The sequence below is a fragment of the Malus domestica genome, chromosome 15, assembly GCF_042453785.1.
Source record: "Malus domestica chromosome 15, GDT2T_hap1".
NCBI lineage: Eukaryota > Viridiplantae > Streptophyta > Magnoliopsida > Rosales > Rosaceae > Malus > Malus domestica.
Window position 1 is genome coordinate 52903942 of NC_091675.1, and position 255259 is coordinate 53159200.

The 255259-nt window shown below is 37.7% G+C and overlaps 26 protein-coding genes and 7 long non-coding RNA genes across 40 annotated transcripts; 16 read left to right on the forward strand and 17 right to left on the reverse strand.

Annotated features, from left to right (window-relative positions):
- Window positions 1–7979: 7979 nt before the first annotated feature.
- Window positions 7980–9256, reverse strand: LOC103428935 (uncharacterized). The gene has a single exon (XM_008367071.4). It carries the CDS (start codon window positions 8999–9001, stop codon window positions 8189–8191), a length of 813 nt encoding a protein of 270 aa, XP_008365293.2. The 5' UTR covers window positions 9002–9256; the 3' UTR covers window positions 7980–8188.
- Window positions 9257–23209: 13953 nt separating this feature from the next.
- Window positions 23210–24367, forward strand: LOC139192501 (uncharacterized). Its single transcript, XR_011576699.1, has 4 exons — window positions 23210–23425; window positions 23509–23606; window positions 23690–23787; window positions 23963–24367. It is a non-coding gene; the product is annotated as an uncharacterized lncRNA (long non-coding RNA).
- An 11435-nt stretch (window positions 24368–35802) lies between these two features.
- On the reverse strand, window positions 35803–37015 carry LOC103402375 (fatty acid elongase 3-like). Its single transcript, XM_029095173.2, has one exon. The coding sequence runs from the start codon at window positions 36844–36846 to the stop codon at window positions 36025–36027; it is 822 nt and encodes a 273-aa protein (XP_028951006.1). The 5' UTR covers window positions 36847–37015; the 3' UTR covers window positions 35803–36024.
- Window positions 37016–38760: 1745 nt separating this feature from the next.
- Window positions 38761–46344, reverse strand: LOC103425358 (protein RETICULATA-RELATED 1, chloroplastic-like). Its single transcript, XM_008363435.4, has 8 exons — window positions 45798–46344; window positions 43784–43948; window positions 43574–43666; window positions 43334–43449; window positions 41812–41910; window positions 41418–41723; window positions 40604–40768; window positions 38761–39409 (listed from the first exon to the last, which is right to left on the reverse strand). Exons 1-8 carry the CDS (start codon window positions 46122–46124, stop codon window positions 39121–39123), a joined length of 1560 nt encoding a protein of 519 aa, XP_008361657.2. The 5' UTR covers window positions 46125–46344; the 3' UTR covers window positions 38761–39120.
- A 1182-nt stretch (window positions 46345–47526) lies between these two features.
- LOC103402389 (chaperonin 60 subunit alpha 2, chloroplastic-like) lies at window positions 47527–57960 on the forward strand. 2 transcript variants are annotated; one of them, XM_070813812.1, is made up of 9 exons: window positions 47527–47720; window positions 47798–47978; window positions 54464–54585; window positions 54686–54893; window positions 55003–55148; window positions 55422–55728; window positions 55978–56228; window positions 56539–56739; window positions 57210–57960. In XM_070813812.1, exons 1-9 carry the CDS (start codon window positions 47661–47663, stop codon window positions 57378–57380), a joined length of 1647 nt encoding a protein of 548 aa, XP_070669913.1. In that variant the 5' UTR covers window positions 47527–47660; the 3' UTR covers window positions 57381–57960. The 2 variants fall into 2 exon arrangements, with proteins under 2 accessions (XP_070669913.1, XP_028950531.2); XM_029094698.2 differs by having other exon boundaries at window positions 57272–57960.
- Window positions 57961–59186: 1226 nt separating this feature from the next.
- Window positions 59187–59900, forward strand: LOC103402390 (probable E3 ubiquitin-protein ligase RHC1A). The gene has a single exon (XM_029094880.2). The coding sequence runs from the start codon at window positions 59187–59189 to the stop codon at window positions 59898–59900; it is 714 nt and encodes a 237-aa protein (XP_028950713.1).
- LOC103402376 (RHOMBOID-like protein 10, chloroplastic) lies at window positions 59449–64400 on the forward strand. The gene is made up of 10 exons (XM_008341121.3): window positions 59449–59933; window positions 60531–61573; window positions 61745–61968; window positions 62268–62322; window positions 62419–62499; window positions 62588–62684; window positions 62770–62837; window positions 63301–63399; window positions 63549–63590; window positions 64028–64400. The coding sequence occupies exons 2-10, from the start codon at window positions 61403–61405 to the stop codon at window positions 64169–64171; spliced, it is 981 nt and encodes a 326-aa protein (XP_008339343.2). The 5' UTR covers window positions 59449–59933; window positions 60531–61402; the 3' UTR covers window positions 64172–64400.
- A 1291-nt stretch (window positions 64401–65691) lies between these two features.
- Window positions 65692–73512, reverse strand: LOC103416377 (uncharacterized). Its single transcript, XM_008354630.4, has 5 exons — window positions 72969–73512; window positions 68784–68893; window positions 68321–68692; window positions 66664–67453; window positions 65692–66086 (listed from the first exon to the last, which is right to left on the reverse strand). The coding sequence occupies exons 1-5, from the start codon at window positions 73234–73236 to the stop codon at window positions 65998–66000; spliced, it is 1629 nt and encodes a 542-aa protein (XP_008352852.2). The 5' UTR covers window positions 73237–73512; the 3' UTR covers window positions 65692–65997.
- Window positions 73513–74290: 778 nt separating this feature from the next.
- LOC103402377 (uncharacterized) lies at window positions 74291–79633 on the reverse strand. The gene is made up of 5 exons (XM_008341122.4): window positions 79134–79633; window positions 77189–77298; window positions 76728–77099; window positions 75693–76293; window positions 74291–74839 (listed from the first exon to the last, which is right to left on the reverse strand). Exons 1-5 carry the CDS (start codon window positions 79372–79374, stop codon window positions 74751–74753), a joined length of 1413 nt encoding a protein of 470 aa, XP_008339344.2. The 5' UTR covers window positions 79375–79633; the 3' UTR covers window positions 74291–74750.
- A 2945-nt stretch (window positions 79634–82578) lies between these two features.
- Window positions 82579–85524, reverse strand: LOC103402379 (large ribosomal subunit protein uL18). The gene is made up of 9 exons (XM_008341123.4): window positions 85277–85524; window positions 84898–84967; window positions 84712–84803; window positions 84397–84523; window positions 84214–84293; window positions 84012–84128; window positions 83490–83624; window positions 83123–83292; window positions 82579–83002 (listed from the first exon to the last, which is right to left on the reverse strand). The coding sequence occupies exons 1-9, from the start codon at window positions 85277–85279 to the stop codon at window positions 82888–82890; spliced, it is 909 nt and encodes a 302-aa protein (XP_008339345.1). The 5' UTR covers window positions 85280–85524; the 3' UTR covers window positions 82579–82887.
- Window positions 85525–96720: 11196 nt separating this feature from the next.
- Window positions 96721–99267, forward strand: LOC103431784 (F-box protein At1g10780-like). The gene is made up of 4 exons (XM_008369954.4): window positions 96721–96915; window positions 97647–98389; window positions 98526–98806; window positions 98896–99267. Exons 1-4 carry the CDS (start codon window positions 96818–96820, stop codon window positions 99130–99132), a joined length of 1359 nt encoding a protein of 452 aa, XP_008368176.4. The 5' UTR covers window positions 96721–96817; the 3' UTR covers window positions 99133–99267.
- Window positions 99268–100638: 1371 nt separating this feature from the next.
- Window positions 100639–103046, reverse strand: LOC103402392 (transmembrane emp24 domain-containing protein p24delta4-like). The gene is made up of 4 exons (XM_008341141.3): window positions 102837–103046; window positions 101613–101825; window positions 100935–101011; window positions 100639–100857 (listed from the first exon to the last, which is right to left on the reverse strand). The coding sequence occupies exons 1-4, from the start codon at window positions 103044–103046 to the stop codon at window positions 100713–100715; spliced, it is 645 nt and encodes a 214-aa protein (XP_008339363.2). The 3' UTR covers window positions 100639–100712.
- A 1236-nt stretch (window positions 103047–104282) lies between these two features.
- LOC103402380 (transmembrane emp24 domain-containing protein p24delta3-like) lies at window positions 104283–108799 on the reverse strand. Its single transcript, XM_008341124.4, has 4 exons — window positions 108351–108799; window positions 106422–106634; window positions 104727–104803; window positions 104283–104630 (listed from the first exon to the last, which is right to left on the reverse strand). Exons 1-4 carry the CDS (start codon window positions 108561–108563, stop codon window positions 104486–104488), a joined length of 648 nt encoding a protein of 215 aa, XP_008339346.1. The 5' UTR covers window positions 108564–108799; the 3' UTR covers window positions 104283–104485.
- Window positions 108800–110054: 1255 nt separating this feature from the next.
- On the forward strand, window positions 110055–110791 carry LOC103431782 (uncharacterized). The gene has a single exon (XM_008369951.4). It carries the CDS (start codon window positions 110247–110249, stop codon window positions 110688–110690), a length of 444 nt encoding a protein of 147 aa, XP_008368173.1. The 5' UTR covers window positions 110055–110246; the 3' UTR covers window positions 110691–110791.
- A 1053-nt stretch (window positions 110792–111844) lies between these two features.
- Window positions 111845–114883, reverse strand: LOC103402381 (uncharacterized). The gene is made up of 5 exons (XM_008341125.4): window positions 114637–114883; window positions 114479–114537; window positions 114254–114303; window positions 112372–112514; window positions 111845–112262 (listed from the first exon to the last, which is right to left on the reverse strand). Exons 1-5 carry the CDS (start codon window positions 114654–114656, stop codon window positions 112058–112060), a joined length of 477 nt encoding a protein of 158 aa, XP_008339347.1. The 5' UTR covers window positions 114657–114883; the 3' UTR covers window positions 111845–112057.
- Window positions 114884–114969: 86 nt separating this feature from the next.
- Window positions 114970–120164, forward strand: LOC103402382 (uncharacterized protein At1g10890). Of its 4 annotated transcripts, XM_070814838.1 has the most exons (6): window positions 115014–115140; window positions 115472–115519; window positions 115597–115821; window positions 116788–117099; window positions 119029–119248; window positions 119767–120164. In XM_070814838.1, the coding sequence occupies exons 3-6, from the start codon at window positions 115679–115681 to the stop codon at window positions 120031–120033; spliced, it is 942 nt and encodes a 313-aa protein (XP_070670939.1). In that variant the 5' UTR covers window positions 115014–115140; window positions 115472–115519; window positions 115597–115678; the 3' UTR covers window positions 120034–120164. The 4 variants fall into 4 exon arrangements, with proteins under 4 accessions (XP_008339351.3, XP_070670938.1, XP_070670939.1 ...); XM_008341129.4 differs by lacking the exon at window positions 115472–115519 and having other exon boundaries at window positions 114970–115140; window positions 115658–115821; XM_070814837.1 differs by lacking the exon at window positions 115472–115519 and having other exon boundaries at window positions 114983–115140.
- A 937-nt stretch (window positions 120165–121101) lies between these two features.
- On the reverse strand, window positions 121102–129004 carry LOC103402383 (phosphatidylinositol 4-phosphate 5-kinase 7). Its single transcript, XM_008341131.4, has 10 exons — window positions 128549–129004; window positions 127283–127429; window positions 126121–127188; window positions 125468–125635; window positions 124248–124413; window positions 123678–123788; window positions 123399–123586; window positions 122391–122545; window positions 121964–122132; window positions 121102–121531 (listed from the first exon to the last, which is right to left on the reverse strand). Exons 2-10 carry the CDS (start codon window positions 127297–127299, stop codon window positions 121252–121254), a joined length of 2322 nt encoding a protein of 773 aa, XP_008339353.2. The 5' UTR covers window positions 127300–127429; window positions 128549–129004; the 3' UTR covers window positions 121102–121251.
- Window positions 129005–130122: 1118 nt separating this feature from the next.
- On the reverse strand, window positions 130123–133993 carry LOC103416381 (RNA demethylase ALKBH9B-like). Its single transcript, XM_029095000.2, has 6 exons — window positions 133605–133993; window positions 132301–132792; window positions 132067–132152; window positions 131684–131994; window positions 130697–130768; window positions 130123–130615 (listed from the first exon to the last, which is right to left on the reverse strand). Exons 1-6 carry the CDS (start codon window positions 133753–133755, stop codon window positions 130330–130332), a joined length of 1398 nt encoding a protein of 465 aa, XP_028950833.1. The 5' UTR covers window positions 133756–133993; the 3' UTR covers window positions 130123–130329.
- A 4853-nt stretch (window positions 133994–138846) lies between these two features.
- On the forward strand, window positions 138847–147841 carry LOC103402385 (pentatricopeptide repeat-containing protein At1g10910, chloroplastic). 4 transcript variants are annotated; one of them, XR_011576143.1, is made up of 12 exons: window positions 138847–139258; window positions 140175–140259; window positions 140728–140991; window positions 142249–142551; window positions 143182–143286; window positions 143936–144035; window positions 144451–144770; window positions 145821–145997; window positions 146079–146207; window positions 146634–146885; window positions 147364–147579; window positions 147714–147841. XR_011576143.1 is itself a non-coding variant. In XM_070813783.1 (11 exons), exons 1-10 carry the CDS (start codon window positions 138981–138983, stop codon window positions 146865–146867), a joined length of 1995 nt encoding a protein of 664 aa, XP_070669884.1. In that variant the 5' UTR covers window positions 138847–138980; the 3' UTR covers window positions 146868–146885; window positions 147714–147841. The 4 variants fall into 4 exon arrangements, 3 of the variants coding, with proteins under 3 accessions (XP_070669884.1, XP_070669883.1, XP_017178825.3); XM_070813783.1 differs by lacking the exon at window positions 147364–147579; XM_070813782.1 differs by lacking the exon at window positions 147714–147841 and having other exon boundaries at window positions 147364–147658.
- Window positions 147842–149084: 1243 nt separating this feature from the next.
- Window positions 149085–149436, forward strand: LOC139192608 (uncharacterized). Its single transcript, XR_011576825.1, has 2 exons — window positions 149085–149237; window positions 149405–149436. It is a non-coding gene; the product is annotated as an uncharacterized lncRNA (long non-coding RNA).
- Window positions 149437–152992: 3556 nt separating this feature from the next.
- LOC103402386 (uncharacterized) lies at window positions 152993–158076 on the reverse strand. Its single transcript, XM_008341134.4, has 14 exons — window positions 157875–158076; window positions 157209–157286; window positions 156772–157126; window positions 156471–156657; window positions 155991–156225; window positions 155845–155913; window positions 155240–155341; window positions 154943–154983; window positions 154614–154747; window positions 154090–154153; window positions 153824–153920; window positions 153605–153723; window positions 153453–153475; window positions 152993–153358 (listed from the first exon to the last, which is right to left on the reverse strand). Exons 2-14 carry the CDS (start codon window positions 157246–157248, stop codon window positions 153280–153282), a joined length of 1545 nt encoding a protein of 514 aa, XP_008339356.2. The 5' UTR covers window positions 157249–157286; window positions 157875–158076; the 3' UTR covers window positions 152993–153279.
- Window positions 158077–158508: 432 nt separating this feature from the next.
- LOC103402396 (uncharacterized) lies at window positions 158509–162160 on the forward strand. The gene is made up of 4 exons (XM_008341142.2): window positions 158509–158697; window positions 159150–159473; window positions 160325–160576; window positions 161752–162160. Exons 1-4 carry the CDS (start codon window positions 158509–158511, stop codon window positions 162022–162024), a joined length of 1038 nt encoding a protein of 345 aa, XP_008339364.2. The 3' UTR covers window positions 162025–162160.
- Window positions 162161–162843: 683 nt separating this feature from the next.
- LOC103402387 (signal recognition particle 14 kDa protein) lies at window positions 162844–165053 on the reverse strand. Its single transcript, XM_008341135.4, has 4 exons — window positions 164875–165053; window positions 164381–164474; window positions 164171–164280; window positions 162844–163207 (listed from the first exon to the last, which is right to left on the reverse strand). The coding sequence occupies exons 1-4, from the start codon at window positions 164875–164877 to the stop codon at window positions 163055–163057; spliced, it is 360 nt and encodes a 119-aa protein (XP_008339357.1). The 5' UTR covers window positions 164878–165053; the 3' UTR covers window positions 162844–163054.
- An 8061-nt stretch (window positions 165054–173114) lies between these two features.
- LOC103416385 (PTI1-like tyrosine-protein kinase At3g15890) lies at window positions 173115–176395 on the reverse strand. The gene is made up of 8 exons (XM_029093561.1): window positions 176152–176395; window positions 175831–175938; window positions 174934–175446; window positions 174460–174623; window positions 174134–174201; window positions 173889–174009; window positions 173286–173438; window positions 173115–173174 (listed from the first exon to the last, which is right to left on the reverse strand). The coding sequence occupies exons 1-8, from the start codon at window positions 176393–176395 to the stop codon at window positions 173115–173117; spliced, it is 1431 nt and encodes a 476-aa protein (XP_028949394.1).
- Window positions 176396–179516: 3121 nt separating this feature from the next.
- LOC114821446 (receptor-like cytosolic serine/threonine-protein kinase RBK2) lies at window positions 179517–180412 on the reverse strand. The gene is made up of 4 exons (XM_029093562.1): window positions 180333–180412; window positions 180090–180207; window positions 179675–179827; window positions 179517–179564 (listed from the first exon to the last, which is right to left on the reverse strand). The coding sequence occupies exons 1-4, from the start codon at window positions 180410–180412 to the stop codon at window positions 179517–179519; spliced, it is 399 nt and encodes a 132-aa protein (XP_028949395.1).
- Window positions 180413–181339: 927 nt separating this feature from the next.
- On the forward strand, window positions 181340–182303 carry LOC139192009 (uncharacterized). Its single transcript, XM_070813057.1, has 2 exons — window positions 181340–181630; window positions 181773–182303. The coding sequence occupies exons 1-2, from the start codon at window positions 181340–181342 to the stop codon at window positions 182301–182303; spliced, it is 822 nt and encodes a 273-aa protein (XP_070669158.1).
- Window positions 182304–182621: 318 nt separating this feature from the next.
- Window positions 182622–183973, reverse strand: LOC103429697 (protein ANTAGONIST OF LIKE HETEROCHROMATIN PROTEIN 1-like). The gene is made up of 2 exons (XM_070813058.1): window positions 183679–183973; window positions 182622–183565 (listed from the first exon to the last, which is right to left on the reverse strand). The coding sequence occupies exons 1-2, from the start codon at window positions 183971–183973 to the stop codon at window positions 182622–182624; spliced, it is 1239 nt and encodes a 412-aa protein (XP_070669159.1).
- A 19408-nt stretch (window positions 183974–203381) lies between these two features.
- LOC139192392 (uncharacterized) lies at window positions 203382–205134 on the reverse strand. The gene is made up of 4 exons (XR_011576536.1): window positions 205082–205134; window positions 204893–204992; window positions 204299–204365; window positions 203382–203589 (listed from the first exon to the last, which is right to left on the reverse strand). It is a non-coding gene; the product is annotated as an uncharacterized lncRNA (long non-coding RNA).
- Window positions 205135–223505: 18371 nt separating this feature from the next.
- Window positions 223506–225613, forward strand: LOC103427108 (uncharacterized). Its single transcript, XR_003770936.2, has 4 exons — window positions 223506–223645; window positions 223970–224043; window positions 224849–224909; window positions 225382–225613. It is a non-coding gene; the product is annotated as an uncharacterized lncRNA (long non-coding RNA).
- A 1356-nt stretch (window positions 225614–226969) lies between these two features.
- LOC108170433 (uncharacterized) lies at window positions 226970–230020 on the forward strand. Its single transcript, XM_029093564.2, has 8 exons — window positions 226970–227179; window positions 227330–227557; window positions 227863–228004; window positions 228101–228191; window positions 228287–228503; window positions 229104–229245; window positions 229345–229408; window positions 229667–230020. The coding sequence occupies exons 2-8, from the start codon at window positions 227362–227364 to the stop codon at window positions 229829–229831; spliced, it is 1017 nt and encodes a 338-aa protein (XP_028949397.1). The 5' UTR covers window positions 226970–227179; window positions 227330–227361; the 3' UTR covers window positions 229832–230020.
- An 8499-nt stretch (window positions 230021–238519) lies between these two features.
- On the forward strand, window positions 238520–239138 carry LOC103400197 (uncharacterized). Its single transcript, XR_011575875.1, has 3 exons — window positions 238520–238652; window positions 238768–238858; window positions 238954–239138. It is a non-coding gene; the product is annotated as an uncharacterized lncRNA (long non-coding RNA).
- A 6024-nt stretch (window positions 239139–245162) lies between these two features.
- LOC139192373 (uncharacterized) lies at window positions 245163–247896 on the forward strand. The gene is made up of 3 exons (XR_011576512.1): window positions 245163–245556; window positions 245639–245798; window positions 245904–247896. It is a non-coding gene; the product is annotated as an uncharacterized lncRNA (long non-coding RNA).
- Window positions 247897–251303: 3407 nt separating this feature from the next.
- LOC139192374 (uncharacterized) lies at window positions 251304–254481 on the forward strand. The gene is made up of 5 exons (XR_011576513.1): window positions 251304–252188; window positions 252271–252430; window positions 252536–252604; window positions 253303–253361; window positions 254296–254481. It is a non-coding gene; the product is annotated as an uncharacterized lncRNA (long non-coding RNA).
- Window positions 254482–255259: the final 778 nt, after the last annotated feature.

Below are 255259 nucleotides of genomic sequence, written 5' to 3' on the forward strand. Positions count from 1 at the left end.
GAGCTGGGTAATGAGGCCCCAAATGTTGAGGCTCAATGTGTCAAAGTCTGAGGCCCAATATGTGTGGTATCAACACACACACACACACACACACACACACACACATATATATATATATAAGTATTCACGCTACCATGCTTCTCAATTTTGGGTAAGAATTAAGACTAACTCAAGTTTTTTTAAGCTTGATCTATGAGATTGAGCAAAGATGCACTATTCTGTTCGAGGCCCTAAAAATCTTATAGCAATGGTGGATCCAGGAAATATTAATTAGGCTTATTAGTTGAAATGCCCCCTAAAACTACCATTGAGTCTCAATTTACCCTTTAAAACTAGTTTTGTCTCACTTTGCCCCCTGAAATTGACATTTTCAACTCTTTTGTCTCACTTTACCTACTTCCGTTAATGGACTATTAAAGTTAAGGGTATTTTAAACATTTCAATTTTTACACAATTATTTACCTCTATTCAATTCCTACACACTAAACAAGTCTCAATTTTATTTTTGACAACTCTAATTCCAACACATAAGTTTTAGGCAATTTTATAAATAAATTATTCAATCATTAGAAAAATTCCGAGCAACAAAATCATTGTATCAACCAAAATAAGAGTTACATTTGTTCGTAGAGCATCACTTGTAAGACGTCCATGTATTGGCTCGAAACTTTGTAATTGAAAAATATTTATTACAACAAAATCATTATACCATTAAGCTATCATATCCAAAATACTTCCCAAACAAAAAAAATCATTTAAAGCAAATGTGCACGGTTTGAAACAAAAAATTTCATATTGTTGAGCACTGATTTTACTAGGCATGAGCTTGTTCAAACTGTGCACATTTGCTTTAAATGATTTTTTTTTTGTTTGGGAGGTATTTTGGGTAGGATAGCTTAATGGCATAATGATTTTATTAATGAATGTTTTTCAATTGCAAAGTTTCGAGCCAATACATGGATGTCTTGCAAGTGAAATGACTCTGCGAACAAATGTAACCCTTATTTTGGTTGATATAATGATTTTGTTGCTCGGAATTGGGTAAATTACATAAAACTACCTCAACTATTGAGTCATTAACAATTTCATACCTCGTCTTTAAAAAGTTTCAATGTCATACCTGATCTTCAAATTTGTTGCAATGTCATACCTTCTGTCAGTTGTCTGTCAATTCATCTGTTAAATGTTGGCATGGCATGAGGCATGGCCCACTTTCTATTAAAAAAATATTAACTAAATATTAAAAAAATTTAAAAAAAAAACCAAACCCAGGTCCCATCACCCCCCCCCCCCCCAAAAAACCCCATCCCTTCATCATCTTCCCCATCCATCATCCCCCACCCCTCCCCCCCCCCCCCCCCCCCAAAAAAAAACCTTCATTCTAAACGCAGAACCCCACCCCCACTTCCCCCGCAACCCCCTTTCTCCCTCCCGAGCCTCAGGGGGGCATTTCGACTAATAAGCTTATTAATTATTTGGAGGGTCAATAAGAATAGTGTGCACAACGCACAAATTTTTTTGGCCAGTATATCATGAAAATTGGCATTTCATCGAGTCTTAGTAGCAATGATGTCATTTGCCAAGTCATATTGTACTTCTATTGTCAGATGCCCAACAACTTCCAAATAAGCATGTCAACTGATGTCAATAGCTTTTAAGCGAGTATGCTAACATATGCCAACATATGCCGAGTAAGCTTATTGAAAGATGCCCATATCAAAGCATACAAAGGCATGAGAATAGCAGCTACCTTACTAAGTGCCCATAAAGGTGATTCATTGAACAATTGAAGAACAACTTTCAAGGGCATCTCAGGTTTTCAAAGGACAATACCCATTTCTTTCATGAATTTTTTTTGAGTTTGTGGGGTCAGCTGGTTCTGCCTCTGCCGTATACGATCCTATAATTTCAACGTTAACCGTAGGCATACTTTTGTCTCAATAGTAATATTAATTCTTTGCTATATCGAAACGATAACATTAACCAAACCCTAGCCCTAGGCAGCGTGGGTTGTCTTTGTAAATTTATTAGAGGGTGGTGGCCTCTACAGCTGCTACAATACATTAGAAACAGCTATATATACATGTGTGTGTATATATATCTGCTTAACATTACAGGAGAATTATATAAGCATCCCTCCTTCCCATTTATCAAATTTTCCCAGTTCTCATGAGTTTATTTTCATCACATCTTCTTTCAACTTCCAACAAAATAATATTATAACTACATAATTATTGCAAGCTGGAAATAGGGTTTGAGACTTTTTTTTTATTTAAAAAAAGATTGTATGATATATTCTGCAAATTCTCATTATATATGTGGAATAGATTCTATATTTTCAACTCTAGTGGTTAGGGCTTTCCTCTTCAACCCACTTCTGAATTTAGATCTCCTATTTTCTTATTGTAAAATATCGCTCGTATTACTTTTCCCTTTTTACCCGACTATTTGGGACTTCAAAACAAAAAAATACCATGACCTCCTATATATTAAAAGAGTTTGCAGGAATTATCAATGACTATAAGGAAACCAAGAAACAGTATAGATAGGAGTCGAACCATATATCAATGTAATTAGCTACAGCTGCCTACCGCTACTCCTCACCATCCAACATTTAAGTCGTCATCAGCCATGTACCTAAACCCATCTGATCTCAAACTGTGATGAAGAAAGCCAACCCTTTTGATCTAGAGCGAGTTGCATAATACGAGTTACCTCTTGCGTGGAGTTATAGTGTAATAATATAATGTCATGAAGAAAAATTTATACATATGTTGATTGGAACGCCACAATGGCGAGAAACATGTTATGTTGAAAAATGTTAACATTTTAGGTTTATTAGTAATTTTGGTAGTTTAAGTATTAGATTATCTTAGATTTAGGTCTTTATGAACAAACTAACCTTAAAATTTAGTAAGAAAAATAAGTCATCATGATATAATTATTTGGTTTGTAAGCTTCGTAACTATCTTTAATTCTTTTTAGTTTATTTCATTATTTTGTTAGATTGTTATGACTTTATGCATACTCTGCTTTTCAACTTATTCTAAATAAGTTCTTCTCGTTTTGATATGATTATGATGCATATGCATGTGCTTTCTGCATTGCATTCTAACCATATCCAGATTAAACATATAAAAGGGATGTGATATCCACACACCCATTTTTACTTCTTTCACACTCTTTCAATTTTCGGTCGTCAGATCGGATGAATTAAAGAAGATCAAATGACAGAAATTAACAAGGGATGTGAGAGAAGTAAAAAGGGATGTGTGGATAGCACACCCCAATATAAAAAACTATGCAAAGTACGAACACTCTGTTTTTTTGTAATTTTGGTTCTTTTCTGTCCTTCCCTTGCTTTAATATGCACCGGTCATAACCTCTTTACCGAACCCTACCAAATAATGCACGAACATATCACATAATTCGAGTAATATTTACTCACTAAAATATGTCTAAATTATTTAATACGTACGTATTGGTTCTCAAGCAAATGTCTTGAGAAAGTAAATGAGTTAGAGAGAAGGTTGGAGAAGATATTATGGTGGTAGAGCTAGTGACAGTTATGACTTAATAACAACTAACGGTTGACAATTAACTAGACATTTGAACCTTTGATGCTTGACAATTAACCCATGAATATCCTAATAAAGGAAAGAGAAAAGTGGAGTGAAGAAGAATGTCTTAATAACCAGAGCAATATACCACTTGCCACTTCCGCGCTGAGTTAACATGCAAAATTAATTTGGTGGGTTTGCTATCATTGAATTTATTCTAAGTGTAGATAAGAAGCGAGGATTCAAACAAGGAAGATTTTATTTGGACCCAACTTTTTTCTTTCTAACCCAACTTATAAATTTTACTTTAAATTCTGTTTTATCCCACGTATAAAATGGGTTTAGAAAAAAAAAAATTAAGAAAACGAAAAAGAAACACAACCAAAGTCACCTCCCACATCCACTCCTACCTCTTCAAACCCAAAGACACCTAATATCCTTCACCCCTTCCCCAACCACACCCAGCCACACCACCTGCACTTCCCCTACCACCCGCAATAAAAGAACATGCTTAGAGTAAAATCTGCGACAACCTTAGAAGAAAGTGTTGAGGATTAATGATTGTTGCAGTCTTGCAGAGATGAAGAACTGATTGCAGATTCAATTGGTTTGCAGTGTGTTAAGGTTTGTTCTTTGTTCATCTTTTGTATGCGAATGCATAATGTGTCAAATTGTCAGAGAGAGACAAGCCAAAGATCCACTTTCAACAACATCGATTTGTCCCCAACTTGTTAAATTATTACTTGCACAGTCCGACACGTGTGTGGTTTTATCACAAAAAACCTTGGTATTTGTTGGATTGGGGTTATGATAATTTAAACTCTTATTTCTTCTTTCTTTGGCCGATGTGAGATATTCAACATGCCCCATCGCGTGGGACCCAATTAATGGGTCATATGTAGAAGATCCACACATTGGCAAACCCGTGGGGTCAAGAGGACTCACCCAACATGCGAGGCCAAAGGGACCCACCATCATCGTGCGGGGCCAACAGGATCCACCCATCACGTGAAATCCAGGAAATAAACAATTATGTTAAATGAATAAGAATCAATTAATAGAATAAAACTCGGAAGGAAAAAAAAATCAAAACAAAATTGAAATCCAGGAAATAGGTATTGGCCAAGAACGCGAAAAGAAGGAGAGAAAACCCAACGTCTTCACCACATGCTGGTTTGATTCGATTAAAACAAAATTAGAAGCACACAAAGTATATCAAACTATCACTCAATCTTTTGAATTATTTTGTTTGGTAAACAAAACTAACTTGAAACCCTAATTCTTCATTCTTGGTATCTTTGAGTGATAAATTAGGTTGTGAAAAACGATTTTTTCATTGGATAAAAGGCAAGATCAGCATGAGAACAATTTGAACTAGAGGGAAATCATATCTCTCGATTAATAGTAATAACACACGGAGGTCTCTTACCCTCCCTCTTACTCTCTTCCAGTTTTTATTCTTTCTAGTTTTGCTTTTTATTTATATATATATTAATTATAAATTTACGTCATTTAATGTTCAAAAGCCTTCACATCACTCTTAATCAAGACCATGGTCTAAAATATCCATAATATCTCGATATTTCCATCGAAATTTCCGTGTTTTTGGACTACCGATATTTTCGATATCATCGATATTTTCGATATCATCGATATTTTAGACCTTGCTAAGTCACTCATGTATCTTACCTTGCAATGTATAAAATGTAAAATATTGTACTAATTCATTATATATAAATGATTATGGTGTGTTTAAACTTCTTTCATTAATTACTACATATTTTCTACACTCACAATGTTTGCCAGCTCGCTATATAATCAACTTAAATCAGTTATATCTATCATGCAATGCATTTCGTTCCAATTTTTTGTGATAAACTAATAGATAATTGACTAAATAAACATCCTGCAAAGTTTCAATAAAAATTTCCAAGTTTTTCTTACAATTTCCGTGGTTTTTATTCAATTTTTATCGATATCGATAATATCCCGATATTTCTATCGAAATTTCCGTGTTTTTTGACTACCGATATTTTCGATATCATCGATATTTAATACCTTGATCAAGACTCTTGAATGCCATAAAATATAATCGCTAAAAATGAGTGTAAAAATATTTATCAAAATGTTTGTCTCTCGATCCTACCCCTACGTATGATATGCCGCATTATATGCAAAGTGCGAACTCTTTGTTCATTTGTAATTTAGGAAAACTAATGAAAATGACTTGAAAACTTTGAGTTTTAACGATAAGGACAAAATAAAGAGTAAAGTGAATAGTACCAAGATTGACTTTTTAGTGTAAAAATGTGGTTTTTCGTTAAAGTGAACAGTACCGGAAGTTTTTCGTTAAAGTTCCCTTGTAATTTTGGTTTTTTTTTTTTTGTCCTTCCCTTTGCTGTACTATTCATCGATCTGATCATAACCTCTTCACCGAATAATATTTGATGAGTAAAAGTGTCTAAATACGTACTGGTTCTCAAGCAAATGTCTTGAGACAGTAAATGAGTTAGAGAGAAGGTTGGAGAAGATATTATGGTGGTAGAGGTAGTGATAGTTATGACTTAGATCATAACTATTAATGGTGTCCCGATTTGAAGTAACTTATTTCCCTTTTTGGTAATTTGATTTAACTCGTGGTATGAAAGAGTAATATTGGTGCTTAAAAAATTTCATGAAAAGAAAAGTGTGAAAGGCGTTGGAGAGTAACATCTCCTTCTCTTATTTAGCTCGAATCTCATTTTCGTAATTTAGATTAATACAATGTAATTAGATTTGTGGTAATACAGAGTACAGTTGCTGCCAAAATATCATAAAAAAAGGCGTGAAGTAGGTATTCTTGTTAATGTCTTTAGTGTCAAAATTTATAAAGTTGAGTTTATGATGTAAGATTGCATTTTTCAATACTAACCAATCAATATAAAATGTAAGTTATTTTCTCTTGATTTTCCAATGTGAGATTGCACCCTTCAACAACTAGACCCTCTTCTCTTTTTAAGTTGTAATGGAAAACTCACCGACGAGCATGTATAATATTGGACTCATACTATACTGATATACTCAATGCACGTATTGTAATACCTGATGGACTACAAAATTTATACTTTAAAATATAATGTTAATAAGTAATTTATGTGTTATAATGCAACTGAATTGATTATGTTATGTAGTATATTCTAGTACTGCAAATCATATTTAGGGTTTTCTTTTGTACACGAGACATTTGAAACTTTGATGCTTGAAAACTCACCCATGCTCATTTATCACTTAATTATTAATGAATCACTTTTGTTATGAGTTTTTTAGTACAAGCAATATTCCATACTAATCTACACAAAAAGAAGAAAATAAGTGAATTGACGAAGAATGTCCTAATAACCAGGAAAGTTACCACTTCCGGTATAAGTTAACATGCAAAGTTAATTAGGTGGGTTTGCTATCTATTAATTTATTCCAAGTGTAGGTAAGGATGGAGGATTCAACATCCAAATAGCTAGCCATGGAAGAGGATTGACCAACAACCATAGAAAGAATAGGTTCAGAGAATGAGAGATTGTGGATTAGGTAAATACCCATCGACAAATTTCCACAAGTCATTCCCTATAACTAAAAGACAACGTATCTGGCTAGTCCATAAGAGAAAATTGGAGTGGCCTTAGCTTCAAGAAAGTGGCGACTGGTTTAAAGGGAGAAATAGAAGATTAGTAAGAGGTTTCTACAAGGACAACGGGGCATTAAAAATTTGAAGTTAAGCATAGTTAGGTATTAAATTTCAAAGTTTGAATGTTATTGAAAGATTACAATAATGTTATAACCTCTATCTGGTGTTTTGAAATATAATTTTCCCTACTTAATGGGTATCAAATCAATAGTAAGGTTTGGGCTAAATGGTAAGTTTCTTCGTCATATAATGAGCCACACATAAGTACTTGTGGGGGCTGGATATGTTAACAAACAACAGTTTCGGGTATTTTGTTTCTATAAATTGGTAGTTAAAACTTAAAAGCACAATTTATTCATCAAGTGTGGGCAGCCTTCATTTGTAACTTCATGGGCTCGTTAGTATTAAACATAAAACATCTTACTTATAAGTTAAGAGGTACTAATACATCGTATTACTAAGTATGAACAGCTCTACACATGCTTCTAAAAAAAACGCTTTTTTTTCGTTGGAGATAAATGAACAATACCAATTAATGAAAACTTTCATATTAACAAAATTTTCATTTTACTAAAAGCACTTTTAGCATTAAAGTTTACTGAACACTTGCTTTTATTCTCGACCGTTTATTCTCACAACACAATACATAAGCAGTTTTGAAAATACAGTAAACCAAAACTAGCCTGTAGAATTATTGTTAATATTGAAACAATAATCATGCACTAAACATATTAAAAAAAACGGAGGAGAAAAACATGTGGGATCCAACGACTTTCTTTTAATTAAAAATTACTCAAATATGAGAAACAGAAAGCAATTGATGCAACTTAACTGCAATAGAAATCAATAGCTTAAAGTCTTAAAAGGGATCAAATCGAGGGCACTAATCTCTCTTGAGTCTTGATTCATCAAATAACGACCATAATCCACCGTAGATTTGGAGATCCGTACACCATCATCATCATGATCACAAATCTTTCTTGGAGCTGCCATAACTCTTGTGATGGAAGTCCATGAACAAAGCCAAAAGGGAAACATAGAAAAAAATGTTAAAGCACCAACCCCATATCCCAGAGCAACCAGCAGAGCGATTGAAATGGTAGATGAGCATCCAAACCAACCCAACAAAGCTTGACATGAACTGAAATATTTGAAACTCCGTCACCCTCCTCTTCCACTTTGGCCTGGCCCCGAGCGCAGCCAACAAGTAGTAGGTATACATAACCACGTGAACCGTCCCATTTGCTACTATCACCGCCGGGAACAGAGACTGCGACGTGTGGAGCCAAATGTAGCACATGACCAGCACCATCGTGTGGTGGTAGACATGGAGGAATGTCAGACGCTGAAAACTCCCGCTGAGGATGATCAGGAACGTATCCACGAACTCGTAGATTTTTGAGAGGTAGAAGATGTACGCCCAGAAGAAGAGGGGACCAGTTGGCGGGGTTTTGGGCGGCAAACAGATAATCCAGAAGGGGTAGGGCGCGTAGGAGAAGATGGAGACTAAGGAACCGACGGCCATGACGAGGGAGAGGAGGAGGAGGTTGAGGTTGTGGAAGGCGGTGATGGGTTTGAGGCGGCGGGGTTTGATGAGCGGGAGAGGGAGGTGGGAGAGGAGGAAAGTGAGGGCAAGGTAGGAAATGATGGTGAGAGTGAGGAAAAGCGGGGTGGAGGCCGGTGTTTCTCCAGGGATCCATGAGAAGTGGAGGATGACCGGGTGCTTCACCAGCCAATACTGGAAGGTACTTGAGATGTTGAGGTTCATGTTGAGGTCCATGTTTCCACCCTCGGCTATCTGTCGAGTAGTAGCGGTGACGGTGGTGACTGGCGGTCACGGTGGTCGAATACAGTAGTGAACGAGACCAAAACAAGGAAGGAGGGGGAGAGAGTTGAGACCCTAAAGGTAGGTTTTGGGGAGGAGTGGTGTGTGTTGAAGTGCGGGAAGCAAATAGAATGGGTGATGGCTGAAGTTTCGGAAGAGGCAAAATTTAACTATCATTTTACAAGTAAGGCCCACCAGTGCAGTTGGCAGCTCTGCAAGCTGGCTGCAGTAAAACCCCACAGTAAGAAACCTGAACCAACTCTCTCTCTCTCTCTCTCTCTCTCTGAACTCTGAAGTGCCATTTATTTCTGTATGTGATAATTGCAAAACCCTAGCTAACAAACCAGTTTTTCCACCAAGTAAAATAAAGAGAGAATGGAACGGGGCATGTGGAAGTAGCTAGTAGCTAGTTTCAAACTTTTAATGCGTTTGTGGGGAAGGAGGGGTGGTCTTTCACTCTCCCACTCTCTCACTCTCTCACTCTCTCACTCTCTCACACTTTCACTTGCTAATTATCTGCTTTTTCCTCAGAAGCATGCATGTAGTGGTTGACACACTTGACACTTTTAGTTGAGTGAGAGTAATGTCCATAATCCTACCTTTTCTACTTCTATTTTTGCGTAATTGGATTTCTGGAGATTTCTGTGTATTGTGCCCATTTTATGAATCAAACCCTATGCATCCATCAAATCCCTCTCACCAATTCAAAACTAACAAAATTAATATCCAAAGTAAAGTAAGTGTCATCGTCATGTGGTTTGTTGTTAACAAACTAATTTAGCTCAACCCATAATACAAAGTTTCTTGATCCCTTCTAGCAATTTTGGAACGTTTTGGGTCATGAGCCATGATTACTTTTGTTCGTTCTTCTTCTATGGGAAAATTTTCTATGATACAACGGACTACTCAACGTTAGATTTGAACTTGGAGATTCAACAACGGTTGAAAAGAAGGAAGTTGGGAAAAGAAGAAGGGTAATGCTAGAGAGACTAAATTTGCAAACTAAATTATGAGTTACCAATATGAATGAGCATGTTTATCAATGTTTAAGTGATAAACCAATCATCAACTTCTATGTCCTTTAGTTTTCAAAACTTTATCTACAAATTTAGTCTCCTTAGTATTACCCAAAAAAGAAACTCGGCAACTGCAGGTACTGTAAAAACATAAAATAATAAAACAGGTCCACATTGTTACAGTCCGCTTCCTAATGTATTAAGTCCCCATTCGAGTTTAGTTTTTGAAAAATCGAGAAAGAGGGAGATCTGAATCTGTCATTTGTAGTTTTGTTATGAACGACGGAAAATTTGGAGGATAGCGTAGTGTGGTTGCGTTATTAATTTGGGAACGATGGAAAACTTGTAGTGAAATGTGGGTGTAGTTGCACGAATACACGATGTTTAGTAAATTGAGTAATAAGAAGAGCCTGACATTTTCTTTTGCATGAATGAATTGTGCAGGAGGGCAGAGGAAGAGTAGAATGCATGATTCATTTCGGACAGATGAAGCGTTGGTTAGTGGATAACACGAAAATGCAAATAAGGGGACTCGAATTTCCTAGAAGATTATGGTTTGTCTGGGGGGGAGGTTTCAATGCTTGACAACAAGTAAATGCAAATATGATATTTAAATGATGCTCTTATGAGCGGTTTAGTTATGAAGTTCATAAAGTGAAAATATGTTAACCAAGTAAGAGAGCACATACGGTGAAGATATATTAATCAGGTGAGAGAACACAAGCGTTATCCTGAGCTGAATACTAACTAGTAGGAGATGACATATAGCTTGCTAGCTAGTGAAGCTTCATGGTACTGTTGCTTTCTTTGACTCATACCTTGACCAGACAGTAGATTTTGTAATGAAGGTTGATATGTTGGGTAAGTTGCCTTTAAATTTCTCCATCAAGATAGCACTTCCCCTTAGATCTAGCTAGGTATGAGTTTTTGGTTTATTTAGTATCTATACTAGCATTTACCTACACACTTTGTGTGTATGAACACAATTTTTTAGAAAATGAGAAGGAGAGAGGGTGAGAGGGAGAACGAGGGGGGAGTGTGAGGTTTTTGTTTTTGATTTTTTGATTTTTTTGATTTTTATTTTTAATGTTGGAAGTATTTTAACATCATATATAGGTGAGGCTTCAATAAAAAACAGTAAAATTTGGACATGTGAAATTACATTATTGCCAATCTTTTTTTTTTTTTTTGTGTGATAGAAGACTAAGTTGTCTTTTCACCCTCTTTTGGTTGACAAAGAGAGTTTCATTAATTAGTAGAAATATATAAAGTTATGTTAACAAAGAGTTTTTAAGTACAAAACATCCCACAAATAATATGACAAGAGTTATTACCCACTATCCGAACCATACCTAATTACCCTATCCACCAAATGTGTCCTCTACTCTCCTTTTTTTTTCTTTTTCTTTTTTTCATTTGTTATTGAGTTTATTCAATTCAATGTTAATAAGTAAAGAATTGTGTATAAGAAGTTGAAAGAAGTGTGCGAAGATCATCTATGTACATATACATTCTCTCCCAAACTTTATACCACATATTTTAATGAAAAAAATATTATTGAAAGAGATACAATTCTCATATCATATAGATGATGATGCAGGAAAAACCAAGTAGCGTCGGGGAGATGATACTTCATTTGGCAATTTTTGCGACCCTCGCACTTGAAAATTTGCCTATATGAATGTGTATAAAAATGCAATAAAATTCTTACCTATACTAATTAATGGATGGAGGAGAAGATAAGAAAATAAAACTAAGTCTTGCTAAGCAATTTCTGACCGTTTATCGAATTGTCTTCCCACACTAATCAACACTGAAATATATATCATGTGTGGGCACACATATAAGTTGTTGGAGCAATATTTAAAAAAAATGAAAATAATATAGATTTTTTAATAATAATCATAAAATAAAAAATAAAAAAAATAAATCACAACATCAATTATGCATGAGATTCACTCAAACTTAAACCCTCTTTTTGACAATTGTAATATGGATAAGTAGGGATCGTTCTAGGCCGGGGATTAAGAGGGACTGCTGATCGACTCAAATACACTCAACTAGACTCTTAAGACTCAAGACTGACTCAATTTCTCAAAACTACACAAAACAAACAAATTGACTCAAAACTAACACTAAGGGTGACTTTGGACAAACATTGAACTAAAAAGACTCAAAACGATGTGTATGGACGAATTCCAACTTATGTTGACTCAAAACACTAAAAAGAAACTAGTTTGGACATATTCTAACTAAAAGACATGAAATATAAAGGGGGGAGTGATTTTTGACGAATTTAAAGAAAAAGCAAACATATTTAAAGACTCTAAACAACTTTGGACGAAATTGGGTGCTTTAATGGGTGAATGGCTAGCTAGAGTGTTCATCTCCACACATTACACATATGCATACAAATCGATTTCCAGTTATTATTCCTATTGACCATGAATGACAACACCCCAGATTAATCGTGGACAACACTAATTAACCATCAGATTTTCCTAAGTTCATTGAATCGAACTCAGCGTCGCAACCAAATTATTCTTATCAAGTTCCCTACATGAACAACATGATAGAGATACATATCAAAGATCATTAAGTTCTGTGAAAATCATAAGCATTGACAAGACATTCGTAACTATGAACAACATGATACTCCTACCAGAAATTTTACTCAACGCGATCATGACCAGTGACATCCACTACTTATAAATATAAGTTCATAACTATTAGGTGAAACTCCCTTATATTTTAGCATCAAATTCATACATGCAAAATAAGTAAGCCTCATTAATCAACATACAAGAATAAGTTCTGAATCAAACAGTTAAGCAAATTGCATTCACGATTTATGAAATAATAACTGAACGTAATCAATTCATATGCAATATATGTTCATGGCTTTGAATTCGCCTCTAGCTAAAATGAGTTAGCTCCTCATGTTTGCACTTAAACAAAGATAACTTAAATTAAACATTGAAAACAAAAGATAGAATACATCTAGGAACGTTCCAGCAATCCTAGCTTGAATGACAGGGCACGGCTCCAAGGGTCTCCTCTCCCTTCTCCTTGCAAGGCTGCGGCACTAGAGGGATTTCTGTGTATGATGGATGTGTGGTGCGAATTGTGGTGAGAGATGGATGATGTATGATTGTTGCGGCACAATGTATTTATAGAGAAAAGGGAAGGCACGGCAAATGGCTAAGAATGAGGGGAATCAAAATTCCAAATCAACAAGGAAAAATGACACTTCTCATTTAGATTCCAGGGAGGAAAAGGAATGGTCCTTGCGGTAGGAAACATAGCTTCTAGAAGGGGTGGATGCGGCATGATTTTAGGAAAAGGCCTTGGCTTCTAGAAACCTGATTTGTAGGTATCCTAATGTCATTTAGATGTCCTCATTGCAGCTAGAAATTAGGTAGATTAGGATAAGGTTAGGATAAGATAAGGTTTGGATAATGTAAGATAAGGTTTTTGGATAATGCTTCCTTGTTTCTTGCTAATTCCTTATCTTCTTTGTCTTGACTTTATTTTCTTCATCTCTTCAGCATATTCCTAGCCTCTTAAACTTCAAAAACGTCCATCCACCTTGCTCTATGCATGTGCTATGCCCAAAACTGCTCCAAACTGCTTCAAATTGCACTTTTTTGCCAACTTTGTCATTTAAACCTAAAAACACACGAAAATAGTTTAAAACACTCTAATAAGTAGAAATTAGTTATGTAAATGCAAGAAAACAAACTAACTAAGTCGCATAAATATGCTCATATCATTCCAACGCCCACTTCATCACTCGTTAGGAAGCATTTGGGCTTTGCAAAATTGATCGTAGTGGGTACTGGGTCATGACAATGATCGGATGCCCTTGAAAGTAGGGTCTGAGTTTCCCAGTTGCAACAACTAGTGCCAAAATTAGTTTTTCAATCTTCGGGTATCTGGTTTCCGCATCGATGAGAGCTTTAGATGTGTAGAATATAGGCGGTTGAGCCCTAAGCTCTTCTGGTATAAGGGTAGAGCTTACTACTATTTCTGATACCACCAGATATATGTATAAGTTCTCCGCAGTTTCTGGCTTGGATAGTAGTAGAGGTGTTGTCAGGTATTGCTTTAGGTCTTGAAAGGCTTTCTCTCATTCATCGTCCTACTTGTCATTCCGTGCTTTTTTTATTACCTTGAAGAAGGCCTTGCATCGGTCGGTGGATCGTGAGAGGAAACGATTGAGTGTAGCTGCTCGTCCGGTCAGACTTTGGATTTCCTTCAAGGTCATGGGCGATTTCATGTCCAAGATCGCTTTGATCTTCCTTGGATGAGCCTCGATTCCTCGTTGGGTTGTAAGGTATCCTAAGAATCATCCTGAACAGACGCCAAAAGTACACTTGGCTGGGTTGAGCTTCATATTGTACTTTCACAGGATTTCGAAAGTTTCGACCAAGTTGTAAATGTGGTCTGACCGTTGCTTGCCTTTCACCATGATGTCATCGACATAAACTTCCACGATGGCTTCGATCTGCTTCTTGAACATCATTTTTACGAGTCATTGGTAGGTTGCTCCTGCATTCTTGAGGCCAAAGGCCATGACCTTATAGCAGTATGTGTCTCGCTTGATCACGAATACGGTATTCTCTTTGTCAGGCTTGTGCATGGCAATTTGATTGTAGCCTAAGTACACGTCCAAGAAATTGAGCATTTGATTCCCGGATGTTGAGTCAACGAGCAGATCGATTCGGGGAACCGAGTAGTTGTCTTTAGGGCACGCATTATTGAGGTCGGTGTAATCCACGCATACTCTCAATTTTCCCTTTTATTTCTTCATTACTAGCACGATGTTGGCCAGCCATGCTGAGTGCCCTACTTCCTTAATGAATATGACCTATAGTAGCTTGTTGATATCTGCTTCAATAATCGCTACTCGCTCAGGTACGAAATGTCGTATTTTCTAGATCACAGGTTTGGCCGCGGGATCGACGTGCAGCCTGTGGCAAACTATCGCTGGATTAATGTCGGGCATAATCACAACTCCAATCTTCACTAGCCAAAGTCAACCCAATATCCCATTATGTGGAGATGGGTTGTTGACGATCATGTAGGTCTGCAATGAGACAATCGGTGGGCTGGTTACGTCGAGTGTAATAGTGTCAATGGCAATTGAAGTGAGTCCGTTGAATCTGGTCAAGACCTCTGTTTTTTGTTGGATCGTGCTTTCCAGGCCCATATTCTAGATGATTGATAGTTGTAAAATGGCGTGGGCCAGTTGCGCAGAAATCACTAAGGCATCGTCATGGGGAAAGTTTACTCCCTCAGCGTCCTGCTCAGTGAAACCGATGATTGGTCCAGGTACAGTATCTACGGCTTGAACTTGATAGACCGATCTCTCCTGTTGAATCTTCCTCTTTTTGGAGTTATTGATGGCCCCCAAATGCTAGGATTCAGCAAAGATTTTGTTGATTCAGATCGTCTTAGTTGGGGCTGGGCATTGACATTTGCTTTTCGCCTTAGCTGGGTGACTGGCTTGTCGACATACTCGCTGCATTTGCCTTCCTTCACGAGTTGCTCAAGGTACCTCCTCAATGTGGTGCAGTCATTGGTTGTGTGCCCAAGACTTCTGTGGAATACACAATACTTGGTTTGGCCTATCTTAGAAGTGTTACCCCTTAAAGGTGGCGGCGACGTGAACCATGGCTTATCCTTGACGTCGCGAAAGATTTGGCTAATCAGGACTAAGAGCTTGGTGTATGTCTTGGGCGCTGCGCCTCTTTTTGTTGGGGTCCAGTCCCTGCGTTTATCTCCTGGCTTGCTTTTGTTGTTAACCGGTTTGTCATTTACCTTCTTTTGAGTCAATTTCGCGTCTTTGTGCGGCTGCTTAAGCGGTTTCTAGGAGCACTTTTCCTCATCCCAGAGAGAATGCTTTTCTGCCAAAGCATAAGAGTTTTCCAGGGACAAGTTCTCACCCATAATCAATTCTCTGAAAAGTGGGCGATCTACTGGAAACCTCTTTCGAAAAGCTGAGCATGCGATGCTATCATCGCATCCGACAATCTTCACCTTTTTCGCCTTGAACCTCTTAACGTATGTGCGGAGTGACTCATTCGGGTACTTTTTATGTTGAAAATGTGGTCAGACTTCTTTTTAGTCGAGCGGTAGGACGAATATTCCCTAGTGAAGACTAAGGAAAGTTCGCTGAAGGTCCGGATTGAACATGGTGGCATGGTGTGGAACCAGTCTTGCGCCTTGCCTTGGAGCGTCGTGGCAAATCTTTTGCACATAAAAGAGTCATTGTTAGCGTAAAAGGTCATGGCACTTTGGTAGTGCATCAAGTGCCTGTCCGGATCTTCATTATCATTTGAACAAGGTGAAATGTGGCAGGCTGAACTTTTGTGGTGGTTCTGTCTACTTGATCTCATCTGTAAAAGGTGACGTGCTCAAGTTGGCCACGTCTCTTCGTAGGGCATCGTCGGTAGTGTTAATATGCTGGAATCCGCACAACTGCACTGCTACAAGCCTTTATACTGCTTCCTAGATTTGTGCTTTGTAGGGCAGTGAAGCCTTTAGCTGCCCTTGGTGTTGACCTGCTGGTCCATGTTACTATTAGGCATGTCTTGTTCGTCGTCACACTTGGCGGGGGCTACTAGTGGAATTTAAGCTGGACCGTTCTCGTGCTGTCATTTGGGCATCGTACGGCTGCCTACTTCATTAACTCGTATGAGGATCTCCTTGTAGACCTAGCCTCGTATGGATGCTTGTCCCAAAAGATCTTGAGTGCTCGTCGAAGTTTAGACCCAACCTCGAATGAACACTGACTCATGAGCCGAGTTCGGAATAAACGCTTATCTATGCATCTAGGCGGGAGAAGACATTTCCCCAAGGCTCAAACGAGAGTGCACAATACCCGAAAACATGGTTTAGGGAGGGCTGAGCGGCTCTTTATCGGGACGTCACTGGAATGAGTCACGTTCTTCCATCTTTGTCCTACTTCGGGACACCTCGTCTGGGGCATGCTGTATCTCGATGCACTTGATGAGTTGGTTCACCAAGGTGGTCTGCTGCGCGAGGGTGCTCGTCAAATTGGCGACCTGCTGGGGCAGGTGGTGCTCGTTATTCGGATTGGAATAGTCTGTAAAATGGGTATCTTCATGTAAAGTGAAAGTATACTGGACTGCAGGTACAAAGCTTGAGCCCAAAGCAGGCAATCATGCATAAAAGTGTGGTGAAAATAATCCTAAGTCGATCACAGGATCTGTGATCAGGATTTGGATCGCAGAAGGTGACCTTGGAATGAATTGGGTTGCGGGCCGGGTCGTCGGAACGAGTTGCGGGGTGCGTTGGGCACCTACTCGCCTTGGGCTTGCATGGTCGTTGACCCTCCTTGGCATTAGGCTGCCATATCTTAGCCTACTGGCTGGGTGTCTTGGGCTTAGGCCCGTTGAACTGCTTAGCTTGTAATTGCTGCCGCATTCTGGGCTCGAGTTTGGGCCTACCGTCATTCTGGGTTGGGCCTCTTGCCTGGGCCTACTGTGGTAGCAGCCAAGCTTTGGGCCTCATATGCATGGGCTTGGAAGTGGACATGGGCCTCCTGCCTAAGGTTTGGTAGGGTGTGGTGTCGTGGCCTGGTGGATCACAGTGGTGGTGGTAGCGGCGCGGCTTCACAAAGGTGGGGCTCCTTCTGCTATCGCGTTGAGCCTTAAGGACCTCCGACTTGGGGCTATGTCCTCGTCTCCACTTTCCGGTCCAAATCCTTGAACATACGGGGTTCCGTTCGTCATAGTTTCTGAATTTCCTACCATTGTATCCTTTCTCCAGGGATTGATCAAGAAACTTTTCTAGGAAAAATTAATTGATACGACGTGTGAGAAATTCAACGTAACAGAAAATTCAAGAAACTAATGCGAGAGGCTTCTTCGAGTATTTTGAATCAGGTTTCAATGAAAGCACCAATTTGTTAATGCAAATTTCCGCCATCTTCAATCTTGATGAAAATGCACCTACAAAACAATCAATACCTTTGCTCAGAGACCTAAACCTCATGCGCCCAATGAAATCTTTTATTAGATTCCCCTTTAGAGAAAGTTACTTGTATCTTTTATTTGTAGACCTAAGGACTTCTCATTTTCTTTCAAGTGAAGCCTCCAAAAGCATTAGAAAAAGAAAAAAGTAAAACAAACTTGTTGAACAAGCTTGACTAATATGGCAGGAGCAAATCAATTAATCATACCCATTCCTATCAGTTTCACACAAGCTTTAATTAAAGTCTGATGCCTAAGTTAGTTTCTCTAAGAGAATAAAGTGTTTAGAGCTTTTTTAGGGTTGCCAAAGCTCTGAAAATTTAGTAAAATATGGGGTATTTATAGGGCTAGGGCCGGCCATATAATGTTTAATGGAGAGATATTATCTAAATATTCCCAAGATATTTAAAAGGAAATAATATCTCTGAGATAATGGTGTAATTATCCCTAATTGATTTAAATTAGGATTACTTACTTAATTGGAATCAATCTTCAATTAGGAATGTATTAAAGATAGAATTTGGGTAATTAATCCTTATTTTTAATTCTTTGCCAAGGGCAGGTGAGTTGTGGGCAGTTGTGTTCAACTGTTGAGTCCTCCAGTGATGTGAGCTGCACGTGGGAGCATTTGAGAAGCCTGCACATTTATTGAGAGCAGTCTTGTCCTTCTAGAATAAAAGTACACGTGTCGCCTCTAGAATATTTGGGATTATTTTAGGCTCCACAGTGGCCACCCAAAATAATAAATAGCACAACCCAATAGTCATGCCCATCTATATGCTTACATAAGAAGCATCATCAAGTGACTCATGTCCATACAATTTTTTCCAAATACCCCCACATTTTAGTGTCTAGTCTTTTTCTTTTCAAAAGACCCCCATATTTTCAAGATTATGGTAATTGTTCTATTCTTTACTGTAATTGACATGGGTTTGGCAAAACTCCTTATATTGCTGCCATTATTTCTTTCTTTACAACTTTGTACTTCAAATTTAATTGAACATTGCATTTATGCAAGTTTCAATTTTATGTTTGTTAGTATTTTTTTTTCTCTAATTGTTTATATTATCATACATAATTAATGTTGTGATTTTTTTTATGAATATTACCATTGGAATTTGTTGATGCACAAAATCAGCGAAGACTTTGGTACAACAGAAAGTGTCAGGTTTTATGACCTTCGCTTGGTTGCTTCGGTCACTAGTGAGGATAAGTACGTAAATGAATAGAGACAGATAAGCAAACACAGGATGTACGTGGTTCACCCAGATTGGCTACGTCCACGGAGTAGAGGAGTTCTTATTAGTAGTGAAGGGCTTACACAAGTACAAAGGATCAAGCTCTCAATTTAGTGAGTTCTTGTGAATGATTTAACACAAATGGCATTAGGCAATATTGTGGGGGAATGACCCCTATTTATAGAAAAACTTGTAGCTTTGTCACATTGACATGTGTCATGTTATGATTGGTTCTTGATGTTGACACGTGCTGCGCTCTGATTGGCTTCTAATCTTGACACGTGTCGAGTAGTGATTGGCCTCCTGGTCGGAGGGGAACTCTTCTGGGTCCTTGACAGTATAGCGTTGGCCGGTGCTCGGTAGTTTCGGGATTGGTCAAGTATGGTACAAACAGTGCTCCCCTAAGTTCCCGAGTGAGGGAAACTCCTCGGTTGGGGACTTGCAAGATCCAATCCCTTGAGTAATCACGAAACTTCTAAGTACCGAAGTGTGGTCTGATCTTCATCTGCCCTTCTCTGGAAGTACCTTTCCTCCATCCGGGAATGGTGTATTTAGCTGATGTTGATGCACAAGGTAATGTATCAATTTCACTTGAAGCTTAGTTGTAGTTTCGGGCTTAGTCAAGTGTGATACAAACCCTATAGTAGGAGTCCCCCAAGTCGCCGAGCTAGGAGATCTGCCGAAAGAGGTGACAGACAAGGTAAGCAGTCAAACTTCCAAGTAAGCAACCCAGGATCAGAGGTTTGACTTCGGCTTCCGGTTGATTGTTCTCATTCTCCTTGTCTCTCATTCAACTGCCAGGATAAGGAGAAGCAAATGGATAAAAGATGATATGAGATACTTTTGCTTTTGAAGAAGTAACTTTCCACAGGCTTATTCTTGAACTGTGTTGGAGGGTTTTCTGGTGCCCTTCAGAGTATAAGGCCGACTCAAAAATTTGAGGGTCAAAACAAGTCCATCAAATCTAGAGTACGTTCGACCTTGATGATATGAGATACTTTTGCTGTTGACGGAATAATGAATGTGGTATGGAAAGGTGTCGTGCTGTAGTGATCTGTTTCAGCTCACCGTTGAACCTTCTGCTTCAATCTTTTGCATGGCAGAAGTGGTGTGCAACCTTTGCATTTAAATGGTCCTTCAGAACATTCCTTCATAGTGACTCATCCACGCTTGGCAGCTTCAGTGTAAAGAGCCAATATCTGATCAACTGTCATGAGGTATTTGCCGGTGGAATTCGTGACCTTGACAGCAGTTGAGGATGAGTACTCGAGAGCAATGCTAAGTAAGCAACCAGGCAAAGGCTCCAGGCAGTCAGTTCCAAATTGGAGGTTTGATTTCAGGTTCCGACTGACTGCTCTCTTTCTCCTTGTCCTGCAGGTGTGGACAAGGACAAAGACAAAGACAGGGAGAAAGCATGATATGGGATACTCTTGCTTTCGACCCTGATGATATGAGATACTCTTGTTCTTGGTGTGGCTTATTTGCTGAGGTATTATCGGGGGGAAATAAAGCTGAGTATTTCGAGAGGTTATGTTGAGGGTGCCTTTTCGAATGCGAGAAAGGGTTGAGCATTTTTGCAGGTTTGCCTGTCCGTTGAGGAGGGAGGTCAATGTATATAGGGATTTCCCAATAACAAGTAGTAATGCTATTCCTTTACCCTTCTTGGTCACAGCAATGTAGTGGGAGCTGCCAGCTTCACGTGTTTTAATTTTGTCAGAGCACTTTGAAAAAGTGGTATGTGGTATCTGGAAAGCTGATATTACGTGTGGAGATTACAGACAAGCTTTATCTAAGGAAATCTGGCTCTCGAAGTTCTGAGAGTTGTGCCTCTTCGGTTTTCGAACAAGCAATCCCGTCGAGGATCTGACTCTCGAGATTCGGAAAGCGGTGCTACTCCGGTTTTTGAGAAAGTAATTATGTTGGGAGTCTTTTCTCGAATGTGAGTAAAGGTTGGACGTTCTTGCCAACCTGTCCTGCCGCAAAACACGGAGGTCGACACACATAGGGACTTTCCAGTTGTCAAGCAGTGGTGCTGTTCCTTTACCCTTATGGGTAATAGTAGGGTAGCTGGAACTTCGAAATTCTCGTGCCTAAACTTTGTCAGAGATCTTTGACAAAGTTATATGTGGTACCCGAGGAGTTGATGGTGCATATGGAGAGCGGTGATTGATCAGTAAGATTCACGTGCTTTCTACTTCACCAGAAATCTTCGACAGAGTGCCCGTAATTTCCGCAAAGCTGATTGTGCATGTGACAGGTGCTGACGAGGCTGAAAAAGCAGGTGCTTCTTCGATTTCTGATATCGGCCCTCGTGGTCTCTGAGCAGCCCAGCTTTTGAGAAAGCAAACGCCTCTTCGATTTCTGAGATCGGCCCTCGTGGTCTCTGAGCAGTCCAGCTTTTGAGAAAGCAAACGCCTCTTCGATTTCTGAAGCTCCGTCGAGTGCAGATTTTTATAGAGGCTGGCATTAAGTTCCACAGCACACTTGAATCTCTACCAGTAGAAGCTCATTTCTTGCACTTCTAAGATCTTGATTTGTCTGACCTCTTCCCTCTTCAACACATTTGAAAATGTCTGGACCCTCCGACCGTCGTTTTGACTTGAACCTTGGAGAAGAGACAGCCACGCCTTCTCCAGACAACATATGGCGCCCATCCTTCATATCCCTCACTGGTCCTCTTACCGTTGGGGATTCTGTGATGAAGAATGATATGACCGCTGCAGTGGTGGCCAGGAACCTTCTCACTCCCAAAGATAACAGACTACTTTCCAAACGGTCTGATGAGTTGGCTGTTAAGGACTCTTTGGCTCTTAGTGTTCAGTGTGCAGGTTCTGTGTCTAATATGGCCCAACGCCTATTTGCTAGAACCCGCCAAGTTGAATCATTGGCTGCTGAAGTGATGAGTCTCAAACAGGAGATTAGAGGGCTCAAGCATGAGAATAAGCAGTTGCACCGGCTCGCCCATGACTATGCTACAAACATGAAGAGGAAGCTTGACCAGATGAAGGAATCTGATGGTAAGGTTTTACTTGATCATCAGCGGTTTGTGGGTTTGTTCCAAAGGCATTTATTGCCTTCGTCCTCTGGGGCTGTACCTGGTAATGAAGCTTCAAATGATGAACCTCCAATGCCTCCTCCTTCTGGGGTTTTGTCAAGTACTGAGGCTCCGGATAACCACCCTCCGGTGCTTTCTCTTTCTGGGGCTCTACCGACTGCTGAGACTTCCCCTAAGCAACCTTTGTGAAGGCTCCCTTTTGTTTGTTTATTTTGACTCATGTATATGTACATATTTGTGGCTTATCGAAAATATTAATAAATAAGCTTTGCTTCATTTCAACATATTGTGTTAAATACACCAAAGCCTTCTTCATAAAGTTCTTTGAATTTTTGCTTTTGTTGAAACCTGTATTGTTGAAGCTTTGTGAGTGAAGCATGTAGTTTGAGGTAGTGTTCCCTTAATTTCCCGAGTGAGGAAAACTTCTCGGTTGGAGACTTGAAAAATCCAAGTCACTGAGTGGTTGTGAAACTGCCGAGTATCAAGGTGCAGTAGCATATGGTGGGAGTCCCCCAAGTCTTCAGGCGAAGAGAGTTGCCGAATGAGGTGTCTCGCGTGTTACTAATTTGTCAAAGTAACGAATTCTTGTTTCGATGTCACACATTCGTATATGCTTTATCTAAAAATATTTCCAACTTTTGTGTGTTTGATGCTGCATGCTATTGACTAGACAAGATCAAGTGCAATTAGTAGCTTTTCTCTCTTTTTCATCTTTTCTTTGGTGGAATTGCTTTTCGTTTCCACTAATCAGCCTGAGTGGATGCAAGATAACACCTTTCTCTATAGCTCAGATTGCAAAGTCGTCTTCATGAAAGTTTTTCCTTATCTTGTGAACTACAACATATCCAAATTTGAGATCCATCGGAGTAGTACAACTTCAGAAATGCAAGTATGATGAGTAACTGTTCATCAATGTTCTGCTAATCCGTCAGACTTGTTGTGAGCTTCGAAACTCCATTTTCTCTTGTTCAGATCAACATACTTTCTTCATCGAAGTTGTTCCTTAACTTGTGAACTACAACATATCCAAATTTGAGGTCCCTCGGAGCAGTATAACTCCAGAAATCCAGGTATGATGAGTGACTGTTTATCATTTGTCTGTCAACCCGTCAGATTTGTTGTGAGCTTTGAAACTCTATTTTCTCTTGCTCAGATCAGCATGCTTTCTTCATTGAAGTTGTTCCTCAGCTTGTGAACTACAACATATCCAAATTTGAGATCCCTCGGAGCAGTATAACTCCAGAAATCCAGGTATGATGAATGACTGGTTATTATTTTTCTGTCAACCCGTCAGATTTGTTGTGAGCTTCGAAACTCCATTTTCTCTTGTTCAGATCGGTATGCTTTCTTCATTGAAGTTGTTCCTCAGCTCGTGAACTACAACATATCCAAATTTGAGATCCCTCGGAGCAGTATAACTCCAGAAATCCAGGTATGATGAATGACTGGTTATTATTTTTCTGTCAACCCGTCAGATTTGTTGTGAGCTTCGAAACTCCATTTTCTCTTGTTCAGATCGGTATGCTTTCTTCATTGAAGTTGTTCCTCATCGACTCTTTCATAACATATCAAAAATTCAGGATGAACTAACGGTTAAATATTTCCAGATCTTCGAAACATCACAACAGCTTCGAAATCTGCAAGAAGCCGACTATCATGTTTGGAGCTTCAACACTTTAATTTCCGTCGCTCAAACAGAAATGGTTCCTTCTTGAAAGTTGTTCATATGCTCAAGAACTATAGGGTGTCCAAAATTCAGCTCCATTGGAGAAGAGCAGAGGTTGCAGAAATTTGATAGATGAAAGGAGGCGGAAGAGGGAGAGAGAGAAAAAGTCTCTTGGGTTGGATTTCTATTTTGGGGCAGATTCCAATTTTTGTAGCACCTTCATTATTGATGAATTGCTTGTACTTTTGTCCATTATGAAACTTGGGACTTTGGCTTGTTGTTGGATCTATTATAATATGTTTGGGAACATATATAAGTGAATAAATAAGAAGGAAAATTTTGGGCCCTTGTGGGTGTAAAACAAAAAATGTTTATGTTTACCCAAGTGTTTTTGTACAAGTTCAAGGGCATCTTGGGTTTTGTGAACAAAATTTGTTTATTTGGAGCAAGGTTTTGTGTTGAAGCTTTGTAGGTGAAGCTTTGGTGTTGAAGCTTTCTAGGTGAAGCTTTGATGGTGAAGCTTTGTAGATGAAGCTTTGTAGATGAAGCTTTCTAGGTGAAGCTTTGATGGTGAAGCTTTGATGGTGAAAGTATGTAGAGGGAGCTTTCTAGGTGAAGATTTTTTAGGTGAAGCTTTGTAGGTGAAGCTTTTTTAAGTGAAGCTTTTCGGGTGAAGCTTTTTAGGTGAAGCTTTGTGGGTGAAGCTTTTTAGGTGAAGCTTTGTGGGTGAAGCTTTGTGGGTGAAGCTTTTTAGGTGAAGCTTTTCGGGTGAAGCTTTTTGGGTGAAGCTTTTTAGGTGAAGCTTTGGAGGTGAAGCTTTTCGGGTGAAGCTTTTTGGATGAAGCTGTTTTTTTTTTTTTTTTTTTTTTTTTTTTTTTTTTTTTGGCGCTTGACACGGTCTTCAGTTGCTTGTTTTGTAGTGACTGTGGAAGACGGATTGCTTTCTGATTGAGAAGGGTTCCGGCATCGCTTGCTATGAATGTAAAAGAGTGAGGGCTGAGTTGGCTAAATTACCTCTTTATTGAATTCATTGCCAAATGGCCTTCATTACATAGGATGCCAAACGGCTATAGCTCAACACTTGTACATCGTGAGTCTATTTGTAGTAGTACTTCAAGTGATCAGCGTTCCATGGATGGCCAAGGGTCTTGCCATCGGAGCTTCTAAGTGTGTAAGAGCCAGGGCGACTGATGCCAATGACTTCATACGGTCCATCCCAGTTTGGACTAAGTGTGCCTTCACTCGGGACTCTGTCGCAGAGTAATCTTTTCTTTAAGACCCAGTCTCCTATTTTGAAAGAACGAGGCTTGACCCTAGAGTCATAATAGTTGGAGATGCGCTGCTTGTAGGCGACATTCCTCAAGTGAGCTTGGTTTCTGTGTTCCTCGACTAAATCCAAGTTGAGGGTGAGTTGTTTGTCATTTTCACTTTGAATGTAGTTCTGGACTCGGAATGTTGCTTGCTCGAGCTCAACAGGGACAACCGCCTCTGTGCCAAAGGCAAGTGAGAATGGAGTTTCTCCTGTTGAAGTCCGATATGAAGTGCGATATGACCAAAGAACTTGGGGTACAAATTCTGGCCAACAGCCTTTAGCTTTGTCCAAGCTTGGTTTCAAAGTGCGCTTGATTATTTTGTTGATGGCCTCAACTTGTCCATTAGACTGGGGATGAGCTGGAGAGGCAAAGCATAAGTTGATGTTGAACTTAGAGCAGAACAACCTGAACTTCTTGTTGTCAAACTGTCGCCCATTGTCAGTGACTATCGCATTAGGAATGCCGAATCTACAAAGGATGTTCTTCCACACGAAGTCTTCTATCTTTGCCTCAGTAATGGTTGCCAAGGGTTCTACTTCGGCCCACTTTGTGAAGTAGTCCACTGCAACGACTGCGTAACAGACTTTGCCCTTCCCTGCCGGCATTGGGCCGATCAAATCAAGTCCCCACTGGGCGAAGGGCCAAGGGCTAATCATAGGAGTAAGAGGCTCTGGAGGGGAATGAGGAATAGTTGCATATCGTTGACATTTGTCACATGAGCGGGATACTTTGATGGCATCCTGGTGGATTGTTGGCCAGTAATATCCTTGGCGAAAAGTCTTGTGTGCTAGGGACCGAGATCCAGCATGATCTCCACAGACTCCCTCATGTATTTCCCGAAGGACGATTTCCGCCTCGGCAGGCGTAAGACACCTTAAGTATGGCAGGCTAAAACCTCGCTTATAGAGTTGATCATTGATGATCAGGTAGCGGGTAGACTTGTATCGAATTTGCTTAGCCTGGACTTTATCATTTGGGAGGGTGCCATGAGCAAGGAAATTATAGATCGGGGTGATCCAACTATCCCCCTGTTGTAAGTTGCATACTTCTGCGGCCATGGTGCTTGGTGTTGCCAACAGTTCGACATGAATTTTTCTTCCAATCTTGTCTTCCACAGCTGAGGCGAGGCGAGCCAGGGCGTCTGCATGACTGTTTACCGCTCGAGGAACTTGGGTGATCTGGTAGTGGAAGTGCTTGAGCAAAAGTTGTGTTTGCGCAAGATATGCTGCCATGGAGCTGTCCTTAGCATCAAAGTTGTTGGTAACCTGGTTGACCACTAATTGGGAGTCACTGAAAATATCAATTTGTTTAACCCCGAGGTGTTTGGCCAAACTTAATCCTGCTAGAAGGGCTTCATACTCGGCCTCATTGTTTGATGCCTTGAATTTGAAACGAAGAGCATACTCCATTGCTACTTTGTCGGGCGTAGTCAAGACTAGTCCCGCTCCACAGCCCTGTTGGTTGGATGAGCCATCAACATACAAACTCCATGCTGAGGTCGTTGATTCTACCTTCTGAGCTTCCGATGGTAATGAAGCTACTGCTTCAGGTGTAGAAGCAATGTCAACAGGATATGTGAAGTCAGCGATGAAATCTGCTACTGCTTGGCCTTTTTTGGCTGGTTTTGGTTGGTAGGAGATGTCAAACTCACCCAATGCTATCGCCCATTTGATCATTCGTCCAGACGTGTCAGGACTCTGGAGTATCTGTCGAAGAGGGTGATTGGTAAGCACGATGATGGCGTGTGCTTGGAAATAAGGGCGAAGTTTCCGAGCAGACATGACCAATGCTAGAGCTAATTTCTCAATGTTGGAGTATCGTGTCTCCGCATCTTGTAGGGCCTTGCTAGCGTAGTAGACGGGCCGTTCGACACCACTGTCCATTCGAATAAGAACAGAACTGACTGCTGAAGCCGAAACCGATAGATAGATGATGAGAGTGTCACCAACTTCTGGTTTGGAGAGCAGAGGGGCTTTACTCATGTACTCTTTGAGGTTCCTGAATGCCTTGGCACATTCCTCCGTCCATGTAATGTACTTCTTATTTCCCTTGAGTGCTTTGAAGAAAGGAGCACATCTGTCTGTGGCCTTAGAGATGAATCTGGTTAAGGCTGCCACCTTGCCAGTAAGGCTTTGGATGTCTTTTGAAGTTATTGGCTCTTTCATGTCGAGGATTGCTTTGATCTTTTCAGGGTTAGCTTCAATGCCTCGTTGGCTAATCATGAAGCCTAAGAATTTGCCAGAGCCCACGCCGAAGGCACATTTGTTGGGGTTCAACCTCATTCGATACCTCTTTAGAATGGTGAAAGTTTCAGATAGGTTGGTGATGTGTTGGTCAGCATGTTTGCTTTTGACTAGCATATCATCAACGTAAACTTCCATGTTCTTCCCAATTTGTTCGGCGAACAATGAATTGACCAGTCTCTGATAAGTTGCTCCTGCATTCTTTAGGCCGAAAGGCATGACTTTATAGCAATATAGTCCCCTGTCAGTAGTGAAGGTCGTGTGTTCTTGGTCTGAGGGGTTCATGAGGATTTGGTTGTATCCTGAATAAGCGTCCATAAAGCTCAAGAGCTCACACCCTGCCGTAGAGTCTATAAGCCTGTCAATAAGAGGAAGAGGGAAACTATCTTTCGGACACCCTTTGTTTAGGTCGGTGTAGTCAACACACATCCTCCACAAGACCTTTTGAAGCGAAAGACTTTCTTTGGTCGGATTTTTCCTAACAAGGACCACATTTGCTACCCATGTCGGGTAATTGACTTCGCGGACAAAGCCTATGCCTTTGAGTTTTTCAACTTCTGCTTTCATTGCCTCGTATCGTTCAACGTCATAAGATCTTCGCTTCTGTCTCACCGGCTTGATCTTGGGGTCAATACTCAAACGATGACAGATGACATCGGGAGAGATGCCTGGCATGTCCTCGTATGACCAGGCGAAGACTTCAGTGTTCTCTTTAAAAAAAGATATCAATGCTAACCGAAGGGGTGGTGACAATGTGGTGCCAATATTCACCATGCGGTCTGGATGATCTCTTGAGATAGGTACCTTCTCCAACTCTTCAGCAGGTTGGGCTTGCTGGGTGAAAGAGTCATCTCGAGGATCATCGGGTTGATTGTTGCTATCAGGAAGATCCAAGTTCGCTTCATCTAGGCTGGTCTTTGTGACTTGGTCATGTACAGACAGGGTTTCCTTGGGTCCGGGCAAGTGTTGTTGCTTAACTGAAGTGTTGTAACATGATCGTGCACTAAGCTGATCTCATCTGATGTAGCCGTTGCCATGGGGGGTTGGAAATTTCATCAACAGCATATGCGTGGATACCATAGCCTTGAGATCATTGATGCATGTGCGCCCAAAGATGACATTGTATGCCGTTGGGCAGTCAACCACTAGGAAGTTAGTGGTAATGGTAGCCGTGTAAGAGCCTGTACCAATAGTAAAGGGTAAATGTATGCTCCCTAAGGGTTGCACGATATCACCGGAGAAGCTTATCAGAGGAGAAATCGAGCGATCGAGCAAGTGTTCAGCTACACTGAGTGCCCTGAAAGCTTCGGCAAACATGATATTGACCGAAGCCCCTGTGTCTACGAGGATTCGTCGAACATCAAAGTTGGCTATGTGAGCCTCCACGATCAATGGGTCGTTATGAGGGTAGATGATGCCTCTTTCTTCCTCAGGGTAGAAACATATCGGATCCCAGTTAGGTTTTTTATACTTCCCTCCCCTGATGTCTTCCACGTGAAACACTTGGTGACCAGGCCTCAGACTTCGTTCACTGTTTTTCATGGCCCTATTGGAAGATTCAGATATGGGTGTGCCGCCGCTTATGGAATATATGACATTCACCTGGCGTTGGTTACGGTTATCCCTTTGAGGGTGAAGAAGGAATTGATCAATTTTTCCTTCTCGTGCCAAAGCTTCAATACGATCACGGAGGATGATACATTTCTCGCTATCATGGCCGTTATGCTCATGGTAGCAACAAAACATGCCCGCGTTATTCGGCGGCGTGTAATCTGGGTGCCTCGACTTTGGCTTTGGTATCAGGTGAGCTATGCTGGGGTAAATGGCCGCGCATGTGGCATTCAAGGGCGTGTATGTCTCATACCTTGGGGTAGGGGGTATCTTGACGCGGGTTTGACCCACTGCATTGACTGCCTGGGGGCGAGCGTTATTGTGGCGATACCCTTGGTTATCGGGATAGTGTCCCTTACTCTTTTTACTGAAAGGAGAGTGGTGAGGATGGAAATCCTTCCTCTTGCCTTGAAATTGATATGTCTGTTGCTTCGGTGAAGCATTATGCAAGGCATAGGGAGGTGCCACTGCTGTTTGGAAAGTCGAGGTCTTCTCATTTAGGTGAGTCTGGCTTCCACCTCCCACTTGTTGATAAAGGATGGTTGTAGGGGGTTTCTCCTGATATGTCTTTGCCTCGGCGGAGGCATGGTTATAAGCCTGCGCCATCACCTCAGAGTAAGTCTTCCAAGTATTGGCATTGATCATGTATTTAAAGAAACAATCACGTAGGCCTGCCGTGAAGGCTTTGAGGGCAGTCTTGTCGTCTGCCTCGGCACACCGGGAGTATTCATGGCTGAAGCGGCCAGCATACATACGTAATGACTCGTCTGGCTTCTGGCGGATAGTGTACAAGTCATCTGCAGAGTGCAAGCGATCGGTTTGGAAAATGTGTTGGGAAACAAATAGTTTCCTCAATTCCTCAAATGAGTCTACCGTCTCAGGTGTAAGACGACAATACCAATTTAGAGCTCCACTAGAGAGGGTGGAGGGGAAGAGAAGACATCGCTCTTCGTCGGTGTGCATCCGGTATGCCATGGTGGACTCAAAGAGGTTAAGGTGCTCAATCGGGTCCTCTTTTCCAGTATAAAGTTGCAAGCCAAGCTTTTGCTTTGTCTTTGCTTGAAGGGGGGTGTTGAGGATCCTCCTTGTAAGAGGGCCAGGCCTGGGTTGGTTCCAGTCAGGTATTTCAACCTGACGTTCAGCCTTCAACTTGTTTACTTCCTCAAGAAGTTGTAGGACAAGGGGGTCCTGAGCGGAGTTATGTGTCACTGGAGCTTTCTTTCGTAAATCTCCATCTCCTATTGGAATTAGGAAGGTTTGATCAAGGGCATGTGATTTTTCCCTGGACTCGCTGTACTGGCTTCCAGGGTATGTCTGTCGGAACACCTCTGAGTCCCCTGTACCCTCATGTCTCTCTAGGACTTGTTGCCCCTTCCCCAAATTGGTGGCCGGCTTGGGCCGTGGCAGGGGACCGAGTCTCTCAGAAATCCTTGGGTCATTAATCTTTGAACTTATATGGATGGAATTCTCTCGACGTTGCTTCAGGAAATCCCGACAATCGCGAAAGACGGCTTTCGATCATTCTGCCCCTTCAGCAAAGAGGTGTCTCCCTCCACTTCTCATGGTTCGGGTCGAAGCAACTGGGTTAAGAGAAGCCTCATGTTGATTATCAAGTCGAGGGGTAATCTGTTCCCTATCAGGGATATCTATGTCGAATGCATGTGACCCTCCATGTTGGAGGGCACCCAGTTGATGGTTGACTTCCACGGGGGCAACAAGCTCGCGTGTCTGAGCTTGCCTAGCTTCGTGGAGTGTCTCGAAGAGCTTCTCATATTGCTCCTGGAGGACCTCATTCCTCATTGCTATCTTGTTGTTCTGAGCTTCCAACTCATCGACTTTAGCTTGAAGAAGAACTCGTTTTCCTTCCTTCTTTCGTTGTTTCGCACTATGTGCAAGGGGGGTGTCATTCTGTGTGCTGTGGCTTCCTTCGCTTCCCATGCTGGAGAGGGATGCCTGATCAAAAGAAAGTGTACGAATGATAGAAACCAGCTTGACACAGCTGAAGAGAGTAGGAATCAGTGTCGTTTCCCACAGACGGCGCCAAATGTTGATGCACAAAATCAGCGAAGACTTTGGTACAACAGAAAGTGTCAGGTTTTATGACCTTCGCTTGGTTGCTTCGGTCACTAGTGAGGATAAGTACGTAAATGAATAGAGACAGATAAGCAAACACAGGATGTACGTGGTTCACCCAGATTGGCTACGTCCACGGAGTAGAGGAGTTCTTATTAGTAGTGAAGGGCTTACACAAGTACAAAGGATCAAGCTCTCAATTTAGTGAGTTCTTGTGAATGATTTAACACAAATGGCATTAGGCAATATTGTGGGGGAATGACCCCTATTTATAGAAAAACTTGTAGCTTTGTCACATTGACATGTGTCATGTTATGATTGGTTCTTGATGTTGACACGTGCTGCGCTCTGATTGGCTTCTAATCTTGACACGTGTCGAGTAGTGATTGGCCTCCTGGTCGGAGGGGAACTCTTCTGGGTCCTTGACAGTATAGCGTTGGCCGGTGCTCGGTAGTTTCGGGATTGGTCAAGTATGGTACAAACAGAATTTTTATGTTAATTTCATATTTTTTTAATATTGCTCCAACAATCTAAAGACAGAAGTTCGGCCGTACTTTTGTGCTTATAGTTTAGTAGGCATCCATCTCCCAAGATTCAACAATCTATAATCCAAAGTCGAAACACTTCAATCTTCAGACTCAGACGAACTTTATATTTTCCGTACTTTCAAAACACGACTTGGAATTTTGACAAACGAATAATATGAGAATGAGGAACCTGTTTCTCAAGAGTAAAAGTTAACTCTAATTTTATACCATTTAATGAAAATGATTTCATATGTTAATATATAACCCAAGTAATGCTTATTAAAAAGATGTAACTTTTCATCATAAGTAGACACCATTTTGCTAACAGGCACCTAGTGAATTCAAACGAACTCATGGTTACAATTTTTCATGCAAATGTTAAATTACATATTATAATATATAATTTCCAACATAGGTGAATGACTGTAATGTATTCGATTAAGTTAGCCTCTTATTTTGTTCTTTTTCCATCTCTCTAAGCAGACATGCAAATATTTTCCCTTATTCTCAGTGTAGTTTAGAAAAAAAAAGAATAATACTTACATTCCCTCTTAAAGAATGAGCTAATTCCCCATTTGTAAATAACATATTTTCACCGCAACAACTTCATAATTAAATTGTAACATCCCATATCGTCCAGGGGAGTAGATCCTATAAGCCTTATATGTATATTCCCATCTCTACCTAGCACAAGGCCTTTTGGGAGCTCACTGGCTTCGGATTTCATCGGAACTCCGAAGTTAAGCGAGTTTGGGCGAGAGCATTCCCAAGATGGGTGACCCACTGGGAAGTTTTCGTGTGAGTTCCTAGAAAAAAAACCGTGAAAGCGTGGTCGAGTCCCAAAGCGGACAATATCATGCTACGGCAAAGTCGAGCCTGGAATGTGGTGGGGGTCCGGGCCAGGATGTGACATAAATTGTTCAATGTCTTAAGCTAGCAACCATATAAACATGTCACCTAAGTCCCACCCTCTTAGTCTCTTAGAGCAGCTCCACTTGATCAAAAAGAGGCCAGCACCCAGTGGAAAAAACAGGCTTGGACTCAGCCAATCCACTCCAGCCCGTGTGTTTGCCTGGCACACAGCCTAAGCTGGTCTCCAGACCAGCCTATTTTTGACAGACCTTGGGATCGAGCCATTTGTGTTGTTGCGCCTGGCACGTGTCCTATACGCGCACGTGGGCGCGAGTAGCTGACAACAAAATCAGAGGCGGGGCCCAGCGGCGCAGGCGCACTAACATCTCCCTCGGGTGGGCGACGTGGCCCAATTTCTGTCATTGGATTTCCAACGGTAAAAATATTTTGAATTTCACTTTTAAACTAAATCGTTTGATCACAGATCAACGGTCCACGTTTTTTCTCCCAAAAAAATTTAAAGTCAGAAATTAAAAATAAAATAATAATATTTTAATAAAATTGACTGGGCTATTTTTTGGTAGGAGTGGAGATGATTTGGTCTATTACTGTTCATTGGGGTATATTACTGTTCACTTGAGTGGATAAATGGGCTGGGTGCTAGCGCAAAGTCTTTAGAGGTGGAATTACTCTCACTAGATAGCTTGATTTTGCTGTGCTAAACTGTTAATTATGTTGTTCGTAATTAATTGAGTAGTTGTCTTACTATATACCTAAATTTCCTGTTTGCTCCCTAAATCCGCCATGGTGCCTTGCGGGCAAGCCGGGGATTTACTTCACATATGAGATTGGTGGGTGCGGGCGTGCTACTACTAGATGCCGCTAGTAGACAGGATTTGAATGATTGAGGTTGCGCCTTTTGACTTCAAATCAAGAGATTGTGCCATTTGAGTGGGAGTTGCTCAAATTAAGGTTCTTTGTTTGCCTTAAAAACAAGGACTTTACTTATATGGAGAGATAGAACAATATGTAAATGACAAGGTTGCTTGGAAATATAAATGACAGAGGAAAGTGACTAAAATTGCAGATTGCTTGTAATTTATATGGCTGGAAATGAGTACATAAAAGCTACAAATGAGATCGATACCGCAAGCGAGCAGCAGAGCTAATAAACTAGATAAAAGAAGGCTTTGGGCAAATCTGGTTTGAGCAGAGTTTGTGCTTTTGTTTGTTTGTTTGAGTGTCTCTAATCCTTGTGCATCTGCTCCTTTTTATAGAGGTCTGGAGGAAACCCTCCTGCTGAGGTTTTGTACTTGCCCGAAAGAAGCTTGGGCAGCTTGCGTTTCCTTACTTGGGTAGCTTGCATTACTTTTGCCAACTTGCATGTAGAAACAATATTAAAAGGGGAATTTGCATCTCCACCACATGTTTTTAGCACATGTTTTCCCACTTGTAATAAACTAACATTTAAAATAAGCAAGTTGACTTCTTTCACATGTTCCTTGCCCGAAAGCTTGCTGATGCCTTTCCATCTACTTGCAATACATGCATGTATCTTGATTAAACAAATGCTAGACAAACCTCCACCACCCAAACAACTAGGAGAAACAATATTATAGTGTCAAACCCCTCCACTTGCATCTAAATATCTTTCCAAGTTAGCTTTCTTGCATATTAATCCTCCAAATGCCATATTTTACCCAAATTGCCCAAATAAGTAAAAATAGGTATATTTTGAGTGCAAACATTTCCTACACTACTTGAGATGCTCTTAACCCTTATCTTTAGGCGTTTCTATTTCTAAGGAAATGGATTAGGTGTTTGATGAATGTCTTCAAATTAATGTGCAAAAATTATACTCTCTCTTTCCAAGCTCTTTGGCTATAGACTTAAACGTGAATTCATTTGGATTAGGTCAACTGTTTAGGACATTGTACATGCCTCCGTATGTTCGAGTTCAAAGTACCCTTCTAGTAGATGAAAAAAGTTTTAGACTCGTTTGATTACCATTTCAAGTTTTTAGTTTCCAAATTTGAAGCAAAAAACTAAAAGCTGAAATTAATTACAAGACAAGTTTTCGGTTTTGAAAAAATCAAAATGAAATAAGTTATCAATGGTTTCTTTAGAAATATCGGTTTGTAAAAATCAAAAGTTAAAAAAATAAAATAAAATAAAATAACTGGAGATTTAAAGAATCATCTAACCTAGATAACTAAACCCTAACCACTCACTAGGAGGAGGAATTAAAATATAATGAAAGATTTTCAAATAAAGACTCACCGACCAAAGAGTAAACAGCCATTGATTTTTGTTTTATGATTTGTACATACTTCTTGATTCTTTTAATATAGTCATGATTTAAGGTGCAGATAAACTAAGTAAATACATAGTTTTTTTGGTAAGCAAATAAATGAAACAATAAAAGCAAGAAGCCACGACACGAGTAATTTTTATTGGTACTTATAATCAGTGTTTTTAAAGGCTCTGTTTAGGGTTGTTTAAGTCTTGCTTAGGTGTTAAGCGGTTGGTCACCATCACGATTAATTTCTAAGCATTTAAACAATATGAAATGATGTCTAGACTTGCCTAGGCATCTGCCTAAACCGTTTAGGTCGCAACTCTCGCTTTAACAAAAAATCAATAAATTGTAACAAACTTGTTGGATACTTAGATAAACACTTATTATATTCTTGTTCCTCATATTTCAATATGTTTTAGTACTTTACCCTTTATATGTCATTTTATTTTGCAATTTAGGTATCCGATACAATTATGTATTTTATTTTTTATAAACAAATATTCATTTATATGTTATAAAATGAATTTAATTAAAATTAAAAAATTTTACATAGCACACCGCCCAACTAGCACCTAACATCTTTTAAAACCTTGACGAGTTACGTTGTGTATCATTTCACATGTTAATAATATGTATATAATTTCACTTGTTAATAATACTAGACGATAAAGTTTACATATCCACCTATATAGTATTATAAGGAAATAAATTCACTTATTATGATTTGATTGAACTAATAACACCACGTGATTGTGTTTTAGGTCGTACCCAGTGCACAAGGCTCCCGCTTTACGCAGGGTCTGGGAAAGGTGAATGTCGGCTAATAAAAGTAAGAAGGCACTAACACGAGAAACTTATATATGTAATTGGAACACAAGTTGTATCATTCCATATAATAAGAATACACTTAATCAATAACGGCACGTAATTGTGTTTCAAATACACTGAAAAATTAAAATTGTTCGAGTGGAGGAATAATGAATCTACAATGTACTCAAGTACTCAACTAATCGTAGCCGTTCAATAAATGACATCCATAAAGACAAGAAGCACAACCACCACTCGATGAAGACTGATCAAAACATTCATGAGCTTTTATTCTTTTGACGCGATACCATATTCTGTCTCTTGGCATAACTCCTGGCGTGAAAGTCAATAAACAGGGCCAAGAGAGAGGCGTTAAACGCAGCGTTGAAGCACCAGCCCCAAATCCCGGAGCAACCCGACCCGGTGAAGTGCAAGTACAGCATCCGACCCGACACCACGAAGCTGAACAAAAACTGCACGATCTGGCAATCCGTGACGACCCGCTTCCACTTGGGCCGGATCCCGACCGCGCACAAGAAGTAGTACCCGTACATGAGCACGTGCACTGACGCGTTGGTCACGAGCGCCACTGGGGATAGGGACTGGCACGTGTGCAGCCATAAGTAGCACATGACCAGCACTGTCGCGTGGTGGTATACGTGGAGAAAGGAGAGCCGTTGAATGGACCCGCTGAGGATGATGAAGAGGGTGTCGAAGAATTCGAGGATTTTTGAGAGGTAGTAGACGTAGGCCCAGAAAAAGTGGGGCCCGGTCGGGGAGGTGTTGGGTGGGAAGCAGAGGATCCAATCGAGGTTTGGAGTGTTGGGGGAGAGAATGGTGAGGGTGCATCCGACGGCCATGATGAGGGAGATGAGGAAGAGGATGAGGTTGTGGACGGCTGTGATTGGTTTGAGTAGTACGGGGTTGATGGGGGAGAGTGGGAGGCGGCGGAGGAGGAAGGTGAGAGAGAGGTAGAAGATGAGAGAGAGAGTGAGGAAGAGTGGGGTGGAGGCTGGAGTTTGACCTGGAATCCACGAGAAGTGGAGAATCGTAGGGTGGTTGACCAGCCAGTACCGGAGGTTTGACACGACGTGGCTCATCGTCGTATGCCACGAGCCTCCGTGAGCGGCTGGGCGATTTATGGAGTTAATGATAGTTAATAGCTTTCAGTACGGAGGGGGAATGAGATTTGATGAGGGAAGCTGAGGTTAGGTTCGGGATCGAGATAGAGATATTGGACATGTTTAATGTTATCTTTTGCGTGTGGGGACCACTTTCAAATCGGACGGTGCTCTGTTCGACGGCGATCTACTTGAAGATAACATAGAATTGGATCAATTTGTAATGTTATTTTTTGCGTGTGGGGCCCACTTTCAAATCGGACGGTGCTCTGTTCGACGGCGATCTACTTGAAGATAATATAGAATTGGATCAATTTGTCGATTTCTCTATCGAGGGTGTTTTTTTTTTTTTTTTTTTTCTGGATCAAAAGGACGGTAATCTAGGAACCTTTATTAAAGGCCGGATCCTTTAAGCTGGGTTTTTTAGGAATCTTGCAATCGTAATCGTTCATCGTATATTGTGCTGTTAATTTTCATTAGGTATTATTTATATTTAATTTTAAATTTTAAAATAACTTTTGTTAGCATGATGTACGATAAACAGTCACGATCATAGAATCTTTAAGATCACAGGAAAATGATCTGGCGATGATCCTTTTTTCTTTATTAAACACACAACACAAATTTACAAATTACTGGCCCACAAACAAAATAAACAAACAAAAAATGACCAGAATAAGAAAACAAAAAAAAACAAAAGGCGGGCCAAACAATAAACTAGGTTGGGGCCCAAAAACAAAAGAAACAAACAAAAAACCGAGAAGTTCGCTGCTACCACTTCTGCTAGGACAGTGCATCTCAACCTGCAGAAATCCATGCCTACCACCAAACACCGCCCTTTCGATCGTATCATCCAATACCGATCTACTCCCCGAGCACAGTCATGAAGTAAAGATAACCAAAAACTGAAGGAAATCAGTTGGTTATCAATAAGATGAAGTCCATGGAACACCATGAGCAATACTGCCAGATCAGGCAGACAACAAAGAGAAGGTGGTGGTGTTGGGAACACGTGAGTTGGTCAAAACACTGAAACTTGCGGCACCAACTCGAATGCAAGTATGGTTGAAGATCGAAACTCAGATGGAGGAAGAGGGATGACAAGGGAAGAATAGGAGGGCAAATCAAGATGAGGAGGAAGGGGAAAAAAACAGCATAGAAGGTTTCTCCAGCTGAGGCTAGAGTCAGCGCCTAAGATGGTGGTCAAGATTGAAACCATCACCAAAAGGGGGGAATAACTCTCACAGAATGAGAGATTGTACTGGATCAATGAGGAATTTGTTGATTTTTTTTATCGAATTTGTAGAGCTCTCAACTTTTCCTATTAATTTTAATTTTAACAAAATTAACCTTCTGAACTTTTACAATTTCCGATTTTTCTCTGAATTAGATCGATTAGCTCCTAAACTTTTATAGTTGTCAAATTTCCCTTCTAAATTTTAATTATATACGCAAAAAAATAAAAATTTCATCCCTAATGTGGACAACATATTTTTGTCTTCTTCTCCTCCGCTAGTTTACTGCATACATTTTTTGTAGAAGGATAATCAGCTAAAACTAAAGTTTAGAGAAGAAATTGCCAGCTCCTTACAAGTTCAGGAGGCAATCATCCAAATACTAGTGCGATATCCCATCAATATGACTTTGGGCACCAAATGTGATCAAAAGAGTGGAAGAATACTGAAAGTGCTTTTAAAATTGCTTAGCACTTTTGATAATAATATTTTTGGGCTCTAATCCTTGGTAAAAACGCAAGTAAATCTTAAAAAAACACTTGAAGTGCTTATTGCACATAACTGGTGTTTGTGGAATGGTACGTCATCAATAAGGCACCTTAAATGTTATTCAAAATCTAAAACAATTTCACCAAAAAGTTTTTAGTCATTTTAAAAGTACTTCCAAATAAGTAAACTCTGAATTATTGAATTTTTCAGTAATGTGACAAACTAGCACGGCTGAAATTACAAACAGCTAAAAATCTTTCAAAAAATGCGCTTTTAGCTAAAAAAATAAATTAAAGCTTCTAATTTACTAAAATTTCAAGGTAAACATGGCAGTGCAGTGCACTTGCAATCAAGAGAAGGGACGCTATATAAAGCAACTAAAGATTATAAATCTTCTCTCCTTACCAGAGATGCCAGAAATTTCTGCACAAACACCTCTTAAGCTCCACTTGCGTAACAGTTTCGCGAGCAAGTTGTAACTCCCTCGGGCAACAAAATTGGACTCTGTCAATGATTACATTCAATTAAACTACGCTGAACTTGCAGTCACCTTCTTCCGGACAATCCTCTTTCTGCGTGTCTTAGGTGTTGATGATTCCCCATCAGCAACAGAGTCGGCATTTCCCTGTTTGATGCCGAGGAGCCCAAGCCCAGAAACGATGGCATTCTTTGATATAAACCATTTTGAAGACGGCTGATCAATATTTTCAGAAGGCCTACTGTATACCTTCAAAAGATCATCAGAGTGAACAAGTGGATCAGCCTCCACCCCAAGCCAAGCCAACCTTGATCTCTCTCCTAATTGCACATTCAAAATCCTGTCCACATTCCCAATTGAGAGTCAAAGAATCGCTCGATACATCGTGCAATTTTACCATTTAAAGCAAAACTTAAGATATACCAAAGAAAAAGAAGACCTAGTAGAATTATACCAAGATGAACTTGGTTTTATGACAGATTTTTTTTATCTGTCCTGGAAACGGAAGAAGGAAAATTCAAATGTCGCTGGATGATTACACGCTACAATCAGAGAGATGCAGATTTACATATGAAACTTAAGAGAGACGATTCAGATTTTTTTGGACTCCCTACTTGCAGGCAGCATTCATTCTTGAGAAAGTCACAGAAATTACAGTTGTTATTTTGCCAAAATACTCGATCCGATTCTCACATGATATGTGCAAGTAAATAGGAACAGACAATTCCTTCAGGAGTTGTAGTGGAAAGAGGATAGAAATGATTGCTACATTGCTGCACTGAGGAAATTATTGACTAGGAATCCATATATGAGAATTCAACCAATTCTGAAGCATAGCAGCACTAGAGCTTAGAAAGAACTGAACGACGTCTACTATTGGCATATTATTTACTGCTTCCAAGGATGGTTTTTTGCGTTTCATGTTATGCAGCATTTTGTTCAGTGCCATAGGAGTTGCCTAGTGAGAAAGACATTTCAGGACAAAAGAAGGCCCAAGTGATCAAGGACATTTCAGGACAAAAGTAGGGTCCGGATACTTATACCAATTACAGTACCAAGTAAATGAAAAATGGTGGTGGGGTTCAGGCAATCATAATTACGAGCCATTCAAAAACTGGGGATTGCTGCACAAACCCGGATAAAAGGGTATCGCACGGGCTTCTTATTTATCTCAAAAGTATGTAATCAAATTTGAAAATAACGGGCACTAAGCTGGCCCCACCAGGCACCAATGAACCCAAACGTTTGACAAAACTAGAACATTTTTTCATTCTCGATTTACCTTTTAGATGTATCAAGGGCAACAATATAAACTAAATTAAGTTTAGAAATGTTAAATGCTTAGTTTTGAGTGCATTATGAATAAATGTGGCCAGAGAAGAATGTGGAAGGTAGAAGGGGACGGAGGGGAAATGAGTAATCATATGGTTCACCATTGACCATGAAAGAGAAAACCCTCTAAGGCAGGGTTTGTATAAGCAATTTACCAGTCTATGCTTTAAATACAAGTGCCCAAACAGAATAAAAAACATACCTCAGTGTCGTGCTAAAAAACAGGGCGACCCCAATAACATCAAAATGGTTCACCATTGCTCTGTCAAATCCACATAATAGCTGATACCTCAGGTTCGCATATAGTCCGAGGAAGGCACCATAACCGAGCGCATTTGCTTTGACAGTTGGGATCGTCACAGATAACCTGTCAAACAAGTTAACATTGGATAGGAACTAAATTATTTGAACATGCATGGGAAGTAAATTGTATGAGCAAGCATACGAATTATATTAGTTGGCACTAACAATAAATAGTTGTCTTATCGAAATGGGGGACAAGAGAAGGAAAATTTTATTTCAAAAAATTTGAAGCACTTCTCTTCTAGTAACTTTCTTTAAGTGGAACACTCGAACTGTTGACAATACAATAAACAAAAAAAAAACAATGTTTCGTTTGCAGAAAATTTAAAGAGTTGACGTAATGGTGTTTCCATTTCTTTTCTATGTTGCGTAATGCGTTATTATTTGAAAAGAACCTTCTCCATAAAAGTAAATAACTTTAACAAGCATATTATCAATCCAGTGACCAGCTAACACCTATTTACAATTCTTAAGAAAAACATGCAACAAAAAATGAAAGGATAAAGGTATTGGGACAAAAGTGGTATAAATTACTTGATCCAAAATTGTCAAAGATTTATGAAATGGGGGGAGTATTCAACAAAGAACAACGCAACTCCTGGTTCTTTTAAAGGAAAAGTAAGACAAATTCCATCTCAAATTTCTTTCTCCATTGCATCCAAAATTATCAGAATATAGATAACAAAAATCAGAATTAGCAATACATTACTCACCTTCCTTCCTTTTTATTGGCCAAAAAATTTGATAAAGAACCTTGCACAGCTCCAGCAGATAGTCCAACCATACATAACTCAGCAGCCTTGTAGAAGAAAGAGTGAAATCTCTTTTGCAGGTCAAATTCCCTCAGTGGGTAGCTCTTCTCAAATACATTGTTGGGGAGTTTTTGTAACGTATTTTGCAAATCAAACTTGAATGTGTTCCCATATGAACGAGAAGGAGCAAGTGACCAAACAACAATAGCATTGCATGCTGTTACTGTGAGTACATTTATAAGCGCCAAATCCCATTCTTGTTTTATCCTGTTCTCGAGTAAATAAATATCAATGAATTCAATATTCAAAAGACTTGCCAAAAATTTCATGCTTTTATCATAACATGGAAACGCACCTGCCCTTACGATTCTTTAACTCCCACCACACCGAGGAACCAATTGTCGCAGCCTGCTCTAACAGAAACCTATATAAAAAGGCAGGATCTGCAAGCATTCTGCACAACAAATCATATCAAACATCAATGCTAAGGGATACAATACATTTATTAAAGAATTAAACGAACACCAAAACTTATCTCTAAGGGAGGAAACATAAATGCATTGCCACTGAATTATATCATATCCATCTATCCATGGCTCCCCATTTTTACCATTAGATATCTGATTTCCCCAAACAGTTATTTACTAAAGTTCATTTCTGTCTCTTCATTTTTGTTATGTTTCCAGTCGTGGCCTTTGCAGGGAAAAGTCTTCTTGATTTGATACATGTTCCATTATTCTTCCAAGTGCTCAAGGAGATCCTTACTGGAACTTATATGTTGGTAATATTTTGCTCCTACGGTGCTCAAATGTTGTTACAGTGCTCCTTAATTAATATGTGAGAGTTCGTTACTCGTACTGGGGTGTTAAAGTTCATAAAATTCAACCTAGTCCTAAAGGGAGTTCTGCTTGTTCAGGTTTAGAGTTTAAGTTTTGTTGGTTTTGAAAAAATAAGGGTACTGAACATTTTAAAGATCATATTTTCATGGTCACAAGGCAGAGCCATTCAAAGCAGCATAAGCAGAAATCCGTTTTACTTTCTTGTTTAGTTGTTTTAGCTTCTTTTATATTTTTCTAGTTTTATTTTTATTTATGAGTTATGTTACCATGTAACAAACTGGATATGTATCACCTAAGCCCCGGCTTGCATATGTGTTGAATAATTTAAAAAAAATATTCTTTTATTCAGGATTGCAAGGATATTGGTTAGCTTTATTAACAGGTAGCTCCCTATTGTGATCAAGATTGTGCCCTATCAAATCCGTTCAGAACTATGATTAATGTAAGTAAAACCTGTTGAGTATTACGGTTAATGTCTTTCATTATCTACTATTTTCTTAAAGACCACCCAAGTAATGTGATGAGAAAATTGGAGCCTTAGTCCTTAATTCCAGAAGTTAGTGTGAAGGACAATACTCCACATTTCCTCAAATTCAGAGGCCAATTTTCATATATTTTTAATCCAGGGACCAAAGCTACAATTGGTGCATAGTGCAGAGACCAATGCTCCAATTTTCTCTAATATGGTTTACTTTTACACTAATATGATTTAGTATGACAATATAATCCCTTACTTAAATGGATCTTAAGAGACTCGAGTTCTTAAAAGGCTGCTAACTTCTATTCTATCACAATATTGGTGTCATGAAAGTTTCTTGATGTTTGCAGACATTTTTCTACTACTGGCTCCTGCCCACTTTCGTGTATGGCAACATCAATCAGTATGAGAATGGGAAACAGACATGCCAAAATTAATTAGAATAGAAAGCTACTGAAAGATGCTAGAAATATTATGGCTCAGGACAGTCCAGAGGGTAGTAATTGGCAAAAGGATAGACTTGAAACATAAGAAACTGCTCCAAAAATTAATAAAATCACCTGCCAATGAATGCCCTTGATATTCCATCAGGAAGCGCACGAGAAATAAACCTAGTAGTGGTCGGCCTTGCATTGGTCGCTAAGAATTTAACCATTTGAGCAGAGCTGATCAATCCCTGCAGTCAAAATTTAGGTTGGTATCAAGCCAAACGTATTTCTTTTCCTCTTTATTTTTATTTGTTGGGTTCGTAGTATCTAATTGAAAGACTTCAAACAAAATATGCTATCAAAAGTACGCACCATTTCATAAGCTTGCCGAAACCCAGCAGGTAAATCCATCATTGTCTTTTGCCATTCATTCAATACTGCATCAACAAATTTTCGATCAAAGAGCTGCAGAAAAATTCATTAATCATCAGTGCAACATATATTTCAGATTAACATAACCCAAAGAGAAAAAATCTTTCAGCAAATATGCAATATTGTTCATCAATAAAGGATATTCCCAACCTCTTCAAGAAACATCCGGCTTCTAAACAGACCACCTTCATCTCCCTCATCGCCATCATCAAAGTCATCAAAATAATCATCATCATCACCACCATCATCACCTCCATCACCACCACCATTATTTATTCTCTTTCCAATATCTCCACCGCCTCCCCCAATTGCAGTCTGCAATTTCAAATTATTAGCATTTTCATAGAGTACTGAACAAAATATAAATGGAAGTACACTAAAACATGCCAACTATATGTCATAATTGCTTCATGAAAGAAACAGAGTGAAGTATTAAACAATTGTCTAATTTGGTAGCACTTGAATGGTTAAGAAACCTTAGAGCAACTTTTGGTCAAAGAATGAGTTTCCTTAATATTTTATTAGGGTACAGTGAGTTATTTTATAGTTCATACATTGTCCTATGGTTGATACATCTTATATTGTTTGTGCTTATCTAAGTTCAAACTTTATGCTTTATGAGCCATGCATCTTATTTTACTTGTGTTTAGTCTAAATAGGATACTCAATATTGTCCAACCTAAAAAGGAACAAAAAGAAAAAAAAGCAACAAAATCAAATGGAAACGCTCTAGTCAATGCAACAGCCTCCTGCCCCCAACAAATCAAGGTAAGATGAAACTAACAGGAGTGTTACTTCCATTTTCTTTTTGTTGGAATTAATAATCATGTTAGTTTATAATTTCAACACAACAGCAATGGGCAACTAAGACGACATTTTACATCCTTTGTGAAGGAATTAATAATCATGCTTTGTTTATTATCTATTTTGGATTCCAAATAGGTCACTCTTGATAATTGAATTCTAGTAAACCCTAATAATATTGGGAATATATAAGATTAAATTCTGCAATCAGAAAAGAGAGACAAATTTAAAGTTAAAGTAGATTCTAAATCACACATACACACTAATCTTCATATAAAGTCCAAATATCTATGAAATGCCAGTTTCATCATACATTCAATCTTGTTGTTGCATCAAATATGACAAATATAAAAACATTATTACTCATGATTTTCATTGGGCACGGAATGTTAGGCAATCAAGCATCAACACGTCAAAAAATGAGTGTAGCAGAGATGAGAATGCTTCGTTGGATGTGTGGGCACACAAGAAATGGCAGAATTAAGAAGGAGAATACACGAGGTAAAGTAGGAGTGGCCACAATTGAAAATAAGATGAGAGAAAATCGGTTAAGGTGGTTTGGACATGTGAAACGAAGACCTACAGATGCTCCGGTTATAAAATGTGATTATGAAATAGAGGCTCAGGAAAAAAGGGTAGAGGAGGACCTAGGAAGACTTTTAAAGAGACTTTAAGAAAATACAAGGGAAGCTAACTAAAGACTTGTCGCAAAACTGATCGCAATGGCATTCTAGGATTCATATAGACGATTCCACTTAGTAGGATAAGACTTTGTTGTTGTTGGAGTCATGAATTTCATTCTCATAAGGAATTCAAAAAGGGCTTGTCAACTTAGTATAACTGTTAGTTAATAACATTCATATCTTAGCTCATCCAATGTTTCTGACACATTAAACACCAAAAGTCGCTCAATTTTCCCACTAGCACTACGTGTAGTGGTATTCCTCTCCAATTGTGAGTGAAATGTTTTATGTTTGACTTCCATAAATGGTAAGTTTGATACCAAATTATGGCTACCCCATTCTGTGAGTTAGCTCAATCCTCCACTCCCCCGAATATCGTTGTATCGAAAACAAAAAGGTCCATCAAGTTTTGTATACAGGTAAAAACTATAAATTAGCAAGGTGGGATTGAACTAATTCCGATTTTGATAAAAGCAATTTCGTTCATTCTCCTAAAAATTTGTATCCTGTTTACAATCTCTAAATTACTCCAGTATCCAGCACCTAGATTAAACATTTCTAAGGATTGTCACTCCCCTCAGTTTCTTTTCCATTTTCCCCATTTTCTAACCAACCGAACAACTCAATCAACTCAAATAAAGCAAGAAAAACAATCAAAATTTCAGTGTAAGACTGACCTCGGGGCTAGACTTGGATTGCTTCTGAGACATATCGAGCTTGCCCTTCTCAAGAGTAACCGCACCAAACGCACCATACTGTCCCTTCATAACCGGACCCAAACCGCCGGGGGCCGACGGCCCCGCGAAGCAGCGCTCCATCATGGCCATGGAGTCTCCGTCCACAGCATCGGAAGTAGACGGTGACGGCAAGCAATTCGCCTTCAGCACCAGACCCCTCCGCTCCATCATCCGAAGCTGGGTCGGCAGAACCGCCAGCTTCGGCTTCGTCGGTAGCTGCATGTTTATCGGCATGATTTGAGCCGTCTGGAACACGGCGTGCGACATTTTTATTTTTTCTTTCTCTTTCCGAATTTTTATTTTCCGTTTGGATACCGAGAAAATCAAGCGGTGAATTTCTCGGGAAGTTTCACTTCTCTGGAGAGAGAGGGAGAGAAGTGAAGAGACGAAAGAGGGAGAGAAGGGGCTGGGGGAATGGGGGTTTTGAGGGGAAGAGAGCCGACTACGCGGCCACAACCCAATCCGAAAGCCAAGTTTTGCTTCGTTTCCCTTTATTTTTTTATTTTTTTTTTCGAGTTTTTTATTTTCCTGACCAGGTGAGTTGACTCGGGGTTTTTGGGTGAGTCGCCTCGGCCCGCACTCATTGGTCAATTCGCGCATTCATCAAGGGATGGGCGTAGATTTTTTTTTTTGTTTTTTTTTTTTTTTTTGGTAAACAGGATGGGCGTAGTTTGGTTCGCGTAACCAAGACCGAAACTGAATTCTTTTTGCAGCGCGGTTTTGAACTCTAAACAGGAATGATACCAAACAATTTAGTTGTGATTCGGTTCGGTTTTAAACGATTTTGATTTCAGTTTCAAATCATTAGCAAACTATATGCTTTATGCAATTAATACAATCCAATAAAAAAAAATTATGATCACCACACTAAAATTCAACTTGAAATAAAATTCATCATCAAAATGCATAATGGCATGCTAAAACTAAGGTTTAAACAAACTTCAACAACAAAATGCCTTACGGCCTTAGTAATACAACTCAAAAAAAATAAATTGTTCATGCAGTTTAACAAAAAGGTTTTGATTCTTTAATTTTCAAGTCACTACTTTTTACCGTTCAACTCTTTCTCTTGTTCTTTTTTTCCTTTTGGACACTTACTCTTCAAAGGTTAAGAAGGTCTTTGAGCTTGTGAACGGGTTTGAGAGGGTGGTTCTAAGGAAGACCTTGGACCTTGTGAAAGTGAAACTGATGAATAAAAATCCATTGAGCCTTATGTACTAAAGCTTGAGATAGCCCTGGTGTTTGTTGTTGTGAGTGTGGACTTAAGAGTAAGAGAGACTATTCTTGAATTCAAATCAATACAAATACATAAATACATTAGTTATTATAGACTTTGGAAAGCCTAAGACAGTAACAAGCCACATTAAAATTCATAAAAAAAACAAAGAAAGCCTCAAATATAAATGACTTAATATTGGTATTAAACTAAATATTTATTTAATTTTTGCGATGCGGTTCAATTTAAGTATGGTTTTAATGTTCAAAATCGAAATCAAATCATGTTTTCATATTACGATTTGGTTTTAAACTGAAAACATCTTCAAACCACAAAAATCAAAACATTCGGTGCGATTCATTTTGATTTGTGTTTTGATTTCAATTTTCGATTCTAGCTCACCGTTGGTAATTAAATGAATCACAGAATAAATAAAATAAAATTATAACATGACAAAACCATCCTCCACACCTCCCAAAACCCCTGCGCACCAACACTAAAACCCGTCAAAAATTTCCAGGAAAATCCTTCAAATTCCGGGAAAGTTGTCCTAAACCTCAACCTCCTTGTTCCGCCAGCACCCAGAAATGTCTATCTCCTTCTCCTCCTCCTCCTCTCAACTCTTCTTTCAAAAATCTTTCTTCTCTGTAAGAGACTCTCTCTCTCTCTCTCTCTCTCTCTCTGTCTCTCAACTGTGATTTTGGGCTAATGGTTTCCATTGCAGCTTCAGAGCAATTTTCAGAAGCAACGAGTAGCTGGGTTTTGGAGAAGGCCACAGGCTTTGAGGAGGCATGTGATCAAAACCGGCGCAAAGAAGATATCTTTTGGTACAGAATGCAGGGATGCCTTACAAACTGGGATAGATAAACTTGCTGATGCTGTTTCCCTTACCTTAGGACCTAAAGGTATCTGGGTTTTCCTCCTTTTCAATTGTTATTATTCCAGGTGTGTTCCGCTTTTCGGTTTGTTTTCTTAATCCTTTCGAAAGCGTATACTTTTCTGTTATGATGTATTTTCTTATGTTTAGGAATGAAGTTGAACCATTGTTGCATGACTTTACAAAGATTTGTGATTGTGTGTATCCATATGTTTAGGAATGTAGTTTCCTTTTCGAATTGAATCAGTGCAGCTGATAAAATTTGGTACCTTCTTCAGTCGGGTTTGAACTTTTGATTGCACGGTTGTGATGAATATTGGTGTAGTGTACTACCAAAAAGATTCGTAATTGATCGGTGATCGTGGAGTTCTAGGGAGATACTGTTTCCATTTTGTATTCGTAATTGATCGGTGATCGTGGAGTACTAGGGAGATACTGTTTCCATTTTGTCGAATTATAAGAAGAATCAATAGGAGGGTTCATGACCGATAGTGGCATCTTAGTTGGTCAACCCCTTTAGGTTATCTAGGATTTCAGTTGTTGTACCATATATTGGGCCTCGGTATTTGGGTTTCATTACGTAGGCCCATGATTCATGTAAGAGGGGAGGAAACCCTTATTCTATAAAAGGGCTCCCTCACACTCACTTAAGGGAGAGGGAAACAAACAGAGGGGAAACGGGAGATCAAAAAGAATAGCAAAGAGAGCAAACATTGCCTCTATAGCCTCCATGTATATTCAACATTCATTTACATAGTGAAAACATCAGTGTGGACGTAGCCTCAACTTGAGGTGAGCCACGATATATCTTTGTGTTCTTGTACGTTTGTCTGATTCACGGTCGGATTTACGTTGGTCCAAGATCGACCCGATTTTGTGCATCAACATTTGGCGTCGTCTGTGGGAATCGACACGAAAAGCTATGTCGGTTCTCTTTCATTTTTTCATCACACCACCGTGAAACCCTCACACCCTCCACCATGAATCGGCAAAAACCGAAGAACCAAACACCTACACAATCACAGCAAAACCCATGTCTTCCGCTCCATCTCCCAGTCACGGCAGCAGCGAAGGAAACACACCACAAGCACCTCACTTCCTACAATCACAAAGCAACAGTCTGCTCAACTCCCCAGACAAACACCACCAAGGAACCAATGGAAGAACCAAAGCCGGCCAAGCCCACAGCCACCGAAATCCTCACAACCCTTCCAAGCTCCACTAAAATCCTCCCTCCACAACCTCCCCTGTCTTCTCTTCCTTCCAGGACGAAGAAGAGACCTCTCGAAAATGATGCCCATTTCTCAAACTCATCTACCCTCTACCGTGATCAACTCCTGCAACACCACTCTTGGTTGCCACCTCATGAGCCGACTCGTCCAAATCGGCGTCACCGACGTGTTCACTGTCCCCGGTGACTTTAACTTGACTCTGCTCAACGACCTCGTCACCGAGCTCGGGCTCACCAACATCGGCTGCTGCAACGAACTCAACGCCGGTTGGAGGGTCGAACGATTACAGGACGACTAGGATTCTTGACCACACTATTGGGTTGCCAAATTTTAGCCAAGAGCTGAGATGCTTTCAGACAGTGACTTGCTATCAGGCTGTGGTGAATAATCTGGAAGATGCGCTACGGAGAAACCCCACAACAAATAGGAGATGAGATCTTTTTCTTTTGTTATTTTATTACTTTATTATTATCATTTATGCCTCATTAACATGACAACTCATTGTCTAATAATATTATTATTGCTATACATGTGATGTGATATCACAGTGATCATTATCATAAAACATGGTAAAGTCTGTACATCCATTACACCATTTACATTATTTAATGATTTTATCACATGATCACTGTCAAAAACGTGACAAAGCACATCACACAAAGTTATGCATACATATATACTTTAGTGGAATGATAACTAACAAATGGAGCGGCAACTCTTCCTTGTTTTAGGCTCTCTGCATCTCTCTCTTATCTGCCAAAATTACAAGCACACTGCAAGTTTTCAAAGGGAAACCGTATCCACCCAATTCCATCTGCCAAAAGAAATAAAGCACCTTTACTTTTCCCTTTCAACAAACATCGTTATGATGTTTCATCACAAAACAAGGGATGTCAATTTGTTGTTTCCCTTTTTTCTTGTTGACTAACCAAAAGTGTCTTTTGGCCACTTGGCCACATACTCCAACATTGCTAACACCACATACTGTATGGTCAATGCTTATCATTATAATAAGACTCTATCATGATTATTCCACATGACTATTCCACCACGTGAGTTGGACACCTGTGAGCTTGGACACCCATTCGTTCGGGTACTTACGAGATTGGACATCCTTGAGCTCGAACCCCGACTCATGGACCCTACGGATGGCCCTGACTCAAAGACCCGACTTGTGGACCCAAGAGTTAACTCATAATGAGCACACGCTGACGTCGAGTGCATACTCGCAATGAGGAACGCCACGAGCCAAGCCGCCTTGCAACGAGCACCGCCTCCAGTCGAGCAACCGCCTCGCCGCGAGCAATGCCTCTAGCCAAGCAGCATCTCAACGTGTGATACCTCTAGTTGAGTATTACTTTACGTTGACCATTGCCTCATGTCGAGTACTAGTTCAGGACAACATCTAGTCACTTCAACCCGCACATGGATTGGGTTTGAAGTCTCCAGCTAAAAGATTCACCGACACATAGACCCATATACAAACCCAACAAGCGGATCCGAGTCATGTCGAGAATTAATTCATAATGAGCTCACGCTGACGTCGAGTGCATACTTACAATGAAGAACGCCACAAGCCGTCGCCTCGCAATGAGCACCGCCTCCAGCCAAGCAACCACCTCGCCACGAGCATTGCCTCTAGACAAGCAGACTCACAACGCGTGCTACCTCTAGCTGAGTATTGCTCTACGTTAAGCACCGTCTCATGTCGAGTATTAGTTCTGGGCGACATCTCAGGTCGATCATGGACCAACGTAAATCCGACCGTGAATCACACAAACGCACAAGAACACAAAGATATATCATGGTTCACCTCATGTTGATGCTACGTCCACACTAGTGTTGATTCCGTTTCACTATGTAAATAAATGTTGAATATACATGGAGGCTATAGAGGCAATGTTTGCTCTCTTTGCTATTCTGTTTGCTCTCCCGTTTCCCCTATTTGTTTCCCTCTCCCTTAAGTGAGTGAGGGAGCCCTTTTATAGAATAAGGGTTTCCTCCCTTCTTACATGAATCATGGGCTAAGTAATGAGGCCCAATATATGGTACAACAGAAGTCCCCCAAGTCTTTAGTCAAGAGTCTTTTGGCTGGACTTCAAATCCAATCCATGTGCGGACTGAAGTGACTAGATGTCGTCCAGAACTAATACTCGACATGAGACGATGCTTAACGTGGAGCAATACTCAGCTAGAGGTAGCACACGTTGTGAGGCTGCTCGGCTTGAGGCAATGCTCGCGGCGAGGCGGTTGCTCGGTGATAGTGATTTTACTACACATGTGAACGGGCTAAAAATTCCTATTATACTTGCAAGAATCACAAGGTTGTTATAGTATAAACGAATCTCGCGAGGTCGTTCTCCACAGGGATTATTAAATAATTCGAAACAAACCAATTAATTATTGTAAAGTAGAACTTGAGATGATTGATTTTTATGGTCTAATTTAATAAAACAAATTTAACTAATAAAAATAAGACAATCTGCAATATTAAAACTAGAGGGAAAAGAAAACAGTTTTGGAGAAATCAAATTAAGAAAGCACTAGGGTTCCACCATCACCTAGCAATCCTATGAACTTTTACCAATTACTTATGATCTACACATGCCACTTTGAAGGTTAGGTTTTCCTAATTTATATTCTACTTGGAACCTTTAACGTATAACGTATATCTAACTTGCAACCTGGCCGGACGTTTGGATCAAATTTGAACATGAAAGACTCATTATGCTTTATGAAAACCCTTTGAAAAACCATGCAATCCTTAAGACGTGGTGTTCATCCTAAGTGAAATTACAATTATTAATCACAAGAAGCCAGCATCAATTTCAGGGAACCTTCCGACCAAAATTGCATCAAATTACTTTTCTAAAGATCCTAATGGTGATCAGGCATTAAGACAATTAGATAGTTTTTATCCCCGGTGATTAACAATTCAAAGTATGCATGCAATCAATCATAAGCAATTAAATAAAAATCTTCATGCTAAGGCTCAAGGCTTTGCCCTAGCAAAAGGAATTAGTTACGCATATTCATAATTGAAATCATAGAAAATATTATTAAGAAAATGATTGAAAACACCTTCAAGTAGAAAATCTCCAAAACCCTAGCAATTCTCTCTGTCTCCAAAATTCCATAAAATAAAGCGTAGTGAAAAAATTGTAAGCCCCCACACAAACCCTAAAAACAGGTCCTTTATTCCCACTAGGAAACTAAAAATAATAATCAAATAAAATAGGAAACATAATCCTAAATTAAATGGTAAAATTAGCGTAAAATCTGAACAGCCACGTTTTGGACCCATAAAGAAAGAAAATGTGTACCGTACCCACCATGCCCTAACATTCAAAGAAAGAAAATGTGTCATGTGTCAGACTTCCCATGTAGTGGAATAGTCATGTGGAATAATCATGATAGAGTCTTATTATAATGATAAGCATTGACCATATAGTATGTGGTGTTAGCAATGTTGGAGTATGTGGCCAAGTGGCCAAAAGACACTTTTGGTTAGTCAAAAAGAAAAAAGGGAAGACAACAAATTGACATCCCTTGTTTCGTGATGAAACATCATAACGATGTTTGTTGAAAGGGAAAAGTAAAGGTGCTTTATTTCTTTTGGCAGATGGAATTGGGTGGATACGGTTTCCCTTTGAAAACTTGCAGTGTGCTTGTAATTTTGGTAGAGAAGAGAGAGATGCAAAGAGCCTAAAACAAGGAGGAGTTGCCGCTCCATTTGTTAGTTATCATTCCACTAAAGTATATATGTATGCGTAACTTTATGTGATGTGCTTTGTCACGTTTTTGACAGTGATCATGTGATAAAATCATTAAATAATGTAAATGGTGTAGTGGATGTACAGACTTTACCACGTTTTATAATAATGATCACTGTGATATCACATGTATAGCAATAATAATATTATTAGACAATGAGTTGTCATGTTAATGGGGCATAAATGATAATAATAAAATAACAAAAGAAAAAGATCTCATCTCCTCTTTGTCGTGGGGTTTCTTCGTAGCGCATCTTCCAGATTATTCACCACAGCCTGATAACAAGTCACAGTCTGAAAGCATCTCAGCTCTTGGCTAAAATCTGGCAACCCAATAATGTGGTCAAGAATCCTGTTCATCCTGTAATCGTTAGTTCGTTGTAGCTCGACGACGAGGTCGTCGAGCAGAGTCAAGTAAAAGTCACCGGGGACAGTGAACACGTCGGTGACGCCGATTTGGATGAGTCGGCTCGTGAGGTGGCATCGTAGGAGTTGATCACGGTAGAGGGTAGATGAGTTGGAGAAATAGGCATCATTTTCGAGAGGTCTCTTCTTCGTCCTGCGGAGGTTGTGGATGGAGGATTTCAGTGGAGCTCGGAGGGGTCGTGAGGATTTCGGTGGCTGTGGGCTCGGCCAGCTTTGGTTCTTCCATTGGTTCCTTGGTGGTGTTTGTCTGGGGAGTTGAGCAGACTGTTGCTTTGTGATTGCAGGAAGTGAGTTGCTTGTGGTGTGTTTCCTTCGCTGCTGCCATGACTGGGAGATGGAGTGAAAGACATAGGTTTTGCTGTGACTGTGCAGGTGTTTGGTTCTTAGGTTTCTGCTGATTCACAGTGGAGGTTGTGAGGGTTTCACGGCACAGTGGAGGTTGTGAGGGTTTCACGGTGGTGTGATGAAAAATGAAAGAGAACCGACATAGCTTTTCGTGTCGATTCCCACAGACGGCGCCAAATGTTGATGCACAAAATCGGGTCGATCTTGGACCAACGTAAATCCGACCGTGAATTACACAAACGCACAAGAACACAAAGATATATCATGGTTCACCTCAAGTTGAGGCTACGTCCACACTGGTGTTGATTCCGTTTCACTATGTAAATGAATGTTGAATATACATGGAGGCTATAGAGGCAGTGTTTGTTCTCTTTGCTCTTCCGTTTCCGCTCTGTCTGTTTCCCTCTCCCTTAAGTGAGTTTGAGGGAGCCTTTTTATAGAATAAGGGTTTCCTCCCCTCTTACATGAATCATGGGCTAAGTAATGAAGCCCAAATACCAAGGCCCAATACAACATCAGTTATTATGACACATAATGTTCCAAGGACTTGAAGTGGTTTACATTTGGAACAATGAGGCGTACATGAATCTTGTTGCCGGTTATATGTGATATGAAACTAAAAGATGCCCCCAATTTGAAACTGATGCAACTAATTTGTTCTTTTTACACATTTACAAATAATTAGTTGGTGATGTGTTTACGTGAGCTTTGTTGATTGATCTTAAGTGAAACTGCAGGACGTAATGTTGTTCTTTCTGAGTCTGAAAAACTGAAAGTGATTAATGATGGTGTAACAATTGTTCAGTCCATAGAGCTATCAGATACAATTGAGAACGTGGGAGCGATGCTAATCCAAGAGGTTGTTCTTGGTTGCTAGATAATTCTCTTGCTGAATCTTATCTTGATGCATTTCCAAGCATAAAATTAGAAAGATTAGATCTTTACTTTCCTACATGCAGGTTGCAAAGAAAATGAATAATTTGGCAGGTGATGGTACCACCACTGCAGTCATTTTGACAAGAGAAATGATCAAAGGTGGACTTTTAGCAGTAGCTTTTGGAGCTAACCCAATTTCTCTGAAGAAAGGAATGGATAGGACTGTCAATGAATTGGTCAAGATCTTGAAGGAGAAGAGTCTTCCGGTAAAAGGAAGGAATGACATTAAAGGTGATCATTTCTTGTCATTCAAATAACATAAAATCAATTTTCGAGTTTATTTTTTTTCGTTCTCATATCTCTTATAGATATAATATTAAGTCTTTTCCCCCCTCTGCAGCTGTAGCTTCAATTTCTGCTGGAAATGACGAGTTCATCGGTAATTTGATTGCTGAAGCTATAGAAAAGATTGGCCCTGATGGAGTGATCTCAATTGAGTCATCCTCATCATTTGAAACGTCTGTTTTAGTTGAAGAAGGGCTGAAGGTAATGAAATGATTTGTGCCCAGTAAAACTTATGACAAAGTATATAAACTTCTGGATTTAAAAGTTGAGTTATTGAGATTACGGAAATTATCATAGAAATGAATGATCGTTTGCCATATATTTATGCTTACGTATTTTGAAATCCTAATCACAAAAGCAAATCTCAAAACTAGAGTTGGGCTCTGGTTGATTGTTTTATTCTTTTAGTTTCTGTTAGAATTCTTGTTTACTTGATATTCAAAATAATGCATTAATATTTTTTGTTCCGTACAGTTTGACAAGGGATACATGTCCTCCCACTTCATTACGAACCAGGAAAAATCTCTTGTGGAGTTTGACAAAGCTAAGGTCCTAGTAACTGATCACAAGATTTCAACTGTTAGAGAAATTGTTCCTTTATTGGAAAAGACAACCCAACTGAGTATCCCGCTGCTAATCATTGCAGAGGATATCTCAAAGCAAGTACTGGAAACACTGGTGGTGAACAAAAAGCAGGGTTTACTAAAAGTCGCTGTTGTTAAATGTCCTGGATTTGCAGAGGGGAAAAAGGCTATTTTGCAAGATATTGCACTTATGACAGGTGAACATATTCATCACATGCCGATCTTTATCTTTTTCACATGCTTCTGAGATATATTCAGCTAGTAATTATTTTACTATGATTATGTAAATCTCATTTATCAAATGTATCGGTCTACAAAACAACATCGTTTTTCAAACTTTGTGAGAACTATAGGTTCTCTACATCGGACTACTAATATTTCGGCATGATGTTATTAGGTTATTTGTTCTGTGTCAGTAAAAACAATAATCAAATTGCAACTTTCAGGTGCTGATTTTCTCTCTGGAGATTTTGGTTTGACCCTTGAGAGTGCAACATCAGATCAACTTGGAATTGCAAGAAAAGTGAAAATAACAAGTAATTCAACAACGATAGTTGCAGACCCTTCTACTAAAGCTGAGATTCAGGCAAGAATATTGCAGATCAAGAAGGATCTGGCAGAAACAGAAAATGCAAACCTGTCGAGAAAGCTCTCCGAAAGAATTGCCAAACTTTGCGGTGGAGTTGCTGTAATTAAGGTCTGCGATATGAAAGAGCAACAATATCTGATATGATGTGTTGAAAATTCTTCTTTTTCGATTTTATATGTTCCTTTATGCTGATTGTACATTTGTGCTACAAATTAGAAAAAGCTTATGTTTGTGCATTAGTGCTGCAAAGTAGTAATTATAAATGAATCTACTGTTCTGTTGCAGTCAATTTGCTCTTCTTGTTCTCATAAAAAAACAGACTACCATACACACCCTTTTCCAGCGAGCTACCCTCGCTTATTTTCTAAATTTTATTTTTATCATGGTTTTATTATTAACTGATTTTCATATGCCTTAGGTAGGAGCACATACGGAGGTCGAACTTGAAGATCGCAAACTCAGAATCGAGGATGCAAAGAATGCTACATTTGCTGCTATGGAGGAAGGAGTGGTGCCTGGTGGTGGTGCCACATATGTACATCTCTCAGAATTTATTCCTTCCATCAAGGATTCTATGGAAGATTTAGATGAGCAGATTGGTGCTGACCTTGTAGCAAAGGTGAGGGTCTCCTTTTCTTTCCTTTACTCACACGTACAAACAGGCACATTATCAATCTGCGTGCACATATGCACACCCACATGGCCCGTACATGCATCTATCTGTATATAGGGCAAGAAAGAGGAGAAAATGCCATTAGTGTTGCTGAGTCTTTTCACTCTTTGTTGTTGCACCAATCATTCAATGTTCAGTTTTTCCTTGCAAGGAATCCTGACACATGGTTCTATGGTTATACCTTATGTTAAACAACGGGCTACATCCGTTGAGTCAATAAGCTCACGATGTTCTTACCAACACAGAATTGGACTTTTCTAGCTAGCACACACAGAAAAACCCGAAGCTACATCTCAGAAAAATCATCATATGATTGGCCTCTTTCATTGGATTTGAAAGTCTTTAGCTTCTACAATTAAACTAAATTTTTTTATGCCTAAATGCGTTTTCTTTTTATAAAAACTTTAATATTGCAGTTATGCCTAGTTGAAGGCCTACACCGTTTTCATGCAAGAAAATCTGTCAATGTCGTATGCAGGCTCTACTTGCTCCTGCAAAAGCAATTGCAACTAATGCAGGGGATGATGGAGAAGTTGTTGTGGAGAAGACTAAAAGTTCTGATTGGAGAGTTGGGTACAATGCAATGACAGGGAACTATGAAGATCTCCCTGATGGAGGAGTTATAGATCCTTGTAGGGTTTCAAGATGTGCCCTTCAAATTGCGGTCTCCATTGCCGGAGTGGTTCTTACAACTCAAGCCGTATTGGTGGAGAAAACAAAGACGAAAAAGCCCGCTGTTCCTTTTGTTCCAGGAATAACTCCTCAGTGAATGCAGTCAAGAGAGTTACATCAAAGCTGAGAAAGAGGCAAACTGGAATTTCGTATTCCATGCTTTGCAACCAAGCTTCGGAACTTAAGTATAATTTCTTGTGGATTTGATATGAAGATGAAAACAAGCTTGGAGCGCTGTGAAAAAGAATCTGTTAGGAATCGGAATTTTATACGGAGAGGATGAACATATACGATCAAGATTTCGTATACGTTCGCATGGCCAACGTTGTCAGTTGATACGTTTTTGCCCAAGTTGTAAACTGTGTTCCTACCAATCAAGGATTTGTTCTTCTATAAACAATTGTTGCTTGTACATATGCAACAAACATTTGCTCTTGTACCTGCTGACTGTTACTGATAAAATAGATAACGAAAACCCTAGTTTTTGAAATGAAATCCGTAACATTGGATAGTAGTTGAGCAAGCAATTCGCCCATTATTTAACAAAAATGTTACTTTTATCTAGGGTGGGAACTTGGGATCAAAAACCAGAACGAAACACGGATCAAAGAGGACTGCAACGAACGGATTGGTTTTTCCAGTTTCGAAACGGTTTAGGTTTGAAACCGAACCGAAAGCTGAAATAACGGTTTGGTTTTGGTTCCTAATATTTGGAACCGAACTGAAATCGAACCGAATCACATAAAATTAAAAATTAAAATAAAAATTAAAAAATAATAATAATGTAATTAGCATATTAAGTGTTGGGGGTGTAGTTGGTTATTTGGCGTACATGGATTTGAATTTGGATACTTGAATTTTAGTATAGTGGTCATTGGGTGCTGGGATTTATATTTCCCATTTGATTTTGAACAATCTCAGAGGGATATCCTAGAATTTTAGTATGGTGGTTATCAATTTTGGTTTTACTTACCGAAAACTATTCTTCTTTCTCGTTTGGGAGCCATAACAAATTGAAAACACTATAAAAATAAAACAAAATAAAAAGTTGGGAACCCCAAGCCGAAATAGGCCTATAAGGTAAGCTCAATTTTTAACAAGCCTATAAGTTAGGTCCAAACCGAAACCAAATCGTTTGAAATCAAACCAAACCAAAATTGAATGGTTTAGTTTCACTTCAATTCCTACTGTCAAATTGAACCGAACCAAATGGCAATAAATTTTAGTTTCGGTGTTCGATTTAACCCCAAAACCGAACAGCACTAACCTATGCCCTACTTATACCATATATTTTTATACCACAATTGATGTACCACATTAGTAATAATAGAGGTAGAACCTACTTTTTATTGGTTGGTAGGCTTCATCTCTATTAGAGAAATCTCTCGTACAAATGTGATAAATGTAACATTACTCATGTGATAAGTGTAGCATTTTGTTTACGCACATACGACTTTACATCAAGTCTAAATCATTCTTTGCTTTGTTGAGTTGATAAGACGCCATAACGAAAGTAAAGCGTACAGAAATCCAAACCGGAGTTTTAGTAAAAGGAATCTCCAACTGTACGGAAAGCCAAAGCCATCCTTTTCTCTCCCTTCAACCCTTCACAAATCTTGCCTAGCTATTACACCATATATATACACTATATATATATATATATGTGTCCTCCCCTCGTTCTTCTTCCCAAGGCAAACAAAATCTCGTTCGAATTTCCAACAATGTCACTGCAGGCTCATCGTCCTCGTGATATTGTCAACGGAATAAGAAGTTGGTGCCAACACTGCCTACGTACCATAAGAATTGCCTCTTCCAACCCACATGCAATTCTATTTCCTTACTGCTACACCGAGTTTAATCACGAGCTCGATGTTTCGAGGCCTAGGCTTATCGATCACCTTACAGGCCTAGAACAACCGTCCCCCGCTGCCCGGTTACTGGATACCTTGTCTCGTTGGCGGACGGAAAACGAAGATGAACGAGTGTCTTGGATCACCTTTGAGGATGCGGTAAATGATGTTACTGGAGGGACCTGGATGGTTGAGAATGACCGTCCAGGTCCCTCTGCAGCAGCAACTTCTGCCATTCGAGCTTTGCCATTGGTGAAAATATCGGAAGGGCAGTTAGCCAACGAGCCAAATTGCCCCGTGTGCAAGGAAGGGTTTGAGGTTGGCGGAGAAGCGAGGGAGATGCCATGCAAGCATGTCTACCATTCCGACTGCATACTCCCTTGGCTTCACATACACAATACATGCCCGGTTTGCCGCTACGAGCTTCAAGCAGCCAGCAGCTGCAGCCCGAATGACGATTACTATGAAGATGAGGAGGAGGAGGAGGAGGAGGTGACAGAAAGCCCAAATATTTGGCGGTGCTGGTGGAATCTCTTCTTAATTTTCTGGCCATTTTCTGCATTGGTTAATTGGACGCAACGTTAATTACTATGGATAATTACCAACAACGTACCGGAGGTAATTTTCTACTTTGAACGTATTAGATTACGGGTTGCAAGTTGGAATGGAAATTCTGATTCCGGCCCTTAATTCTTTTATTGGCTAAATTGGATTGTTCATCCTGTGGTCATAGGACACTTGCATGATGAACCCGTGGTGAAAAAACTAGGAATTAAACCCCTGTGGTCTAGAATGTTAACAAATTTAGTCTAAAAGTAAGATTTCTGTTAAATGACTGTTAAAAGTTGGGGTAAAACTGTATTTTCAGTTCCAATTAACATTGAATTGAGACTTTTTTTTATTTAAAAAATTAAGCATTATTTTTTTTTGTAAATTGTTATAAAAAAATTATTTATTTTAAATGTCAATTGGAACTGAAAATACAGTTTTACCTATAATTTTAACAGTCATTTAACAGAAATCTTACTTTTTGACTAAATTTGCTAACATTCTTGACCACAAGGGTTTAAGCCCTAGTTTTTTCACTACGGGGGTCATCATGCAAGTTTCCTATGGCCACGGGGATGAATGATCCAATTTGGCCTTCTTTTAATTTATTTTGAAAAAAAAAAAGCTTATTTACTGTTTGTTGATCATGATGATGATATTGTGCAGACAGAACCTGGTGGTCCTCTTGATCATTCTATAGCCAGATTATTTAATAGAGTAAAGATGGTGTGATATACAAAAATGTTATTCTTACCATATTTTTCACATTATATTTGTACGACTTTTTTTTAATAAGAAGAGACCCGTATGTGTGTAGAAAACACACATTTGAATATGCTAAAATCAGCCAGGTAAGTACTTCATTACACCATTGTTTCCTAATATTGTTTTGTGCAGGCCGGCCCTGAGTATTAAACTTAGACAGAGGCTCTTCTTTTTCTTTATTATTATTTTGTTCTATAAAATTGAAATATTACATGTTAAAATGCTGGAAAGCCTAAACCACTAGTGCTTGAAAAGTACTTTGGTCTTATCTTGCACATTTTAATATACGTACAAATAAATTTGTGTACACGTAAATAAAATTTCGAGCCCTTCTAAAAATCGGGAGCTGTGTACGGTGGCATCTTTTGTACACCCTCCTCAGAGTGGGCTCTAGTTATATACATGCTAATTCTTTTCATTTCTTGTATTTCTTTCAGTTTCTTATAAGGAAATATTAATTGTACATTTTGGAGCACTTCACTAACTAGTTTGATTTTTTTTTTTTAAAGACAACTGGTAACAAACCACAATTGCACTAACTAAGTTAATGACTTTATGTTGTTTATATATAGAGAACTTTAACGGAAAAATTTCCAATACTGTTTACTTTAACGAAAAATTATATTTTTATAGTAAAAAATCAATCTTAATATTATTCACTTTATCATTTATTTTATCATTATCGTCAAAATTCAAGGATAAAATCCTTCTTATTCCATTAGTTTTCCTTTATATCATATACGGTTGAAGTTACGTAAATTAAGAAGTTTGGAATGATCAGATCAGGTGAGCTTCAGGCGCAATGGTTCTCCTTCCCCAGAGCGGGTCCCACTCCAAACCCCATACATCATCACCTCACCGCCGCCGCTTCTCTCCGCCTCAGTCACCACATCTTCCACCACCACCACTTCCGCCTCCGCTCCATTTTCCATTCCTACTTTCAGGTACTGTTATTGCTATTCATTCACTCCTCCCTCAATTTTCAATTTTCAATTTTCTTCGGATTGTTAAATGTCTTAATTTGATTTAAATGGGTAATACAAAACAAGGGTTTTTGTTAATTTTAATTAGTTTATGGGTTCTTCAATCTCTTATGTACTGTTAAACGTTAGCAGAAACTTGCCCATCATAGTCCCCTGCACGGATTGAAGGAAGGATTTAACTTTCTGCCATTGCCAAGTAGCAATGCTTCAGCTTCTGCTTGCTTTAGTTTCTTTGGTGGAGGAGGAGGAGAAACTAGCGATGATTCCCCAAATGAAGGGCAAATTTCTAGGTTTTCCACTAAAAGCTTCTTCAATGGAAGACAATGGACTAATGTCCTCCTTGCTCTTAACATCTTGTGAGTATCATTTTATCACCTTCCCAAAACAATCATGAAATAAATGTATAATTTAGTTTTTACTTGATTTATTTTTCGGAAATTTGCCAAAATCATCAGTTTTTCAATATGTGGTAGATATCTGATCGCTATGTTGTCGATATTTGATTGCTATGCCATCCTTATTTGATTTTGGTCAGTTCAACGATCGGGATTTGATTTCTGATCACTTTAACCAATTTCTCTATACTTTTTAAGTTTTTAGAATTGAACCCGGCTATCCTCTACACAGCTTATTGTTTGTTAAATCGTACTGACAGAGTTTATATTGCGCAATGTGCAACGCAAGATGAGTTACTTCTATGGGGAGCCAAGGTAAGAGTGCAAAATAAAATGTGAGAACCTGTTCTTTTGCAATATAGAAACAGCCATTAAGTGGGCTTTTTCTCACATCTTGTTGTATATACATAGATAAATAGCCTCATCGACAAAGGGCAATTGTGGAGGCTCGTTACATCGTCCTTTTTGCATGCAAATATCGGGCACCTCTTGGTACGCTTTTAATTTTACTGGTTATGTCTTGTCATTTTAATGTCTGCATTTCAATCTGATGTATGTATATGTGCTTCTCTGTTTACAGGTTAATTGTTATTCTTTGAATTCAGTTGGTCCTACCATGGAGAAGATTAGTGGTCCTAAGAGATATCTTGCACTCTACTTTGCCTCAGCAATTGCAAGTAACAGCTCATGATCTCTCTACAATAGCCAATAAAAATTTGCTTAGCCACTAGTATTCTGATTCAGTGGTTTCGAGAAAATCAGGTTCAGCGATGAGTTATGGGTTCAGTGAGGCACCTGCAGTTGGTGCATCAGGAGCAGTCTTCGGATTAGTAAGACACTTATTCTGTTTCTTCTGCCACTCTTTCTTTCAATTTCTTAGATTAGATGCACCATACAGCTTACCAGAGAAGCTGGGGTTAATTAAATTGTGCCAATATAGGAATTCAGTAGAATCAGTCTCGTTGTCTTGCATTCACACAGACACAGTTGATATTACTGCAAAGTGCAAATTAATACCGTGGTTTTCATTTTATCCCCCTCTTCCCTCTTCAGTACATTTCACAATTTGATGCTCTTTTAAACGAAACAATTTCCTCCAAGAGCGAATATTCTTCCCTGGGAAAAGTAGATTAGTTTGTGTTTAAATATTGAGTGTTAAAATTCTACCTATGTTAGTTAACCTACTCAGTGTTGTGGAATATCAAGTGTAACTTCTTTCAAGCTATTATGGCATGATATTGTTCTCTCATCTCGTATCATTAGTCAAACCTGTGGGTCTGATATTTTATTTAGGTTGGATCTCTTGCTGTGTTTGTCATGAGACATAGAGGTTTGGTTGGACGTGGCAAAGAAGATCTGCAGCAGATAGCACACGTGATTGTCCTGAATATGGTATGCTCCTTCTCTGGTACAAAATCTTGAAGTTTTCCACAACTCGAGCCTTTTGTCTATCTTCATAACTTAATCAGCTTCCCTTAATCCCCTTTCCTTTCTGTTGGCTGGATTAATAATGGAGAAATAAACGTATGTTTTTCTTCCAGGCTATTGGTTTCTTCTTCAAAGGCATTGATAACTGGGGACATGTAAGTACAACAGGCTGAACAGCAATGTTCTTGTCTCTTTTTCACTCCTTAACACTGTTTGAATTCTAATCAACCTGCTTCAGTACGTGTCTTTCGGTTAATGTTTAAAAGGAAGCTAATTAATGTGTGCGCGTGCGCGCGTGTCCTTCTCTCTCTCTCTCTCTCTGCACAGTAACACGCACACATGCGCGCACTCGCTCATACACATAAAGACACTGCAAGTCCAGTTGCTTTCAATTTTGAGTCCCTAATTTTTCACCACTAGGATTGAGTTTCTTGATTACTTCCCCTCCGCTATTTTAGATAGTCATACGAGCTTGCACAGGGTTCCTTATATGTATCTTATATATTAAGAAAGCAGAGAGATCCTCTGTACGTAATTCCTTCTCGTTTCTGTTATCCTCATGTTTGCATTGGGTGTGACATCTGAATCTCAGTTTGGAGGCTTGCTTGGTGGAGTTGCCACATCCTGGCTTCTAGGACCTGCATGGAAGTACGAATCTCCATCCGCTGACGGGCGAAGAATTTTTTCTGACAAGGCTCCTATTTTCTACCTCATCAACACAAAAAAGAAATCGTAGACATTTTCGTCTAGCAGAAGCAATGTCATCCCCAAACTTCTTGTGATCAAGGACCCTTGTGTACGAATGTAGAAGGCCGATTAGGCGTTTACGTTTTACTATTTGTTACCCTTAAGGTTCATAAATTTACTACTGTTCTTGCCCCCTGTGCTGGATTTACTTTGGGCGGCTGTATCATCCAAGTGTAATGTTATTTTTCTTATCATAAAGAAGAATAAAGGTTCACTGATCCCTCAGTTCGTTAAAAGTTACCTGTTGATACCTAATGGGTACGTTTTTCTCTTTTTTTCTTAGAACGATTGCAATTTAACTAATTGAGATTTAGTTAAATTTCAACCGTTGATAGGTAAAAAGAAATGTGTGGATGAGCAAAGCTCTGATGCCCAGTTCTACTGAATGAGCCAAAATACCATCTGAATGCTATAGTTCCTCCGGCAGCGGGTACTGCTCCTTCATGTATTGTCATGTATTTTCTTGTAACCATCTCGCAAGCATCTATTGGACATGTTATTGCGCTTTCTGAATACGTCCTAAACATTTCTTGCACGGACTATGCCACTGAGGTTATGTCTTGGTTGGACGAGAGAATCTCTTTGTTCTGTTCAAAGACGGTTGTAACGGTCTTTGTTCGCCCTTTCGATAGGTAGCCTTGGCATATGATTGGGCTCTTTATTTGGGCTTTTGTTAGGCTGTTGTCAATATTGGGCCTTCTCATACACCTCAAACCCAAAGGGTGCTTCTCTGGTGCAAACTTTGCAGTGTAATATTACTTTTCTCACCACTAACATATGCTCCCACATTTTGTGTGAAAATAATTTTTAGTTTTATTTTAAAATGGAAAGGAAAAAGGGAGAAAAAAATGCGGATTAGAAAAAGAAGTTTTCTTTTGTATATTTTATTTTTCAAAATTAGAGGACATTAGGATCATCCTCGGGTGAGCCTTTGAAAAAAAATTGTAAAATTTAATTTGTGTGAATTTACTTTACTGCTCATGATTTTGTTTTACGGTAGAAAACAAAATTATCTTTCTACCTTCTTTTGATTGACAAAGGATTTTATTAATGTAGTTTAGATAAAAGAAGAAAAAAGTTTCACTTATGCTCAATTCATTTGTTCATACCATACTTGGTGGTTAATACCCAATTCTATGAAAAACCGACTAAATAAGAGTTTTGTTCAGAGTCGGTCGTGTAAAGTTTCACTTATGCTCAATTCATTTGTTCATACCATACTTGGTGGTTAATACCCAATTCTATGAAAAACCGACTAAATAAGAGTTTTGTTCAGAGACGGTCGTGTATTACGACCGTCTCTGAACAGTTGACCATACAAGCCGCTTGCTCATAACTAAGTCAATTGTTATGAGCAAGCCGCTTGTATCAGTATTACGACCGTCTCTGAACAGTTGACCATACAAGCCGCTTGCTCATAACTAAGTCAATTGTTATGAGCAAGCCGCTTGTATCATTACCCGTTCAGAGGATTGAGAATGTAAGCTTATGATCACATACACACATACATATCATTAACATAATAATTATGGATAAAATTTTCGAGTATATACAATTGAATTGCATTAAATATTAAGCAATTTATGAGAGACAATGTTCGTTAGCGCGAACTGTATATAGTCCAAATCGTACAAACTTAACTACTATCCATCTACCTTGTCCTACAGTTCATTCAAAATTTCCATATTTTTCTTATAATTTACATCATTTTTTTTTTCAAACTTTTTATCAATATCGATATTTTATCGATATCTCTGTCGAAGCTTCCATGTTTTTGGATCTCCGACAGTTTCCGCATATTTAATACGGCCTTAATCAACCAAACCAACAAAGCAGATGAAAGATGAGGAGTACCGAAAATTTCAATAACCAGATCTCCTTGTAGAAAGCTCCTGCTGATGAAGCTGCAAAAAGCATTCGTCAGGTGATTAACTTACATATCAGAAGTAAATATCAGATAACTTTAGCTTGACAAACAAAGCAAGGAAAACACGAATGAAATCATGTACACAAATTGGATAAGACATGTCCATGGATGCATGATTCATCTGACCAAACGTTTGCTTATTTGTCTCGGTTGTCAAACGGCTATACCATTCTTAAGTTATGATGGCACAGAAGAGAGTTTTGTTTCTCTTTCAAACTCCGTCTCCATAAGCAAATAGATCCATTACTGACTGAGATTCATAATCACACAAATAGATCCACCAACTCAAACTCAAAATTGATTCTCGTGTCTGCGTTAAGGTTGCTCCGAGTTTATGCTTTTATAGATTCAATCCAATAAGATCAAAAACCTGCTTAAATTTTGTGTTTTGTACAGAAGTTCAAACAGTCATAAATGCTTATGCTTATATCTATATAAGTAACTTATGTGCTTTGCAAAGTTTTTTAATATAAAATATGTCGTATGAATTATTCCACTAAAAAGCCAATCGATATTTAGCAGAAATAACCAGATTCAGAGTTTAAGTAACTTACACGAGGAAGGTGATGGAGATATTGAATCTTGTGCACTTCCCTTGTTTCCGGGACTGGAAGCATAGGACGCTACAGGTGCAGCTGGCACGTGTGAGGACAAATGAGACGAGGGACTCGGAGAAGGTGAGTAAGGGGAACCATTAGTAGCATAAGTAGGAGGAGCAGTAGGGTTAGAACGAGAAGCTGGTGAGGAGACTGGAGGAATTCTAGAACCATGATATGGACATGGATGAGGATGTGCAGGTACCTTGGAAGGTGTTGGTGAGAGATGATAAATCTCAGGTGAGGGTGCTGGTGGGAGATGATGAACGTCAGGTGACGGTGCAGGGGCAAGAAGATGAGTACCAGGTGAGGGTGCTAAGGGGAGGTGATGAATATCAGGTGAGGGTGCTGGGGGGAGGGGATGAATGTCTGGTAAGGGTGCTGGTGGGAGAAGATGAATGTCAGGTGACAGTGCTGGTGCTGGTGGGAGATGGTGAATGCCAGGGGACGGTACTGGAGAAGCAGGATATGGAGAAATTGATGGCTCTGGAGATGGAGCTGGCGAAGGAGTTGGAGGGGTTGAAGAGGGTGCACCCTTCGGATAAGAAGATAACCTGATACTTTTAACTTTGCCAAAGACTGTGTTATTAAGGCCAAGATTTTTTTCACGAGAACCTGTGATTGTTTGAACCAACTGCTTCAATCTCTGTGGCGCAATGATACCTACATCAGACACGAGAGATGCCTGAACCACGACTGGGGGTGCTTCAGTTGAACCTATTTTGTTTATTATTCGCAAAAATACATCCTGCAAAAAGAGAAGAAAAAACAAATTAACAAAAATACATATGTAAAATCTGAGACCATCAACTAATACTAGCTCATTCTGATATTTTGGGTCCTTGGCAACTATGAAAATCCAGATGAACATTTAAATTTCAGTTATACTTGATGGTATATACCTTATACCTATTTTGCGTCGTTGTTTCCTTGATTGCTAATAAATTATGCTTTCTATTGCATAACTGAAACAAGTCTAGCATAGATTCAAATATGTTACGAAACTTGGATCCCAGCATGTTCGAAACTAAAATAACTGCTAATCCCACGTTCTAATCACGGTTTACCGATGTTTTAAAAGGCAAAGGTGAAACATAGGCATAGGCACTTCATGGATAGCATGCCTAGGTGAAAGCCTTGAAGCGTGAGGCGATAGCCTCACACTACCTAAAATTATTAATATATATATATATATATATATATATTATATAATTACTTTCTGAAACAAATATCCATTGTCATTCAAAAGTGCACAAGTCACAAACAAGTTTAACTCAAAGGTAATATCATCTTCTTCACAAAAAAAGAAAAAAAGAAAAAATTCATCTAAATCAAAGGTAATATCATCTTCTTCATCGTCAATTCTCCATTTAAAAAAAAAAAGGCCTAGTCAAATGCCTAAGGCGCGTCTCAACCACGTCTAGGCGAGTTTAAGCCTACTCTTGCTGGGCAGAGTCGTTTTCATCATCGCCCCACCTCCAAAGCCGCCTAGGCGCGTTTTTTAAAACATTATGTTTTACGAAATAGTGCTAAACCAATGGACCTAATACATCAAAAGCCCAAAAATTCACACCTAAAGAGATATGTGCAAAAAGTTGCCAGAATAGTGTTATACCTCATAAGGCCTCAGATGCAATCCAAACTTCAACTGCTCCTTTAACTCAACAAAATTTTCCACTATGTCGGATATAGAATTATTGAGAGTAAAATTAAATAAAATCTGGGGTTTCTGCCAGATTGAAGCTGATTGCAAAGGAATCACAGTAATTCCCCCAGGACACTTTAGAATCTCAAACATAGATGGCTGCCCGAAAATTGATGCAGTCAATGTAAGATTGGATTGCTTAAGGAATAGCTCAACTAAAGAGGACCTCAACACACTTAAGAACACTGGATCGATTGGAACATTTATTGGATCGGAAAGAGCACCAAACACCACATCAGTTTGATCAGATGCATCAAATTGGTGCATGGACAAGATAGCCACCTGTTGACAACAAGCAGACTTCAGTTTGATGCTTCACTTTGTATGAAAGGAATATGATATGGTCTATAAAGGAAAGAGATTGAAATTGTACCTTTGCACCTGGGACACCTATTTCCCCATTGATATCATATTCTAATCTTTGGATGTGTGGAACAAGGTCCGTAACTGGCTTTTCCAGTCTGAAGTATGCCTGAACTGTAGCTGGAAAAAGATAAATAGATATATAAGCTTTCGCCTATTTATTTCAGTCATCACTACTTTACGCAACAGAAATCAGAAACCATAAAGTTCAATAAAAATAAAATGGTTGACGCAACAAAGAACAAACATGTTACCAAATCAACAAAATACAAAATACAAACGCAAAAAAAAAAAATCTATTATCAAAATTCCAATTAATCTTTCAACTTTTTAAATGCATTAATTGAGTTTTGTTTTAGGCCAGTGCAAAAGGTTGTTCTAGACTTCTCGTATGGACCGTACAAATACATTACTTAAATCAGTGTGTCTTAGTTCAGCAGCAATTATCTCCACAATATTAGCAGGTTGGTTAATATATATTTTATATCCTAAATCAGTGCATTATACTTGGTGAAGTTTTTGTCCTTCCATTGAACATTTATTCAAGAGAAAATCGTATTCAAATTATTTTTAAAAGAGATATGAATAGTATACTTGAAGCATAACCTTGTGTTGATCGTAGGTGTTTTAGGTATAGCAGGAAATGTCTTGCTTTTGGGATTGGATGACACCTAACATGTTTGTGGCAGTGCTAATTATTTTTACTTATTATTTCATACTTATGGCAGTGCTAATATAATGAGCTTGATGTAACTGCTAGGATGCGGCAAGTTCCAGTGGTCTTGCATTTGAGGTCAATTACTTGGATTTCCTAACAAATTTGTTTCTCTAAACTGAGTTTTGACAAATGATGAGGATTATTCTTAAGATTATTATTGTTACTATGATTATGATTATTATTACTACTTACCACCATTATTATTTCGATGTGAAATGAAATACTTATTTAAGATGTAGTTATAAAAGTACACAAACAACGGTAAACAAGCAGCCCAAAAAGATACAATAATAAAGTCTATCAGCTAGTTATTTAAAGCTTATGCAGCATGAACACAGTATAAAAGCACAAAATACTAGACTCAGAAGCCATGGATTGCATAAATAAAGAGAAGAGGTACATCTCTGATTCAATTTTATATTATTCTACACTTCAGTCAAATTTACCTCAAAACAACAATATAAAAAAGATACTAAAGGGCCAACCACGGTACCAACAAGGCAATAAAACAGACTTAAGTCAAAATCACAGATCTAGCTCCTATATTAATTTACACTTCATCCCACCTTATATTTTTGTTTTCTAGTCCTTTTTCGGACTAAATACTAAAGGCGCCAAAAATAGGGTCAGGCCACTCAACTATTCACCATGATATTTTTGTTTAAAGATGTATTCTGAGCCTTCACAAACAAGGACAGAACCATACATAGCTCCCATGGGCAGTAGCCTACGCAGCTTGAGAAAACTTAAAATTAGCACTAACATTTAGCCCAATATTGACAAAAAACTAATCCAGCCTATCCTATATCTAAAACCCACTCCTTAATCCAACTAAATATAATATGTATACATATATATCAGCCCAATTCCGCTTCCGTCCTTGTTCAGACGTATTTGATACTAGAATACAAACATTTGGTGAAACAATGTTTTAGTTTTCTTGGCACTGCAGAACCGTAGATGCTAAAAAAGATATGGTTCTTTTTGTAGGTTATTTAAGCATACTCTTAGACTGCTCAGAGTTCGTCTATCATAAATCTATTCACTTAAATAGGAGTCGGAGCATACAGTGATATAGAAGGAGATCACGACCTCACAAAACCCTAGCTACTAAGTTATTAATGTGGGGATGTCATCAACTGCATCTGTACATCTTGATTAGAAAATATGTACCCCTTTTGTAAACTATAAATCCAAGACTAAGCTCATTGGGACAACTCTAAAACTAAAGCCTCTTTGAAAAAGACATGTGCCTTATGGCAATGCACTAATCAGAAAATAAAAGAAGGTAATCCAAAGTCAAAGAGTTGATGTCAAATGATATCAAGAGTCTTTTATTTGGATCTGATGAAAACACAATGTCATTAACCATATCTTGGATGAGGGACTTTCAAAATGACACCTTTCAAGGAATTATTTTCAAGTCCACCCATCTAATTTTTATAGTGCATCCTAACAAATTTGGCCTAGGTTCCTTGGAACTTTAAAGTCCTCATCCAAACGTACCCTAACTGTTCCAGGAATCTCCTTTTATTAATGAGCCTACCAATATTTCTACAAGTTCTATGAGTCCAGTAGGACTTTAATGTGTCTTTTCTATTTCTAGGAGCCATTGAATGTTCTATTTGAAGCCTTTATCATTTCCTTTTTTGTAGGTATAGATCTATTTCCTTTCTTACTTGTGAGGAAATAAAAAGTTAATTTTCTTGAGTCCTTGACTATCTAACATTTTATTATTCTCAGTTCATTCTAAGAACCAACACCAGAGAATACATATGAGAATAACATATATCACTACCATTGTAAATCTACAATGGTCATAAACTGCTACGTCCACTAAAGGTAAATAGGTGGTTCGGCTACATGAAAGCAGACTACATAGTGAGACATCCAATTATCAGATCCGACGATTTGCATTTCTGCAGTCGACTACAGAATCCTTATCCTCGTCAATGTACAGTAAAGAACGTACAGCTACTGATATCAAGTAGAAAAGCAGTATGGACATCGCAGGATATTAGTCACTTCCACCCATAGAGTAGTACAATCCGCCGCATCAGAAAAGAGAGCACTCCGAGGAGTATGAAATTTATAAAGGTGTTGATGTCTAAATAGATCCACCGATGGTCAGCGTCATAAGTGCTCCTAAATTCAACTAATTCAAAGGGAAGACTCTGTATTTAGCAAATATGAACATGATATTCCTCTTTTCATGATTTAGCCACAGGCAGACATGTCTAACATTTATAAAAAAAATTGCCTAGAAAATTAGAACACAGTGCACAAGAGTGCGAGCACACACACAAGATTACCATAAATCGTGATAGGACCAATTTCTTTCCCACCCATCCTAAATTGAAGTGAACTTCATTCCATATCCGCAAGACACCATGAAAACTTAGCTACTTGATCAGAAAGTGAAATCAAAATGATCAAGACTCGACAACTCACTCTAGTTACTCAATTCAACCTATACCTTGTATGCTCATGTGAGATTAATTTGAGCAACAAAATGTTCCAGCCAGACAAACAGCGTTACCGCAAGTTCCTCCCCTATTTACTTTTGGAATGTTATGATTAGCACTTAGGAGTTGTGTTACATATGGGACTTTTCTTAATGTACTAGCTAGCCACATGAGAAACATTAATTCCTAATGAGTTTAACTAACTCAATTATGCTTTTATATGCTACTCCTGTAGATTGTAATTCAGTTCACTATATATTCTGATATAATATCTATTTTTGTTCTTCTTTTAGCTAAAGATCTTATACATCTTTTTGCACATTTTCTTTACTTCCGGAATGCTTGGCCTCGCCAATAATGTTCAATCCTCTTGTCGGAATGCTTGGCCTCGCCAAGAATATTGAATCCTCTTGATAGTCAGTCAACAGGCTGTATACTATATGGTAACGATAATTTCACACTGACAATTGTGTCATGAAACTTGTATACTCCAAACAATATACGTTGAAGCAAAAGTTATAAAAGGAATATATAATTACTAAACCTTTGGTTGGAATTAAACGAAATTGTTGCGTTTTTTATCATACAGAGAGGCATTTTCGATGCAAGGGTTGGATTTGGTCCATAAAAAAGGTGCCTTGCCCATATCCTATATATAGCCAGGTGAGTCAAGTGAAACATTGCAAGACCTGAATTATACAACACAGAGAAATCCCACTTGCCCCTTTCCGAAAATAATCACAAAAATCCAATTTTTATCTGAAAAAGCACCAAAATCCCTAATTACTAGCTAAACCCATTTGAATTGCTGAAACTACCAAACATCTACCCAAAACCCATTTGCCTAGAACCTCCAGAAAGCCCCAAAACTTTACATTAAACCCAAAAAACACCACTTACCCATTTGCTCGAAACATCAGGAAAATCCAATTAATTAAACATATATATAATCAAAGTGAAGTGAAGCATAAAACACAGTAGAGAGAGAAAGAGAGATGGAATGTGGACATACCACTGAGCTTAATTTCCTGTCTGGCATCAAACTGGGAGATGATTGCATGGAAATGTGGGATCCAGAAGATCCCAGAGAGTAAAATTGAGAAGCTGAGGATCAAGACGACGACGCATCTGAAGCTCAGCTCTCTGCCGATTGTGCTGAAAACCACCGAACATCGCAGACAGATGAGTCCCGAAGAATTCTGAGCCTCCTGAGTCTGCCGCTGCTGTTGCTGTTGCTGTTGCTGTTGCTGCTCCTGCAGATTTGCTTCACTCTTCCCCATTTGAAGAGCATCTGGGATTTCCCCTCAATCCCTCTCTCTAAAGAGTACAGAAATGGCAGGAGGAGAGATTAAGAAGAAGATGAAGAAGATGAAGAAGATGTGAGGGACTAGTGTTCATAGTGGGTATAGTTGCCCTGTTTAAACCATTTACAAGGACAATCTACTCTCTCTCTCTCTCTCCTCCCTTCTCTCTCTCTCTGTAATCCACACACAGTCACTCACTAGTCACATACATATACGACTTCGTACTCACGGAGTCTTTACTGTACAAACATCCTAATCCAAATCGTTCATCTTCTTTATTAATTGAATGTCATTTTCAAAATAGTATATTAATTTCGAGAATGTTTAGTCATCTATATGTATCGAGCATAATATTTACAGTAATAATTAATATTTTTATTATTAACCATTAGCTGATTACTAAACCGTAACCAAATTAAATGAAATTCTCCAGATAGGATCTATAGATGATGCTATAGAGAATACTAGTTCATCGTTTGACGTTTGTATAGTGAAACGATGTTATGTCATCCTGCAATGACTTCTTACATGTAAGATGTCAAACAGTAATTTTGTTCAGTTTAGTTTTCTAGAGACATGAGCTTGTTTGGAAGGTCTTTGGAACTGTTTATGTAAGAAGCGCTTCATCTCATGAGCTTGTTTAAAAGTGCTTTTAAAATAACTGAAAATGATTTTAGTGAAAGTAGTTTTAGATTCCAAAAGCACTTAAAGTGCTTCCTATAAAAAGCACCAACATTTCAAGTGTTTTTTCAAGCCTCACTTTGCATTTTTACTAAAAAATGATTCCTAAAGCACTCTCATAAAAAAGCTTTCAATCATTTTAAAAGCATTTTCAAACCAGTCGTCTAAGAAAACACTTTCTTCACCCCATCGCCTATTACCTCTTCACTGTTGGCAATTGGCCTCTTGCCAAGTCCCGTAGTGGCCTTGGTGCCAAATTAGGAGCTGCTACTAACAACATCAAGAAAACAAGAGATTAATTGGCTCCTTACTATTTTCCCTTGGGATTAAAAACAAAAGACACCAAAAATTAGGGGGCACCTCCTCAGTGATTCACTGTGTTTCTTTCTCTCTTTTTAAAGACACAAGTATATGGTATACAATTTTTTTTTTCTCTGTAACAATTTTTTCTTTGCCCGCGTCGCGGATGCTCGAAAAAGAGCCTGCATATTTTACAGTTGATTTGATAAAAGGTAGGGTTCTTTTCGTGAAACTCCTGCAAGGTTATGCTTCAACTGGTCACACTATCTCAAGGAGGCTTCCCTTCGGAAAGAACATCCCGTCATCGCGACCTCACAAATGCACAAGGGAGATGAGAGGCCTGCCACCGTTTGGCTTTGACCTGCAATCTTCTCCTAATTCACTTGTATATGTGTTGCATAAGGAACCTGCCACCTTTTCACTTTGACACTCCACCATTCACGCCAAAAACAAAACTATACCGTTGTGATGTGTACGCCTTGCATATTTTCTTGAAGAGAAAGGAACGATCACCGTGACCAACAAAAGAGAAGAAAGATGAAGACTCCTGAAAGTTCCAATAACCGGATCTCCTTGTTCCAAGGTCCTACTGCTAAAGCTGCAGCAAAAAACACTCATCATGTCGTTAACTCGGATATCAGAAGTAAATATCAAACAATTGACATGTAAAGCAAGGCCAATTAGCTAATTTGTCTATGTGGACAAATGCTTAATAGTTCTCCTACGTGAACAGCAGTAAAGAGAGTTTCCATGCCCTTCAAAATCTGCCTTCATATACATTAGGCTTTTGGTGGATCAATTCAGTCTCAAAATTGATCAAGATGCATAACCATACAAATGATCGACCAATTCAATCTCAAAATTGATTCTCAAGTCTCCAATAAGGTTGCACCAAAGTTCAGTTTGTACTGGATTCAATCCAATAAGATATCCAAAATCTGCTAAGTTCTCTTTTGTATACAAAATCCAAATAATTACAAATGTATATACTTGTACAAATCGACTGTGTAATTCGTATATTTGAACCAGATTCAGATTCGATTTTGCTAAACCTGAATAATCCCCACTTCAAAAATTATGCCACAATACTCTTTTAGTCTACAAGTTTAACTTCTCATAACACGCATTAGTAAAGGAGGGAAACTCTACTCACTCAAAACCATGGTATCAGAAGTTGCATAACTGACTAACACCTCATTTACAGGAAGACCTATTTCTATTAGGAAAAACCTATGTTGCTAAATGACAAAATTATTGAAAAGAGGCACTTATTTTCTAATTAAAGCAGCACAGAATCATATCTTCTCATCGGCCTTAACTCTGAACCAGAATTGTATACCAATATAACACTTCAAAGACCATACACAAGAAACCACATAATGCAATAGATCAAAATCCATATATCCTACATAACAAGCAGGAGAGAAGAAAAAAACTTATTTGTAACTTACACGACAGGGATGGGCCAGGTGATGAAGACGTCAAGTCTTGTGCACTTTCCTTGTCTTCTGGACTGGGAGCATAAGACACTTCGGGAGCAGGTGGAACATGTGGGGACAATTGAGATGAAGGTGGTGAGGAGGATGGTGGAAATCTAGGAGGATATGTAGGAGGAACAGTAGGGTAAGAACGAGAAGTTGGCGAGGACGATGGAGGAATTCTAGAACCTTCAAGCGGACATGGACGAGAATGTGCAGGTACCTTGGATGGTGCCGGTGAGAGATGATCAATGTCAGGTGAGGGTGCTGGAGCGTAAACTGGAGAAGCAAAATAGGGAGAAATTGATGGCTCTGGAGATGGAGCTGGAGAAGCAGTTGGAGGGGTTGCGGAGAGTGTATCTTTCAGACAAGAAGATAAACTGATACTTTTAACTTTACCAAAGACTGAGTTATCCAGGCCAAGATTCTTTGCAGGAGAGCCTGTGATTGTTTGAGCCAACTGCCTTAATCTCTGGGGCACAAAGCCTCCAAACTCAGACATTAGAGAAGCTTGAACTACAACTGGGGCTGCTGTTGTTGAACCCATTGTGTTTGTTATTTGCAAAAATACATTCTGCATGAACAGGAAAAATGCAGAGTTATGTATCACTGAAATAAGACACAAGTATGAGAGCATCAACCAGTACTAGTATATATTCAAATGTATATTCATTATCCTTTCTAAACTTCTGGAAGAAAAATCAGCACTCTATGCGGCTACCCTTTTGTTGTCTTTGTTACCTCTATTGTTAAATATATGCCTTCCATTGCATAACAAAGACAATTCTTGCACGTATTTCATATATAGTAGGAAACTTGGATCTATAATAAAGTTTGAATTGTTAATGATGGTCCTAGCATGTTAGAATATAAAACAAATGTTGTAACTCGTTGTAACAACTTAAGTTTAGGAAATAGTGGTGAACCAACAACCTTAATGCATCAGAACCCCAAAATTTTATGCCTAAAGAGAAGTGTGCAAAAAAGTTACTAGAGTAGGTGTTATACCTCATAAGGCCTTAGGTGCAATCCAAACTTCAACTGCTGCTTTAACTCGCCAAAATTTTCCACTATATCATCTATACAGTTATTGAGAGTAAAATTAAATAAAATCAGGGGTAACTGCCAGATTGAAGCAGGTTGACCAGGAATCACAGTAACTCCCCCCGGATACTTCAGAATCTCCAATGTAGATGGCTGCCCGAAAATTGATGTTGTCAGTGTAAGATTGGATTGCTTAAGGAAAAGCTCAACTAAAGATGACCTCAGCACACTTAAGGACACAGGAGCTATTGGAACATTTATTGGATCGGAAAGAAAACCAAACACCACTTCAGTCCAATTATATGCATGAAATTGGTGCATAGACAAGATAGCCACCTGTTGACAAGAAGCAGACTTCACTTTGACTTCACTTTGTATAAAAGCAATATGATATGGTCTATAATGGCAAAAGATTGAAACTGTACCTTTGTACCTGGGACACCTATTTCCCCATTGATATCATATTCTAATCTTCCAATGTGTGGAACAAGGTCCGTAACTGGCTTTTCCAATCTGAAGTATGCCTGAACTGTGGCTGAAAAAAGATAAAGAGACACATAAGGGAAATTTTGCTATTATGAATGGTTCACCAATTCTGCCTTCTCCGTTAATATATATGATGATTACTGTCTCAACACAGATAATTGAATCTTATCTATGAGGCATAACCTTGTCTTGATCCTAAGTATTGTGTTTTAGATATGATTGGACATGTTTTATTTTTGGGGATTGCAAGATGTCTAAAATGTTTATGGCATGCTAATATTATGAGCTTGAATTATAAATAAATAATAAATATATATATGTATGGGTTACGATCCAGGGACACACGCTTTTGACACACATTTTTTGTGGGGCCCACTCGGTAACGTATTTCAACAATCCGAACCGTCTATCTTTTAAGACTTCCCTCAAAAACCATGTCTACCAAAAATACCCAAATCTGAAATCATATGACCATTGGATTAAATTTAGTGGGCCCTACAAAATGGGTGTCAAAATGTGTGTTAAAAGCGTGTCCCCCGGATATATAATACATAATATTAAATAAAGTGATGAAAAATACAACATTCACTACACTGAACAAGCAGTGCACCGAACGTAGAACAGTAAACTCTATCAGCCAGCTATTTGATCAAACATAAGCAAAACACATGATAGAAAAACACGAAAAGCTCAAGACCAGCCACCAGTCTCCCATTCTTATAAAGTTTATGGTATCACTTTATACTCAAGTCAAAATTACCTTTAATTTTATAACAACCATACAGAAAAACTCCAAAGGCCAACAAAGCAACAAGACAAAGCAAAAGGAACCAAAAATAGGGTCTGACCACTCAAAGAATTACCATGATATTTTTATATAAAGATGAAGTCTGCCCCTTCAAAAGTATATGACACCAATCTATACAAACTTTTTTTTTAAATTTTAACTTTGCCTTGCATTGATGATGCTCGAAATACATGGTTCCTTTTTTAATATTCTCCAAGAATACTCACTGTTCAAAGTTCACAAAGTTGATTAGGTTGCAGTGTTGCACGACATGTTTCACACAAGTTACATTACAGCTAAAACTTTGGTTTATTGTATTCTTGAAGAGGAAAAACATTCGGGTAGCCAAAACTTTGGTTTTTTGTATTCTTAAAAGGCAGGAGTTACGGGCACTTCCAATTCTGACTCAATCTTATTCCAACCATATTACAATCAACTCCAACTAAAAAGAGAGCATTTCTGGAAATATGAAAATGTATTTAGGTCTTAATGTCTAACTAGATGCGTTGAATCTAAGCATCATAAACACTCCTAAATTCAAGTAAATCAAAGTGAAAGCTCTGTATTTAGAAAATCTCAACATGGTATTCGTCTTTCCATGATTACCAGAAATCATGAAAGAACCAATCCCTTTCCCATCCACATCCTAACTTTAAGGGGATTTACCGTCTCCCCAGAACATCAAAAACTCTTAAACCGAAGACTTGAATTATACAGTACAGTCAAACACCAGCTGCCCCATCCTTAAAATAATCAAGAACCCCCATTTATGTAAAAAGCGCCCAAAAAACCCCTAATTATTTGGTGAACCACCACAACACCCGTATCGCACATTAACACGACTACCAAACATCTACGCAACAAGGTAAACTACCAGAAACCCATTTACTCAAAACATCCAGCAACCCCCAATTATACAGGAAAGATACACACTATCCATTTGCTCAAAAAATCAGAAAATTCCACATACCCATTTGCTCAAACCATCAGAAAGATCAAATTATGAGGCAAAATAATTCAAAAAAGCAGAATAATCAAAGTGAACCAACTATATTTACAGTAGAGAGAGAGAGAGAGAGAGGGAATAGAGGACATACCGCTGAGCTTAATTGCCCGTGTAGCATCAAACCCAGAGTTGGTAGCATGGTGAGGAAGGATCCAGAAGATCCCAGAGAGAAAAACTGACAAACTGAGAATTAAAACGAAGACGCATCTAAAGCTCAAGCCTTTGGCGATTCGGTTGAAAACCGTCGAACACCCAGGACAGATGAGTCCCGAAGCATTCTGACCCCCGTCACTCTGCTGCTGCTGGTGTAGATTTGCTTCACCCTTCCCCATTCGAAGAGCATCTGGGATTTTCCCTCTCTTTCTTTCTTCAGTCTAAAGAGCAGAACACAATCGACCCAGAAGAAGAAGAAGGTGGAAGATGTGAGGGACAAGTGTTCATGGTGGGTATCGCCTTGTTTCAACCCTCTTTCCTACTCGTTTCTTTTAGTTTTTTACTCTCTCTCTCTCTCTCTCTCTCCTCTCCTCTCTCTCTTCTCTCTCACTCTCAAGTTTAAATTAAACCACACACTCTCACTCATAAGTCACACTCACACACACGAGTATTCTTATTGCTTCTTATATTACGACAAACAATATTATATTATGTGTTTGTGTTTACGCTAACAGCTAATACTACGGTTTAATATTATTCACGTTTTGTCACTTAATATTACGATTTAGTAGTATTTCTCTTTACTTGTAAGTAAGAGATCTTAGATTCAATTCTCGCCAAAGACGAATTTGAACCACATTATTATCAGCTCATTATGAGACTTAGCATACTCTCCCACACCTTTAGTGTAAATAATATCATTTGTTAAAAAAAATATATATTATTCACGTTCTTTTATAAGTTAAAAATTTTGGGTTCGATTTATTTTCGTCGATGACAAGTTCGAACTAAATATTATGACGGACTCATTATGTGATTTAGTTCAAATTCTTCATCCCGTTAATGTAAAAACAGTGTTCTATTTAAAAAGATAAACATGACACTAGATTCGGAAGAGAATTTAAACTTAAAACTCTAATTATTAAAGAATAAAGTTATGATCACCAACACAATTCACCGCTGCTTTTCGTAAATTATACTATTTTTAGTAATTAGGCTACCGAACGTTGAGAAGAAGCAAAGGTGAAAGAGAAAGTGGGAGAGCATAAAGATTAGAGAGATGAAGAAGCAATTGATGGATAATATTTTATAAAAGTTGAAAGAAGAGAAAAATGCTCCATCCACCATGAATTGAATTTGAAATGTTCCATGGACCATATTGATAGTGGCTTTCAACAGTAACGCCAATTTATTACTACTATTATTATTATTTTAACTTTTGGGCTACTCATATGCCACGTATTATTACCATTTAATTAATTTTTATTTTTGTTTATTTTTTAAAGGAATCAACTGGCTGCGAAGCCACGTCAGTTCACTTTTATGAGGATAAGGAAAACCCATAGAAGCATTTTAATATCTTCCTGGTCATCATCGTGTAATTCATCAGTCTCAGATATCGAACCCGAAACGAACCGTGTGGAATATGAACATAAAATTCGCCTTAACCATTGTATCACTATGTAGTAGTTAACTTGTTTTGCTTCTTTGAGTTTCACTCAATTAAGTGATGAGGACGAAAGGAAGTTCACCCACTCACGTCGACTAGTGATTGATGCACGATGTGTTTGATGAAGGGAGCTCATCATAAGCATATAAAAAGTGTGAAAAAACTATACAACTATTGGATGGTGATGTCCAATGTGATTGGACAACGGCTTCTTACTTTTCTACAATCTTACTACCCAAGCCTTCTCCACATCCATTTTCTCTTTACTTGTGTTTTCAATTACCTTGTTAGATTTATTGCCATTAGCATTACAATGTATGATGTATATTGACTCGCATCGGTGGCGATTCGATTCACATGAATGAAGATTCGATTAATATGACAACTTTGAAATTTAATTATTACTGGTAGCTCATAGTGCAGTTCTTTAGTCCAAATCCCGCCTAGTATAGAATATTGTTGTGTCGGAAAAAATCAAAAAGCTTCTTAGGATTTTTTTTTTTTTTTACTTTATGTTTTGAGAATTTTGTCAAACAAATTGAAATTATTATAAAACTAAAGACTACTGAAGCTACAATGACAACATAAACGCTCCCAAAAACTTTAGAGTGGTGTTATCCACACACCCATTTTATTCTCATGCATCCTCTCAATTTTCGATCATCGGATCCAATATCCTATAGAAGATAAATGGACAAAAATTAACGTGTGGGAAGTAAAAAAAAAGATGTGTGGAGAGCAGTACTCTTACCTAAATACTATTTATGTATTAATTATGGACATTAAATTCTTTTTTAATAAAGAAGAAGAATACGATATTTCCACTTGATCGGTACGTTAGAGCATTTCCAAATGAGATAACAAATTTTAAACATCAAAATGATAGTTGATAGCTTATGTGGCAATTTGACATTTTGTACAATATTTTGCTTCACTCGATATGTTAAATAATAATGTCATTTAATAAACTTTTTATCTTTTTATGGAGTCCAATGATTAAAGCAACCAATCAAATATTTCAAAAACATAACAACATTTATTATATATTATATTAATCTATTAAAATATCATTTAATAAATTTGACATCTACTGTCAAATTTGATAGCAAAAGGCTTTGCCTTCAAATGACTCAGCACTACCTAAGAAATTGAAGGCTCGGTTGGAAAGAGTTGGCTGCCATTTTTACTGTTGTATGCCTACGTGGCAATTTTAACATCTCCTTTGAAGATGCTCTTGGAAAGGTCCTGCTGTCTTTTGTTGACACTCCATCCTCTTTGTAGTTTTATTATTGTGGTCACTAGATGTACAACAAGAAGTATAAGTCATCCAAACTTTCAGAGATCTTGTGAAATAGGAATTTCTTTCGTTGGGAACATTTAATCTAAGATCCTCATTTTTTGAACCAATTTAGCGCACAACTGCAAATGGTGGCGATGTTTGTTAGAATCACCCACAAACACCAACTACAGGGTGAATGGGGTTGATCACGAGTATGATCAAATCCGTGTTGGACAGCTTACTTGGAAGAAAATCAAATCACAGGTACAGTTCTAGAAAGAATGATGTAGTGTGTACTACATCGGAGTACATCCTTGACGAATAACTTATGACAAGGCATAGAGAAGAGATGAATCATCATCATATGTCTACGCGCAGACGACGGCATGCATAGAATAGTCACTGATTATGGTAGAGAATGGTTGATGATCGTACAAGATTCTAGTCGAAAATAAAAGGCTAGGGTTTATATAGAGATCTTGAGAAACCTTGCATGGAAAGTAATCCTTATTCAATCGAAAGAGAATCTAGGAGAATATCTTTGCACCTGAAGTCTCGCGTTCAAATCCCCCGCCACTTCGTTTAGTGTACTATCTTTTGTAAAAAAAAATATTACGGAACATGTTCACTAATTTAAGAAATGAAAGCAAGAAGGGATAAAAACCACATAAGCATAAAATTCATGGTTTTAACAGAAAATACACAGCTTTATCCCGACAAGGACAACTACAAAAAATGCAAGAAAAGATTTGGAAATTAGAAAAGTTGGATGGTAGAAAACGGGACGAAGGGCGGATATAGTCGAGGTACGTAGTGATAGCCAAAACAAAATATAACTTGCATAACAACATTGTCAAAACTCTAGTAGCGCTTTTAACTCAGATAACAGATCTTATAGAGGAGAATTTAACAGACGTCCTACCAGGGGGGAAAACAAACTAGAGCACAAATCCCATCAAATGCTTAGTACTCGTCGTCATCATCACTGTCGTCATCGTCACCAGCATCATTGAAGGCCTTCAACCTGTCAACCAACTTCTTCTTCCTCTCATCAAAGGTAAGCTTCTTCAAGTTGTACCTGTTACGTAAATGAAAATTAGAATCATCTGATAGCAACTTCCCACTGATTACTTGCAAACAATGAAACGAGGACTTGATGTAAAACATCAACAACTGGGTACAATCAATCAGACTTTACCTCTTGTGCTCCTGAGGAGCCGGCTTTTCAGTCTTCTTAATTGTAGGATCAGCACGGATGGCAGCATGAACTTTCTTGTACACCTCCTCGATGTCATCCGCTTCAATGCCTTTCTTAATATATTCACTGAAGTGACTCTGGTATTTCTCTGGCTCATCCTCCGCCAGAGTCTAAAATTAAAAAAAAAATTAAAAGTTTAAGAAAACAGTATTAATTATTCTACCTGACAAGAATTCTGAACTCTTCTTTGGTTCAACGTCCATAAAAATTCAGAAACAAATAATTAGGATTTTGACCAGCCGACATAAATCTTCTAGAACAGAGTTAATGCCAATGCATGACATGAATACTCAAGTCTCAAACTTACCCTCATGTATGCAGCAACATGGCCACCATAAATGTACTTGCGATGAATCTCAGCGTCAAGTTGCTTACCATCCTTGGAGAAACCGGCAAACCTCTTTTCACTGTGAGGGATATCCAAACCCCCATCCAAAGCACCCTGCAATCAATTAAAAATTCTTCAACTCAGTTAGGCACACTCCAAGTGGATTAAAAATTGAATTACTTTCAAGAAAAGACCATGTTATGTATAGGATGGAAGCAATATGAAAAATAAGGTACCACCAAGGATCAATATAAAATTCATCAACAGGCATCCAAAGAAATGTTTAAATCGAGGTTCGTAGGATAAAAGAAAAAAGAGTGCTATTGATAATAATGACTGAAAAATAACAAAACTGTTAGTCCGAAAATGTCGTCCATATAGGAACGTTTACCTTAAAGTGAAAGTACACAACAAAGTAATTTACACATAAGCATCATCAAAAGTTAAAAACAAATACTTGGAACACATCAAATATAAATAGCACCATAATGTGGTACCCACCTTCAAGGCACCGAATACACGGTTTCCTGTGGTGGTCCTGATCAGGCCAACATCAAGAAGAGCACGGAATGGCCTTCTGCTCTCAGCTGGCTCTACAGAATAGTCTTCACCAGTAGCCTAAAATACCAGATAAATTTTCACAAAAAATTAGATATGAAGGGAATCAAATTGAATAAACAAAAAAATAATAATAATACACTACCTCAACATTTCCCTCGTACTCATCATCCATTTCAAGCTTCTTCAACACACGACGAGCCAAGAGTAGGCCAGTGCAGTAGGCTGATCATAAATATACAGTTACTGGTACTACCCAACAAGTTGAACTCATGCATCAAGACAGACAGACTAGTGAAGCAAAATAACCAGAGGGTGGAAACAACACCTGCGGCATAGTTTGTGAGACCAACTTCAAGCCCATAGCGTGGGAGCTCATGGGAGTAGGCTGCAGCAAGAACCAAATCACCAGCAATACTGGCAGATATAATCTGAGCAACAATATCCTTGTTGGTCTAACGATTATGTTAAGGTGCACATCACAGATTGCACAGGTGAAACAGTCATTTCAAATTCTAACAACGTACCCATAGAATACAATGCCGAAACATTAAAAAACCCTAAAAACTATTCTTAACAAAAGATGAAACATAAATGAAAGCCCGAACGGGAATAGCCCAAATGTTGGTAGCCAAAAGGATACAAATCTCACAACAAACCGATACTTGGGTGTGTTGTACTTGTTCTTGTCTTGGTTAATGAGCCTAATCCGGGCACGGTAGTCGGTCTTTCCCTCTGCCGAAAACATTCGACATTAAAATTATCATCATATGCAGAACACTAACAAACAATTAACAAAGGCCCTCAACTTGAAAGACGAAATGGATACCTCGCCTTCTCCTGTACTTGACTTGAAATCTCTTGAAGTAAGCCCTTGATTTCTGAGCTTTGGCGAAAACCTACAACGAATAAATCAACAAATTGTTTAACAAAATCCTTCCCAGAAATCACATACAAAGAACAATGGTTCATGCAGCAGAAACACAAATCCATCCCACTAAAAATGTAAGTGTTTCAGAAAATAATCATGGAAATCATAAAAGTTCAAGTGTTATATCAATTAATTGGGAAATTTAACATAAATTGAAAAGTAGAGGTAATCAATCAATTTTCCGAGCAACCAAACAGAAAATAATCATGCTATTTCTCTCGCAAACGCAGAGAGAGAATTTCCATGGAAGTAGCAGAGACCACGTGAGGGGGCTCACCATTGCGGAAGATCAGCAGCCGAGAGTAACGAGACCAAGTGGGAGAGAACCGGCTAGGGTTTCTGGGGTTCAGAAGGTAGCTCTTATATAGTGAACCTGCCAAATGGATTTGAGGATCGACGGCTGGCTGTAAGTGATGTGTGGTTTAATAGGGTTTTGTGGTGAGATGGACGGCTGGGATTCGATGTCTCGCTCATGGTCATTTGGTCTTTACCGAAAATTGTGTAGGGGCTTCTCATTCTTTCCATATTTAGTTTTTGGCCCAATTTCCCTTCTTTATTCTTTCCACATTGAGTTTGTGGGCTTTGGGCTGAGAATATCATTAAATTTTCAAAAGGAAATGAAATGACCTCCTTTTTATAGTGCATATTTAAGTTATACATCTGAATAAAAATCGTTAAATTCTGTTATGTTAAATGATTTAATGATTTTTTTTCCTATGTGTAACTTAAATGATCTAACAATTTTTTCCAGATGCGTAACTTAAATGTGAGCTTCGATGTGCACTAGAGAAAGCGTCAATGTATGGGTGGGCATTTTAGTGTGTTTACCAACCAACCAAACCAACTCACCTGGTATAGGTTGGGTTGGGTTCTAAACTTTAAAAAAAAAAAAATTTTGGTCAAAACTCGTTCAATGGATGGGTTAGGTTGGGCTGGGTTGAAGTGTTATTAATCTGATTGAAATCGACCTACTTGAGTAACAGTAATTCTTAAATGCACTTGTTTACTAATGTTTGATTTGAATAGTACAAATTTATGTACTAGGAATAGTAACATGTAGTGATATAACAACATCAAATTCACATTTAAGTCCAAATTGTCGTAAGTATTGATTATTTGTCTCTCATACTCACATTAGTAAAAAGAAAAAAAACCAATCAAGCCTAACTCACGGAAACCATCTAATCCAACCCACCTAAGAATGGTTTGGGTGGGTTGGGTTACCAATTCTCTTGGGTGTCAATGGATTTGAACAATTCCAATCCAAGCCTATTGGGTTGGCCAACAGACTAAAGTCTTACTCGACCAACCCACCAGATGTCCACTCTTACCTGATGTCCACCTTTACCCAATGACCAGATATAAAGATAAGTATTATTTAGTGAGAGTTTTCAAGTGGTTAAGAGAAATTAAGTATTGAAAGGAAATAAAGAGTAAGTTTGAGCATTGATCTCTGAATTATAAACGAATCGTAACTTTATTCGAATTTAAACAAATATGGAGCATTGGTCCTTGATGCCAATTCCGTGAATTTTTTGTGTACTTCAAAGGGCCTTTAGCTTAGTTTCCCAATTCAATCTCTAAGAAGAGCTTAGGCGCTTAATTTTCATGTCAAATTCATATCAATTGATTTGAATCAATCTGACTATCCATTTTTTCATATTTTGACTTTTATGAAGTTTATTTCTTTGCTACAGTTGATAAAAATACATATGTAGAAAGCTTACCTTTTGTCTCTAATATTTATTAACGAATTTGTTTAGACCGCTCTTCGAAACGTGAAGCAAAAGCAAACTATTATAGTTCGGAGCCCAGTTCCAACTATTTCTTTGTAAGTGGGTGAGGTACTTCATTTAGGGGGTCGAGCAAGTGCGAGAAAATTTCTCCGCTTCAGTTTATTAGAAGTAGGGAGGTCAAACCAAGGACTTATAGAAGTTGGGGCTAGGGCTCGTCCCCGTCCCCCATCAATATTGAATCAAACAATAGGGGGTCATAGCAGTGACCTCTTTTTTATTGATTCAATACAATAGCGAAAAGATCATACAATTTATGCTGAGATAGAATTTCAAATAGTTAGTTTCACCAATAGAATATAAACACTTACTTCACATTTACAATTACACAAAAATGCACACACACACACATACATACATATATATATATATATATGTAAATAGAAATTTCAAAGAAGACATCCAACAAAAAAATTAACAACCCATTTCACTTCAAAGCATTGTTGTGGATGCAAATCTCCTAAGGTTGGATTGACAAAATCACACTTACAAAATAAGAAACACCGTTAGCCTAATTGACAAACACTTTAGAAAATAGGGTGGGTGCCTGCCGAAGGGCTTCCGATGCCTAAATCAGAAATAATAGGAGAAAAACTATAACATAGAGAATTCTGAGTAGTAAGTGGCGATTTTATTGATCTACTTAAGTGACTCCTCGCATGCAGCTAGGTAGGGAGGTTGCAAGTCATGTTAGGCAGACCACTATGTGTAGCTAGTGTGGTGTAAACAAGTCTTCGCATGCAGCTACTCAAAATCGCTAGTGGGAGGCCTCTAGTAAATAGAGGTGCTAGTGTGCGGAACACCTAAGGAAGACTCCAAAAAGTTGACCCATACCTCATTGAGCCAAGAAAGGCACAATGGCAAGACCTATAGGGCAAGGAAAGGCCTAGCCTTTTAAGGTTTGGTGGGTCTGTTCATGACATCAAGAGTTAATTCATCATATTGAGCTAAAAGTTCATGTGGCGTCCTCTTATTCAAAGTGGTTAACTTATGTCTCCACAATTGCAAATGGAACAACATTAAATATTATATAGGGAGTTTTAACGAAAATGGCCTGACACTATTCATCTCAATCAAAATGACATTTTGTATATGAAAAGTTCATAATTGATCAATCTCTTTTCTTTATCTACTCTTATGTCATTATTTCATTATTGTAGCGGGGTCCACAATGATGTTGACATTTTTGTCTGATCAAAATACATTATGTTGCATGATGTTATTCAACTTATGCTAATTTGTTGTCAGCTATTCATGCTTCCATCATGTTATCGATGTTATGCAACTCTTCTTCTGTCAAATTGTTCCAGTACTTTTCATCGCCTTCTACTAGGTCTGCATCTCTTTCTCTATCTTTTTTCACCTTGTAATACATATTTTACGTTTCTCCTTTGTAATTTTGAGGCTTCCAATATGGCTGATGACGGGCTTTTGACTTACTGTAAATATGCATTTCTTTTTCTTCTGCTACTAATATCATATCAAACCTAAAATCTTCAAACTTATCTAAGGTAAACATTTAGATCCCTCGAAATTTTAGAATATTTTTGTATGAATGAGTCCACCTATGTGAGGTGATAGATGATAGTCTAAATGACTCTTCATTAATCATGCCCTAACTTTCTCCTTATACATATGTACATACCAATCTGGATGACTACTAATAAAACTTATGCAAATTTATTTCCACTTTTCTATATAATCTTCTGCTACTTTTATAAGTTTTTTAGGAAAAAATTATGGTTGGGAAATATGGTTAATGAATTTTTTATCAAGATAGCCAAACTCTAATAGTAAAGCATAGGTAACTTCTACCACATTATGCTTTTTCTGATACTCATAACTAAAATGTCATGATCTAAAATCTCTCATGTTAATCATAACCACAACTATGCTAACATCTGGTTTATAAATATAATTCTCTGTACTATCACAAAGACATGGTAGATACATCTTTGTAATAATATCCATATTTGGTTTTGGATCAAAAATTGACTGATACAAAACACATTGTAATTGTAACTCTTTCATGGACTGTGATGCTCTGCTCATGATCTCATTTTGCATATATGGTGGCATTATTCTTAATTTTGCTTTTGATATTTCTTCTAATAGGATGTCATCTATTATTAAGTTTAAAGGTAAATTCCTAAGAAAACTTTCATATCTTTCTTGTTTTTCTTTGTCACTCAAATGTTAATGCTGCTCATTATTTTGATGCTACTCCATTTCAATGTCTTCTTCTAAGAACTCAATTTTAATCTCTCCTATGGGCTCATTAGCCTCTTATTCTATGAGTTCAATAAACTATTTTTCTTTATTCTTTTGCTGCATTTTAAGATATTGAAGTTCTTGATTCATTTTGGTAAACTTACCAAGTAATGATTCATGGTCTCTAGAAATTGCTTGAAGTTTGTGCTTAAGATAATGAATATGTTGCTGGCTTTGATGGAAATTAAAATTAAAACTATCAAACTCTTGTTCTAAAGCTCTAATTAAATTTTGATGACCTAACCTCATGATTGGTTGTTTGATTTGGATATTCCAAAAATTATCTAAGAGAACATGTTGCCTATCAGAAAGTCCTGGTACTCTTAACCTATACTATATCTCAGGGTTGAATTTCTGATTCCTTCAATAATATTGCCATTAAAGTTGAAAGTAGGTATTGGTGGTGATGATTGTCTGCTTATACTATTTTGAAATTCATTGAATGGTGGAGGTCCATGGTACAACATTATGCTGTTGAAGTGTGCTCTTCTGCCTTATGGTCTTGTGCTATTTGATGATGATGGTCCACGATATTCCATTCTTATTCAACAAATTAGATATCAGCTAATGTATTGTAATTACCTTTTCTATGTTCAAAATTTGGTTTAAAACTATTTCTTGTAATTGAATCAATAAAATTAACTCATCTTCGGACTGCCTGTTTATTAACATGTATTTTGTTATAATGAGAAACTATATTTTGACAATATGTTCTAATCGTAAATACTTCATTATGTAAAAATAAAGAGAATGCTTCAAGTGAGTTAATTATTCCTAAAATCTCTAAATCTGTTGATGGTAATCTTGACTGTACATCAATAAATTTTTCTGATGAATATCTACAAACTTGTTCGTCAAACTTTGGTGACTCCTTATGCTTTTTCTAGTATAGTATACATGTCCATCCTAATGATGAAGCATCTATTTCAACTATTTTGTAACTATCATCTAATGGTAATGTTAATGACTTAAGTTTAGTAATTTCTTCATTTATATTTTGAACTAATTTAATATCTTCACTATTAAAATACGTTTGTCCAGTTTTGCTAGTTTTACTGTGTAATACTGCTATTTTTCTTCCTAAATCAAGGATAAAATTTCTTGCTTAATTTAACAATCCTAAGAATGCTTGTAACTGTTTTTTGTCTTCTAACTTATCTGAAAATTCTAAAACATTTTTTAGCCATATGATATTGTAATTGTATTGTACCTGACTTGATATATATTTCTAAAAATTCTATATCTTGCTATTCTAATGCTATTTTGTTTTTGCTAATCACAATTTCATTATTGATAAATTTTTGTAAAACTATCTCTAAGTGCTTCCTATGTTCATTTCTATTTTTACTATGTACTAAAATATCATCTACATAAACACTACAAAATTTATCATATTTCTTGAAAATTTGGTCCATCTTTCTTTGAAAGATTGATGGAGCATTTTTAAGTCCAAACGGGCACAACAAGCCACTCAAAATGTCATTCTGGACAAGTAAAAGTTGTCAACTCAATTGATTCTTTTGCTAATCGTATTTGCCAAAATCCTGATTTACAATCAAATTTACTAAAATATTTACTCTCTTAAATTTTATTTATAAGCCCATCTTTATTTGGTAACTTATAACTATCTTCATATGTATTATCATTTAATCTCTTGTAATTATAAACTATTATAGCCTTATCTCTCTTAAGCTCTGAATGTTTTCTCACAATAAATGTTGCTGATCTATGTCTAGACTTATATGGTCTAATGACTTTTAAATTTAACAACTCTTTAATTTGTTTCTCAAACTCTTGCTTATCTAATAAACTACAAGGCATATCAAATGTCTTAATGGTTAAATTTGGGTTAATTATATATAATTTTGCTAGTATTTTATTTTTATTTCAATGTAATTGTGGGTCTTCTCCTATAATCTTAACTTGTTCTGCTAATTGCAATAATTATTTTAAACTATTTGGTTTATCTAATTGTAATATTTCTATACAGTTTCCTTCTTCTTCTAAAATCAGATATTCATATTCAAATATTTTTTCATCAAACTCTTTTATATTATTGTGCTCATCCTTTCCTTTTGAGTTTTCTAAATAATAACTATCTTGGCCACTAGACTGTTCTATACTTATGCTTTTGTATGCTTGTACAATATTACTTTGGTCAACTATTGTAATGCCTCTTTTGAAAAATGTTATGTTAGGATTCATAAATAAAAAACCTTGTAAAGTTTTCAAAACGTTTAAACCTAAAATGAATGGGTATGATCCTACTGGTGAAACAAATGTTAATGGTAAATTAAATTGTTGTTTTTTCTACTTTAATAGACTCATTATTAATACAATCTGTTAAACAAACTGGTCTCTCATCAAACTGTGTTATTCTTACTGGTTTTGCTAATCTTTGTCTATATTTTTTCTGGTACTAATTCTTCTTTTATGACACTCTTTGTACTCCATGTATATATCATAGTTGTTGTTTGTATATTATGTTCCTTTCCTAATTCTATTTCACAATTTATGATAATTAAAGAATTATTTTTTGACTTTTCTATACTATGAACAATATTTCATAATATTTCAGTATTTTCTTGTGATTCTGCTGAATTAACTTCTAATAACCTATTACTATAACACTTTTCACATAATATTGAATATGTATTATAATATTTATTTGCAACTAACTTGCTACACTTATGACATTTTTCTGGCCAACCTAAATTAATGTATTTATATTCTTCTTCATGTTGTTCTTCTCTGAATGAGCACATATACTCTTCTAAATCACTATTTGAACTACTTGAATCGTCTGAGTCTGAATCTATCATATTTATACTTTCTAAACTATAAATAACTTCATTATCACTTAAATCATCTAGACTGTATATTGACTGAATATCATCATCATCTTCTAACTTAAACAACTCCATCAAACGTATTTTTTCTTTCTGCTGTTTTCCTAATTTTGGATATTTAGGTCTAATATGTCAAACTTCTTCACATGAATAACATTTACAACTACTCTTATATTTTGGCGCTTTATATTTTCTAATCCAAGGCATGCCACTTCTTTTTCTAAATTGTTTTGAAATATATTTTCTCTTTCTATATGTTCTTGAATGTCTTATGTTGAAATTCTTATGTTATTTGTATGGTTTGTATGACTTATATTTCTTTTTGTATATTTTCTTATGCTTATTCTTCTTATAACAATCATACTGTTATGGTAAATCTATATTTTTACAACTCATATAAAATTGCTTCCTAATTTGTTTCTTAACTTTTATTTCACTACACTTTTGTCTAAGAATATCATATACATGTTGAATTCTAGGTCCTATTGCAACATCGTTTTTCTTTGAATGCTTTTGCCATTCATTCAAAATCTTTTCACCTATTGGTCCTTTTATTTTTTTTCATATAATTATCTAATAAATTAATATCAATAATTCTACATGTTCTTCCTAAATATTTAAAGAAATCTGTGATATACTCAGCTATATACTGTAAGTCACAAATTTGTAATTGTTCTAAATTTCTAATTGCTCTTATTTGTTCTTATTCGCTTCTGCCATCTAACTTATTATGATCTAAAAATTCTTGTTTAATCAAAGTAACAAAACCATCAATATTAAAATGTGTTTTGGCTGCCTAATGCTGTTCTGGATTTTGAACTTTCCAGATAATAAAAAACTAAACCGTTTAAAGTATGTTCAAAATAATCTAACATATTTTGTGAATTACTAAAATCTAACATTAATGTTGTATGTACGCAACATTTTTCCCATTTTTCAATTATTCTCTCCTAATCTTGTGGATCTGCGTTATTTAAGTTTAATATATTTCTTGCTATATTGATTTGTTCTAACTCTCTCAAATATGGAATCCTATTTTTTCTAGATGATTTTATCATACTTTCTTCTATGTAATCTACTATTGCTTTTTCATTATATTTTTCATTTGTTGGTCTCAAAAATTGTTGGTTAGTTTTACCTGTGTATCCTGGATTTGAATTTTCTACTCTTGATGTGCTATTTTCTTCTGCTATATTACATTATGTTTTCAATTCTAATAAATTATTATATTATTTTGATCCTAAAATATGTTATACTCCTATTTCTAAAATTAAAATTTTCATCTCTTCATCTAAAATTCTGTGTAGTCCTAAATCATATATCTTATATTTTTCTAAGTACTCTTCTTCATCTAAATGATCAATATCTTCTATAAGCTTATAATTTTTTCTCAACTAGATTAATATCTAAATTATCAAAAGCCATATGTATACTCTCATTTTTTATCTCACTCTCATCTTCTTCTATTTTTTCTAGTTGCTTGTAATTACTAAACCTAATTGTTGCTTGACTTGTACTAGTTTCATATATTTGTACTTTATTTGGTTGTCTATTTCTTGCTACTTGTAAATTAGGTAATGTGCACTGAGTTCTTTCTAAAAAGCTATTATCTACGAGTTTTGCTTATATCATATTTACACGTTTATTACCAAATGTTTGAGCTAAATTTTGAAACTCTAGATTAAACTTATATTTATCAGACACTTTACCAATATATATTAAGCTAATACACAAATTTTTTTATTCTCCTTTCATATTATAATTTTTTGTTCTTATGCTTACTTTAATATATTTACTAAATTCATTAATTGTCTTAACATAATTTTGAATACATCCTATGAATGCTAAGTCTGAACTTAAGTTTACTTCAGCTATTGCTATTGTTGCTTGTTGGTGATTATCCCATCTATCATCATAAATGTATACTAAAACTTTTGTGCCTACTTGTGCTCTGGTTAATCTTGCTATTCTAATTAATATTGCTCTTATATGAATCTAACTAAAATGTGATTTTCTTAAATGAGTAATTGTTTATTTACTAATTAAATTAAGTGTAACTTCTTTATCAATACAACTAATTTCATGTTGACTTATGCTATTTACAATTCTGCTTATATTTTCAAACAAACCTAATTGATACAAATTATATTTATTGTTCTATGTCCTCTTAAAACCTCTTCTAATAAATTCTTATGCTTCTTCTTTATTTAGATAAATATCTTCAGTTGTAACTACTTTTTTTCATTTTTTCCTAAAAAGTTCCATTTTATATTATCAAAATGATTTATCTTAGGTCTTCTAATATGATTATTTGTACTTAAAGTTAAATTTTCTAATTTTTCTAGCAAAGATGGTGGAAGTGATGAAGATGCGTTATGTAAAACTTGATTTATTTCTGCTATTTGTTCTTCAACTTGATCTAATTTTTTCAGCCAAACTTAAAACTAATTGAATAATTAAATTATTTTGCCTAATGAGAATATTACTACTAGCTACTTGTGTTGAAAAATTGGTTAAACTACTGGTTCTTTATCTAACTTACTAATTTCTTTCAAAGCTTGGATATATTTTCTGCTAGTTATAGAATCGGTCATTAAACTAATAATTTTTCTATTTTATTATGCAACTTAACTACTTGTTCATTCAACTCTTTTTGCACTAATTGAATTTTTTGAACTTCTAATTTTAACTGCTCAACTATTTCTAGTGATTTAAGTTCTACTTGTTTAGGCTTACTATCTATGAGGTCAATAAACTCCTTTATCTCTCTCTTGCTAGGAAACCTTTGAATATTTTTATTATTATCTTCTAACTGAGATGTAATTTAGTCTAAATTTTGTCTAATTGTTTTTATGGAATTTATCTGAAAATGCTCTAACAATTGGTTTAACAAATGATCATGCTTATGATTTTCTAATTTTATATTTTATGCTTGACTAATAATAAGATCTACTATACTATTGGCTTGTGAATTTTCTTCACTATGCAAAATATGATTATGCTTTCTCAGTGGTAAATAACAAACTAAACTATTTTGGTCTAAGGTTATTTTTCTTTTTTGAGGTTCACTAATTTCTAAATTAAGATAATCTATCATAAACTACAGTATACATTTCTCTAAAGTTACGGCTGATTGCTTTCTTAAAAACTCCTTTTCTTCTCTCAAGGTCTCTAAAACTTGATATGTTGCTCTTTTTGCTTCTAAAACTCTATGCTGCACATCTGTGTTGTTATATTTACGAATAAATGAAGAATGTTCAAGAAAATCAAGATAAAACTTCTGCTTCTTCAAGGTCCTTCTAATTCTTTTGGATATATATGCTAATCTTCTCTTTATGCTAATTATAGTTGGGTGTTTGGTATAATAAATACTTGGTGGTTGTGGTTGACAAGGTCTACAAGGACAATAATATATGTTGTTCATACAAAATAAACAAGTGTGTAATATCAATTGTATAAATGATTTCCGTCCTCAAGGTACTTTACTATTATAATTATACTAATAAAATGCTAAACTTGGCTCTAATACCAGATTCGGACATCATGCTCGTTTAAATAGTGGGATGACCATTATAACAACTAGACATAAAACCTTGCACATGGAACTCGACATGTTTCAGTATGACGACCACTCATAATACAAGTATAAGGCCTCAACGACTGAACTCAAAGGTACGAAGAACTCAGAGGTACCCTAGTTAATGTCCAGTTATTTGTATGACAAACATTAAACTATAACAGAGTGCTCGAACAAAGTATGATCGTTAGTTTAGCATATTAATAATATAACTACAATAGTGTTTTCCTGTTTTGGACTAGAAGTCTAATTAAACAAACACACTAAAGAAAGAAAAGAAAACTTACTTAAGACTTGAAGATTGCTTGAATATGTACACTTTAACTTTTATTGATATATAAAATGTTTACAAAGATAATTGTTTACAATAAAGTGTTTACAAGGAAGTGTTTACAAGGATGCTATGAAGGCTACAGGTGAAGATGGGGTGAGTATATGGTGAGAGTAGAATGTTCAGGTGTTGAGATGTTGAGAGATGATTTTTACAATGAAAGGAATTTTTCTTTATATACACTGAATGATGATACTAACATACAAAATTCTTTACAATTGAATGATGTGCATTATCTTCCACTTTTTGACACTGTTTCTAAATCTGTAGACATTGTTTATGATTCTTACGGGATCTTGTCTTTTCTTTATTTTGCTTTCATAAAGGCCATGTGAACCTATATGAATCTTCCTGCATGGTTTGTCTTCTGGAGCCCGTGCCCTTACTTTATCATTTTGCATTCAATTGTTGTCTAAAGGTTTTCAAAGGTTGCTGCATGTTTTGTCTCCCTGGAGCCTTCTTTTGTCACATTTCTTATGCCCAGTTTGGGTATTATCAAAAAAATTTATCCCGATGATTAAAAGGAAAGTTTCTTGGGGGTTTTGGATAGTTTTCCATATTATATATAGCAACAACAATATCAAAAGCAACAACATTAAGGGAAACATATATGGTCTTATTTGGTAAAATATCTTTTGATAATAACCTTGTTATGGTTTTTAGTGTAGAGAAATTTAATTCGTTTTTGACAATGTAGAATTTTAGTTTAAATGACCGTTATTTTAAGCGCGAAAATTTAAACATAAAAACGTAAAACGGCAGACACACAACTATAACCAACTGAACAAATCGAGTCTATTCAACTTGGCAATTCTCTTCAGTAGTTCAGTTGAAAAACACAATTTTCAATTTCAATTTTAAACATAAAACTACAAAACAAAAGGCAAAAACGTTTAAACAGAAACTTTTTGAATTTTGAAATAACCCCCCAAACATCGACAGTATAAGCGCGCCTCCCCACAAAAAGCCTGTATCTCTCTCCGTGGTATGTATATAAATGGTTTGTTGTGAAGCACCAGAGACGTTGAGAGAGAGCAAGCGGAAATTGGCAAACGCTCTCAGATCCGTTGCAAATTTCAATTCAAATTTCCATCTGTAAGCTCCCTCCCTCCTCGTCCCTCTTATCTGTTTAATTAAGATCAAGATTCTTGTATGGTTTATTTGTTTCACAGATTTACTGCTACTGCTTCTAACATTGCTAATCAGATTGGATAGTTGTTTTGTGAGCTAATTTTTGAATGGGTTTTGATTTTGTTAATCACTTAAGGTGGAACCCTAATTTGGGTTCATGCCGAAGTGTTCTAAATCATAGCCTTTTATCCGGGTTTTATAAGTTCTAATCTGAGCTTAATCCAGTCTGCCTAATTGATGTAATTTATCATTTGAAATATAGTTAATTTCCTAATTGTGTTATTAGCTTCCTTGGTTTCGGCTACAAGTCTCACAATGTGTAGTTTCAATAATTTATTTTTGCTTTTCAGAATCTTGTTTCAATTACCAAGTCATATTCTTTTTCTGATTTTCGGATAAACCCTTGTTGGATTCCCCCTTTTTTGTTGTTGATGTTTATCTCAAATGAATTCCCAAGACAGGGAGCATTGTTTGATTGTTGAGCACAAATAACTGACCTCAAGGGCTAGCCTTAGATAGCTTCGATGTCATGTGAATCGCCTTGCCCTTCATAATAACTGGCTATACTTAACCAATCTAGTTTCTTTCTCAAATTTTACTAATTGTGTAAAACTGTAAGCTTTTGTCGAATTATTTTCCTTGATTTTATTATGTTTTCATAATGACCGCTAACTGTTTGATTGCTGTCCTCACAGAATGGACCCTCTGCCTGATGCTGTTGTTCAATACATATTGTCGTATATGGAAAACGCCAAAGACGTTGCAATTTGTAATTGTGTATCCAAGCGATGGAAGGACTCAATGCCTTATATAAGGAGCCTTTACTTCCCCAGAAGCTCCTTTGATAGCCATATGGGTGGAGACAGTCCTGATGACATTGTATTGAAGATGGTTTCAATGATTGAACGATTAGAAAATCTTGTTGTTTATAGTCCCTTCTCGGGTGCTGGCCTTGCTTCTTGGTTATTGATCATAGGTCCCTCTCTTAAGTATCTGGAGCTTCGAATGGACAATATTGCTGAATATCAGACCTCTCTTGAAAGCCCTTCAAAACTGGACTACTTAAGTGCTGCAGAAAATTTGGAGTCTTTAAAACTTTGGGGAGTTTTAGTGGCCCGTTCCCCAAAGTGGGATGTCTTCCAGAAACTCAGGAACCTTGAAATTGTTGGAGCGAAACTGGAGGATCCTGCATTGTCAACTGTGCTTCAGGCCTGTCCGAATCTTACCAATTTGGTGTTACTTGGTTGTGAAGGAGTGAGATCGGTTTCAATTGAGTTGCCATATTTGGAGCAGTGTAAGCTGGACTTTTATGGCTTGGGCAACTGCTCATTTTCCATGGGGTGCCCAAAAATTAAATTCCTTGAGGTGCAAGGCTGTAGCTGGATTCGGGTTCGTGACACAAAGCTTTTGAAAAATCTTTCTATTGCCAATAATGCAGGTAATGAGTTGTTACAAGCTCACCTTTGATGACTTGAAAAGTGCAGTATATATCGGGTGCGTTTAGTGTCTTGTTCCCTAATTGTGTGAATCATAACAATCGCTCATTATCTTTGTGTTTTCTGGTGTGTGTTTAGGGAGAGTCTACATGGTTGATTTTGAGAAACTTGTCGCTCTAGAGTTCTTATCAATTAGGGGAGTCCAGTGGTGTTGGGACGCAATAAGAAATATGCTTCAATGTGCAAGTGAAGTGAAACACCTTTTCATGAAGGTGGAATTCACAGGGGATTCTGAGATCCTTCAACCCTTTCCAGAGGTTGACTTCGTTGATTTCTTCAATAACCATCCCAAGCTGCAAAAGTTTGATATCCATGGAGCCATGTTTGCTGCCCTTTGTCAGAAAAACAGCCTGAAAAATGTAAGTTGATACTATTTTGTAATTTTAGTATTTTAATTTAGGTCGATCCTCAAATTACAATTGAGTTTATATATACTTTTTTTTTTCAGGTTGATTCAGGATTTTCAATTCCTTGCCTGGAAGAAGTGATGATCACAGTGAGATCACCGCTGAATGCTGAACAGAAAATGAGCACTCTTGAGTCCTTGTTGAAGTACGCGAAGAATCTGAAGACAATGGTGATAAAGATTCTTCAGATGAAGAGCAGTCATAGCAGTGCAGATGATTTCTTCGACGAGATTTGCAGGTTTAGACACATGAACCGAAAGATCGTTAGAATAGAATAACAGCTTCCTTTGGGAACTTACTCAATTTTCCTTCTTAATTCATACCATTGCTTTAATTCTCCGATTGATTACAGCATGACTGCTAATTTGGTTGAACCGTGCTCGTCATTGATTGAATGGATTCAAATTTCAAAATTCAGATTGAACTCATTAATCAACTTTGCGTATGATTTTGCTGTCTTAAATTTTATATGTATGCGTTTGCTATATTTTTCATGCAAGTTATGGACGTAATAGTTCTCTGTTGGGAAGTTGAATCCACGAGAAGCGACTGGCTGTATTGTATGTGCCAATTGCCATTTAGCTAATAAACCCGTGGATATCGAGGTTCCACAAGCGGTACTTCCTGATACTGTATTTGAAGCAGTTGTTTGAATTCCTTATGATTTGCAATTGAAACAAGTTCTTGCTAATGGTAAAAAAGGAGCTTTGAATGTCGGGGCTGTTCTTATTTTACCCGAAGGGTTTGAATTAGCCACCACTGTGTGATGTCTTGTTTATCCGCCTCTTCTTCCATTGGAAAAAAAGAGTAGTACCGCTAGACTAAGAGCGAGTTGATTGGCTTGCACAATATCTCGAGCGTTTTTATACCATGTCGTTTCATTTTATCTTGTCGCGACTAAAGTTGAAGGCAAATTATGAATCTTCCCTATGAATGACTTCAGTTTGAGAGTTTTCAATAATTTCATTTGGCCCAGGTCATAAGGTGTTCCAATTAGTTTTTAATTTAATCGTACTTTATTTTTCGATGAAAGAAGTTCCAAATTTGAATTTTCATTCTCTCGTAATGATATCAAAACTCGAAACTGAAAACAGATTTGTGGCAAACAATCACGCTAAGCCGCCAAATCTTATCGTAGCGAAATCTTAGGTTTATGCCGTTATATAGGACGGAGTACCGTTCTATCACAATTAAGGTTCATTAAGTAGTTATTCTTTGACAAAGCATGCTTGATTTCTTGGCCAACACGACACATTTATGAACCTTTAACAAAACCATGTAGCGAATGCCTATCAAATTCTCAATTACCAAGTAAACACAAGAAATTAGTATTTAAAATATCGATATAGGTGAAAATATCAATATGCAAAGTTATGAAAATATCGATGGATTATCGGTATTGATATCAGTTGCCCTTACGGAAACTATGAAAGTTTCAATGGGGTGTGTATATCAACTTATTCAGATTTAGTCCAAATTAAAGAAAATTTTCTCAAAAACAATTAAAAAATTCGAAATATGCATTGGTTTCCAATTTATGTAATGAATTAGTAAATATTGCCGATATTTATTAACTTTCTTATATCTTGTCGATATAGAGTGAAGTTTGCATTTCACCCTCATACAATATCTATCCTTGATTTTTCGGATACTTGGATGAAAATATCGACAATTTTGTGAATATTTTAAACACTACAAGAAGCTCAAACTATCAATAATATTGCTTTTCCTTTCTCAATACTTTCTTTCGACGAAAACTGGCCGTCTATCTGATCATAGTTTACATTACGTTTGTATTAAAATTTGCATTTACTATTTACCTTTCTTCTGTCTACAAAGATGATCGGAGTTGAGTACTTCAAATAATCTTCTTCTTTCGGAAAAATCTCTTCAAGTGCCATAGCTGCAGACATGAAACTCCAATGCAGAGGCTCAACGACATCATGCTATACCGTGCCACCCTCGAGTTAGTTTGTTCGCTCAAATTCCTCCTTTCCACTTCTCTGTGTATATCCAAAATAAATCACCACAGAAATCGACTGGAATTTCAATGCATTCTTATTAGGAAGATAACATTTACCTGGCCTTGAGAAAGCGTTGATACAGGATGACAGCAATCACTAGTTGTTCAAGTTTCCGTAGTTCAAGCTCAACACCCTGTATGTGGGCGGATACTCGGAATAAGTACAATTAAAGATAACGATGCAAGGAAAATATAGAAGACATTAGGAGGTAGGGTTTGCGGAAATTTAAGTAACGATGACATGGACGAGCATAACAACTCTCCTAAACACCACGTATGTATTGAATCCATATACACTATTACCCCAAAAATGTGTATGCATCAGCTTCCAACTGAAATTCTGCATATAATGTGACATTCGGTCCTTTCTAGTTTGTAACATCGTTCACGTATCAAACGGAAACTCTCATCCCTATTTAAAAGGTCGTACCCAGTGCACAAGGCTCCCGCTTTACGCAGGGTCTGGGAGAGGTGAATGTCGGCTAGCCTTACCCCCATTTATGGAAACTCTCATCCCTATTTACAGGTTCAAATTAGAAATCCATTTCATTGGCCATCAGAAACATTAGGTTTTGATTAACTTTTCAAAACAGTTGGGAGTTCACTGTTGCTAAAATCTTACCAATCACAGAAAACAGTTAAGTATAAATGAAAAATAATATGTGCAAAAACATTTGTGATATATCATATATGTATGTAAGTTATTATAAGAAAAAGTGTTCTTCGAGCGCTCACCTCAATCTTCTCTTTTCTTGCTACTGAATCCCAATCCTGAGCCGCAATTCCAATTTTCCAGTCAAGGTTGAGACTTACTGAACTACCTTCATGTTTGTTACCATCAACCGAAAAACAAGCCAGGTAGGTGCCAGACTCTTGAGTTGTGAAGGCAAACTGACCATCTGTTGCATTCTCCCTGTGATGAAGATTGTTCCCATATGGCGATGTCACCTAAAGAAGAAAGAACATGAACCGCAAGTCACACGAAAATCACACTAGATCAAATATGAAAATATAACTATGCAAGCCAAATGACAGAGAACTCGTCAATGCAATCGCTTTCCCAACAAAAGCTTCACTTCTAGTTCACTAATTTCCCCTTTTCATTTTAGAGCACTTATAAACAAGTGAAAAATCTACAGCTTGATTCACTTGACAGCCACAAAATAATTTTCCGGCTAAGTCTCTCTCACCAAACATCACGTGGTAAAATGTTTGATTTCTTCAGTGTAACAATCTGAATCATCTACTGTTCTGAAAAAAAATGGTGTATCTTTTTCATGTTCACTAAAAAGGTCGTACCCAGTGCACAAGACTCCCGTTTTACGCAGGGTCTGGGAGAGGTGAATAAAACGGGAGCCTTGTGCACTGGGTACGACATTTTTAGTGAACATGAAAAAGATACACCATTTTTTTCATGTTCACTAACTTCGAAAATTTTATTTACAGTTTAGCCTAGCTAGTAGCTACTAGTCATTGTGCAAGGTCAATGTCCAACGAACCCTGCATAGACAATTGCGGAACAAAGCGATTATCTTGACACAAAAACACATAATTGTTCGCGTTAAATTACCGGTGCAGTAAGCGTTGGCAGCTTGATGTACCGGAATCTGTTTACGTTTCAGCAGACAATGCTCAAAGTGAAAGATACCGTCGAACCAAAAATCACAACTACTGCAAAAATATATATATATATACATCCACACTATGATGCACCAGTTGCTTCCATTTTTTTTAGCAAAAAAGCGCATCGAGTCGACAAATGTGACACGAGCTAACTCATCATCACATTGCATAAAAATTTGAATTTCTCCCTAAACCCTAAACCTTAAACCCTAAACCCTAAACCCTAAACCCTAAACCATAAACCATAAACCTAAAAATAAAAAAAATCTCAGTCGTATAAATTTTCCAGTAAGAATATTTTAAAAGTAAAAGGGGAGAATTGGAGTTGAAGCAGACATTGACGGAGATGGTGGAGGAGTGGTTGTGATCATGGGAGATAACGCCGTAATCGCCCAAAACGACGACGTTGTTCTGGATTTCTTCAGAGACGCACTTGGTGTCGGAGGAGGGTAATTTCATCCAAATGGCTTCACCAGTCGGCACCACCGAGCACGCGATCAACAAGAGGGCCGCGGCCAACACTGTCGCACTTGTTCTCGTCGGCATCGCCGTCGTAACACCTTTGACTTGATCCCCAAGAAATCAACGTGTATTAAATTTTGGGTTTGCTTGTTTTTCAAAACGGAGGAACTACTTGTACTGCTAGCTCTCCCGCTCTTGTTCGGAAAGGGCTACGTTTGGGCCCACCGAATGACAAAAAAAACTACGTCGCATGCATCTATTTGACACGTATTAAATTTTTGAACACGTGTTCAATATTTATTGGTCGTCTTAAAGTGACTACAGGAGAAAATAGTGTAGGTGAAGAAATTTTTAGTTGTGATAGAAACACAGATGGTAAAAGACATGTTTTTATGTAAGTAGTGAAAAATTTTAATTTTTAAGTTATTAACCTTTTAACACACATAACTCACAATTTATATAGGGACACGTGGTGTACCACCTCGTGTGACGGTCACACTGAAAAATCTCTCGTGTAGGTGGGACAAGGTGTATTTCTCTTCCACCCTCCAAGTTTCTCTCTCCTTCAGTATTCTATTATTTAAATGGTCAATATTAAGTCACGTCAGTATCTGATGTTACTTCTTTATAGAAAGGGAAAAAAAGGAAAAGTGAGAAGAGGGGAAGGGAGGGAAGGAAATTTAGAGGGGAGAAAATCCTATTATGGTTGGACGACTCCTCTAATCCTAACATTCCATTTGAGAATTTCTCTCTCAATTAAAAGATCCGGCTACAATGTGATGTCTCACTCAATGATATAAATTGTATGAAAGATTAAACCATTGCAAAAATTTATTAGATCTCTGTATGCACACTCAAATAGTTATAAAGATCCACTAGAAACCTATATACAAGATCTAATTGTTAATTTTCAAAACCACTCGGTAGCACATGTCACGGAAAAAAAATTGTCAACTAAAGACCCAAAAGTCAAATGGCCCGTTCGAAAGTGTTTTTAAAACAGCTGAAAGTGCTTTTGATGAAAAATGTTTCTAGAATCAATCCTTAGAAACGCAAGTGAATCCTAAAATTGCACTTGAAGTGCTACCTTTAAAACCTAAACACATTTTTCTCTAAAAACTTTTTTTTTTAATTTTTAAATACGCTTCCAAACGAACCCTAAATAATATGTTACCATCAACACAAAACTCATTGCTAATGCGGTATTCATGGACTTTGACTGTGTTGGATGGTTGTTTTGGGTGCGATCCTTTTTAGAGAGTGCCTATAACATCACAACTCACGCTGAGACACAATTCTGTAATTAGCAAAATAATCAGATACTACTTAAACGAATGGATATCAATTTCCAAGTTAAACTAAAATCTGCTACTGTTTTGCGTTTCATAGTTCTCTTCCGTAAAGGAAAACACGAAAACTGAGAGTACGTGAAGTCGTAGTTTACATTACATGACATTCAAATTTTGCTTTCTCAATATCATTTTTCATCTACAAAAAAAAAAAAAAACCTGGAGTAACATCACTTAAATAAGCTTCTTCTTTTGGAAAAAATTCTTCAGGTGCCATAACTGAAGGGTCGAAACAATAATGCAGACGGCCAACGACATCATGCTAAACCACGCCACCCGGGCATTTGTTCTTTCGCTCACGTCCCTCATCTCTGATTCTCTGCGTATAAATCCAAAACAGAAACAAGGAATAAATGACTGCACAAGTGAAGCACATAAAATGTTGAATGTATCCTTATTATTATGCAAATCTTACCTGCCCTTGAGATAAAGTAGATTCTCGTGGATGGCCTCAACTGCTCCTTCGAGTTTCCGCAGCTCAAGCTCAAGACCCTATATGTGGGAAAGTGTGGAGTTATGTATGGTTGTTATTTATATGTGGGAAAGTACATATGTCAGAGTTATGTATGGCTGTTATTCTCATAGTGGCATTTATGTTTTGGCCAGAGTTAAGTTGAATTCGAAGAACTGTGGAGAAGCTCAAGACCCCATTAGGTTGTCCGCGTAGAACTTGCTTGTGCACATTACTTCTCAGGGATTGACCGTGTGAGTCGAGCAAATTAAGCTTTTGTCTACATGTTTCTAACATGCATATGGTCTTGGATGAACTCCATTGCATGTTAAGTTGGATGCCCATTGCCCAGTTACATACATGTGTTTGGTTGATTTGATGCCAATTAGATTAGTTAATATTGTGTTTCAGAGTAAGAATTCTGCTAAAAAAACCTACCCTAGCTAGGCTGGTTATAGACTTATTGATAGCAATATGCAACAAATGCGGAAATTTCAAGCAGATGTGGGTGGATAAATTTAAAGAAGCCGAAGCAAGGGTAAGGATGCAAAAGAAAATTTAACAAGGATCTATAAAAACTTTAGTAACAATAACCATATGACTGCATCGACAAGCCCAGCTAATGGTCTCTAGGTAGTATACCTTGCACCCAAGGGACCAACCTTCTAGGTACTCAGCATACATACACCATTACAGATACAGCATTGCGCAAGGGTGGCTGTTGAGTATGGTTATGGTGGGCTTCGGAAGAAAATTTTGAAGAAATATAATTCTTTCAGAGAATGCAGAGAAGATGGAGAAGAATTTAACAAGGAAGAGGAGAGGTGCAGGTGGTAACAAGGCACCAACCGTTGAACAGTACATAACTTTCACATACCAATCCGTTTAATCCCAAGGACTCATAAATCATAGGAAACCTCTGAAACTTTAAAGGCTGTGTTTTCTTAGGCCCAAATAAATAGACTTATAGATAACAATCGATCCACTAAATACTCTAAACTTGAAATATTTATTAATTATCATATTTCCTTTTCTGATTCTTACTAACACGCGCAATTCTCTTTAGACCAGAAATCCCCTATTTTTCTAATTTGGGCCAGTGAGCTTAGTCTTGGGCTTCTAAAGAGGATATGGCTTTTTCAACCAATTAGTAGTTACTGCATCCATTATCCCAAAATACATGTATGTGCTTCAGGTTGCATAAGAACTAAAGAAAGTTCGTGAGTATAAAATGAAACTTTACTCCTTTCTACCAAAGTTCGACATATCAAGTTCCTCCCTATATTATAAATTTATAATTGATATATTCTAAATTATCACAACACAACTTTTGATATTAATGAAATGTTCTGAATTCTGCGGACATGATTGTGCTCAGCAGGCATTTTTGAAACTTAAATACTCTTGTAAAGCAGTTCAGAATCTTCAGATTACAGATATGTAGTCACATGTATCAACAACTTTTAACTCACAAATTCATTTCTAATATTATTTCAGACACCAAGTTTTAAAAACCTTTAAACATAATACTCAGTTCATGTCCATGTCCCAGGGATTATAAAGTGTTACCAATAATAGAAACAATAGAAAACAATGAATGATGAATGTTCTATACACTTACATATCTAAGTAAACTCTATAAATTATGGCAGTGCTTACCTCAATTTTCTCTTTTCTTGCTACTGATTCCCAATCCTTAGCTGCAATTCCAGTTTTCCAGTCAAGGTTGACACTCACCCCTCCACCTCCAGGATTGTTACCATCAACCCAAAAGCATGCCAAGTAGTTTCCAGCCTCATGAGTTGTGAATGCAAACTGACCGTGTGTTGCATTCTCCCTTTGATGAAGATTGTTCCCATACGGTGATGTCACCTAAAGAAGAAACAAGAAGTACTATGAAATGTGCTAAGAAAGCAGAACAAAATCTAAGACGAAAAGATAATTATACAAGACGGTAGAGCACTTGTCAATGCTTTTGAACCTAATTTGTAATTTTCCAGTACTGTTTCCTTTAAAGATCCAAAGGAGTTATCATATTGGGAAATATAATGCTCAATTAACTTGACTACAATAGGCACTTCGCCCTCAAAGTCACTTATAATGCTTAACCACCCACTCCGACATCAACTTACAAGTTTGAATCACGTGCAAATATTTGAGGTAGTAAACTAATATAACTTTGCCAAGTGCTACTATTAGAACTTTAGAGAAGAAAAACAAATAAATGTTAATATAGAAAAAATCCAAATACAGCGGATAGACCACCTTTACATTTACTAGAAATGACTTAGATGGCCAATGGTCTTATTGTTAACAAATGTAATTATTGGTCTACCCCAGCAAAAGGTGTTAACGTGACTCTGCAGCCCAACATGCAGATCAAAGCAATGGCCTTGACAGTGAAACCCCATTTCTAGAGCATAGAAAGGTAAAGGACTGACCACATTAAAAAAGGTTTGACAAGCAACAAAACATAAGAGTAGAACATATTCCAACACAAATGATAACCACATTAAAAAAGGTTTGACAAGCAACAAAACATAAGAGTAGAACATATTCCAACACAAATTATCATTACTACATATTAAATTTCCCTTTTCGTTAACTTTTACACAAAGACAAAAGCCAATGAACTAAACATTGGGTAATGGTTGGCAGGCTTAAAGCTGCATTCTCCCTGTGACAAAGAACGCTCCCATGAGGTGATGTCACCCAAAGAAAAAACAAGAATAAAAAACCTAAGACGAAAACACATTGCTTGTTTGGTGCCCATGATTGGATTGGATAACTCACTAATCACTATACCCATACTCAGGGTATACTAATGGAAGGAATGAAGAAATTGTGTAGCTTGAAGGTAGAAGATGAATTACACATACTTTTGAATCCCCACAAAATGGTAGGACTCGAAGGGATAAATTTCCAACATGTCTAATCCCTTGTATACCCAGCAAAACGAAAACCCTACCTTCAACATACCTTGAATTTTACGAGCAATCCGAATCTTAATCACCAAACGATCCCATGATATGCAAGTCAAATGACAGAATTTATGTGCCCCTCCACTTACTCATAACAGGCTTTCCTCGCTAAACAAGAAGAAGCTGCTAAGGTTACCCAATTCGTTCTATCATGGGACAGGCAGGGTTTCGCACTAAGCAAGTAAACTACCTTTATCTAACTGAGTTATCTGCCATGTGAGACATAGAAGGATTATCTCATTAACTCATTCAATCTCGCCCGTCGATGTAATTACTTTTTTTCGATAATAAAAACTTAATTTCCAATTCTCGGGTTCTTTCCCGTTTAGCATTCTACAGCAGGAGTTTCATTTATTATGCTCTTAAATAATAGGAGGGCATACGTGAAAATCTACAAATCAACTAATTTGAGCAAGAAAAACATCCAAGCAGGATACAAAGATCCAAACTTTAAGTTTTAGATCCACTTTTCTACTTAAATTTTACCCAAAGGGCTTAAAATCCGATAAACTAAATACTGGGTTTGTCTGCTAATCTATGTATCTGCCTATTGCAATAAAATGAGGAATCCAAAACGACGACGTTAAAGAGGGGAATTAGAGCAGACCTTGGCGGAGATGGTGGGGGAGTGGGAGTGATCATCGGGGATGACGACGTAATCGGCCAAAACGACGACGTTGTTCTGGATTTCTTCCGAGACGCACTTCGTGCCGGAGGAAGGTAAGGTGACCCAGATGGCTTGACCAGTCCGTGCCAAGCACAGGACCAGCAAGATGGCGGCAGCAACCGCACTCCCACCCCAACTCCTCCTCGTCATCATCGTAACTCCTCTGCTCTCTCTCTCTCTCTCTCCCCCCCTCCCTCTCTGTTTCCCCTCCAAACGACGACGTTTTGTGCTTGCTTGGTTTTCGAAGCGGAGATACCGATGCTCAGCAAACGAAGATGGTTTTCTCTGTGTCGACTTTTTCAGAGGAAGGGAGGAAAGTGTTTTGTGAATTCTCGGTTTTGGGCTCAAGGTTTTTTTTTTTTTGGTTTTTTGAGCGAGGTAGACTGGGCCTTTTCGGAACTGGAAACTTAATAATGGATTGATATGGGCCGGCCAATTACCTTCTAGTGATTTTTTTTATTGTTTTTTTTAACAATTGATATTGTATACACTGAAATAAGAGGGTGACTTAGCCTTAAAATAGACTAGCAATAATGTCGTTTAAATTATTCTTTAGCGAGAATCGAACCTAAAACCTTTCATTTTCTAGTGAAGAGAAATACCACTAGTATTTATATCTATATATATAGAGAGAAGGTAAATTTGTAAATAAGAAAGTGTCAGATTCAACTCACTTAAATGAAAAATAAGAAGTATTAAAATTAAGATATTTTAGATCACTAATATCCGATAAGAAATTCATCACTTTGACGAATTTGGATGGAGAATTTTCAATGAGGAAGACAAATCACAATTTAATATATTTAATTTATATTTGTGCCAAATTGTAATGTGGCCTAGGCAAATTGATAATCTAGCCTTAAAATTGGAAAATAACTTCTAATTGAGTAAAATTTGCCAATTCAAATTGAAGCCTAGGCACGAGCTCAAACTAGGCTCAGCCCAAGCCTTGAGTAGCCTGAAACCCAATTTAACATATAGAATCCTAGCCACTAGCCCTTCACCACTCGAATTAAAAAAATATTGATAGGCTTTATCATCATTTTAGTGTGGCCTCTAGCCTCCGACTCTTGCCTAACACATTAGATATGCTCAAAGAGCTCATCAGTATTATTTACAAAAATAATAAACGCACTCTTATTTAGTCTTAGACCATTATTTTTGTTTGATTACAATCATAGCGTGTGATAATCCCCTCCTATCCTTCGAGTTCAAATCTTCTGTATCTATTTTGCATGTAGTATTTATGTGGCCTCTATTATTCATTAACACATGTTAATAAATTTAATTTTTCTTAACTTTATTGCTATAAACTTAATACGTATCAATCAATAACAGAAACCACACACAAAATGAGTGTTGAAGATTCGATCTCCCATCCTTCACATTTTCTCCAACGGGGATAAGGATTGTCTACCCTCCACTTCCGGTGCCCTCCCGTGCCCTCCTGTTTGTGTGGTCACAGTTACGCCATGTCAACATTTTATATTACTATTCATTTTTGTCTTATTATCTCTATAAAAAAATAATATAAAATGTTGACATGACTTAACCATGATCACACAAAACAGAAGAGCAAGGAGGGCATCGAAAGTGGGAGGGCAGACAATTCTTGTCCCTCCAACGGACTATTTTGGCCATGCTTGTCTCATCATGCACGTGACCATATGGCAAAATTCTATCCCCACCATGAGTCCATGAATCCATTACATAAAGTTGAAGGTTCCTTCATACCCCATCTACTTTTTACCCACATTTTAGGTTTAGCATAATCTTAAAGCTAGATCTATTCTTTCTCCCACAACACCAAATCACCAACAACAAGTTTCCAACAACATGGAAGATCTCATTGCTCAATTCAGCTTCCTCTCCAACGAAGCCTTGCATGACAAATCCTTCGACCCCTCCACGGTCGAGGACCTCATGAAGCTGTTCGAGATCGAAGCCTACAGATCGTGGGCCGCGGTCGAGCTCGAACAGCAACAGGAGGTGGAAGAAGCCGAGACTGCCATGCAGGAAGCCGAGGACTACATGGACTCGGTGATGGAGAGCGCCATGGACGAGTTCCGACGCTTCGAGGAGGAGATGGAACGCATGTCGAAAGAGGAAATGGACAGCCTGGTTGCGACGGCGGAAGGGGCTAGGAGGATGGGGAAGTTGATGGAAAATGCAGCAACTGTTGCTTCCAAGAGGTACATTGAGGCTGCACTCAACTCCGCCACTGCTTCCATGAAATCGGCTTGGAAGGGCATTTCTACCAAGAAGGTTCACCCTTCTTGATTAATCATGTATTAATTAGATTCTAAGTATAATTACTGCCTTTGTATTTGCTTAATCTTCCACAAAACAAAATACATTTGAGAATAAATTACCTTCTGGAATTGTGTTTTTGTTTTGGATGAATGAATCAGATCCACCTCATATAAATTCCTCTATTATTATTTTTTTTCTTTTGCGAAACGATATCTAAAACTGCTGTAATTATGTACGGGGAGGCTGATTCTAACTTGAGCAGACGGTGAGAAAAAGATCATGGCATAAAGGAACAACCTTTCGAATATGGAAGTTTTTGTTCGGAGAATAATTTGTATGAAACGAGTTCACTGTTTATGCGGTGTTTTGATAATATAGTATTATGTCATGCGAAGTACTTACTAATGACATGACATTATTGAATCAGAATGTTATAATTACGGTGAATTCGTTTTATGTAAATTGTTATCGTTTTATTTGTGGCACTTATTTTAATTCTTATTTGGAGAAAGAGAAGAAACAAAAGTGGGTAGCCGGTTGATGGTGGATTGTTGTTCATTGTTGACTACTTTGGACATCAATAATTGAGTAGGGCTGAAGAAAAATTGTACCGTTAACCTAAATTACTTTATTTCTTTTTTGCCCTCACCAATTGCTTTCATTTCAGCATTCAATTAATTTGAACGTAAAATATGGGTAGGAATTTAGATCTCGCAGTTCGGTGTCAACAGACCGAAGAATCCAGACCGTTTAAGAGAGAGAGAGAGAAATATGAACCCTTAATTTGTGAGGTGAGCTGGTAGAATAAGCTAATAGAGACCGTAAGATTTAAATGAGTGGTCCGATTTCTTTGTACGTCAACTCCAAACTGCGAGATCCGGTGATCATCTCGATTATGTGGATAGTACCACCCACAGTTTAAAATAATCAGCCTGAATCCTGAATTGGCCAGCTGGGGAAAAAGAAGCACTTTCTTTTTTTCTTTTTTTGAAAAATCACAAGACATACAATAATCTCAATGGCTGGTAAACAAACAGCTAGGCAAAATTTAGCACACTATTCCCATTAACCAATTTCAAGATGGTCCTTGAAACCTGACAATATATCTTATGTCACAAGAAGATCTCTCCCGGCGCGTCCAAAGACAGTTTTATTGACTCGTCCGTGAGTAAAACAGTACATGCCGATAAATGCATGGTCACAATTAACATTATTTTGAGCTCAAAATTTCCTGACATACAGCATTCAGATTGTTTTGTTGAAATATAATCTGTTACAAGTTCCAGTGAGACTAACAAAATTGCAAATTCAAAGTTTGAGCATTGGAACATTCATGATGATATATGAACAAAACCGACTCAGCAAGGTAGATAGATGAGGGTCTGTGTATCGACTCACATATCCATAGCTTGGGGTCCGGCTGATGCCTTAGATTTCTTTTCTTTCCTCTTCTTGCTTCCACTTTTGTTTTTCCTTTTCTCTGGTTTGACATCTTCGACTGGCTGAGTGCTCTGTAAGTGTTGATGAATGGCAGCCAGGGGATTCGACTTGAAAGTGGGATGATTAAGAACTGTAGTCAACTGCTTTCCTTCCTTCAATCTGATGAAAATGAAATCCACTATTACTTTACTGAAATTCCATAGGACAATGTGAAAATGAAAGGTAAAGATTGCAACCGGATTTAGAATCGAAGAACTGGATGACTTACACTAGCTTTTTCTTGGATTTACAATTTATCTTGAACTCTGAAGCAGCAGTGGGTTGCTTCTCTTTCAGCTCAGGAAGGAATTCTGAAAAAGAAGAGAGATCATATGCCTTCAGTTTCTTCTGTCGGCTACGTAGTTTCTTCTTCTGGTAGAAGATAAAGTTAAGTCATTAACATACAACGGACTGTAAAAAAACACTAAAACATAATGACAAATGTTCAAGTAATATCAGTAACAGAATTAATAAAAAATCCAAAAAATATTGTTATTGCAATGAACAGAATGTCAAGTGGAAGGCTTGATATAGCATTTTGTTTGGGCTGGGGGAATATTTGAAGAAAAATGAATCCAGAATTTCAAGAACTTCAACGCAGTGACAATTTTTTCTGATCTTGCATTTTTCCTTCCTTAAGCGACCCCAACTTCATGTAGAGCAATGTATGCTAAAAGAAGGCAACACTGACATCCTATTATTCCTTGTCTAGACCCATTTTGCAGTCCGTAATTAGCTTTAAATATCCCAGAAAACTAAATCGAAGACCCCATTTCTAATTCATTTATCTTCTGGTTTCTTTTTGAATGTTGAATCTGCTACTTTATCCCCAACCTCCCATTGTTTTTCATCCCAAACAACAATGCTTCCCCTTTCTCTTAATCAGTGACCTCCATTCCTCCAAGCACAAGACTTGTCCATTCTTATGAAACAACCTAGTTTTTGCAGAAGAGCTTAGGGCTTCAATAGACGGTGTAAGGATGCTCTCTCACAACTTGCCATGTGTTGTCACCAAATGGTTGGTCACCCTTCTATCCAAAGAGAACTCGGAAGGGTCCCTCCCTCTCATAAATCCTTGATTATTCAAAAATGTTACAACTATATTTTTTCCATCCACTACAAATAGGGCTGTAAATCGCACAGGTTCCATGAGTTGGGAGGCCTATGGTAGCTCAATCTGACAGATTGGGTTAGTTCTAAACTTCCCAGAACCCAGTCTTTGATACATGACTACAAATGTGCCTCTATGATTACTGTCTCTCTCCCTTCAAACCTGTAAGAAACTACTAAAGTAACTCCTGAAAATTTGTGCCGATCTTCCATGAGGCATTTGCTTAATACACAATCCTATGTCTGTATTCATGGTGTAGCTTCTTATTCAGTTTCATTCAATGACCCTACACCCACACCCACGCCCACACCATGAGTAGTCATCAACCTGCTATAACAATTTCGGCTCCACTACAACAAAACATGTACTTCTAGGACCACGTTTGATACGGGGGACTACACCAGAGTAGCTAAATGACTAGATTTTCATGTGCAATCAAGGAAGTACATGGATGTGGTAATCTAACTTAGAGGATTAAGATGGACTATTCCTAAGAGGTTGATGCCTAAAGCTTATCTTATCCCCATTAATCACCTTGAAAATGGTGGAATTAGTAGGGATATGATTCAGGCATCAACCTCTTATGATTACTTCAATTTACTCCTCCAAATTAGAACACAACATTCATAGTCTTCCTCGATTGCACATAAAATCCAGTCATTTAGCGAGTCTAGTCTAATCCTCCATATCAAAAATGGCCTCAGATTCAGAATACGACAAGCAAACCATCAATACCTAAAAATGAGCTCAAAACAATCAACCGGAAAACACATGAACACAAAATGTTGTCACCCCAAATTGATGGCTCTGGAGTCTAAAAACTCCAAGACATCAAATACCAGGAGACATTACAGACCTCCTCCAATATCGCCTCGTCAATGACATACCTAAACTACCAAGAAAAACTATGTAACACAACAAATCCCGCTACACAGAATGCCGGTGAAGTCATTGGTATTGAGTTAAACAGAAGGAAAGTTGATGAATTAGAGATCCTCACCTTAACAATAGCCTTCTGAGCACCCAAGGAAGAAACTGCATCTCTAACCTCTGCATTGTTCATTGAGAAAATTAATTTTCCGAAAAGCTATACATCAAAAAGCAATAATTTTTCGGTGAGAAACTAATCGGAGATGAAAACCAGTAACGGGATTACTCATATGATTCATTTTCAAGAGACACAGAGTACAATTAAGGTAAAAGTGAGGCGAAAATCCAAACTTACTGGCATAAAATTCGAGCTTCTTTTCGAACTTGCGGTCTGCTTTGGTCGACGATTCTGATCTGCCACCAAAAAATTAAAAGCTCAGGAGAGAGAGAGAGAGAGAGAGAGAGAGAGAGAGAGAAGGGCTTGTGTTGTGCGCCATGGAGGTAAGGTCTTACCGTGAACCTGGCTTCCCCATCACTGAAAACTTTCGAGCTTTGGGGGAGAGAGAGAGACTGTGTAGAGGGAAGGTTAGATGGGTGGCGGAGGTGGGGTAGTTTGGGGCGGTGGTGGTGCTGCGATGGTTGGCGACCGGAGTGGGACCCTGGGTGTTGCTGCGGCGGGGCTGGGTTGGAATTTTAGGGGTGTCAGTGGTGCGGCGGGGTTGGGGATTTAGGAGGTGTTGGTGCGCAGTGCTTTTGGGTTTGTCATGTTTTATTATTTTATTTTATTTTTCATTTATGAAAATACGAAAAAGGCCCTCATCGTCTTTCGTATTTTCATCCGAAGCCCAAAACTCTTATCAAATACCTAAATTAATCATAATATCTGTCTGTCTGTCGCACCAAATTGCTCTCTGTTAGGAATTAGGGTTTTGGTCAAGGCGGCGTTGGGCGGTTTCCGATCTCCCTGATTGTTCTCTTGCCGTAGGTACCCCATCTGCTCTGCTCTGTGCTTCACAGGTATATTTTTTATTTTTTATTTATTTTTTTAAATTTTGGGATGCTTATTGCGCGATTGATGATAAATTTTGATTATCTTTGCAGTTTCTCGGCGATTAAATTGTCAGTAAAATCCTCAATTTTTATATATGAATTTGTATATAGATTGTTCTTCGCTGATTAATCAGTTCCTAATTAGGCCTCAAATCAGACACCGTTGTTTTATTTTATGCTTATTCATTTGGATTTTTTTTTTGGTGTTTTATTATTTTAATTTGTTGTATTTTCAATATTCTGCTTAATTGTTTACATGACAAATTTTGTATATTCATTTTATTGTCTTTTGTGACAGTTTCTCAGCTGAATACGAACCCGTTAAGGATCATTGTTGTTGTTTTTGGTATTGCTTAATTGATCATTTGACAGTTTCCCGGCTGCAAACGAACCGTTAATGATTGATTTATTTTGGTTTTATAGGGCACAGTAGCACAAATTGTTGTTAGTGTTCAAGTTCCATTCTAAGAAATATTTCTAATAGGCTTAAAGTTGAGGCGGAAGGATGCCTCGTGACTTGGCACGGTCACAATCACGATCACCTTCTTATAGGCGAAGGCGTTCGCCATCTCCAGTGGGGCATCGGTCTAGCAGGAGAAGCCGCAGAGACAGAAGCCGGTCTCCATATTCTTCGTATTCTCATAGCAGGTGATCCCGTTAATATTCCCCCTTTCTTGTGCTAATTTAACTGATTCTCAATCAATTTTTGGAAAGATTGAGGCGTTACATATCGCTCATGGGATTTGGATTTACATAATGTTCGAGTTTCTGTACGCATCTTCTTATCCTTCTTTTTAGATCTGGTGGTACATTTTCCAATCATGAAGTCTTGTAAATCTTTTTCTTATAGAAAATGAATATGTGCTTTGAAGTTTACCTGGTACCTACTATGTTGATGTTGGTGTCACAGCTAAATGGGGCATTCTCATGAAATATCGCTTTGAGTTGAAATTCTGTATGCTAATTGCTAATATTTGACTTTTTTGCTTCAAACCTTCAAGTGGACAGGAATTGGTAGTTCCATTGCCTAAATTTGGTATGCTTTGACATTTGATGTTCTGAGTTTGCTTTTCCGATCTTCAACTACAGTTGTGGTTTGTACACCTTAGGCTTTGTTGCTGTCATGCCAATGCCAAAGAATTGCTGATGTTGTTATAAAATCTGATGATTGGCTTAGTTTCGATATAACATTGATGGACATGTGACCTATGGAATATTTTTTTTTTTAATTTTTTTTAATTTTTTTTTATCTTTCTAAATAATTGGATAAGAGTCTAGTAAGAAGATATGGATTAAAATATGGAGTTTCCAGAGTGATATAAGGTTGCATGCTCTTCCTAAGAATTTAAAAGAATTCAGATTCTTCCCGTCAAAAGGGAAGTGAGCAGGTGATGGTTGTCGTTGGCTGTTCTTTTGTTGCTCGATTGTGACCTTTGCTTCTTCATGTGATAAAAGATGGAGCACACAAAGGTTATACTTAACAATGTATGAGGTAACCGTACATGTTTCTATATACTTTGTGCTACATGGTGGACTGACTTGATAGTTATTGATTATGTGTAGTCATGTGCAATTTTAATTGTCGTTGCTAATTGGTATGTTTTTACTATACAGACGGAAAAGTCGTTCAATTACCCCTAAGCGTCGAAGAAGTCGTTCTCCGACTCCAAGACGACGTAAAAGTCGTTCTCCTACCCCAAGACGTCGTAAAAGTCGTTCTCCAACCCCAAGACGCCGTAAAAGTCGTTCTCCAACCCCAAGACGCCGTAAAAGTCGTTCTCCAGTATTGAGGCGTTATAAGAGGCAAAGAAGTAGGAGCTCCTCCTTGTCTCCTATTCGTAAATCTTCTAGTTCAAGTCTTGGATTGTTGGACCAGAAAAATGCTACTGAGAAATTGAGAAAGGAAGAAGAAGAAGAGAAGAAAAGGTATAACAATTATGGAACATCAATTGTTTTATGATATAATTTTTCTTTTTAACCTTTTTCTAAGCTCATCTTTTAGAGTAGACTGACAGTTTTAACTCTTTGCCTGAGTTTTGCGCTAAGATGTAATGTGGGATTGTTTTCATTGCTACCCTCAAATTTAAGAGTAGTGATTTCTACATGAATAGTAGCTCTCCTGAAAGTTAATGTAGTATTTTTGGATGCTTACTGTTGTGTTTTGTTCATTAAAACCGTAGCGTAATTAGTTTTAGGGAAAGAACCTCCTGTTGATGTTTGAATTAGCCTAGCCTAACTTTGTGGCACATGCTTGTTTGTTAACATTTCAGTTTTATATGGTACTTTCTCTGACAATTAAATTAAGGATGGCTGCTGTTTACTTATTCATAATTGAGATGCACTAATTATTTGTTTATTTCAGAAGTCAATAATACGAAATTTAGTTAGACTCCAGATTGTACGCAGCTGATCCCAGATACATCTATTCTGATTCTAAGTATTGTTAATCTTCTTATGACGGTAAGTAATGCAGTCAAGCACCTTTTAAGGATCATCGGGGGTGGGTTGAGTACAATGGGGCTGAGGAGGTCTGGTTATGTGAAAACTAGTCAATAAGATCTGTACAGAATTTAGTGGTTTATCAAGAATAAATGCACTCTAACTTAAATTTTAAAGCACAGTGTCCTGTCAACACATGATACTTTTCTTCACATTCATAAATCAGTGGCTCTCCTCACATCCACAAATTATTGGTCACAGCTGATTTACTTTCCGTTACTCGTTCAGACATATGCTTCTACAGGACACGATCATCTTCCTGCATAAGTTCATTATTGGAGTATTCGGAGATATCTAGTCTGTCCATTTGGTGTACGAGACCAACCATATGGTAGACCTAAGTGTTTGGAGATTCTTTAGAAGTACCTGTTGTGCCTAACCTAAGAAGCTGAGCCATGCAACAGTTGGGTAGACTGAAAAGTCCTGGTTAACTTTTGTTTACCAAATCATTTAGGCCTCGTTAAGGAGGACTAACTTGGATAGGACTATTCACTACATTGAAGGCATTTTGAAGGAAAAAATGGATGAGAACTTTCATATATTGTCCAAGTTGAAGGTTTCTATCCCTACCAGTCCCCACAAAAATGGTAGGATTGTAAGGGACATTTTTCTTCATGAGTTATCTTCAACTTGGACAAAATAGGGAAGTTGTCATCCATTTCTCCCTTCAAAATGCCTGCAATATAGTGTCTAGTCCTATCCACGCTAATCCTCTCTATCAAACGAGGCCTTAGTAAACTTGTTCCTTAAGATTTGGACTTTGTTGGCTTCTGATTGTACTCCATTCTGCCACGTGGCAACCGTATGTCTCCATCAGTGTTGAACTGCCGTTTCTGACATGTGAATGTTTTTCAATGTCTCGTCATTTAGTGTTTATCACACTCAAGACACACTGCTTAGGCCATATATATAGAACTGTAGTCATATCATGTCAAGAATGCATTTAGTTTAAATTTGAAGTAACACGATAATTAGTTTTAAAAATGCAGCAGGTATACTTGACATTCTCCTCCAAAGGCTTTTCTGAAGGATGATACTGCTTTAGTTCAACTTGTTATATTTGATGATCAAAATGGGTGCATCGTTTGTCTACTGTTCACCAGTTTTGAAACTCATTTGTTTGGATCAGGATACGTTAGAGGTATGCCTTAAAAGCATAAGCGTATCTATAGTGCCTTTGTCCTCATGAAGGTTAGTTTGCCATTTATTCAGTCAGATAATGACGAGAGAGAAGGGGAGGGGTAAAAAAAGGGAAGCAGTATATGTGAATTGGAATTTTATTTGTACTCAGGCGGCAGTTCCCCTCTTGATATGAGAGACCACTTTATTGCTTAACATTTTTGCTTGTACTCTCAGGCGGCAACAAGAAGCAGAATTGAAACTGCTAGAAGAAGAGACTTCAAGGAGGGTGGAAGAAGCAATTCGTAGGAAAGTTGAGGAGAGCTTAAACTCCGATGAGATTAAAGTGGAAATACAGAGGCAGTTGGAGGAAGGACGGAAGAAGCTTCTTACTGAAGTGGCAGCGCAACTTGAGAAAGAAAAGGAAGCAGCTCTGGTTGAGGCTAGGCATAAGGAGGTAATATTTAGGCTACCATGTTGCCTCTGGCATTCTCACTTTCTCTTGTTGCAGAGGCACATGTATCGGTCATGATGTGTTTTCACCATTTGGTGTTGTTGGATGCGCATCTTCTGTGTTCTTGAAAATATTTTTTGTTATTGTTACCGTTCGTCTTTTGAGTTATTACTTTTATGAACAATTGTTCTGTTCGGGAAAGTGACATGGTTCAGAGCTTACGCAAAAAAAAGAGTAAAATAGCAGATGTGGTATAAGTACACAGGATAGGTGTTTTTAAGATAATGGAAAATCATTACCGTAAGTATGTATTTTTCATCTGCAAAGGGTGATGGTGCTGGAAGACCTAGACATTGGGGCAGGGAGCATCCAAGACCTAGACATTGCATTACTCGGCTTTGTAATTATTTTAAACAATCACAATTCCAGATGGGATGTTATTTTAGTCTGCACCTGCTTTTCCTACCTCTATATTATTGGAACAAATCAAAGTAAGTTATGTGTGTTTGTGTGTCCTACAGGAACAAGCTCGAAAAGAGAAAGAAGAGCTAGAAGGGATGCTTGAAGAGAACCGGAGGAGAGTGGAAGAAGCTCAAAGAAGGGAGGCTTTGGAGCAGCAGCGGAGGGAGGAGGAGCGATACAGGGAACTGGAAGAGCTCCAGAGACAGAAAGAAGAGGCGTTGCGAAGGAAGAAACAAGAGGAGGAGGAAGCACGGTTGAATCAAATGAAACTGTTGGGTAAGAACAAATCCCGGCCAAAATTGTCATTTGCATTCGGGTCCAAATAGTTTATTTTTTTTATGGAACTCCGCTTGGTTCCTTTTGACTATGGCCGTCCCTGGACTTGATTGCTGCGCCTGTACTTGTAATCTAAAAATATTTTTGGTCAAAACAGTTTTTGGTGTTACAATGTTATCAATTCCCCAATTGTCAAAAAGTAGCTGCAACCAGTTGCAATGTTGTTTATTGTGGGGTTTTTGTTTTCGAACACGAGCGGTTTCAATCTCCCTCTCATGGTTTCGGCGAAATGCATTCCCCTATGTTCGTCTGTGGTTTTTAAACATTTGACCACTTCCCCTCTCACTTCTAAGCGAGGAGTACGTTACTGCTCGGAACACCACGTGTCATAACGTAGTTTGTCTCCAAAAGATGTTGATTGTAGCAGGTAAGCTTACCAATCCCTTATTTAGTAGGGGATGTCCTTCTCCATGATCTAAGTTATAATTTATATTGATCTGTGAAATCAATAAAGTTTACCATCCTTTCTTTTTAATAACAAAAAAGCTGCTAGATTGACCAAGTATTGAGGAATCCAGCAATTTGAAACCAAATTAGTCGAAATATTTTATCCATAAATGGAGGAATCTTTGTGTGTTATTTATCAACCTGATTAGTGAGTTGTTGTCACTAATGTTTATATATTCCTCCCATTTCTCCCCATTGCTAAGTAATTAATACCACAACTAAAAGGTCGTACCCAGTGCACAAGGCTCCCGCTTTACGCAGGGTCTGGGAGAGGTGAATGTCGGCTAGCCTTACCCCCATTTATGGAGAGGCTGCTCCCAAGTAATTAATACCACAACTAAAAAAAAAAAAAAAAAAAAAAAAAATTAATATCTGAGAGTTGAATTTGGTGGAACATTTACAAAATGGAGCGATTTTTCAATGCGTCCGGATCACCAGTACAAGTAGAGGAACACTCGGAAAAGAAAAATAAAATTCCATTCCTTCAATTGTATAATTATGTATGACGTAAAGTCTCGTGTTCTGGGCACGTTAAAAATATCTCCACAAAGTGAACCAGATTAAAATGCTAATCAGCATTCAGTAATTGGGTTCTGGCCTCATTATCCACCTTGTGCCAACAACGGATGTATACTTTTATTCTTAAAACAACTAGATATCATACATTGAAATCTTAGATCACAACACTTTACAAATGATTACACAAGAATCGCGTGTTGCTCGGAGAAATGAGTATGAACACGAAAGAAGGTAAGAAAACGTTATGGCAGGTCCGGAAAAACCTTCTCCAAGAAATTGATGAAACGCTTAGCGTACAGCTTCGGTTCCACAGCAGAAATGCATTGAGGATCAAACTGCAATGATTTGTAAGCATGCTCAAATTTCTTCTTCGTGTTGTATTCCTGCAGTATATCGATTATCCCCATATAAAGAACCACGTCGTAAAATTCAAAAAGTTCTACTTCTGTTGAATCGACCTCGTCCTGTGTAAGCTTATGATAGGCCTGGGCTGGCATGTTTACACCTAATTGCACTCTTAACCTGAGCAAAAAAATCAAATGACAGTAACGATGTGGTGCTCAAACAATAAATTGGTAAGACTCAGCAGAAAATAAATGAAGTGCTGAATCCAACAACAGTTTTCAAGCTATGAATTTCTATGTTTTCGGCAGTCTAACTAGCGTTGCAGGGCAGATGTGCTACTAAGGGCTCGTTTGGAAGTGCTTTTAAACTGGCTGAAAGTGCTTTTGGTACCAGTCTTAGCAAAAATGCAAGTGAATCCTTTTGGAACCCAAAAACATTTTCTCTATAAGTGCTTTCAGTCATTTTAAAAACACTTCCAAATGAGCCCTAAGTTACTCACATCAGCATAACTATCCAAATCAGATGAAAGTTGATTAGAAGGTAACAGAAGATGCAAATGCTTATGGCGTCAAACTTCAAAATATATCAAAGTGCAAAAGTATGAAGTACCTTCCTGTACCGGGGACTAGAAGATCAACTTCTTTGTCACCGAGAGAATAAGCTTTCAATGTACTTCCTCTGATGTGAGGACCTGGTGCGGTACTGACAGAGCCAGGCTCATGGGTTACCAGCAGAAGACCTTTAGGAGGAATCAAAAGCTCCCCTTGGGAAGTCACACCTATTCAAATTTGAATATAAGTTGAGATATTCAGTACTTAAAAGTGCGAGATATAGGAAATCGTCGGTCTTAGAATCATGGCAAGAAGGAAAGACAATATTGTTCCATTCTATGTCATTTTCATCATGATTTTACTGTACGGAAGAAATCATTAATAAGAAAATTATTCACATCACCAAATAGAAAAGATATCAGAACATACGTAAAACAGTTACAAGTTCACTTTAAAAGTATTTTTAATCAGAAAGAGATGCCTACCATCATTAGTAGGTAAACTCTCATCGTTGTGCATTGCAGCAGGAGGTTGCGAAAATCCCTTCAGATTCTCGGGAGCTCTAAAATGTAGGCCCAACAGAAGGCTATAATCGATAATCTGCTGAGATTGTAGAAACATGCAGTCTAGTGATATTTGCCTGCAAAACAAGGAGGAGGAAAGATTCCTAAAGACGTTAAAATGTGTAAGGGCTTACTCAACCAATTCTTATTAACATTATCTTTTTGGGACTCATGCATAATCGATAAGGAAAACAACGACGTGTATTGCAGAAACAGAAAGAAAGAAAAAAAGTGAATTCTTATCTCAAATCCATTTTGATCGGAAATCTAAAATCGACTTGAAGCTTATTAAATTGACCAAAAGCATTCGGAACATTTTTTACGTTTCCCATCTTCAGTCAAACTAGTGACCAAGAACCCCTCCCACTATACAACATCGAAATCAAATAAACTAATCAACCACAGAAGATATCAGGCATTGTTATCTTACAAATCAACAAGGGAAAGAAGCATGATACAATTTTAGGGGTGAGGTTGAAATATCTCTTCAACCGGCTTGGCTCTTCCTCAAGGCAAGCTTTTTTACAGGTCAGAATCCAAAGACCAGATGCAGAGGACTGGAAGGAGAAACTAATGCAGGACAAATATCTTAGCGTACCACATAGAGGAACCCTCACCAGCCCCCCAAAATGTCTTAAGTATCCATAGCAAAACTTTAGCTAGATTTAAGATCAGATATCTCAGGAGATTTTGGAGAATTAGAGTGTGTTAGGTTCTCTTGCAAGTGGTTTTTAACGATTAGATCTCGGACCCAGTATGTTATATTGCAAATGTTTATTAATCTTACGAACAATGAAGTTATTCCTGAAAGATTGTAACAAAAAAAAGAAAAAGTTAGTCCATAAGGATGCTTAAACAATGAAAAGCACATTTCACAGGTAATCACAAATACCTTCAAAAACTCACTACCAATAAAAACTCAGGACTTACTTGAAAAGGGATTCTCGCAACAGTTTGTCCATATGAAATTCAAATGACAGATCCAGATCTTTCAATGTGGTATTCTCTCTAATTTTATTTTTGTCTGTACATCTTCCAATAGATGAACCCTTCAAATCATAACGGCGATGAATTCGTAATTCAGTGCAAAACATATTCCCCATGACCATAAACCGTACCTAAAAACAATGCATTTAAAATAAGTCACACCAACCAAGGTGATATCCAATGCAGAACCGCAATCTGGGAGAGTGATAAGTAGCTCGATACCTTTTTTCCACCTTTTAATGTTATCCGATGGAGCCCAAAAAATTTTGTGATGAGAGTGTTTTCATGTTTTCCTACATGGCAATAATAGCTAGGCAGCATCTTGAGCAGAACCTGCATGTGAATTGGGAAGAAGAAAATGATTCATAATTCATTTTAACATCCTTCTCAAACTTGGACTAAATGAGCTAGTTGCCGAAGATGAAGCTAATAATAAAACAATCAGGGAAAAGCAAAATCTAAGTCCTCATTCGGAGTTGATTGATCGTTCTGTTCAAGTAAGAAGCAAAAGGAGTATAAAGGGTAATTAAATATCATATGAATGCAACACTGATAAAACCATCACTCAGCTGGGATTCTATAACATGAGCCCTATAAATTTGGTAAACATAAATTAACTAAGAAATTAAGAAACTACCTTCGAAAGAAAGATGGAGCGCGTGAATAAGAATTAGCCAACTACTTAGTTTATTTAATAAGATAAGTAAATGGTTTGGTGTGCCAGGCATTTTGAGTACAAAGAAGTTATCGTGTGTCTGTGCGTGTAGCATAGAAGTTTTCATGCGTTCAAACCTTCAGTTCTGTTTTTCTTAAAGTTTTGATCACAAATCTGTCATCATGAGAAAGATAGAAGATACTGCCACTTTTCCCCGGAGAAGAAAGCTCTCTTAAACCATCATCGCCACAAATGGACATCATGTACTCGGCAGCATCTAATTTAAACATTTCCCTTAAATTCCTGAAATGTGAAAGTTTCATTAGGCAGAAGGAAATCCATATGCTTATTTGCACAGGATACAGCCGAAACATAAACTTGCAAGGATACAATGTCTATATGATTAAGACATGTATGACTCTAATTAAACTTGAACATATTTGAATATGATTCCAATTAAACAAGATAATAAGTTGAACATACAAATGAATCAAATTGATACATTTAACAGAAATAGCGTCATTTTTTGAAATTCCATATCTCCAGATTCTCCAGAACTATCACAATTATGGAGGCCCACCATGTAATATGCTGGTACAACAAGCACATTACGAAACGCTTAACCTATTAGAGCTTGAGCCAACACCCAACAATTATTATATTCTGGAAGTCTGCAAGCAAGATCGGATATAAGGGCTACTTGGTACTTTAGAGGCCAGGGAATCATTAAGTAGAGGTAGCATCCCATACTTACCTTATTCAAGCGCATAAATCCAGTACTAAAAGCTCTGCTAAAATCCACTGTGACGGAGAAGGCTAGTGTTTTTTTACAAATAGTGTGAAGTTTCTTTATTTTTCATAAGCCCCAGAAATCAAAGTAATTTACTCAAGTAAATTTAAAAGTGATCAACTGTGGCTGATGGACACTCAGAGAAAAAGTAGGAGCAGCACAGAAGAAAGTTATATGACATTCAAAAAGAGAGAAATGCCGAGAGAACAACTGTTGTAGTCGACAGATGCGTATTTTACCAAATTTACACTATTTATCTATATCGCCAAAATGTTCAAATCTCAAGTTCATATATTAGGTTCTTTTCCAAACGGCAAAAGCACAAAGTTGGGAGGATCAAACCAAAACAAAAACTGAGAGCTGACTCTATCTGCTGCGATGGATGAAAGATAACGAATCAGAGTTTAAGATTTTCCATTCATTGAGAGTTGAGACATAAGATTTTCCATTCACTGAGACATATGCAGACAAATATGCACTCATTAGAAACCAAACAATCCAAATGCATGGTGCTCATTATGTCACTCACTTTCAGAGGTTAGGAAACGTGGATAAGACAACTATTACCTGAAGACCATCGGGCAATAATCTTTCCAATAGAAATCAACTGAATAATGCGGAGGTGTAAACTGAGAACCTCTTCTGGGGAAATACATCCTTATTCTGGCTCGTTCTCCAAAGTCAGAAGATCGAACTTCACGTACAGGAACTGGTGTGATCTTCCCAACAGTGTACCTGTAAGCTTCAAACACAATATCTAGTAAGTGTGAAAACTCCTATCAAAATAATAATGACTTCAGCAGAAAATACATCAAAGGCAAAAACTAAATTTCATAAAACTTAAGGACCTTTTTTGTTCTTCTTTTTTAACCAGAGTTATGTTGCACAATGATGACAATGACCAAAACTTACAGGCGGCAACAATTTATAACCAAAAAGGAAAAGGTATGACATATTCAAGCTACTTGTGGAGTAATTTTCAGTTGACAAATTACTGGAAGCCAAGGATTTATACAATCCAATGTTCTACAACGTCAATATTTTAAATTTCTGTACTTGCAGACGTCAGGCAAAATATTGAGCTCAGTGCCAGTGAATATGCATGAAATAAGAAACATTGAACACACATGCAAACCAGTTGTTGAGTATCAAACGGCCACTTTTGTGAACATAGTAGTATTAGAATTTAAGACTACAAAGATGTGGGTCAACCGATTTACCTGATACCGAGTTGCAAATTAAGCATTAGATAATAGCTTCTGTGGGCTCCAAACATGTCAATACATGAACTCTTTGGTGTCACTGAAATTTTATTTCGTTGTTTATTTTTCCGGGATATCTCAGTATGATTCCTCTCTCTCTCTTTGATCAGCACCCCTTGCATGTATTCTCTCTCATAAACCGAAGTGTTATTATCTCGCGTCTCATGTTGAACATCCTCAGAGGCTTGGGACAATGAGCATAAGGAGTCATAACGTATAAACTCTCCAGAAGGATCACAAGCAGTCCAATTTTTATCTAATGACATAGCCTTGTGTGATATACGTCTCGAATTTCTTAAAATTCCACCAATAGATATTTTCTCTGAAAAACTGCGCTTGACAGTTGGTCTAGCCTTGCCTTCCATTGAATTTAGCAAATGTCCAGACAACGAGCTTGATCCGTCACTGCTATATCCTACAGAGCTGCACCACCTCTTTAGGGATGGATGTTTAGTTCCTACTGGATAAAATGTTCCTTTTCCATCCTTTAGGCCCCGACTCCACGTTCCAAAATAATATCCTCCATCAGCAAACCTGTAAACTCCAGACCCGTCTCTTAACCCATTTAACCAAGAGCCATTGTACAGATCACCATTTTCCCATTTCATGACCCCTCTTCCACACATTTTCCCGCCTTTCCAACTCCCAATATATGTATTCCCACTACTCCACAAATACCTACCACTGCCTTCCTGTACTCCTTCCTTCCAAGATCCTTCATAGATATCTGAATCACAATACTGTTTTTTTCCCATCCCATGCTGAACATTCATCCTCCAGGAACCGTGGTAGAAAGAACCATCAGGTCCATTAAAAATGCCATAACCATGAACGTAACCGCCAGAGAAATCACCGACATATTGTGCTCCTGATGTCCAAATGAGCTTCCCTTTACCTGTCATTTTCCCTTCTTCCCAATCACCCTCGTATACTGTTCCATCAGACCAAGTGTATTTACCGTTACCATGAGGCAGAATTCCCTTAAAGTTCCCGACATAGACATCTCTATTTGAGAAGGCTTTCTCGCTACACAACAGATAAAAAACGAAAGATGTTATTTACAGAACCTGGTGTATAGATGAGAGGAGAGAAGACATAGATATAACCTGAGAATTATTACCTTACAGCGTAATCCATGACAGCATATAAAAATCAACTTAGCTCTCCAGGATATCATTCACAAACTTAAATCTCGTACAGGCTTTGTAACTATAGACAGACGGATCATCAAGTAGTAAAACAAATACTCCTCAATCGGCTTCACTATCTACAACAGAAGCAGGCAAGCGGGTTTCAGGACTCAGTATATACATCAAATAAATAGGCACAATACATCATAATTCACATTTCGTGTTGCCAAATAGAGAAAAGCTAATGGTTTCAGGATTCTGATCACTTGTGCACTAAGAAAAAGATGCAGGATCCTCTTAGATCATCACACATTTGTTCTGACTTGTGGTTGTGGATAAATTCATTTCTTTGTCTTAAATTATGAGGCACATTTGAAAAGCGTAAAATGCTGATTTATAGAAACTTTGGTAGCTCGTAGCTTTCAGAAAGGAATCTCAAACAAGTCTAAAGAAAACGCGATTAAGCTACCATACATCGAATTCCAAACCATGTTAAGCAACAAACCCTAAGGATTTAACGTAAAAAGCACAACACTGGTTCACTGTCGTAATCATCTACTTCCAAGCTAAAAACCATAGATCTTATATCTTTCTTAACATCACTATATGACTACAATTTTTTGGACTGAAACGATCTGCAACAAGCTACCAACAGAGCGTCTCCGAAACTTTGACAACAAATACAACGACAACAACCAAGCCTTATCTCACTAAGTGGAGTCGGCTGTATGAATCTTAGAACATCACTGTGCTTGGTTTTGCACCATGTCTTCCGTTAACAAATCTGAAACTTTGACAAATCCGACACTAATTTATAAAATGACAGAACCTAAATTTCAAATAATTTTAATTATATAAACTACTAATTTCCCACACAACGAATTATACGGCTAACCATCGTCTCCTTCATAGTATCTTACAACAGGAAAATAAATTTCTTTTCCTTTCAAACACTAATGAAATTTTTATATAATTTTTTAAAAAATGATCCAACAGATTATTTATTGGCAAAGTTCCTAGGACGGTCTAGTGATCCACTAATAATCAACATCGATATATTAACCTTAACTTTACCACCACCTGTGGCAATCCAATTGGTGTAGAGTTTTATACAAAACGCGCATGCGTAATTAATAGTAATTAATAGTAAATTTTTTTTTTTTAACTTCACGAGGTTTCCGACACATATGAATGCACAAACAAACAAACAATTAAATAATTAGTGAGTTAAACGAGGAAGAACAGCACCCGCTCACCTGGGTTCAGAACTTCAGATGAAAAACTCGAATCGAAAACCGAGACGAACTCTCAGCTCACCGAACCGGATTTCGGCTTTCGAGAACCGAAATTTTCGCGATCATTCGGTTTGAAGCTGCTGATTTATTTTTTTTTTTCACCTGCTGGAGAATGCATAAAACGCAGAATTAAGGAAAAGCTAAGGGGAAAGGGCAAAACCATCCGAAATACAAAGAGCTCTTTGGTTTGATTCCGTACTTCGGGAATCTTGCCACGTGTGTTGCGACCGTGGCTTGGGTCCCACTAGCTTTGTTCTCTCTCCTCCTACCTTCATTGCATCATCACATGGGAGATGGGACCCACGTGGACTTTGATGGGATAACAGGCAGGCATGCAGGCAGAGGGAGTCGGGGGAAAGCGTGTGCCAGCGCGGTACCCGATCCCGATTTCTAAAAGCAGGAAAGCATGTATGTCTCGCTGACACGGACCAAGTCCACTGCCACCAAATAGTATACCGGTGGAGAGATTTTTCAGTATCATTGAACGTCACATGTTACTGTACAAATGATGGAATATGTATGTCAAAAATTTAATAATTTAAAAAATAAACAAATTTTTTTACTATTTATATAAAAACACGTGATGTATTATCTATGTTCGTATACAATAAAAAATTTCTCGTACCTAAGGACTGAGGGGGACCGATCGGGTGTGTCTGGGCGCAGCAAACGAAACGTCATTCACGTGGGGATTGGATTCCGTCGGTTGGTCCGCTTCAGTCTTCCGCTAATACGCCTAAAAGTCATGTGGTATATAGCTGCTACTGTGCAATTTGCTAACCAGATTCTCTCACAGTTGTACTTTTATTTGTGAAGAGATTTTTTAATATGATCGGAATACGGAGTGATATATGTTATTATACAAATTGTGAGATATGTGTGTTAAAAAGTTAATAACTTAAAAAATATAATTTTTCATCACTTATATAAAAACACGTGGTGTACCATCCACGTTCTGGTCACAATCTCATATTTGTGAAGAGATTTTTCAGTCTGTCGAAGCACAGTCCGATACATCAAGTGTAGTAATACAATTGGTTGAAAACTTTTTAAAAAGAAATTCAACTAATTGTATTATGATACTTTGTGTACTGAACGATGTTCTTGGCACATGTAAAATTTTCTTCGATGTATGGCGTTCCTCTATTGCAAAATTTATACCGCCCATGTCAGATCACTTGTCCGTCTACAAAATCTAAATTTTGTCAAAGAGTGACGTGGCATAGGCGGCGGTAAGTATTCTTTGTTATTGAACCCCAAATTTGGGTCGCCTGAGACCCAAATACAAGGCGGACGAGTAAATGCACCACAAGCAGTCAATAACGTACTCTCTAATTCTTTCCAGCAGGAATATATACCGTATTTGAAGCCAACGGAAAACTTGGAAAGTAAATCTAAAAAAAGACATAAATACTTAGAGCTAAGGCAAGACTTGAAGCAAACCGAGCGTACTGGCATTCTAAGATTCATGTAGCCGACCCAACTTAGTAGGATAAGGCTTTGTTGGTGTTGTTGCACTACTTCTCACAACGGTGTAAACCTCAATTGTCAAACTTTTATGAAGTTAGAATAAGAGATACAAAGAGTTTACTGAAAAATACAGGTAAAAATACGAAGAGTTTATTGAAGGATACACAACGATGACTCGCAAGCACACGATTTAATTATTCTAACCGATACAATAAATCAAGCGCTACAATTACATGCATCTAAAAAAAGAAACGAGTAATCAAAACTACAACTCACCGTCTGTTGAACATCCGTCTGTTCCCAGAACTGAATCTCCCAGGTGGAGAGAACTCATATTTCTCAAGAAGAAAAGAGTTGCGGTTCCGCTTCTTAGCGTTCTTGAATTCACCACGGTTGCGTCTAGGAAGATAGGAATAATGCTTCTCTCGTTGATCTTGCTGGGTTTTTGATTTGGCAAATGGAGAAACAGCATAAGGTTTAATTCCCTGAAGCTCGGGATCATGGAAAAAATTGTGCGGTAGCTTGCTACTATCCATTTTTCTGAATGTAATCGAAATCCTGCAACCATAACAAAGTGTGAAAAGTCGGGAAATACACGTTAGAAAATGGTTGTACTGAATGGGGAATGCGGTAGGTTACCTTCTTGCCGGAACACCAGGTATGCAATGCTTAGCAACGTTAGCTGCATTACCATCTAGAAGAAGCACCGATCTGCAGATCATTACGCGTTAAATTTAATAATTACTTAGAAAACAAGGCATCAGCAATGCTTATAAACATTACAAGGTCATTCTATATCAGTACTACAACAAAATACGTAAAACAGTCTCAGATAGTACTCATACAAAGCGCTAGTCTATCAAAATTTGAAAACCTTTAACAACACTTCGTTTCGGAACCAAAAAACATATATCAAAACTCCGCTAAAGTTCATCTCTTCTGATGCATATATGTATCCTTGCATTTGATTTGGTTCAGAGCAAGAGAGATGCCGTGTTGGGTAGTGGGATGGAGAGAAATCGAAGGATATTCTGCAGTTATAACATATAGGGAAGATGTGGAGACTTTGTGTGGAAGAATCAGGTTTTGGCCGGCCTTGTGAGTTTAAATCCTCACAAAATCCCATTTCTTCGTGTTTCATTCTTAGTAAATAGCTTTGATTTTCACTCGACATCATGTCTTCTGCTTAAAATCGTGTTATTCATTAACAAAGTGTTACATCTCTTTATCGTTTCAACAATTGTTTGTTTATTATCTTAGATAAATATAAATTTACTACTTGAACTTCCCTAAATTTTTTATAGGACGGTAATAAGGTCAGCGATGTTTTATGGCACGGAATGTTGGGTGGTCAAATAGCTCCCATTTGTTATTACTAATGTGTCTTGTATCTTTTTTTTTTACCTTATATCTTATCAAAAACTAAGAAGATTGAGTGACAACGATACACTTCTCTAAACCTGTTTATCACCATACAATTTTTCCCTAGCTCCAACATGAACATATTATTTGACTGATAACTGAGGATCAATTTCAACTATAAGGGGCATTGAGAGAGTAACAACGAAACTAAACAATCAAAACATAAGTGATCAACTGAACAAAGAAGCAGTGCAGAAAGCATACCCGACGGGCAAACGTATAGAATAAGGTCCTGAAAAGTCTCCAGGTCCTACAACCTTTAGATTTGAACCGAAGAGTATCTTGCATTCGGCCAAAAGTGAAACCGTGCAAAACGGTCTAACAAAATCATCGTGGTCAATATGAGGAGGAATGCAATCCCCTTCGTCATAAATATTCACAATGCAGCTGTCCGGGATGCATGATGAAGGTAATATATGCCAACCAACCATCCTCTTTATCATTTGCTTGAACAAAGGAGGTAGAGGATCAACATCTTCATCTCTAACGATACCTGGCCGGTTCCCATTCTTATCCTGTAATTTTAGACAGAATAAGGTTATCGACGTACCTTGCCATTTCAATTAAGTCAGGGAAAAGGAAAGTACCACTGCATAATTGTAACAACAGCCAAATTGTATGGTCACACGTCCTTTACCACGCATCCACTTCCTAGGTTCGCTATACGTACGCGCTGTAAGATACACAAAAATAATTAGTAGCACACATCTTACTCATTCTATTTCACATGTATCTTAACCAATCTCAGCAACATGCTTTGGTATCTTTTCTGAGGATAGCTAAGCAAAGTCGAAGGAGAAAGAGAGTTTATGCTACCATACCTCTAAGTTGTCCACTTTTCCCCATACGTTGTAAATTGTAGACACACTCGATAATTTGCTTCTGCTCCTCGGCATCAAAAACCCGAGTATGTAGCTCTAGGCCCTGTAAGACATTTATTCGTCTGCCATGTCTGTACTCAATGTGGACGAAGTTCTGTCTCCGAACTTGTAATACTCGGTTATGCTCGTTTGGATCCTCCGAGGAATCTCCACTTTTTGCACCAGCGAATAACATCGGAGGAGATGAATTAGACGTGCACTCTATTTGGATTGATGAGTGGACAGGAGTTGTATGATAAGGTGTTTGGATTGGAGTGCACTCTTGCTGGTCAAGCATTTTATCGAAGGACTCCGTAGTATTCTCTGAGGACGGCACAATTGGTTCGTCCACACACTGGCATGGTGAAGGGGTTTGTGCATCCATGGACTTCAATTGTGCAGAACTATTATTATCATCATCACTGGAAAAAGATACCTTCTCACCTACTTTTTCTGCGTATATAAAATTTAAAAAGAAAAACAGGAAATGATTAATTGGTTTTCTTTTAAGGGTTAACTGGTTAATAATAACATATCTGTGCAATCATATATGAGCTCGTTCGGAATTGCTTTTATAATGGCTATAAGCGTTTTTTATGAAAATGCTTTTGAAATGAATCCTCAGTAAAAATGCAATTAAATCTTGAAAAAAATAAAGACTTGCTTCCCATGAAGCACTTATAAGTGCTTTGAAACTCAAAAACATTTTATCTAAAAGCTCTTTGAGTCATTTTAAAAACACTCTCAAACGATCTCACATGGATTAATTAACATGCTTTAACATTTCTCCCCCTAACTGGTGACAAAATACTTTTTTTTGTTGATACACTGAATTAAGCATATAGCACTTATTAGGTTTTGGTAAAATTATTCAGGAATTAAACAAAAAGCAAAAGGATAGTAAAAGGCATCTGCTTGTTACAATGTGAAAGCAAGGAATAATAAACTTAAAACAAAACATATTAATTAAAAATAGAAACCAAGTCATGAGCTTAAGCAATTCTAAGAGATAAAGTAAGATCATACATGCATGGTGCTTTACTGCAGTGACAAAAAGTAATAATTCACATCATCGTTGATATTTAACCGTTTAACCTATCGTTGGTAAAAAAATATAATAAATAATAATAATAATACACAATCAATTAAACCCTACACATGAAACACCAAGAATTCGAGAATATCAAATACAATAAATTTCCAAAATTCAAAAGGAAAAATAAAAAAAGAAGAAGTAAAAGGTGTCTGTAATCTGTATTTCTTACTGTTGAGGAGGGTGTGAATTCGACTCTCCAAAAGGAGCTGGCAGTTGCTGCAAAACCCGCCTGACAAAACTTCCAGAATTTGGTCGGGTTCTAAAGTCCTCGCCAAGCTCCTCCAATCTTGGCCCTGGCCATCCTCCATCATCATCGTCATCACTCGAACTCCTCAGAGGGGAGAGAGAGAGAGAGAGAGAGAGAGAGAGAGAGAGAGTTTCAGAGAGAGATGTATGCAAAAATAAATAAACAGAAAAAGAGAGAAGACTGACTGAACTAAAGGATTAAAACAATAAACACGACGACTTTGGAAAATTCGAGGTCAAGCTTGTTAATTGTTATGGTCGTTTAGAGAGAGATTTTTACGTGAAACTTGCTCTATCGTCTTCTATTGGGCTACTCTCTCTCTCTCTCTCTCTCTCTCTCTTAAACCGATCAATTGAATTGACCGGTCAACGGGTGATGAATTTGAGTCGTTGGATCGTATCGGACGGCCAAAAATAATTGGTATCCAAGAAAAATCGCTTTTGTAGGCCATCCCACGTTAAATTATTAAGGACTCCCCCACCAGTACGTCGATCACTTTTTTGCTTCGGACGTCACTTTTTCATTTCCTTATTACACGTACAAAGTAATGTTTCTTTAATTAAGACTGAAAATAAAGGATAGAGTAGTTATGAAATTCAAATCTAACCGATAAAACACATGTGATATTTACGTATTTGGGAAGATCTAAGGATATGATGTTTCTATATGGAGGAAACGTTGAACGGAATTGATTGTGAAAGGCTATATTGATTTCGACCACATAGAATCTACAAAGTGTAGATTCACATAAAGATGTGTCTTCATTTTGAATGAAAGAGCTGTGAGTTGGATAAACGACATGGAGAAGTGCATATGCTCTCCACCTGAGTAACATAATATGATTTTGCTTCAAATGCTAATTGATAGGCTGTTTTGAATAAAGAAGTTTATCATTAAGCTTGTATATGTTTCTATCATTAGATCAATAATGTCGTTATTAGGTGATTACAATGGGGTATTAGCTCAAGCCAAGGAACTAGGGTTTCATGAGTCATTCAAACAAAAATTGAAAAGCATTGTCACAAGATTAGAGAATCTGTGAAGAAGAAAAAGAAGATTCAAGTTTAAAGAGTTAACGCTGCAGAAGAACGTAACGAACCCAACTACTAACGAGATTACACAAAAGTAGCTTAATCAGCACTTGAATAGTTTTGGAGTGCGTCATTGTGACTATTGGCTTTCGTGCAACTAGGAGATTGTTAGAGTTTTGCCCTAAAACCTCTTTTGTTTTGGCGACTCATTGGGTAGTTTAGTTGCTTATGAGATATTTTAAAAGACTTTTCTGCCAAAATAGGTAACGAATAATGAATGGTAAGGCAAGATTAATTCATTTATGAGTTTGGCTTTATATTATAGAGATAATATACTAATAAAAGAGTCCATGAGATTTAAGGTATGGAAGCAATGTTGTAAACAAGGTTAGAGCAGTAAGACTTGTATTTCATAGTCACTTAGTCTTTAAACAAAATTTCTAGCCGTTTAGAAAGGACTATTTGGAAAGGCTGTTGTATATTGCATTAAGGTTAACATGGTATTGTGCTATGTGTGATAGACGCATGGTGGATATACAGGTGCTTGTCTGTTGAACAAGTTCATTGAACATTGATTGCGTTAAACATATGGATGCTTACCATATGTCAAAAGTTATAAAGCTTTAGATTGTAGTTTGTAAGTTCTTTGAACTAAGGCATCATCGATTAAGTGGAGGTCTTAGGTTCACTCATCGCCAAATACGAATTTGAACCACATTATTTCTAGCCAATTGTGAGAATTTGCCCACTCTCCCACCTTAATAGTGTAGATTTATTAAAAAAAAGTAATACAATTGTACATAGATAATATTTTATAGATCTTATTGGATATTCTACACTAATCTTACCCTAATGGGAGTATGAGGATGTGAACCCGAAAAATAATGAGTTGAGGAGGAAGACCTAGCTGGATTGAGAAAGAAGACCTAGCTACCAGGACGGTGACGTCGCCTCTCTTGTGTTGTCTGAATTCAAATTAGTAACGAAGGAGAGATTGTATACCTGAGCAGTTTTGGTGATGTGGTGGTGCTATGATCGTAATTTGGTTTTGGTTTTCTCGTGATGGGGCCGCTAGGGTAATTTTGTTTGATGATAATTGTTTTTAAATTATAATAACCTTTTTAAAAGCAAGGAAAATTAAGGAAAAAAAAATTTAGGTTTACTTTGGGAATACTGGCGGTGGGGGAAGAGTTTATAATTTTTATTTTTGACTTTTTTTGTAGGGGGTGGAAATATTAGGTGGATGTGAAAATAAGACAATAGAATGCGCATAATTCCACTCATAAGAAATTCCATTCCAACTATAATTTACCCATTTAATTTTTTGCCCATAATGACTGGGAATTGTTATTGGTACTTTAACATTCTCATTTTGCACTCCAAACATTATATATTTAGAAATAAAAATACATTTGTGAGGAGTGCGAAATGAAATTTTTTGAGTGCTAATAACAGTTCTCATTATGACTTGAGTAAACTTGATATAAATTCAATTTTGTAAGTCTTTAATCTATATTGAGTTTAGTCCACTTTGTCGGATTATGTATGTTCATTGATTATCCACATCATCTTACTTTTATTATCTGTTTATTAAATTATGATAAATATTATCTCTTATTTATAGGATTAATTTACTTAATTAAGGGTTAAATATAAGAATTATATATTTTTTTTCCTACCCCAATTCGAATCTCAATTTGTTCTTCTACCTCCATCACATGTTAATTGTGCTAATTGATTTACGTTGTTGGTTCTATATTAGTATGAGTTAATAAATATATGATGATTAAATTCCTCCAATCAAATTTTCATGGATGATAGGTAACTTAAGTTTTGTTTATTTTTGTAATTCTACTTTCATGTTAAATGTATTTAATCAATTTATGATGTAGGTATAATATATGATGTCATATAAATTTATTTTTAACAATTTTTTAGAAAAGTGGTTAGATCTTTATGTCACGTCTCGGCTCGGACCCCCACCATATCCCGGGCTCGACTCTACCGTAGCACGATATTATCCGCTTTGGGCCCCGACCACTCCCTCACTGTTTTGTTTATGGGAACTCACATGAGAACTTCCTAGTGGGTCACTCATCATGGGATTGCTCTCGCGCGAACTCGCTTAACTTCAGAGTTTCGATGGAACCTGAAGCCAGTGAGCTCCCAAAATGCCTCGTGCTAATTAGAGGTGGTCATGTACATATAAGACTTACAGGATCCTCACCCCTGGGCCCAAAAGGCCTCGTACTAATTAGAGGTCGGCATGTACATATAAGACTTACATGATACTCACCCCTGGGGCCAAAAGGCCTCGTGCTAATTAGAGGTGGGCATGTACATATAAGACTTACGGGATCCTCACCCCTAGGCGATGTGTAATCTTACAATCCACCCCTTAGGGGCTCGACGTTCTCGTCGGCACGCTTCGGGCTAGAGATTGGCTATGATACCAAATTGTCACATCTCGCCCTGGGCTCCGACCACATCCCGGGCTCGACTCCACTATAGCACAATATTGTCCGCTTTGGGCCCTGACCACGCCCTCACGGTTTTTTTTCTTTAACTCACTCGAGCAGAACTTCCCAGTAGGTCACCCATCTTGGGAATGCTCTGGCCCATTCTCGCTTAACTTCGGAGTTCCTACGGAACCCGAAGTTAGTGAGTTCCCAAAAGGTCTCGTGCTAGGTAGAGATGAGAATATACATATAAGGCTTACATGATCCACTTTCCTGGGCAATGTGAGATGTAACAATTCACCCCCCTTAGAGGCTCGACGTCCTAGTCGGCACACTTCCGACCAGGAATTGGCTCTGATACCAAATTGTCACATCCCGGCCCGGGCCCCCACCACATTCTGGGCTTAACTCCACCGTAGCACGATATTGTCCACTTTGGGCCCCGACCACGCCTTCATGGTTTTATTTCTGGGAACTCACACGAGAACTTCACAGTGAGTCACCCATCTTGGGATTGCTCTCGTGCGAACTCGTTTAACTTCAGAGTTCCAATGGAATCCGAAGCCAGTGAGCTCTCAAAATGTCTCGTGCTAATTGGAGGTGGACATGTACATATAAGGCTTATAGGATTATCACCCCTGGACGATGTGGGATCTTACATTTATATTTAAATATTTAAATTAAAAATATGAATAAAAATGTCTAAATCAAGAAATTTATTTAAAGTAGAAAAATATCACACCTGGCTATATCTAATAACAACTCAAAATTTTTCGACCCAAATCAAAGTTACCCCAAACCTTATGCCAACCAGCAAGCAGACCTAAACATTTGTAGAAACCTTCTAGATGCTCATGCATCACCACCATTAGCTGAAGATCGAATTCCTCAGCTTCTTCTCGAATGCCCATTAAGAAAGTCCTGTTTTATATCAATGAAATCAATAGTACCGTCTTCAAACTCTAGAAATTCAATAAGTATATCTCATTCCGACCCTGAGACTGATCTAATATTAGCACATTAACGAAAATAAAATATCATGCAAGGACAAAGTAAAACGAGAATCGAGTTCTATTGGCAAAGTAACAGTTTTTGAATTTCAGCAATAAAATGGGAAAACAATTGAGTTTCAAGGGATAGAAAAAAATAAGTTAAAGATATAAGTAATGTTAGGTAGATTATATTTGTAAATTAAATAATGTGACACCAATAAAAAATAAACACGTTAACACTTAAAATAATAATATGTTAGTAGATTTTCATGTCATTTAATTAAAAAAATTTATTTACAAAATTAGTCCGATTATTAAAAAATATTCAGGCCCTTTATGCAAAGGGGTCCCTGTTTTTCTTTTGTTCAAAAAATAGGGATTAGGTGTGGAGCTCACTCCACATTGAACTTCAACGATCCAAACCGTCTATTTTGTAAGTCTCGATTCATAGATCATCCTTACAAAAATTCAATTCAATCCGAAACCATTTCCTATTTAATTATCAAGATAAAATTTCATTATTTCTTATATAACAAAATACTCGTTAATTTCTTTGAACCTAATTATCTTAAACATTTCCGATTTAGCTAATATTTTACAAGGATAATTTATAAAGTACAATTTGAAAAATAAACGATTCGGATCGTTAAAGTTCGATGTAGTGCCCAAATCATTTTTATAAAAAAATGGAATTCCTTCCCTTAAAGATTTTCCAAAAAATATTATCTTCCCTTGGAAAAATCCCAACTCAGACAAACTCTACACTCGTCCCTTCAATTCAATTTCCATTTCCATCAGTCCCTCACAAAGTGAAAAATGGAGGTGACGTCGGTACAGGGCGTCGCCGGCGGTGTCCAGCACGTCCTCTGCGGCCCCTCCTCGCCCATTTCTTCTCTATCCATTCTCTCTCCGACTCCATGGAGGAGCGCAAGAGCCAAGAATTCTCATCTCTGTTGTGCCACAACTCTTGTGGGGGAGGCTCCCAACAATGGCAGTAACAGGGTCCCGAAGCGTCACTCCAAGCACTACTTAGCCAGACAGTCTGCAATTGTTCAAGTCCAAGACTCCTCCGACTTGGGCTCCGCTCTCACAAGGTCCTTCTCTGCAATTTTCTTTTCGATAAGTTCATTTTTTGCCCCATTTCTGCACATTTATTTTCTTGAGTTCTTTTGTTTTTCCAAGTGAATGATGACTGAATTAGTATCCGGGTTTTTAGTCCGTAGCGAAATTTGACCGTTACATTGTTTTGTTTGAATTGCAAGTAATGGAGTGAATTGGGTGTTATGATATCCTGTATTTTGTTTCATCCTTGTCTTTTTTCTATATGTTTACAGTTTTTGTTTCATGAGCTAAGTTTTTTCAATTGAAACTCGAAATGGGTTTTGTAAAAAGGGGCTGCATTGTGCTGTTCCATTATCTGTTTTTGGTTCTCTTTGATGCTTGTGCTGTATGGAATGAAGTGTTTATCTTTTTGTTTTCTCGAAAATAATTTACTTTTTCATTTTTCATCTGACATCATTCAGATTATACTTAGCCAGTGTTATGGAGACCGTATACTATAAAGGTCGTACCCAGTGCACAAGGCTCCCGCTTTACGCAGGGTCTGGGAGAGGTGAATGTCGGCTAGCCTTACCCCCATTTATGGAGAGGCTGCTCCCAAGTCTCGAACCCGAGACCTACCGCTCATGGGCGAAGGCACTTGCCATCGCACCAAGTGCGACCTCTATGATATGTTAATTTTCCCCAAATGATATGTTAATTTTCATGTTCATGTTCATGTCATCCAATTTTTATTTTTCATCTTTACCGTTGCATTTTGTTTCTTAATAATGCTACTGGGATTATCTGCATTCTTTGATTTATTTTATTTTAGATTTGTTCGCAATACTGAAATATCTTTTTTTTTTGTGATTGTGTAACTTGATTCCTTCGATCATGAAGTAATCTTTTTGAACTGTGAATCACCTATTCTGGTTATGCAGAGTAACTGACATTAATTTCCCCCCTCAGATTAGGTGGGAGTTTGACGGTTCAAGACTTGAATGCCATTATACGCCATTTGGGGACGAAGAAAAGATGGCATGATCTTTCCCAGGTGCTATGACTTTGAAAATCTAAATGTTACTATTATAATTATTATATTTTGTTAGTGAATATTTTATATTTGGTGCAACCTGTTTTATTTATTTCTGTTTAACATTTAATATTTATTTAACACCAATATCAGATTGCAAAAGCCTTCCGGACTTCTTTTTGGTTTCATGATTTCTTGCAAGTAATGTATGCTGTTTTAGTGTACTTGTCTGTGTTGCTAAGCTTTTCGATCATGCAGTTTATATTCAGTTTTCATTCCTTATGTCTCCAATAGTGTGCTAAGAAGTAGTGTGCTAAGAAAAAGCATGTTGGTGGTTTTCCTCTCACTCCCTCTCTCCAGTCGTGTGTACATGCTCCTGTTAACAAAACATATATGTTGTTGTCCTTTTTGTCTTTGAATGTTGTACCCAAAATTATTGAGTTTCTCTTTCCAGTTTTTGATATTAGAATAAATTTGCAATTGTTACAGCTCTTTGAATGGATGCTACAGAATGAAAAAGTCAGTGCATCATCCTATAGCAGCTATATAAAGTTCATGGGAAAGAGCCTCAATCCTGTAAAAGCACTAGAAATATACAATAACATTCAAGATGAATCAACCAAAAAGAATGTTCACATATGCAATTCTGTTCTTGGTAGTCTGATCAGGAGTGGCAAGTTTGATGTCAGCTTTAAGTTATTTGACCAGATGAAGCAGAATGGTTTAACGCCAGATGCTGTCACATATAGTACGGTATGCATTTCAATGTATCATGCAATGTTGGTTTCCTTGGCATTTCAAACAAAAGTTTTTTCTTACAAAATGATAACATACAGAGGATATGCGCTGAATCTTTGATCAAGGAGTGAATTCAATGATAAGAATTGAAAATTAAAATACTGTTTTACTGGGAAATCATAATTGTCCTTGGCTGACGATGCTACGTAAAAATGAAAATTATTAAAACAAGAGAACTGTTTGTGGATAAGGAGTTCTCATCCAAAATTGCATTCCGTAAGAATAACATTAACACATAGTGATTGTGATTATGATTCATTTTAACTAATTTCCCAGTGGCTTGTTCTTTGTGGCCTCACTTACTTAAAGAGAAATGCTTATGTTGTGCTATTCCAGAGTCCTGCAGACTGCAGTGCATTACGCAAGGAATTTATTTTTGGTAGAGATGTCTGGAGAGATGTGTTGGGATGGAAATTTTCTGGGTTTAATGAATTGGAAGCAATACAGGGGTTCTTTGAGAATGTGCTTGGGAAGGAGATGGAGCATTTATGGGATAGGGTGTGTTTTTGGGGTTTTTTTTATTGTGGGCAGATGTAACTTCAAAGTTTAGAGAGCTATCCTTTATTGTATCAGATTTGACAACATTTATTAGGTAGTTTTCTGGAAATGATGTGGTTGTCTTGATGCAACTTCTTTAGGATGGAATTGTTGATGTAGATTCCTTATTTATTTGTTCCCTGAAGTGGATTTCTTGTTCGCTACTTTTGGACTGCCTTTTTTTTCTTTTACCGTTAATGAATAGGTCTGTTCCTGACAAAAAAAGTATCATTAAAACTCAAAATATAAACTAGCAGTTATCATAAATGAATGAAATATAAAAAATCTAACAACTTAATAACTTATACAATACATGTTAATTTTCGGAATAGCTCTTTGTTTCTTCAAGTGAAATTGTTATATGATTTACTAGTATATTGTGTAAGACGAAAGTATAAAAGCTTTCCCAGTGACATTTCCTAATTCCTACTTTATATGAAGTACACTTATTAATAAATTTTCTAAGAGAAACTTGAAAGATTGTGAGCTGTCATGATTAACATATGACTACATTAATTTCATAAACGAAATAAGAAACGTCTAATGCCAGCTAGCAACAATACATGTTAATTTTCTGAACATCCGTTTGTTTTTCTGATAAGTAAAACCTGTTCAATACTAAATTGCTTATTCATATGTTTGACCTGCATTACTATTAATCTACTATTATCTTAGCTGCTTGCAGGTTGCAGCAAACTCAAAAATGGTTATAATAAGGCATTAGAATTTGTTCAAGAATTGCAGCGTAATGAGCTGCAGATGGACAGTGTAATTTATGGTACACTTTTAGCTGTCTGTGCATCTAATAATAAATTGGAGGAAGCAGAAGGTTATTTTAAGAAGATGAAGGATGAGGGTCATTCACCAAATGTCTACCACTACAGCTCTTTGCTTAATGCGTACTCTATGAGAGGGAACTACAAGGAGGCTGATGTTTTGGTTCAAGATATGAAATCTGCAGGGTTAGTACCAAATAAGGTTTGTTCATGTTTAACTGCTATACATGATTACCTCATTCCAAAGTTCATTAGTTACTTCTATCACTGATATCTCTTGTTGTAAGAGTTCTACACTAAAGGATGTAAGAATAGATCATATAACACATACGCATGGTTTGAGATGGCTACATTTTGGTTGCACCAAATACAGAATAAGGTCCAATCTTGATCACTAAAAGTCTTACTCCGAAAAAGCAGTACCCTGATTGACAATGTTACAGGTCTTAATCTTTTTGGTTCTAGCTGGAAATGAGTGTGCATAGTAGATTATAGTAACTCATTCACTCTGTTACTTCGTATTGCAACTTCACGATTTTATGTAAAAATTCTTCCTATAAAAAAATTATACATGAAAATTTTGATTAATCACTCATCAGTCTACAATTTTGTCTTCACCTACGTACTCTTCATTTGGTCTTCATGCTTCTCAACATATTGGATATTTAGTATTAGCTTGCAGATCTGTAAATGCTTGGTTGGTAAAGATAAAATAAGAGTTGTACTTATTTTATGCAAAGGTGCAAGCTTAGAACTTCTTATTCTTTGCTTAATTTTTGTGTACTTCAAAGATTTTAGTGATAATATCTTCTCCTACTGCAAGTGCTCGCAGGTTATTTTGACAACTTTATTGAAGGTTTATGTCAGAGGGGGGCTGTTTGAAAAATCAAGAGAACTATTAGGTGAACTGGAAGCTTTGGGTTATGCTGAAGACGAGGTACACGAGTACTTTTCATCTAACTCATTAGTTTAAAAAGCCAAGATGTTGTCAGTTTGCCCTGCTATGGTTTTCTCTATGGAAAATAAGTGCTTTAGAGCCAAATAGAGTAGCTTATAGAATGTCAATATTATTTAATTTGCACCAGATAATCTAATAAATTAAGTAAGAAACTCTCAAAAACAAATTCAGGGCAACAATGTGGTTTGACAATGAAATACCATAAATCGTTGTAGATACCATTTGTAAGGCTTTAATACCATAGATACAATTTATAGGGGTTTGATTTTGTAGTTACCATTTGAAACCTTTGTTTGCTTGCTTACACAGATAGTATTAACTTTTATCTGATTGATTTTATTCCCTCGAGTCATTCCCTTAAAGTAGGTCATGAAACATATTGAGTAAAATGCTTTGTGGTTTTCTCTTGGAATGAGCTTTCTGTGTCTTATCCTAACATCTTGTGCTTGCTGAATTGGTAAAAATATCTAGTAATGATTATTTTGTTTACACTAATGTGTTGTTTTCGTGTCACATACTGGACCCCTACAATCTGACAATCCAGCTATCATTTGTTACTTCTAGTTCTAGGAACTTGATTTATTTTCTTTTTGGTCTTGTAACATTTGTGGCTATGACTTATTTGTAGATGCCGTACTGTTTATTGATGGATGCCCTTGCGAAGGCTGGGCGAATACATGAAGCTAAGTTGGTTTTTCAAGAAATGAAGGAGAAGTCCGTCCGATCAGGTAAGTTTTATCAGAGACAAATTCTCAAACTTTTCTGTACTCAAAATATGCATATTATTGTATCATACACATGCTGCACTAAAAGCCTCAGGGGAAGCTGAATTATGCATTGTCTTCCAATGTTCAAAAGCATACGTGTAGGTTCTCAACCAAGCTATTAATGCTACAGGTCTTTACAAATGATATGCACAAGATAGGAGCTCTTAAGTTACCCTAAGTAACTTAAAACTTGTGCATGAATCCCTTTTCCAAAAAAATAAGTGACAGTCTGGGAAAAGTATAGATGTTTTTGGAGTTTTGGTAGATACTTGCACTGAACACTGTATTTCTTGTAGGATTTTTCTTACTAACAGAAGTTTAAGTTTCTATCTTTACAACTGAAATTGTTTTGATTATCTATTCTTGCACCTTGCAGATGGCTATTCTTACAGTATCATGATTTCCGCTTTCTGCCGAGGTGGGCTTCTGGAAGATGCAAAGCAGCTGGCAAAGGATTTTGAAGGAACCCATGATAGATATGATTTAGTTATGTTGAATACAATGATCTGTGCCTATTGCAGAGCAGGCGATATGGATAGTGTAATGGAAATGATGAGAAAAATGGATGAACTAAAAATCACTCCTGATTATAATACCTTTCATATCCTCATAAAATACTTCTGCAAGGAGAAGTTATACCTTCTTGCTTATCAGACCATGGAGGACATGCACAACAAGGGCCACCAACCAGATGAGGTATTCTTCCGAGATGCATCTATACTTGTTGAACTAAGTGAGTTTAGTTTCCGCAACTGTAGAAGTTTGCAGACTATCTCTTGTCAATTTACTTGCCTTTAAAAAGTATGAGTCAATGGAAACATATTGTACATTTTGTCATTTATGCAATTATTGATAGATCGAAGAAAAAGAAGTGCTCTTGAAATAACTAAAAACAAGTAGGGAAGAACTTTCATTATGCATAGGCTTCAGGGTTTGGGGCTTTGTTATTGTTGCTATTTTGTGTGAACACTAAATATTTACCTAAAAGAGTTTGCCTAAAACACACCTGTAAATGTTTGCCTTAAAGAGTCAAGCTTGAATTAATAGGGTTCTTTCCTAATAGTAGACTTCTAGTCTATTATGTAACTTTTATGCTTATCATATTAGTTTGTAAGTTTGCACTGCTTAGAGTTCTTTAAACAAGAAGCTTGAGGATGGGTGTGTTAAATGGTCAATACCTTTTTAGCTTGTTTGTTGCTGCCAATATGATACTGTTGTTTTATTTTTGAAATTAGTCTTAAAAATTTGAAGTTCCAATAAATTAAATCCTTTTAGGTATATATAATAATTTACAAATATTGAAATTGTTAAGAAAATTTTTGTATCATTTTTCATCATTATTACCACCACGCATCACTGACTGTATTGTGCAATGCCACTACAATCATAAAGCAGCACTATTTTAGCCATTAAGCGAGCATATATGGTATATTGGCATATTGCTTACGTACTAATGGACTGTTGGATCCAAAACCAACAAATTACTACGTTATGGACATTGAAGATGATCTGGATTTTGATTCATTGGCTAGTGAGGGTTTATCGCGATTCTGATCCTTGTCCATAAGTGTTTTCTTTGTATTTACGCACATTCATGATGCATAAAATACATGCACAAATACATACAAGGGGATTCTGAAACATCGTTTTTGTTTTCTTCAAAAGTAAAACATCAGAATGCTTTGTGGTGCAAAGAATATGCAAGAGCCTTGAGTTTTGAAATAGTGGTGGTATCTTATATTTCAGGAACTGTGTTCCTCCTTAATGTTTCTTCTTGGTAAGATAAGAGCATATTCAGAAGCATACTCTGTTTACAATATGCTGAGATATAGCAAGCGGACAATGTGCAAGGCCCTTCATGAGAAGATTCTGCACATTCTAGTAGCAGGACAGCTTCTCAGAGATGCTTATGTAGTAGTCAAGGTGAGCTATATAATTTGAAAGATACGTTTGTTCAATGCGTATCTTATGACTCTTGTAATTACTTTTTTCTTTTCTGGTCAGGACAATGCAGGGTTAATTTCTAAGCCTGCTATTAAAAAGTTTGCAACTGCCTTTATGAAGTTGGGAAACATCAACTTGATAAATGATGTTTTGAAGGCGGTTGATGCTTCTGGCTGTAAGATAGATCAGGTAAACTATCATGGGTGTTAATAAATTTCTTCAGAAATTTTATACTTTTATCCATAAGCAACTTGCTTCAGACTATTATGAGATACCAGGTGGTCATGGAAGTATGCGGGAGTCATCAAGCCCTGTCTCTTTCCTTTCGGGAAGGGAGTGATTTTATGGTGGATTTTATTCCATCTACTGTTTTGGATCTACCTATTTTTTATTTGTTAGTATATAATAAGTGAGGACAATATTCCTTAAAGAGAGAAATAGTGAACACCCAGTAGACGGGCGGGGTAACAATGGGTGCACCAAGTTGTGGGGAAAATGTACATAAGCAATGAAATCTGCAATGGATATAAAATCCTCAACGGAAGCTTTACACCTCTTCTGTTTCAGATTTTACCTTTTGAAGTCATTGCTTAGTTTCATTCCTTCATTGCACAGGGACTATTTCAGATGGCCATATCTCGCTATGTTTCACTCCCTGAGAAGAAGGACATGCTTTTTCAAATGCTACAGTGGATGCCAGGACAAGGTTATGTTGCTGATTCAGCTACAAGAAACGTGATACTGAAAAACTCTCACTTGTTTGGTCGCCAACAGATTGCGGAGATACTCTCAAAGCAGCATATGATTTCAAAAGCTTCAAAATCTCGCGAGAAGGAGAAAAGAGTTTGAAATCTGTGGAAATACCAGGTATATTCCATCCTAGCTCAACACTTTGTGAAGTGCAATATGCTGGTTGATGTCTGGTTGAGGTCGAAGCTTGCTTGCTAGTATAAGTAGTCTTCACATATGTGAGCCCCAGCTTCTTTGACTCGTTTTGGCTGACCCCTTGTACAGTGAGAATTGGATTAGGTTTATCATATAACCTTTCATGCATGTAATCGGATTCTGTAATTCAATCATAATTCTTTGGCTATATAAATTTACGCAATCTTTCTTAGCGGCAATTAGTAAGGCTTTGACTACTGAATAGAGTAAGAACCAACCAATTTTCCCTAGTAGTAAAGCTTTGACTATCTACCATGCCGTCAACCACTGGCCTTCCACCAGCATCTATACAGAAACGCTGAAGAGGCCTATTGAAATTCGGCGCATAAGTTAACTTCTGCCTTGGTAAAAACAATAGTTTCTTGCGGATCACTGACCATCCATATGGACCATATCGCAGCTGCTTGGAATATGGTAGGACAAGTGGCCCCAAGTTGGATGTGTTAGTTCTTAAAGCTTTGGTGGCCGCATGTACAAGAGCCCTTGAAACCTCTGCAAGTCCAGCTTCATCTGGTTGCTGGAAGACAGATTGGTATGCTTCGTCATTCGAACAAATGTGTGTTCGGACAAGATGCTGGAGCTTGTACTTGGCTGTTTTCTTGTCCTGCTTCCTATTGTATGTCAGTTAAATGTGACAATTATCTCAAATAAACTAGTTACAATTTTAATAGAAAATATGATTTTGCTCTCTGAAACTCAATTATCTTTACCTAAAACTCGACGTATATTGTTTATTTCAAATGTATGCAGTTTAATAGATGAGGATCTTCATGGTGAAGTTGCAAGTCATTTGATAAATAAATTGCAAATGACATGCTCATAACTTTCCATAAGAATTCACACTTTGGGGGCAAAGATGGGGAGTTCAGAGTGATAAAATGGGCGGGGTTTATTTTAAGTGGGCTCAATCTCATGCAGGCTTAAAGGCCCAAAACTAGGAAACCAAAAACCAAGAAGCCCATCGTTTCAATTAAGTAAGAAGCCCGCCACTCAGTATTACGATTTGGTAGTATTTCTCTTCATATGTAAGTGAGAAGATTTAGGTTCGAATCTCGTAGATGACAAATTCGATACCAAATTAAGTTGCTCATTGTGTGGTTTAGCCGAACATTTCATTCTGTCTAGTGTAAAATATATCATTATACTTAAAAAAAAGAGTAAACTGTCAGTTTACCCCCTGAACTTTCACCTCATTTTCGATTTCCCCCCTGAACTTTTATATTGGAAAATTAAGGACTCAAACTAATTTTTTTAGCCAATTTGCCCCCTACCGTTAGTTTTTCATATATTCCATCCATATTTATGTTAAGTGAGACTTTGTGCACAACATGTGAGGGTAGTTAAGTCATTTCATTTTTAAAATGATTAAAAAATTGAAGATAAAAAAAAAACAAAACTTTCCCTCTATATTTTCCCGCTAATTCCTATCCTCGATTTTATGTTTTCCCTCTCATTCCTATGCATGAGAAATGACATATGAGATTATTGTCTACCATTTTTATTTTCTCTAACAAATTAATAATTTGACAAATGCTAATGGTACTATTGTCTCCAAAGCAGTGCATTAATATAAGAAACCCTAGTCTTTTTTATGGACATGTTTCTTATATTAATGTACTGCTTTGGAGACAATAACACCATGGGCATTTGCCAAATATTAATTTGTTAGAGAAAAATGGTAGTACATGCTTCAAGAAAAAGATTAACTTAGCTACTTATGAAGACAATAACACCATATGTCATTTCTCATGCATAGGACTAAGAGGGAAAAATAAAATTGAGGATAGGAATTAGCGGGAAAAAATAGAGGGAAAATTTTTATTATTATTTATTTTCAGTTTTTAATCATTTTTAAAAGTGAAATGACTTAACTATCCTCACATGTTGTGCACATGGTCTTACTTAACGGAAATATGGATGGAATATATGAAAAACTAACGGTAGGGCGCAAATTGGCTAAAAAAATTAGTTTGAATCCTTAATTTTCCAAAAGAAAATTCAGGGGGAAGTCGAAAGTGAGGTGAAAGTTCAAGGGTAAAGTTTACCCTAAAAAAAAAAAAAAAAAAAAAAAAAAACGTAAGAAGCCTGGCACACAACTATTCCTCCTCCTTCTCTCTCTCGCTCTCTGTTCGCTGGGCTGCCGCGACCGGTCCACCACCACTCCAAAGCACGAGGCGACTCCATATCCGCCTCCACAATCTCACCTCCACCTACTTCCTCTCTCATTATCGACGCCGTATCCAAGCTTCATCGTAACAGAGCTTCGAGAAAAAGGTAAGTCGGACAACTAATTTTTTTTTTAAATTTTTTTATGAAATGATATAATGTTAGGGTTGTTGTGATTAGAAATTTTTGTATGTATTTAACAAAATTTCGACTCATTATTTGTTTCAATTGTTGGTATAAATTTCTGATTGAAATGATTTATGAATGCGTGGCAGATGGCACTGAGAGGAGTGTGGCAATTGCAAAATCCAAACTTATGGGATTTTCACATAGAAACCCTCGATACAATTACACTTTATAGAAATACACTTTGAAGTTCGAACCCAATATTTTAGAAAAGCACTCTTCTTATAAGAGCAAATCCAGCATCAAAGCCTTCTAGGATAACTTCCTAAATAGTCTTTAATAAACAGGAACTATCTTTAATGAACAGTAATTACTTTTTGCATCTCTACCTGTAACTGAATAGTCATGTCAATAGGTGATAAAATATTAGTATTTTTTATTTTATAAAATAATACAAAATAATTTTATTTGTAATTTCGGATAAGATTTTTAATCGTTTTCATTGTCTCATGTGTCATTATCCGAAAAGACAATTTTTCGTGATAGATTTCGATAAGATTTTTATCTAATACAGTCTTGCCACGTGTCGTTACATTTTCAGAATCGTTGAGGATAAATTTCTGATAAGATTTTTGATCAATCACGTCACGTCACGTGTGACAATATGTTTACAATATTTGAGAAAAGATTTTGATCAGATTTTTAACGAATGACGACATGCCACGTGACATTATCTACATCCTAATTTTGTCTTTCTCCTCCATATAACCCACCATCCATCCTAAGAAATCACACATCAAAATCAAAATCTCTATCATTAATCATAGTTTCTGCTTCCTTCTTACAATGTCTTCTTCGAGGATGTTGTGGGAAATCGACGAGCAAGAGAAATAATTGTTTAAATAAGGGGAAGAATTGTTTCAGTATGCAAACAGACTAAGAAACCAACTGGGGAGAAAAGTGGTGAAACTGAAGACTTAGACATGTAACCAAACATCCTAGCGTGCAAGGTACGTGGACAACAGATACGAAGTTTTGAGGCACAATGAAACAATTTGCATCGCAAGCAGTTTCTTCCGGTGTGTTTCTGAGCAGTTTAGTTTAATGTAACCAAAAATACAGCTCCTAGTTTGTGGGCTATAGTTCCGAATTGGCAGTCGAGTCGATTGTTTACTTTAGCAGTTTGTTTACTATGAATAGGGTATTCTGTTTCTCGTCAAATAACTTAAACCTCAGAAGATGCTCTATGAGATTATGATATCATCTTGCTTTACCCTAATGCCATTGTTTACCCTATCCGGCATTTGAGTCAACAAAATCGTTAATAGCTGACGTGACATGGGCATTATTGTGAAGTTCAAGTTTAAAGAGGTGTGGGTTGTATTCTTTTAAGTTTTTATCTTCGGTTAGTTTTGATCTTTTAATTGTGATTAATTTCTACTATAATGTCCATGGCACGTTAGTACATGCCCATTTTGTATACAGATTTGTCGGAATAAGGTAAAGTGGGACACAAACAAGAGCGTAGATGATAGTGAGACACAATGGAGTGTACGGGGTAATGTGGGACTAAATAACATTGTTGTAAAAATCTCCGCCTAGCACCGCTTAAGTCCGGTTTAGGCGCTAGGCGGCTGGCCGCCCTCCTATTAATGCCTAGGCGTTAGAAAATTAAGAAAAAATGTCTAGACCTGCTGAGACGCTTGCCTAGACCGCCTAGATTGCGACTCTCTTAAATAAAAAATAAATAACTTTCATTTTGCATTTTATTTTTTATAAAAAATTGTAAGAGATTTGTTGCATACTTAAATGAATACACATTATATCCTTATTCGTTATGTTTTCATTATGTTTCAATACTTCATAATATATATGTCATTCTATTTTGTAATTTATAATGAAATTATATAGATTTTAAGTATAAGTAGACACTTATTTACACGAAATATAATATATTTATTTAAATTCGCCAAGTCTAACTAGGCGTTAGGCCCTAACTCACTACATGACTAGCGTCTAACATCTTTTGGAACCTTGTTGAATAAGTCTAAAAAATGTCTTACGAGAAAAAACCCTGGTGAATTTCGAAGTACTATTCTCCCAAACATTTTATTTCCTCTCATTCAACATTCCAATATTTACTCTTGCACCAACAGTGGATTAATCTTGTAGGGCTGTCCCCGACTCCCTGTCCTTATTTTGGAGAGATTTCTCAGTATGATCGGTACACGGGATGATGTATTGCATGTCACTAAACAAATAGTGGGATATGTGTGTTAAAAAGTGAATAACTTAAAAAATAAAAGTTCTCATCATTTCTATTAAAACACGTAATGTATCATTTGTGTTCCTGTTACAATTAAAAATTTCTTCTTATTTTGAGGTTATGAATAAATTTTTTTTTTCTGAAATCTTATTGGGCTGTCCCCGACTCCCTGTCCTTATTTTGAGGTTATGAATACAATTTTTTTTCTTTTTTTTTCCAGGAAAAAAAAAATCTCCACGGATCTTACTCTGTGTTCTGTCTTACTTTACTCCTTGCTCTCTTCTTTTGTGGCCCAGTTTATCCAATTCTGAAACAGATTCTCTTCGGATTTTTTTCTCTTAATCCACCAAGTTCGGAGATTCAGGCCATTGAAATTTGATTAAACGACTAAAATTATTATAACTTTTAAAATGGGCATCTGTTTGTAGTTGTTGGATCAAATTTCAATGATCCGGATCCCCGAACTTGATGGATTAGGAGGAAGGAATCTGGAGATGATCCCTTTCCTTCTGTCAACTGAGGTTAGATCTGTCTATACTTTCTTTGGGGCCCATTTTACCCTATTCCATCAATTGAGGTCATCTCCAACCAAAGGGTCCAGAGGCCCAGATGGTCGAAAATAACCCTAAAACCGTTTCAAGAGCCATTATTTTTGAATTTTTTTTTTTGGGCCAAAAGTTTAAAAAGAATATTTAATTAAGACCCAGAAAGGTGATTGGTTTTATGTGGGGATGTTTTTTATAAGCGTTTGCTTGCTCAATTCTCGGTAAATGTGCATTTATACATGTAACTATCTCAAACTAAGTTGTACTAGTAATTGGACACTTAAATTAAAAAATTAATTTAACATACAACTGTTAACCGTTGCAAGTAGACATGAAAGTGGCGCCAATTACTACGACGAAATAAGTGTTTTCACAATTTATTTTAAATATTTATTTATATTTCATTTAATTTAAGCTGTTGTAGTTTTTAAATTTAAATAATAAATTATGTTTGGCCCTATGGCCCTCGGTTGAATATGGTTTTTTTGTGACAACTAAAACAAGCCCTATGGCATTTTGGCCCTTGGTTGGAGATAATAAGAAATATGACCCTGCACTGTTCATTAAAATATTAATTTCTTACAGAGTCAGAAGGCTAAAATGAGCCATCTGGCACCAGTCTTCGGTTGGAGATAGCCTGAGGTTGGGCAAGCGTTGGCTTCGTTAATGTGGCAAGGACTCTCTGGTCTTTTTAATAGTAATACAAGAACAAGTTAAGAAAGTGTAGCATTTTTCTTCAATATTAGGTATTGAGCGATATGAAAAATGAACAGCTTAGACTAAAAATAGAAATATTAAACAATTATAGAAATAAAATCTAACGGCTAAAATAGTTATAGCACTTTATTACTACGTAATATTGAAGCTGGACCCGAAATGCTAAGTTATATTCTACTTGGGAGGTGACGAAACATAATGTTACAAACTTGGTAAAACAGAACATGTCATAAAAAATCACCTTTCTTTCATCCAATTTGAGCAAAAATACATGATATATGAGCACATATGCTCATACTCGCAGATGTTCTATGACGAGCTCAGAATTTTTTGGGCAACAAACGAAAAATCCCTCTTAAGGAACAAATCCACACTCGGATCCGAGTAAGGATGGTAACTGTAAAATCCCCCCGTCAAGCCTAAAACTCGAGTTCTTTGTAAACTGATCCTGTTGGACGCTTGATATGAATCACTCAGTCAGATATCATGCGTTCAATCAAGCGCCACTGGTAGCCTCACCAGCCTTTTTCTTCTCCCTTTTCTTCTTGTTTCGCAACGCATTCTTGCTCAAGGTCCTTCATTAAATTAGCACGAACAGCATTTCATGAGAATGTGAAAGTCCAATTCATTAAGGAAAGAGGAAACAAGAAAAATTATGTGAGTACTTACTCCGTAGGGCTCTCCCCAAACAGCTGCCGGTAAAAAATCATCGAAGCCATCAGCATCACATCAAGCAAATGGTTCATGATGACAAAAATTAATAAACCAATACAGATTGAAACAAATTTAGACAGATAGAAACCAATACAAATCATGTATACCTGAGCCTGAACAGCAGCGGCAGCCTTAGCGTGTGGGGGCCGATATGCAGCTGGCTTTTGTGCAGGAGGGTTGCTAGTGCTAGCTTTTACAGAAGTTTGAGAATTTTTTGACGTTTCTCCTGAAAAAATTTATCCAAGTTTTTCAGTGAACCACAAAACTTACAGGTAAAAATTCAACTCCACAATCAACTAAGTTTGAAAATTCTACACGAGAGCAACCTTGAGGTTTCGTTTCTACTACTTTTAATGACTCAATAGACTTGACAAGTTCAGCAATGTCACCGAATCTGTCTGGTGACTCCGGTTTCCAATCAACCTGAACAAATAGTTGGCGCCATGAAAGAAAAGAAAAGGTCAGTCAGGTGTGAGCAAAATAACAGAGTTGTATTTTAAGAGTACCCCCAATGGAGGCTAGATCCTCCTTGAGGATACCAAGTTTATAGACCAAGTAGGAAAATTCATCCCCAGTGGGGTGCAAAACTCACCTGGTACAACTTGTCAAACATCTTCTTGAAGAATAATGATCCGTTGTAGTGGAAAATCTTAATCCTTCAATGCAGAGAAAAAGAATATGAAATGGTTAACTGGTAAATAAGATTCTTTGAAGTAGAAACAGCAGACTAAGTATGCAATCGAACAGGCATGAAAGAATGTGCGCACACCACCAACATAATATGCAATAGATGAGTAAATATTCTCAGTCTGCCGTAGCCACTTTCTCAAATGAAACATTTCAAATTGATACAAATGTTAGAATAGACTTCTTTTTTGGGTCGGGAAGCTGATGGTAGTCTATAACATAAAGATGAACAAATTTTGTGCCCATAGATAGAAGAGTATGGTTACTATGGTATGATAATCACAACTTGGAAATTGATAATCTGTTAAAACACTAGCAAAATTCTAGATAGGCAAATGGTACAACTGTTTTAGTGCAGTTCAATGAAATGCAGTACTGTATACTTGGCCCTCTTTCAAACCCCAAAAATCCACGTAACAGTAAACTTACCCATTGTCAACTTGTAGTCTGGGAGCTGTTGTTGCAGTCATGAAATAACGTCCATCTGGAGACCATTCGCTTGTCACAGACAGTTCGGCTCTAGTTGCCCCAAGCTGTTTTTTATCTATATAGTCCCAAAATGCCTGTACGGTAAACAAAAGACAAATCGACTTGAGAAATCATAATGAACATATGATGTCTTTATCATCTTTGGCAGGCCAGAAAAAGGTGAAAACCAGTAAAAATATATGATGAATTTCTTGCATAAAATGTAAATATGGTGAGGACTGCTATCTCAAAAGTTCAAAACAGCAAACAGTACTAAATCAATAACATACCATATCACCAGGTAAGTTACCAAAGCCTGCCAAACACAGAACTGCAAACCAGATAATTAAGGCCACAAATATAGACTCTCAGTTTTGTCTCCTCTGAGAAAGAAATATAATTATCTTACGTTATACCGCATTACTTATTATATTCTCTTAAGTTATGACATGCTCCCAGGTTCTTGGTCACCTTTTCCACCCTTTCATTTGCTAGTTGTTTTCCATGTGTCTACAAGTTACTGAACTTACTCAAAACTAGCATATTACTAATGTTCTCAAGAAGTAAGTCACAATTGTCAAGGATACATTTTCCCTTTGGATTCCATCGGATAGTATTGTATGGGCCTGTTCCAAGCTCAAGAAGAGGATTGCACTTCTTGTCAAACACGGTAGCTTTTGCAGGCATGACTAATACCGTTGAAGGAACAAACAAACTCTGAGCATTTAAAAAAAGATTACAGTACTGGTAAGCTGAAAATAATAAACAAAATTACAATAAAGATGCACATAGAAATTAGCATTCAAACCCGAACAAAAGGAAATATGGCACTAAAACTTCTTGCTGTTAAAATAATTCTAAATAACCAGTATAGGTTGAATGAAATGTTTTTCAGAAAACGGGATGCAGAAGTAGAGCCCCTACTCAAAATATCTGCTAACATGTCCAGATAATGTTGATCCATCAAGAATAATTTAAACCCTAGAGTGAAATTCACCTCAATATTCTGATCACTAGAGTGCCCATGCAGATGCCTATGAATAAATATATGCTAAAAATTTTGATAGACATTATACACTCAATAGCGTGCTTAGTTTCGTCACAAACAATATGTATTAAACATTTTGACTCTTCAATAAATTTCCTGTTAAGTTGTCTCTTCGAGACAACTAAAAGGGAAATAAAAGGATACAGCCATAAACTACGGCAAATTCTGATCCAGAATGTGACCACTGAACATCATGAACAGGCCCTTCTTTACCTGCCAAATATTTAAGGATAATTAGGCTGCAGGCAGTTAAATACTAATTTTAATTTACTGTTGAAGTTGGAACATACGAAGAGGTACAAGTCCTTCATGGCTCCCATCTGTTGTTAAGTAATTGAGCTTTGATTCCCCATAGTAACTCTGATTGGTTTTATCAACATCTGACTGCACCAAAACTAAAAGCCCAGTTGAGCCATTGTTCCAGTTCAGTTGTACTGTTGAACATCGGAAGAAACTCCGTCGAGCAACAGGTTGACTCTGTGGATCTTTTCCACAAGCAAATATCTGGATACTGGCAGGAATCCCCTACATAAAGAAAGCTGAACTTAAAAGCTGAACCAAAAAGTGAATGATATTGCGACTATATCTGCTGCTAAATGAATGATATTGCGTCCATTGATGTGACAAATGTCACAAATCGAAGACACTGCATAATTTCACAGTTTCTTGATACTGCATCCTTCCATGTTTGATATGCTAAAAAGTTAAATACTCTGAATTGAAAGTAGTCTCTACAATGAAGTTATCGACCAAAGGGCATGAGCTTCTACCTTGGATTCTGGAACAAAAGCTGCCACATGGGAGCCGGGTGCCTTAGAAAGCTCAAGAGCAGCCACTCCAGGAACTCTTAGCCGATTTATAAATGCTTTAGAGAAATCCCCAACATCAAAAAATTGTATCTCATTTGTCGCCAGTCGACAAGCAACAGCTTCATCAAAGCTGAATTTAATTGAGGGCCTGAAGAGCATAGAATTTTACAATTAACACACATTTCACATGACAGCAAAAAGACATATATATCTAATACTATAACATGAATTATTAGACAATGTAAAACAATGAGCACCACACCATGTAGCTTTTGTCATGTTCTTTTGGTGTTGATGATAAACGGAATCACCAGTGTCCGTCCTCCATAAGGTGACATTCTTCTCCTGCGGTGTTGAGAATTTTTGGAATGTTTGAAGATACGTTCCACGTGGGGACAAGGCAGCTGCAAGAACATTTGGGATTTGGAAAGATCTGATCTCCCTGTAGCTGGTACAGTCATATATACTAATCACTGAATCAGATTTTATCACCATGAGCGTCGATCCATCTTCACTGAATTTGGTACTCGAGCAGGAAACGTTTTCAAGCTTGACACCGGGTTGCCCATTGCTAAACGGTGGCCCATTCCAGAGTGAGAATCCTTCTGGTCCTCGAACTGGGATAGAGGTGAAAGAAAAATAAGACATACAGGACACAGATAGCTACCTAGTACTAAATGAAACATATGATTTCAGTACCTAAGATATCCAAAAGCGGGGCAGGTTCCGCAGTTGCCATAGCAAGCTGATAGATGTATATGTCAAAGAGAGATTACCCTGTTGATGAAAGTTTCGAACAAGTGGTTTACAGGTTAGATTTATACAAACAATCTTGGCTTTTTACGCCAATGGAAGAATCCTTCTTAAATAATATAATTTTCTAGCAATGGATTGCCTTGGTAGTTAGGATCTTCCTCTTCAACCCAGTGTGGCGCTGATTCAAATACTCCCCCACCCCCAAACCCCACGGCCCCTTAGTGTAGCTTAGAGTGGTAAAATCGCTTGTAATAAAGAAAACAAATATAATTGTCCCAAATGAATAAAAACCAAAAGGATAAATCCCAAATCTTAAATAAATCTCCTTTCTGAATGTGATGCTACTCTCTACATTGTTCTTGTCCTCTAATTTAGCTCAATCTATCAAAAACAAAACACCAAAACTACTGACAAATCAACCAAACGCTAAGAACCCGAAAGCGCCACTTTATCATCATTTTTCTGCAACCAAAAGGCGCCTAATTCATCTTCAACATCTAGGGTTTATACATCGATACATATATATAGCGTTTATACATCGATATATATATACACATATATATTCCATTAACGAAAACAAAATAAGAAAATAGAACAACAGAAATTCACCTGCTATTGCTGCTGGGAAGAGACTACCAATTCCAATCCAAACACCTAAACCCAGCAAACCCACAGTTGAACAGTCGTACAGATACAGAGAGGGTCTTAGGAGAGCACTGAGCTTACATGCCTGGGGGTGGGGTGGCAAACATTTGGGCTTTTCCTTTTAGGCTTTCAAATTTTATTTGGCCCTCATAAACTATTACTTAGTAGCCCGGAATGCGTGTACTGTTTTTTTAAGCGGTGAGCGTTACTATCATTTTTAGAATAGAACGCACAAATGTCCTCTTTCATTGTATTTCTTAGGGCCATTGACTCAGGTTTTACATACCATTTGACTCGGGTCTAAAAATTCGTTGCCGTCTCATGTGATACCAGAGCTGCATAAAAAGAAGATTAGTATGTTATCAATTTGAGATATGTCCTATATTTAAATATAAATAAATAAATAAAATTGTGAAATGGTAGAGAAATATTTTTAGAGAGTTTTAACGAAATACTCATGTTATTATTCACTTTTAACAAAAAACTACATTTTAAACTTTTTCTGGTACTATTTACTACACATTTATTTATCATTTTTAATTAAAACTAATTTTTTTTTGAACTTTTCGTTAATTTTTCCATATTTTTATTCTTTTAAATGGGCCGGACTGTGGAAATTACATCGCAACCGACCGTAGATCCTAAAACCCTTAAACCCGCGTATTATCCAAACCGCGACCCGAAAAGCTTCATCATCAGAAGAAGAAGGGTTGAGAAGGAAGGAGGCAGTGACCTCTCCTCCTTTGTGTTCCTCCTCTTACCACAATTTACAACTCTACGCAGCAAGGTACGATATCTTCCTCTCAGCTTTTTGTGTTCATAGCGATTAATGTCATAAATTTTGCTCTCTGATTTTTTCCTGTTTTTTAATGTAATTTGAAAGTCTTCAAAATTTTCAATAAATTTTCTTGCTTTTTGGTGAATTCATGTGTTTCCATTTTTTTTGCTTGGATTTTCAGAACCCATAAAACCCACCTTTTTCTTTCCCTGAATTTTTAGGACCCTTTGTGGTTTTCTTTCATAATTTGGGATTTATTTCTCATATATTTGGTTGTGTTGATAGAATGGGCATTGGACAATGCAGTGGATATTTTGAATTTTACTTGGTCTTGTTGCATTGTTTCTGGTTATTATATAATTGGGCATGGTATACTATCCGGTTCTTAAATTAGTTTTCGAATTTTTCGATAAATTCATATAAGCTAATTGTTCAATGAAACTTGAAGAATGTTAGTTTAGGTGTTTGAAGCTTCATGTGAGAGTTACAAGGCACCCGGAGGTTATTTTCCGAGGATGAACACCGTTCAGATAACATCCTGTCAACCTAGCAACTATTTCAGGAACTCATCTCAATCTCTCCGTCTCTCTTCTAACCCGTATTTTCTTCCAAACCGTGCTAAATGTCTCCTTGGAACTTCATTGAAACCAAAACTTCATGGTCGAATTCAGCAACAATGCGTGGCTGTATTGAAGAAACGGCAATGCGGGGTCGTATCGAAGTACTGCCGATCTGCACCTGTCTGCTTATTGGGTGGCAAGGGAAAGAATGAAAGTGGTGATGAGGTAACAGACCTTTATGCTTGGACTGTGTTCCTTTAAATGTAATGGTAATTTCATGCGATTAACTAACTGTCTTCAAAGTTTCTGCCTTTCCATATTTATATTGGTTCAAATGTCCCCTAGGAACCATCTGATCTGCCCCACCTAAATTTTTGAGATTCCGGTGCTTTCTTGTAGAGATTAATGTGTTCTTCTGATTGGGGTCAATTTTGTGCCTTTCAGGTGCCTCATTGAATGCAAGTAGTTTTGTGCATGATTAGCCATGTAGATCTTAAGTTACTTCATGGGATTAAATCATAAACGTGATCTTTTGAAGTTCAAAGACGGATGGTACACACTCTAAGTTCAGTGAGCATTGATGGCATTTATTCTTCAAATTTGCAAGTAGTTTGATGCATGAATCTTGATTGTTTCTCTATATTCAACCGCCTTTGAGTCTTCAAGTAAACATACATATATACTTGACTAGGTCAGACACAGACACACAAGTTTTTGTCTGCTCCTTGCTCATTTAGGGGTATGAGTAAAAAGAAAAATCTTACATTTTCCTCTCATACTTCTTGGTCATCATTGTAATGTTTCTTCCTTGGGATTGAGATTGTGCTTTATATGCATTTTTACTGAATTTATCATGATTTTTTTCGTTTTTTGCTAAATAAACTCAAGTTTATAGAGTAACTGGTGTGTGGGCGTGGGGGATGAATTGTTATTTATTTTATGGCATATATACGAAAATATGGGCCCTAATTATAAAAGAGAAGGCATGTTTTAACTTCTGCAAGTTGTAGCATGCAAATGCACCCCAGTGACACTATATTCTCACAGCAGTACTGCACACTTCTTAATGCAAACAGGGTTCCTCCTGGAAGGCTCTTGAGAAAGCAATGGGTAATTTCAAAAAGGAAGGGTCAATAGAGGATGTGCTACGTCAGCAGATTGAAAAGAACGAATTCTTTGAAGAGAAGGGCGGGGGCAGAGGTGGCGGTGGCGGCAGCGGTGGTGGTGATGGTTTAGGTGGCTCTGGTGGATCAGAGGATGAAGGCTTTTCTGGAATCATGGATGAAACACTGCAAGTGATTCTCGCAACTGTTGGTTTTATTTTTCTGGTAATAATCCTGCACTCTTGCTGTTTCTTGATCTAAATTATATTCTTCTAACTGATTTTTTAGCAAAGGGTGATTTAGGATTTTCATAAAATGGGGGTAAGGCTAGCCGACATTCACCTCTCCCAGACCCTGCGTAATGCGGGAGCCTTGTGCACTGGGTACGACCTTTTTGGTTATTTAGGATTTTCAAGAAGCAATGATGGTTTGAATATTCGAGTAAAACAATTACAATTTGTGCTTTAATTTCTTCAACGTGATGGTTTGAATAACATGATTTAGTTAAAGAGGTTCAAGTTGTTCCCTTGGAAAGACATTTCTCAAGGCCTTTACACTTTCGCCTCTTTTTTGTTGATTTAGGGTGGGAAATGCGAAAACAATGAAGCTTTAGGAAGAGTGTTAGGTGGGGGAAACAGCTTCTGTAACCTTTTTTTGTCACTCATACAAATTGTCTCATTTTGATACTGCTTTCAATGCAACGTTGTGTTTTAGTCTAGTCCTCTGACTGTTAACAGAATTGTTGAGTGTTTTCATAAATTTGTTGTTGGCTTGTTTATAAAATGTTTTACTGGTTCCCTCTCATGCATTTGGAAGTTTTTAGTACCTTTTAAGATACTAATCTTGAGCCGACCCCACTTAGTGGGAAAAGGCTTTGTTGTTGTTGTTGTTGGAGTATGAATACTTGTGATACGGTTTAGAAGAGATGGTCATCTTGGCGTCTTTGATTCCATAGGTGTATGTGTAATCGTTTGCTGCTTTATTGGTCATTGCTCTGTCCTTATGGCAGAGATCATTTAGGAGTCTAATGAGCTTGGATATTCCCTTTCATGCAAGTCCTTATTGTGTGAGAGGTAGATGTTCTTCGGAGGGAGAAAGAAGGGTATGGAGCAGGGATGATATGCTGTATGGAAAGTTTTTTGGTGTTGTGGATGGAAAGGAATATGATGATTTTTTTGCAGGAGCTAGCGGGTGAGGAGGTGGATCACTTGTGGGATAGGGTTGGATTTAGAGCATTGGTGTCTTCAGCGTTCAAAAATAATCCTTGTCACGCTGTTTTATTTTTCTGACTGGAGTGCTTCTGTGCAAAGCCTATTAGTTCTAATATTTGCAACAAGAGCTAAGATAATTCTTTTGCCCAATATGTATTTACATTTCAAACTCAAATGGTTTTCTTGCAGTATGTTTACATCATTAGCGGTGAGGAGATTACTCGGCTAGCAAAGGACTACATCAAGTTTGTGTTTTCAGGGTCCAAGAGTATCCGTTTGACGCGTGCAATGCAAAAGTGGGGAAGTTTCTTCCGCACGTTGACTGAGAAGAAGGAATATGATAAGTTCTGGTTGGAGAAGGCCATTCTCACTACGCCAACTGCATATGATACGCCTGAAAAGTACCGTAATCTTCTTAGATCTAATTTAGAACCAGATTCAGATGATGACGACGATGAATAATCCAATTCACATTGTATAAACCCTTTCCTTCGACGTTTCATTTCCCATTTATTCCGGAGGATTGAATCATTTTCCTGTTTATAGCTTTTGACAGTTGAGATCCTAAAATAATGAAGTTATAGCTCTTACTGCAAAACCTGCATTTACCAAGCATTCATAATACAATGCAGCAAGATTTTGAACATACTCTCCTCCGTCGTCGTTCAATCAAGCTTGAAAATCAGGTCCGACTGTTTGATTTACGCAAGTTATTGCAGCGGTACAGGTTATTGCCAATAACCCACAAGATGTTTCAATTTCAGCGCAAAAACTTGCATTCTTAAATCACCGACACGAAAAAAGCTGTTTCCTTCATGAACACCACGACTTCCCATTTGAACTCGCATTGCTGTTTGGGTGCCGGTAAGGAAATAAGAAGATGAAATTTCGCTGTCTATTTTGTTTGAAGTAACAACATTGTTCTGAATCATTTGTCACCGACCAGAGTCCGAAAGAAGGGAAGAGGACGCCTTCCAGATTCTCTCGTCCATGAATGACGAGCTCTGCAACCCCACATTGTGGTCCACTGATTCAGCTGCTACCAAAAGCACTTCCATCAAAAGCGCTTTTCATATTTTTAAACACTTCCAAACACACTGGGATGGATAAGAGATACGAAGAAGACACGTTTAAAAAAAGTAGCACAAAATGAAAATTAAAAACCAAAAACCTGAAATAAGCTGCTATAACCATCATGTGTGTATTTTTTGGCTAAATTGTAGAAATTTCATGCCACAATCTGCTCTACCATCCAACAAGATTAAAACAAAAGATCATATATCTGCGAAAATCTTCCTTCTGATTCATCCAAAATCATGAGAACCATATCCAGCAGATTACAGTTTGCGCTCAATTCCTATAAGCACAAAAAATTGGGAAATTTTCTTTTTCCTTTTTTTCCGATTCTATATCCTCGAAAAAAAGTTGAAATCGAAACATAAGCAAAAAATTAATTCCAGTTTCGCACGGGGCTGTACAGAAAAGGACTCCTTCACACTCTCTTGGGTTTCTTTACACCACCTTTCTTATCTGATTCTGCAGCCTTCTTCTTTTCCTTCCTCTCCCGCTTCTTTAAAGCTGTCATGTGAGCCTTTAGCACAGTTGCATATGAAGATTGGAAGCGCTGGTGTTCCTTCGGGCCAACCTTCCCAATTCCAATTAAAAAACGTTAGCCAATTACAATAACATATAAACCCAAAATCAAGAACTATCGTCTTCTGAATTTATGCTTTAGTAAGCATGTGTGTTTAGTTTCGTACGATTGTATGTTTTATTAATTTTTTCCTTCGGACCAACCTTCCCAATTCCAATTAAAAAACGTTAGCCAATTACAATAACATATAAACCCAAAATCAAGAACTATCATCTTCTGAATTTATGCTTTAGTTAGCATGTGTGTTTAGTTTCGTACGATTGTATGTTTGATTAATTTTAGCAAAATCATGCTTCTCACCAAATTAAGTAGAACCCAGCTTATAACTACAAAAATACAGCAATTAACGGTCAATGCGTTAAGGATATATAACCCAATTAGCACTTTAAGGACCCAGCTTTCTGTGTAGTAGGAAGAGTAATTAACACTTTAAGGAGGCAATTAACAGCCGACACTTAAGGCAATTAACAAAAAATTATACCACTATTGGTATGGTGTTGCATGTTTAGAATGGCTTTTACCATTTGTTTTACTCTTAGCATCAGGACTCAACTATTGCTTTACTGGAAAATAAGCAAAATCAGCAAGACAACAATGATGCATCAAAATGCTTTACTGGAAAACAAGCACACGGAAAATGCTTCACAATTCAGAACATATAGCTCACAGTCGTTTCCACCATTAGCTACTAAAAATAATTTCCCTGCCGATGCCGAAGAACCTATTACACTGATTTTCAGAGGACTTGTGTGTTTAAGGCTTCGTGCTGTGAAAAAATAAATATAGGACGTTTTACTATGGTAATAAAACAAAACTAAAACCCCCCAAGGGCTTAGACACACACACACACGCAATGGGAATCTAAAGGCAATTCGTCTCGGTTTTAAATCAAATTGTGGTTCATGTTTCATGAAATACGTGGAAAACGTACGACCAAGGGGCAAAAATACATACCGAAGTAGAAATTGTCTTATTCCCAAGTGTTGCACGAATAAGGCATCGGTAATCAATTTCTTCACCGGCAGTTTTCATTTTATTCCTCTGCACCTTAGACTTCATGGATGCTGAATACACACAAGATTGAAAAATACTTAACACATTGCAATAAAACAACCCAAATATCCACAAATCCCGCTAAAAAGAAAAGGAAACTTGTGCACATACATCGTTTAAAGGTAACCCAAACGGAACCTTTCTCGGTGCTTTTCTCGAACATGCTAGTAAGTTCGTTAAGAAACGGATCCGGCTGTAAAAGAACCTACAACAAAGAACAAAGAAACCGTATCCCGAATAATCTCTTCAGTCAAAATACAAGACATAACCACACAAAAAATGAATCAACCAAACAAAACAGCAGGCAGGGAATGCACAATCATCACCATCAGATTATACACTTCTTACAGATTTCACAAACAAATCATGGTTTCTGCATATGGGGTTCGTTGACTCGATTAGGATCAACAAGTTTATTAATATTTAATTTAAAACGAAGGAACCAACAAAAAACCCAATTAGCATACAACAAATTGTTTGAGTAGATGAATCCAAACAAAAGAAAACCAGAAAATTGAAGGAAACCCATGTGAGTAGATGAATCCATGAATTTATACACAATCGAAGCGAAAGAGAAGGAGAGAGAGAAATTGAAGATACGATACCATTGTTTGATTGCGGAGAAGAAAGCCTCTTATTACTTCGATGCGATCGGGGGAGGGATGCTTAAACCCTAGAAAATCAATCTGTCAAGTGTATATAACGATCGGAGAAGCGCCTGAGTTGTGAGGAGCTGTGTATATATAAAGGTGTAGCCCCGCAAGGCAGCTTTTAATAAACCGACAAACTTAGGCAATGGGCTTCCCTCGCGCTAAATTTACTCTTTTATTTGGCCCAAAACTTATTTTCTTCGGCCAGCATCTGGTCTGGTTTCGGACCAAAAAGCTTCAATTGAGTCAAAATCTGAGCATCAATGTTCTAAATTTATTTTAGGAACTTTAACGAAAAATTCCTGATACTGTTTATTCTAATGAAAAATCATATTTTTACACTAAAAAGTCAATCATAGTACTATTCACTTTGCCCTTTATTTTGTTCTTATCGTTAAAACTCAAAGTTTTCATATCATTTTCATTAGTTTTCCTTCTGTTTTTTTTTTGATACTTTGTGGGGTTGCTTAAGAGCCGTTCAATAAAATCAGAAGGTTAATTTTAAAAATTGGTTTTATCTTATTGTATTGAATAATAATTTTAATTTCTCAAGAATTATTATGTCAAACTTGAAAACCAATTAGCAAAGAAAATAATTTTTTTATTGTGGCCAAAGTGAGTTGAAATCCTTTAGCCTTTTCAATCACACTGGGGATTAGTCCTACTTTTCAGGGTGTGAGGTGTTGGAGAGTTGTGCCTTACAATCCAATTTCTCAATATTAGATATTATATAACAACTTCATATTAATTAATTAATTAATCATAGAGTAAGTTTTATTCGTTCATGATTTTAGGTTTATATTGTGGTGACAATATACTATGAATGAGTCTATAGGGTTTAAGATATGGAAGCAATGTTCTAAACGACGGTTAGGGCAAAAAGACTTGTATTCCATTGTCTCTTAATCCTTAAACAAAGTTACTAGCCATTTGGAGAGTTAACTGGCCGTTGACTATCCTAAAAGGTCGGTGTACATCACATTAAGGTTAGCATGATATCGTGATACGCATGTTGGACACTTGGTGGATATATAGGTGCTTGTCTGTTGAACAAGTTCATTGAATACTAACTACCCAAGAAGCATAAATGTATGGATGCTTACCACATGTCAAACGTTACAAAACTTCAGGCTATATAATGCAAATAGTTCTCAGATCTGAGGTATCATTAGTATCTTGTGCTTATAGTTATGAATTTTGATTTCACCTTAAAGCCGTCACTACTTCGTAGGGGCCGATAGTGTGATACTTGAGTTCATATGTATGACTATGAGATGCATGAATGCGAAATAATGAATCTATTACCTTCTGGTTGTTGTTCAATAGAAGGAGATATCCCTCGAAGCCACTTGAATATCCATATCAGAAATTTTCGATCGAAGCACTTGTTGATCAAGCTATATTTGCAAGAACTGTTTCAACATGAGATGCATCAAAGTGATTATAGATATCCATATATGATTTAACGTGAATCCTCACATAAATCTTGATCGGGATATGGATGATGGAAGAACCGAATTGGATTGTAACTATAATCAAGGTTCGAAATGTGTCATGATTATATCAGGAATACTTCTATCTGATCCGGTTACCCATGACATGTTGTTAGGTGCCACTTATGGCTTGTTATTTATTTATTTCAATGCCAGCTTCAGTTAGAATCTAAGAGGTCACATGCCTTTGATAGTACTAATGACGTTACATGTATAATGATAAGATATAATTAATTGTTAATTATATTGTATTAATTTTTTGGGCCTATTGGACAATATTTTAATTAAAAGTAAAGCTAAGGGTCAAAGTCATAAGCCCAAGTGACCAAATGAAAATGTGCCTGACGCAAGGAAAGGCCTTTGGCGTCAAAACCCTAATAGGGTGCGGCAAGTACAAGTCTCATGTGTTCTCTCATAAGCCCCGATGCAAAGATTTTTCCCTCATAGAAAAGAGAAAAGGAACCCCAGCCGAAAAGTCCCTATAGTTTACCGCCCAACCTAATTGTTCCAAGTGAGTGATTCTGCTAGTACAATTGAATCTCTCACTCCATCATTCGTCAATGGTGTATCAATGTGTATACTCCTAGAGGCTTAACACTTGAGGAGCTTAACATGATCAACCATGAAGAGGAAGAACACAAACACAATGATGATCTTACAAAGTGGCACACGCATGGCTAAAGAATTTTGTAAGTAGTATTTTTCGTCATGTTTCTTTGTTGCTTTATTGATTATAATCAACCAGATATATAATTGGGATAATAAACCGTATGTTATCTATTATATTTACTGTTATGTATTTAATTATTTGAATTATATTTATCCTAATAATATACCTGAAAACCCAACATGGGATACCTCAGGCTTTGGTAAAAACAAAAACAGTATTTCATCCAGTCGTAACATAGAGTTAATATCCATCTTAACTGTTTGGATAAATTCTTCTGGCTTCTGTTATTGGATGAACTCCTCACTAATATTCATTTGTAAGTAATAGATCTTATGTTTGACATCTGTGAATAATAAAGTTGTTTTTTTAGTACATTGATATTTTTACACTAAAGGAGGGGGAGTTCAATTAAGCCACACAATGAGCAGCCTAATTTGGTATCGAATTTGCCATCCACGAGATTCAAACCTAATACTTGTCACTTCCAATTGAAGAAAAATACTACCAAAGCTTAGTACTAAGTGGCAATAATAAAATTGTTTTGGTAAATATTATTTACGATGTGACTGTCTGTCTACTTTATGGACCCTATGTAATATGTTAATAGTTTAGTTCCTTATTAATGTGTGTGTGTGTGTGTTTTTTTTTGGGTGATCTTCCATAGTAATTGTCACTCTCTCTCTCCCGCACAAAACTTGAGAAAGTCTCCATCTCGCCGGTTTCTTCGTCGGGAAAAAACTCCATCTGCCACTCTCTCCACTGCTCTCCTCCACTGACTAACTTCACCACTCTGTATGCTAGTTCGTCAAATATACCCAGAAGGGACAGAACCCAAGGCCACGAACCCCCTCCGCCGACCTCTGCAAGTGCAACCTCTTTCTTGCGCCAATCACCGAACCTAACAGACTCAAAGGTATACCTTGTTTTCCATCCTTTCGGTTTGATATAACTAATCTGTTTTAGGGTGTTGGAAGCTAAACAACTTCTAAAGTCGAAGGATCAAAGGCAGCAAGGAGCTCCCGAGCATGGTTTTGGTCTGCATCAAAGAGGAAAGAAGAAGAAAGGGTTAAAGCCTCTAATGGCTAGTTTCTTGTTTAAATGAATGTGTGAGTGTGTGAGTGACAAGTGTACACTCTAGATTAGATCATTTAAAACCCAAATGAAGGGCTAGGATTTAATATGGGATAGAAAAGTTAAAATGGTTGTTAAGCCTCTTGTCAATCACCTTTTTACACAAGTATGGGTCATGGCAATGCACCATACCCTACTACATTTTCCCTTACTTAATGAAATCTAAGCTACTGCATTTTACACAACCAATCAAGCAGTCAATCACATCTCCAAGTCATCTCCATTCTCTGCTAAGAAATCGATTCAGACTATAACCAAAATCATCCAAACAAACAAACAAACTTTATCATGGCCTCGGAGCTCAATTTCTTATCTTACAACTTTTTGGGCGTAATTTGTGCAAGTTGAGATCTTTAGGAGCACCTACGTAGTGTCCTCAACAACAACAACCAACAAACAACCCTACAAATGAAGGGATCAAGCAGTAGCGATGAGCTAAAAACTCCAGTCTTTGATGGGGAGAACTATGATTTTTGGAGAATAAAAATGACAACCATTTTCAAGTCCTATGATATATGGGATATAGTTCAACACGGGTATGAACTACCTGAGATGGAGGTCGATGCTCTAGAGGAGGACCTCACAGAAACACAGCTCAAAACACTGAAGCAGAACTGGATAGAGGATGCTAGAGCACTTGGATCATCCAAGGTGCTGTCTCAGACACCATTTTCCAGAGGATAGCAAACGAAGAAACTGCAAAGGGAGCTTGGGAAGTTTTACAGCAAGAGTAAAAAGGAGACACCAAAGTCAGAAAGGTAAAACTTCAATCCCTTAGGAGAGATTTCGAGTATACAAGAATGAGGGAAAATGAGCTGTTGAAAGATTACGTTACTAGGCTATTTGATGTTGTAAATAAGATGAAAACACATGGTGAGGAACTACCAAATGAGAGAGTTGTCCAGAAACTGTTGATCAGTTTGACTAAGCCCTATGATTCAATAGTGAGTGTTATTGAAGAAGCCAAAGACATTGAAACTCTTAGTGTGCAAGATGTGGTGGCATCCTTAAGAGCTTTTGACCAAAGGCTCGAGAGGCATGCATATTTTACCACTAAGAAAGCATTTCAATCACTCTTTATTGGATCTAGTAGTCAAGCCAATGCAAGCAAACATAAACCATAGTGGAAGGGCAAGAACAAGAAATGGGAAGGAAAGGGGTATCAAACTCTAGACCTAACTAAGGTAGCAACTCAAATGAAGGTCCAAGAACCAAACAACAATTCAAGCACTGTGACAAATTTCATCTTGGGGAGTGTTAGTTCAAGGACAAACCTAAATGTCAAAAATGTAACAAGTTCGGGCACATCATGAGGGATTGCAGATCAAAGAATGTGCAGCAAGTGAACTGTACAAATCAAGTGGAAGAAGAAGCAAATGTGTTATGTGCTTTCAGTACAAAAATGGAGAAAAACAATGAAGTATAGTACATTGACAGTGGCTGCAGCAACCATATGACTGTACATGAGTCATTACTCATTGACCTTGACACAAACCTCACTGGAAAAGTGAAAATGGGAGATGGAAACATTGTTAAAGCCACTGGAAGAGGAACTCTGGTCATTAACACCAAGAAAGGAAGAAGATGCATAAGGGAAGTGATGTTAGTGCTTGGATTGGATGAAAATCTACTTAGCATGGGTCAAATGATGAAGCATTTCATACTCTTTGGGGGAACTGTGGTCGAGATCTATGATGACAGGTCCCTATCAAATCTAGTGACTAGAGTGAAAGTGAAAAACAGAAGCTTTCCACTTATGTTGAATTACCTAGAGGAAGTGGTAAGGAAAACAAGTGTGACAGGTTCTATGAAGCTATGACATAAGAGGCTTGGTCACTTAAACATGACAAGTCTAGAAAATCTGCAAAAGCATGAAATAGTGCAAAGGATACCAAATATGGATCAATGCAGTGAAACCTGTGAAGGGTGTATGTTTGGAAAACATCACAGAGATCTATTTGAAGCTGGAAAAGCTTGGAGGGCAACAAAGCCACTTGAATTGATTCAAACGGATGTGTGTGGACCAATGCAAACAACAACAGTAAGTGGAAATAGGTATTTCCTAATCTTCATTGATGACTACTCACGGATATGTTGGGTGTATTTCATGAGGTTTAAGTCTGAGGTATTCACAATATTCAAAAAGTTCAAGGCAATAGTGGAATTGCAAAATGGATACCAAATCAAAAGATTGAGAAGTGATAGGGGATGTGAGTACAGCTCACATGAGTTCAATGTATTTTGTGAAGATGTGGGATTGGAGAAGCAACTCACAGTGGCATATTCACCACAACAGAATGGGATTGCAGAAAGGAAGTATGCTGAAACCTTACTTGAAAGGTTTGGTTTGAAGGGTTGCAAACCAGTCTTTACACCCCTAATTGCAAATGAGAAGTTTAAGAAGGATGATGGAGGTGAACATGCAGATGCTAGTCTCTACAAAATCATTGTTGGCAGTCTATTGTACCTAACAGCAACAAGGCCGGATCTAATGTTCTCAACAAGCCTACTTTCTAGGTTTATGCATAATCCTAGCAAGATACACATGGGGACAACAAAGAGAGTTCTAAGATATGTGCAAGGAACACTTGATTATGGCATCAAGTATGAAATAGGGAAGTCAACTATCCTAATTGGATTTTGTGACAGTGACTGGGGTGACAGTGAATATGATAGCAGAAGCACATTGAGCTATGCTTTCACCTTTGGTTGAGGGGTTTTCTTGTGGGCCTCGGTGAAGCAACAAAGTGTTGCACTGTCCACAGCCGAGGCAGAGTATGTGAGTGCATCAGAAGCTACAGCTCAAGCTATTTGGCTAAGGTTCATACTTTAAAACTTCGGGGAGCTGCAGGTTGATGCCACACCACTACTGTGTGACAACACCTCTGCAATCGCCATGACCAAAAATCCAGTATTTCATCAGAGAAGCATTACAGGACAACATAATCAAATTAATCTATTGCAGCACAAAAGATTAGATCGCAGACATTTTCACAAAAGCATTATCGAAGGAGAGATTCAATTAACTGAGGGGATTGTTTGGAATGACTCCCAGAAGCAGTTTAGAAGGGAGTGTTGGAAGCTAAACAGCTTCTGAAGTCGAAGGATCAAAGGTAGCAAGGAGCTCCCAAGCATGGTTTCGGTCTGCATCAAAGAGGAAAGAAGAAGAAAGGGTTAAAGCCTCCAACGGATAGTTTTTTGTTTAAATGAATGTGTGAGTGACAAGTGTACACTCCATATTGATCATTTAAATCCAAATGAAGGGCTAGGATTCAATTTGGGGTAGTAAAGTTAAAATGGTTGTTAAGTCTCTTGTCAATCACCTTTTTACACAAGTATGGGTCATGGCAATGCACCATACCTTACTACATTTTCCCTTACTTAATGAAATTTGAGCTGCTGCATTTTACACGGCCAATCAAGCAGTCAATCACATCTCCAAGTCCTCTCCATTCTCTGCTAAGAAACCGATTCAAACTATAACCAAAATCATCCAAACAAACAAACTTTATCATAAGGTTTCTGTATCCTCCTTAACACTCGACAGGTTTCCTTTTATTTTAGGGTTTTCGAGTTTTCATAAATTTAGGGGTTCTGAATTCTGATCCGGTTTGAAGGCCTTCCAACTTCTTCTAGATTAAAAATAAGAAATCTACAATCTGCTGATGTATCAAATTCAGTTACCATATTAAGATTTTGCTAGTTTAGTACTTTTTTATAGCCATTTATATTAAATGTTTAAGCATGCGTAGAGCCCTGGGCTATATATTAATGCTCTTTTTTGGTCAATGGAGTAGAAAAAGGCCATAGTAGGTTGAGGGTGCAAGCTTCTTTTCCGCAAGACATTTATTGTTGAACATGACCTTCCAGTTAAACCATCAGAACCTATATCTAGTCCCATTGCCTTGTAACTGGCGAAATCGTTGTTGCAGTGGCGGCTTTACTAGCTAACGTTCGAGAGAAGTACACAAAAGTTGTCTTAAGGTTCGTGTCAGTGAGTGTTTGCAAGAAGCGTTCGTGATTGCAAGCTATCCTACAACGATTTTTTTCGCTAGGTAAGTACCAACACAGGTTAATGTCGAGAAGAAGCATCAATCAAGGTATAAAATATCGATGATATCGGAAATATTGATAATCTAAAAACACGAAAATTTCGATGAAAATATCGGGATATTATCGATATTGATAAAAATTGAATAAAAACCTTAGAAATTGTAAGAAAAACTTGGAAATTTTTATTGAAACTTTGCAAGATGTTTATTTAGTCAATTATCTATTAGTTTATTACAAAAAAATTGGAAGGAAATGTATTGCATGATAGATATAACTGATTTAAGCTGATTATATAGCGAGCTGACAAACATTGTGAGTGTAAAAAAGATGTAGTAATTAATGAAAGAAGTTTAAACATACCATAATCATTTATATATAATGAATTAGTACAATATTTTACACTTTATACATTGCATGGTAAGATACATGAGTGACTGCAAGGTCTAAAATATCGATGATATCGGAAATATCGGTAATCCAAAAATACGGAAATTTCGATGGAAATATCGGGATATTATGGATATTTTAGACCATGACATCAATATAAAGGGTAAAATGAATAGTAACATGATTGACTTTTTAGTGTAAAAATGTGGTTTTTCGTTAAAGTAAATCGTACGGGGAGCTTTTGGTTAAAGTTCCCTTTTTAAAATACGATATAAAAACTTTTCAAAAACTAAAAAGAAACAGTTATAAACAATATTGAAGAACAGTGCTATTATTTAAAAGATCATTACAAAGTTGCTAGCTAAGCAATCAATAGAATGCGTTTAACTAGCCATGTTATCATACATCATAGACTCATTATTGTTTAACTTTGTACGAGATAAATTATTAATCTCGTTGAATTATTTCAATTTTCCGTGGTTGAAGATCGCAAGTTCATCACCTCGAACAATGGCTACGGCCTGTGAAAAATTCCACAAATTATGCACTAGCAGTGTATAGAAATAGAACAGCATTTGATAATAAAATTAGGACAGCATTTGATTCAGTTAATTAAGAAGACACCTAATTACCTCACTTATAGTAAGTTTGTGATCTGAATCAACTTTTAGGCAGCGCAATGCTGCGTGAGCCATATTCCGGACCATCCTAGCATCACCAGCAATTTCCCTAAGTCTGGAGTCCTTCAGTTTGCCAAACTCACCATTTTCTAGAAGTGACAGTGCCTGTTGTGAAAAATCATTCGTCAGGCTTGCAAATTTCCACGTCATAACCAAAAGAAAAAGACTATCGTTTTTCTTAACGGTTAAATCTACGTCCTTTCTGCCACTTAGTACTATGCTCCAGTGGTATTCCTTTTCACTTGTAAGTGAGAAGTCTTAGGTTCAATTCTCGCCAAAGACGAGTTTGAATCATATTATTGCTAGCCCATTGTGAGGCTAAGCCCACCTCCTTCCTCTTAATAGTAATAATATCGTTTGTTAAAAAAAAAAAAAAAATCTACATCCTTGCCAATTAATAGCCTGCTTCAGAGTTTACTGTCAAATGAGAAACATGTTACAGAATACAGTTCTGAAGATGCAATTCCAGTTAAAAGAAGCAATTGTACTTGAAGTTTTCCAGTCACATTTGAGCTAGAATCACCGGATTTTGGTTGGACATACGAGAGATCTTACCCGTTCAATCATGGACTGGTCCTTCCCTTGGTCGTGAACAGGACTTACACACTTTCCAGTAATAAGCTCCAGTAGGAATTTCCCATAATCATGTACGTCGCCAAAATGGAGCTTGTCGTATCTAATTTAAAGTATCAATCAGCAGTATATAAGAATATGGTTTAAAACATGTTCTTTACAATTATTTCCTATTAAATTAAATGCTTATGCAAGATATATATAAGAGAATTACGAAGTTCTCTTACTTGGATATCAAATCTTTAGTTGGGGGAATGTCACCCTTAAGCCACTCAGCATATGCGAAGTTGCAGAGCTTGAAGAACATCAGTCAAAACCAAGTATTCAGGTATAGGCAATAAGTCGAAGAGCATGATGAGTAAGAAACTCAGTTGTGTGCTAGACTACTCATCCAATTTTGTAATTATTGCAAAACCATATTTAAGAGATCAACAAAGTTGAATTCGTTGTAAAAAGTCTATCGAACTTCCATTTTTTCTTTTGTTATATTGGCTCATAACTTTTGACCATGTTTCTGTTCCCTTATGCATATGAAGTATCAGGATGTACTTACCATTGCGGAGTAACCATGAGAAAGAGCAACGCTGGAAGCACAAACATTTTTGTGAACAATAGGTCCATCAACACACTCCTCATGGAGATAGCGCAAGCTTCCACCTATTTCTAGAGCGATAGACCACCTCATTCTCCAATCCAGTTTCTCGGCCAACTCATCCCCTACAAACTAATAGAGCTCAGTTTGAATTCTATTCTGTGCAAGAACAAAACTGAAAACAATGTAGTCTGTTTTGGAAGTCCGAAACAAAAAAGAAAAAAAGAAAAAAAAGAAGAACATCATGCAGCTCATAATAGAAGGGATATCGATTTACCAATCAACTATGATAAGATGAATAATCGGTAAGGAATACATGTGTGCGCATGTGCGTGTGTTTTGAGTTCATTGACGTCAAAACTAGCTACTAAAGTTCTTGTAAACCAAGACTTTTGAAAAATAGGATGCATCAGTTAGAGAAGTAGTCGTTCTTACATTGCAAGTTTATTCCAACGGTACCCAAACAAGGTAAGTCGAAAAGCAAGAATGCAGAAGTGCCTGTGCTGCAGTACCCAACAAGATTCAAGATGTTGCGGTGGCACACCCGGGATAGGATCTCTAGGACTGACCAGAAGCCTTTGTTTGTTGTCTTTAAAGACTTTACTAAAACAGGGGTTTCTTGTAATATTCCCTGATGAACTGTTATGCCATTCACAACTGCTAAAATGTTATCATCAGCAAAGCCATTGGTTATCACTTCAAGTTCATTGTAAGAAAACACTCGAGGAAAACCATTTCTCCAAGATAGAGGATAGCAACAAGGATTCTGAGGATATGGCGCGGGTGCAGATTTATTTCTCAACTCGCAAGCATTGAAATCTTTACTATTCTCTTCCCCAAGATGCTCTTCGGGATCTGCTGAATCATAATTTGGCTTGATCGGACAAATCTCAGCAAGCTGTGTATCATTCGATAGCATCAAGCTAGCAAAATATTTTTCCTTTACCACTGCAACATTGCACGTCACATGTCCACGTAGAAAAACTTTCCATTTCTTAAAGTGACTGACAACCGAACACAAAAAAAGTTAAAAGAAAAATAGAGGGAGAAGAGAAGAATACCGGGGTACTATAGAGAATCCTATGGCATACCCGTCTAATACGATCCAACGTGTATTGAGGTTATGTGATTCCTTAATTGTCAGTCTCGCCGGACAAAACCCGGCTGCAAGTTTAAGCACCAACCTCACCTGCATATATATATATATATATATATATATATTACACCACAGTTTTTTAGCATGGTAACACATATTCATAACACTTGCCAAAACTGAAATATAAAAAGATAAATAATAAGAAAAAACAGCTACCCCATTCTTCGAGCACTGACGATATAAAGGCTGGAAGCTACTCTGGTATTGTCCTCTTTTTCGCTCGAATTCTTCTCCAAGCTCGACAGGATCCACTTCCTCGTGGTCAACGGATTCTATTCTCTCCCCTGCGGAACATAAACTGGTATATATTAGGCATATATATAGTAGTAAGAAGCAAAGAAACCAACACGTATATTAGATATATATATATATATACACACACACACACACGAAGCAGATATACACGAAGCACACCTCGGCGTCGCCAAGTTTCAAATCCCCCCACTGTAATTGTGATTAGATTAATTAAAATATCTGTCGAGAAAAAAGAAACTTACGTATTCCAGAGATGCCGAAACCCATGAGCAACTTAAACGGAAAGCAAGAGTTCTTCTTGACATGGTGATCAATAGTGAAAACTCCTAAAACAAGGAAGATGTCACCAGGTTTAACGACATGCTTGAGAGCCCATTCCACGGCTTCCATGCTTCCTTTAGTCCTATTTGCATCGACAGCCACTATCACGGCCTCTCTTTGGGATGACTGCAACTGCAAACCAGTCATCTCCCTTTCTCTTTTCATTGTGTTTAGCTACTGTTTAGGGAGAGCTTTTGCTTGTGATCAGCAGAGGGGGTTTTAGTGTTGCTCTAAATCTGTTTATCGTCTGATATATATGGGGTTTGTTTGCCGGACTTGGATGATTTCGTCATTGACAAGAAGACCAAGCCGACCAAGGAAATGGTTGACGTCAGTTATTCGTTAGTTATTATCGTTGGCAATGATGAGGCTATCAGCATCAGCTTCTAAATTTTTTTCATTTTTGAAAGAAAGGAATATTTTTCTTGGCCTTAACTATTTTCTTCTTGTAATAATGCTGGCTGGCTCTCTTTGTTTTTTCTTGAATCTGGATCCTTGTCGGATCTTTGTCGGATCCTTTTTGTGAGGATCTCAGGGTCCATGAATCGTATTCGTTTATCGTACATCGTGCGACTATAAATTATTTAAAATTAAACAAAAACATATATGAGAAAAATTGATCGCATGATGTATAATAAACTGATACGATTTACTAATATTCAGAATCCTCACCAAAAGTGTCCGGAGAGGATCTGTTGGTTTTTTCTTTTCATGAGTTCTGTTTGGAACTTATCTCACTGCTTGCTCGTAAAGTGTGTATAATACACCCTCAATTCATTACAAATACAATACTGTTTAGTACATATAAAAAATCACCTCCCAATGATAACATGACACCATACTGATAAAGGTTGTCTAGAAAGTTTCCATCTAAAACATTAATTAAAGGATAATGATAGGAAAACGAAATTTATAGACAAGATTTTGAAAATTAAAGAATATGAAAGTAGATAATTGGTTTAGTACTTAAGCGTTGATAAACGTGCTAATTTTTATTGGTAACACATCATTTAATTTTTAAACTTAATCTCTAAATTTGGTTTTCCTAAACTTAATAACCTTAAAACTAAACAATAATGCGTTTGTATATTTTTTTTTGGTAATGCTAGGGATACCAAATTTTTAAACCAAATTTGTAAACCAAATGATATGGTTATTGATAATTGAGTTATTTCTCAAGTGATGATTAACGTGCTTATTTCTTATTGGTGACATATCATTTGGTTTGCAAATCTGGTTTAAAAGTTTAGTCTCTCTATTTTTTTTTTTTTTTTTTTTTTTTTTTAAATTTTTTGTAGAGACGGATTAGGCGAGATTAGCTCTTCGTCAACAGTCGCGTGCGAGGTACCAACCCTCTCCCAAAGGAGAAAGGACCGTTGCACCCAGAAACCCCCCGCCCATCCCCCCTCTACAAGAATTTATTAATAATAAGAAGAAAAAAGGAAAAGTAGAACAAACGGGGGGACTAGGCCAAAACCCGCTAAAAACAATTATTGAAAATGATATGGACTAGTTTAAGGGTGTTTAGCTTCAGTCACCTAAAATTGAATTTGGAGACTAAATTTGGAGACTAAATTTGCAAATTAAATGATATGTTATCAATGAGAATAAACACGTTTATCAATGTTTAAATAATAAACTAATTATCAACTTCTATGTCCTTTAGTTTTCAAAACTTTATCTACAAATTTAATCTCTTTAGCATTATTTTTTTTTTCGATCTACCATAGTAATTGTCATCATCTCTCTACCGCCCAAAACTTGAGAGAGCCTCCATCTCGCCCGTTTCTTCATCGGGAAAAATCCGTCCGCAACTCTCTCCACTGCTCTGTCCTCCACTAGCTCACCACTCTGTAATCTGTGTGTTAGTTCCTCAAATATACCCAGAAGGGACCCGAACGCACTCCGCCGGCCTCTGCAACCTCCCTCTTGCACCAGTCACCAAACCTAACAGACTCAAAGGAATACCTTGTTTTCCATCCTTTCAGTTTGATATAAGTTAACTAATTAGTTTTAGTTTGACAAAAAAAAAAAAAAGTTTTAGGGTTTCTGTATCTTTCTCAAAATTCGATGGGTTTCCTTTTATTTTAGGGTTTTTGAGTTTCTTAAGTTTAGGTGGTCTCATGGACGGAGCCAATGAAGGCTCATTGGGGGTAGCTGCCCTCACTCAAGTAATTCGTTTGTTTAGTTACAAACTACAATTATATAATATACACGAGTTATCTTTAAAGAAAATATATGTATCTAATATCCAACATATATTCATTCTACTTATACTTCATATCAAATATTATATGAGCAATAGTGCTCTTGTTCTGTCATTCAAACCGAAAAAACCCTGTTCCCGCCTATCATGTACTTATAATTTTTCTCATCACTTTGCCACTTTCCACTACTATATTGAAATTTTTATAACATTGGAATTGTGATACATCATCATTTGAAATTATCTTTAATATCATATTGCGTATAACCATTTTATAATAAGGTTTTCTTAGTTGTTTTCGGTTGCCCTCACTAGAAGAAATTTCTGGCTCCGTTCCTGGATGGTTTGATCTCGTTTGAAGGCCTTTCAACTTCTCCTAGATTAAAAATAAGAAATCTACAATCTGCCGATGAATCAAATTCAGTTATTAATATTTTGCTAGTTTAGTACTTATTTAGCCATTTCTATTAATTAAATGTTTAAGCATGTGTACAGCCCTGGGCTATATATTGATGCTCTTTTATTTTGTCAGTAGAGTAGAAACAAGGCCATAGTAGTTTGAGGGTGCAAGCATTTTCGTTTTTGTAAGACATTTATGGTTGAACATGACCTGCTAGTTAAACCATCAGAACCAATCTCTAGTCCCATTGCCTTGTAATAACTGGCGAAATTGTTGTTGGAGGGGTGACTGTAGTAGCCAACATTCAGAGAAGTACACAAAAGTTGCCTTAAGGTTCGTGTTGGTTCGTGTTGGTGAGTGTTTGCGAGAAGCATTCGTGATTGGAAGCTAGATGATCCAACACCGAATTTTTCGCTAGGTAAGTACCAACACAGGTTAATGTCGAGGACAAGCTTTTTTTTTTTTTTTTTTTTAAATTAACAGATAGAAATTTTCGAAAACTAAAAAGAAACAGTTAAAAACAAATATTGAAGAACAGTGCCATTATTCAAAAGATCATTACAAGTTGCTAGCTAAGCAATTAGTAGAATGCGTTTAACTAGCCATGTTATCATACATCATAGACACATTGTTTAACTTTGTACAAGACAAATTCTTAACTCGTCGACTAATTTCATTTTTCAGTGGTTGGAAATCGCAAGTTCATCACCTCGAACAATGGCTATGGCCTGTGAATAAAACACAAATTCTGCATTAGCAGTGTATAGAAATGGAAATGCATTTGATAATAAAATTAGAACAGCATTTGATTCAGTTAATTAAGAAAACACTAAATTACCTCACTTATAGACAGTTTGTGATCTGAATCAACTTTTAGGCAGCGCAGCGCAGCGTGAGACATATGCCGGACCATCCTAGCATCACCAGCAGTTTCCTTCAATCTGCAATCCATCAGTTTACGTAACTCACTATTTTCTAGAAGTGGCAGTGCCTGTTGTGAAAAATCATTCATCAGGCTGCAAATTTCTACTTGATAACCAAAAGAAAAGGACTTAACGGTTTTCTTAACGATTAAATCCACGTCCTTGCCAATTAGTAGCCTGCTTCAGAGTTTTTTGTCAAATGAGAAACATGTTACAGGATACAGTTTTGAAGATGCAATTCCAGTTAAAAGAAGAAATTGTCCTTGAAGTTTTCCAGTCACATTTGAGCCAGAATCACTGGCTTTAGGTTGGACATATGAGAGATCTTACCCATTCAATCATGGGGTCCTTCCCTTGGTCGTGAACGGGCCTTACACACTTTCCAGTAATAAGCTCCAGTAGGAATTTCCCATAATCATATACGTCGCCAAAATGGCTCTCGTCGTATCTAATTTAAATTTTCAATCAGCAGCTATATGAGAATATGGATTAAAACATTCTTTACATTTCTTTCCTATTAAATTAAATGCTTATGCAGGATATATGTAAGACATAATTACGAAGATCTCTTACTTGAATATCAAATCTTTAGTCGGGGAGAAAATACCATTAAGCCACTCAGCACGTATGAAGTTGCAGAGCTTGAAGAACATCAGTCAAAACCTGGTATTCAGTTATAGGGAATAAGTCGAAGAGCATGACAGTAAGAAACTCAGTTGTGTGCAATACTAACTCATCCAATTTTGTAATTATTGTAAAACCATATTTATGAGATCAACAAAGTTGAATTCGTTGAACAAAGTCTATCGAACTTCCATTTCTTTTTGTTATATTGGCTCATAATTTGACCATTTTTCTGTTCCCATATGCATATGAAGTATCAGGATGTACTTATGTTGAGTTTTGGTTTCAATATTTGTTGTATATTTCATTATGAAGATTACAAGAGAGTGAAGGCAACTCTTAGACTAACTCCAACCCTGGGCTACAAGCCAAAATTTTAGCCCAAATTTTCCCCCAAACACCCCCCAACCCAAGCTAAAATATTGGGCTAAAAGGGGAATGCTGAAGTGGGGCCAAATTCCCCCCTCCCCCCCCCCAGCTGCGTGGACTCACCCAGTTTTGGGCCACTCTCGGCCCGTGGACTCGCGCACGCGCCCCACGCCCCCAACTTGCAACCGGAGCCCGACAGGAAGGGGGCCCAGCTTCAGGCCTTGTCGGCCATTCATCCGAGCCCAACGGCTCTTTTCAAAATCAGACGGGCATCATTTAAGGACCGTTGGTTGATCCAACGGTCCATATTCAAACTTTATTTTTAAAAAATATGTTATTTTAAAATACATTGAATCCAACGGTTGAGATTGAATATACTCAAATCTAACGGTAAAAAAAAAATCTAACGGCCCAAATTTAAATCCAACGGCTAAAACAATTAAATAAATTTATTTAACACAAAATTTACCCAAAAACTCTATAAATACCTATGTATTTGTTCAAACATCCACACAAAATTCAATTTTCTCCTACAATTCTTCCAATTTATCTTTCTATCATTTCTTTCCATTTCCAAATTGTTCAACATGGCAAGAGAGCATGTTAGAGGTCGTAATTGGACCTTTGAGGAAGATGTTTCTTTATGCTTGGCATGGGTTTCTGTTAGTGAAGATGGTGCAGTTGGCACAAATCAAAATAAAAAGGTTTTGTGGGATAAAATCATTGCAAAGTTTCAAGAAAACTGCAATGGCAGCGGGCGAGACTGTGGTGGTGTTTATGATCGGTGGAAGACTATCAACAAAGCATGCACTTTATGGAAGGGAAGCTTAGAGAGAGCCATGGTTGGCATGCCTAGTGGAAGGAGCGCCATAGAAATTGTGAGTTTTTTTCTTGATATTTTATTTGTCATGTACATAATATTATTTTGCAACTAATTATTTTTATGTATTTTTTGCATAGGGTGACAAAGCAATGGAAATTTACAAGACAAGAGTAACACCAAAAATTCAAGTTTTTAAGTTGCAACATGCTTGGGACGTCCTCAAGGATTGTCCAAGGTGGGCAACTGATGCAGACCAACAATGGGGAAGATTATTTCAACGTGAAGCCGCACCGAGAAATGAAGGTGGCGATGAAGGTGTCGATGAAATGACCCCATCTCCTTCTTTAGCAAGGCCCCCGGGAAGAGATAAGCAAAAGGAAGCAAAGAGAAAAGGGAAGTCCCAAGATTTGACGAGTGGAGACTTTGCTACCGGAATTGCAAAATTGCACGAAACTCATAGCGCTAGCCAAGAAGAAGCGGCCCGATTGCGTTTGCAAATGAAGGAAATCTCGGATAGGGAGGAAAATAGGTTTGAAATTGAATTCATGATGAAGGACCTCAGCAAATACACTCCAGAGAGGAAGAAGTTCTTACGTAATAAGCAAAAGGAAATTATGCGAAAGTCTGCCTCAAGGAGTATGTTTCAAGATGATGAATCCTCTGAACCCTATATCCCAACATTTCAACGAAGTCCATCACCAAGTGAAGATGGTGGATATGATTGTTAAGTTTATGTAGTGTATGAATTATGTGCTTTATTAATTAAGTTTATTAATTTTCGTTTGTATTAAGTTTATGTTGTTTATTATGTTGTCATTTGTATTAAGTTTATGTTGTTTATTATGTTGTTTATTATGTGGTTTATGTACTTTATTAAATTTATGTCTTATTATTATTGTTTCTATTTAATCTAGATGTCTTCAATAACTATTGTACTTATTATTGTACTTATTATTTCAACCTCCATTCAATAAATTATCCAACGTAGTAGACAAATAACAACATAGTACACTTAAAATTATTACATAAATGCTCAACCAACATCATCAACGTTCACCTTCTCGGCGCCACACATGCTCAACCAAATCCTTGCGGAGTGTGTCATGAATTTGAGGAGCTTGAATTCTATTTAAACGTCTCATATACTCACCCAAGGTGACCCTATCATGTCGGGTCTCATATGTGGTTGGAGCGAGATATTCAACATCTCTTGCAATAACTCTCGCATGTGTTGGTTGGTCATCATCCACATCTTCGTCTGAATCTTCTTCAAATTCGATGTACTCATCTTCCACAATCATATTGTGCAAAATTATGCACGTCATCATGATTGAATGGAGGTCTTTGGGTTGCCAAAATCGTGCAGGCCCTCTAACAATGGCCCATCGAGCTTGTAAGATCCCAAATGCTCTCTCCACATCCTTCCTGTAAGACTCTTGCCTCTGCAAAAATAATTTCTTCTTTGCACTATCGGGATGAGAAAAACTTTTGACAAAGGTAGACCAACTAGGATAAATACCATCAGTTAGGTAGTAACCTAGCTCATACATATTACCATTTACCTTGTATCGAAATTCTGGTGCCCATCCATTCACAACCTCATCGAACAGAGGAGAAGACCAAAGAACGTTGATAACGTTGTTTGATCCGGGAGAGCCGAAGAATGCATGCCAAATCCATGTGTCGTAAGATGCCACAGCCTCCAGCACGATGGTTGGCTTGTTATGACGACCCTTGAATTGGCCAGCCCAACCAGTAGGACAATTCTTCCACTCCCAATGCATACAATCGAGACTTCCTATCATGCCCGGGAAGCTTTTTTTGTCTGCCTTGCGTAGAAGCCTTTTCAAGTCTTCATGAGTTGGCTTGCGGAGGTATGTGGCTCCATAGATGGCTTGAATTGCTTGACAGAAGCGCTTCAGGTTCTCAATAGCAGTACTCTCCGCAAGTTGGCAATATTCGTTAGTTAAGTCAGCAGAGCACCCATTAGCTAGCATTCGAAATGCAGATGTGACTTTTGATGAGGTGATAAACTTTGTCGGCCTACGACATCTATCTTCCTTGTAAAGTAGTGGTCATGATTGACAACTGCGTTCAAGATGCCTTCAAAAAGTTCTCTCATCATCCGAAACCGCCTTCGAAAATCATGAGCAGGAAATCTCGGCCTCTCAATGAAATAATCTTTCATCATTTGGTCATGACACTCTTCTCTATCACGCTGCAAGAATGAATGTCCCGTGGCAGAACCACGATGGCTAGATTCGCCATGGTGCTCATATTGCATAAACGAGTTTACAAGTTCAGCTTCGGCGTTGATCAGTTCTAAATCCTTAATGTCAAGCCTTGCTTGGTATTGTGCCATCTCCATTGCCCTGCTATGCCTGCTTCTATCACCCATTGATGAGATATTGAGAATTTTTAGGAAACAAAAACTCTTTGAAAGTTGAAAGATTGGTGAATATAGAGGATGATTGAAGGTTGAAAGATTGTGTGATCAACTAATATTGGACCTGTGTTTATATTGAGGATGATTGATGAACGGTTGGTGAAAGTTGAAAATTTTGTGTTGAACGGTTGGTGAAAGTTGAAAGTTTGGAGTTGAACGGTTGGTGAAAGATGAACGGTTGGTGAAAGTTTAAAGGTTGGTGAAAGTAGCTTGCTTTGTGAAAAATTTAACGATTTTTCAATATTTATCGGAATTTAAATTTTTTTAGATTAAAATGTTCATAAAATTAATTTACAATAATCTACATATTTATTTATTTTTTTTAAAATTGATTTAAGAAAAAAAATAGCCTAAGTTCATTCTTTAATAATTCCGAGGTAAAATTTTAGGCCAGAAGGGTTGGAGCAGAAAAGATGTTTCTGGGCTAAAAGCCAAATTTTCCGGGCTAAAAAATTTGGCTTTTAGCCCAAGGGTTGGAGATGGTCTTATAGAGAGCCAAAAGAAAGCTACAATAGATTGTAGGATAACTACACAAACACAATCCCTAAAATCTGCCCTAACAAGTGGAAAAGCAAAAAACCAAATTACAAGTAAAGAAGCTTTTACAAGCTACTAAGAAAGGTTAATGTAAGGTGAATGACAAGCTATAAAAGTGACTTTAGCCTATGACTTAACTAAAGTGAGAATGACAACTCATACATACAACCCATCCATACAAACCGGTTTCAATAACTTACCATTGCGGAGTAACCATGAGAGAGAGCAATGCTGGAAACACGAACATTTTTGTGAACAATTGGTTCATCAACACACTCCTCATGGAGATAGCGTAAGCTTCCGCCTATTTCTAGAGCGATAGACCACCTTGCTCCCCACTCCAATTTCTCGGCCAACCCATCACCTACAAACTGATAGAGCTCAGTTTGAATATGCTATTCTATGCAAGAACTGTTGGAAATTCAAATAAAAACAGGTTGTAAATGGTTGCTACTAACTGTTAGTTGCTTTACAGGTTGTATTCACATTTTCGGCAACTACAAACATGCTTGCTGCCATGTGATGACCAAAAGGTGGTGATTACAAGCTGGAAGGATGCAAAGCATGTGTGTGAAAGTGTCTAGCAGCTGGTGCATATATGAAAGGGTGTAAAGATGGTGAACACCATCATTCATTGCATGTTGTTGTATTGTTGCTAGGCTTTAGAATATCATTCCAATTCCAATTCCCATTCCATTTCAACAATTGAGTTTGGAAACTCTTTGAAATATATCAAAGTGCATTGTTTGCCGAAGCTTGTTGCTTCCCTCCTTTCTTTTTTCTTTTTGTCCAATTTTATTGAGAGTGCAAAGTGAGGGGTGTGATAGAATTTGTAAACTTATCACCCACATATTTTGGTATTGAGTTAGTAAACTTTGAATACCAACAAGAACAAAACTGAAAACAATGTAGTCTGTTTTGGAAGCCTAAAAAAAAGAAGACTTATTTTTAGCTATGCTATCTGGAACTCAAGTTTAATCTCACTTTACTCCCTGCAACTCAAAAGTCATCACTTTACTCCCTGAAACTCAAGTTGGCTTCACTTTGCCCCCTGAAACTCGATTTTAATCCTATTTTGCCCCCTGAAACTTAAAAGCCATCTCTATAAAACTCAAAATTCGCTGCACATTACCTTAGATCTATTAATTTCTTATGGAGTTTGATTTGGGTGTGCCAGGCTAATCAATTTCTTCTTTGATTTTTTCATCTCTTCAATTTCTTTTAAACTTAATATTATCTGATTGTTGAATGTTAATGCATAATGGAGATTTATAATCAAATTTATTGCATATGTGACATTGTCTTGTTAGGTGTTGGGTCCCACATATGTTTTAGGAGTCGACCAATAAGTTTATGAGAGAAGAGAGAGATTCCACAAATCAAAGTAGAACGAATTTTGAGTTTCATGGAGTAAAGTGCGTGACTTTTGAGTTACAGGATGCAAATTGAGATCAAAATGAAGTTCCAGGGGGCATAACTAAAAATGAGCCAAAAAAGAATAGGACACCAAGCGGCTCATGATAATAGAAGGGATTTCTATTTACCAATCAACTATTTTAAGATGAATAATCGGTAAGGAATACATGTGTGCACGTGCGAGTGTGTTTTTGAGTTCATTGACTACTAAAGTTCTAAACCAAGACTTTCGAAAACTAGGATGCATCAGTTAGAGAAGTAGTCGTTCTTACATTGCAAATTCATTTCAACGGTACCCAAACAAGGGAAGTTGAAAAGCAAGAACGCAGAAACGCCTGTGCTGCAGTACCCAACAAGGTTCAAGATGTTGCGGTGGCGCACCCGGGAAAGGATCTCTGGGATTGACCGGAAACCTTTGTTTGTTATCTGTACAGACTTCACTAAAACAGGTGTATCTTGTAATATTCCCTGATGAATTGCTATGCCATCCACAACTGCTTTAATGTTATCATCAGCAAAGCCGTTCATTAATTATCACTTCCAATTCGGTGTAAGAAAACACTCGAGGAAAACCACTTCTCCAAGACAGAGGATAGAAACAAGGATTGTGAGGATATGGCGCGGGTGCACATTTATTTCTTAACTCGTAAGCACTGAAACCTTTACTATTCTCTTCCCCAGGATGCTCTTCAGGAGTTACTGAATCATTCGATAGCATCAAGCTAGCATAACCTTTTTCCTTTACTACTGCAATATTGCACGTTGCATGTCCTCGTAGATAAACTTTCGATTTCTTAAAGTGACTTACAACCGAACAAAAAAATTTAGAAGAAAAATAGAGGTAGAAGAGAAGAACACCGGGGTACTATATATGAGTGAGCCTATGGCATACCTGTCTAATATGATCTAACGTGTAATAAGGTTCTGTGATTCCTTGATTGCCAGTCTGGCTGGACAAAACCCGGCTGCAAGTTTAAGCACCAAACTCACCTGTATATATACAGTACATCCTAGTTTTTTAGCATTGTATTAATAACATATTCGTAACATATGCAAAAACTGACATGTAAAAAGGTAAATAAGAAGAAAAAACAGCAACCTCATTCTTTGAGCACTGACGATATAAAGGCTGGAGGATACTCCGGTATTCTTCTCTTTTTCGCTCAAATTCTTCTTCAAGCTCGAGAGGATCCACTTCTTCGTGATCAACGAATTCTAAGGCCTCATCTGCAGAACATACGCTGGTAAATATTAGGATATATATAGTATTAATAAGCAAAGAAACCAACAGATATTTAAGATGTACATACGTAGCACTGTAGCAGAACTGGGGGTAGCCAAGTTTTGAATTCCCCTCACCGTAACTTTGATTAAATTAATTAAAATATCGCCCGGAAAATAAAAACTTACATATTCCAGAGATGGCGCCAAGACCCATGAGCAACTTAACCGGAAAGCAAGAGTTCTTCTTGGCAGGGTGATCAGTGAAAACTCCTAAAATAAGTAAGACGTCACCAGGTTTAACGACATACTTGAGAGCCCATTCGACGGCTTCCACGCTTCCTGTATGTTGTGCTAGGATAGCACCAAACCAATTGGAACCAACTCAAGCTAACCCACAGGAAATATATCAAATGGAATGCAAGAACAAAATATTAAAGACACCAAGATTTTAAATAGGTTCCTCAACAGTCAATGTAACTGGAGTACGTCCTCGGAACAGTAAGAGCTCACCCAATAATCCACTATCAACCAAATGGGAGTTTACAAAGTGTTGGCAAGCTCACAACCCAAAACCCCAATACAACCAATAGCTCTCACACGCCAAAGAAACAAATAGAGAGAAATATAATGAATAATTTCTTCTCTATACGAAGCTCAAAGCTAATATACAAATCCAACTTTGATTGAGTGAGAACTAACCAAAAAAGAAAATCACCTTTCTTTCTTATATGGGAGCTGCGTACCTCTCTTTTTCTTTCTGCTGCTCCCTTCAGTTTTCTTCTACTTCGGCTGCCTTTCTTCTTCTGCTACTTTTCCCAAATGGCAACTGCTGCCTTAATTAAAACCTAGCCACTATCCCGTGGCTTTCACAAAGGGCCAAATAAAAAGTACTTTAGACAAGGCGCCTTATTTTTCTTCCCAAAACAAGGAAGGGACATAGTGATGTTGTCCAACTTTTTTTTCTTTTATTTAATCAAAAGTTGGCCACTTGGCCACTAATTCAACAATCTCCACCTTGGCCAAGTTCCGAAAACGCCATGATAAGCCAACCAACACAATCAACACAAAAATTACTCTCAAACACTAGCAAGAGAACAACTCATGCTGAGCCAAATGCTCCAAAACTCCTACTGCTCAACGCCTTCTTTATATAGGCAAAATGTGAGCCAAGTTTAAACAATGAACAAACTTGGCTACACCAACAACCTTAGTCAACATATCAGCGGGGTTGTCTTTAGTTGGAATCTTTTGGAGAATGATCTCTCATTCACCAACGACTTCACGCACAAAGTGATATCGCACATTTATGTGCTTGGTCATCGCATGATGAACCTGATACTTAGCCAAATAAATGGCACTCTGACTATTGCAATGTACCTCCACCTGTTTCTGATCAACTCCCAAATCTCTAATCAACCCATGTATCCAAATGGCCTCCTTTATAACTTTAGCAACTACCGTATATTCAGCCTCTGTAGTGGACAAGGCAACATACGACTGCAAAATGGACCTCCAACAAACTGGCCCTTTAGCCATAGTAAACACATAGCCTGTAGTAGACTTCCTTCCATCCATATCACCTGCATAATCTGAATCAACATAACCAACTGCAAAATGACCAATACCAGAGTTGTTGATGCACAAAATCAGTGAGAACTTTGGGCAACAGAAAGTGTCAGGTTTGTGACCTTCGCTTGGTTGCTTCGGTCACTAGTGAAGATAAGTATGTAAATGAATAGAGACAGAGAAGCAAACACAAGATGTACGTGGTTCATCCAGATTGGCTACGTCCACGGAGTAGAGGAGTTCTTATTAATTGTGAAGGGTTTACACAAATACATAGGTTCAAGCTCTCCTTTTGTGAGTTCTAGTGAATAGTTTAGTACAAATGACATTAGAGATTATTGTGGGAGAATGATCCCTATTTATAGAAGAGAGTTTCTAGCTTTGTTCTTACATTGACACGTGTCATGCTGTGATTGGCCTCTGATGTTGACACGTGTCGTGCTGTGATTGGCCTCCGGTGTTGATACGTGTCGTGCTGTGATTGGCCTCCTGGTTGGAAGGAAACTCTTCTGGATCTTTGACGGTATAATGTTGACCGGTGTTTAGTAGTTTCGAGATTGATCAAGTATGGTACAAACAGTGCTCCCCTAAGTTCCCGAGTGAGGGAAGCTTCTGGGTTGGGGACTTGCAAGATCCAAGTCGCTGAGTAATCACGAAACTTCTAAGTGCCGAAGTGTGGTATCATTTTCACTTGCCTCCACCTCATAGGTAGATGTGGTATCTTCTTTGTAGTTTCGGGCTTGGTCAAGTCTATACAAACCCTATAGTAGGAGTCCCCCAAGTCTCTGAGCGAGGAGATCTGCCGAAAGAGGTGACAGACAAGGTAAGCAGTCAAACTTCCAAGCAAGCAACCCAGGATCGGAGGTTCAACTTCGGCTTCCGGTTGATTGTTCTCCTTCTCTTTGTGTTGTAAACAACAACAAGGATAAGGAGAAGCAAATGGAGAAGAGGTGATATGAGATACTTTAGCTTTTAAAAAAAAAGTAGCTTTCCACAAGCTTATTCTTGAACTGGGCTGGAGGATTTTCTAGTTTCCTCCAAAGGACTTTCCACAGACTTAATCTTGAACTGGATTTGATTCAGGGTGGTGGACATTTGATCTTGAATCGGGCTTGTGATATCTTCAAGGGCCGTTGGTGGCTTGATCTTTAAGGATTTGATTCAAGGGTGGTGAATCAGCACGTGCAGCTCACGACACCTTAGTGAGTCGACTCAAGAATTTGAGGGTCAAAACAAGTCCATCAAATCTAGAGTATGATCGACCCTGGTGATATGGGATACTCTTGCTGTTGACAAAGTAGTGAATATGGTATGGCGAGGTTTTGCTCTTCGGCGCGGTGCTAGTGAAAGGTTATTGAAGCTTTTCGAGTTCTTCGGATAGGGCAGTGATGCCAAGCTTGGATTTGGCTTAGACTCCGCTATCTGGATTATGCGCTTCTGCAGGAAATGCGTCGTGCTGTAGTGATCTGTTTCAGCTCATTATTGAACCTTCTGCTTCAATCTTTTGCATGGCAGAAGTGATGGGCAACCTTTGCATTTAAATGGTCCTCCAGAACATTCCTTCACAGCGACTCATCCATGTTTGACAGCTTCAGTGTAAAGAGCCAATATCTGATCAACTGTCGTGAGGTATTTGCCGGAGGAATTCATGACCTTGATAGCAGTTGAGGATGAGTACTCGAAAGCAATGCTAAGTAAGCAACCAGGCAAAGGTTCCAGGCAGTCAGTTCTAGATCGGAAGTTTGATTTCAGGTTCTGACTGACTGCTCTTTTTCTTCTTGTCCTGCAGGTGAGGACAAGGACAAAGACAAGGACAGGGGGAAAGCATGATATGGGATACTCTTGCTTCCGACCCTGATGATATGAGATACTCTTGTTCTTGGTGTGGCTTATTTGCTGAGGTATCATCGGGGGGAAATAAAGTTGAGTATTTCGAGAGGTTATGTTGATGGTGCCTTCTCGAATGTGAGAAAGGGTTGAGCATTTTTGCAGGTTTGCCTGTTCGTGGAGGAGGGAGGTCGACATATATAGGAATTTCCCAATAGCAAGTAGTAATCCTGTTCCTTTACCCTTCTCGGCCATAGCAACATAGTGGGAGTTGCAAGATTCACGTGTTTTTAACTTTGTTAGAGCTCTTTTGATAAAGTGTTCTGTGGTATCCGAGGAGCTGACATTGCGTGTGAGAAGTGTCGAAAAATTTTATCCAGGGAAATTTGGTCTTCAAGATTCGGAGAGCGGTGCCTCTTTGATTTTTGAACAAAAGGTATGTTGAAGATCTGGCTCTTGAAATGCGGAGAGCATTGCCTATTCGATTTTTAAACCAAGTAAATTTGTTGAAGATCTGGTTCTCGGAATTCGAAAAAGCGTTGCCTCTTCAATTTTTGAACAAGTAGATCTATTGAAGGTATGTCCTTGGAGATGAGGAAAAATTAAGCATTCTTGCAAGTCTGCTTTGCGATGGAGGACATAATTGACCCGTATAGTGATTTCCCAATTAACAAGTAGTGGTGCTATTCCTTTATCCTTGTGGGTAATAGTAAGGTAGCTGGAACTTCAAAATTCTCGTGCCTAAACTTTGTCAGAGATCTTTGGCAAAGTTATCTGTGGTACCCGATGAGCTGATGTTGCGTGTAGAAAGTGGTGCCTCTTCGAAATCCGGAGAGTGGTGCCTCTTCGATTTTTAAACCAACGGCCCTGTTACCCTTTTCTTTTATAAGGGCACCAATTGTGTGCAAGAAGTACATTCAGAGAGTTATTGCTTGTAGGAATTTTCCCCTTACTTCAGAGATTTATTGCACCTCATTTCTCCTTCATCATTTCTGAGAATGTCTAGCTTATTCGACCGTCGTTTTGACTTGAACTTTGGTGAAGAGACAGCCATGCCTTCTCAAGACAACATATGACGCCCATCTTTCTTATCCCCTACTGGTCTTCTTACCGTTAGGGACTCTGTGATGAAGAATGATATGACCGCTGCGATGGTGGCCAGGAACCTTCTCACTCCCAAAGATAACAGACTACTTTCCAAACGGTCTAATGAGTTGGCTGTTAAGGATTCTCTGGCTCTCAGTGTTCAGTGTGCAGGTTCTGTGTCTAATATGGCCCAACGCCTGTTTGCTCGAACCCACCAAGTTGAATCATTGGCGGCTGAAGTGATAAGTCTCAAATAGGAGATTAAAGGGCTCAAGCATGAGAATAAACAGTTGCACAGGCTCGCGCATGACTATGCTACAAACATGAAGAGGAAGCTTGACCAGATGCAGGAATCTGATGGTCAGATTTTACTTGATCATTAGAGGTTTGTGGGTTTGTTCCAAAGGCATTTATTGCCTTCGTCTTCTGGGGCTGTACCGCGTAATGAAGCTCCAAATGATCAACCTCCAATGCCTCCTCTTTCTGAGGTTCTGTCCAGTACTGAGGCTCTAAATAACCACCCTCCGGTGCCTTCTCTTTTTGGGGCTCTACCGACTGCTGAGACTTCTCCTAAGCAACCTTTGTGAAGGCTCCATCTTGTTTGTTTATTTTGACTCATGTATATGTACCTATTTGTAACTTATCAGAGATATCAATAAATAAACTTTGCTTCATTTCAACGTATTGTGTTAAATACACCAAAGCCTTCTTCGAAAAGTTCTTTGAATTTTTTCTTTTGTTGAAGCTTGTATGTTGAAGCTTTGTGAGTGAAGCATGTAGTTTGAGGTAGTGTTTCCTTAATTTCCCGAGTGAGGAAAACTTCTCAGTTGGAGACTTAAAAAATCCAAGTCACTGAGTGGTTGTGAGACTTCCGAGTATTAAGGTGCAGTAGCATATGGTAGGAGTCCCCCAAGTCTCCGGTCGAGGGAGTTGACCAAGGAGGTGTCTTGCTAGTAGCCAAGCTTCTAAAGTAACAAAACTTCATCTATATATATAAAGTGAGTACCCTAAAATGGTGAAACATTCAAAATACCATAAATTGTCCTTTAAGAATTTCATAAATTACAATTGAACCAAAAGAAGCTAAAGTATTTAACCATATTTTTATTTTGAATGAATTTAATATTTAAAATTATAGAAAAAAAAAAACAAAACCTCCCACATTAGTGGGTGGTTTCACATTTTTAATTCATTTCTTCTTTTTTTTTTAAATAATTTTTTCAAAAAATATGTAAATTAATTATTTAAATAAAAGATATATAAAAATGTCAATTGCCACACGCATATACGTGTGGCAAGAGGGTAGTATAATGTAATCTTTGCGAATAAATATGCAATTAGTAATATCATAATTAATTAAAATTCTTAAAAGTCTAAAAATATAATCTTTTAAAAGCCCCTCCCTTACTTGACACCATTTAATAGAATACATTTTGGGGCTAGCCAAAGATTCTTTGATGCTTCAGTTAACTAAGAGTGATTAAAGGGTCATGTGGTAGGAGAGATTTTTCAATGTGACCGTCACACGGGATAGTACATCACGTGTCGTTATATAAATAGTGTGATATGTGTGTTAAAAAGTTAATAAGTTAAAAAATAAAATTTCCCACCACTTACATAAAAACACGTGATGTACATGGTAGTGTTTAGGGTAGTAAATGGTTATTATATACCTATAAAAGTTAATATTGGCTTTCCTTCTATTAAGAAATAACCTACCTAAAATTGTTCACCATTATTGTGATTCAATTTTACAATATCATGTGTAATTTTCTGTTTGTGCAGTATCAAAGGGAGCAAGAGTGTGTGAAGCTTTGTAGGTGAAGCTTTGAAGTTGAAGCTTTGTAGGTGAAGCTTTGGAGTTGAAGCTTTGTAGGTGAAGCTTTGAATTTGTAGGTGAAGCTTTGGAGTTGAAGCTTTGTAGGTAAAGCTTTGGAGTTGAAGCTTTTGTTGGGTACCATGAATTGATTTTGCTTCACACTATCTTGATCAAGATAGTGTGAAGCTTTTGAGAATTTGTTGTTGTCCTCCATTAATGAAGCTTTGTTGAATTTCCCATTTTTTTTTCGATTTTTTTTCTTTTTTGGGAAACTAGAGATTTGAAAATGTGGGAGAGACAACATATACAAATTTTGCTTCCATACTGTTGAGCAAGAAATTGTGATGCAAGCCACACCTTGTAGTAGTCGAAGATTTGGATGAACCATATAAATTGAATTTGCTTCGGAGGTTTGAGAATTGTAGTTACCCTCTATTGATGAAGCTTTTGTTGGCACCATAAAATGGTTTTGCTTCACACTGTCTTGATCAAGAGTGTGTGAAGCTTTTGAGAATTGTGGTTGAACTCTTTTGATGAAGCTCTTGTTGGCACCATAAATTGGTTTTGCTTCACACTGTCTTGATTAAGAGTGTGTGAAGCTTTCTACAAGTTGTAGTGTTTGCATTGTTACATAGGGGAAATGTCTGAAGCAGATGCAAGAGGGCTGAATAGCTTGATCTTCGTATGCCATGCATTGAAATTGTTGTTGGCTTGCAATAAGACTTTGTTGGTGACTATAACTCTTGTTGAGCGTAAATGCTCCCCTAGTTGAGTTGTCAAGCTTGAGGGTTTTTGATTATTTGTGAATGCTAGGAGTTCATATGTACAAGTTGGACGACTCGTCTTCTGGTAGGTGGAATGAATGGTGAGTTGCTTTCATCACTTGGTTAGTGGTACAAAAGTGAGTTCCTTCATCACCTTTCATCACATTTCATCACCTGGTTGGTGGCACGAGGATGAGTTCCTTCTTCACCTGGTTGGTGGCATGAATGGCAAGTTGCCAAATGATATTAGAGTACGGGTTGTACATTTCATCACCTGGTTGGTGGCATGAAGGAGAGTACGGGTTGTACATTTCATCACCTGGTTGGTGGCATGAAGATGAGTTCCTTTTTCACTTGGTTGGCGGCATGAGTGGCCAGTTGCCAAATGATATTAGAGTACGGGTTGTACATTTCATCACCTGGTTGATGGCATGAAGTAAAGTACGGGTTGTACATTTCATCACCTGGTTGGTGGCATGAAGGAGAGTACGGGTTATACATTTCATCACCTGGTTAGTGAGAATAAGGGCAAGGTGTCTATGCACATTGTAGCAAGTGTCAAATGACACAAAGTATGTTGAACCCTTTCAAAGCACAGTTAGCTTATGTATGAATGTGTTGGAATGTATGATTGAACGAATATACTGTGAAGCTGTTCGTTTATTTGTATAGTCTTGTTGACATATACTTAGACTTTGTTTCATGTTGGAAGCATTCATGTTGAAGCTTGGAACCCGAGTGTTTCATTGCTAGGTATGTAAGAGGATTAGGACCGAGTTGTCTAAATCACTTCTTTATTGAATTCATGCCAAATAGTATTCATTACATAGGATGCCGAACGGTTGAAGCTTAACACTTGTACAATGTGAGTTTACTTGTAACAGAACTTCAAGTGATCAGCGTTCCATGGATGGCCAAGGGTTTTGCCATCAGAGCTTCTAAGCTTGTAGGAGCCAGGGTGACCGATGCCAACAACTTCAAACGGTCCATCCCAGTTTGGACTAAGTGTTCTTCACTCGAGACTTTGTCGCAGAGTAATATTTTCTTCAATACCCAGTCCTCTACTTTGAAAGAATGAGGTTTGACCCTTGAGTCATAGTAGTTGGAGATGCGCTGCTTGTAGGCGACATTCCTCAAGTGAGCCTGGTTTCTGTGTTCCTCGACTAGATCTAAGTTGAGGGTAACTTGTTTGTCATTTTCGCTTTGCATGTAGTTCTGGACTCGGAACGTTGCTTGCTCAAGCTCAACTGGGATAACTGCCTCTATATCAAAGGCAAGTGAGAATGAGGTTTCTCCTATTGATGTTTGATACGAAGTGCGGTATGACCAAAGAACTTGGGGTACAAATTCTGGCCAACAACTTTTAGCCTTATCCAAGCTGGTTTTCAAAATTCGCTTGATTATTTTGTTGATGACTTCAACTTGTCCATTAGACTGGGGATGAGCTGGGGAGGCAAAACATAAGTTGATGTTGAACTTAGAGCAGAACATCCTGAACTTATTGTTGTCGAACTGTCGCCCGTTGTCAATGACAGCCGACAACTCAAAGTTACCGATAGCTCACATCGGTAAGACGATAATTACGCGTCAATATAATTCTAACCAGGTGCCACTTCAAGATGTTTATCATGTTCCAAGAATGAAAAAAAATTTGCTATCTGCGGCTCAATTGACATCATCAGGCCACTATGTCTTGTTCGGTCCACAAGATGTGAAGGTGTATCGTAACCTCAAAATCTCAGAAATACCAACAATGGAGGGGCGACAATTAGAGTCAATCTACGTAATGTCAGCAGAATCTACATATGTAGATAGGACAAGGAAAAATGAGACACCAGATCTATGGCACATGCGGTTAGGTCACGTTAGCTATTCCAAGCTAAGTGTGATGGTGAAAAAGTTGATGCTTAAGGGGCTTCCTCAACTTGACGTGCGAACAGACACAGTATGTGCGGGATGCCAGTATGGTAAAGCACACCAATTGCTATATGAGGAATCGAAGTTTAAAGCAAGAGAACCATTAGAGTTAGTTCACTCTGATATGTTCGGACCAGTTAAGCAACCGTCAATTAGTGGTATGCGGTACATGGTGACATTCATTGATGACTTCTCAAGGTATGTCTGGGTCTTCTTTATGAAAGAAAAATCTGACACATTCTCAAAGTTTAAAGAGTTCAGAGAGTCAGCCGAAAGAGAAGTGGGAAAGAAGATCCGTTGCCTGCGCACAGATAATGGAGGAGAATATAGCTCAAGTGAGTTCTCTTAATACCTAAGGGAATACCGAATACGTCATCAATACACGTGTGCCAACACACCGCAACAAAATGGTGTAGATGAAAGAAAGAACCGACATCTTGCAGAAGTTTGTGAAAGTATGCTACATGCAAAGAACGTACCGGGAAGGTTTTGGGCTGAAGCAATGAGGACTGCAGTCTTTGTGATCAACAGACTTCCTCAACCGAGGTTAGGATTTGTTTCGCCCTTTGAGAAACTATGGAACATGAAACTTACAGTTAGCTACTTTCGAGTATTTGGCTGTGTATGTTATGTATTTGTTCCTAATCATTTACGGAGCAAATTTGACAAGAAAGCTGTTAGATGTATCTTTGTGGGATACGACAGCCAAAGAAAGGGGTGGAAATGTTGCGATCCAACAAGTGGAAGATGTTACACTTCACGAAATGTGATGTTTGATGAAGCGTCTTCTTGGTGGTCCTCAGAGAAGGAGGTGCTACCAGACTCCAGAGAATTTGGAGAAAACCTGCAATAGAAGATAGATGAGCATACTATCTAACTCTAACCAAGTTCAGATGAAGCATGAGATCCAAATGGCGATGATGTTGAACAAATAGTGGCTCAGAATCCTTAGCAAACTGACGTGTATCAACAACCAAACGAAGAAGGTGGGCCTAGTGAAATGGAAGAGTCAACTCCACAATCTCAACTCCGAAGGTCAACAAGAACACGAAGGCCAAATCCTAAATACGCCAATGCAGCCATAATTGAAGAAGCAACAGAGCCTAAGACGTTCAAAGAAGCATCGCAGAGTTTTGAGTAGACAACAGCTATGAAAAAAAAGATCGATGCACTTCAGCAAAATCAGACTTGGGATATCGTGCCAAAGCCAAGAGATGTGAAACCCATATCCTGCAAGTGGGTTTACAAGATAAAGCGCCGTCCAGATGGGTCAATCGAGAGGTACAAGGCACGATTGGTAGCTCGTGGTTTCTCTCAACAGTACAGACTAGATTATGATGAAACATTTAGTCCAGTGGCGAAACTTACAACAGTATGAGTCCTACTTGCACTTGCAACCAACAAAGACTGGAATCTGTGGCAGATGGATGTGAATAATGCTTTTCTTCATGGAGAGCTGGATCGGGAGATCTACATGATCCAACCAATGGGATTTCAGAGCCAAGATCATCCTGAATATGTGTGTAAGCTGTGGAAAGCACTCTACGGATTGAAACAAGCACCCAGGGCGTGGTATGGTAAGATTGCTGAATTTCTAACACAAAGTGGTTATTCAGTAACACTTGCAGATTCCAGCCTGTTTGTCAAAGCCAATGAAGGAAAGCTAGCTATCATGCTAGTGTATGTGGATGACTTAATCATAACCGGAGATGATGAGGCATAAATTCTTTAGACGAAGGAGAATTTATCAGTCCGTTTCCAGATGAAGGAACTTGGTCAACTCAAGCACTTCCTTGGTCTAGAGGTTGATCGCACACAAGAAGGAATATTTCTCTGTCAACAGAAGTATGCCAAAGATTTGTTGAAGAGGTTTAGAATGCTCGAATGCAAGTTGATTTCGACGCCGATAGAGCCAAATGCCAAAATGTGTGCACATGAAGGAAAGGATTTGGAAGATGCAACAATGTATCGACAATTGGTAGGTAGTCTGATCTACTTAACCTTGACTCGACCTGACATTTCTTATGCAGTTGGTGTGATGAGTCGGTACATGCAAAATCCAAAGAAGCCTCACTTGGAAGCAGTTCGACGAATACTGAGATATGTGAAGAGTACAATTGACTATGGTCTTTTGTACAAGAAAGGTGAAGACTACAAGTTAGTTGGTTACTGTGATGCTAACTATGCAGGAGATCACGACACCAGGAGATTAACAACTGGGTATGTGTTTAAGCTTGGTTCCGAAACAATTTCTTGGTGTAGCAAAAGACAGCCGACGATATCATTATCAACCACTGAAGTTGAGTATAGAGCAGCAGCAATGGCAGCTCAAGAGAATGCATGGCTGGTACAGTTGATGAGTGATCTACATCAACCAGTAGATTATCCAGTACCATTGTACTGTGATAACCAATCGGCAATTCGCTTGGCGGAAAATCCAGTATTTCATGCAAGAACTAAACATGTGGAGGTACATTATCATTTCATTAGAGAGAAGGTCTTGCAAGAAGAGATTGAGATGAGACAAATCAATACAGATGACCAAGTTGCGGACTTGTTCACTAAAGGTTTGAGTACTGGCAAGTTTGAAAAGTTTCGTCGTCAACTCAGCATGGAGAAAAGAATGAGCTGGTGTTGAGGGGGAGTGTTAAAAGAGCCCAACCCCAGCCCATTCCACACAAATCCAAGTACTAAAGTCGGTGTAGTATGCAGACATGTCAATATGCTAGATAATTCTAGCATTATCTTATTAAGTCGGTGGATGTGTGTGTATAATCATGTGCTAGAAAGCTCTAGCAGCTTGTACAGTTGTGTGGCTGCCATGCAAAGCCCAAAGGCAATGGGGAATTGTAGTCGGCAAACACCACCTATAAATAGGTGTGTGATGTTGTGAAAGCAATCAACCAACAAGAAAGAAGTAATCAAGCAAGCAAGCAAGCAACCAAGTGAAAGTGAGAAGTAAGAGTAGTCTTGTGAGGAGGAGTGTGAGTGATCTAGAGTTTGTCTCTAGAAAGTGAGTGAGTGTCATTGCTTCTAAAGTGTGTCTTTGTGTCCTTTTGAGTGTTGTAATATTTTGTGTGTGTAATACAAGTAATTTGTTTACTTGTGTACTCTAAGTTTTTCCTCAACAAGTACCAATTTAGGTCGTTGTCAAGTCGCTAGAATGTTGGGATTATATTGATGCAATATTAACCCAAGTAGTCTCACAGAGACAGATACGGAGACATAGCCAACTCCAGCAACATCGAACATCACTCTTATCTCGATACGACATCGATAAAAGAGAAACGAGAGAGAGAGAAAGAGAGAGAGAGAGAGAGCAAGCGAGAGGGAAAAAAAGGAAACTAACCTATTGGATCCAAGGATGAAGAAAATAACATACTGGACAGAAAGCATGACAACAAAAACAAACTTTATGGACTGTCGGTACAACACCAAGGCCCGAGTAATACTTGGACACCTCTATGTAATCATTTATGGTATCAAGAAACGCATTTCCAAAATTTGCAGATAAGAACAAATCTCTGATTTCAAAACCCTAGTCCCCAACCCTTGAATTTGTATTGGGAAATTTTATTTGAACTCTGCTTAGGCCCAAAATTACTGGTTTGGGCCGAATTTATAATTATTCTCAACCTAAAAGCCTTGTTCAAGAATCGATATAAGCCGTTCGGTTTATGGGCCGCCTAACCAAGGTCGGCCAGGTCCTATTAGAAAAAGAGTATTCCAGAAGAGTAGGAAGAAGGTGAGTCTTATTGCGAAATGGATGGATAGGTGGGGAGTTCTAATGCAGTAAGGATATTCGGTCGGGTAAGGGCGTTTAAGCCTGGAAATGAATACAACCTAAAAAGGGGGTCGGATTCGAAGTCCTAATGGAAGTAGGATTGGTCGAGATAAGTTTGGATCAGAATAAGAAGTCCCAATCCGAGTATGGTTTTAATTCGATCGTGAGGACAATATCTAACCCTATAAATACAGATGCAATGGCAACGGAAAAAGTCTCTAATTCAACACACAAATCTGCCCTGCGCAAATTCTCTCAACAACCTTGAGATTTTTATTTTTCTACCAACACATCTTCAGTCTGGAATACAGCATTGTGAAGGTAACCGGTGACACTTTCAGTTTGGAAAACAACACTGTTGCCGTAGAATCAGCCGTCCGCGGAGCACCTTCAGTTTGGAAAACAGCACTGCATCGAGGTCGACTGATTATCTATCCAAGTCTCGGCCGAGAAGGTTTTTCGAATCCTTATTGGCAGGGGTCATCTCATTAGCCTTCTCGGCGAAGTGAGGTGTTACAAGCCTACTAGGACTCGACATATTGAAAGCCAAGTTGTTTATGATTAGATACTCACAAGTGGGATTTAGAGTTCGGCATTCTGACGGCCGAACCACCTTCACGATCAAGACTTATATCTACTTCGAATATAATCACTGTGACCAAATTCGGCGCCAACGATCCGTGAAATTTGCAGAGCTAGCAGCCTTATCTTCAGGCTCTAGAACCCAAAGGCCGAGACGAGTTCCTTCCTCGACCGCAATCGCAAGACGCAGAAGTTAGCAGCGCGCTCAACGTGACATCAACACATTTTACTCCTTGACCGAGCTCGGCCGACCAGTTGGCACGCCCCGCACATAACCGAAGGATGTAGTTAGCTCATTAGTAACTTGGCCTGCGCACCACGTAGGTTTGGTAGTTTTTAGGGTCAACAAACTCATAAAACCTCTTTTTATACCCAACTTACTCTCTACATCCATATTACTTTTAATTAAACTATCAATATCTCTTTAAACCTAAACTCACTACCTAAATTACCCTCACAAACTCAATTCAATTTATAAAATTTATCTTTGCACCCATTCAAAAAATAAAAACCCAAAATCAATGTTATACAACTCATTCAAGGCTTAAAGAGAGCAATATCTCTCACATTTGTCTTGTGCTTAATCCTTTTTTTGCTTCATATTTGTTACTCTGATATACAAAGGCAAGGACCTGGTGGATACTGGTTATGGTGCAATACTGGTCACTCTGATATACAATTGAGTCAAGTTTAACAAATTGTATCATCTCAATACTAATGTTCGATCCTTGCTCTACATTTTCCAAGTTCAAGCTTAATTATTTAGAGTTTATAAATTATATTCAATGAATCAATGGTTAAGTTATACAAAATAGGCAACGTGCAGTTTAGAAAGCATAGAGATAGTTTGTTGTGTGCTCTCCATACGAGACTGTATTTGATCATAAAGTCACCGTTTTCCCAAAAACAAGTACATACATCTATGGGGATGCTATAGTTGTTAGCCAAAAGGCCAAAAAAATTACATCTCTAGTCTAGGCTATAAATTGAACATTTATTTTATTACCGACTTTAACTTAGGTTTATCTTCTAGGCGTGCGTCACATTGAATGCGCTAATTTTGTTTCTAAATACCAAAAAATTGAAATCAAAAGAAAAAAAAATTGCATAAATCGATTCATACCTTAATTGGAGAATTCAAAACTTGAAAATCACTATCCTTCGGTCAGGAATAGTATGTTTTTCTCTATGAAAGCATCTTAGAATTTTAGCTAGAATGAAGATAAAGATTGTGTGATGGTAGGGTTTGATGTGATGATAGGGTTTCATTATTGAGTGGGTTTAGTGATAAATTTTAATTTTATAGTTAATTTCATCTTGTACTTGATTGTAATTATGTAATAGGGTAAAAAAGGTAATTCACATTTAAAATTTAAGTTAGGTGTAGAAAGATATTATATGAATTCAAATCAAATTTCCCATTTGTATTCCGCCCATTGGTTTGGTTTACCACCTACCCCTCCTTCTTTTCGCCTATAAAAGTTACCACACGTTCAGACTGATTACTCATTAATTAGGATTTAGAGTTAGAGAGTGAGAGTGAGAAATGATGAAAGTTTGTGACTCGTCTGAATGCCAAAGCGAAGAGGATGATGGTGCTGGGGTTGGAGATCCTGATCTACGTCACCTATGGTTCTAATATATCATCGAATTCTTGATTTACCAGATCAGGTATATTTTCTTTCTCTCTCCATATATATATATGAATAATACTTACATTCCCCCTTGCTAATAACGTATGACTATACAAATTTAATAACCGTAACCTTCCAATTCGTGAATGTTCATTTGAAGATCTCCCCCACAAAAAATTATTTTATTCGGAGATCATTTAGTCATTCAAATGTACAGATGAACCGGTAATATATTTATGATTCACCGGTCATGTATTTTATACGTTTAGATAATTGATGACATTTATATATAGCCCTATAATTCGATCTTTATTTAGCCACCAGCATGCAAACATCTCAGTTAATTTAGAGTTCAGGTTTCCATGAATTCGGTCTTATTTTTCTGAATTAAATCGAAAGAAATCAACAATTTTGATCAGCGCCAGATGTTAATATTACAGTTAATAGATTTGGAATGTTCGTTCCTATCAGCGCCCAGATGTACCCAAAGCCCAGTTTTTGTTTTTTTGTATTGTTTTTGGACTTGGTTGAACACTCAACATATTGCAATCTGTAGAAACTTACCCCACTCCATTTGTAGCGGCTGTCTTTGACTGTGAACGCGTAAGCATTTGAGGGACTTTTTCATCTGAAGCAGGATCTTGGTGGGGTTCAATAGAAGAATGCGGTGCCTCATAACAGCTCTCATCCTCACAACGAGGAAACACTATTACGTCTGCTCCAAGCATCAAATAGTACTCATCTTAGGCCCGTCGTCATATATACAATATATTGACCAACGGTATATGTGCCATTCTTTTTGAAGAATACCCAAGAGACATGCATTGTCGCATCTTTTCAGGAGTCATCTCACCACAATTGTCTTCAACCACCAACATCTCATTACCATCTTTCTTGTTTCTCACCATGTCATTGTCAACACAAACATAATTGGCTCCATTACAAACCTCATTTAATGCATTGTCTAGGAGCTCCCTCAAAAGCTCCCAAAGCCCACGATGGTGGCACTTGAATGGAGAATCCTGGGATGAACCCTGACATGGTCCATGCCAACAGACGAAAACCCAGAATCGGCAATGCCTCCACTATCACCATCATAGTCCCCTGCTGACACGACCCGATCCTGATATTCCCCAAATACCAGGATAAGCAGGTGTTGGTCGACATCTGAGGGTGACGAAAGCCATTTATTGAGTGCAAATGCTGAAAACAAGGGATAGATAAGACTTATAAATATAAAAGAATAAAGAATATGCATTTAAGAAACGTGTTCAGAGCATACAACTAACTAGAACACTAAAAGAAATAATATAAAATTGAATAAACAAGGAATGGGTCCTACACCAAGAAGACTCGAAGATACCAATGCGGAAGTGCCTTGACGCCGAGATTGTATGCCTCGATTCTAAGTCCTGAAGGGGACGCAAAACAAATATGAGTGAACCAATTTGATATACATATATATATATATATATAATAAAACAGTTATCAACGTACTAACCCTCAGGTTTTATGAAAACACATATATCATAATAAACATAGGTTTTCCAAAACCTAGCATGCCGTGCAATGTTTCAAATCATAACTCATATATAATAATCACTAGTGAATGTCCAATATAACACTTCAGGCCCCATGCCGGCTCCCCGTCTCTGAGCAAACAGTCAAAGGAAAACACACTACAGGCTCCATGCCGACTCCCCGTCCCTGTGCTAAATAGCCAAGGGAAACACACTCCAGGCCCTATGCCAACACCAAACCGTCGCCCGGAACGGACTGGAATCTATCCCTACGTCCCATAGCAGAATAAGGACCACTAGGTAAGTACAAAACCATTGAACACACACACATATATATATATATATATATATATATATATATATATATATATATTTGAAAAGCAACTTCATAGTATAAAGTCATCCATCATCTATACTATAAAGAGGTGTTCTAAACGTGTTCTAAATATTATATCGTCATCCATTAGATATTCTATAAGAACACGGGTTATAGGAAAAATAGTAATAATTCAAACTAACCTCAATAAGCATGTTATCTTGTAAAACATGCTTTTCATGTATGCATTTCTACTATAAAACATGCATTTTAGAAAGGGTCCACTCATAGTACTTAGCCGCCGAAGAGCCACGCAAACGAGTGAACAAGAAAACGTCACCAATAATTGCCCCTAAGCACATAAAGGGTCCAATTAATAAAAATCTATTATATCAATTGAATTTGGGAAAACGGACGTTGGAAACGGATTCAATAAGTCGAATTACCCTAAGAAGGGTCACGGGTAAATTTCGTAAACGTCCATAGAATATTCCAGATAATATTCCCTGACGGAATATTCTCTAATGGAATATTCCCTAACGAAATATTCCACATAAAAGGTTCAGGCCGGCTAGGGTTTAGGGTTTTGAGTGCATGGCCTAAAGTTTAAGGCCCTAAAGGAAAATGGCCCAAAGGCCTCTAAGAAATTAAAATGGGAACTTGGGTTTGGGTTTAGGGCCTTCACAAGTAAGGCCCAAGGCCTTTAAATTAAAAAAAAAACAAAAATTAAAAGAAAAGGGGTGGGTTGGGCTCGGAAGGGAGGAGAAGGCCGGATTTCGGCCGGAGAATTCCCAAGCTCCGATGGAGCTCAAAACTCAACCAAAACATGTCATTCAATATACCAAATTGAAGCCCCGAAGGTAAGGAATCAAAATATACCCTTGGTTCCCATCATCGTGGCCGGAGTTGGCTGGAAAATGGCCTGGAAGGTACGGGTTCGCCGGGAAAACTGGGCTTTCCGCCAGAATTTCTGGGCAACCTTTAAACATCAATAACTTTGTCAATACTCAACGAAATCGAGGGAAACAATGAAAGTTATAGTTCTCGAAGAGACGAAGAGAATGGTACCTCGCACGACGTCTAACTCACCGTGGTTTGGCCGGAAAATGCCTCGAAAGCCACAAAGGTCGCTGGAAACTAGGTAAGATTCAAATGAGTATAACTTCTTCAATACTCCATGAAATTGGGTGAAACAAAAAGAAAATTTGTAGTACTCAGTGAGACAAATAGATTGATACCTTGCACGCTGGACAACTCTTCCTGATTTGGCAGGAAATTACCTTGAAAAGGGCGGTCTGAGTTGACGAGAGAGGGAAAGAACAGTGGTCTCCGCCACTGTGGTGTACCACACATCTGTCCTGGGTTCGAGTTCTTGCCAGGGAAGATCTTAGGGTGTGAGGGTGACTGGGTGTGTGTGTGTGTGTCGATCGGAAAGAGTCCGAGAGAAAGAGATGAGTGAGTGAGAAAGCTGAGAAGGAGTACGGGAAAGGAGGAGGAGAAGAGATAGCACGGGAAAATGGGGGACAAAATCATAGGGTGGGCCCCTTGGGCTCACCAAATAAGAACCAAAACTATTTTTAAATAAAAATGAGGGCTGGGGTGTAACAATCTACCACCTTAAAATAATTTCGTTTACGAAATTTACCCATGACCCTTCTTAGGGTAATTCGACTTACTGAATCCGTTTCCAATGTCTGTTTTTCCAAATTCAATTGATATAATAGAGTTTTATTAATTGGACCCTTTATGTGCTTAGGGGCAATTATTGGTGACATTTTCTTGTTCACTAGTTTGCATGGCTCTTTGGCGGCTAAGTACTGTGAGTGGACCCCTTCTAAAATGCATGTTTTATAGTAGAAATGCATACATGAAAAACATGTTTTACGAGATAACATGCTTATTGAGGTTAGTTTGAATTATTATTATTTTTCCTATAACCCGTGTTCTTATAGAATATCTGATGGATGACGATATAATATTTAGAACACGTTTAGAACACCTCTTTATAGTATAGATGATGGATGACTTTACACTATGAAGTTGCTTTTCAAATATATATATGTTCAATGGTTTTGTACTTACCTAGTGGTCCTTATTCCGCTACAGGACGTAGGGATAGATTCTGGTCCGTTCCGGGCGACGGCTTGGTGTTGGCATAGGGCCTGGAGTGTGTTTCCCCTAGCTATTTAGCACAGGGACGGGGAGTCGGCATGGGGCCTGTAGTGTGTTTTCCTCTGACTGTCTGCTCAGAGACAAGGAGCCGACATGGGGCCTGAAGTGTTATATTGGACATTCACTAGTGATTATTATATATGAGTTATGATTTGAGACATTGCACGGCATGCTAGGTTTCGGAAAACCTATGTTTATCATGATATATGTGTTTTCATAAAACCTGAGGGTTAGTACGTTGATAACTGTTTTATTATATATATATATATATATATATATATATATATATATATATATATATATCAAATTGGTTCACTCATGTTTGTTTTGCGCCCCATTCAGGACTTAGAATCGAGACATACAATTTCGGCGTCAAGGCACTTCCGCATTGGCATCTTCGAGTCCTCTCGGTGTAGGACCCATTCCTTGTTTATTCAATTTTATATTATTTCTTTTAGTGTTCTGTTGAATTGTGGCCAAGTGGCCATCACCTTTCCTAATAAACAAACCAAAAGAAAAAAAAAAGGGAAAGGACAACATGATTATGTTTCCTTGTTTTGGGGAAAAGAAAAGTGAATTTGTCTAAAGTTTTCTTTGGTCCATGTGGGAAGTCACAGGGTGACTTAAATGATTGATTTAGCAGCAATTGCTGCTTTTGTTGTGAAGAGAAAAAAAATAGAGAGCAGAAAAATTAGAGAGCCGAAGAGAAGAGAGGGAGAGAAAGAAGGTACTGCTGCAGTACCATTTTCAAAGAAGGAGTTGTTGTTCCTTTCATTGGATAGTTCTCACTCCATCAAAATGTTATTGTTGTAATAGTTTTGAGCTTTGTATAGAGAAGAAATTAATCACTATATTTCTTTCTCTATTTGTTTCTTTAGAGTGTGAGAGTTATTGGGTGTATTGGGTTATTTGGGTTGTGAGATTGCCAACACTTTGTAAACTCCCATTTGGTTGATAGTGGATTATTAGGTGAGCTCCTACTGCTCCGAGGACGTACTCCAGTTACACTGACTGTTGAGGAACCTCGTTAAAATCTTGGTGTCTTTTATATTTTGTTCTTGCATTTCATTTGGTAAATTTCCTGTGGGTTAGCTTGAGTTGGTTCCAACGGGTTTGGTGCTATCCTAGCACAACAATTGGTATCAGAGCACTGGTTGCTCTTGGGTACTGTCTAGTTGCCAAAGATGTCAGATGGGCAAGATGAAAATCCTTTTGGAAGCAGCTCCGGGTTTGCAAGAACTACGGTGCAAATTGCAAAGTTCGAAGTGGAAAAGTTTAATGGCACAAACAACTTTGGGATGTGGCAATGTGAGGTCAAAGATGTGTTGGCTCAACAAGATCTACTTACCGCTTTGGGAGAGAAGCCAGAAGCTATGTCGAAGCCGGAATGGGAGAAATTAAATTTGTGGGCTTGCTCTTCAATTCGGTTGTGCCTTGCAAAAACTCAGAAGTATTTTGTGATACGGGAGACGGTAGCAAGTGTGTTGTGGCAAAAATTGGAAGACAAGTATATGACGAAGAGTGCAGAGAACCGGCTACACTTGAAGAAAAAGCTTTATCGCTTCCAATACAAAGAAGGTACAAAAATGATTAGACACCTTGATGCTTTTAATAAGTTGATTGCCGACTTGTTAAATTTAGATGAGGATATTAAGGATGAAGATAAGGCCTTAATATTGTTGAATTCCTTGCCGGACTCTTATGAGCATTTTGTTACCACTATTATGCATGGTAAAGAAACTGTGAAATTTGAAGATGTGTCAAATGCCTTGATGAATTATGAAATGAGGCATAGAGATAAAAATCATGATAGTACCTCTGAAGCTTTATTTGTTAGAGGTAGATCATCGGAGAGAAGATCATCTTCTAGTAGGAAAAAAATCACAGTCTCGACCTAGAGGAAACTCTAAAGGTAGAAAACCTTTGGAAAGAGATGAATGTGCCTTTTGTCGTAATAAAGGCCATTGGAAGAAAGATTGTCCTAAATTGAAGACCAAAGGCAAAGAAAGTTCTGAAGCTAATGTTGCTGAGGTTGAAACAGATTTTTCTGATTTTGCTTTAACCACTTCCTCATCATTTGATTGTGCTACTAAGTGGGTGTTGGATACGGGTTGTACTCATCATATGACTCCTCACAAGGATTGGTTTTCAAGCTTGAAAGAGTTTGATGGTGGCGTTGTGTTTATGGGAGATGATAATCCTTGCACAACAAAAGGGATTGGTACAGTTCGTTTGAAGTTGCATGATGGCATGGTTAAAGAGTTGACAGGTGTTCGGTATGTACCGAATTTGAAGAAAAATCTTATTTCTTTGGGTACTTTGGAATCCAAGGGTTTCAGGTTTCATTCAGATGGACAGACATTGAAAGTTACTTATGGTGCACTTGTTGTGATGAAAGCTCCTAGATGTGGCCATTTGTATTTATTGCAGGGAAGCACTGTGACAGGTGAAGCATCTGTAGTCTCTGAAAATATGGGCACATCTGATTCAGATACTACTAGATTGTGGCATATGAGATTAGGCCATGCCGGTGAGAAAGCTCTACAAGGGCTTGTGAAACAAGGTCTTCTAAAAGGTGCCACGACTTGTAAGCTTGATTTCTGCGAGCATTGTGTCTTAGGGAAGCAAACTAGAGTGAAGTTTGGTACTGTTGTACATCAGACGAAGGGCATTCTTGATTATGTGCATTCGGATGTTTGGGGTCCTACAAAGACTCCCTCTTTGAGTGGTAGACATTGGTTCGTGACCTTTGTTGATGATTATTCAAGAAGGTCTTGGGTCTACACTATGAAGCACAAGAGTGAGGTGTTAAGCATTTTCTTGGGTTGGAAGAAAATGGTTGAGAACCAGACTGGGAGAAAGATTAAGATTTTGAGATCGGATAATGGTGGTGAATACACATCCGATCCTTTCTTTAAAGTTTGCAAAGAGGAAGGAATTGTGAGACATTTCAGTGTTCAGGGAACTCCACAACAAAATGGAGTTGCAGAAAGATTGAATCGAACCTTGCTTGAGAAGGTTAGATGTATGTTGTCTCAGTCGGGTTTAAGCAAGTCATTTTGGGCAGAAGCAGTTAATTATGCATGTCACATCATCAACCGATTACCCTCAGCTGTTGTTCAGGGTAAGACACCAATGGAGTTATGGACTGGAAAAACTTCTTCTGATTATGACTATATCCGTATTTTTGGTTCACCTGCTTATTTTCATGTGACTGAAAATAAACTTGATGCTAGAGCCAAAAAGGCTATCTTTCTTGGTTTTAGTAGTGGTGTCAAAGGTTACAGGTTGTGGTGTCCAGAGATGAAAAAACTTGTAGTCAGCAGAGATGTGACATTTGATGAAGAAAGTATGTTCAAAGACTCTGAGAAGAATGTGAAAGATGTCCAACAGGTGGAGCTTGAGAAAGTTGCCTCTGGTACTTCAAATCCTATTTCCGCTGATGTCGAAGCCACTACAAGTGAAGAAGTTGGAGACCATGAGGATGTTGAAGAAGTTGAACTTGAAGATTCTATTCAAGTTGAAGAGCAAGTTTCACCTCAAGAGTCTATTGCCAAGAACAGAGGAAAGAGACAAATTACCAAGCCAGCTCGGTATAGTGACTATGTTTCTTTTGCTCTTCCTATTATCACTGATGAGATTCCATCCAATTTCGAGGAAGCCATTGAGAGTGAGGAGAAGAAGAGGTGGTGCAATGCCATGGGTGATGAGATGAATTCTCTTTTGAAGAACAAGACTTGGGAGTTAGCTAAATTGCCTAAAGGCAAGAAAGCTATCGGTTGCAAATGGGTGTATGCCAAGAAGGAAGATGCTGATGAGAAAAGAAATGTGAGATTTAAAGCAAGATTAGTTGCTAAAGGGTATGCACAAAAGGAGGGCATTGACTACAATGAAATATTTTCTCCGGTTGTGAAGCACTCCTCAATTCGTATTATGTTAGCTCTTGTTGCACAATATGATCTTGAGCTTGTGCAACTCGATGTGAAGACGGCTTTCCTACATGGTGATTTGAATGAAGAGATCTATATGTGTCAACCGGATGGATATATAGTGAAAGGGAAGGAAAATTTGTTTTGCAAATTGAAGAAATCACTTTATGGCTTGAAGCAATCTCCAAGGCAATGGTATTTGAGGTTTGATAAATTTATGAGAGGCCAAAATTATTCTAGAAGTCAATATGATCATTGTGTGTACTTCAAGAAGTTGCAAGATGGGTCTTTCATTTATTTGTTGATATATGTTGATGATATGTTGATTGCCTCAAAGAATGTTGAAGAGATTGAAAAATTGAAGAAGCAAATGAAGAATGAGTTTGAGATGAAGGATCTTGGTAAAGCGAAGAAGATCCTTGGCATAGAGATCACTAGAGATAGAGAGAAGGGTTTGGTCAGTTTGAATCAAAGACAATACCTTGAGAAGTTGATTCGGAAGTTTGGAGTTCATGATTCAACCAAACCGGTTAGTACCCCTTTGGCTCCTCATTTTAAATTGAGTTCTCTACAATGTCCTAAAAATGATAAAGAGAAGCTGCAAATGAAAAATATACCATATGCAAATTTGGTTGGTAGTTTGATGTATGCAATGGTATGCTCTAGACCGGATATTGCTCATGCAGTTGGCATGGTGAGTCGATATATGCATAATCCAGGTAAAGAGCACTGGCAAGCAGCTAAGTGGATATTGAGATATCTCCATGGTACTCGAGATGTTGGTTTATGCTTTGAGAGGGATGACTCTGGTATTGGTCATTTTGCAGTTGGTTATGTTGATTCAGATTATGCAGGTGATCTGGATGGAAGGAAGTCTACTACAGGCTATGTGTTTACTATGGCTAAAGGACCAGTTTGTTGGAGGTCCATTTTGCAGTCGTCTGTTGCCTTGTCTACTACAGAGGCTGAATATATGGCAGTTGCTGAAGCTATAAAGGAGGCCATTTGGATACATGGGCTGATTAGAGATTTGGGGGTTGATCAGAAGCAGGTGGAGGTACATTGTGATAGTCAGAGTGCCATTTATTTGGCTAAGTATCAGGTTCATCATGCGAGGACCAAGCACATAGATGTGCGTTATCACTTTGTTCGTGAAATTGTTGGTGAAGGGGAAATCATTCTCCAGAAGATTCCAACTAAAGACAACCCCGCTGATATGTTGACTAAGGTTGTTGGTGTAGCCAAGTTTGTTCACTGTTTGAACTTGGCTCACATTATGCCTATATAAAGAAGGCGTTGAGCAGTAGGAGTTTTTTTTTTTTGGAGCATTTGGCTCGGCATGAATTGTTCTCTTGCTAGTGTTTGGGAGTGATTTTTTTGGGTCAATTGTGTTGGTTGGCTTATCATGGCGTTTTCGGAACTTGGCCAAGGTGGAGATTGTTGAATTGTGGCCAAGTGGCCATCACCTTTCCTAATAAACAAACCAAAAGAAAAAAAAGGGAAAGGACAACATGATTATGTTTCCTTGTTTTGGGGAAAAGAAAAGTGAATTTGTCTAAAGTTTTCTTTGGTCCATGTGGGAAGTCACAGGGTGACTTGAATGAATGATTTAGCAGCAATTGCTGCTTTTGTTGTGAAGAGAAAAAAATAGAGAGCAGAAAAATTAGAGAGCCGAAGAGAAGAGCGGGAGAGAAAGAAGGTACTGCTGCAGTACCATTTTCAAAGAAGGAGTTGTTGTTCCTTTCATTGGATAGTTCTCACTCCATCAAAGTCTTATTGTTGTAATAGCTTTGAGCTTTGTATAGAGAAGAAATTAATCACTATATTTCTTTCTCTATTTGTTTCTTTAGAGTGTGAGAGTTATTGGGTGTATTGGGTTATTTGGGTTGTGAGATTGCCAACACTTTGTAAACTCCCATTTGGTTGATAGTGGATTATTGGGTGAGCTCCTACTGCTCCGAAGACGTACTCCAGTTACACTGACTGTTGAGGAACCTCGTTAAAATCTTGGTGTCTTTTATATTTTGTTCTTGCATTTCATTTGGTAAATTTCCTGTGGGTTAGCTTGAGTTGGTTCCAACGGGTTTGGTGCTATCCTAGCACAACATGTTCTAGTTAGTTGTATGCTCCGAACACGTTCCTTAAATGCATATTCTTTATTCTTTTATATTTATAAGTCTTATCTATCATTTGTTTTCAGCATTTGCACTCAATAAATGGCTTTCGTTACCCTCGGATGTTGGTCAGCACGTGCTTATCCTGGTATTCAGGAAATATCAGGATTGGGGCGTGTCACCTGCTTTCCAAAACTGCTTGCAACCCTCAAAGCTGGACCCACCTGGTTATTACAATCAGACCCACCTGCCAAATTGCTGTCGTCACCGTTCAAGTTGCTCGTCACGGAATCGAACAAGGAAGCATGTTCGGCAGCTCAGCAAAGAGAGAGGCACAGAGATCAGAAGTAAACATCTTAAAAGGAGGCATTACTGATATAGAGTTGTAAAAATGATTCAATTGTAGTTATAGGCTATAGTGCAGTTAACTAGAGGATTAGTTATTCATGATCTAGCTGTAAATCTTTAGAGCTTCTTCGAGCCTTGTAATTTTGATATAATATATATATATATAGCCTGTTTCCTCTCAAAAGGTATCATTTCTCACACAGTAGACCAGCTTGGGACGGGCTTGATGATTGAAGATATGTTTGATCAAATTTCTCTTGTGGACTTAACAGATAGAGAAACCCTCCTTCATTGTAAGTATGACCGTGCTTCTGCTTTTATAGCTGTTCCATTGTATAATGGAATTGTTTCCGTTAGCAGCTAGATTATTTCCTTAATCTGAACTAAGCAGATAATCACTCAAGGTCTCAGTTCATTTGCAAGTACTATGTGCTTTGGACTTGACTTTGTATGGACGTCTATATTTTTTTTTCCTGATGATATGTCACTAGGTTTGGGTGTTTCGTTGTTGGATTGATTTCTTACGTGACATACATGGAATAGTCTTGTTTCAAGATCAACAGAGAGAGTAATTTAACAATGTTCAGTCCCCGCGTGTTTTAATTAAAATGCCTTTTTTGTTGTAGTGTTTTAATAAACCTCCTGCGTGAAAGCGCATCACATATTTTTCATATTACCTCGGGTTGTATTTCCTTTTGGAACAAGAGTTATTTAATATTCTCCGCTAAGAGTTATTTGGTTTTCAAGTTGGCTCCTCATTGCAATCTACACGTACGAGTCAAATACATGTTGTAAAGGGTCCCATAATTTTTTTTGAATTTTAAGCAGTTTAAAAGACTAGGCAGTTTCCTTAGTTCACTAAACATGTTTTTGAAGATTTGTGTTATATTTTTGTCTGGGTAGTGTTTGATGAGAACAGTGTTGTAGAATGTAATTTGGTTTGAAGCATCCGTTATTGGTAGAGAAATTAAGGGGAAGAAGCCACAGCATATGAGACCTATCAGCAGCAGCGGTCGCTTTCAAAGTTATCTGGGTCTTGTTTCAAAGCCGAGAAAAACCGCGGTTGAGGGGAAGAAGCATCCGTTAGGTTTTTCCTTAGTCTTTCCTCCTCTTGTCTCGCTCGGCCTTCCTTGCATTATTATTTCAAGAAAAGCTGATTGCTCTTTTGTTAAAGAAATCCACCCCATCTCATTGACAGACCTACACAAATCTAGAATAAAGAATTCTAGAAAGTTCACTAAAGTTTGTTAGCTAGATTATCCAAATTAAAGTAGTCCTTTGTAGAAAGGACTAGAAGGTTGTTTCTTAAGTTGGTGGAAGAGTCTAGAAGAATGGTGAGGTTTCCACCAACATGCAAGATTAGTGTAGATAATTCTAGCTTAGGAAGGTAGTGGAATTATCTAGATATCTCTAGCATGATGTTTCCATGCTTCTCCAAGGTTCCATCCATGCCTATAAAAGGAGAAGGCATCCACACCATTTGTATTAACAATCAACAAAACCAAGCAACCAAGTAAGCTTGTAACCAACCAAGCAACCAACCAAGTGAGAGTGAGAAGTAAAAGTAGTCTTGTAGGAGTGTGAGTCTAGAGTTTGTCTCTAGAAAGTGTGTGAGTGTCATTGCTTCTAAAAGAGTGTCCTTGATAATTTGAGTGTTGTAATATTTTGTGTGTAATACAAGTAATTTGTTTACTTGTGTTGTCTCTCCAACACTTGTGTTAGAGTTGTGTACTCTAAATTTTCCCAACATCTTTCTCCAACTCTTCTATCATTTCCAAGAGATCTGTAGTTTTCACAGTTGCACGCATTTAGCAATTTGGACATTGTTGGACGGACATTCTCCTTCAAACTCTCTATCGCTTCATGAGAATCCTCTTTAGACTTGGTTGAACACTCAACATATTGCAATCTGTAGAAACTTACCCCACTCCATTTGTAGGGGCTATCTTTGAATGTGAACACGTAAGCATTTGAGGGACTTTTCATCTGAAGCAGGATCTTGCTGGGGTTCAATAGAAGAATGTCATGCCTCATAACAACTCTCATCCACCAAATGAGGAAACACTATTACGTCTTGTTTGGGATAAAACTTAAACTTTGGGCTTAAGGAGAAGAAGGCCTGAAAGTGGGCTCAAAAGAAAGAATCCCCAGGTTCAACATGAAGCCCAGGGGCTGGAAGAAACCTTTTTCTCGGCTAGGTGCAGGTCATTTGGGCCACTTGCTCACCTAGTTAAAAGGCAAATGGTATAGATCAGCCAGCTATCAGCCCAAAAGTACTTTACAATGGTAGTACAAGTAAAAAGCTGATGAGTCACTACCCTTCAGTTACATTCAGGCAAGGGCAAAGTTGCAAGTAGCTGAGCCGAGTTGTCTATAAAAGAAGAAAGAGAAATTAGAGATAAGGACATTCAATCAATCAAACAAACAATCTTACAACTTGTCTCTCTCTCAGTCAAGCCAAGAAACCCAGAACGCTGTGCTTTGTCCAGATTTTGCACTCTTTTAGCCTTAAGCTTCCTGTAGAAAAGACAATTTTTGTCTATATAAGAGCTCTACTACCCTGTCTAAAACTTGCTGTAATATCGATTCCCTCCTATAAACTTACTTGCCACTCTTCCCTTTTTAGCACTCAAACACTCTGTAATCACAAAGAGAGGAAGCTGCAAGACGATCAACATTGCCCACCCTCTTTGTTCTGTCTTTTAATACATAGATCTAGTAGTATAATGTATCCTTCAATATATATCCAAGTTATTTCCAGCCAGTTTATGATTAAAAGATCTCTTGGTTCTCGGATCTGGTCTATTTAGTGGTTTTTACCATTACAAAAGATAAGTTAAGGTCTGAGCTGATAACTTGATCAGATTTGATTTCCTACCTTTCAAGTATACAAGATTGATTACCCAAAAGTCCTTGGTTTCAAGGCATAAAAAAGAACTTAATGTGGACTTAACCCATCCACGACAATCCTTTGATAACGAGAAGTTCGAGTTACTTGGGGCGCAAGTAATCGACCCAAATATTAGTTCTACATTTGTTATACTATGATTGCTATGATACGCTTAAGTATTGAATTAGTTTTGATAGTGAGCCTCAAGGCCTATACCTAAGGCCCTACAAAGGCACCTATCAGAGTTAATTCTGTCATTCGGGCGCGAGTGATTAATGTGGACACAGTTGTATTACATCTGCAACAATGAAACAACAGCACCACGCCAGAGTACTTGGTTAGTTCTGATTGTGAGCCTCAAGGCCTACACCTAAGGCCCAAAAAGGCACCTCTCAGAACTAACTTGATCCCTCGGGCACAAGCAATTAATCTAAACACATTCGTTTTACATCTGTCATGCTGAAGATGGCAGTGGCACGCCTGAGCATTTAGTTAGTTTTGATTGCGAGCCTCAATGCCTGCACCTAAGGCCCCACAAAGGCACATCTCAGAACTAACGTTGTCCTTCTTTTGCTGTCCGTCAACAAGCAAGAGCCCGACAGCCAAACCAACCGGCGCCAACCTCTCGGAGAGCTGTGTGCTCGAGCCGAGAAAGCCCTCCAGCCAGATTTCCTGCCCGAACATAGTTTTGGCACGCCGGTGGGATAACAGTTCGATCTCGTATGGCAAAAGAGAAGGAATCAGACTCTTAAACGGGGTACAAGGTACAGATCATCCCAAAATTTGCTAAAAATGACAGATCAATCAAAAAATCTTCCTTCCCCACCAGGAGCAGTAGTTTTAAAAAGCACGACTTCATCTGAGAAGTTTGGAGGAAAGATAACCAATGAAGACCTACAGGCCACTATGGTACAAGTATTGAAAAGTATGGAAAAGATTTCCCTGGAAACTAGGGGAGGTAAGTAGACTCTGTACTCTAACGGGAAATCTACAGAGAATACTAGATTTGGAGTTTTCTACCCCAAAAGGTGATCAGGGAGTTGTGGTGAGCAAAGCTACCTCAGTAAACGAGCCAGTTATTCCTTTATTTCCATTGTTTGAAGAAGAAAATGATAGGGGAAAGAAAAAGGAAGGTCTTGAAAGAAACTAACCAGTAATTAAGGCGGTTCTAGGAACAGAGTTCCCGAGCTTCCCATTATTATCATTGAATAATAGGGAGCAGAGCGAACAAGAGAGAACAAAGTATGGGATGCCCTTAATGATCGGAGAATCCAGCAGGAAAGAAGAATCTGCAACTGCGGACAAACCTCCTCCTTATAGGCCACCCTCATTGGCTAATAAGGGAGAAGGAGCCAACTGGAGAAAGCCTGAATCAAAGAAGGAAACGTTTGCGGGCAACGACCGAAGTCTGAAGAGGGAACCTGCTCACACCCTCCATAATAATACAGCTACTCAGCAGCTAAGAGAGGAGTTAGCTGAATTAAGGAGGATGGTGGCTCATAATGCTCAACCTCGAGCTCGCCCGATGTTCAGGGTTACCTACCAAAAACCCTATCCTGAATAGATTGATGAGCAGAACCCGTTTCCCCTCAATTTCAAAATGCCCGCATTCCCAACGTTCAACGGAGATGATGACAGTGTATCCTCTAGAGATCACATTTTCAAATTTTCCAATCACTGTGTAGCATATAAAGACAATCCTAACTATAAGTTAAGGTTATTTGGAAATTCGTTGGCTAGGCTGGCATCTCAGTGGTACACTCTGTTGCAACCAGAAATGACTATCAATGACCTGGTTGAAGTAAAACAATACGACCATGAGTCCACAAAGGATTTCATGATGAGGTTCAGAAAGACAAGAATGAGATGCCAATTCCCTATCAACCAGGCTCAGCTCATATCAATTGCTCAGAGAGTATTGAGATTACCTTTAAGAAAAAGGTTCTATGATGTGCAGTTCAATGAATTGCAAGAGTTGGTAATCGCCACCACAAAGTATGAGAAGTTGTTGCTTGAAGAATAGCAATTAAAGCATTCCTCCAAGGCTCCTCATTTCTACAAAAACAAAGCTACAATTCATCATGAAGCGTTGGAGGAAGCAAGGCCAGAGCAGAATGATGGCCATGAAAGATAGGAGATTAATATATGTGCTGCATAAATGACTACACCCTTCAAACCACTGATGGTAAAAGGGTTGGTTCAACCTGTCAAGGATTAGAAAATCGTGATGAATGATGAAAGTTTTGTCCCTATGAAACCTCCTAAATACCAGAGCTACTCATTCGATTTGGCCAAGACCCCTGAGATTTATGAAGAGTTAGTATGAGCAAAAGTAATCGTGCCCGACAACACTAAAAAGATGCCCAGACCAGAAGAGCTAAGAGGGAAGAAGTACTGCAAGTTGCACTATACCTTCAAACACTCCATAACCAACTGTGTCCAATTCAGAGATTGGATACAAGACCTTGTAGTAAAAGGAAAGTTGATGTTGGATAAGCCCCAAGCCAATATGATGATTGACACGGATCCTTTCCCAGAGGCTCCAATCAACATGATCAACCTCGCTTCCGAGAAAAGGGGGGAGATTATCATTCTTCGCTGAGGAATAGGGAGATAGATCTCATGTTGTCCCAACACCCCAATATCAATAAAAACACCGAATGGGGGACCGAGCAATCATAATCAGGTTCTTAAAAGATTGTTGGTAGGTAAAGCAGAATGAGAACAAAAAGGGGTTCTGCTCGAGTTCTGGATCAAAAGGAAGCAATTTCTGCACTGTTGAACGGGTGCTGACCATGCACAGATTGTTGAAATCTGCACTGATGTACTGTTATAATCTGTAAAAAATAAAATAAAAACGAAAATTAATTTTTTTTTATATATGTATAAACAGCAATAACCAATTGAAAATCTGATTAGTATGAATTATTTTAAATAATCCCCGGCAACGGCGCCATTTTTTTTATAGGGATTTTACTACTCATGTGAATGGGCTAAAAATTCCTATTATACTTGCAAGAATCACAAGGTTGTTGTAGTATAAACGGATCTCGCAAGGTCGTTTTCTACAGGGATTATTAAATCATTCAAAACAAACCAAATTCCAATTAATTATTGTAAAGTAGAAATTGAGATGATTGTTTTTATAACCTACTTAAATTAAAAACGAAATTACTAAATTAAAATAAACAATCTACAATATTAGAACTGGGGGAAAAAGAAAACAGTTTTGGAAGAATCAAATTAAGAAAACACTAAGGTTCCACCATCACCTAGCAATCCTATGAACTTTTACCAATTACTTATGATCTACACTTGCCACTTTGAATGTTAGGTTTTCCTAATTTATATTCTACTTGGAACCTCCAACATATATCTAACTTGCAACCCGTCCGGACGTTCGGATCAAATCTGAACATGAAAGACTCATTATGTTTTATGAAAACCCTTTGAAAAACCATGCAATCCTTAAAACGTGGTGTTCATCCTAAGTGAAATTACAATTATTAATCACAAGAAGCCAGCGTCAATATCAGGGAACCTTCCGACCAAAATTGCATCCAATTACTTTTCTAAAGATCGTAATGGTGATCAGGCATTAAGACAATTAGATAGTTTTTATCCCGGTGATTAACAATTCAAAGTATGCATGCAAGCAATCATAAGCAATTAAATAAAAATCACATATTCATGCTAAGGCTCAAGGCTTCGCCCTAGCAAAAGGAATTAGTTACGCATATTCTTAATTAAAATCATAGAAAATATTATTAAGAAAATGATTGAAAGCACCTTCAAGTAGAAAATCTCCAAAACCCTAGCAATTCTCTCTGTCTCAAAAATTGCATAAAATAAAGCGTAGCTAAAAACTGTAGACGGCCAAGCAATATATCTGCTAAGCCTCCACACAAAAACCCTAAAAACAGGTCCTTTAGTCCCCCTAGGAAACTAAAATTAAAAATTAAATTAAAAATAGGAAACATAACCCTAAATTAAATGGTAAAATTCGCCTAAAATCTGAACAGCCACGTTTTGGACCCATAAGCTGCTCCAAAACTGGCCCAAAATAGCTGGATCTAATGTTTGGAATATTCTGAACACTTCTCCAGAAGGCCACGAACCCATCCGAGGTCATCTTGGGCTCCAAAAACGCAATTTAAGCCCCAAAACGTCATTTTCTAACACTGCGCATTGCTCCTTTATTTTATCGCCAGAAAATAACCGCTAGGTGGAAAAATCCCAAAATTTGATATGATCAAGCTAAGTGACTCACGAACGTCCTCCAACTGGAATTACTCCAAAATTCGTCCATTTGATCCTATTTTGCTCCAGAGGAAATCGAAAGTCTTATATTAGAAATATAATTCAAAGTATCAAAATTCTTCCAAAATATTAACCAAAATATAGGATAAAATATATAATATAAAATCTACTCATCAGTAAACATTCAATCCCTTGCTTCGCTTTTTTGTCAAGAACCAAGAATCGGTGAAATAAGTTTGTGGTTTTTGGATCTACGGTCTAAAACAAAAAAATGTGTCTATTCTCTGTACCAACTAATGTATCTGTGATTTCTATGCAGGATGCTACGCAACACTCAAGTCCGTTTGGAAAATGGAGAGCGCACGACTTAAGGATCTCGGACCCAAGGTAAAATGTAATAATCTCTGGCTCCATTTACTGATGTATGCTTGCATGCACTAGATCTGTGAATTTTACTTATGCATGTGGACTCTCTGTGCTAAAAGTTTTTGGATCCGAAGCGGTCAAGATGCTAAGTTAGGAAGGTTAATTTTGTCCTATGGGTTTGGGACAGATTGGAATGGGTCTACGTGGCTATCATTCGATGAGGGTTTGGTGAATAAGAGTCATTCCGCCTTTGCATAGAGCGAGTGGGAGGGAGTAGTAGGTCGTGTTTTATTGTCTTCGCTGCACTATGAGTTTTATTGCATATCCCTGGTATTTGAGTCATGTTTTATACTTTTTTTTTTCGTCTGGAAGATGACTTTTGATTCCTATAATAATGAGATACTCAATCTACAATCCTGCTTAGTAGCAGTGATCACCACCTGTTTGGTGAAGGGTACATGATAACGCCCCGACCACGATATTCCCCGAATATCAGGATAGGCACGTGCTGGTCGACACCCGAGGTGACGAAAGCCATTTATTGAATACAAGAGTAAAGATTAGGAGAAAATATAAATATAATTCTCAGAATGTCTAAAGGAAATCAATAGTGCTTAAGAAAGTGGCTAGAGTGCACAAAGCATGTTCTAATTTGAGATTTCAAAAGGAAAGACTATTACAGATTTCACATAAAGAAAATGGACGCAGTTACTGGTAGGGGAATGCCTCGTATATTGCGTTGTAGTCTTCGTCCCTAAGACTTGAATGGGGGCGCAAAACAAAGGTGAGTGGACCAAGTTTATATACATACAGAATACGAAAACAATTATAAACGTACTAACCCCCACAGTTAAGATAATGAAAACTACTAAATAATAAGTGATAGGTTTCTCAAAACCTCTAGCATGCCATAAAAATAATTCATATATCTCTCTGCAAATCAATCTCAGAAAATCATATCAGAAATCATATTAGGAAGCATAACACAAGTTGTGCTGCTAGTGAGTGCACTGAATAACAATACTCTCGGCCCAATGCCTGCACCTCAATCTCTGTGCCTGTAGCCAGAGATATCTCCCTCCCAGCCCAATGCCTGTCTCCGTGTCCCTTAGCCTTTCGCTAGGGATTATTTCTCCCGGCCTCAATGCCAACACCAGATCCTTGCCCCAAGCGGCACAGTGTTCACTATGTACGCACAAAACATAATTCATCTCTAAAATACAACTTCGTAGCATAAATTCATCGATCCTCTATACTACGAAGAGGTGTTCGAAAGTCATTTGAAACACATTCTTAGCATCCTATCGGCATCGATCAGATAATCTACCAGAATGAGGGTTCTATAGAAAATACGATATAATGGAAATAATTCAAAACATATATATATAATCACATATAATCAAATCATCATGCTTCCTGTAAAGTATTCCTCAAATCAATAATTCTACAAGTCATGCTATTAAATTATGCAATTCTATAAATAAAACATGCAATTTTTGAAGGTGCTCCACTCACAGATACTCCAAAGCAGCAAAATTGTGCGGAAAAAAATTAAGGAAGTCTCCACTAGCAACTTCACCTAAGCACGAAAATGTACAATTTGATAAACTACCCAAAAGATGGAATTTTAGGAAATGGAAATGGGTTTTGGGTTGAGTGGGTTAGGGACAAGAGGTGTTTTGGGCTTAAGCCCAAACCGATACTCACCAACACACACACATGCAAAGCATGCACTGCACACACACACTTGCATAGACATATACATATATAAACACAAACACATGCATAAGAGCGCACACACACACACACAGCATGCATAAGCATGCGCTGCACACACACATGCATATATATATATATATATATATATATATATATATACACATATATAAACACACACACACACACACACACACAGAGCATGCATAAGCATGCGCTGCACACACACATGCATATATATATACATATATAAACACATACACATGCAGCATGCATAAGCATGCACTGCACACACAAATGCATATATATATATATATATATATATATATATATATATATATATATACATATACATATATATATACATATACATATATAAACACACACACACATGCATATATATTTATATATATATATATATATATATACAAATATATAAACACACACACACGCAGCATGCATACACGGCATGCACAGCATGCTCACACACACACACACGGTTCACGGACACACACACCACACACGCCTGCACCCCGTACACACACACACACACACACCCACGAACTCGCCGGAGTTCGTCGTCGGAACCGGACATGCATGCACAAAGGATGGCAAGGGTTAGGGCTTGAATAAAGGGTCCTAAAACCTCACAAATATACATAAGAACTTACCCAGATGCACTGCAGCAGGTTTTGGGAAGAGATGGACCTCGAACTCGTCGGAGTTCGTCGTCGGAGCTAGATTATTGGCACAGAGAAAAACTGAGGTCAAAACCCTCGAGTTTTGTCATAAAACCAACATGCATAACCCATAAATTTGAAGAAGGAACACACTTCTCACCTGGGTTCGAGTTTTAGAGCTTTGAAGCTCTCGGCTTCAATGGCAGAAAACTCCACGATGCTCTGATGGCGCATGCAAGGGTACCATTGCGCTCGTTAAGTCTCAAGGATTCCAAATATATAGATTTTGGGCTTGATTTGTTGTTGATTCGAAGGGAAGAGAGGTTGGGAGTTCTCGGAGCTTAGAGAGTTAGAGAGAGAAGGAGAAACAGAAAAGAAGAGAGAGAGAGAGGTTCTGAGATGTGTTTCGGGAAGAGAGGGAAGAAGAGAGAGAGAGAAACTGGAAACCAAGACATAAAAAAATAAGGCGGGTCCCACAGCTCTCCAATTAAAAACTAAAGAAGTCATTTTAATAAGTAGAAAGTGGGTGTGTTTGTAACAGTACAAGTGAAACAGTAGTTAATATTTGGGAACCAACAGAGCTCCTTATTCAGGGGGTTTGTTTCTGTTTTTCGCAGGAGAATGATTTGGAGCGATTCAGAGAGTTAAACTTAGATATCGAAATTAATGGAAACCCATTGGTATAATTTCTTCATCTGAAATTTTTTATTGCCCAATTGGTTGTTTCATCATTTTTCTAACCATTCGAATGCTGGGAATGTTGGGTTTCTTACGGTTAAATCTTTGCATGTATTTTTTTTTTCTTTCTAATTTTCTGATTTTCAGTTTTATCTTTTTTTCTTTCTCAATTATACCAAGATATTGTTTAATGCATAGACACATAAATGATTCAAAAAATGGGTGTACCAAGAGAAAAAAAAAATGTTGGATTGTCTGCAAAGCGCTGAACCAAAGAGAGGAATATAATGTGTAAATATAATTGGTTATTCAAATACGAACTTCTTTGCTTAATTGCTAGAATTTCAGTATAAATCAGATATTAGTTATTTGACCTTCATTTACCCTCTCTCAAACCCTAGCAGCCACAACACCAACTCTAGCCGATCCTTCAGAACCCAAAACTGAGCCCATCTCTGCAATAGCATCGGCTTCTCCAGGTTTCTCTCTTAGCCTCGGAAAACTCAGTATAGTTTATGTGAGATTGAAATTAATTCCTATCTGATTTGCATTTATATGAATATTCAATATACTTACAAGTATTGTGTAGTCTATACCCAAGACAATCACAAAGAGACGTGTCCCTCACAATTTTGTAAATTATATAGCAGACACCAAAAGTTTTGTTTTGCGGAGCGAGTTTTATGGTTTTGCAGCATGTTTTTTGAAGTTACTTATGTTCTGTTATGTTATCCCTCAGTTTTCTCCAAACCCCCATTTGATTTGTCATGAATCTTTATGCTTTTTTTTTTTTTTTTTTGCAGGGATAAATCAAGACGGGCTCCCTGCCGGTCAGGGTGTCTTGCCAAGTACAACCAGGTCACAGTCATGACTCATGGTAAGGCCTCCTCCCTCTGATTTTTGAGCTTCTCAGCTTGCATCGTCTGTTTTTGCTTTATGGGTTTTGTTTGAAATTGCATCTGCTTTTGATTGGTCCCGAATATGAAATATGCTCTGTTTGATCCCAAATAAGAAATGACATAGGTCCCGAATAAGAAATATGCTCGATTTGTTCCTGAATAAGAAATGACATAGGACCGTGGCTTCCATCGTTATTAAGCTATATCCTTTTCTACTTGGGTTACAAAAAACCATTATAATGAATTAATTTGCATGGTCTCACAAATTTTTTATTCCCCAATATTGGGTAAACACCAGAGTAGTCCGTAATCGACTTTCAATTTCATTTTTTTGTTCCGATTACCCTTACATAAATGTATTTATGATCTTTTAGTTTGAAGAGCCCAAATGTTGTTGCAAAATGTGCTATATATGGAGTAACTAATGTCTTTCTTACTTATTGGTTGGGCTCTTCTTTCTTTATGTGAGGCATTGATTTCTTAAACCCGGGTTGAAAACCCCAATAAGATTTTTTGTTCTTTTAAAAAAAAAAAATTCCATTACAATAATTTTGTATCTTTTGGCTGATTTTGTGGGTCTTTCGTCAGTTTTTGTTTAGTTTTAAATGTCAGAAGCTTTGAATTTTTTTGGGCTCAATTTTAAATGGGTTGTTATCAACCATTGAATTGCTTTCAGAGTTTTCATTTGATAAGAGAGATGGGGGGTTCTTTTGGGTTAAACTTTTGATCCGTCGGATTTTTAGTTAGGTTGTGTCCACCCTAATTCAAGCTTTCTATCTTCAGATCACCAGCAATAATCTCATCAAGGTCCCAGGAGGAATCACGCGAATTCACTGCCGAATTGGTATGTGTACTTATGCTTTTGCAAAAAGCCCTTTTCTTGCCATTTTTCTGTTTTAGAATTGGGACCAAAGTAATTATGAGTGATTTTGACAAACATTGAGATAGAAAAAATGGCTATCAAGCAAACAGCCCGTGAGTATTTAAACATATAATTTTCAGTCAAATGAAATAGTTGGTACCACAAGCTTTTAATTAGGGAGGAATGTTTGATTATATATTTAAATTAAGCAAAGAATCTTCCATAAGAAAACGATCCAAGTTGAAATAAACCAAATATATGGTGCAACATCAATATCTTAGTCACTTTAACTATTAACAATGTTTTCTGCCTTTTCTTATTTAAATTTTATTGCCCCTATGTGTTTCTTGAATTTTGTAATAGGGATAGATAATGATGTGATTGTCCTATATATATTTTGGTAAATCATTTTTCTTAAATCCTTCTGTTATCATGCTTGCTCTAGATTCTGCAGGGTTTTTTTTTAAGTTTATTTGGTTGTTGGAAAAAAACCGTGAAATGAAGGGCTCCAGAGTTTGATCATTTGTGCCTCAAATTTGGTAAGGTTTCTTTCCCCTATATAATTTTGATTGGTACTTATAGATTTTCATCATAAATTATTGTATTCTCTTGCAAAGTTCATTTTTGACACTTATGTAAACTTTAACCCACTTCACCAGATAACTTAAATCTGTTTTGTTTGATCATTATGTTATAATATTCTATGTGGTTGCAAGTTTGAAAAATGGAGGGAGACAGATCAGTTATGAACAAATTAGCATGGATCATCCTAATGCTATATAAGTTAGGTTGCTGATTTGTTTCCTCATTTCTTCATTGGTGATTTGTATTTTCAGTGACTTTTCATTCTTGGGTAATAAGTTTTGGTCAAGAGTTAATGTGTTCAGTTCTTTTTTTAATTTCTGTTCTGTGTGGTTCTGTGTCATGTGATTCGAGGTTCCAAAAGAGAAACATTACTTATTTTATTTGGTCAGAGGAGTGGGGAGGAAGTTCTGTTCAATTTTGGTTTTTCCGATGGCTTAGGAAGAAATTATGTCACTATTGATATTGTAGGTGTCCAGCTTGCAAAAATTACAAAGTATGCTACAATAGATGTATCCCTTGGTTTGTCATTTTGTTACTTGATTACTAAGGTTATATCTGGCTGCCCTATGCTTCGTTCTACAATCAATTTTTGCCATGATTTTAGAAACAGTTTAGGGTGCATGTGGGGATTTGATTTGATTTCTGATAAGAGGCATGAAAGTAAGCAAGTTGTTGGTAAGAAATCCAAACAATTGTAGTTGGAGGAAACAAATTCTTTATTCCTCATCTTTTGTAAATTTTTCAGTTTGTGATTCTCAAGAGTGTGCATATAATTTTTGAACAAAATGCAAGAGTTCAAGATTTTTAGTGTTGTAAAACCAATTTGCTTTCAGAGCGATCGATTGGGCATCCATTAATGCAATGTTTTTATAATCTATTAAACATTCCCGCAGCAACGCGCGGGCAACCGTTCTAGTTAAATCTAAAATTAAAAACTAAAAGCAAAAACGCTATTGGGCAATCTCAAAAATACGCACGTTGGAGAACTGTATCAGAGACCTGTGCGGCCCTATGGTTGAAGTTGAACTACGGAGAGTAAAAATGGTGTATTCAATTGAGAATTTGAGAGATTTTAATGGATTTATAAATTGATCAATTTTGTGAAGTTTAATTGATTTGTAGAGATTCTATATAAAATTTTGATTCAATTCCCTCGAAATCTCATGGGAAGATGTGAGATTTGTGGATGCTTAAAATACACTACGAATTCCCTCTAATTCCTCAAATTCTTTAAAATCAATTTCTAATTAAATACGTCTGGAATGTTTTAAATTTCTTTAAAATCCTAATTAAATACACTCGGATTTCTAAGGATTTTAATAAACTATCTTAAAATTCTAATTGAATAGACCTTAAATTTCAGAGAATCACTTAAAATTTTGATTGAATACTTCTAGATTCATTAAAAGAATTAAAATCCCTCAAAATCCCAATTGAATACACCCTCCTCCAAAGTTTGACAAAATTAAAGAATTTACTGACTAACAGCGATCTTTGCGTGGCAGCAACTGAACAGCCGCAACCACTCCAAGCCATTACCTCAGCCGGTCGTAGCCCTACCAGCCGTTCCCAGGCCAAAGCGCGGCGGTCTCAGGCGAATCCGGTCCCGCTCCCGGATCGCGAGTTTCCTATTTGAAAAATATTTTCCGTGTTTCCTATTCAATAAGGTAGTTTCAATTCAACTTGGGGAATATATCTTCTTACCTGCTCATATAACTTCCTCTTTTTCTCAATAAAATCGTCACTTGTCTCCCATGCAGTCACAGACGTTTTGAAATTTAATATATATATATATATATAACTCTTCTATCTCTTAGGGTTAGGGTTTGAATTGAATCGAAAAGAATCGATGGCTCCATCGTTGATCTACAGCTTCATGATGGGAGGGACGGCTATTCTTGCAGAGTGCCCCAATAAACAGGATCAGGAGGTTGTGGCTTCCCTGGCTCTGAAATGGCTCCCGACGCTCCCCCGTTCAATGAATATGGTCACTTACGACCGTGACGATGGCTACATCTTCAACTACCTGATTGATGGGAGATTGAGTAATATCTCCATCATGTCTTTGTGTTTAATTTCCCTTTTTGCTTTTTTTGAAGTTCACATTTTTCCATTTATTTTTTAATTGTTTCGATCGGTGAACCCAAAGGTTTTGGTGTGGATGATAGTAAGATGCGTGATTTTGTTGGTTTCAGAATAAATTAGTTATTACTTTTATCTGAATGTTGGATTTGTTCTTGAGAGTTCTCGAAACATCATTGCAGTTGCTCCTTGTCTAGTCACACGTCTTTTTAGTTTGCTATGTGTAGGTCTGTATACGTGAACTAACTTGACCATTTCATTGCTGCAGCATACTGTGTAGTTGCAGCTGAGGCTATTGGTCGAGAAATTCCTCTTGCCTTCCTCAACAAAATCAATAAGGATTTTACTGGCAAATATTGTCGGCCGTTAGTTGAAGCACTATTTGCAAACAGTCTGAACAATGAATTAGGGTATCTGTGCTTTATCCTTTCTTTCATTAAAAAGATTGTGCCTTTCCCTTCCCTATGAGGTGCTCTAAAGCCTTAACGTTGGTTGCGAGGTTGTAGGTCCAAAATGAAGGTGCATATGGAACATGCTGAGGTGAAAGCTGCTCAGGTTTCAAAAGACAAAGAAGTTGCAATAGAAAACATTGAGAAGGTAAAGTGCCTTATGTGAACTCTTCTGATTTTGATTATATCTTTACTCTGCCAATCTATTTCGCGTGTTTAATATTGTTCTCGTATTGAGAATAGAATCAAGGGTTGTGCTTGAGAAGAAAATCGAGGTCTCCATCGATGATCTATAGCTTCATGGCGCACGAGACTGTGATTCTTGCAGACTGCTTGCTATATGAGGATATGGCCGCTTGCATGGCTGTGGATATGCTCCCTCTGCTCCCCCGTTCGATAAATAAGATCACCTACGACCGTGATGGCTACACGATCAATTACCTGCTTGATTGCAACTTCAGTAATACCTCTATCTCTCACATCTTTGTGTTTGATTTCGAATTTTGGGTCCAATAAGGGCTTGATCATGTATTTGATTTTTCTTTTTACTTCATTAATTGAATTGTTTCAAGGGATGGCGTATTTTGCTGAATCATTTGTTTCTTGTATTCAACTGGTTTAGACTATCGTCATTTTTTATGACCATCCTACAAGACCGGTGTAGACTTCCATTCTCGAAATTCCAAAAGTGTTTTTTTGATGGCCTGAGAAAATGTTTGGAATAAACTCATAATTGGTACTGTGCTCGATAAAAAGACCAAATATGATAATTGTTTTTATAACTGAACGAACAACATGTTATTTGCTTAAAGTAATTTGTCTTGTCAGAATGTTGAGTTGGTTCTTGAGATTTCTCGAAACATCTGTATTACTTTGATATTTTTTTTCATTCTCTGGCCTTTATTCTTTGTGCCCCTCATCTGTTTTATTGTCATATATAATTAGTTATTTTAACAAGTTGATATGCTCCTAATCTAGTTGTACGTCTTTTTCACTTTGTTATCTATGTATGTACGTACATTGCTGAACTTACTTTACCAATACCATTTGGGTACTGCAGCATACTGTGTAGTCGCAACTGAGGCTATAGGTCGAAAAATTCCTCTTGCCTTCCTCGATCAAATCAAAAAGGATTTAACTGGCCGATTGAGTAGAGGATTAGCTGCACCAACAGTTCCAAATAGTCTGAACAAAGAGTTTAGGTAGAGACTGATTGCCTTTTCTTTTCATTCCTTAAATTGATTGTGCCTTTCCTTCTCTAAGAGGTGTAGTGATGCCTCAACTTGGTTGCGATATCATAGGCCCAAACTGAAGGAGCGTATGAGATATGCTAAGGTGATAGCTGCTCAAGTCAGTATAGGAAAGGTAAAGGGCATTGTGTGGCCTCTTTTGATTTTATCTTTACTCAATTTGGCATCCATTTTGCGTGATCAGTATTGTCTTGCCTTTGGTTTTGGTTGACTTTGGCTATGAACTTATTGTTAGTTAGCAGGCAGTGTGTTCTATTTCATTTTCTCTCACTTTTAAGTGATTAATTGTTAACATGTTTATATGTTGTACTTTATAGCTTGTTTGTAAATGGTAATCACTTTCAGGTCTTGCATTTCTGATTGATCATTGTAGGATGATGACAATGACGATGACGATGACGATGACGATGACAAGGACGATGACGATGACGATGACAAGGACGAGGACGAGGAAGACGACGAGGACGAGGAAGACGATGAGGAGGAGGACGAAGATGAGAAAGAGGTTGAGGAAGACGACGAGAATGGGGATGAGTGAAAAGTAGACTTGGGGGACAAGGAATGAGACCTGCGCTGAACTTTACGGCGTTTTTGGATCTGGCCTTATTTGCCTATGTAGTCAACTAGATATGGGAAAACTGAAATGCTGCATGTTCATAGTTTTCAACGATTTGATTTGAAATGGTGAAAAAGTTTGAAATATATATATATATATATAATTTATTTATTTGGGAATTCAAATAAATTTATTAATAAGAAAAAACTCTGAAATGCAACACTCACCAAGAAAGAGCCCAGAAAGAGCAGCAACACGAAGGAAAAAGAACCCAGGACACGCAGGTCCTATAATAAGGGCTGGTTTGGTATTGTTGTGCTTTGAAAAAAAGTTGATGTGAGAATAAGCGGCTGTGAAATAAATTAGCAGTGTGTTTGGTAAACTTTTTTGTAAAAGTGCTTTTGGAAAGAAAAAAAACAGTCTGATAGTGGGTCTTTTCATTAAAGAAGCACTGTAGCTCCGTGTGCTTTGAAAAAAAAAGCCAGTTTCCAAAGCTGCAAATAGCAGCTTCAACTTTTCTCTTTGATTTCAGCTTATTCTCACAACAGCTTCCAAAATAAGCCTTTTTTTTTCAGTTTACCAAACACCTAAAACTCTCACAGCTTTTTTTCATGGGTGCTTTTTTTTTAAGCACCTCACTCCCAAACCACCCCTAAATCTACCCAATTACATAGGGAGCTGCCAGCCTGTCACTCAAGAAATAAGCTTAATCCTAACAATGTTGATGATGATCCTTAAAAAAAACAATGTTGATGATGGACAGTAAAGGATCGACATGGGAGGCAACGACTCATTTCTATATTTTAGTAAACGCATGGAACTCAAGAATCAAAATTTTGATTTCAGTTCCCATTCTCTGGCTCCCTCGTTCCTAACTGAAACCTTTATTATCAGATTTTCGAGCATCAGCCCGGAAGCAAGTTATCAGTCCCAAGCTCGTCTTATTAGTCATCAAGGGCGAAGACCATTGACCACTGCTGCATAACCAAGATCACCAATGACCTGGAGCAGACTGGACTTGAGGGATATTAACGGTCCAAAAGCTTTCGTCTTTGAAAAATTATCTACACTATTTTGTATGAAACAATACCACTTCTCCTCTCAAGGATTTAAGTTTGATGTCTATGCAGGATTTGTCTAAGAATCATGCCTGGAGAAGATTTCAAAATATTGTCAACATCAATAAAAGTGTCAGTCTTGTTGTCAATCATGGCTGAATTCACACCCCAATTCTCAGTGTTCATTTTCAGACTGCGTAAAGATAGAGTTAAAAATCAAATGGGTGTAAAAATAAATCCACATTGAATTGGGTTTATGGGGATATATTAGGTATTAAATTGGGTTTAAAGAGATATTAATACTTTAGTTAAAAATCAAATGGGTACAAGGAGTAAGTTGGGTGTAAAAATAGATTGCATGGGTTTAAATAAAATTTCCCTTTATTTTTTCTACTACCAATCTGATTTAATTTTTAGACACAGCAATATGATTTGTTAGTTGGTTTTCCTTTTCCTGTTTTTTTTTCCTGTTATCTTTAGGTTTAAGGATTTCTCTTTCCTATTTAGAACTTAGCTTTTTGTATACGTATATGTATATATAGACATGATTTATTTTCCTCCTTCCATATCTATATCTATATATATATATATAGGTTATAAAGCCTAGCTTTCATCAGCAAAGTTTAAGACGTCGACACAATCTGGTGGATATCTCAGGCTCTCTCCCCAAAGCTGCCGCAATGTTGTCTGCGTCTTCCAAACTAAAACTAAGTAGGAGGAACCCTCGAAATCCCCAGCCTCCTCTCTGCAGATTTCACACAGGGCCTCATCCTAGAGAGACTCATGCAACAGCGGTTCTAGAGACTCCAGAGCCTTCTATATGCAGAAATTTGTTTGGAACTCCCCGTGAGCCGCCTCCACCGAGTCGACAACTTCCTCCATCGAGCCGACAGCCTCCTCAACCGGGTCAGAAGACTCCTATTAGTAGAAATTTATTTGGAACGGAACCGATTTCAAGGCCTACTACACCAGTTTCAGAGCCTTATGAGATCACAGAGACTTCGTCTACTTCGAAGACCAAGAGCAAAAAGAAGAAAAAGAACCCTACCTTGGCTAATCGCATCATAAATTCTTATAAACCTACTCTGCCCGAGAACTTTGGTTCCATAACATCCGAGGTCTTTGGTACCATAAGATATAAACCAGAAGATATTAATTCCATCATAAAAAATTTCGATGACCTCAGCCTCGCCACCACTCGCTTCCCAACCCTAAAAGAGGTTTTTACAAAAACATACACTGAATACCTTGAGGTAACCCATGTTCCTCGTGAGCGCTTAATAGAGATAATCAATGCTAAACTAGGTGCAATCCATCTATCTTACAACAGAAAAGAGTTGGAGGACTGCGACGTGCGGACAAGGACAATGTATACATTCATGAGATTGATCGAATTGTGTTGCGTGATGATAAAAAGCATCAAGTCCAGCGGAAGTTAAGCAATTCAGCTCAACAATTGATTTTTCTAAGGACTTTTGAGGTTCTGCACAGAGTTGCTATTCTCTTGACGACTAATTCGTTTCTTACAAAACGTGGCTTATTTTATCAAGCTCCAGATTTGTTTGGGAAACAAAGAGTTTCAGATGACTTGATTGAAGATGTGTCATGTATGTTAAAATGCACCCGCGAAAGTCTCCATATCACTGCTGCTAAGACAGGTGAAGTGATTGGTGACTTGTGGTTTAATAAAGCTGATGACAATGAAGTACATTGTAATGGTGGAATTCAAATCCCACAAGATGCAGAGCACAAAAAAATATACGTACCCAAAAGGCCAAGTTTATTTTGTTAGTGGAAAAGGATTCTATTGTCACTATTTTGAAGGGAGTAAAATTTTGTGACAATGTTCAATGCATTATTATTACCGGAGAAGGACAACTGTCAGTTAATACAAGATTGTTTTTAAAGACTATTCAAAGCGCGTTGAAGCTTCCAGTTGTCGGTCTTTTTGATTGCAATATCAGAGGATTGGAGATGCTATCCATCTACCGTTGGGGGTCAAAAAATAGGTCTTATGAGAGTGCAAGATTGGCAATACATGACATATTGTGGATGGGGTTAAGACCGTCACAGTTGAAAGCATATAAGATACCAAGCGGTTGCATTAAAACTCTCCGAGATAAAGATTATAAGAAAGCCGTTCAGATGAAGCTTGAATTGCAATGGCAAGGAGACACAGAATGGCTTAAGGAGCTACAAATAATGATGTATAAAAAGAAGACGGCTGAACTTGAGTCCTTGAATTTTGACAGCCCAACAGGCGTGGTACAATATTTGATTGATAGACTAAAAGATATGGATTTTATTGGAAACCCATTAACCAGCAAATATAAGAAGCATTGAAAGTCACGATAAAGGATTTATAATTTCTAAAGTCTGTGAAGCAACATAGCTAGCATGTACAAAAGTGAGTGAAGAAGGGCTTCAACTGCGATTGTATTGTATCAAGTGAGCCACTGATCATATTTTCTTATCTGTGTTGTGTATTTGGTGGGGATTGGGAGAGAATTAATAAGGTGTGGTTTTTGAACTATGGCCTTCACCTTGACTTTGTACAAATTAAAGGTGAAAGATCTGATGCTTCATAGACATTAATGAATTGGTGTATATATAGTTAAGAATTGGTATATTTTGTTTCCTGCACGAACTTAACATATATAAGTGCATCGTGTACAAACAGTAATGAATTATGCATGTACTCCTAGTGACCTTACAAGGTAAATCACTAAAATGTACACTTTTTGCAGTATATTAGGTATTCACCAGTCCTATACCACATTGGCATTCTTGCATTCAATTGCGGTTCTCTGTTTTTTTAACTCTTGACTTTTATCTGTTTATGCAATTTTATAATTTTCTCAACTCAAGGACTTAATTACAAAATGGTAATGGTAATGCTCCTTGACGGTCACGCCACAAGCAGGGCCAGTCTTGAGTATTGAGGAGCCCTGTACACAACTTAGATGGAGGCCCTTTATTTTTTTTTAATGTTATATTTCTTTATTATTATTATTTTCAATTTTTTCATCTATAAAACTAAAATATTATAAGTTACTACAACAAAAAAAAGTTGTTTGATCAGCCAGGTGTTTTTCCTTACCTTCAAAGGTACAATATCACTGGGATTCAAACCCATCACATGGGCTATAAGAAAGAAGAGCTAAATCGTTTGCACTAGAACCATATATAAGATTATCTTTTGCATCTAATCTATTTTATATGCATTTGAATACATGTAATGAAAATTTAGGGGCCCTTCCGAATCGGGGGCCCTGTGCGGTGGCACATGTTGCACACCCTCGGGGTCGGCTCTGGCCACAAGCGATGGTGGTGGTTGTGGAGTAAAAAATAATTCCAAAAAACGTGGAGATGATGTCACATCCCGGCCCAGGGTCCACCACATCCCTGGCCCACTCCACTACCGTAGCATGATATTGTCCGCTTTGGGCTCCGACTACGCCTTCACGGTTTTGTTTCTAGGAACTCACACAAGAACTTTCCAGTGGGTCACCCATCATGGGATTGCTCTTGCATGTTACTCGCTTAACTTCAAAGTTCCGATGGAACCCGAAGCCACCCAAAGCCAGTGAGCTCCCAAAATGCCTTATGCTAGGTAGGGATGAAAATATACATATAAGGATCACTCCCCTGGGTGGTGGGATCTTACAATCCACCCCCCTTAAGGGGTCCGATGACCTCGTCGACACACCACGGACATGGTTAAGCTCTGATACCAATCTGTCACATCCCGGCCCAGGGTCCACCACATCCCGAGCCCACTCCACTACCGTAGCACGATATTGTCCGTTTTGGGCCCCGACTACGCCTTCACGGTTTTGTTTCTGGGAACTCACACGAGAACTTCCCAGTGGGTCACCCATCATGGGATTGCTCTCGCATGCTACTCACTTAACTTCGGAGTTCCGATAGAACCCGAAGCCAGTGAGCTCCCAAAATGCCTCATGCTAGGTAGGGATGAGAATATACATGTAAGGATCACTCTCCTGAGCGATGTGGGATCTTACAGATGACATGTAGATTTTTGGACAAGAAAGATGAGATTACCCTTGAGGCATACCGGAATTCCAACGTGCATGCAACGGACAATAACGGCTCAATTAAGGAAGAGTCAAAAGTGATCAATGTGGATTTTATTTCGGGTTAATTACACTAACACCCCCTAAGGTTTATCGAGTTTTCACAAAACTCCTCACCTTTGAGATATTACACTAACACCCCCCTTAAGGTTTTAATTTCCTTTCATATAACCCCTTGAGTAAAAAATCTAAGAAATTTACTATTTTACCCTTATAATTAAAAAAAGTTTTATTTTTTGTCCAATACGAAAATCTTTATAAAAACATAAAAAAAATATCAAATTAAAAGAAGGGAGTTTTAATGAAAAGGGTTTAGAAGAAGATTATTTTAACAAAAAAAATCAGCCTAAAATATTCTTTAACCAAAAGCTCTTCAAATTTAATCATAAGGACAAAGACCCTAAATTATACACGGGCTAAATTACAGACCCAACCCCCTCAAATTTAACTTTCCATAATTGCCCTACCATAAAGAGAGAAGAAGAAAAGTTTCTCTCTCTTCACTCTCACCCCACGTGGTCTCACCCTTTCATATTTAGTTTTTTATTAAGTTGCTATCCAACGAAATTGTGACAGCTAACATCTCAACATGTTTTAAGAAATTATGTGGTGCCCCACCTCCCTCCTTTTATGCCTCAAATCCCTTAGCTCTCTCCCTTTTTTTTTCTTTTTTTTTAATTGTTGTTCAAATGCTTTTTACATCATATGTTTTACACTTTTATTTTGTTTTAAATTTACAATAAATTCATATGATTTCTGTAAAATATTTCTTAAAGTACTTAGAGTTGTAATTATTTAAATTTATATTCCATTCTATCAAATTCACCAAAGTACTAAAAATAAATAATAAATTTATTTACTTATGTCTAGTCCGCCACCCGACTAGCACCTAACGTTTTTTAGGTCTATTACAACCCCCTCAGGTTTGAGGCCTATTACAACCTTATACAATATCTTTAGAACATTTCACTTTCATACCTCACCTACTATTTTATTTCAATATAGTACATCTGTTACATTTTTCATCCATTGATCCGTTAAGAGCTGACGTGGTTGCCACATTTGTGCCACGTGGTAAAAAAAAAATTTACCCATTTAAAATATTATAATATTTATTCTATTTATTAACAACAAAAAAACAAAAAACAAAAAAAACCCACACCCACACCCAGATCTTCATCCTTCCCCCTCACCTCTCTACAACCCTAGACCCACTTCTCCATCCACCTCTCCAATGGTTTCCTCCTCCCTATCCCTCATCTCCCCCACCCCCCACGTCGACAAAACTTTTGTTTTTAGTTATTTTCATAGTTTATGAGTCCCTTCTTTCTACTCGCCAAAACCCAGAACGGGAAGCCCTTCTTTCCTTCAAAACCGCCCTTAGAAACCCTTAATTCTCCCCTTGTGGTGGCCTTCCACCATGCGTTACAACTGGGTTGGCGCCCCTCCCGACACTCTCCGTCAAAGGCCCGCTCCCTTCCTCTTCTTCGTTGTGCTGGACCTCTCCTCCAACGTACTCCGCGACAAATTCAGGCATCCGATCTCAAAGCTCCGCCTCCTAATTGTGGAAATTAGGGTTTCTTTTTCCTGAAAATTTCAAATTATTAGTTGTTTGCAACTTCGCCTTCAGGGATGGGGGGAGTAAGTTGTGGTTTTGGTGATAAAAGGAGGGGGGACGGACGAAAGGGGGAATAAAGGTAAGGAGAACGGCAAAAACTTGCTCTAGAACGTAGATAGGGAGGCAGCGTCGGAGAAGTTTATGGTGGGTTTTTGGGGTTTTGGGTAGGGTGGGGGGGGTTGTGGGGGAGGTGGGGATAGGGGAAGGGGTGGGAGCCAATGGAGGTGCGGCAGCCGGCAGCTTTGTGGGATCTGAGGAGAAGGGCGCCATTTTTATGGGTGTGAGTTCTTTTGGGCATCGGCTATGGAGAGAGAAGGGAGGGAGGGAGGGAGGGAGGGAAGGTGGGGTGTAGGAGATGGAGGTGAGTTGGGGGGGAAGTTGGGTTCTGGGAGGGAGAAGAGGGGTGGGGAGGGGTTGCGGGGAAGGTGGGGTGGGTTCTGCATTTTTCAGTTTTTTTTTTTTTTTGTGAGAAGATTCAGGTTTTTTAAAATAAAAAAAAATTTGCCGCGTGGTACAAATGTGGCAACCACATCAGCTCTTAACAGATCAATGGATGGAAAATGTAATGGAGGTACTATATTGAAATAAAATAGTAGGTGAGGTATGAAAGTGAAATGTTTTAAAGATGTTGTATGAGATTGTAATAAAGGAAAACTAATGAAAAGGGCTTGAAAACTTTGAGTTTTAATGATAAGGACAAAATAAAGGGTAAAGTGAATAGTACCACGATTGACTTTTTAGTGTAAAAATGTGGTTTTTCGTTAAAGTGAACAGTACCGGGTGCTTTTCGTTAAAGTTCCCATTGTAATAAACCTCAAACCTGAGGGGGTATTATGCAATTTACCCTTATTTTTTTGTTCAAATTCAGAATTAGTGTGAATTATTTTGTTCTAGTTCCTAAAATAGTGTTTATTTTATTACCTTTCATAAATAGTGTAACTTTCAGAAATAGTGTGGCTTATTATGTTGTAGTTCTAGAAATAATGTGAGTTATTTTGGTTCACTTTCAAAAATAGTGTGGGATATTATGTTATAGTTTTAGAAATAGTATGATTATTTTTGTTCATTTTTCAGAAATAGTGTGGGTTATTATGCTGTAGTTTCAAAAATAGTTTGGGTTATTTTTGCTTACTTTCATATATAGTGTGGATTATTATGTTATAGTTCCACAAATAGTATGGGTTATTTTGGTGTAGTTTCAGAAATAATGTGAGTTATTTTGTTGTAGTTTTGGAAACAGCATGAGCTATTTTGCAAAAATAATGTGTCATTTTGCTATAGTTCCACAAATAGTGTGGATTATTTTGGTTCAGTTTCAGAAGTCGTGTTTGTTATTTTGCTATAGATTCAGAAATACTGTTTATTTTGTTCCATTTCATAAGTAACGTGGGTTATTTTGCTATAGTTTAAAAAATAATGCAGGTTGTTTTGTAGTAGTTCCAAAAATTGGGTGGGTTATTTTGTAGTAGTTTCAAAAATAGTGTAGATTAGTTTGGCTCAGTTTCAAAAATAATGTGAATTATTTTGGTTTAGTTTTCAGAAGTTCTATAAATAATACAAGATCACTCCACCAAATGACAAAAAAGAATATGTAATCACACTTTTGGACTTATGTTCAACAAATACTTTATAAAGATTCAATTTTAATTTTATTGTTTGACAAATTTTTTGTTTTTTAAATTTTAAGTTGGAGCAAAGACACGAGAACCCCACTTGAAATGGTGACTTCAAATTTCAATAGTAGTGTCTTTGACTGCATGATGACAACGATGACCGTGAATGTTGGATTATTTTTAGAGAGTTCTTGAAACATCATTGCAGTTGCTCCTTGTCTAGTCACACGTCTTTTTAGTTTGCTATGTGTAGCTGTGTATAGCTGAACTAACTTGACCATTTCATTGCTGCAGCATACTGTGTAGTTGCAGCTGAGGCTATTGGTCGAGAAATTCCTCTTGCCTTCCTCAACAAAATCAATAAGGATTTTACTGGCAAATATTGTCAGCCGTTAGTTGAAGCATTAATTGCAAACGGTATGAACAACGAATTAGGGTATCTGTGCTTTATCCTTTCTTTCATTAAAAAGATTGCGCCTTTCCCTTCCCTATGAGGTGCTCTAAAGCCTTAACGTTGGTTGCGAGGTTGTAGGTCCAAAATGAAGGTGCATATGGAATATGCTGAGGTGAAAGCTGCTCAGGTTTCAAAAGACAGAGAAGTTGCAATAGAAAACATTGAGAAGGTAAAGTGCCTTATGTGAACTCTTCTGATTTTGATTATATCTTTACTCTGCCAATCTATTTCGCGTGTTTAATATTGTTCATGTATTGAGAATAGAATCGAGGGTTGTGCTTGAGAAGAAAATCAAGGTCTCCATCGTTGATCTATAGCTTCATGGGGCACGATACTCTGATTCTTGCAGACTGCTTGCTGTATGAGGATATGGCCGCTTGCATGGCTGTGGATATGCTCCCGATGCTCCCCCGTTTGATAAATAAGATCACCTACGACCGTGATGGCTACACGATCAACTACCTGCTTGATTGCAACTTCAGTAATACCTCTCTCTCATATCTCTGTGTTTGATTTCGAATTTCGGGTCCAATAAGGTCTTGATCATGTATTTGATTTCCCTTTTTACTTCATTAATTGAATTGTTTCAATGGATGGCGTATTTTTGTTGAATCAATTGTTTCTGTTGGATATATGTTAACAATCTGTGATTTAATTATATATATGCTAATAAACTATAAATGCGAATATAAAAATTATTGAACAGAGTACGAACAACGAAATAAATTTAAACAGAAAAATTGAAGATCAAGGCTTGCGTACCGCAATGTCCTTGAAACAGAAATTTCATCTTTACTCAGTGCTTGTAGTTCTATGGACGATCAAGTTAGAATTTCAGCACCGAAAAACTTAACTTCTGACGAATTTCTATGTGGTTCTCTCAAAAATGATGTTTGTGATTGTAGAAGAAGAATATTGATTTTCTGTGACCTAAATACCATGCAGATGAATGTATATATAATAGAAGCATGCCTGTTCGCAACAAGTATAAGAATGAGATGTGTCTGTTGGGAGACATCTTCTCCAGAGGGGTGCTTTGCTCTGTGTTCTTTCTGAACTCTTCAGACTTCATCTGAAATGATGAGTCAGTTGGTAAAAAATACATAATTAATTAAATGTGAAATTAATTATTAAATAATTTAATTATTAGAGCCCGAGCTCCAAGGCCCAAGGCCCATCTTTTGATAATTAATTATATATTAATTATAATTAATTACCAATTAATTGGTGCACTCCAAAGCCCAACCTCAAGGGTGAGCCCAATTTTATTCTCCAAACCTATTACTCCAATCACTTTCTATAAAGGACAAAGCCTTATAAAGTGATAAAATCTTTTGGGAATGGCCAATGTGGGACAAAGAAATTTTTACTCAAACTACTCAAATTTCCAACAATACCCCACATTTGAGTTGAAATTTTATTCAAATTCCAACAATTACCCCACATTTGAATGCAAATGTAAATGCAAATTGATGACTAAGCTACCTAAAACTGAGAGAGAATAGACATTATATGCATCGAGTGAAGTGTCTTTTGAACTTGAACTTACCCTAGTGAAAACATATCGGGTTTACTTGCTGACGCATTGGATGTAGAAGATCTTGAATTGTTCACCGCAGTAGTAAACCGAGACAATATGCTACGTACATATCATGTCTGCCACACGTTAATTCATACGGTTGTGTTCATTTTGACCTTGAACAGATCCCGGATTTCATAAGAGCTTTAGAGAATTTATCCATGTCAATTCTCATAAATGCGGCCCCATTTACTCCTATATAGGTGACATTAATTAAGAATGGTCTGCTATATTCCTCTTGATAACAAGATATTAATGTCATTAAATGTATAAAACATAACCCCTCAAACGTCAACAGACAACACAATTTTATCATAAGAATGGGTAAGTTGTGTGGTCAACTTTTGAATCAAACTTAACCAGTTTGCCTATTGAACCTAGACCATGGGATCTCCAATCAGCTAGGTTAGGTTTCTGCCCAGTTCAATTCATTGAATTGGCTTGAGACCCATTCCCCTCGATGTAAATAATATTTGCTCTCTTAGTAGGCCTTTTGTCAAAGAATCAGCGATATTATCCTTTGACTTCACATAATCAATGGATATTATTCCATTGGAAAGCAACTTCTTAAGATTATTATGTCGACGCATGATGTGACGTGACTTCCCATTGTAAACATGACTTTTGGCCCTTGATTGCGCGACCATACTGTCACAATGTATATATAGCAGTTACCGACTTTGGCCACATGGGAATATCCTCCAGAAAATTTTTTAGCCACTCAGCTTCTTCGCCAGCCAAGTCTAAAGCTATAAACTCGGACTCCATGGTGGACCGAGCTATACATTTCTGTTTAGAGGATTTCCAAGATATTACTGCACCTCACAAGGTAAAAACATATCCACTTGTCGACTTCGATTCTGTAGTGTCAGAAATCCAATTGGCATCACTGAAGCCTTCTATAACAGGTGGATACTTTGTGTAGTATAATCCGTAGTCAAGTGTATTTTTCAAATACCTTAACACTCTTACTAAAGCATCACAATGCTCTTGTGTCGGATTACTTGTATATCTACTAAGCCTACTTACTGTATAAGCTAAGTCGGGCATAGTTGAATTCATCAAGTACATTAGACTTCCAAGTACTTGAGAATATTCAAATTGAGATATGGCATCGCCTTTATTTTTCTCCAACTTGCATCCAGCATCAAAAGGAGTTGCAGCAGGTTTGCAGTCAAATTGACCAAACCTTCGTAATATTTTTTCTGCATAATGGGATTGCATAAGAATCTTTCATGTCAAAACTTGAATTCAACATTTTCTTTGTTTTGTTTATTACATCTTTATCGCTTCCCATTATGAGCATATCATCCACATAAAAGCAGACAATAACACAAGTTTTATCATTACTCTTAATGTAGACAAATTTATCAGATTCATTTATTTTGAACCCATGTGTCAACAAAGTATGATTAAATTTCTCGTGCCATTGTTTTGGTGCTTGTTTAAGTCCATATAATGACTTAACTAATTTGCACACTTTGTTTTCTTGTTCTTTAAGCACAAACCCTTCAGGTTGTTCCATGTATATTTCTTCATCTAGTTCTCCATTTAAAAATGCTGTTTTTACATCCATTTGATGTATATCAAAGTTGTATACAGCCGCAATCGCTATTAACGTCCGAATTGACGTTATGCGAGAAACTGGATAATAGGTGTCGAAATAATTCAACCCTTTTTTTTTTACGATAACCTTTGGCTACTAAACATGCCTTGAACTTATCAATGGTTCCATCTGCCTTAAGTTTCTTCTTGAAAATCCATTTATGACCAATTGGTTTACTACCGGGAGGTAAATCAACCAATTCCCATGTGTTATTTTCCATAATGGATTCCATTTCACTTTTAATTGCTTCCTTCCATATAGGAGCCTCAGAAGAAGACATTGCTTCTTTAAAAATTTTAGGTTCATTCTCGGACAAGAAAGCAATGAAATATGGTCCAAAGTTTTTAGAAACTTTGATTCTTTTTCCTCTTCTTTGTTCCACATCATTTCCTTGGACACCAGAAGAAGAGGCTTCATCATGACTATAATCATGAACCCTCTTTGTATTACAATCATATTCCTTTTCTTTGTAAGGAAATATATCCTCAAAGAATTATGCATTCGCTGATTCTAATATAGTGTTGACATGTATATCAGAAATCGAAGATTTTACAACAAGGAACCTATAAGTAGCACTATTATTTGCACATCCAATGAATACACAATCAATAGTTTTAGGTGCTAATTTCGTTCTTTTTTGTAACGGAACTTGCACTTTTGCTAAGCAACCCTACACTTTGAGGGTTTTATAAGTGGGTCTATGTCCTTTCTATAGTTCATAAGGTGACTCATCAATCTTCTTTAGAGGAACCTTATTCAATATGGTATTTGCAGTAAGTAAAGCTTCACCCCACAAACTGTGTGGAAGCCCTGTACTATTTAACATGGAATTAATCATATCTTTGAATGTTCCATTTTTTCTTTCGGCAACACCATTTTGTTGTGGTGTGTATGGAGCCGTTGTTTGATGTATAATTCCATGTTGTGCACAAAAATCTGAGAAGACAGTAGACTCATACTCTCCTCCTCTATCGGATCTAAGTGCTTTGATTTTTCTCTCAAGTTGATTTTCAACTTCGGCTTTATATGTCTTAAACATATTCAAAGCTTCGTCCTTGCTATGAATCAAATAAACATAGCAATACTTACTGCAATCATCAATAAAAGTAACATAATAATTCTTTCCTCCACGAGTTGGTGTGGATTTAAAGTCACAAAGATCACTATGAATTAATCCAAGTAATTCATTTGATCTTTCCAGAATTGACTTTCTTGTTAGCCTAGCAAATTTCGATTCAGTACATGTTTCACACTTATGATTAAAATCAATTTCGAATTTAGATAATAATTCTAATTTAACCATTCTATGCATGGAACGAAAATTAACATGTCCTAATCTAGCATGCCAAATATTAGAAGACTCAACAATATAAGTAGAAGCATTTATTTTATTAGCATCATCAATGGCAATTACATTGAGTTTCATGAGGCCATCAGCCACATAACCCTTTCCAACAAACATTCCACCCTTGGTAAGTACAAATTTGTTGGATTCCATTACAAGTTTAAAGCCCTTAGCAATCAGAATAGGTCCAGAAACCAAGTTCCTCCTTATTTCAGGAACATGCAGCACTTTCAGCGAGGTGAGACTATTTCCAGATGTGAATTTGAGTACCACTTTGCATTTGCCCTCCAGTACAAATGAGGCAGAATTGCCCATATACAGCTTTTCTCTATGGGCAGCAGGATAGTATTCAGTGAATAGATTTCTGTCAGCGCATATGTGCTTAGTAGCACCAGTATCCAATAGTCATTCACTCACATTTGAGACCACATTGACCTCGGACACAACAGTAGCCAATTCTTCATTGGTGGTTGCCATGTTAGCATGATTGTTGATGTTTCCGTTGGATGATTTCCATCTTTGCGATGATAACAATCTTGTGCCTTATGACCAGATTTGCCACACACATAGCATGTGCCCTTAATCTTCTTCAGATTCTTGCCTTTGGGAGCAAGGGCGGATTGTACAAACTGCTTGGTTTTAGGAGCCTTATTCTTTTTCGGCTTGACCTTGGAATTTCCTCTCTCAACATAATTTGCATTGACTTCAATGGCAGCAAACCCTCCAGAATGGTCTACCTTTCTGTGGTCTTCTTCCACTCGTAGCCTCATGATCAAATTCTCCATATTCATCTCACGACGCTTGTGTTTGAGATAAATTTTGAAGTCATTCCACGAAGTTGGCAATTTTTCAATTATCGTCCCAACTTGGAAATGCTCATTGATCTCGCATCCCTCGAAGTGCAGTTCATAGATCAATTTCTGGATTTCTTCGACCTGAGAGAACAGATTTTGAATCCACCATTGTATATTTGAGAAACTTACCAATAACAAATTTCTTTGAACCAGCATCATTAATCTTATACTTTTTCTCCATGGATTCCCACAACTCCTTTGCTGTCTTGCACAGAGAATAAATGTCGTAAAGATTGTCATCCAAACTATTCAGAATATAATTCCTGCAACAAAACTCAGAATGATTCCAAGCTTTAATTGCCATGATAGTCTCTTTCGTCATTGGATTCTCATTAGACTTCAGAGCTTCTTCCTTGACAACATGAGCGAGATTCATTGGTGTCAGGAAGAACAACATCTTCTGTTGCCATCTCTTGAAGTCCAGCCCTTTGAACTTCTCAAGCTTTTCAAAGTATTTTTGCACAGCGCCATTCACATTTACAGATTGTTGATCCATAAATTTCTGTTTCAAGATTGTTAGATATGTGTCAACAATCAATGATTTAATTATATATATGCTAATAAACTATAAATGCGAATATAAAAAATTATTGAACAGAGTATGAACAACGAAATAAATTTAAATAGAAAAATTGAAGATCGAGGCTTGCGTACCGCAATGTCCTTGAAACAGAAATTTCGTTCCTACTTAGTGCTTGTAGTTCTACGGACGTCTGCTTTACCAGGATTCAACGATCAAGTTAGAATTCCAGCACCGGAAAACTTAACTTCTGGCGAATTTCTGTGTGGTTCTCTCAGAAAGGATGTTTGTGATTGTAGAAGAAGAATATTGATTTTATGTGTCCTAAATGCCATGCAGATGGATGTATATATAATAGAAGGATGCATGTTCACAACAGGTATGAGAATGGGATGTGTCTGTTGAGAGACATCTTCTCCAGATGGGTGCTTTGCTATGTGTTCTTTTTGAACTCTTCAGACTTCATATGAAAGGATGAGTATGTTGGTAAAAATAATAATTAATTAATTAAATACGAAATTAATTAATTAAATAATTTAATTATTAGAGCCCGAGCCCAAGGCCCATTGTCACAGCCCGTCCCGGAATTATTAATTCCGAGGACGTGAGATGACCAATGTGACCTTAAACGGGATTAAGGTGTGTAAATGTATGACATTTGTTTTACTTTAAGATCCTAAACTAGGGTTAGATTTATATTTGTATGTGTTAATTTGTGCTTGGACTTAGGTAGGGCCTCCTACCCTGAATTCCCTCCCTAAAACCCGTAACCTTTCTTCTCTCTTCTTCTTTCATTCCAGACTCTCTCTCTCTCTTATTCTTTTCTGAAAACTCTCTCATTCTCTCTCTTACTCTCGAACTCACGGCAACCACCAAGAACCACCACAATCTTGTACCAACGTTCCATTTAAGACCACCATCGTGATCCTGGGGACTTCACGAGCACGGGGATACCAATTTCAGGTGAGTTTCACTTCGAAAACCCTAGTTCTAAAGTTGCCGTGAGATGACACTGTTCATGAGCTTTGAATTGGTTACGTTTTAGGCTAAAACAAGATCACAGAGAGTTTATTAAGGTCCCAAGGAAGCTCGGAGTGCTTCGTTGGAAGTTTTTGGACGTAAGAACACGGAGATCGACAAGTTCAAAGTTTGGCCGGAGCTTTCGAGGCGTTTTCCGGCGAATCCCCGGCGAGTTAGGAGTCGAGGTAGGTATAAATCTCTTCGTCTCGTCAAGTACTACAACTTTCCTTTTTGTTTCACTCAATTTCGTTGAGTATTGAAGAAGTTATACTCATTTGAAAAATACCCAGTTTCCGGCGACCTCCGAGGCTTTCGATGAATTTTCCGGCCAAACCACGGCGAACTAGGTGTTGTGCAAGGTACCATTCTCTTTGTCTCTTCAAGGGCTACAACTTTCGTTTTTGAATCACTTGATTTCGTTGAGAAATGACAAAGTTATGGCAATTTGAAAAACTGCCCGGAAAACGGCCGCCGGAAAAACCAGTCCGGCGACCCAAGGAAGAAGAAGGTGCTACAGTAAAAATAAAAAATAAAAATAAAATTATTTTAAAAATATGTCGACGTCCGTGACGTCGAGTAGATCACTGTGGTATATTCATATACCTAAATTGAACACCGTATGAGAAAGTTATTGAGGATTGTTGGTTAGGTGTTCAAATAACGTTTTATAGTTTTCACATTTAGGTGAAAATGTGAATTGATGATCCGACCGTTGGATCGTCACCAAACTTTGATACGTTGTAATACGTAATATTTGAGGATTATTGGAACTTACGGATTGGGAATCCGAGTTACGGATCTTCCGGAATTGGAATTGTAAGTCCATAATATAAAATGTTAACCGTCACTTAGTTTTGGAAATTGACGGAGACCCGACCGTTGGATGGTAATGAAATTTTAGGATGTTGTCCTAGAGGTATAATGTGGACCTCTGGAAGTTATGGATTTAAAATCTGAGTGGCAGATCTTCCGGATCGATCAACGTAGTGACGTATTTTATATAAGTTATGTATTCTATCGATATGAATTCTGAGCCTGGATTTGATTACTATTCTAGGCGGCGATCGTCATGACGCCTTGATGTGTGGTGCTAGGGAGTTTTTGGACGAACTCCAGGTGAGTGGGCAGTTTTGTTTTCCGTATATATATATACTTGACGTTTCCCAGAAATTGAATTGAAATGAAAATATGTTTAAAATGAAATGCATATGAGTTATGTGGAAAAACGGGAAGTGAAATACCATGCATAGAATTGATATGAAAAGTATATAGAAATGTGAGTTGAAATGCCATGCATGAATTAATATATGATGCATATGTATGAATTGGTGCGGTGGACGCACAGGTAAGAATTGATTTATGATGCATATGTATGAAATGGTGCGGTGGACGCACAGATGAGTATTTAATTACTGTTATGATGATGATGATATATATTGAGCTCAAATCCTGCACCATGGTTTAGTGCTTATAGTATTCACCGCATCGCACGCTCGCCTTGGATCCAAGTAGATGCTAGTCGTACAGTCCACGCGGAGTGGGTACGACAGACCAGTCGCGAGAGTGTTAGTGAGATTCCGACTGGTGGGTGACCTTAGATTATGTGCACAGATGATTTATGAGAAGCACTAGAGCGTAACTTGCGTGCAGAAGGCCGGACGGGTCACAGAGGTGACTCCGGTAGAGTGATAATGATAGATTTTGAGCTCTAGGTTCAACCGTACAGGGCTATTAGAGGGCCTACGGTTGATTACTTTCTTGCACCTGATATGATTATGTTGATGCATTCATACCTTATTACTGTTGAGATGATGTGGCATGGCATAATTAATATGAGAAATGTTGAGATGATGTGGCATGGCATAATTGTTATGAAAATGTTGAGTTAACGACTTGAAGTCTTGAGAATATATATGTATATTTATATTTTACATTTCTGGGAAAGTATACAGGTTTTACGGAGAGGGGTTACAACGTTTTGAGAAATGTTTGGATTTGGAAAAAGAATTGTTTTACTGACCCACTCAATTTTGGTTTTGCGCCCCTCCAGGTTCAGGAATCACAAAGGTGTGGTGACTACGAGGAATTCGACGGTGTTCTGACAGATTGGACAAAATTAGGACTCACCTTCGGGTGTATCAACTTATAAATTGTATCTTAAAGCTTCCGTACTGTGCAAATGGTTACGTCACTCTCACGTGACGGCCAACATGCCCTCCTTCGGGACGGGGTGTGTCAGTTGGTATCAGAGCATGGTTGCAATCTTGGACATCTTGAGAAGTCCTAGTGAATTCTGTCAGAACTACACCGCCTCGTAGCAAGCCACGTAGTTAGAGGAACTTAGTCTCCCTGATTTAGCGGTTTAGGGGGAAACTATTACTATGGTGATTCAGTCTATTGTCTAAAGGGACATTTTAAGATGGGTAATGAGTTGAACTTGAATCACCTTATGAAATGATGAACCTGAGAGAGCGAAGTAACGGTTTAACCATTTGGAAAAGATGTTTCAGGTTATGCAAGTCAAAGGAAATTTCCTTCTGACAAGGGGTCGAGACGACTACCTGGTTTTGGTTATGAATTTGTATCCTGGTGGAAACAGGAGTATGAATTGTTGTCACCAGAGGAATCAGTCGATTGAGAATTGTTTAAGGACTTGTTTAAAGGAAAAGTTTATCCCTCCGGCATTTATCGATGGTAGTAAACAAGAGTTTACAAATATGAGACAAGGAAGGTGATGATCGAGGGATATTATAGAAAGTTTTCAGACTTGCCTCGTTCCATCCAGATATGGTTGTTAATTTGGTGGAGGTGTTATGTTGTTTTAAGCTGGGTGGCAAAAAGGGAAGTGGTATTTTGGGTGACCACTATCCATTATACTTCTTACCAGGAATATACGAGATGCTGTTGAGTCTTGAGGACTCTGAGAACATGATCAACGAGAATAAAGAAGAATAAGAAATGAATGGGAATTTAAAAGAAGACGATAAAGTTAATGATTCGTCTTATCAAGGATATAGAAAGATTCAGAGCTTCGAAAGAAGTGAAGCTAGAGTTAATTCTTCCAGCTGAGGTTTTAATGTCGCTGGTCAGAGTAAAAGTGATGGATATACTGGTAATCCCAGATATTTGAGACAAGGTGTCTCGAGTAAAGGAAATGTACTTTGTGCAGCAGGTACAAAATTAACACTTTGGGAAGTGTGAAATTAATGCATGTGTTTATGTGAACAGATGGGACACAGAATTGTGAATCGTCCCTAGAATCAGTTGTACTCAACAATTTTCCATGATATCATAGTGTCGATTCAGCAGAGTTATGGACTTAGTAGTTTGGTCGGATTGACCGTGAGTACAAAGAGATTTGATGAGTTATATGTTCAGCTGTACAGACCATGAGAAGTGGATTCGACTGACACATGAGAAATTGGTGAGTTATAGGCTCGGCCGTACCGACCACGCGGAGTGGATCCGGCCGACGTACTATTGAGATAAGAGTTGAATCAGTCGTATTGATCATTCTAGTTGACTTCGGCTGATATATTTCTTATTATGTATGTTATTACCTTGAGAGTAGTAAATAAATGTAGTTGAGATGAGTGTATGTATTTTGCATTGAGTGACAAAATAGTAATGTTATATCTTTGAGAGTGGTTGCCTACTTATCGAGACAACGATGATTTATCAGTATTGCGGGCTGCAGACCGTAATATTAATAACTCATTCGTGGATTCGTTAAGCAAGCAAACCGGTAGATTATTTTACGTTAGTATTGTACTTATTTGGAATGCTTAATAATAATAGAATATATATTGTATCAGTTAATTCTGTTCCATTAGATTGGTTGGTTATAATTGTGACAAGACGAAATGTTATGGGAAACCAGTACTTTCCATCGATCTGGATGAACAGAGATTACTTTTGTAAGTATGCAAAATGGATTGAGTCAGGCTGTTATTTATGCTGTGAGAGCAAAGAGATTGTTTTCGAAAGGCTGTCAAAAATACTTAGCTCATGTGGTGCTAAATGATGTTGTTTGGAGTAGTGTGAATAATGTCGAAAGAGTTAGACTTTTCTTGATGTCTTCCTTGAAAGTATACCTGGATTGCCTTCAGGCAGAGATATGAGGTTCATTATTGATTTGTTGCCAGGTATAAATTTATATTGGAGATTGGTTCAGGATGAGTTAAGGGAATTGGAAATTCAGTTGAGAGAATTGGTTGATAAAAGTTTTATTCAACCTAGTACAACACTTTTGAGGAGCCCAGTTTGTTGGTGAGGAAGAAAAATGGATCTTGAGACTGTTCATTGATTATAGACAATGGAGTCGGGTAACGATTGAGAACCGTTATCCATGGTGATGTACTGATGTTTATTTAACCAGCTCAGAAGTAAATTGCGAAGATTCAAAGATTGAATTGAGATCTGGTTACTACCAATTGAATATTTTAAGTGACGTTGATCATAAGATGGTTTTCTGGACTTGTTATAGTCTTTATGAAGTTTGGTGATGCTATATGGATACTCATGCTGTTTTATGAGTTGATGGATGAAGTATTCCAATAATGCCTTGATAAATTGATATCATTTTCATTGACGATATTCTGGTATACTCTAAGCTAGAGCAGAGCATGTAAATGTATTAAGTCGATGAAGCAAAGATTGAGAGAACGTTGGTTGTATGCTAAGTTTAGCAAAGGCTAAAGTTAAACGAATCAAGTGGCATTCTGAGAATTGTTATATATTCTTAAGGTATTCAAGTGAATCCTTAAAAGATAGCAGAAATTGAGAAATTGGAACAACCACAAGCCATAATTGAGATTCGGAAATTCTTAACTTATCAGGCTATTTTGGATGGTTGTGAAAGAATTTTTAGTCATTGTTTTGTCATTGATGAGACTGTTGAGAAAGGAGGTTATGTATGAGTGGGAAGGAAATTGTGAGCAAAGGATTCAACAACTGAAGTATTTCCTCACTCATGCACGTATTTTAGTAATCCCAGAGAATAATGGTAATCATAAATTTTTAGTGATGTTTCTTGAATGGTATTGGATGCATGTTGATGCAAATGTTAGGGTGATTGCATACGTTTCACGATAAATGGAACCTCATGAGATGAATTACCCTACGGGTGACTTGGAAGTCATGATTACCATTCTTGCTGTGAAGTTATGAAGGCATTATATTTGGTAAGAATGCAAGATTTTTACGAATCCAAAAAGTCTTCAATATCCATTACTTGGAAGGATTTTGATATGAGGCAGCGAAAGTGAATTGTATTGCTTAATGAACATGATTGTACGATCAGGGTGATCGTAAAGTTTGTTCTAGCTCAAGCACTTGGCGAGAAGACTACAGTAAGATTAATGTCTGGCACGTTTGCCAAGATTATCTTCTTGTGGATTGGAAATCAACTGAAGTAAAGTTGAGAATTGGAGATCGAGAAGAAGCTCTACTTGCTAATTTTCAAGTTAGGCCTGTTTGGTAAGGTCGTACTCGAGACTCAAATGGTATATGGATACAAGCAAACGAAAACGTATGTGCCTAATGCTGAGGATTTAAAGCAAGCAAATTTGGATGAAGTACATTGTTTAGCTTCTGCAATATTCCGGACGTAATAAGATTTATTATACCATCCGACGTTGTATCGGTCAGCAGATTGAAGCAGAAAGAGATAAACCTTTGGATTGAGATAATTATTTTCTGTTTCGCAGTGGAAACGGAAAGATATTACTTTGGATTATGTGTACAAGCTTCCTTGTACACAAGATGGTTATGATCGAATTTGAAGTGATAGTTGGTCAATGTACCAAGTTAGTACAATTACTCCAGTGCTGAGTAATAACTTTTTCCCAGACAGGGCAACGGTACTTAATGTATTTTGTGTTCGATGCGTTGTCGCTAGGTGGCAGAGTCGTCACATGAGATTCTAGTGCAACTATTGAGAATTAAATTGGATTCGACTTGATAAGGAACCAAGGACGACTTTGGATTGGAAAAAAGAAGGTCCTAAGAATTAAGACAGAGTAAGTAGTAAAAGCTTTGTGAAGGAAATCATTCAGTAGAAAATTACATGGGAGACAGAAGAACGGATGAGAGTTATGTATCCGAGACTATTTTATGAGTTTTGATGTTCTGGTTGGTGATTGGAATTTCGGGGACGAAATTCTATAAGGAGGGGAGATTGTCACAGCCCGTCCCGGAATTATTAATTCCGAGGACGTGAGATGACCAATGTGACCTTAAACGGGATTAAGGTGTGTAAATGTATGACATTTGTTTTACTTTAAGATCCTAAACTAGGGTTAGATTTATATTTGTATGTGTTAATTTGTGCTTGGACTTAGGTAGGGCCTCCTACCCTGAATTCCCTCCCTAAAACCCGTAACCTTTCTTCTCTCTTCTTCTTTCATTCCAGACTCTCTCTCTCTCTTATTCTTTTCTGAAAACTCTCTCATTCTCTCTCTTACTCTCGAACTCACGGCAACCACCAAGAACCACCACAATCTTGTACCAACGTTCCATTTAAGACCACCATCGTGATCCTGGGGACTTCACGAGCACGGGGATACCAATTTCAGGTGAGTTTCACTTCGAAAACCCTAGTTCTAAAGTTGCCGTGAGATGACACTGTTCATGAGCTTTGAATTGGTTACGTTTTAGGCTAAAACAAGATCACAGAGAGTTTATTAAGGTCCCAAGGAAGCTCGGAGTGCTTCGTTGGAAGTTTTTGGACGTAAGAACACGGAGATCGACAAGTTCAAAGTTTGGCCGGAGCTTTCGAGGCGTTTTCCGGCGAATCCCCGGCGAGTTAGGAGTCGAGGTAGGTATAAATCTCTTCGTCTCGTCAAGTACTACAACTTTCCTTTTTGTTTCACTCAATTTCGTTGAGTATTGAAGAAGTTATACTCATTTGAAAAATACCCAGTTTCCGGCGACCTCCGAGGCTTTCGAGGAATTTTCCGGCCAAACCACGGCGAACTAGGTGTTGTGCAAGGTACCATTCTCTTTGTCTCTTCAAGGGCTACAACTTTCGTTTTTGAATCACTTGATTTCGTTGAGAAATGACAAAGTTATGGCAATTTGAAAAACTGCCCGGAAAACGGCCGCCGGAAAAACCAGTCCGGCGACCCAAGGAAGAAGAAGGTGCTACAGTAAAAATAAAAAATAAAAATAAAATTATTTTAAAAATATGTCGACGTCCGTGACGTCGAGTAGATCACTGTGGTATATTCATATACCTAAATTGAACACCGTATGAGAAAGTTATTGAGGATTGTTGGTTAGGTGTTCAAATAACGTTTTATAGTTTTCACATTTAGGTGAAAATGTGAATTGATGATCCGACCGTTGGATCGTCACCAAACTTTGATACGTTGTAATACGTAATATTTGAGGATTATTGGAACTTACGGATTGGGAATCCGAGTTACGGATCTTCCGGAATTGGAATTGTAAGTCCATAATATAAAATGTTAACCGTCACTTAGTTTTGGAAATTGACGGAGACCCGACCGTTGGATGGTAATGAAATTTTAGGATGTTGTCCTAGAGGTATAATGTGGACCTCTGGAAGTTATGGATTTAAAATCTGAGTGGCAGATCTTCCGGATCGATCAACGTAGTGACGTATTTTATATAAGTTATGTATTCTATCGATATGAATTCTGAGCCTGGATTTGATTACTATTCTAGGCGGCGATCGTCATGACGCCTTGATGTGTGGTGCTAGGGAGTTTTTGGACGAACTCCAGGTGAGTGGGCAGTTTTGTTTTCCGTATATATATATACTTGACGTTTCCCAGAAATTGAATTGAAATGAAAATATGTTTAAAATGAAATGCATATGAGTTATGTGGAAAAACGGGAAGTGAAATACCATGCATAGAATTGATATGAAAAGTATATAGAAATGTGAGTTGAAATGCCATGCATGAATTAATATATGATGCATATGTATGAATTGGTGCGGTGGACGCACAGGTAAGAATTGATTTATGATGCATATGTATGAAATGGTGCGGTGGACGCACAGATGAGTATTTAATTACTGTTATGATGATGATGATATATATTGAGCTCAAATCCTGCACCATGGTTTAGTGCTTATAGTATTCACCGCATCGCACGCTCGCCTTGGATCCAAGTAGATGCTAGTCGTACAGTCCACGCGGAGTGGGTACGACAGACCAGTCGCGAGAGTGTTAGTGAGATTCCGACTGGTGGGTGACCTTAGATTATGTGCACAGATGATTTATGAGAAGCACTAGAGCGTAACTTGCGTGCAGAAGGCCGGACGGGTCACAGAGGTGACTCCGGTAGAGTGATAATGATAGATTTTGAGCTCTAGGTTCAACCGTACAGGGCTATTAGAGGGCCTACGGTTGATTACTTTCTTGCACCTGATATGATTATGTTGATGCATTCATACCTTATTACTGTTGAGATGATGTGGCATGGCATAATTAATATGAGAAATGTTGAGATGATGTGGCATGGCATAATTGTTATGAAAATGTTGAGTTAACGACTTGAAGTCTTGAGAATATATATGTATATTTATATTTTACATTTCTGGGAAAGTATACAGGTTTTACGGAGAGGGGTTACAACGTTTTGAGAAATGTTTGGATTTGGAAAAAGAATTGTTTTACTGACCCACTCAATTTTGGTTTTGCGCCCCTCCAGGTTCAGGAATCACAAAGGTGTGGTGACTACGAGGAATTCGACGGTGTTCTGACAGATTGGACAAAATTAGGACTCACCTTCGGGTGTATCAACTTATAAATTGTATCTTAAAGCTTCCGTACTGTGCAAATGGTTACGTCACTCTCACGTGACGGCCAACATGCCCTCCTTCGGGACGGGGTGTGTCACCCATCTTCTGATAATTAATTATATATAAAGGACAAAATCTTATAAAATGATAAAAAAAAATTTGAGAATGATCAATGTGGGACAAAGAAATTTCTACTAAAACTACTCAAATTTCCAACAGTTTCTTGTATTCAACTGGTTTAGACTATCGTCTTTTTTTATGACCATCCTATAAGATCGGTCTAGATTTCCGTTCTCGAAATTCCAAAAGCCGTTTTTTGTTGGCCTTAGAAAATGTTTGGAATAAACTCAAAATAATTGGTACTGTGCTCGGTAAAAAGATCAAATATGGTAATTGTTTTTGTAACTGAACGAACATGTTATTTGCTTAAAGTAATTTGTCTTGTCAGAATGTTGATAGGTTCTTGAGATTTCTGGAAACATCTGTACCGAAGAAAGTTGAGATTCCTTTATAAAACCAATTAGCAATATGGGAAATAATCTAATCTTTTATAAGTCCTTGCAAGGTTTCTCATTTTCCCAATGTGCGACTCTTTTACCTTCACATCCTCACACGCCCTCGCACGTGTTGCGATTGGCAATATGGGAAGTAACCCAACCTCTTTTAAGCTCTTGCAAGGTTTCTTCTTTCACCAATTTGGAACTGTTTTACCTTCATATCCTCACATGTATTACTTATATTTTTTTTTTTCCTCTAGCCTCTTTTCTTTGTGCCTCTCATCTGTTTCATTATCATATATAATTAGTTATTTTAACAAGTTGATAGCTCCTAATCTAGTTGTACATCTTTTTCACTTTGTTATGTATGTATGTT

What these genes read in the sequence shown, in the direction of transcription:
- LOC103428935 (XM_008367071.4), bottom strand. Translation starts at nt 9,001, where the DNA reads ATGGACCTCAACATGAACCTCAACATCTCAAGTACCTTCCAGTATTGG.
- LOC103402375 (XM_029095173.2), bottom strand. Translation starts at nt 36,846, where the DNA reads ATGAGCCACGTCGTGTCAAACCTCCGGTACTGGCTGGTCAACCACCCT.
- LOC103425358 (XM_008363435.4), bottom strand. Translation starts at nt 46,124, where the DNA reads ATGTCGCACGCCGTGTTCCAGACGGCTCAAATCATGCCGATAAACATG. An exon ending in AATCCAAGTCTAGCCCCGAG is followed by an intron (nt 43,949 to 45,797) that starts GTCAGTCTTACA and finishes TTGAAATTGCAG; the next exon opens with ACTGCAATTGGGGGAGGCGG. An exon ending in TTTTTTAGCACGACACTGAG is followed by an intron (nt 39,410 to 40,603) that starts GTATGTTTTTTA and finishes GAATGTGGACAG; the next exon opens with GATTTTGAATGTGCAATTAG.
- LOC103402389 (XM_029094698.2), top strand. Translation starts at nt 47,661, where the DNA reads ATGTCTATCTCCTTCTCCTCCTCCTCCTCTCAACTCTTCTTTCAAAAA. An exon ending in GTGGAGTTGCTGTAATTAAG is followed by an intron (nt 56,229 to 56,538) that starts GTCTGCGATATG and finishes CATATGCCTTAG; the next exon opens with GTAGGAGCACATACGGAGGT. An exon ending in GTGCTGACCTTGTAGCAAAG is followed by an intron (nt 56,740 to 57,271) that starts GTGAGGGTCTCC and finishes TGTCGTATGCAG; the next exon opens with GCTCTACTTGCTCCTGCAAA.
- LOC103402390 (XM_029094880.2), top strand. Translation starts at nt 59,187, where the DNA reads ATGTCACTGCAGGCTCATCGTCCTCGTGATATTGTCAACGGAATAAGA.
- LOC103402376 (XM_008341121.3), top strand. Translation starts at nt 61,403, where the DNA reads ATGATCAGATCAGGTGAGCTTCAGGCGCAATGGTTCTCCTTCCCCAGA. An exon ending in TTTTCCATTCCTACTTTCAG is followed by an intron (nt 61,574 to 61,744) that starts GTACTGTTATTG and finishes AAACGTTAGCAG; the next exon opens with AAACTTGCCCATCATAGTCC. An exon ending in ACGTGATTGTCCTGAATATG is followed by an intron (nt 63,400 to 63,548) that starts GTATGCTCCTTC and finishes TTTTTCTTCCAG; the next exon opens with GCTATTGGTTTCTTCTTCAA.
- LOC103416377 (XM_008354630.4), bottom strand. Translation starts at nt 73,236, where the DNA reads ATGGGGAAGAGTGAAGCAAATCTGCAGGAGCAGCAACAGCAACAGCAA. An exon ending in TAGGTGTCCCAGGTGCAAAG is followed by an intron (nt 68,693 to 68,783) that starts GTACAATTTCAA and finishes TGTTGTCAACAG; the next exon opens with GTGGCTATCTTGTCCATGCA. An exon ending in ATCTCCATCACCTTCCTCGT is followed by an intron (nt 66,087 to 66,663) that starts GTAAGTTACTTA and finishes TGCTTTTTGCAG; the next exon opens with CTTCATCAGCAGGAGCTTTC.
- LOC103402377 (XM_008341122.4), bottom strand. Translation starts at nt 79,374, where the DNA reads ATGGGGAAGGGTGAAGCAAATCTACACCAGCAGCAGCAGAGTGACGGG. An exon ending in ACGGGCAATTAAGCTCAGCG is followed by an intron (nt 77,299 to 79,133) that starts GTATGTCCTCTA and finishes ATCTTTTTTCAG; the next exon opens with CCACAGTTCAGGCATACTTC. An exon ending in ACCTGGCCCATCCCTGTCGT is followed by an intron (nt 74,840 to 75,692) that starts GTAAGTTACAAA and finishes TTTTTGCTGCAG; the next exon opens with CTTTAGCAGTAGGACCTTGG.
- LOC103402379 (XM_008341123.4), bottom strand. An exon ending in ATCGGTTTGTTGTGAGATTT is followed by an intron (nt 84,524 to 84,711) that starts GTATCCTTTTGG and finishes CATAATCGTTAG; the next exon opens with ACCAACAAGGATATTGTTGC. An exon ending in AGTACGAGGGAAATGTTGAG is followed by an intron (nt 84,129 to 84,213) that starts GTAGTGTATTAT and finishes CTGGTATTTTAG; the next exon opens with GCTACTGGTGAAGACTATTC.
- LOC103431784 (XM_008369954.4), top strand. Translation starts at nt 96,818, where the DNA reads ATGGTTTGTTGTGAAGCACCAGAGACGTTGAGAGAGAGCAAGCGGAAA. An exon ending in TTCTATTGCCAATAATGCAG is followed by an intron (nt 98,390 to 98,525) that starts GTAATGAGTTGT and finishes GTGTGTGTTTAG; the next exon opens with GGAGAGTCTACATGGTTGAT. An exon ending in AGAAAAACAGCCTGAAAAAT is followed by an intron (nt 98,807 to 98,895) that starts GTAAGTTGATAC and finishes TTTTTTTTTCAG; the next exon opens with GTTGATTCAGGATTTTCAAT.
- LOC103402392 (XM_008341141.3), bottom strand. Translation starts at nt 103,046, where the DNA reads ATGCCGACGAGAACAAGTGCGACAGTGTTGGCCGCGGCCCTCTTGTTG. An exon ending in CCTCCACCATCTCCGTCAAT is followed by an intron (nt 101,826 to 102,836) that starts GTCTGCTTCAAC and finishes TTTCTTCTTTAG; the next exon opens with GTGACATCGCCATATGGGAA. An exon ending in CAAGAAAAGAGAAGATTGAG is followed by an intron (nt 101,012 to 101,612) that starts GTGAGCGCTCGA and finishes GCCCACATACAG; the next exon opens with GGTGTTGAGCTTGAACTACG.
- LOC103402380 (XM_008341124.4), bottom strand. Translation starts at nt 108,563, where the DNA reads ATGATGACGAGGAGGAGTTGGGGTGGGAGTGCGGTTGCTGCCGCCATC. An exon ending in CAAGAAAAGAGAAAATTGAG is followed by an intron (nt 104,804 to 106,421) that starts GTAAGCACTGCC and finishes TCCCACATATAG; the next exon opens with GGTCTTGAGCTTGAGCTGCG. An exon ending in CTACTTTATCTCAAGGGCAG is followed by an intron (nt 104,631 to 104,726) that starts GTAAGATTTGCA and finishes ATTTATACGCAG; the next exon opens with AGAATCAGAGATGAGGGACG.
- LOC103431782 (XM_008369951.4), top strand. Translation starts at nt 110,247, where the DNA reads ATGGAAGATCTCATTGCTCAATTCAGCTTCCTCTCCAACGAAGCCTTG.
- LOC103402381 (XM_008341125.4), bottom strand. Translation starts at nt 114,656, where the DNA reads ATGGGGAAGCCAGGTTCACG. An exon ending in ATGGGGAAGCCAGGTTCACG is followed by an intron (nt 114,538 to 114,636) that starts GTAAGACCTTAC and finishes TTTTGGTGGCAG; the next exon opens with ATCAGAATCGTCGACCAAAG. An exon ending in GAAGCTCGAATTTTATGCCA is followed by an intron (nt 114,304 to 114,478) that starts GTAAGTTTGGAT and finishes TGAACAATGCAG; the next exon opens with AGGTTAGAGATGCAGTTTCT.
- LOC103402382 (XM_008341129.4), top strand. Translation starts at nt 115,679, where the DNA reads ATGCCTCGTGACTTGGCACGGTCACAATCACGATCACCTTCTTATAGG. An exon ending in TCTTCGTATTCTCATAGCAG is followed by an intron (nt 115,822 to 116,787) that starts GTGATCCCGTTA and finishes TTTACTATACAG; the next exon opens with ACGGAAAAGTCGTTCAATTA. An exon ending in GAAGAAGAAGAGAAGAAAAG is followed by an intron (nt 117,100 to 119,028) that starts GTATAACAATTA and finishes TTGTACTCTCAG; the next exon opens with GCGGCAACAAGAAGCAGAAT.
- LOC103402383 (XM_008341131.4), bottom strand. An exon ending in AATTTGCAACTCGGTATCAG is followed by an intron (nt 125,636 to 126,120) that starts GTAAATCGGTTG and finishes TGAAGCTTACAG; the next exon opens with GTACACTGTTGGGAAGATCA. An exon ending in CATTAAAAGGTGGAAAAAAG is followed by an intron (nt 123,587 to 123,677) that starts GTATCGAGCTAC and finishes CATTGTTTTTAG; the next exon opens with GTACGGTTTATGGTCATGGG.
- LOC103416381 (XM_029095000.2), bottom strand. Translation starts at nt 133,755, where the DNA reads ATGACGATGATGATGGAGGATGGCCAGGGCCAAGATTGGAGGAGCTTG. An exon ending in AATTCACACCCTCCTCAACA is followed by an intron (nt 132,793 to 133,604) that starts GTAAGAAATACA and finishes TTATATACGCAG; the next exon opens with AAAAAGTAGGTGAGAAGGTA. An exon ending in GTTGTTACAATTATGCAGTG is followed by an intron (nt 131,995 to 132,066) that starts GTACTTTCCTTT and finishes CTAAAATTACAG; the next exon opens with GATAAGAATGGGAACCGGCC.
- LOC103402385 (XM_070813783.1), top strand. Translation starts at nt 138,981, where the DNA reads ATGGAGGTGACGTCGGTACAGGGCGTCGCCGGCGGTGTCCAGCACGTC. An exon ending in GGAGAAGTCCGTCCGATCAG is followed by an intron (nt 144,036 to 144,450) that starts GTAAGTTTTATC and finishes TGCACCTTGCAG; the next exon opens with ATGGCTATTCTTACAGTATC. An exon ending in CTGGCTGTAAGATAGATCAG is followed by an intron (nt 146,208 to 146,633) that starts GTAAACTATCAT and finishes TTCATTGCACAG; the next exon opens with GGACTATTTCAGATGGCCAT.
- LOC103402386 (XM_008341134.4), bottom strand. Translation starts at nt 157,248, where the DNA reads ATGGCAACTGCGGAACCTGCCCCGCTTTTGGATATCTTAG. An exon ending in CCCGCTTTTGGATATCTTAG is followed by an intron (nt 157,127 to 157,208) that starts GTACTGAAATCA and finishes CCTCTATCCCAG; the next exon opens with TTCGAGGACCAGAAGGATTC. An exon ending in TTTGGGGAGAGCCCTACGGA is followed by an intron (nt 153,359 to 153,452) that starts GTAAGTACTCAC and finishes AATTTAATGAAG; the next exon opens with GACCTTGAGCAAGAATGCGT.
- LOC103402396 (XM_008341142.2), top strand. Translation starts at nt 158,509, where the DNA reads ATGGGCCGGACTGTGGAAATTACATCGCAACCGACCGTAGATCCTAAA. An exon ending in AGAATGAAAGTGGTGATGAG is followed by an intron (nt 159,474 to 160,324) that starts GTAACAGACCTT and finishes TAATGCAAACAG; the next exon opens with GGTTCCTCCTGGAAGGCTCT. An exon ending in CTGTTGGTTTTATTTTTCTG is followed by an intron (nt 160,577 to 161,751) that starts GTAATAATCCTG and finishes GTTTTCTTGCAG; the next exon opens with TATGTTTACATCATTAGCGG.
- LOC103402387 (XM_008341135.4), bottom strand. An exon ending in TTGGGTTACCTTTAAACGAT is followed by an intron (nt 164,281 to 164,380) that starts GTATGTGCACAA and finishes GTGTGTATTCAG; the next exon opens with CATCCATGAAGTCTAAGGTG. An exon ending in ATAAGACAATTTCTACTTCG is followed by an intron (nt 163,208 to 164,170) that starts GTATGTATTTTT and finishes GGAATTGGGAAG; the next exon opens with GTTGGCCCGAAGGAACACCA.
- LOC103416385 (XM_029093561.1), bottom strand. Translation starts at nt 176,395, where the DNA reads ATGAAAAGAGAAAGGGAGATGACTGGTTTGCAGTTGCAGTCATCCCAA. An exon ending in TTTCGGCATCTCTGGAATAC is followed by an intron (nt 175,939 to 176,151) that starts GTAAGTTTCTTT and finishes TATGTTCCGCAG; the next exon opens with GGGAGAGAATAGAATCCGTT. An exon ending in CGTTGGAATAAACTTGCAAT is followed by an intron (nt 174,624 to 174,933) that starts GTAAGAACGACT and finishes ATTAGTTTGTAG; the next exon opens with GGGATGAGTTGGCCGAGAAA.
- LOC114821446 (XM_029093562.1), bottom strand. Translation starts at nt 180,412, where the DNA reads ATGTTCTTCAAGCTCTGCAACTTCATACGTGCTGAGTGGCTTAATGGT. An exon ending in ACTAAAGATTTGATATTCAA is followed by an intron (nt 180,208 to 180,332) that starts GTAAGAGATCTT and finishes AATTTAAATTAG; the next exon opens with ATACGACGAGAGCCATTTTG. An exon ending in AGGACCCCATGATTGAATGG is followed by an intron (nt 179,828 to 180,089) that starts GTAAGATCTCTC and finishes TTTTCACAACAG; the next exon opens with GCACTGCCACTTCTAGAAAA.
- LOC139192009 (XM_070813057.1), top strand. Translation starts at nt 181,340, where the DNA reads ATGGCAAGAGAGCATGTTAGAGGTCGTAATTGGACCTTTGAGGAAGAT. An exon ending in GAAGGAGCGCCATAGAAATT is followed by an intron (nt 181,631 to 181,772) that starts GTGAGTTTTTTT and finishes CAAGTTTTTAAG; the next exon opens with TTGCAACATGCTTGGGACGT.
- LOC103429697 (XM_070813058.1), bottom strand. Translation starts at nt 183,973, where the DNA reads ATGGGTGATAGAAGCAGGCATAGCAGGGCAATGGAGATGGCACAATAC. An exon ending in GATGAGAGAACTTTTTGAAG is followed by an intron (nt 183,566 to 183,678) that starts GCATCTTGAACG and finishes TTCGAATGCTAG; the next exon opens with CTAATGGGTGCTCTGCTGAC.
- LOC108170433 (XM_029093564.2), top strand. Translation starts at nt 227,362, where the DNA reads ATGGCTCCATCGTTGATCTACAGCTTCATGATGGGAGGGACGGCTATT. An exon ending in CCTGATTGATGGGAGATTGA is followed by an intron (nt 227,558 to 227,862) that starts GTAATATCTCCA and finishes TCATTGCTGCAG; the next exon opens with CATACTGTGTAGTTGCAGCT. An exon ending in CAATAGAAAACATTGAGAAG is followed by an intron (nt 228,192 to 228,286) that starts GTAAAGTGCCTT and finishes TATTGAGAATAG; the next exon opens with AATCAAGGGTTGTGCTTGAG.